The sequence below is a fragment of the Notothenia rossii genome (genome assembly GCF_949606895.1).
Source record: "Notothenia rossii genome assembly, chromosome: 10".
Taxonomy (NCBI): Eukaryota; Metazoa; Chordata; class Actinopteri; order Perciformes; family Nototheniidae; genus Notothenia; species Notothenia rossii.
This window is the reverse complement of record NC_136908.1, coordinates 22,887,741-23,151,360: the sequence shown is the minus strand read 5'-3', so window position 1 is coordinate 23,151,360 and position 263,620 is coordinate 22,887,741. Positions and strand designations below refer to the sequence as shown.

General features: G+C 41.1%; 10 protein-coding genes and 1 long non-coding RNA gene across 31 annotated transcripts; 8 read left to right on the top strand and 3 right to left on the bottom strand.

Moving 5' to 3' along the window:
• The first annotated feature begins 11,950 nt into the window (after positions 1 to 11,950).
• Positions 11,951 to 16,298, top strand: LOC307022217 (E3 SUMO-protein ligase ZBED1-like). The gene is made up of 4 exons (XM_079654900.1): positions 11,951 to 14,317; positions 14,462 to 14,969; positions 15,157 to 15,343; positions 15,491 to 16,298. The coding sequence occupies exons 1-4, from the start codon at positions 13,711 to 13,713 to the stop codon at positions 15,962 to 15,964; spliced, it is 1,776 nt and encodes a 591-aa protein (XP_079511026.1). The 5' UTR covers positions 11,951 to 13,710; the 3' UTR covers positions 15,965 to 16,298.
• Positions 16,299 to 22,365: 6,067 nt separating this feature from the next.
• Positions 22,366 to 24,750, bottom strand: LOC307023187 (uncharacterized protein). Its single transcript, XM_079656297.1, has 3 exons — positions 24,505 to 24,750; positions 24,105 to 24,189; positions 22,366 to 23,861 (listed from the first exon to the last, which is right to left on the bottom strand). Exons 1-3 carry the CDS (start codon positions 24,535 to 24,537, stop codon positions 22,840 to 22,842), a joined length of 1,140 nt encoding a protein of 379 aa, XP_079512423.1. The 5' UTR covers positions 24,538 to 24,750; the 3' UTR covers positions 22,366 to 22,839.
• A 17,096-nt stretch (positions 24,751 to 41,846) lies between these two features.
• On the top strand, positions 41,847 to 46,098 carry LOC307022844. The gene is made up of 3 exons (XR_013803490.1): positions 41,847 to 42,422; positions 43,134 to 43,181; positions 43,373 to 46,098. It is a non-coding gene; the product is annotated as an uncharacterized lncRNA (long non-coding RNA).
• Positions 46,099 to 52,160: 6,062 nt separating this feature from the next.
• LOC307022987 (germ cell-specific gene 1-like protein) lies at positions 52,161 to 69,898 on the top strand. Of its 7 annotated transcripts, none has more exons than XM_079655944.1 (7): positions 52,161 to 52,397; positions 58,680 to 59,737; positions 61,205 to 61,399; positions 63,699 to 63,758; positions 65,125 to 65,283; positions 67,773 to 67,884; positions 68,733 to 69,898. In XM_079655944.1, the coding sequence occupies exons 2-7, from the start codon at positions 59,542 to 59,544 to the stop codon at positions 69,409 to 69,411; spliced, it is 1,401 nt and encodes a 466-aa protein (XP_079512070.1). In that variant the 5' UTR covers positions 52,161 to 52,397; positions 58,680 to 59,541; the 3' UTR covers positions 69,412 to 69,898. The 7 variants fall into 7 exon arrangements, with proteins under 7 accessions (XP_079512070.1, XP_079512069.1, XP_079512074.1 ...); XM_079655943.1 differs by having other exon boundaries at positions 52,161 to 52,404; XM_079655948.1 differs by lacking the exon at positions 58,680 to 59,737 and having other exon boundaries at positions 52,161 to 52,379.
• Positions 69,899 to 71,635: 1,737 nt separating this feature from the next.
• Positions 71,636 to 75,488, bottom strand: LOC307022006 (visinin-like). Its single transcript, XM_079654576.1, has 4 exons — positions 75,433 to 75,488; positions 73,930 to 74,478; positions 72,931 to 73,042; positions 71,636 to 72,693 (listed from the first exon to the last, which is right to left on the bottom strand). The coding sequence occupies exons 2-4, from the start codon at positions 74,308 to 74,310 to the stop codon at positions 72,608 to 72,610; spliced, it is 579 nt and encodes a 192-aa protein (XP_079510702.1). The 5' UTR covers positions 74,311 to 74,478; positions 75,433 to 75,488; the 3' UTR covers positions 71,636 to 72,607.
• Positions 75,489 to 86,298: 10,810 nt separating this feature from the next.
• Positions 86,299 to 89,014, bottom strand: LOC307021544 (transmembrane protein 238-like). 2 transcript variants are annotated; one of them, XM_079653750.1, is made up of 4 exons: positions 88,979 to 89,014; positions 88,153 to 88,310; positions 87,358 to 87,515; positions 86,299 to 86,743 (listed from the first exon to the last, which is right to left on the bottom strand). In XM_079653750.1, the coding sequence occupies exons 1-4, from the start codon at positions 88,997 to 88,999 to the stop codon at positions 86,580 to 86,582; spliced, it is 501 nt and encodes a 166-aa protein (XP_079509876.1). In that variant the 5' UTR covers positions 89,000 to 89,014; the 3' UTR covers positions 86,299 to 86,579. The 2 variants fall into 2 exon arrangements, with proteins under 2 accessions (XP_079509876.1, XP_079509877.1); XM_079653751.1 differs by having other exon boundaries at positions 88,988 to 89,014.
• A 130-nt stretch (positions 89,015 to 89,144) lies between these two features.
• LOC307021543 (coiled-coil domain-containing protein 106-like) lies at positions 89,145 to 94,679 on the top strand. Its single transcript, XM_079653749.1, has 7 exons — positions 89,145 to 89,351; positions 90,151 to 90,288; positions 90,967 to 91,158; positions 91,597 to 91,743; positions 92,130 to 92,330; positions 93,380 to 93,540; positions 94,024 to 94,679. The coding sequence occupies exons 1-7, from the start codon at positions 89,312 to 89,314 to the stop codon at positions 94,177 to 94,179; spliced, it is 1,035 nt and encodes a 344-aa protein (XP_079509875.1). The 5' UTR covers positions 89,145 to 89,311; the 3' UTR covers positions 94,180 to 94,679.
• Positions 94,680 to 97,085: 2,406 nt separating this feature from the next.
• LOC307023159 (CCR4-NOT transcription complex subunit 3-like) lies at positions 97,086 to 133,878 on the top strand. 8 transcript variants are annotated; one of them, XM_079656240.1, is made up of 20 exons: positions 97,087 to 97,247; positions 99,412 to 99,474; positions 103,751 to 103,818; positions 104,229 to 104,264; positions 105,004 to 105,078; positions 105,957 to 106,046; positions 109,561 to 109,689; positions 110,269 to 110,364; positions 114,745 to 114,873; positions 115,082 to 115,172; positions 115,629 to 115,756; positions 117,406 to 117,462; positions 118,087 to 119,074; positions 119,443 to 119,548; positions 120,331 to 120,478; positions 126,421 to 126,517; positions 126,868 to 127,069; positions 129,077 to 129,209; positions 129,357 to 129,482; positions 130,291 to 133,878. In XM_079656240.1, exons 2-20 carry the CDS (start codon positions 99,450 to 99,452, stop codon positions 130,387 to 130,389), a joined length of 2,823 nt encoding a protein of 940 aa, XP_079512366.1. In that variant the 5' UTR covers positions 97,087 to 97,247; positions 99,412 to 99,449; the 3' UTR covers positions 130,390 to 133,878. The 8 variants fall into 8 exon arrangements, with proteins under 8 accessions (XP_079512368.1, XP_079512366.1, XP_079512367.1 ...); XM_079656238.1 differs by having other exon boundaries at positions 97,088 to 97,247; positions 126,844 to 127,069; XM_079656237.1 differs by having other exon boundaries at positions 97,088 to 97,247; positions 119,407 to 119,548.
• Positions 133,879 to 151,228: 17,350 nt separating this feature from the next.
• Positions 151,229 to 189,369, top strand: shisa7b (shisa family member 7). Of its 4 annotated transcripts, XM_079655562.1 has the most exons (10): positions 151,241 to 151,349; positions 151,487 to 151,575; positions 166,026 to 168,965; positions 171,812 to 172,054; positions 172,910 to 173,026; positions 173,826 to 173,968; positions 175,705 to 175,773; positions 179,718 to 179,948; positions 184,098 to 184,485; positions 185,612 to 189,369. In XM_079655562.1, exons 3-10 carry the CDS (start codon positions 168,556 to 168,558, stop codon positions 186,051 to 186,053), a joined length of 2,043 nt encoding a protein of 680 aa, XP_079511688.1. In that variant the 5' UTR covers positions 151,241 to 151,349; positions 151,487 to 151,575; positions 166,026 to 168,555; the 3' UTR covers positions 186,054 to 189,369. The 4 variants fall into 4 exon arrangements, with proteins under 4 accessions (XP_079511687.1, XP_079511689.1, XP_079511690.1 ...); XM_079655561.1 differs by having other exon boundaries at positions 151,229 to 151,575; XM_079655563.1 differs by lacking the exon at positions 175,705 to 175,773 and having other exon boundaries at positions 151,229 to 151,575.
• Positions 189,370 to 190,762: 1,393 nt separating this feature from the next.
• Positions 190,763 to 200,792, top strand: LOC307021597 (uncharacterized protein). Of its 3 annotated transcripts, none has more exons than XM_079653818.1 (3): positions 190,763 to 191,300; positions 191,782 to 191,880; positions 195,222 to 200,792. In XM_079653818.1, the coding sequence occupies exon 3, from the start codon at positions 195,619 to 195,621 to the stop codon at positions 199,648 to 199,650; it is 4,032 nt and encodes a 1,343-aa protein (XP_079509944.1). In that variant the 5' UTR covers positions 190,763 to 191,300; positions 191,782 to 191,880; positions 195,222 to 195,618; the 3' UTR covers positions 199,651 to 200,792. The 3 variants fall into 3 exon arrangements, with proteins under 3 accessions (XP_079509944.1, XP_079509945.1, XP_079509943.1); XM_079653819.1 differs by having other exon boundaries at positions 190,763 to 191,304; XM_079653817.1 differs by having other exon boundaries at positions 190,763 to 191,402.
• A 10,901-nt stretch (positions 200,793 to 211,693) lies between these two features.
• LOC307022218 (hepatic leukemia factor-like) lies at positions 211,694 to 254,965 on the top strand. 2 transcript variants are annotated; one of them, XM_079654901.1, is made up of 5 exons: positions 211,694 to 212,719; positions 222,539 to 222,828; positions 223,983 to 224,190; positions 247,379 to 247,635; positions 251,126 to 254,965. In XM_079654901.1, exons 1-5 carry the CDS (start codon positions 212,527 to 212,529, stop codon positions 251,339 to 251,341), a joined length of 1,164 nt encoding a protein of 387 aa, XP_079511027.1. In that variant the 5' UTR covers positions 211,694 to 212,526; the 3' UTR covers positions 251,342 to 254,965. The 2 variants fall into 2 exon arrangements, with proteins under 2 accessions (XP_079511027.1, XP_079511028.1); XM_079654902.1 differs by lacking the exon at positions 211,694 to 212,719 and adding an exon at positions 218,098 to 218,422.
• The last annotated feature ends 8,655 nt before the right edge of the window (positions 254,966 to 263,620 follow it).

The window sequence follows — 263,620 nt, the reverse complement described above, 5'->3', positions numbered from 1 at the left end:
ACAGGCTGGTCTGTGGGATTGGGGAGGATCGCATACAACGGCGATTGTTGTCAGAGCCGGATTTGACCTTCGACAGGGCACTGAAGCTGGCCCAGGCTATTGAGACAGCCAGCAAGGATGTGAGAGACTTACAGTCATTGGAGTCAGCACCCTCGCACATGAGAGCACCTGAGACAGTGCACAAGATGACGGCAAGGCAGAGCCCCAGTGAGCAGCAGCACCAGCATAAGGCTTGCTACAGGTGTGGCAGTGAGCAGCACATAGCTGGGGACTGTAGGTTTATTAAATAAACCTGTCACAAGTGTGGGAAGATAGGCCATATTCAGAAAGTGTGTAGGTCAAAAGGCTCAGTTAGTGCTTCAAAAGCAAAAGGGGGTGGAGTATATCAGAGATATAAGCATGTGAAAACTCAGGGAGCAAAGTATGTCAGCCAGGGGGAGGGCGAAAAAGATGACATAGACACAGATGAGGTCATGTTCACTTTGTACAAAGTGGAGGAAATAGACATACCGGCAGAGAAGCCATTTCTAGAAACACTGACTATTAACGAAACTGAAACACAGTTTGAAGTAGACTCAGGATGTGGGGTAACAGTGGTGAAACACTCAGTGTACAAAACCTTATGGGGGGGAGAGGTACCAGCCCTACAACCATGCAGAGTGAGACTCAGAACATACACAGGACATAGGGTAAATGTTTTGGGAGCAGCTATGGTAAAAGTGCAGCACAAAAAGTCAGTAAAAAACCTACCGGTGGTAGTTGTGCCAGGGACGGGATCTAGTCTAGTCTGGCAGGAACTGGATTAAGAAGCTAGGTTTGCAGTGGAGACCTGAAAGCCAGGTTCACCATGTCAGGGAAGAGACCTTGGAGGAGGTACTTGGGGAATATGAGGAGGTTTTCAAAGAGGAACTAGGGAACTTTAAAGGGCCCCCAGCTAAACTACATGTGGACAAGGAAGCAACCGCCAGGTTTTTTAAAGCTAGACCGGTCCCGTATGCAATGAGAGGAAGGGTTGAGGCCGAACTGGACCGTCTCCTAGCCCAGGAGATAATTGAACCGGTAAAATATGCAAAGTGGGCAGCGCCTGTGGTACCGGTGTTAAAACCAGATGACTCAGTAAGGTTGTGCGGTGATTACAAACTGACTGTAAATCGAGTATCAAAACTGGAGCAGTATCCAATTCCCAGAATTGAGGATTTGTTTGCCAACCTGTCAGGTGGACAGAAGTTCACAAAGCTAGATCTCAGTCATGCTTATCACCAAATCCCTTTGGATGAAGAAGCAAAAACATATGTGACCATAAATACACACAAGGGCTTGTTCACGTACAAAGTGTTACCTTTCGGAGTATCATCTCGCCCAGATATTTTTCAACGGACCATGGAGGGACTGCTACAGGGCATCCCTAGAGTGGCAATATTCTTGGATGACATCCTGCTGACAGGGAAAGACGACGAAGAGCATCTGCAGACTCTGGTCCTGGTGTTGAATCGGCTACAGCAGGCCGGTCTCAGGCTACCAGAGAAACCTGTCCTAGGGAGGCCAGAAAAGAGAGTTCTTATGCTGGAGAGTTCTGACATCACACTTGTGACTGCTGATGAAGTGAAAGTATGGACAGACAAGGATCCAGTGCTCTCACGGGTGCGGGAATTGGTAAACAGAGGCTGGTCATCAGAATTAAAAGAGATTGAGTTTGGCCCTTGTGCAGTGAGGAAACATGAACTCAGTATCCAAAATGGGTTTGTGTTGTGGGGCGCAAGAGTTATTGTGCCAAAACCAGGCCAAGAAAGTGTTTTGAGACAGCTTCATCAATGCCATCCGGGAGTGTCCAGGATGAAAGCACTGGCTAGGAGCTATGTATGGTGGCCAAAGCTCGACAAGGATGTAGAGGATACTGTCAAGTCCTGTATAACATGTCAAGAGCACCGAAATGTTACGGCACCAGCTCCGTTACACCCCTGGGATTGGCCTGATAAGCCCTGGAGTCGTATTCATGTGGATTATGCTGGCCCATTCATGGGGAAGATGTTTTTTGTGCTCATCGATTTACACTCAAAATGGATGGATGTGGTTCCAGTCAATTCTGCCACTTCAGCCACTACAATTGAGTGCCTGCGTACCAGTTTCAGTAACCATGGACTGCCTGAATTGTTGGTGTCTGATAATGGCACCTGTTTCATTAGCACAAAGTTTGAAGATTTTCTTAAAAGAAATGGTATACGTCATGTGACCTCGGCACCCGATCACGCCTCCAGTAACGGGTTAGCAGAGAGACGGGTACAGACATTTAAAAGGATTATGAAAAAAAGTCCAGAAGGCACACTGACAGCCAAGGTAGCCAGAGTGTTATTTAGTTATCGTGTAACTCCTCAGACTACAACAGGTCTGTCACCAGCAGAGCTGCTTCTCGGGAGGAAGCTACGTTGCTGTTTGGATTCAATTCATCCAGATCTGTGCATGAAGGTGAAAGAACAACAGGAAAGACAAATAAGAGATCATGACAAAAAGGCAAAGGGGCGCTGGTTCAAAACAGGAGACTCAGTGCTGACGAGAAACTTCAGTCTTGGACCCAAGTGGATTCCAGGAATCATAGAGTCAGTGACAGGGCCAGTGTCATATAAAGTGATGCTGGGTGATGGGAGAGTAGTCAGGAGACATGTGGACCAGATTCATGCTCATCACCAAAGACCAAAAAAAGACCATGAAAGACAACAGACTGACTCGACTCAGCTAAGTCAGGCAGCCGAAAAAGGAGAGACATGGTTACCCAGTTACCTTAAAGACTTCCAGCTGAGCTAAGAAGGGAATAGATAATACTGTTGTGAGTCACCTGTTAAGTTTAATTTAAAAAAAAAATGGTACAGTGTTAAAATGTTCCTGTTGGATGTATATAACCTGCTTGAGGGGAAGGGGATGTTGTAAGGTCATATTATATATATATATACTGTATATATATATATACTGCATGTTAGTTCACCAGTCCACTAGGTGGCACTGTCACATTGAAGTTGTTGCCGTTCAATAAGCATAGAAGAGGAACTGGGGGCTATGTTGTTATGCTAAGTATGTGTTGAACCGGAGTAGCAGTTCGGCACTACCAGTAATCATTAAACTCCACTATGATGACCAGAAGCCTCCTGTGAGTTACTACAGACAGACAAAAGAGTATCTGACAGACAAGAATAGTCAATTCTAGTGTCTAACACTTAATATGGAGAAAGAGATGTCCTGTATGGGTTGATTGTGCGTTGATTTGTTGGTAATGCCTCGGGGTTCCGGTGGGCATGTAAACAAATGCATAATGCTGCGCTATACTTTGTGGCCTCACTCGGTAGCATAGCGACGCTTATCGTTTAGGTTTCTTTTAATAAGCAGGTAGTCCTATCATTAGCTAGAACTAGCTAGATCTGATCGATATGGACATAAACGCGAGGGAAGTCTAATCTGACGGGAGATCAGCTGCTGCTGACGAGTCGACACGCAGTTTTGCATGATCACATGCAGCGGTGAGCGGAACAAAACACACACTTCAGGTTAGAATATCACACGTAGCTATTTTAATTACCTCTCAAACTACCGTAACTAGTTATAGATATGTTTAGTTTTACTGTCGGGTCACTCATTACTGATCCGCGAGCTGATACTGACGGGCTGTCAGGAGAGGGAGAGAGCACTCCGTTTATTATCCCCGTGTTATTGTAAATTACTGTTCACTTTTGAATAATGTAGTTAATCTACTATAATTATTTTTGTTTAATATCGAATCATATCAATTTGATTTAAAGCACAATAAATAACAAAGAAGACCTTTGACTTGCAATTTTCTCATTTAGTCCGGAAGATTTAAACTTTAACGGACATGTTGACCGGCGAAAAAATATTCTAACGGGAACTCTGGTATACGTGTAACCGGCTGTGTCTGACTCTGCGTTGTGTTGTGTAGAAAGACGACGACCCAGACGTGTAGCTTCATTCAGGATGTACATTTATTTTCACTCCTGACGAAACAGCGACAGAAAGAAAACATTTCTCCAGTCAGTACTCTCTTTAACGTGCCCCTCTCCCACAGAGATCAGTATCAAAAGGGGCATAACGTAAAAAGTAACACAACATACCTGACGAAACAGCGACAGAAAGAAAACATTTCTCCAGTCAGTACTCTCTTTAACGTGCCCCTATACAAATTAAACAACACAGAAATACATTGTGAACACCCGTGAGACACTACAACAAAAATAAGTAATAAAAAGTAACTTAAAGTGCATAAAGTCGACACTAAAACACGGAAATTGCTTCTGGCTGAAGAGCCGCCTACCTCTCCCACAGAGATCAGTATCAAAAGGGGAGAACGATGCATGAACCCCGCGAAAAAAAGGGGAACAGTGTCACATACATAAGGAACGTAGGGGTACACGCTAAAATTATAGTTCCACATACTGATGTGAGTCCTACTGCGTCAGGTATTAACACAAGATGAAACAAGAATAAACACAGATTTTGTGTAATTATATAGACATATTTACATAATATATTATATACAAATGAGACATAACTGTCCCTGTTACACTCACCCCGCTAGAATTATGCAAAATTCTGGGTCGCAAAACAATCCACATATAAACACACTGGCCATTACAACAAGCAACAAAACCATATGAAACAGCAATAAGAGCTTCCTACCTAAAGGATAAGAGAATGAGGGACTCGCTTGGGCCCAGCAAGAACCCACAGTACTCTACAGACAAGGTGAGGTGCAGTTTACACCCCACACCCTGGCCAAACGATGTGGATGAGCGAAAAATAAAATAAAAAAAGGCTCAATACAGCAGTATATCACCAGAGCACAAATAATGGCTAACACGCCACATTTCACACATTAATAACAGCACGCGGCCTTATCTCAACCCTCAAGAAGGGACTCAAGTTGTGCCATGGACTCAATGAAGCGGCGCACAGGTCTAATGACTCTGCCGAATCGTGAGGTAACCTGGCCATCTACATGTGATGCTTGACGCTTATTGGCAGGGGGCCGTTGTGGCAGAGGAGCTGGGAAAGCCATTGGGGTCTCTACAGCAGTTGCAGGGTCACTAGAAACGGGGGTGACCAACACAGAAGGAGGTGGTGGGTGGTCTGGATGAACAGAGTCATCAAAAGGGGACTGCTCAAGGACCCATGAGGCGGTGCGGCCATCCTCCCCGTCAACATCCGAGAGGGAACCAGCTAGGGATGGCCCAGCTGTTGCAGCTGCTGTGTCTAACTCGGACACCTCTGTCCCATGCCAATCAGATGCCGGAGCGGTATCGGTCATGCTAGGGGTAGGTGCGGGCACAGGAGCATCATCTTCACCATCCGAGGCCTCCTCCAGCGGAAGGAAGTTGACTTGCAGCAGCAGGTTTCGGTGAACAACACGCTCATGTCCCTCTGGATCCCTGATCCGGTAGATATGGAGGGCTGGTTTTGAGGCCACCACAGTGTGCACAACAGGCATCCACTTGTCAGAAAGCTTGCATTTTCCCTTGGCGCCTTTGTTCGCCAGCAGCACCTGGTCACCGACAGACAGAGGTTGGCCCCTGACCCGTTTGTTATACTGGTCACTCTGATGTCTCTGCTCCGCTGTGCAGTTTTTCTGGGCCAGTGCCATGGCACAGTGCAGGTCTTCCAAGAGGGATTTCACGTAGGCATTGTAGTCACACACAGTCACATCATGAAGTACATTCCTGAACAGAAGGTCCACTGGCAGCCTTGGGATTCTCCCGAACATCAAATAGAAGGGCGCGAACCCAGTGGTCTCATGGACAGTGCAATTGTACACGAAAGTCATTGTCTGTATTATCTGCGGCCACTTCTGTTTGGAGCGAAGTGGTAGAGACCTCAACATGTTGCCCAGGGTGCGGTTGAACCTCTCTGTGCCGCCGTTCCCCATAGGGTGGTAAGGTGTGGTGTGGGACTTGTCAACCCCTGACAACTGCAAGAGCTCAGCAATCAGCTCACTTTCAAAGTTTGCTCCCTGGTCAGAATGAAGGCGCTGAGGGAAGCCATAAACACAGAAAAAGTTGTCCCACAGCTTCTTGGCTACTCTCTTAGCTGTCTGATCCTGGCAGGGGAAAGCATGTGCCAACTTTGTATAGTGATCGGTGATCACAAGAACATCCACAGACTTGTTGTGACGGTCTTCAGCTGACCAGAAGTCGATGCACACAAGCTCCAGAGGGGCAGAGGTCTTAATGCTCTCCAGTGGGGCTCTTGCGGAAGGTTCAGGAGTCTTGCTGAGAACACATCTGTGGCAGTGCTTCACATGATTGCGGACATCCTTCTCCATGTCGTACCAGAAGAAACGCTGGCGGGCCAGAGACAGTGTGCGGGGCTGACCTTGATGGCCAGCATGGTCGTGAACACCAGATAATGCATCTGCCTTTAGCGACTCCGGCACCACGAACTGGGACCTCTTCTGTCTAGTCAAGGGATCTTTCGTGACCCTGTAGAGGACGCCATTCAGAAGAGTCAGTTTATCCCACTGCTTCAAGACTCTCAGAGTCGGCTGACTCTCATTGTAGCGTTCCCGTCTGGAAGGCCTGCGCTTCCTGTCAACATAGAGAGCGACCCTGGAAATTACTGGGTCCTGTTGCTGGTGTGACTGCAGCTCAGAAAGAGATAGGGAATGCAACGTGTCCTGGCCAGGTGGTTCAAAGGTGGTGAGGTGATCAACCAGGGAGGCTGCACGCTCCCTAGGAGCAGAGTCCCACTCGTCCAAGGAGGAAAGAAGAGAAGAGACCTCATCCTCAGACATTGAACCTTCAATGGCGTCAGAGTGAGATGGACCCTCCAGTGACTGTGGTTGGCAGGTGAGGCGGAAGGCATCTTGCACAGACCCATCACTGACGTCACAGACCTGGTCCAGTAGCTCCAAGTAGGGTTCACGCAGCAACCGTTCCCTCAAAGGTTTCACGAAAGGGTCTCTGCTGAGGGCATCCGCCACCACGTTCAACCTGCCGGGAATATGTTTGATTTCGAAGGAATACGGAGCCAACTTAGCAACCCACCGCTGCTCACAGGCGTCAAGTTTCGGCTTGGTCATGATATATGTGAGAGGATTGTTATCTGACCAGACGGTGAATCTGTGACCCTTGAGCCAGTGGCTAAACTTCTCACAAACCGCCCACTTTAGAGCCAAGAACTCCAGTCTGTGTGCAGGATAATTGAGCTGGCTGCGACTGAGAGTTTTGCTTGCAAAGGCGATGGGTCTTGCCTTCTCCTCACCAGCAGAAATTTGGGACAGTACAGCACCCAGACCATCAAGGGAAGCATCGGTGGAGAGGATGAAAGGCCTATCAAAGTCTGGGTGTGCCAGCACCACGCTGTTGAGGAGTGCGTGTCTCAGATCATCAAATGCCTTCTCACAGGCAGGGGTCCAATCCTGAGGAGTCAGTTCTCGAAAGGTGCCAGCTCTTCTCCGACCGAAAGAGCCCTTGGCTTTCCTCTTCTGCCCTGCAGTTAAGGCGTAGAGTGGCTTTGCGATGGAAGAACAGCCAGGAATGAAGTGTTGATAATACAGCACCATCCCGAGGAAAGACCTGACCTTCCGCTGAGATGGGGTGCAACCGTCGTCGTTCATGAGATCCTCCTTCCCGAAAGCTGAGATGACCCTCACCTTCTCTTGGTCGACTGAGACGCCACTGCTGTCTATCACGTGACCCAGAAACCCCACAGTCCTGCGAAGGAAGTAGCACTTCTTCTGAGACAGCTTCAGGTTGTTGGCTCTGAGCCGCGAGAAGACAGTCTCCAGCCGTTTCAGGGCTTCCTCCTCGGATGGAGCAAAGACAAGCAGGTCGTCCAAATAACAGAGGAGGCTGGAGAAGTTCAAATCACCAAACACACTCATCATCATCCGCATAAAGGACGCGGGACTGTTGCAAAGACCTTGGGGAAGTCTGTTGTACTCATACAGGCCTAAGGGTGTTGTGAATGCCGAGTACTTCCTGTCAGACTCATGGAGGGGGATGTTGTAGAACCCCGATGTGAGATCCATGGTGCTGAAAAAGGCGTTTCCACCAAGGGCAGCAAGACAGTCGGCCTGGTGAGGCAGCGGGTGGGCGTCCTTGACGGTCTTGGCATTAAGCCAGCGAAAGTCAGTGCAGATCCTTAACTCTCCTGACTTCTTCCAGACAAGGACCAGCGGCGATGCATACTCACTGACTGATTTACTGATGATGCCTTTCAACTCCATCTCAGACAGCACCTCTCTCAGTTTGTGATAGTGTGCTGGAGGGACACGGCGATAGGGTAGCCTGAAGGGGTGATCATCAGTGAGATGAATCCGGTGGACGAACTCTTTCGCTTCCCCACAGTCCAGCTTGTCTTTGGAGAAGACATCCTGGTAAGTGAGCAACAGTTCAGAGAGTCTCTTTTTCCATTCATCTGACACCGCACAGCCTTCGAGGTCGATGTCTGCCAATCCACAGTCTTTAAGCTGCTGAGCGTGGGTAGAGCTGGCATCTGAGTTGGGAGGAGGGTCAGCTGCCTGACTGGTCTGTGGCCTATTCACACCCTGAGAGAGGGGAAGGTCTTCCATCGCGACACAAGTAAACACATCGGCCACTTTAGCATTGCGGCGTAGTGTCACGGGACTCTTGGTTGGGTTAAGGACCTTCATAGGGACCCAACGATCTCCCCACATGGGTGCCACAACCCGTCCCACAATAATGTCTTTGGGGGCTGAACGGGAGGAGGTGGGCTCCACAATGACAGTGCTCCCAGGGGACACAGGAACACTGCCAGGTAGCTTTCCCCACACCAGATACTCCTTCTGTGGTGCTAGAGTGATAGCTTGCCGTAGCTTGACCGTGCCAACCTTGTCAGGCAGTTCAGGACCAGACCAACGAGTGATGCAGCTGAGCAACTGAAGAAACTGCTCACAGTCGGGGTCTGAGGTGTTGGACTGGATGAGCTCCCAGTACTTCTCATCAGACTTCATCCTCTGTAATATGGGCCTGATGACGTTGCTACCAATAATGAGTTCGTCTCTCTGCCCTGGGACAAGGAAAGTTGGCACAATGAATTTAGAACCGTAAACCTCAATCTCCAGGTCATAGATACATCTGGGTCGTGTCATAAGGCCACCACAGCCAACTAGGACCACCTTCTCTGGCACAGGCTGAGGACAAGGGAGGACACCAGCAGCTCTAAGATTGGACTCTGCCTCTTCGCTGAGTGTGCATGACATGCTCCCTGAATCAAGCATCCCCCTTAAAGTTGACTGACCCCCTACTAACACTGGGGTATAAAACAAGTCATTGGCTCCTTCAACTCTATGTGAACCCACAGCAATCACAGTTTTGTCATCAGGAAGATTACTACAGCAGTTCACATATGTTGATCTTAAGTCATTTTCCTCACTGAGGGTGTCACTAGTGCCGCCCATGCTATCCCTCTCACTGCACGGGCGGGCTAGTTTAAACCAGCATTGGAGGGAGAAGGTGGCATGGCTGAGGAAGGAGAGGCCTGTGGGCACTGATTTCTTATGTGACCAGGACTGAAGCAGTTAAGGCATAATCTGTAAAGCCTGCAGTGTGCATGGGTTGAATGGTCCCTGGAGCCACAAACCTTGCATGGAAAGGACTCAGATGCCTGCTGGTAACGGGGTCGACCATTCTGACGGTGGACTTGTTGGTGGTTGCCTGGCTGACCATTCTGACGGTGGGCTTGTTGGTGGTTACCTGGCTGATGGTAGTCTGGCCTTTGACTGGTTGTAAGGGAAGCGTTGCACATAGCCAGAACTCTGTCAAACATTGCAACTACCTGTTGAACACCAGCGTCGGTAGTAGGTGGGTTGACGGTGGTAGGGGCTGGGTCAGAGACAGCAGAGAGAGGCAGGGATAAGGGGGACACTTGGGGACTCACCCTAGCATGGTCTGGCTGAGGCTGACTGTAAGCAAGGGCAGTGGCCGGTAGAGAGTTGGGAGGGGGGTCTGGTTGGTGCGCTAATGAGGCCTGAGACATCCCCAGATTGACAGGGCGAAAAGAATCAGTCACAGGGCTCTGACTATAAACTGACAGACCCACCACATTATGAGACTGCGCTGCTGTTTTTCTCACATTTCTCATATGGGCGTCCAGACGCTCCTGAACCTCAGCCGTGGTCCACCGCTCAGGTGCCTTCAGTTGGAATGATATGGCGAGACTGGGGTCAGGACAGTGATTAATGAACATCAAGACCACTTCTGCACTGGGGTCATCTACACATTTACCTCGCCTCCGGAGGCACTCGTCCGCAGCATCTATTGACTTGTTAAGGCGTATCCAATAGTCCATAGCACTTTCACCAGCACGTGGAACAGTGCCGTAAAAATCTTTCATGGGCAAGTTAGAGTATGACAGCTCACTAAAGTTACCCTTTAATATGTCAAACACAGCTGTGGGCAGGTCGGTCGCACTCAAGTCAGGTCGGCTGCGGATTGACACTTTCACCACATCCCTGGCTTTACCTGTTAGTCTTGACATAATCAGATCAAACCTTTCTACGTGAGTGTCACATTTCACTCTATTCAGGTAACATCTCATCATGTCCTCCCATTCATGAATAGAAAATACATCAGCACGATCACCCCTGAAGTAAGGCGGAGCCTTGGTGTCTGACTGCACCACAACCTTCAATTGAGACAAATCAGCCTGGTGGGACGGGTGTGGATTGGTGGGAGACTGAGGCTGGGCAGCACTGGGCTGGTGCATGGTGCTTGATATGTTCTCACCTATCTGTTTAGCCAAACTTGTTATCATTTCCCCAAAAGCTTCAACAGATACTACTTGTGTAAGTTTACGGTCTGGCTGCATAATAGGTGTGGAGCTTGCAGCAGGTGTTAATGTCGGGTTGAAATCACTAGCGAACCCAAATCTTTCACTACCTTTAAGTCGCTGGCCCCTCCCCAACCCAAATGTGACATCATGCCCACTAACATCCATATTGTTAATGACAACAACAAAAAAATCCCACAAAGCAATCAAAACACAGTTTAAAGCCACCCACAAGAGATAAAACACTAAAATAAAATAAAATGATAAAACACAGATAGACAGATATACTCAGTGGTAAGTGTCCTCTCAGACTCAGTGCATCTCTCAATTTGAATATGTACACTGTCCCTTTAACGCACCTGCCGTCGCAGCAAGAGAGGGGGAAAAAAAAACACACACTCCAGTCTTTCCTTCTTCCCGCCGGTGGGCAGCAGCTTTACCCCGGGGACCAGACGGCGCTGGTCGCGGATACAACGGGTCGTCACGGCACCAAGTGTAACCGGCTGTGTCTGACTCTGCGTTGTGTTGTGTAGAAAGACGACGACCCAGACGTGTAGCTTCATTCAGGATGTACATTTATTTTCACTCCTGACGAAACAGCGACAGAAAGAAAACATTTCTCCAGTCAGTACTCTCTTTAACGTGCCCCTCTCCCACAGAGATCAGTATCAAAAGGGGCATAACGTAAAAAGTAACACAACATACCTGACGAAACAGCGACAGAAAGAAAACATTTCTCCAGTCAGTACTCTCTTTAACGTGCCCCTATACAAATTAAACAACACAGAAATACATTGTGAACACCCGTGAGACACTACAACAAAAATAAGTAATAAAAAGTAACTTAAAGTGCATAAAGTCGACACTAAAACACGGAAATTGCTTCTGGCTGAAGAGCCGCCTACCTCTCCCACAGAGATCAGTATCAAAAGGGGAGAACGATGCATGAACCCCGCGAAAAAAAGGGGAACAGTGTCACATACATAAGGAACGTAGGGGTACACGCTAAAATTATAGTTCCACATACTGATGTGAGTCCTACTGCGTCAGGTATTAACACAAGATGAAACAAGAATAAACACAGATTTTGTGTAATTATATAGACATATTTACATAATATATTATATACAAATGAGACATAACTGTCCCTGTTACATACGTATATGGTATATGTATACGTATGTATATGTAGACATATAGATAGGTAGGTGCATATCTTAGCCAAAACATTCTTTAAATGTGATGGACTTCTTAGCCAAACAATTCTTTAAATGTGATGGACGTCTAAGCCAAAACATTCTTTAAATGTGATGGACTTCTTAAACCAATCATTAATAAATGAGTTGGAATTCTTAAGCCTACCATTGTTAAATGTGTCAGGATTTTAGAACTAATTAGAGAACCTTCGCCACCACGAGGAAATTCCTTTTGAATTTCGTCGGAAGACTTTAATGGGTGAACTATGAATTAAGGTTTTAGATTAGAAAATAACCCCAGCATTATATGTTTACTATGATTATAATGTTGTAAAGAGAGACGGTAAAAACCCTGTATTAGTTTGGACCTATTTTTCTTCAAATAAACTGATCCCACCTTTTGGATTGGGACAACTTAAAATACATCTGTGCTCTCCTCTCCTGCTTAAAAGGTAAGATTGCACCCTGCCACACTCACACTTTATGGCCACACCTCATTTACTGATATCAAAATCCTTCGGGATCGCTTAAACAGATTTAAGAGAGTTGTCTGAATTGACAACAGACTCTCACTGCATAATCGTGCAGTTGTGACGCTCCTAGGCTCCTTCAGCTTCATAAAGGGACGCAAATAGCTTTCAAATGATTGCAATGTATTCCCATCTGCTGCGGGATTTGAAGCTCATGGAAGCACGGCATTCGTTTGTGTCGGCTGCACTTAAAGGCAATGTGAGCGTCCATTCCCATTGGATAACGGAGAATTGTACACCCGGAAGTAAGTATTCCCCTTACTGTCGATTGATTTTACAGTGATATCTGCACTACTCATCGACTAAAAAACACCAGATTATAATGGAGATAATTACACAACATTGATTGGTTTAAATTGTGTGCAATGCTTTTGTATTTTCCCCCTTCGATTCGGAGAAACAAATATTTTTTCGGAGTAAAGGATGGCAGAAGACACTACACTACCCAGAATCCCCAGCTATCGTTTAGGACTACACCATGTGCTCTGTTTGACAAACCCCGTGATTAGTTCTCAAGCTCTGTGATTGGTTAACCTCCAACTGCATTCCATATGATAAAAAACGTTTCGTAAAAGATAAAATCATACTTTATTCAGCAGTGCTTGCTTTACTTTTTGAAAGTCATCACATGAATGCATTGTAATAAATGGTTCGGCTGCATTAAATATATTACAGATCTGTCGTAGTTCTTTATTTTTATTTGTCTACAGAGATCGGGCTCAGAATAGACCGGAAACTATTCTTTTACCGTTCAGTTTGAATTTCACAATAAAGTTAGTAGTAATATTTTGTTTTGATATTATTGTTTTTTATTAACTACTAGACCGCTGGGTCATGTTAAGACCATCTTTTCTGTTTTGCTGTTGGTTTTTTCCATCGTTTTTGTGTTACAAATATCAAAACAATAACTAAATATTAGTGGTGGGCCGTTATCGGCGTTAACGTGCTGCGTTAACGTGAGACTCTTGTCGGCGATAAAAAAAAATATCGCCGTTAATCTATTCTCAAAGTTGGGTTGGGAGCTGGGTCTATACTACGCAAGCGATGATGACTTTCACCTTGATAATTTAGCGCGGATGTATACCTAGCCGAATTGCACTGTAGGGGGCGAGATCGAGTCTTTGACCTGTGTTTTGTTCTACTGTCTATGGATCTGACCCCGGTCAAATCAGCCACATTAAACGTGACATGCTAACATGGATACAGCAGGAATGAAGCCGCGGGGTTTGCTTCAGGGGAAATTTATTTTTAAGAAGCTTCCCGATGGAAACCTCGACAAAAATAAGGTTGTTTGCACCTTGTGCAATGCGGAATTAGTTTACTGTAGGAGTTCATCCAGTCTCAAGTACCACCTAAACGCAAAGCATCCCTTAGCTAATGCGGAAGATGCCGGGCCGAGCACTGATGTAGCGCGGGGGAAGACTCGTCGTCAAACAACTATGTTTGAGTGCAACCGAGGCAAGCCCGTCAGCACAGCTCTATCAGCCAAGCTAACTAGTCTCCTCGCTCAGTGGATTGCCACCAGCTGCAGGCCCATTAGCGTGGTTGAAGATGACGGGCTCAAGCTTGTTCTCCAGGCGGCCACAGGTGACCCATCTTACAAACTACCTGCGAGGCGAACTATCATGAGGAGAATAAATGACCAGCACGCAGAAGAGAAAGCTACGAAAGTTGAGAAGATGGTAGAGGCGAGGTCTGTAGCACTGACTGGGGACCATTGGACGTCCGTTAACAACGACAACTACCTCGGCGTTACAGTACACCTCATCGATGCTAGCTGGGAACTTCACTCCTTCGCTTTAGGTATGCTACGTTATGTCATTTTAAATTACATAATTTAATTTCGTAGCCTTTTAATTACCACCACGTTATGTTTGCTTCTTGATAATTGCTAGTTGTTTACTACTAGTAGTGAAATTATTCTAATTTACTTTGTCTGTCCGTTAGGTGTGATGAAAACAGAGGAGCGTCACTTTGCAGAAGCGTGTGCAAGGCAGTTCCTCGACGTCGCTAATCAGTGGGGGATAACTGACAAAATAAGCACTATTGGAACAGATAGCGCTCCTAATATGGTGGCAGCAGGGAGGATACTTCCATTCGAGCACTTGCCCTGTGTTGCGCATGTTGTACAGAGAGCTATTGTAATGTCATTTCGGGAAGGTGGTTTTGATGGTGCACTGGCCAAGTGCCGTAAAGTGGTCGGACATTTCAAACACAGTCCGGCCAACTCAGACGAGCTAAATGTCCAACAATCCTCCCTTGGACAAGTTAAGGAGTCACTCGTGCAAGATGTTCCAACACGTTGGAATTCCACTCTTGAGATGATAAAGCGCGTGAGGCGCAACAGAGACGCACTGCACACAACGCTGTCGCTGCAGAAGCACAACCTGGCCCTCCCAACAAATGCGGATTATGAGAAGTTGGCAAAGCTAGAGAAACTGCTGGAGCCATGCAGGTATGGTCTACAAAGATAGTGTGTTCATGAATTGGCATACAAGTTTTTAAATGTCACTTTGTATGTAAGAAACACCTGCCCTTAAATGTGTAATCTGAGTTAAATTAATCTGTCACTAATAATGTTTTAATGTGTGTGTGTGTGTCTGTCTGTCTGTCTGTCTGTCTGTCTGTCTGTCTGTCTGTAGGTACATCACTGAGCTCCTTGGTGGAGATAAGTATGTATCCTGCTCTGTGGTTCTACCTGCCCTGTGCCACCTCCAGCATGCGATGAACGTCTCAGATGATGATCCTGCCTATATTGTGCGATTCAAGGCTGCCTTCATCAAGGACCTCAACCAGCGGAGGGAGAAAATAAACCTGGAATGGCTTAAGGTATGTCAGAGTGACCAGAAGATAACTACATTGTATGACCATAATAGACTGTAAAGCCAGATGAATAAGTCATGAAGAAATATGGAGGTTGGATTTGGAAAGTGACATTTTCATCAATCAATAATTATTATTTTTTATTCATCAAAGGTGGCGACTGCTCTAGATCCACGATTTAAGGACCTCAAGTGCTTGCCCAGAGCAGAGAGGGAGCCAGTGTGGGCAAAGCTAAGTGCGTTGATGAAGGGAGAAGAACCTGCTCTGCAGCCACTCAGGGAGGAGAACCCTGAGCCACCCAAGAAGAAAACAGCCCTGCTACTGATGGGATCCGACTCAGAATCAGATGAGGAGACACCAGAAGATAGTACAGTGGAGAGGTACAAGGTAGAGCCCAGTGCCAGTCTAGATCAGTGTCCACTGAAGTGGTGGTCGGAGCACACTGCTGTCTATGGTAAGATGGCCCAAATTGCCCGTAAATACTTGGGGACTCCTGCCACAACTGTCCCATGCGAGATACTTTTTTCTTTAGCAGGCCATATTGTGCAGAAGAGGAGAGCTTGTTTGTCACCAGAAAATGTGAACAAACTGGTCTGCCTGAGTGACTGGTGGAAAAAGGAGAAATAGAGCTTTGACTGACACAAAGCTACTGACTGTAAACAGTTCATTACAACCTGTTATATAGGCCTACTGTTCAACTAAAAATAAACAGTTAATAAACACAAGTACATCTCATTGTCATTGATTTATTTTCATCACCAATTATCATAGAACAGCTTTCTCAAGCAGTTTGTGATGCATTTTGGAAACTGGAGATGAGCCCCTGGTCTAATGCACCACCTGGCTTGAGAAACCCGTTCTCAAAGACTTACTTTTAGTCATTATTTGGGTAGCACACATATTCTGAATGCCTTCGGCAGAATTCAAATGAGCCATTTTAATCTAGATTAATCTAGATTAATTCCAAGAATACAGTGAGATTAATCTAGATTAAAAAAATTAATCTATGCCCACCACTACTAAATATATATATTTTATTAACTACTAGACCGCTGGGTCATGTTAAGACCATCTTTTCTGTGTTGCTGTGGGTTTTTTCCATCGTTTTTGTGTTACAAATATCAAAACAATAACTAAATATATTCGTCCTAAACTAAACCAGAAACAGCATTATATTTTATTTTGTTAACACTGTAAACTTGACAGCTTTTTAACCCAAACCACCTCCTGGTTAAAGCACGTTATTATGCAGGTAGATTGTGTTGCTTAATGACTGTTTAAAATGCCTTTTTCTTAATGTCTTTTATTATTATTAACTACTTGTTACTTGTTGCTAGGGACGCTGCTATCGCTATTGTGTTTCGCAACATGTTCTCTATCTATGGCACGTCTCAACTGGGAGTTGTAGTTTTCAAAGACGTTTTCGTATTTCCCATAATAAGAAGTTGCCAGTATACTGTGTACATCCCTGGAGGTTTAGGGGATAGGAAACACTCAAATTTAAAACATATAAATAATAAATGGGTGAAAATTGCTTGTGCCCATAATAGGCAGCATTAATATATATACCCACATGCCAGCTAAGGTCAGAAGAGCTTTATTTAACAGCTGGTCTTATGTTTGTGACCCCTCCTGTTGTTAATTGATAACATTACATTAATTGATAAGCCTAAAACATGCACTTGTCAAGGTTCAGAGGGACATTTTGCAAACATGGCAGTAGCCATCGATCATCTTAAGATAAGATATACCTTATTGATCCCAAGTTGGAAACATTTGCGTTACATCAGCATGTGTAACAGTTGTAAATATGCAGTGGTGTTTATTTGTAAATTATTTAGTATAATCACACAAATTCTGTGTTTTATATTTAATAATTCTGTGTTCTTTATTTATTGATTGTTCAATACCTGACAAGGCCGGAGATCAAATATCTATATACATCCTATAAGAGTATAATACATATGTATAATATCAGTTAAAATAAGTGCTTCAACATAGTCAACATTGCTGGAGTTATGCACAAATATTGATAGATGTCTTGTAATGCACTATTGAGGAACCTGTGACCCAAGTTTTTCATTCATTGCATAACTACACCGTTTGTGTATGTCAATAAACCTTAGAAAATCTTGAAATCTTGAAAGGGATGTGCAAAATAGTCATTATATACAGTCTTTAATTAACCATTAGTAGAGAATAACAGGTAATGAATATACTTTATAGGGATCCTATTAATATTTAATAATAAAAATAATGAAATTCAATAACATGCTTTAACCACCAGGTGTCCCTTTATATCAGGAGTGCACTTTTATGGTGTAAATACAGCCTATCTACCAATTGGATCAAATATAAAAGTCAGCCGAATTAGTGTTGATCCTGCAAAGAGACGTATTGTGTGAAAAGAAATGTAAGATGTTGTTTAATTGCTGATATATTTATGATCCACGTCACGTTTTCAGTGTTGGCGGCAGTTCCTCATGTTTGTCTAGAAGTCTTCTCATCAGGGCTCTATAAATAGAGAACTACGGCAGATATGTAATATTTAATGCAGCCGAACTGTGTATTACAATGCCGTTATGTGATGACTTTCAAAGAGAAAAGCAAGCACACTCGGAATAAAGTTTTTTTTTTTTTTAAATGTTTTCGGTCTATTTGTTAATGATGATGTGATGTGAGATGTGAGACTGGAATTGCACAGGGGAAAATAACGTATCTTTAGATGCGGATTATTTTAAACTAATACGTTTGCGCTGTGGATCAACCAACCCCATATTGACGGGGAAGGGGGTAGCTGTTAAGTGTAAGTATTAATATGTCTGCATGTAACTGCACGATAACTGTTCCACAGTAAGAGGGCGCTATAGGCGTAAGGAGGCGCAGCTATTGTAGCTGATGTCAGATATCAGATATAAGGGATTGTTCCATCCCCTTCTATCTCTCTCTCTCTCTAGCTCTCATGGAGAGCAGGTCAAGTGGTGCAATGCACATATGAAAATAAACCACGCCAGTTAAGGCCAAGGGTGAAAGTGGTTTGAATTTCTTGCAGGTACTATTATGCTACCCCGACCTTCATTGGTTCATATTGTTCTCCTCCCGCCCCCAGCTTCATGCATCCCTGAACACAAACTTCACATTTTTAATGTCTTTATGGGGTAGAAATTAGAAACACTTGACAATATGTATAGTCAATTATTTATTTTCAATTGTGCATAAAACTTGTGTCAAAACTTAACAGACCATTAGCAAGGCATGTTGAGGGACGTAAACTACACACTTTTCCACATTTTCCACAGAGGGCTGAAGTAGCTCTCCTCTTCTGTGTACCGGCGAGCCATGCAGCTTGTTGAGTGGGCTGCTCTTCTTCCTTTGCCCAGCCAGGTCTTCACATAAGGCAGTGGATCCCACTGTCTGCATGGTGGTCCCACAGAGCTGATGAAAAGGAGATTTGCTGCATTTTTTGTTGTAAGTTTGCTCCTATACTCAGTTATGATGTTATTCATTGTGCTGAACCCCCGTTCACAGTCAGCATTGCTTGGAGACAGTGCCACTGCCATGAGCAACTTCTTCATTTTGTTGGGAATGTTTCTTCCTCCACTGGCCTTGTATTCTGTGAATCCAAGATGGGCCTATTGTTGGTTCACATGTAGGACATCACACAAAGCCCTCACCTCATTATCTCCAAATCGAGGATTGTCATGGTCCCAGTTGTCAGGGTTGAGGACTGCCATTTGATTGATAAGGCTGTTATAAGCCTCTTTTCGGTTGGCTGCAACACTGGCCTGTGCTCTGTTTGCTGTGGTTGTGAAGAGTCTTTTTTTCATATTGTCTGCCATTGTCTGCCTGTTATTGTATATGTAATATTTTTCACTCCCTTCTCTTTTTCAAGTGAGGGTGCATAACATTCAACTGGGACCCTTATGCACCCCCGTAGAATCGGGCCTGGAGGTGGCCAAACTACGGCCCGCGGGCCACATGCGGCCCGTTGATGTGTTTAATGTGGCCCGTCCAATATTGGTATAAATGAGCCAGGGTTCCCGCGCTGATCTTAAAAAGCCTTAAAGTCTAAAATACAACGATCTAATTTTTATTTATGTTATCCCCCACTGTCCACACGCCGCGCGCGCCGTGAAAAGTCCCTTCCTCCCTGGTCGTCGCAGCTGCGCGTGGACGTCGCCCCGCGCGCGGGAGAATGAGATTAAAACAACCCTCAGCCCGACATGAATCAAGACGGAACCAAACAATGCCCTCCGGCCCGGCTGTCACATTGATACATCATTGTGGCCCCTGAGCCAAAAAGTTTGGCCACCCCTGTTGTAGGACATTAACGATAAAACAGAATATTGTTGTTCTACTTTTAGACATCTCGAGATCGACTGGGGATCGACTGGTTGGGCACCCCATATAGAGATATACAGTTTGCTAGTTAGCTAACTTATTATATTCATCATGGCCAGTGCTTGAATTGGGCCGGTACTCACCGGTACGCAGTACCGGCACTTCTGATTTTTACCCATGTGGTACCGGCACTTCTTACTGAGTACCGGCAAGTTGCCGGTACTCAGTAAAATGCCGGTACTCAGCCGCCGGCAATATACGTATATATTGTGAACGCAGCGCAGCGCAAATTTGGGTCTGACTCTGCCTCACAGAGGGTGACTGGCTGTCTACATGACGTGGCCTGCCGACATTGCCACTTTCATACAGATCATACTAATGCCCTCGATTGGTCTGTCATTCAAGCTCGGGAGGGTGTGTGTTGGTGTATGTGTGGCGCGAGCGAGCGAGAAAGCGCGCGCACCGGTTACGTGTATTGTTGTTAGCATCTGGTGCTAGCTAGCTGCGCTAACGGATATAAGGAGCTGTTTCAACAACAAGGTGAAGGGACAGTCCTTTGCTGTCAGACTGAGAGGCTGATAACTACAGCTCTGGTGAGGTAAATTACTCTCTGAGTCTTTAGATAGTTAACTTAGTTTAAGTTATCTCAGTGGGTCTCAAACGGTTCGGTCACCATTTATGTAAACACATATTTCCATTTGAGGAGGTAGTGATTAGTAAAATATGCATCAATAATACAAACAAAATGTTAACTAGGTGAAAAAAGGTAAGATAAACTTGTTGAGAGCTAAAACTAGTCTTTGCTGTTGCCTCAAAGAGGAGCAGGGGGGAGAGGAGGGAGACAGGAGAGGCCGATTCAGGAGCCCAGACACACTCACAACTATAAATGAACCAAAAACAAATAAATAAACAAGTTTCAATGTTTTTTCATATTGGATATTGTATGTTATTGGTTATGGCCATGTACTTATGATTTTATGATTATTTAAATGTATACATTTTTGTTTCATATGGGTGTAGTCTCTTTATTTCCCCCTCAAAATGCACCAGATTGATGTATTTAAGTCCAACATTTAAAAAAAAATCTTTGTGCAGCAACGCTATTGACAAATAGATCCAGCAAAATGGCACAAAAAACTGGTAGTGGCCTCAGCCAGTAGGAGTCAAGCTTTACTTTCTTTTATATCCATAAAGAAAAAGTAAATCTGTTTACAGTTGTTTCATTATGGATGTTGAGAGGTATCCATATATCTCTTCATTTTGCTCTCAAAGTGCACCAGATTGATGCATCTAACTTCAATATTTTAAAATAAATGTTCCCGGGGGAGCATGCCCCCGGACCCCCCTAGACTAGAGGGTGTCAGGTCCACTCCCCACTTATAAAAATAGCACTTTACCACTGCACCCCCTCTAATCTCAGATGCACCCTGAGTCATTTTGTTTAAGTACAGTGAGCCTTTCTAAAATATACAGTAAAGAGACAAACCCACCAGCATTATAGGATATACTATGACTTTGTGCCAAATACTTGTTGCTGATTTAGAGTACTGGCACCTTTTTTATTCCAATTCAAGCACTGATCATGGCCAGGTTCATGTCCATTCTCTGGGCTAAATAAGCATCATCACCTGTGTCATCTGTGGGCGTTGTTTTTCAAATTTTAAGCACATTCTGAGTTTCTTCATCTCTCTCCTTTCTCTTAAACATCTGAAGAGTCGTCGTTTGCATTTTTGCTTTAATTACCACGTAGCCTAATTTTCTAGCTGTCATTCAGTCACTCCATTCTTTTCTCCTCCCGCTGTTCTGATCAAGTGGGAAAAAGCTAATATGTGACCCGCTCTATCGAAATCAGTCGGAAGTCGCAACGGCTCATTTCAAAATAAACGTGGATTTGCGTAAAAAAATAGTTTTTCTGGGTTCGGGTGTTTTGTTTGATTTTAAATAAACAAAGTCTTGGCTTTCAGAATATGAAACTTGTTTCGACAAATTCAGATGATAAATACAACTTAGAAGCTTGTAACGGCATAATTACAAGCGGAGAACGGAGTAACTTGAGGTCACAGCAGGCATAACAACAGCCGGTGTTTCTCGTTACTGTTTTCCCCGGGACACAAACACAATACGCACAAACGCAAAAATACACAAACACACACACGTATACACACACACACACACACACACACACACACACACACACACACACACACACACACACACACTCGCGAGCTTCCCCCAGACCAGTAATCCAAACCAAAATATCTGCCCTTCGTAGTATAAATTCCACGGGTGGAGCTGTCAATTCTTCCTGGTCCTCCGGACCGCCTGGAAATCTCTTACCGGTACTAAGGACCGGGTAGGACCGGCACACTTTCAACACTGGTTAAGGCTAAAGAGTACCTCGTCGTCATGACCAGTTTATTGCTATACATGTGACTCTGTCAACAGTAGCAATAAAGTTAACACCATTAAACAGTTACACAACATAACAGAAATAATATCGATAGCAGCGTCCCTAGCAACCACCTTGGTAACAATGAAAACGTTCTATGGACGTAATTTCCTGAAGTAATCTTCGTAATAACTAACAAACTAAAGATCATGTACATCCACTGCACACATAATCTGAAATAACAACTCATATTTCTCGCATCAAATGACATCAACACGCATTTTAATGGCCAAACTAACTTTAAAATAGGCATTTTCCACCTAAAGAAGTTGTGGTTCTCTCCTTGTTGCATTATTATTTGCACAGTGGCAGCTCTTTAACCTGCATTACAGTACCTTCATATTCACTGACCACACTCACTAGAGGAAGTAGGGCTGTGTGATATATTGCTATTGTAAAAAATATGTTTACTGAAAAGATTAAATGATACTAAGAAGACTGAATAATACATGGTTTCTTATTTACATTTACAATAACCCTCAATGGCCATACACGGGAGCGTCACCAGACCAATTGTCATCTCTAGAATATTGTTGAATGAATTAAGCCTGAATGTAGATGAAAGTTGTATATTGATTAGGGCTACACAATTTACAACACACAAAAAGATGTTTACTGAAAAGACTTGAACACAAAAAGATGTTTACTGAAAAGATTAAATGATACTGAATAATACATGGTTTCTTATTTACAAGACTACAGCTCCATGACTTTACTCCAATGGGACGACAGACACTGACAGATTAGACAAGGCACAGCAAATAACCCCAATCTTGTCAATTAATGCTAGGGCCTCACCTGGTTTTGTTAGCATGTGCTCTATGGGCACAGCCCTGCTTTGCAGAATCTGATATTTTCTTCTGACTAATCCTATGATTCTTTCGACATGAACACGCACATTAGCTATTTTTCTTGTCTCTTCCACCTCGTATGCTGACAGCTGACTTTTCCCCCTGGTGAATGCAGGCATCTTTAGTGAAGCACAGTAAAATCCCACACTATCGCCAATATCGAACCCACGGTCTGCTAGGACAATATCTCCAGGTAACAGGTTTTTTAGGAGCCCACTCTGTATTGTGATCTGTTTATCACTAACTCTTCCTCCCCAGGCACAAGATATGTAAGTGACATAGCCTTGGGGAGCAACACCAATCAGACATTTAACAGTATGTTGATGCTTGTAGTTGGACCATGTTTGTGCTCTAGCTAGTAAATTAGAGGGCCTCTCAATAAAAACTTCAAAACAGTCAACAATCACAGCAACTCTACATCCAAATGCCTGTCTAAATCCCATTAGTATTGTAGCTTGAAGAACATGTCGCTCTGGCCACTCAATTATAAATTCTGTACTCTCATGAAGTATGTCAATTAACTTATGCCAAATTCTAGAAGCAGTGGAGAGAGAGATGTTGAACCTGAAAGCCAAATCTTTCAGAGGGAGATTTAGTCTCAGCCTCAGCAAAACTAAAATGAACTGTTCAAATTTGGAGAGCACAGACATAGGGCCACAGGTGATGTAGGGCTTGCACAGTTGAAAAACCTGAAGTAAAGCTAAGAAGTTGGTGAGCCCGGTGTAAAACTTTGTCTTCTCTTCGTTGTTCTCAAAGGACTCCTGGTTGAACTTTGTATCCAGTGCCTTTGTCCGAAGATCTCCCAGCTCTGTTGTGTTCTGTCTCAGAACATCCTCCATCCTCTCGATGTCCTCCATCGTTAAATCAGTCTGGCATCCTGCATCTGCATACAATATAGCAGTAGCAAGCATAATTAGTTATTTAAAATAGTCAAATATGAATGTGAATTGTTGTGAAGTTATCTTTTTGACAACCTTTTTACACACATGCAAGTTCTCTGTTCCAATTATTGCAGATTCTCAAGTCAGTACTCTATTTTCAAAACCTAAACCTAATTCAAAGTTTGCATTGATTTTCTGACAAGCACATTTGTAATATTTAATAATAATGCTGGTGGTTAATTTACCTTGTTGGTCATTTAATATCCCACTGGTGTCCTCTGGTTGTGGGCTGTCAGACGGGGGTTGCGTCGGTTCTGGGCTCTCGGTTGTCTGCAGGAGATCCAACAAGGCCTCTGCACATTCTGATTGTCTTTGTTGGTCTTCCTTGAGCTCCATCCTCTGCTCTCGTCGAAGAGATGCCTCTGATCTGGGCTTACTTGTTGTGTGGTAACCGAGGCTAACAGTGGGAGCCCAGTCTACTGACTCAACGTCACCCAAAGCGCTAGGGCACCCTAAAAAGTCCCAACAAAGTCCATATTAGACTACAGGTAACTTAAACATGATCAGTATTACTAAGTAAATAAGCATTTTAACCACAACCCAATAATACATAAACAAAGCCACAAAAACCAAGTTAGCTAATACCTCTGATGAAGTGGTCGCTGCAGACACGTGCATTAGACGACTCTGCTCCTCCCGACCGCAGATGTAGGTTTGAAAGCCATTTTTTCCGGCGTTCTTCGGTTAGCTTCTTAAATTGCTCAGCTTTATGGACGACAACCTTCGGCACTCGGTAAAACCTCTTGTTTTTCTCTCGGCCGGATCGATTGGAACAACCGTAAACTACACAACACACCGGCCTTTTCACAATGGTAACAGCAGCTAGATCCTCTCTAGAAAATTACTTCCTGACCTCCAATGGAATTTCGCGCCAAAGGAACGCAGCGGTGTGACGTCAAGTGAAACCAAGCTATAAAACAACGTTCTGCCATGTTTTTTTTTTCAGCAGGGAGAAATGTGAAGATCACGTGACATAGACGCCAGCCATAGAGAACTGCAGTGACGCGTCGTAAAACCCGGATGTAAGTTAGCATTTTTAGGACTTCCGGTTCCTTCCTCAAAAAGCTATGCATTTTTTCCATAGGGTTTTGGAAAATAGCTCGAAATAAGGTCTGTGGTTGACACAAATTTAAGAGGTAATTGACATTTTGTTCTACGACATTAAATACATCAGCAGTGACCCCACTGGGGATTTTTGAAGAGTTTACGTGTCTGAAAAACGATGTTTGTTACCGAATGGTTGAATAGGACTACAGAAATTGTCGAGGCCGTTGTAAGTCATTACGCCGAACACGTAAACACTCCCGCTAAGTTTGTTTTCCCCTGTGTTCTGCTTGAAAGCAAGTACCTGCCTATCTTTAGTATCTGTATATCTATATCTGACCATTAGAATCTGTATTTTTGAAATTGTCGTTTTTAACACCGTAGTTTTACAAATTATAGAATAATTAATTACCAGTGTTTTCCAATTTTACTCGGCAGTTCGTTTCGTTGGCTAACGTTAGCTAAAGCTAGCGCTACTAGTTAGCTACTGTTAGAAATGTTAAATCAATGTTTTGATGGTATAATGTAGTTTAAACATACTGTCAAGTTAAATGCTCTTTTATACTGAAAAACCAGAAATTCTTGTGCACAAGCAGTTAAGCTTTTATTCTGAAAATCCTTCATCTACGGTTAGCATTTAGCATGTGGCTAATATACGATTTCCTAAAGAGGTGAATTGAGTTGCGAAATGACGTGGTGTGGTGAAAACCGAAACCTACTGATTTAACACTACAACTATAGATGTCGAGATACTACTGTTAGAAATTAAAATCAATGTTTTGATGGTATAATGTAGCTTAAACATACCGTCAGTTTAAACGCTCTTTTATACTGAAAAACCAGAAATTCTTGTGCACAAGCAGTTAAGCTTTTATTCTGAAAATCCTTCATCTACGGTTAGCATTTAGCATGTGGCTAATTTACGAATTCCTAAAGAGGTGAATTGAGAAGCGAAATGACGTGGTGTGGTTAAAACCGAAACCTACTGATTTAACACTACAACGATAGATGTCGAGATACTACCATGTTGAATATCAAATGAAAGTACAGTTTATTTGAATACATTATTGTTTACAGACGAGAGTAGCATGTGACAACATCCGGAATGACCGGAAACCAAACGAGCCGAGAAGTATTGTTTAGAGTATTGATTACAGCGTTTAGAATGTGTTAAGACCCCTTTGTGCTTTCCCGATTGGTTGCTGATACAAAGGAAATGACCATATTTGGATCCGATGAGATTGTGCAGGAGAGACACAGCTTTCCAACGATATCTCTGTTGACATGGTGCACACAGCGGTCGCGGTACTTTATGTTTCGTTAGAAAGCTAACTTTTGGTGAATTTAGGAGAAATCTACTGACGCAAATAGACAAACTATAGTCAAATAAACACTTAAATGTGTATTTTGTACGTTTTCCTTCCAAAAGCCTGAAAGAAAACATGTTATAGAATCAAAATAGCACAAAATCTCAAAATTGACCAGTGCTTGAAAAACGATGTTTTTGCCTGCCGTGTCTCGCCTTAAATGAAAAGTGATGAAAGAGAATATGAGGAGAAACGGCGTGTTAAGCATATATTGAATGTGAAAAGAACCTATCCTCTGTTTAAATGCAATAACGGACATTGGAGACGAGGTGAGCCGGCTGGCGGGGAGGAGCCAGCAGAACAGCGCCGGAGGAGAGATCCTTTCTCTTCTCTTCTTGCTCAGGAGAGCCAGATCACAGCTGTTTTCTGCCGGAACAATATTCTGTCTGTAACACTACCGCGCCTTTTTTAATTAAAGTATCCCATTTGAATCTTTTCAGAGACTCCATTTAGTCTCATTTTAAAGCTTCTCTCCTGGACGCGAGAATAAAGAACATATTTAACAATTGGCGAGCTAGCCAGGAGCTCGCAAAACCGGGAGAGACTACAGCAGGCTGCTTGCTGAACCCGCTGGCATCCGTTCAACACACAGAGAGCTCAAATCAACTAGGTAAGGAGAAACCTGTTATATCGAATTCTTCAATAGTTAATGTAGGACAATGTTAGTTCTGTGTGTTTGACGGCGGCCAGCGGATCCTGAAAATAGCTGTGCAATTTAAGTTAAAACAAGCCTAAATTGATAAACATTGGTATCCTACCACGTGGCGTTGCTTTGTTACAGGCAGGGTGAGTTCAATTTCTTTTTTTCTATTTAACCCTGCATGCTATTCGTTTGTCTGTTATTACATGTCGGCTAGAGGCCAATCACTATATGTGTCTTTTGTTGCGTTTTACGTTTTACGTGAATGGTTTTAGGCCATTAAGCAGTCGGGACTGCTTGAGGCAAAGACACAGCCAAAGTTTGAAGCTAAGGTTATTGGAGTGAGTGTTTTGTGTAACAACAGTGTGAGGCTGTTTTAAAAAAGTCCTTTTTCAAGGAAAAGGCCTGAGGAGTTTGAAGCTTTCAGTGGTTACTTTATTTCTGTTTTTCAAGACATTGCGTTGTGGATTATGGCAGGAAGTGCGACATTCGTGCGTTAGATAGACGATATTCTTCTGATTGTGTTTGGATAGCGTCCTATTTGTCCCATAAATAGCGTGTTTAAACAGAAGAGATGACCATACTGGCTCTTAAAGTCAAAACATTTACGTACATGGGTAGAGGGCTATGACGTAAGGGTATGAGGCCCATTTATCATTGTAAACTAAATAGAAATGTTATTTTAAACTACAGTGTTGTGTGTTGAATTTACTAGACAAAATATCACCTCACCAATTTCAACTCCAGGTGTTTTCTCAAATCCCTTTGTTCTTCAGGTCAAAGGTTGGAAAACCAGTTGCCATCTTGTCTTGACCTCATGTTCACGGTGAGCCACACGGCAGTCGCCATTTCATGAAATGCTAATTTAAGTACTCTGTTTGCTTTAACACACTGAGGCTAGGCATTCCATCTTCTAAAGAACATCATACTTCTTGTTAGAGTTAGAACTATTGGAAGTACTTCTGCTGGTAAATGTGTATTGGCGGTTTTGTGAATATTCTTCTTTGCAAATGTGTTTTGGCGGTTATGTGCCGTGTTGTTTAACCATAGTGTAATGTTCTTCCTATTTTAAAGATATTTTTGAGGAAACTAAGTTTCTCCTTGTTAAAAACGAGTCAGTTTTGAAACAGCTATTCCCTAGTGGATTAAGCTGGAATTTAAAATAGCGCACTCTGGTGGTAGTACAGAATTATTACCCAAATAGCGGAAACACCATAACATTGTGAATTTGAACCAAATTCATATTTCAAAGTCAAAACCATACACGGTACAACTTTATTTTAACATTTCATATTTTAATTTTGCATATTTTTTATATATTAATTAACTTTATTAATATTTTACCTTAAACTTAAAAAAAAAAAAATCTATAAAAATAATAAAACCTTGAGCAAAAAAAAAAAAAAAAAAAAAGTTAAAGTTCGGACGAACAGCAACGAAGGTGCTAGTCAGAAGATTAGTGCTTCATCTTTGATAAGTTCATAAATAATTAGAGAACATGTCACCAAAACAAACTAAGTTGAGACTAGACGCAGGGCCGGGCTCAACTGCAGATATCAAGGAAAGGGTAAAAATCTGATCCGATGCTTTAACAGTTTCAAGTAAAAGACAGAGGACATGGAACCAAATGGAGAAACTGTTAGAACAGTGGCAAACGAGAGGATTGATTCCAGCAGATGATCAACCTGGACCAACGGAAGCCCATAGAAAAGCTGTAGTTGAACATGAGAATGCTGAATATCTACAACAGGAAAACGCATGGATCAAAGCCGGACAACCCTCTTGGTATGGACCTGTAAACATTGCTATGAACAGAGCTGAAAAAAGAAAAGCTATGGTTGCAAGTCTGGTATTCCATCTGGAAGATGCCAGCCAAGGATTGACAAACAGCTTACATGTGGAAGAACTCGGCAGAATAATGGAAAAGGAACTCAACAGAGTAATGGAAGAGAGACGAAAGGCAGTTGAAGCCCATAATGACATTATTGAAGAGAGACGAAAGTCAGTTGAAGCCCATAATGACATTGTTGCAGAAAGACAAAGGGAGGAAGATAAAAACCAACAACTTCTGGCGGAAAGACGACAAGAAGATGTAAGATTCCAGGACATGATGGCAGATAGACAACGGAGAGAACAAGAAGAACGAAGAACCGGTGCATATACCTCCATGCCATTGATAGCGGCTGGAAGAGGAGGATTTCAATACAAATCATGGACTCACAGGGACATGGAAGCATTAGTGTCAAAGCTACCTCCACTCACGAAAGGAGGTCAGAAGTGGGTGAATGATCTGAAGAGATACACAGCCCAGGACCACCTGTGCTTGGGAGACATGAGGGCCCTGCTCGGACGGATTGAAAGACGACTTGAAGTGAGAGCAATAGATTCCGAGGCCAATTGCACAAATGACCCAGATGACACTCCATTCAACTACATCAGGTCGAATTATTGGGCTGCTATTCGTCACATCTACCCAACAACACGGAGTTTACATGCCCTCAACAGCCTGAGAAAAGAACTGGGGGAAGACATGTATGCCTTCCTGAAGAGATGTGAAGGAGTGTGGGAGGACTCCACTGGAGAACGACATGACGTTTCACCGTCTGTCGTAATGCTGTGGAAGAACGCGGTCATTAACGCCCTTCCCCAATCAGTGCAGGCAAGCCTGGGAGATGTGGTGGCATTAGACGCTATACCCATTGAAGAATGGAGACAACATCTCATTTACCATGATATGAAATACCAAGCAACCCAGAGATGTCAAAGACGTACAGAATTTCCAAACATGAACCAAATGCCGCAGACAGCCTGGTATCAACCACAACAATGAGGAAGCTTAGAGGACCAGACCATCAGGTGATGCATCTTCAGCAATAGAGTATTTGGAAATCCAGCTACATAGAGCCACATATGTCACCACAGGAGGGAGAGGTTGAATGTTATTTAAAAGATAGTGAGTAGAATATTGCATTTACACAGAGCATCCACAGATTAGAAGTAGCAGAGTAGAACATTTAGCAGACTATTTTTGTAATTATGAGAAGGAAAATACATTGCGAGTGATGTTGTTCCCCCACACAGAAAACTATTGTGTCCACACAACTAGTGAGGTCAAGAAGACGGGCTTCCACCCAAAATATGCAAGGGGCGGCGATACACCTGACGTGAAGCTGTCCAGACCTGAAAACAGAAACTCGATTCTGTGGTGGTGAAGTCTGGCTACAAAGGGAGGTGTCCGATAGGGTCGCTTGTCTCAAACCAGTGAAGAAGTCAACAAGAACCCAGCTGAAATAGAGAGTGACTGTTAGCGGGAGAACAGTGACGGAGCGACGGAGACTGGCCCAACATTTTCCAGCCAGTACATAGATAGACCCCGTCAGAAGACCGGGGCTGTGTTTAAAGGGGAACTTCATTTATTGTTAGCCAGAATTGCAGTTTTTAATCAAACAATTATGTGATTTATGGAGTCAGATTACATTTTTCTCATAAACACAATTTTATAATCGGTCTGAAGTATCTGTTTTAAGGCGTGAGCTGCAGATTAAATAACATAACACTGATTGAGAGCTTGGATGAAGAAGTTGTAGGGTTTTTACAACAGTTTCAAGAATCAGTCTTTATTTATTTATTCTTGAGTAACTTTACTGATTTATAGTGTTGTGCGTAAGGCATATCTCATTTGAGTGAGGGGCACCAGCCCTTCATGCAGGTCACTCTCTGAGAGAATAGTTCATATTTTCCCTCCAGTTTGGAGAAATATCTTTTTATCATATGTTAGTTCAGCAGTGTCAACCAATCCTCTAATCCTAGAATTATTGAGACGCATTAGCGACACCAGGGGTATTGTTTTTCGCAGCAACGATGATGCATAATACCATTACAAAAGCCATTATTGAAACAAGTAAACTATTAGAAGTGCTAATTGCTGATTTTTTTTTTAGTGAATATGCATTTATACCATCAGAAAACCATAAATCATACGATATTTTTGTACCCCTTGTGGGTACACGGAGAAGTTATATTTATTTAATGCAACGTTATGGGTTTTACATGTCCTGTTCAGAATAGGGTAATCATTGCAATATTAATTGAGCATTTTATGCTCAAAGGAGGGAGTGTCATGATTATACAGATATGTTGATTTCAGTGACGTAGTTAATAAATAATAACATGTAGTCAACAAGAGGTATGCCGAAGCTCGGGCCTTCTCCAAGGAGGGAGTGGTCCAGTTTTAGATATTAGACAAATAGAAGTGGATGAATATGTCAGAACTCTGAGTAATATTATGCAAGTTTTGTCTACACAGCAGGCTAGGAAAACTACAGAGATACCAGACGAGACATCAGAAGAGACTCCTGTTCGGCCAGGTGATTGGGTGAGGGTGAAAGTTCACAAAAGACAGTGGGCTGATCCCCGGTGGACGGAAGCGTGAAAAGTTGTAACGAACTTCAAACGCGCTCCGGTTTAAAGGTAAAGAAAAAGGAGCAAATTGACACCACCTCACACATTGTCACCCTTCACTGGCAACTTCCAGAACATTATTGGGAGTTAGGACTGATTTGGCAGAGCTGGAACAAAACAATAAATAGAAATAAGATAAAGATAGAAACAGCTCAAAAGACAAATTGTCTATAGATTTTTATAGATTGTACATTAATGTGAAAACCTATTTTTTGTTTTACATCTGTAAAAAGAGTCCAATTTGTTATGTTATTTTTGTACTCATTATTTAAATTCTGTAACGGACACAACCAGGGATAAAATAGAGATGATGACAAGAACAACGCCAAACCAATTGTGGGGTCCCCTAGGGATAAGAGTCAGAATAGCATTGTTGATTGTGCTCATTACACTTGGCACCTTTCTGGTTGGAAGGGGAGTACAATATTATGTAAGACATGGATCCATTAGTTCACTCATAGAATGCCCACATCACTAACAAGACTCCAGCTGGGTTTCAGAGACTTTCACTTATCCCCAGAGCCAAAAGATCAGCTGAGCAACAAGAGGAGGAGTTAGAAATACTCGGTCCCAAACAAGAGGCGGTTATAATCAAGATGATTCACCCCCCTATATGCAGTTCTTGTATCAAATGATGAGATGGGTTTAAGTGATTGGGATATGTAAGTGATGGGGATTTACAGATTAGGGGAATCTCTAAATACACTGGATCCATGTTTTAGTCCGTACCAGAAACACCCCCTGTTAAGCTATGAACAACCGATCGGTGACCTGAGCACAATTATTGAAAATGATTGTTAGACACAGGCTACTAACCCACAAGTACAGCTTTGTACGTACAAACTCTATGAACAAGATTCCCCAGCAGATAGTGGCGACATTGCAGATATGTCCAGTCACAAAAGTTACTACGGTTCTAAATAACAGTGAGATTTAAAGTGATGGAGAAAATATGGAGACGTTCTTTTATAGTGTGTGAAATATGTGGTGCTTGAAACATGTAGGTATTTAAATTTATAGAAGAAAATGGTTTCCTGAAAGAGTTAATTGGAATAAACATGTTACAGTGGGTGAAGGCAATGTTTAGGGATATGGTAAAATTATTAGTAGACATGAATTGTGTTTAGATGACTTATTTTTTTTTATTTTTTTTTATTTATTTTTTTTTAATAATCAAAGTGTTTTTATTGATTTTTGTATACAAACACACATCCAGTACAACACAAAATAACAAGACTCAAAATACACATCACATACTCACCTAAATACAGGTCTAAACTAAAGGAACAATAACAAGACAGGCATTCTTAGGTTAAAATGCATAAATAAACAACAATGTCCGACAGAAGAAAATAAAAAAAATAAATAAAAATAAAAATAAAAAAATAAAAAATAAAAAATAATAATAAAAATAAAAATAAAGGAGGGGTGAGGGGGTGGGGGGGGGGGGGTGCTGCCAGTTATGTTGAAGCAGATGAAAGCTCCCGTTCAAGATGGGCGATAAAAGGCTGCCAGACCTTATAAAACTTCTTAGTGTTGCCCTGCAATGTAAATCTAAGGTGCTCCAATTTAAGATGTGTCATTACCTCCTCTATCCATCGTTTATGAGATGGTGGTGTTGTCTTTATCCAGTTAAATAAAATCAACCTCCTGGCCAACAATAACGAGAATGCCATTGCTTTCTTCTGAGCAGTTGTTAGTCCTGCTTCCTCTGGTGCCACACCAAAGATGGCTGTCAGAGGGCCAGGCTCTATATTTTTATTATAAATAGATGAGAAGGCTGTAAAGATTTTGGTCCAAAAATCTTTCAGCCTGGGACAAGACCAGAACATGTGGCATAAATTAGCTGGCACCTGTTTACATCTAGGGCAAGTCGGATCAGTCCCCTGGTAGATTCTTGCCAGTTTGTCCCTTGAGAAATGAAGTCTGTGTAACACTTTAAACTGTATTAATCCATGTCTAACACATATGGAAGAAGAATGTATTAGATCCACTGCCCTACCCCAGTCCACCTCTGATATGTCCAACTCCAATTCCTCCTCCCATTTCCTTTTTATGAGATCAAGGGATGGGGAAGCCACCCTCTGGATATTGACATAAATCCTGGAAACCACCCCTTTAAAGGTCGGGTTCGTATCCAATAGCTCATCAATCCATCCACTCTGTGGGAGAACGAGGGATGAAGAGAATGTTTTTTTTAACAAATTCTCGAACCTGAAAAAATCTGAGGTAATTAGTCTTTGAGGAAATGCCATACTCCTTCTCCAGTTGAGCAGCCGACATAAATATCCCATCTTTAAAAAGATTTCTAACACATTCCACCCCAGCTCTATGCCATTCTCTAAACGCTGCTCCCCCAAGGGCCGGGGTAAACAAATGATTGCCATAAACGGGAGCAGATAGGAGGGCGTTTCTGTTTTTAAAATGTGTTCTGAACTGGATCCATATCTTAATAGAATCATGTACAACAGGGTTATTAGTGTAAAGGTGTTTGCTTAAAGGCAGAGGAGCACAGACCAGGGAGCGCAGGGACACTGGGCTAGATGCATATCTTTCCATATGTACCCACACTGGGGTTTCATCATCGTCTAGCTGCGAGACCCAAAACAACAACTTATGTATATTGGCGGCCCAATAATAGTGCATATAATTTGGTAGAGCCAGGCCTCCCTCTTCCCTCTGTCTCTCAAGGAACTCTCTTCTTATCCGGGGGACCGTTTTATTCCAGATGAAGGTGGATGTACATTTATTCAGTTCCTTAAAAAATGATTTAGGAATGAAAGCCGGAATCGTCTGAAACAAATAAAGGAACCGTGGCATTATATTCATTTTAACAGAATTGATCTTCCCTGCTAATGATAGGGGGAGAGTTGACCATCGTTCCATGTCTAATTTTGCCTTATCCAGTGTTATCTTAAAGTTATGATTAAATAGATCTTTGTATTTAGTTGTTACATTAATACCTAAGTAGGTAAACTTATCTTTATGTGTTGTGAAAGGATAGGCCTGAAATGACAGTCTCCTCGCCTGCTTATTAATTGGGAAAAGGACACTTTTCTCTAGATTAATTTTGTACCCTGAGACCTTCCCGAAGCCGTCAATAATATCCAGAACCACTGGGACGCTTATGATAGGGTTTGACAGGAAAAGGAGGAGGTCATCAGCGTATAGCGAAAGCTTATGGCTTTGCATCCCCCTGCGTATTCCCCCAAGTCCAACAGCACTCCTCAGCATTATTGCAAGGGGCTCAATTGCCATATCGAAGAGCAGGGGTGACAAAGGGCACCCCTGCCTTGTTCCCCGAAACAGGGGAAAGAATTCAGATATCACATTGTTCGTTCTTACCATAGCCTGGGGGCTTGCATATATTATCTGTATCCATGAAAGGAATTTAGGACCAAATCCAAACTTCTCGAGAGCCGTGAACAGGTAAAAATACTCTATTCTATCAAAGGCTTTGTGAGCATCTAGGGATAATACAATCTCAGGCTCAATGTTGTCATCCCCAGTGTATATCACGTTGAAAAGGCGACGGAGATTACTGGAGAGTTGTCTACCAGCCACGAACCCTGTCTGATCAGGATGTATTATCCCACTTGCCACGGGCTCAATCCTAGCTGCCAGTACTTTGGTCAATATCTTATAGTCACAACCAAGTAAACTCACTGGGCGGTACGATTCGCATTTAAGCGGATCTTTATTCTTCTTAAGGAGCACGGAGATCATAGCCTGTGACATTGTTTGAGGTAAAGTATTCTTTTCAAGGGCCTCTTCATATACTTTACAGAGTAGGGGTACAAGTTTAGGCGCAAATGTCTTATAAAATTCACTTGGGAACCCATCTGGGCCCGGCGCTTTACCCGTCTTCATATTCCGAATTGCCTTCTCTATCTCCCTCGTAGTCAGAGGTCCCTCTAATCTATCCCTTTCTGCCCTCTTTATGGATGGCATTTCTAGATTCTCAAAGAAGTTCTTCACTCGCTCGTTGTCATTTATTTCTGAGGTATACAGATCCTTATAAAAAGACTTAAATTGGTTGTTAATACCTTTCTGATCAATAATTTTGTTACCTTGATTATCACCTATCTCCACTATCATGCCAGCAGCCGCTGATTGCTTCAGCTGGTGGCTCAGGAGCTTACCCGCACGCTCACCATGCTCATAGAGATCCTGTCTGGACCTAAGATATAGATCCACCTCGCGTTGATTCGTTAAGACATCATATTCAGTTTGTAGCAAGATCCGCTTTCTATGTAGCTCCTCAGAGGGAGCTGTAGAGTTTACCAGGTCGACTTCTTTTATTTCCCTAGTTAATTCTGTAATACGTTTCATCTTTCTCTTCCTGTCACCAGCATTAAATGAAATTATTTGCCCTCGTATATACGCTTTTAAGGATTCCCACAAAATGCCACTACTTATGTCAGGGGTATCATTAAGCTCTAAGAAAAAGTCTATTTGCGAATTTATGAATTTTGTAAAATCGTCATCTGCCAATAGCCTGTTATTAAGACGCCACATTCTCTGAGGTGGCGTGTTTTCAGGAAAGTGAAGTCTCAATATGACTGGGCTGTGGTCGGATATTACAATACCAGAGTATTCTATATGCATTACCATAGAGGTCAGTTTATTATCTAATAAGAAGTAATCAATTCTAGTATATGTCCGATGTGGTGGAGAGTAAAAAGAGTACTGCCTGGAGGTTGGATTTACGAATCTCCATGGATCAAACATACCATATACCTCGCAAAAAGAATTAATGCATTGTGCTGAATTACTTAATACCTTGGATGTTGGGCTAGAGCGGTCCAGAGTTGAATCGAGGACACAGTTTAAGTCACCTCCTAGAATCAGATTATGGGTATCCAAATTAGGTAATAATGAAAATAGGTCCTTAAAAAATTGAACATTATCCCAATTGGGAGCATATAAATTTGCCAACACCACCGGGATGTTGAACAGTTTTCCAACCACAATAATATACCGGCCATGCTTATCTCTTATAGTGGTTGTTTCTATAAATTGTACATTCCTGTGTATAAGGATGGCCACTCCCCGGCTCTTACCATTGAAGTTTGAATGATAGACCTGAGTAAATCCCCCCCTACAGAGCTTAAGGTGGTCCTTATTCAACAAATGTGTCTCCTGTAAATAAACTATCCCTACGCCCTGGTCTCTCAAATGTGAAAATACCTTACTCCGTTTCGCTGGCTTATTGATCGCCCTCACGTTCCAGCTCATCAGTTTTGTGTCCATTCTGCTTGGATCCATGATTGGTGACATATCAGGAGACTGTAGCCCAATGTCACCATTGCACCCCTATGGTACCCATTATCCGGATAGCACCTTGAAGTCTTGGCAGCAAAAGCAAAAGAAAAAAGAGGGGGACTGGGAAGGAAGGGGGGGGAGGGGGGGATCACCCACACAGATACAATCAACATATAACACATAACATATATAATCATAAATACAATGCTCTTCAGCGAGCACTGCTGTGTCCAACCGGTCCACCATCTCCTGCACATCGAGCTAACCGTGTGCGGCTCCGTGTATTTCACATTATCAGAATCATAACATCACCCTTTTGACTCAATCCCCTAATGGGAAAAGAAAAACAAACGAGGGAGGGGGGGGCTCGAACAATGAGACCCTGAATAAGGCACAGTAATGAAATAAAAATAAACAGTAATACCATAGAAGGTATGCAACAGTGGCAGCGAGGATCAATAGTCCCTTAAACCTTGAATAGCGTACAACCGTAATATGAGGGAGGGCAACAGTAGCTCCCAAAAAGAATTAGGTTTATAAAAATATGCTTTGAATAACTACTGGAGTCCAGGTCTCCTAACTACACACAGTAACAACACAGCCCTGAATAACTACTGGAGGCCAGCTCCATAAGGTACAAACCATATATATGCTGGCGGCCAGGTCCCCGATCCCCCCACAGCAACAACGGAGCTCTGAATAACGACTGGAGGTTAGTCCTTAGCCGGAATCAAGGCAGTCCATTGTTTCACCCGGGGCTCAGTTCCTTTCTGATATAATCCACAGCGTTTTTCGGGTTCTCAAAGGTCTTTGTTTGTCCTCCTTCTGGCGTGATCACCAGGGTTGCCGGGTATCGCAACCCGTATCTGACCCCCGTGCAGGACCGCAGGAGGCCTCTCGCTTCTCTGAAGGCCGTCCTCTTGTTGTTTACCTCCTGGGTGAAGTCTGGGAAGATGTGAATGTTTCCGCTCCGACCCTCGGGTGTTCTCTCCATTTCCCTCGCCTTCCTCAGTATCTCCTCTTTCTCTGTGTAGTAATGGCACCTCACTACGAAGGCTCTCGGTGGTCCTACATTCCCGTCTCGCCTCGCTCCGAGGGCCCGGTGTGCTAGGTCCAGCGTCGGTGTTGCTGCTAGTCCCAACTTTTCCTCCAGTAAACCAGCCATAAACTCTGACGGCTTCTTGCCTGCCTCGGCTCCTTCTCTGACCCCCACGACCCGGATGTTATTGCGCCGTGAGCGTGCCTCGAGGTCTTCATTTCGTCCCTTCTGCTTCAGCAGCTCCTTCTCCATTTCTTTCAGTCTCGTCTCCATGTCTGTTAAAGCGTCAGATTGTTCATTTAACGTTGCATCCACCTCTTTTCCCCGTTCGTTCAGTTTTATCACCAATCAGCTTCACCTCTCCCCGCAGCAGCTCAAACCGGGCCTCGGCGCTCTCCTCCAAACTCTTAGTCCACTTTTGCATCTCGGCCATCATTTCTCTTCTTCCCTTTTCTATTTCTTCTTTATACCTTGTGATCTCGGTCTTTGTCTCTTCTCTGTATTTAGTTATTCCGTCGTTGGCTTTTTTAATCTCCGACATCATGTCCTTAGCCCACGGAGGTATTTCAGCGTTAGCACGTAGTGGGCTAGCTGCGTCACTGCTAGCTGAGGAGGCCCTGTTGGTGCTGCTGCCCGCCATGCGTTGTCTCTCTCGCCCCGCTCGGGCCGAACGAGAAGTCATCTTCGGTCCCAAACTGCACCAAAAATTCACCTCTCAGCTCCCAAAACCAAACGTTATGCGTCCAACCCTCCCAGTTGATAGAAATGTGTCGATGTTAAAAATTATTGACTACTTTTACACGGAGCTCCCGCACGCACGTCTTCACACGGCAAAGCACATCCGGAAGTCGTTTAGATGACATTTAACAACTAAGATGGATAGTAAGATTAGGAAAATAGAGTGGAAAAGGTTGGATTTATTTTACCTCAGTGTGTTAGAATTAACTATAGATAATGCGTCCCGAGATCTCTCTCTCTCTCTCTCTCTCTCTCCACATGTCAGAACGCTACGACCCCATCGTCCAAGCAGACAAAAGACCTCACCACGGAAGACTCCTCCTCCTCCATCGAACAGACAGAGAACCAGAGCTGAACCAACAACTCCAACGCTGCATCCAGAACTATCTCCACCTGAGGCATCCAGAACCAAAACCAGGTGACATAAAAAGGCACACTCTCATCGGTCCCCCACAGGACATGAAGTTCCAAGCTGAGCCACAAGATTTGGGCACAACAGCAGAGTGTGGGACATGAGAGCGGAATACGCCCTCCAAGCAACCAGTAGAGACTGTAAAGGAGGAGATGAAAAGCAAAGCAGATGGGACACTGAAAAGAGTTACAGCGGAAGGATCCAAGAGCAGATGGACTGAGGAGAAGGTGGACGGAGGAGAGGAAAGAACGGAGGAGTTGGCATGGTCCGGCAGAATGTGAGGGGGTCGTGGCTTGACAACCAGAGGGGGAGAGAAGGAAAACGGGAGTTTGTTTACACATAAACACACTTATTCACCAACGAGAAATACGTTAAGAAAAAGATTTATTAGCCATGAATTAATCAATTGGTGAATTTATAAAGAAAAAAGAGGAAACTATTAAATAACCCTAAAAACACACTGAGGGTAGAACATATTATTCAATCTTTTCATCATATGAACAAATTATTCTTTAAGAGTTTTTTATTCATGTGTGAATTTGGGGAAGATTTAATTTGTTACTGTATAGACCTACAGTTTAAAGGGATGGTTTTAGTAACCACTCTATAAAAGCAGACAAATCTTTATTTGTATGGAAAATGTTAAAGGTAGAGCTAGTACCAAGCCAAAGATAGTGTTCCAATCTAGAGTATTGATTTCTCCATTGTAGCATGGTTATTACCTCAAGAGGGAAGATTAAGGTGGAAATAACATTTGTTTTTCGTCCAAGATGTAGAGTTTTAAAATGACACTGGGCAAAGAGCGAAAGCAAAGTTTAATTTTGTTTTTAAACTAATGTAGTTGGGAGTAATACATGCGGGGCCTTGGATCACTCATTGTGATTGTGCATATTTGTTACAACAAACATCGTTTAGGGAGAAGGGGTCGCTCAACCCACCCTGCAGATGTTTTAAATCTTACTTGCAGCTTCAGAGGGAGCGCACGGCACCAGAGTATGAGTTTTAAAAGACAAGCGCCACCAGCTCCTAATGGTCATCCATTCACCAGATGACCTGACATTTATAGATGTTATTTAAAGGAGAAACATATCTGCCATTAATGTAAATTCCTGAATTAAACTACAAACCATTAATGAAATGACTTCTGTTTTTAAAATCCTTGTTAAAGGAGGGAGTAATTATCACATGCTCGGGCACCCAAGGTTCCACACACTGTAAAAGGGGTTAGCATAGCTATTTAAGTAGACCAGAATTGAAAATAAATTAGTATAATGAGTTATTGATATTCCACAAGTTTTCACACCATTTCAGGGACTTTATCACTGCATTAGAACAGACCACCCAAAGGTACTGAGTAGGAACTTTTAAGTGATGAAACTCTACAACTGTTGTAACTGACCAAAATCTTCTCCCAGAAATGACTGTCTAGAATGCCGTACCCCAGAGTAGAACGTACAACGGCCCCTTCTAGAGAACATATTACTTTCATACCTTAAATGGTATGAAAGGAGGGAGGGTACATTTCTCAGGAGGAGACAGTTACAAATGCTAGCAGAACAAGACGACCCACCCCGTATACAGATGTGGATGACAATGATGAGTTAGTTTAAATGATATGGATGTTCGGAGATGAGAATCCATTTCAATTTACTTTACACTATTCCAAGATAGTTTATTTTTATTTTTCAATTTACTTTGCCAATCCAAGATATTTTATTTTATTCTTTATTACTTTATACTATTCTAATATGGTGGATCTCATGTTGTAAAAATCATTGCTATTTTAAAATGGTTTGTTTCTTTTCACTTTGTAAAAAACAAGTGCCTTAACACTGAGCGTGGTATGAAAACGGTTTCTGTGAAAGGAGGGACGAAGAAATGTTCTGATACCAAGCCATTGCTGCTATTTTGAAGAATGATATTGAATGTAAACACTAGAAGTTATGCACAAGGGAAAACTTTTATGTTTGAACACAGACAAGAATTTATTTTGTATTTTTGTAAAGCCGGCTGTAAAACCATTCCATTTGATTGTATGTTTGTTAATATGAGATATGTAATATGCAAAGTTCAGATGAAGAACTCATTGATTTCAGTATTATACACACCTTTTAGGTGTGTAAGGAGGGACTGTTAGAAATTAAAATCAATGTTTTGATGGTATAATGTAGCTTAAACATACCGTCAGTTTAAACGCTCTTTTATACTGAAAAACCAGAAATTCTTGTGCACAAGCAGTTAAGCTTTTATTCTGAAAATCCTTCATCTACGGTTAGCATTTAGCATGTGGCTAATTTACGAATTCCTAAAGAGGTGAATTGAGAAGCGAAATGACGTGGTGTGGTTAAAACCGAAACCTACTGATTTAACACTACAACGATAGATGTCGAGATACTACCATGTTGAATATTAAATGAAAGTACAGTTTATTTGAATACATTATTGTTTACAGACGAGAGTAGCATGTGACAACATCCGGAATGACCGGAAACCAAACGAGCCGAGAAGTATTGTTTAGAGTATTGATTACAGCGTTTAGAATGTGTTAAATGAAAAGTGATGAAAGAGAATATGAGGAGAAACGGCGTGTTAAGCATATATTGAATGTGAAAAGAACCTATCCTCTGTTTAAATGCAATAACGGACATTGGAGACGAGGTGAGCCGGCTGGCGGGGAGGAGCCAGCAGAGGATATATAACAGCGCCGGAGGAGAGATCCTTTCTCTTCTCTTCTTGCTCAGGAGAGCCAGATCACAGCTGTTTTCTGCCGGAACAATATTCTGTCTGTAACACTACCGCGCCTTTTTTAATTAAAGTATCCCATTTGAATCTTTTCAGAGACTCCATTTAGTCTCATTTTAAAGCTTCTCTCCTGGACGCGAGAATAAAGAACATATTTAACACTACCATGCTGAATATTAAATGAAAGTACAGTTTATTTGAATACACTATTGTTTACAGACAAGAGTAGCATGTGACAACATCCGGAATGACCGGAAACCAAACCAGCCGTGAAGCATTTTCTGTATGTTAGAGTATTGATTACAGCGTTTAGAATGTGTTACATGAAAAGTGATGAAAGGGAATATGAGGAGAAAAGGCGGGTTAAGCATATATTGAAGGTGAAAAGTACAAATCCTCTGTTTAAATGCAACAACGGACATTAGAGGCGAGGCGAGCCGGCTGGCGGGGAGGAGCCAGCAGAGGATATATAAAGGCACCGAACGGGGGATTCGCGCTTCTCTTCTTGCTCAGGAGAGCCAGATCACAGCTGTTTTCTGCCGGAACAATATTCTGTCTGTAACACTACCGCGCCTTTTTTAATTAAAGTATCCCATTTGAATCTTTTCAGAGACTCCATTTAGTCTCATTTTAAAGCTTCTCTCCTGGACGCGAGAATAAAGAACATATTTAACACTACGCAATGGTTTGTTGCTTTGCTCCGGGTTGCAGCCACAGGTCTTCGCATGAAACGTGCTTGTTCTATCGTTTCCCGGCCAATGTTTTCCAAAGGAGAGTCTGGATTCGTGCCATGAGGTAAGCTGACGTTACATTTTTTTCCATGTCACGGTGAAATTTAAATAATGGGTAGTGACTGTATCGCCGTTATAGAGATGGCGCTGCTGAAAAGACCGCAACATAAGTAAAGATAATGAATACATCCTATTAAAACCTGTGTGGCTTATAAGATCAGTCTTATTAGTACAAGCAGCATAACGTTTCACCATGTAACTAAAGATTGTAGTCAGGGAAATCAGTTGGACATATTGAACTAATAACAAATCACCTCTGGCTGGCAGAGAACTCTCTGCTCCATAGCTTCTCTTGGACGTAAAATCACATGTACATTTTATTTATATTCAATTTAATATTTCATCCCTCACATAATTTTCTATATATAATAACTTATATTTTGTTTTTCTTGTTATGCTGCTGCAACACAAACATTTCCCAAATTGGGATCAATACATAAATATCTTATCTTAATTAATTAAGAAATATAACTATTATAATTAGTGTAGCAGCTGACACCTATTTTCAATATGGATTAATCTACCATTTATTTCTTTAGTTCAATTTTCATCTATAAAAATGTCAAAATAGTGAAAATGTTCACGAGACTTATCAAAGTGCAAGGTTATATCTTTAGATGTTTTGTTTTAGCCTATGTACTGTATGTCTTAATGCTCTTACAGTATATGTGACGGTGTGACTTCCATGAAACTATATTTTATATCTTCCCAACAGACAAGCTGACAGGAAACCTAACACTCTAACAACCACAACATTGCAAAGGCGAGTAAATGTAAATTAAAAACAATTCACAATTTTTTTATTTCTTCTTCCTTGCAGTGAGGTGAAGCTAACCTTGCACTTGGTGCCAGTAAGAATGTTCCTCACGCAGGCTGAATGTTTCTCCTTCCTTACTGACAAAGAAGCCCTTGATTTGCAATGCTTCACTAATTGTCATTTCCCTGGCTCTGTAGGGACACTTTACCTCCAGCACAGCGGAAGACCCACCAGACCATCCGGAGATGACCCCAACAATCCTGATAGGGAGAGCCACAAATCTGACTCATGGACCTGCATCTGAGTTGCAGTGGTGAATGCCCTGACGCCCTCACATTCATTCATAGTCCCCCACTGTACAGACAAAACACCATCAAGGGCCTGTTGTTGCCCTAGCACCTTGGCGATAAAGGAAGCGGTCACACGCTTTGACCTCAGGACAGCTCCAAAGTTGCTGGCAGTCAACCTTCCTTTCCTGAACAAATGCCAGTTTGGGTTGGTTCGCTGACCAGTGGTAGCCACCTGAATTGCCCTCTGTTGCTCTTCAGACAATGCCATGCTTGCCACAATTGCCTCAGGTCCCTGATGCCCAACAGATTTGATAATTTCAGGAACAGTAAGTGTTTCCAAGCTGTAGTGTTCCTCTTCTGGCTCGGGGGAGAGAAGCCAAAAAATTCCTGATAACCTGCCCCCGAGTCTGTCCTTCAGCCAGTCACGATCTTCGGAGGTGGGCTCTCTTGTCAGCGGGTTAAATTAGTTATTGGTTTCAACAGTCACATTAAAACAGTTACTAAATCAGCTTACTATCACCTAAAGAACATATCTAGGATTAAAAGACTAATGTCACAGCAGGATTTGGAAAAACATGTCCATGCTTTTATCTTCAGTAGACTGGACTACTGCAATGGTGTCTTCACAGGTCTCACTAAAAAATCTATTACAGTGATGCAAATTAGTCGCTTTTCAGCGCCTCCCGCTTTTTTAACGCTGATTTGGGTGACTTGTGTAATTCGTGGAGAACCGAAGAGTTTTCGTTTTGGGGGGGGGTCAGTCAATCCGTCTGTCCGTCCGTCTCAACTTCTCACTTCAAAAAAGAAGAAGAAATCTAGATCGCAAAATAATTAAACAAGCGAGTGCCTGTTTTTCCTGGCCAAGGACAGGTTCATTGAACACGAGCGTAACGTGTCTTCACCATAGGTCTTCGCGTGGTTATGTCTCGTCTGAAAGGACTAACGGAGAGCATCGGAACGCCGCTCCAGCTCTTCAAATATTGCAGTACCCATAAGGAGCCGTACACATGCCGCAGTGTTTGCGAGGCTGTGTCTTTAGTTGTAAGCATAGTGGCGATCTGTTGTTATTAGCATCTGGTTAGCTAGCTATGCTAACGAATTTAAAGAGCTTTTCTACAACCAGGTGGAAGAGAGCTCTCTCCTGAGAGGCTCAAATAACCTCAGCTCAGTGAGGTTAAGGCACACCTTGATATGATCATTATAGTTATTAATGAGACATTAGAGACTAAATTATTAACAGGTATGAAATACTATATGAGAAGTAACAAAAAAGTTGTTAAAAATAACAATAAAGAGTTTGAAAGGAGAGTGATTTGTTAAATATCCAAAAAGAAAAATCTGCTTATAGTTCTGTTACATATGGGTTTTGAGAGATGTATCCATAGATCTCCTCATGTTGCTCTCAAAGTGCACCAGATTGATGCTTTTAACCTCAATATTTAAAAAAAAAATCTTCCCGGGGGAGCATGCCGCCGGACCCCCCGGGAGGAGGTTAGGTCCCCCCCCCCACACTTAAATCATGTTCACACCACACTTAAATCATGTTCACATGGATAGGATACTGAATACATTTGCACACATCTTGTGTCCATATATTTCTGTTTCGGTGGTCATGACACAACGTGCACATGAATGCATGCATGCGTTAAACATGAGTCATGGTGAGATCTCTGGATTAAGAGGTTGATTGTTCTTTGCACAGCATGAAAGAAAGGCCAAATGAATCGGCTGTGATTTTAGTAGAAGCAGAGGTTGTGTTCAATCATTTGTACGGCCCTCGGAGGATGTTGTACAAATTTAAAGGAAAAAGGTTCCCCACCCCTGCTGTAAATAATAATAAAAACCCTTGATTTATAACTTATCATCTCTGTCTCCTATTGATCTGAGTATATTATAAAGAATAGCCAGTTAATTGAAGGATTATAGCACAGGCAGATGGTCAGATGCTATATTACGCTGTTTTTTTCTGTTTCGAATAGTTCTCTCTTTTTTCACCATACCTGCGTTTGCATCACTGCTATTAGAAAGCTGCAGCTGATTCAGAACACCGCTGCTCGAGTCCTTACCAACACTAAGAAATTGGATCACATTGCTCCAGTTCTGAAGTCTTTACACTGGCTTCCTGTGTGTCAAAGAATAGATTTCAAAATACTGCTGCTGTTTATAAAGCACTGAATGGTTTAGGACCAAAATGCATTTCTGACCTCCTGCTAAATTATGAACCATCCAGATCTCTCAGGTCTTCAGGGACTGGTCAGCTTTCTGTCCCCAGAGTCAGAACTAAACATGGTAAAGCAGCGTACAGTTATTATGTTCCAAATATCTGGAACAAACTCCCAGAAACCTGCAGGTCCGCTGCAACTCTTACTACTTTTAAATCCAGGCTGAAGACTTTTCTTTTTGTCGCTGCTTTTAATTGAACTATTAATATCTTAGACTGCACTGTAACTTTTATCCATGTATTTTTTCTTTTAATGTTTATTTTATTAGCTTTTCTTTTTAATGACTGATTTTAAATGCCATTTTCTTAATGTCTTTCATTTTTTGTAAAGCACTTTGAATTGCCTTGTGTTGAAAAGTGCTATATAAATAAACTTGCCTTGCCTAATAAAGATTTCATGTGACACATACAATTGATTTGTTGATGGGAATTAATGTGAATAAATTAACTCGGTCTTAAAAGGTTAACGGTACTCTTGCTATCACTACTCACCGACACTATAAACCTTGTCCCTCATGCTAGCCCTGACAACACCGGTAAGCACACCTTCATCTAGGCTGCACTCTAACGTGTCCTGACTTGTAGTGGTTCTCTCCTCTATCTACACTCTTCTTGTCATCTTTGTAAAACGATATCACACTGGTAATTGACACAGCCATGACTTCTAGTTAAATTCAGTGTGGCTAAAATGAAAAGCTTTGTTAAAATATGCAATCACGCGAAAGTCAAATTCAGCTTTATTGTCAAAAATTCTACATGTGTTATACATCCAGAAATATCGAAATATCGTTTCCCAGTGTGACATGTATACATAAAACAAAAAGGGCCTAGATAAACGTGTTATACATTAAACAAAACGGGCCTAGATAACCGGGGTATACAGTTTAAAATGTTAATATATTTAAAGTGTTCAAAGTGCAGTTTCAGTGCAAGTCAGTTGAAACGATCTTAAGTTGGCGTGACGTTGAAGTCGTGCGACCCTGCTGCTGTACTGGCTTGTAGTTCGTTTATAGCATAACGTTAGCATTTCGCTTTTGGCGACTAGATTTATGATTCAAAAATTATAAAAGTAGGGTCGACATGTGGAGATTATCCAGCTGAACAAAACGTGATCCTTCTCTTAAATGTGTGTCAACCACAGACCTTATTTCGAGCTATTTTCCAAAATCCTATGGAGAATTTGCATTGGTTTTTCGCGAAGGAACCGGAAGAAGTTTACTTCCGTGTTTTACGACGCGTCACTGCGGTTCTCTATAGAGAGCCGCAGTGACGCGTCCTTAATGAATGAATGGTGAAAAAAAACGGGGTTTGTCAAACAGAGCACAAGGTGTAGTCCTAAACGATCGCTGGGGATTCTGGGTAGTGTAGTGCAGTGTTGGGTGTAACGCGTTACAAAAGTAACGGAGTTACAGTAATATATTACTTTTTGCTGTAACGAAGTAATGTAACGCATTACTAATGAAATGTGGGTAATATATTACCCGTTACAATGCTCAGTAACGCAGTTACAACACATTTTAACACGAAATTAAATGGTGTTTTGTTTTTTAAGAATGTACTAACATAGCGAGACATTCCGACACCGGACAAATTGTGCGGGTAGATTAGTAAACCTGGTGTTTACCCTTCGGGCTTCGCGTCGAGATCTTCGGGGAAGTTGAACGTTATGCAACCATTCAAAAAAGAGGACGTAGCGAAAAATACAAACAACAAATTGGGTCAGGTGCGCGTGACCTGCTCCGCTGCACGTGCATCATTTCCAAAGTGCTTCCACAGCAGTGACACACATCTGATCTGTGGATAATCATTTATACGAACCTGGTTAAAGCAACCATCACTAAACGCCAGCAACACTGCATCTACTGCAGACTGTAGCAACAGGTCAGATGCGGACATCACGTTACCCTCCGTTGTGGACACTAGCTTACTCCCGCCTGACTCGCCAGCCCCGGAGCAGCAGTCTTCGTCGCCCGAAACTACGCCGCCCCTCTGCGGCCCGCAGGTACCAGGTATATCTAAACAACTACCCGCCTGTACAGTGGGGTAAGGCGGTCATTTTGCAGCTTGTGGTATAAAAATAGACAATGGCTAGAATATTCATGTGAAAATAGTACCATATTCTGACATGCCTGTATAAATGTTGGGTCAAAAATAATGCATACAATAGCACAGATGCCTTCACCACGAATGGCAACAAAAAGATCTCATATCCCAAGCTTATCAACGAGCTAATGTTGCAGCTGAAATGTTCTCCAGGTCACAAAGTCAACCTCACATGATGATGTGATACCAGTTTTCAAGCACAGTAAATATTATCTTCCCAGAGTATATGATGGGACCAAGGTGATGATGTAGTAGGCTACATGGTTTTAATAATACTTTTGCCTTTCAATGTTTGCCATTTCAAACCATGAGCATGGTTTAAATAATATTTGCCTTGATTTACAATATGTTAACCTTCATTATAGTCCTTGACAGCGGTCTGTACTGCTGTATTAACAACGTGTCACATGTTAAGAATTTCCAATCAGAATCGAGTATTCAACTAAGCCGTGTAATACAAGTTGTTAGTAGCCTTAAGGGCCTACACAGTTGTTATGCTATACCACATTGCCCTTCACTGGATGCATAATGAGCTGCACTAAACTACATTTTAGCATTTAAAATACCTAGCTATTCTTTTGCGGTTATTTTGGTGAAAGTAACTAAAAAGTAACTAAAGTAGTGTAACTCATTACATTTCAGAGACAGTAATATTGTAATGTAACTTATTACTTTCAAAAGAGAGTAATAAGTAATATGTAATATATTACATTTTGGAAGTAACTTGCCCAACACTGGTGTAGTGTCTTCTGCCATCCTTTACTCCGAAAAAATATTTGTTTCTCCGAATCGAAGGGGAAAAATACAAAAGCATTGCACACAATTTAAACCAATCAATGTTGTGTAATTAACAAGGATAATCTGGTGTTTTTTAGTCGATGAGTAGTGCAGATATCACTGTAAAATCAATCGACAGTAAGGGGAATACTTACTTCCGGGTGTACAATTCTCCGTTATCCAATGGGAAAAGGACGCTCACATTGCCTTTAAGGGCAGCCGACACAAACGAATGCCGTGCTTCCATGAGCATCAAATCCCGCAGCAGATGGGAATACATTGCAATCAGTTGAAAGCTATTTGCGTCCCTTTATGAAGCTGAAGGAGCCTAGGAGCGTCAGAACTGCACGCCACGGGACCCTGACCAAACGTCGCTCCTGGACGATTATGGAGTGTGTGCGTTGGAATTGAAACAGCAGTTATTTGAACGTGGTTCTTCGGGGAGTTAATAGAGGTGAGATCGTGCTGACTTTGGTGGATCTGAGCCAAGCAGTAAACTTACATAGACTCAATAACTTTGGTTAGGTCAATTAGTAGGTCAGAGTAATTACCCGGAATAAATTATCAGGACCTCTACCAACTCTTACATGTTACATCTTACATTATATGTCTATATGTATGCACCTAAAATGCACCTTGGCGCACTGCCACTCCAACATCCAATCCCAGAGTTTGAAGATTAATCACGGGGACTGTAGTCCTAAACGATAGTTTGGGATTATGGGTAGTGTAGTGTCTTCGGCCATCCTAAACTCCGAGTCTGTTTCCGGTTATTTTTATTTTGAAATTCAGTTCCTGACGGATGCCAAAAAAGCCTGAGATTATGGAATTAAACCAATGAATAAAAGCGAGGATAATTGTGTGTTATTGGTGAGTAAATAACAGTGTGTCATTTTGAAAAGAATAACAAATTAGAAGGAAAAAATTATTTAAAAAATACAGATTTCAGTATTCTGAGGCTCTGAGCCCCATTTATTTTCCTCACAGACGGCAACAAAAGTCCGAAATGATACGATTCAAAATAATAGCAATAATTGTGGCTTGATATTGAGTAAGAACCAGTGTTGGGCAAGTTACTTCCAAAATGTAATATATTACATATTACTTATTACTCTCTTTCGAAAGTAATAAGTTACATTACAATATTACTTTCTCTGAAATGTAATGAGTTACACTACTTTAGTTACTTTTTAGTTACTTTCACCAAAATAACCGCAAAAGAATAGCTAGGTATTTTAAATGCTAAAATGTATTTTAGTGCAGCTCATTATGCATCCAGTGAAGGGCAATGTGGTATAGCATAACAACTGTGTAGGCCCTTAAGGCTACTAACAACTTGTATTACAGGGCTTAGTTGAATACTCGATTCTGATTGTAAATTCTTAACATGTGACACGTTGTTAATACAGCAGTACAGACCGCTGTCAAGGACTATAATGAAGGTTAACATATTGTAAATCAAGGCAAATATTATTTAAACCATGCTCATGGTTTGAAATGGCAAACATTGAAAGGCAAAAGTATTATTAAAACCATGTAGCCTACTACATCATCAGCTTGGTCCCATCATATACGATGGGAAGAGAATATTTACTGTGCTTGAAAACTGGTATCACATCATTATGTGAGGTTGACTTTGTGACCTGGAGAACATTTCAGCTGCAACATCAGCTCGTTGATAATAAGCTTGGGATATGAGATATTTTTGTAGCCATTCGTGGTGAAGGCATCTGTGCTATTGTATGCATTATTTTTGACCCAACATTTCTACAGGCATGTCAGAATATGGTACTATTTTCACATGCATATTCTAGCCATTGTCTATTTTTATACCACAAGCTGCAAAATGACCGCCTTACCCGACTGTACAGGCGGGTAGTTGTTTAGATATACCTGGCACCTGCGGGCCGCAGAGGGGCGGCGTAGTTTCGGGCGACGAAGACTGCTGCTCCGGGGCCGGCAAGTCAGGCGGGAGTAAGCTAGTGTCCACAACGGAGGGTAGCGTGATGTCCGCATCTGACCTGTTGCTACTGTCTGCAGTAGATGCAGTGTTGCTGGCGTTTAGTGATGGTTGGTTTAACCATTTTCGTATAAATGATTATCCACAGATCAGATGTGTGTCACTGTTGTGGAAGCACTTTGGAAATGATGCACGCGCAGCGGAGCAGGTCACGCGCACCTGACACAATGTGTTGTTTGTATTTTTCGCTACGTTCTCTTTTTTGAATGGTTGCATAACGTTCAACTTCCCCGAAGATCTCGACGCGAAGCCTGAAGGGTAAACACCAGGTTTACTAATCTACCCGCACAATTTGTCCGGTGTCGGAATGTCTCGCTATGTTAGTACATTCTTAAAAAACAAAACACCATTTAATTTCGGGTTAAAATGTGTTGTAACTGCGTTACTGAGCATTGTAACGGGTAATATATTACCCACATTTCATTAGTAATGCGTTACATTACTTCGTTACAGCAAAAAGTAATATATTACTGTAACTCCGTTACTTTTGTAACGCGTTACACCCAACACTGGTAAGAACATGTTTTTATTAACCACACAGCTTCCGGTCTTCCACGACCCGACCGGAGAAAAAGACGTGCTGCAGGCACGAAACACATTACCAATCGAAATAAATTGCTTTTAAAATCGTTCTGTGTGACACGAAAAAAAGGGGATAATCGTGTTGGTGAACACGAATCAATAGATTAAATTTCGTGACCATAACATGAAATGCCATGAGACTGGGTTGATATACACCACACACAATGATGAACTTTTGAAGAAGTAGAGTGCTCACACACACAACATACATTCATTGACTGTTAAAAAAAAAAGCGGAGAGCTTATGAACATATGTTTGTCATACAATGATGGACTTTCTACTAAGCCAGGGGCTTAAATGTGTAAATTGAGTGTGTACACGTTTGCCAAGCTGAGCAGTGAGCGTGGTATGTGTTTAATAAATGTTTATAGACTTTGCTGATATGTAGGCCTAATATTGTGGATTATAATGTCGGGACGACATCTGTTTTGAAGGGGAGTGTGTAATAGCTATGACAATTCATGGTTGATGACCTTCCGGGTCTGTCCAACAGAGGGCGCTTGTAGCTTGCCACCGGTGCATAATACATTGGACTTGAAGCAAACTAAAAACGTCTCTGTTTCCTTGTCTGATATTTTCCCCAAATTAGGTGAGTTAATCCGATTCCGTGATAAATGATATGTAGACTGTCTGTGTAATATTAATGTGAAAAGCACACTGTTGGCGTGATAGTTGTTAGAGGGTATTTTTGGAGGGTTTTTCTGGGTTCTGTAATTGTTGTAGCTGTGTATGCTAGCTTTGCTAGCGCCATTAGCTATGCTAGCGCCGCTAGCTATGATGGTGCAGTTTAGCTCCAAGAAGGGGATCTTGTGTGTTAATTTGGATATGTATGTTTGGAGTGTGCATTTAAAAAGGGACATTTTGTGTGTTAAATTGGATATATGTTTGCAGTATGTGCATTTTTAGTGGTTGTTTTATGTCAAGAATCGATGTTTTGTATTATACAGAGTGCTATGTGTACCATGTTGTTGGTTGGCATAATACATTGGACTTGAAGCAAACTAAAAACGTCTCTGTTTCCTTGTCTGATATTTTCCCCAAATTAGGGGCATAATATCATCAGCGTAGCAGTGGTATGAAAAACCATGCAGGCTAATGACCGATCCGAGCGAGTTTGTGTACAGAGAGAAGAGGAGGGGACCAAGGACAGAGCGCTGAGTGACCCCTGAAGTTGACAAGGGTCGGACTCGGACCCTCTCCAAGTTACCCTGTAGGTGCAGTCTTTGAGGTATGAGGTGAGGAGGGAAAGTGCAGAGCCTGAGACTGCAAGGTTTTGGAGAGTGTGAAGGAGGATCTGATGGTTCACTGAGTCGAATGCAGCAGACAGGTCCAGAAGGATGATGACAGAGGAGAGGGAGGCTGCTTTAGCAGTGTGCAGTTCCCAGAGCCGGCCCGACCCATTAAGCGACATAAGCGGCCGCTTAGGGCCCCGCAGCCACTAGGGGCCCGGGCCCCCTAGCAAGAAAAAATAAAATAAATGAAAAAAATAATAATAATAATCTCAGTACACCGTCGCCGTGATAAGTATGTTTAATTAATTATGTTAATATGCCTAGATTGCCTACTCTCAAAGTCATGTATTATATTATTGAGTCAATACATCCACCATGCTTTACCTGAACCTCATCACGGCCCGTCTACACTACAGGCATGAAAAAATCTTGAAGCTGGGCGTGTCTGAAGCTTGGCGATTTTTTGCGAGCAACCAATCACATGAATCTCCCGCCCCCGACATACAAAGCAATAGCAATGTTAAAACGAAGTAAACTGGATATAAACTCTCCAAACAGGCGAAAAAACTATCAGTTTCACCCACTGTCTCTGCCACCTCCCTCCATGCCTGGTTCCTCCGGTTTGTATCCCGGTAAATAGTTTCGGTCGTAAAGAACCGGGTGATTTGCTACCGTAATATCTCGTTTGGAATATGAGGAAATGAACTGCGGTCTGGCTCTCCCAGCTTGTACGCGGTTTGATTGGCTGAGCTTGCACTGGCGGGATTTGCATAAACGGAATTTGATTGGCTGATGCCAAGCATCGAGCCTCAAAAGTTGAACATTGTTCAACTTTTGATGCCGATAGATGCTCGTGATGCTTGCAAAGCCATGCCATGCTCCCCACAATGCAGTTCGGCGAAGATTAAAAATCTTCTACGTCACCCCATTCAAGTGAATGGGCGAAGCGTTGAAAGCATTTTTTGATGCCTGTAGTGTAGACGACGGCAGAATTGTAATTTCCCGTGTTCAGTGAATGCAACAGGGGCAAGACACTAGACCAGTAGTCGCCAACCAGTCGATCGCGATCGACCGGTCGATCGTGAGTGTGGTGCGGGTAGATCGCGGACAGTTAAAAAAAAAAGTAACAAAAGAAAGAAAAATTAAATTAAAATAATAATGTTTGAAAAATACGTTTTTAGATGTAAACCTATCATCCACCACCCCGTTAGAAGGTGCCACTTGATTGACATATATTTGAGACACCTCAATAATATAATACATTAACCGTGCTTTACGTGAACCTCATCATGAGTCATAACACAAGAGAGGACGGCAGGACTGTAATTTCCCGTGTTCAGTGAATGCAACAGAGGCAAGTCACCAGACCAATCAGAGAGTTGCATGGAAATACACGTGTGCTTGTGTCATTCAAGCTCGGCTCTGTGTGTGTGTGGCAATAGCGCATTTAGGGAGAGAGGGGGAGAGAAGGGGAGAGAGGGACCGGTGCTAGCGGGGACCGTGATGTTAGCATCTGGTTAGCTAGCTGCACTAACGGACATAAGGAGCTGTCTCCACAACAAGCTGGAGGAGAGTCCTCCCCTGTCAGACTGAGGGGCTCAGGTGAGCTAAAGGACTCTCTGAGTGTTTAGAACGGTTTTGTCACAAATTATTCAAAATATTATTTCCACGGCACACCTTCATATGATCATTATATTTATACAAACAATAAGAGAATAAATGAAAAACAGGTATGAAATAGCCTACTATATGGCAGTAAAACAAGATTACAGTTTGAAAGGGGAGTGATTTGTAAAATATCCATAAAGAAAAAGAAAATCTGTTTACAGTTCTGTTTCATCTGGGTGTTGTGAGATGTATCCATAGATCTCTTCATGTTGCTCTCAAAGTGCACCAGATTGATGCTTTCAACTTCAATATTTTAAAAAAAATCTTCCCGGGGGAGCATCCCCCCGGACCCCCCTAGAGGAGGTGAGGACCTAGAGGAGGTGAGTACCCCCCTAGAGGAGGTGAGGTCTGCCCCCCACTCATAAAAAATAGCACTTTACCCCTGCCTATATGCCTTGAGCTGATTATGGAGCCTTCATTGTAACAGTAATTCAGATGCAATTAGCCTATATAAAAGGCCTCAAATTGGAAGCATTGTCTGGGCCGTCTTTTTCACTCAATTCTGCAATAGGTAAATCTCGCCTTTCACCTAGGCCGAGGTCGGTGATCTTGGGCTTAAAAAGGTTGGTGACCACTGCACTAGACCAACCAGAGAGTTGAATGGAAATAAACATCTGTCTTATTGGCTGACAGGTACCTATCCTGTGAGCTGTGAAAATGTTTAAACTGTCAGTCGGACTCAGAATTTTTGAAGATGGACATAAGAACATATTTTCTTAAAAAAGACGACAATTCTCAAGTGGTGGTCCACACAACAACCCCAGAGCCACCACTTGAGCCAGGTAAACAAGGTATGTAAATGTCAGTAAACATCAAAGATATGTGAACATGTAAGCAAAGCATAAATTACAGCTACGTTGAAGTTACTTTGAATCGCGGGGGTAAGCTAAACCGTTAGCAAGTAGCTATAGCTAGCCAGATATATTAAATAAACACTTCATACAATCTAAATGTAATGTTTTTTAGCGTTACCTGGTGATTTCTGTCAGTTAAAGTGTTTCATAGTTAGCTTAGCTAAGCATCAACCTAGCAATGAAATTATGTTATGTGACAGTTGTAGGAGCCATATGTTAAAATGTATATTTGAATATTATAAACCTTTGTTATTAGTGCTATCATATCATTTATTTGAACCAGCCGTGTGAAATTGACGGCATAGACGACCGCAGCTGTACATGATTACGAGACGTTATAGCCAACGGCAGCTGCTGGTGATTGGGGTGTGAGAAGGAGAAAGAAGCACCGAGCAACATCGTTTTTTGAACTGAGAGAATATGTGTTTGTATTTGATACCTTTGTTGTGTAAGTAAAAAACAAACTATCCTGAGACGTATTTTGTCCGAGTCAAGCTTATTTGCTATCTGTGAGCCGAATTTTGGATTACTGGAACTACAACAGTATTTTTGAGAAAAGGTCAGCTGAAATGGTGGCATGCCACTGCTTTACGTGTCGACAGCATGTTTGAACGTATTTGCAGCAGTAAATGTGGCTGTTTGGCCACTGACATTGCCATAACAACACCTGAATTTAAATGTGCAACCTCTTTTTGTGACAGATTTTTGCAAGAAATTATGATTCTTCTGAATGATATTCCTATTGACAGCTAGTTTCTATGTGAACATTATGAGATGGAGAGCCAGAGAGAATAAATGAAAAACAATTATGAAATACTATATGACAAAACAAGAATACAGTTTAAAAGGGGAGTGATTTGTAAAATATAAGAAAAATAAAATCTGTTTACAGTTCTGTTTCATATGGATGTTGAGAGATGTATCCATAGATCTCTTAATTTTGCTCTCAAAGTGCACCAGATTGATGCTTTTAACTTCATTATTTAAAAAAAAAATCTTCCCGGGGGAGCATGCCCCCGGACCCCCCTAGCGGAGATGAGAACCCCCCCCCCTAGAGGATGTTAGGTCCACGGTGTTTACATGCTTATTTATACAATATGTGTGCTCATGCTAACATCATAAGACAAAAGTTGGTTCAGTGTTGTGTGTAGTGAGAACGAGCTAGATTGAGGGGGGCCCCCAAGCCAAAGCTTGCTTAGGGCCCCCAAAAGTCTAGGGCCGCCCTGGCAGTCCCCAGAGATAGCAAGGAGAGCAGTATCTGTTGAGTGACCTGCCTTGAAACCAGACTGGTGCGGATCAAGAAGGTTGTTCTGATGGAGATAACATTAGAGTTGTTTAAAGACAGCGCGTTCAAGTGTTTTAGACAGGAACGGGAGGAGAGAGACAGGCCTGTAGTTGATAACATCGGACGGGTTGAGAGTGGGTTTCTTTGGGAGAGGGTTCACTCTTGCCTCCTTGAGACTGTTTGGAAAGTGACCAGAAGCACCACAAACAGGTAAAGGGAAAAAAACATTGAATTTATTGCAAGAGATCATTCAAAAAGTGTGTTAAAATACGTTGAGCGAATGTGGCCATGGTTGCTAATTTAAAAGGCCCATTACTTTAGGTAGCAACACATTCTCATACATAATTTACAAAATGAACATCATGTTGTTGTGAAGAGGACTTACTACTAACAATTAAGACCATGAACTCATAAGTAAAATGCTTATTTTGTAATCAACCAATATAGAAGTAATATTTTAATAGACTTCTATACAATCTGACTTCTTGCAACAAGTGAAGTCATAGAGTTGTGTAAGTTTAATGCAAGTCCAAATTGGCTTCACTTATCAGAACTTTGCCTAAATACAGCTTCAGACTCTTCAGACTGTTAGTTTTGATAAAATCATCTTGAAAAGTGAAAACCTAGAAAGTTTGAACAAAATGTTCCATGCTGCTCTTGCAGCGTACTTATTTTCCAATCAGGGATTCCCAACGCCTTTCAAGTCATGGGATTGCCTAAAGCCAGCAGCTGTACTCTTTTGTGTTAAGAAGGGTTGAAGTTAATAGAGCAGCACGGACCCTAACCACAACCCTTTCTATCGCAATCATCTCGATCCAAGCTTTACCATGGTGTCAGATTAATCACTATAGGACGAGAGGTCAGGCGGGTTATGTGTGAGAGGAGGAGAGATGAAGAAAACAAGAGAGAGGATGCTGTGGATGAATCGACAGAGTATAGGGAGCATTCGGGAGGGAAAGTAACAGATGGACTTGTGAGGATTAGAGAAATCTGGGTGGGTTTCTGGTGCAAACTGGACCAAGACGGAAGAGGGAGTGATGAGGGAGCGCAGAGGAAAGGTGAAGGATACCGAATCCCTGTTCGAGAAGACGGGAACTAAAGGAGTCTCAAACACAGTGAGTCCAGATACATTTTTGTGCTTTCTTTTGGTTGCACAAGTGTGAACTTAATCAAAAGTTGAGCTTGGACAGCAGCTGGATTTTTATAATCGCATGCATGTAGGGAGAGATTTCAGTTTAGCATGATGAAGTATTCACTGTGAATCGCTAGCTGTTTTAAAGTGGAGAATATATTTGTGCTTTTGATGTCTCTGTAACTCGTCCAAAACGTATTCTTAAAATCACTAAGAATGTTCTATTTGGTAGGATAGTAAAGTGGGCGTGCATTGGTGTATCTGCTGTTGATACCAGGTGTGAGGAAACATTAACTCTACACATGTTTGTAAGGTTCAAGCAGAGCAATAAAAGCCTTTACCGGAGATGATTTGTTGGAACAAATTGACGCATGGTTAACCTAACCATTTATGATTTCAATGGTACAGCATTGTATCAGATTAAGTCTATGTGAGGGGTAAAAAGAGAGGAGAATTACTTTCTTTATTCAACTTTTATTATCCCAGAGTTGAAATTGCATTTTTTCGTCTGCCATTAGTAAATCAAAACATTTATCTTAGGTTCATTCTCTTTGTCCTGCTTACTCATCATTACACACTCATACTGTGTTTAATTCTAGTTTGCCAAGATCTCAAAAATGTCAGGCAAGTTACTGGAGTTAAAGCTAATGAGTAAAATGGCGAAAACTGTACTTTAGCGGTTTGTTTAAACTAATCTGCAGGTATACCTCAAATTGCACTGCATGATAACAGGAAGCTGAACCATATTGGACATGTTGGCCAAACATTGTTCAGAAAACCTATTAAAGAGGGTCATTTTCAGCTTGTTGATTGAAAATTAAGTTGTATACACTGCCATGTACTTTTAACCTAATTTGACAACGTGCAGAATAAAGGCCTTTACACACCCACTCTGTTTAGTGCTATTTTGTCATGAATACTTTTGCACAGAAAGCGGATACTATGTGGCAAGAATGCGTAGTAGTTGTTTTTATAATAAGAACGATTCTTTTTTCGCATCAGCAGAGTGAAAGGATTTGATTATTTTGCATTTCCCAGTGTTTATTTGTATAAAGAAGAAGAAGGACAGAGATAAGTGCCATGTTTAATTCCTAGGCATTCTCCTATTGTTACTTAGCCTAAGCTGTTACCTAAATCAAAAAATAAGACTGTGATTAAATAATTATTTGAAAAAACAAACCAAAAAAATACAAATAAAGAAGTATTGAAGGTTTTTGGTGCATCAACATACAATAATAACAAGAGTGTATTGGCAGAAGACTTGAACAAAGACTTTCATCAAAGGCATGACTCAACTGTTTATCTCTTAATCCAGATGTTTGCCTCTGTCTCCTTTTAGGTTGCCGTCGAGGCAAAGACAGCTTGAGAGACAGTTTACATTAATACCATCTACCTAACCCTGCAAGATTACAACAGATTACCAGGGGAGTAGGCCTGAGAAACCGGACTAATCACTCCATTGTGAGCTCAATCCATCCTGAAGAGGTGGAGCAACAGGTTGGAGAAAGGGATGTTCCCTGAGAGCACAACATATAAGTCGCAATATCCTAATGACGAGATTTAGACGTTTATCTTCATCTGAGAGGAGTACAAGTCTTAAAAACTCTGGGTCAAGATGGCTGAGGACACCTGGGGTAGAGTCGCAGCTCAATGAGAAGAAATGTGTGGAGTCAAACGCGGCGCATGGCTCGTGCCGTAACATCAAGCAAGACAATAAGTCTCTTACTTGAATCTGATGAACTTTTTCCTACTTGTTTCTCCACCTGAATCTGAAGCAGGAGGAGGGCTGGAGTTCCCCGTGTCAACTCTGGCCTACACATCTGTCTCTTTCTTACACTTCGCTGGAAGTGATTAAATCCCAGCACTCCACTGTCCTCTGACCTCCGCTCATTGACTGTTCCTCAAGCCCCCTTCCCTTTCTCCATCTCTCCAGCCGACCTCTGGCTTTTGAACCACAATCATTCCTAATCCCTTCTCTCCGCTTTCACCCTAATTTTCCCTTCCTACCATCCTCCATGAATCAATCTCAATCGCCACAACATTCAGGATTCCCCTCGCTCCTCTCATCCTGATTGGTCCACAGAAGCTCTTAGGCTCTTCAAGCCATTTTTGAACGAAGATACATTTTGAAGTGAAGTCGAAGCACTCACTGGCCCTTAATTCTTTCTACATAAGGTCCTTTGTTAAATTGAGAAGCAACAATGCTGGAGAACATGTCCAGACGTAACCGCTCCCTGCTGTCCCTTTCCCTCACCTCATTGGCCCTCACCCTGTCCGTCTTGGCGTTCTGCACCTCCTATTGGTGCGAGGGAACGCACAAGGTGGTGAAGCCCCTCTGCCTGTCCCCTGTCAAGTTGAAAAACTGCGGGACGAACAACAGCCAGCCGTATACCACAGGTGAGGCCAGGAGTTAGTTTCAATTTCAATATGGCTGCCGCTGAAAACCAGATGCGGACAAACACAAGAATTGATTTGGTGATTTGCAAACTTGTATGTTATCCTTAAACTGTTCTTAATTTACTAAAGAAATTCTGTATGTTTAATATTTCAACAAATTGCTTCAGGTCAAAATCCATCCTCATTAGAGTTAATCTTAAAACGGGATCACACCGTAAAGTGGGTTGGCCAATGCCCCTTCCCCACTTACTAGCCTCTCACTTCGGGCCCTTTGGCCCGGACCACACCCATCTTCAACTTCCACCTATATATTGATATCAAATACAATTTGTTGTTACATGGTTGTAAAGCTCTTACAAGTGTCTAAATCTTTCAAGAGACACATACACAGACTCACAAGGTAAAAACAATTCCAGCTTCGCTATCGTGGCTAGCAAAAATGCTATATTTGTCATAGACTTAAACAGTCTGAAACATGTATAAATATGCAGATTGCTGATTCTTTAAAGAATTATCAAAACAAATCAAATAAAAACAGCTAATTGATTAAGAGTTGTAAGCTTTGAGTTTGCCTTTCTTTTTTTTCTGTAAATTACAAAGCTTGTTAATGCTCCCTCAACTCAAGTGCAACACACAGTAAATAAGCAATACTAATCCAAACACTTTCTTCATGTTAAGTTTAAACTCAAATTGAAAGTTGACTTTATTTTGTTTACACTTATGAATGTTGAAATGAAACCAAAACTCTCAAATAAAAAAGATGCACTTATATGCTGCCATCATCTTCTGTCCAATGCTGCTGCAATTAAAGCTGCATTAATGCAAAGATAATTGTACACATGTCGAATAGAGATATGTCTCTTTAACCTCCTTTATAAATGTGAAGGCAACATGTATGTCACTATTAAAAATGCCGATACTTCACTTCTAAGAACATCTGGCATGGAATGTTAATAATGTAGAATAACGATTTATAGTTCCATATATTGTAAACAATAATCTAATGCAGGATTTGGAGGCGTCCACAGTATTGTCCTTGCACCTCATATTCAAGTATTTTACCCTCGACTTGGCCGACAGAGATTCACATAATCCCGGCTTTGTTGCTAATCTCAGAACTTTGTATATGTGACTGCATGTTATCTGGCTTCACTGACCCGCTGTCTTATCTCTCCGCACTAAGCCTATTTGTTTTCATGTAGAATTCAATTTTCCCTCCATAGAAAATGACAGATTACCTAAAGAACAGTGTTACAGAGCAGGATTGTGTTACACTGTGTAACCCAGGAGACCCCCTGTTGGGGTTTATGCTACAGTTTCTTGGCACACTGGCTTTAAAATGAATCCCAAGCTGTTTTATTGATGAAGATACTATTTATAAACGCACCTCTACTCTCTTTATTTCTTCAATGTATCTCAATTTCCCTCTCTTATTACCACTATTTGTCCCATTTATTCACCATCCAGAGACCCCCACCCCCGACCCGAGGATACCCCCCACCAATGTGACGTTGTCTCCGCTGCAGAAGGAGGAGATGGCCAGGTTAAGGAAGAAGCAGTTGGCCAACGCTGTAGACTACATCTGGGAGACGGGCGAGGACAAGTACATGCTGCGATACTTCCACACCGGCTTCTGGCTCTCCTGTGAGAAGCACAATGAAGGTATGTATTCAAATGAATGTGAATACAGGACTAAATTCTCCATTACAACTAATTCTCCCCTCCCAAAAGTCCTTCTCTTCAATATCCTACGTATTTATTATCACCATAAATTATGTACTTAAAATATAAAAGATAAAAATACTTTTAGTACTAAACAGCTTCTGCGACTCACATATAAGGTATATTGTTATATAAATATACTATACTTGTGCATTTTATATATCACTTTTTCCAGTCTCTGCGACCCCTTAAAGCGCTTTTACACCAGATGTCAGAATTCACCCATCGGCAGTCGTACACATACTGTATATGCTCAGAAGAAACTAATATTTACATGCCGTCGGGATCTCAACCCATGCCTTTGGAAACAATATGGTGTTAAGTATTTTGACACATTGACATGTTCACTGCAGGGGCTGGGGATCAAATGACCATCAATGTTAGAGCAGAATTGTACTGTTGCTTGAGGTGGAGCTAGTTTTAACTACTTCATAAACGGGTAACTGGTGGCCTACAGTGGTTACAAACATCGGGCAAAATGGTCATAAGAGACATTTTGGAGGTCATGAGATGATTAATGGGGTAAGGAAGAAGAAAAAACAAAGTTCTACCTCACAAATGTATATTTACTGTTTTGGACTGTATCTACTTTTGTCCTTGAAAAGTGATTCATAAAGAAAAGGTCTGATATTGGTAATAAACTCATGGACAAATGAAATGTCAATCACAGGTCACAGCCCAAAAAGTTTGAAACCAGGGATGTTGTTTTTTCTAAAACACACGAATTATTCACAGGGGACCTGCTCTCATTTTCCCATGTCAAACCATGAGCCTAGCATTTTCTGCTGAGGACCTTTTTTGGTTTTACGCCCCATCACTGTGTCGCATGACATTATGTCCATATCATATTTTAATCCAAAATCAAACCGCAACGCTTCGTCACGTGACACAAGCTCCCTTTTCCAGTTGGGACACGAAGTAGGGATGAGATCATGTACACAATTAATCCTTGTCAACAGATCCAGTGTCAATGGAATTATTGTGACTAGAAAGTGTTTGAGTCAATGCAGATTATTGATTGTTAATCCTCTCTTGAGTACTCAATAATGAGGATACTTTGTAAAAGCCTACAGCCACAGAACTAATGTATGTACAATAACTGTCTGGTACTGATTCAGACTGCCCGGAACATCTGTTTGAAGAGAAACAAGCTTACATGTTTATTGTACACCAATTTAACGTTAATGCACCATCTGCTACAGAGAGAAGACCAGAAACCAATCGTCTAACTTAATCAAACCTGCTTAATTTACTACCACTATTCGGTTTACTGCTGTTCTTTCATGGTCAAAATATCTTTAAACTGTGGTGATGAAATGGAAGCCACACAGTATGCACCATTATTCAGTCTCTCCTCAAAAATAGCACACATTATGAGAGAAGTCATGCACAGGGACAAGCTTATGTATCCTGGAAAGAAAAAGTAATCACTGGCATGCATTGTTCTCACCAGAAGACACTGTCGTTGGTAGATTTCAGCGGTTTGACCTTTAATTCTCCCTCCCACAGGGATGTGAACTACTGGGCTTAAGGCAACTCTTATTAATACAGTGTTGTATGAAATATAGACGTACATTCTCAGCGGTTGTTGGAGAGTATTTACGTCACTGTGCACCAAAAACCTATATATTGGAGATGTACCATAAGGCTCTAATCCTTATGCTTCTTTATGAGTCTATAAGGACAAATGCATTTTGCTGTCATCCTCTAAATCAGTGTTTCTCAAATGGGGTATGTGTGTCAAAGGTGTTTAGATTAATACATTACGATTTTGGCCTTATAATATGTTTAATGAACATTTTAATATTGAATAACGGAAGAAAATCAAGAAAATGTATAGGTACTTCAAACATAGCAGTAGTACAGTTGAACACACGGAGAAATAAGTAAAATTTCTCCAACTGAATTGACGATGCAACTAATGGGGGTAAAAATACCCTACAACTCCATTAACGTCTCAGTGTTATTGCATGATAGCTATTAGAGGTGTCTTCAAAACACACATTGAGGGTGCAGCACAAAAATGTTTTACGCAGGTAATCGAGCACTTTCAGGGCACATTATTGAAAAAAGTTTGAGAAACACTGCCTTAAATGTTAATTGACCTTCAATTCAAGTATAATACATTTTACATGGTTACATTTTGAAGACAAACATTTACCTTTTCAAAACAACTAACTCAGATGTTTCTCACCGTCAAGATGTCGATTCATGAGCTCTGTTGTGGTTGTTCTTCCAGGTGAGGATCAGGAGGAAAAGTGTCGCAGCTTCATTGAGTTGACACCAGGAGAGACACAAGGTCAGTAACAGGAAACAGAGACAATATAACCTTTATTCCCATTTACATTTCACAGCCAAACATTCAATGTATTCAGAAGTATAACCCTGTGGAAAAAGCATCGCATTCAAAAAGTATTTAAGTATTATCAGTGAAATAGACTGATAGTATGACAAACCGTGAAACATTTTTTTTTCTATATAGTCCTTACTGTCTGTGTTGTACCATCACATGATGCTTTGAGAGAATTTCAAACGATTTTGCAGCAGCTCTTTCCCTCAAGAACGCAAACGAAACAGCACTATAATGGAAGACAAAAAAAATGTTAGATACACACACACACACAGAGAGAGAGAGAGAGAGAGAGAGAGAGAGAGAGAGAGAGCGAGAGAGAGAGACTGCTCTCCAAACACCAATCACAGTGAAACGCATTATAACACAATGTAAAGACAACTATTTACAACATTGGGAAGAAGAAACTAAAAGCCAAAGTAGATTAGAATGTTACCTGGCTCTAAACAGAGAGTATGAGCTGGCAGAGTATCTCTCTACTGTCAGAGATAGAAAGCAGAGACAGATCCTAACCAAGTACAGGCTCAGTGACCACAAACTGGCAATCGAAACAGGAAGACTCAAAAGATCCTGGCAACCAAAAGAGAACAGAATATGTGGTCACTGTACGACAGGTGAGACTGAGACAGAGATGCACTTCCTCCTGAAATGCCAAACATTCAACGAAGTAAGGAGCATTTACTGGAACAAGCTGAACTCTGTAATCCCAGGTTTCAAGGAGGTTGATGACCTCTCAAGACTGAGAGTACTCCTAGGAGAAGGAGACAAGGCACACCTTGCTGCCCAATATGTATACACATGCCACAACCTGAGGGACAGTGAATGAGACTCACACACACACACACACACACACACACACACACACACACACACACACACACACACGTTGACATGTAATTGTATCAATGTATATATATATCATCAATAATATGTAAACATTTGAAATGTATGTTAATGTTGTTAATTATTTTGTATTGTGATGCTTTGGCAACATTGTTTAATTTAACTTTCATGCCAATAAAGCCCCATTGAAGAGAGAGAGAGAGAGAGAGAGAGAGAGAGAGAGAGAGAGAGAGAGAGAGAGAGAGAGAGAGAGAGAGAGATAGAGAGAGAGAGAGAGAGAGAGAGAGAGAGAGAGAGAGAGAGAGAGAGAGAGAGAGAGAGAGAGAGAGAGAGAGAGAGAGAGAGCTCTCTGTAGACCTGTCTGTTTTGCGTGCGCACTTGTGCCATTGTTTGGGATGACCTAATTAAAATAGCAAATCCCCACTACACCACTGGTTATAAGGGTTGCATGTTTTTTTCTTTATGCTTCCAGGTGTTCTCTGGCTCTCAGTCATCAGTGAGTTCACGTATATCGGTCTTCTGGCCATGGGCTTCCTGCTCATGTGTGTGGAAGTGATTTGCCTCTGTGCAAAGAGGGAGATGAACGCCCTCAAGATCAACGCCTACGCCGCCATGTGCACTGTCCTCTCAGGTGAGGAGGTTCTTGTAAAACGTCTCTCTTGTTTGACCTTTCACAGCATCAAATATATAGTTAAAAGCATTTTCCAAACGTGTTAAGGTCAGTGGCGGCGCCAGAGATTGGACACATTTACCTTTTTCTAGACTAAACACAGGTATGATCCTAAGTTAAAAAAATATTAGGTTATCATGAGGTTGTTAACATCGCAATTTATCAGTGGATGTTTGCTGGAACTACTTGTAAATAGCGCGTTTCCTGACGGACACACACAGCGTTGAGACCGGTCAGGTCAACACGTTCTCACTCCCAACCCGTCACATGTTGACGACGGTCAGGGCCTCTCCCCGTCACTCTATTACGGACAGGGTACCCTTGAGAGTCAGTTTTTAACGGGCAGGGCGTCCCATTGACTTGCATAGAGCTCCCTGAACGTTGGTAATAGACGAGTTGGGATCGCGGCAAAATGCTCTCCGCAGATCCATTCTCACAGCGTTTATCAACCTTTTTCTTACTCAATATCAAGCCACACTTATTGTTTTTACTTCTTTATTTTAATTGAATGAAGTAGGACTTTTGTTGCCGTCAGTTATGGGGAGAGTAGGGGCTCAGAATACTGAAATCTGTATTGTTTCATAGTTTTTTCCTTCTAATTTTGTATTCTTTTCTAAACCACACACTGTTATTTACTCAACAATAACACATAATTATCCTTGTGTTTATTTATTTGTTTGATTAATAAACACAAGTTGGAGTCCATCGGGACCGAGGGTCGGAGCAGCTCATAGTAGTTGCTTTAGAGAACTTTACACCCCGAAGTAAGTATTCTCTCCGCTTCGCTTGACAAACCCGTGATAGTCCTCAAGGTCTTAACATCGATTGAATACATTAATGTAGCCTTTGTTTCTGTTAAAAGAGGTGTCGACCAGCTGGGGCAACAAGAAAATCGGCGAAATCGAGTGTGGCTATTAAAAAATAAATAATTATTATATTAATATTGACAATAACAACCGACCGTCGGGGAGAGTTCTCATGGCGCCTATTATCAACACTATGGGAGGTCTATGAAGGTCTATGGGACGCCCTGCCCGTTGAATACTGACTCTCAAGGGGTACCCTGTCCGTAATAGAGTGACGGGGAGGGGCCCTGACCGTCCGTCAACATGTGATGGGTTGGGAGTGAGAACGTGTTTGTCAGGTAGAGACCGGTCTCCAGTCAGCACCGATCTCAGTGAGACCGGTCTCCAGTCAGCACCAATCTCAATGTCGAGTAAACCTGCTGCAGAGCCACTATTCAAGTATACTCATTGAGTGGCGCCGAAGGACTGTTGAAATGCATGTTAAATGCCCAGCATTCGGCGCCACTCGATGACGTAGTATACTTGAAATAGTGGCTCTGCAGCAGATATACTCGACATTGAGAAACGGCCTCGCTGTTTGATGGCTTGATAGCCCACTCCCCTCCACATCGCTCCACACTCGTTGGTTTGGAACAGCACTCAATGTGGTGGACCCTCCGCACGAACGCGCAAACGGAGGGGTAGTGTGTGGGGGTAGGGTTTCGGGCGTGGTTTGGGATCGGGCCAACATGTCGAATCGGCGAAGGAAGGTGTCAGCACAGCCGAAAAGACACAACGGTGCAGTATACACTATGGTCCAATCCCAAACCACGCTCTACACCCTACCCCTACACACTACCCCTCCGTTTGTGCATTCGCGAGGAGGGTCGGCCACATTAAATGCTGTTCAAAACCAACGAGTGTGGAGCGGTGTGGAGTAGGAGTGGGCTATCAAGCCATCAAACAGCGAGTCAGCATCGGTGCTGACTTGAGACCGGTCTCTACCTGACCGGTCTCAACGCTGTGTGTGTCCGTCAGCAAACATCCACTGATAAATTGCGATGTTAAGAACCTCATGATATCCTCATATATTTTTTTTACTTAGGATCATACATGTGTTTAGTCTAGAAAAAGGTAAATGTCTGCATTTTATTATAAAGTTGTGTATATTTACAGACTGTTTCAAAAACTAAGGAGCTTATACAAATCAGGTGTAAAACTAAAATAGCCATTACAAAAAACAACACAATTAAAGATGTTTGGAGTTTTATTTGAGTTATTAATTTTTATTTTTTGTCTAAGAGATGCTGATGAATTGAGATGATTTGAAACCGTTGTTACATACAGTTACGGCATTTCCTGTTTCTGCCGGAGAGAGGGGAGTTTGTCCCAAAGCTTGCTGCTGTATTTACTCCCTCCATCAACGAGGGAGCCTCGTTGAGCTGCGAGTGTCACTCCACGGAGTTCACTCCGTCACGGAGAGGGAGTGTGTAGGGGTAGGGTGTAGGGCATGGTTTTGGATTGGGCCCACACGACACAACGCTCATCGACGGCCCAACATCTATCGACATCAAGCGATGCCGAAATCGGCTTGGTGTGTAAAGACCTTTACACGTATTCTCTCTTCCTTTTGTGTTTTAAACTTTGCCTTTTTTCCTCTAACAGGTCTGATGGGGATGGTAGCGCACATGATGTACACTACGGTGTTTCAGATGACTGTAAGCATTGGTCCTAAAGACTGGAGGCCACAGACCTGGGACTACGGGTGGTCTTTTGCGTAAGTTTGTTTCAATTTTATCCCCTCCCAAAAATCCCACTTCAAGCTTGGCCACAACCAGCATTTAAAATTGTTTATATTCTATGTAGATTCAAGATTAAATTTCAAAGGTTTGTTGTCATAACATAAACAAAACTATGGTGTAGTTATGTAATGTATGACATAGATCGAAGGTTCCTAAACAGTGCAAATTATAAGACATTAAAACATGTATATAAAAAACAACAATAGCCTACAAATAAAATAGTGCATGGTCAGGTTTTTAATAGTCTTATGTAGAGTCTTATGGTTGAGGGCGGTGCAACTGCCATATCAGGCCATGATGCAGCCGGTCAGGATGCTCTCTATGGTGCAGCTGGATTGTATTGCTGCCATAAAAAAAATGTAGCCACTAAAAGAGAGTTGGTAACTCCAAAATATAAGAAGCTATTATAACTCATTGTCCTTGTGTGCAAAATAAATACCACAAATACATGTATAATCTAGTAGAAGTCTAAGTTGATGCATGGGTCCAAAAAACAGGACTTTTTCTCAGGAGACTGCTGTTTGTGTTCCGTTTCAAACGATAAGTTGACATTAACTTTAGTTAACTTGTGTAATGTTCTTATCTTAATCATGAACACAACTGATATCACATAACAAACTATATATATCATTATATTTTCCTGAGCCAAACCACGTAGTTTTGTTTCAAATCAATGTGGCCCCATCATTGTATTTAATTTGTCTGTGCATACAAACTTATCCTATGCCACTTTTGTTGTAACCACGCCTTTAAACAACAACTTGCATTGGCCTGTCATGTTATATAATGTGTCATACTTTTTCCAAATGTCCTCGCTCACCAGCATGGCCTGGCTGTCCTTCAGCTGCTGCATGGGGGCCGCGGTTGCCACGCTCAACTCTTACACCAAGACCCTCATCGAAATGAAGCATCGCGCCCGTGTGAGGCTGGACGAGGCTCGTGCTGCTGCCTGCGCCCCCTCCTACGAGGATGTGGTTCGAGCCGGCGGTGGAGGCCTTTTCTCCGTCAGTCAGCTGATTCAGCTCGGCCAGCATGGGGCACTCATGGACCCTCTGTGGCCCAGAGGAATGGGACCGGCTGTCGGCCCTCTGGCGTGCGGCGCGGGGGAAGCGCTGTTTGTTGGTGGAGGAGGAATTGGGGTTGGAGGAATGGGAATGGGAATGGGAGGAATGGGAGCAACGGGAGCAACAGGAGGAGCTGGGGAAATGGGAGGAATGGGAGCAGTAGGACGAGGTGGGGGGATGGGAATGGTGGGTGTCGGAGGAAATGTAGTTGGAATGGGGATGGGAGCAGTAGGAGGAATAGGTGTAGGGATAGGAGGAATGGGAATGGGAATGGTAGGAGGAATGGGGGGAAGTGGAATGGCAGGGGAATGGCTGGAGGACCCTCATGGTGTGGTGGTGGTGGAGGGATGCTGTATTGAAGGATGTGAAGACTGTGAACGGGAGATGGACGAAATGGATTACTCTCAGCAGGAGGAAAGAGACGACTCGCTCTGCTAAGACTATAAGCGCAGAGGACATTATCTCGTCAGGATTGTCTCTACACATTGTTGTCTTCAACTACATTCCAAGACCTCAAGACTTGAACAATACCTTCCGAAATATTTAGTTTATTTTGTAAATAAGCAGTTTTAAAATGATTCTTGTATCATTTCTAAACTGTTTTTTGGCATAAATATAAAGGGGCAAAGAAATCTCAAATTCACCGACACGTCTCCAATGGGACCGTTGGTTTCTCATATTGTTACAGCTATTGTTACAGCTAACAAGTTAGCGGAGATTTGCCTTCTTACAGATCCGGCATTATCCAAGATTATCATGGTTTGCAGTCTTTTCAAACCTCTTCCATTATAAGGAAGGTTAGAAGTGAGGAGACTACCATGAAGTCAGTGCGAAGCAGGAGATGCTATTTACTTTTTGTCTTTTTAATTTATGTTTGCATGTAAAAAGGGATAAATAAATGCAAAAAACATTGTCTGAAAATGTCTTACGTATACATGGAATCTGTAATTATCACTTTAATGTTGAGATACTTAGTAACGAAATGCAATTGAAGTAGGACATAATATATCAACTTTAAAGAGTTATAATGAAACACTGGTGTGAATGAGTTGAAACAGTTACTAAAAGATGACATATAAAAGTAAATGTTAACATTTCTAAACTCAGCAGGCCATGACACTATCATGGTTAAATCATCAGTAAGAGCAATATGTAACTTTTTTTCTATTTATATAAACGAAAGATAAAGAAAAGTAAATAGATCAAAGATTAAAGCAACAGAGAGATTTAGGCTTTAAGACAGATGCTTTCCAATGTTGGACTGAAGATTATGTCAATAATCTCCGCATTCAGGGAAATAAGACTGAGCAGGGTTGGGGAGGAGAGGGATAGAGATTGCCATAATATAGGCGAGCAGGAGATAAACTGAGTTGTCAGGTCACTGCGCAGTATGTAGAAAGTCATTAAAAATGTAAATTAAGTTGAATTATACAACACTTGATCTAAATGAGCATTAGTCTCTGAGGTGATTTAGTTCAAGCAACTTCACCTAAGACGCATAAAGGGGTTAGTTCAACATTTTTATCAGGTGTTAAATATATTAAAAGGAACACATGTTTCAGGATATTTTCATAGTATTTTTTTGCAAAAACAATGTGGATACAGTTACTTATTCCAATGTTCCTTCCAGTAACATAACTGTGGCATTAAAGAAAAAAAGAAAAATTATCTGATATATGCAATGGGTGAGGTAGGTGAAAAGCAAGACCCATGTTAGAAAACAATAACGTAACAACCGTTTTTAAATTAAATTCATCTGCTGTCGGAGGTTGATTTGTGAAGTAAAAAATGGGTTTACTTCGATGAAATCTAGACAAACCTCATTCGCACTAAGGAAAGCAAAGATGGTAAAAGAAGTGGACAACAGCCAACCTGTCAACACCTAATTGGTGTTTATATCTTAATAACTATTGGATGAACTATACCATTACATTACATTTCATTTAGCTGACGCTTTTACCCAAAGCGACTTACTGTACAATTAGTTCATTCAACCATGAAGAAACAAAATCAAAAGCAAGAATCCTGCAGGTACATTTCCTATCTATAAGCCCAAGATTAAGTGCTACTGCATTAGCTTCACCTAAATCCAAATCCTTTGTAAGTGCTACGTACACAAGAGTTTTGTTTCTTATATGAGCAAAGATGCAGGCAAACTGGTGAGTTTTCCGTCTGTGATGGACAAATTCTAAATTTAAATAGCAAGCATGCCACACATTCTTTCGTAAACATCAGCATGCATCATTTTCATTGTTAGCATGTCATTAGGCTAATGTTAGCATTGAGCACAGAGAAGTTTAGCTGCTAACATAGCTGTAAACCCTCCTAAGCGCAGGCCAGGGGTCTTCAACTATAACATTTTACAGTAGGGTGGCCTAAATTGCTATGTATAATCATTCCTTTTTACCTATACACAATAATAAGCTGTAAGAATATTAGTACACAGTCACTTGTTTGCTGTATTTAGCTTAGGTTTGCTAGCTCATGTGATTGCACAAGGTGTCATGGTTTTCAGTAACTCTGAACATTGAGAGCAACACAAAAAACAAAAAAGAACTTGTGACAATTAACATTTTCATGTTTTTTATTTATTGGGTAAATCCAGAACCAACACTTAGTTTTACATGTTGTTTTACAACAAACCTATTTCCAGTGTCCACCAGTTTACTTAACTGTACGATCGTGCCACATGGACAGATTCAACACCATTTAAGACAACAATAAGAAGGGTACAGTTGCTGCACTTACATATTGGACAGGGTTTTAAAAAAAACATCCCAGGCTAAAAAGAGAGACAATAGAAACCAGCATCGGTGACCCAGATAAAAACAACATGGTTCATGGTAAATATACCTCAAAAAGCAGAAGAAGATAAATATTTCCCCCGTATGTTTCCAAGTGGGTTTTCTTCAATTGTTGTTGTCAATGTTGGGTCTCCTTCTTTCTTCCTTAGAGCTACAAACAACGTAATTATTGCTTTTTCACAATCTACTTTGTCATACATTGTTAGCAGCATGGCTATCGCAAGCAACCTGGCTAATGCTAGCTTGCTGTCCAAAGCAAGAAATAGTTATATATATTATCATTTGAAACGGAAACACCAATCTCAGTGCTATGATAAAGGCATAGTAAGCTAAATACTGAAATGTTATTGCCACTTTAACACAAGTAAGTGACATTTTGTATTACACATCAGTATAAGTTCTTAATTCCTGTAATGCTGCGTGCTTACTTTCTTGTAAATTTGACGAATAGGCTTATTTCAGAAAAATATGAATTTTCTTTATTTGTAGGAAAGTGTAAACTAGGCCATGTGTATTGATCATTATTGCCCTCTAGCTCATGGTAGAAAGACAGTAGCCTACTGACCTAGTCGTCTTTAACATTATTTAATTTTCTGTATGATAAAGAAAATGTTTGTAGAGCACACGAATGCAGTATAAGAAATGTTTTAAAACCTCGGAGGACATTCTGCATCGTTATTTAATATTGAACATTGGGTTTTTTTTATCGTCTCACATGCCGTGTGTCTACATTGTATGAAAGTGCTTTCAGGTGCAATTGTATCAGCTGAGCGAAGGGTTAAGTGGAAATGGACAGAAATGGAGAGGGTTACGATGCATATGTCAAAAGGTTACTTCAGAGGTGTATACTGAATCAAACGAAGAGCGTCTTCATTCTCCATCACTCCCTGGATAAACTCGCCTTCTGCTACTCGATCTGGAAGCAGAGAAGGGGGAAAAAGACGTTTAGTTCATGTTATTGAAATTAGAGACACTTCTTAAAGGTTTTAAGGGGGAGGAACTAATGTATAATCTTTATACATCTTTGAATCGAGCTGTTTAGGAAAAATAAATCATTTTGGCTGTTGAATGGGCAGTGCAAAATCTATCATAGAACAAAAGCACCAAGTCACATTTATTCATACATGTGTCCATTTACACTATTGTATCTCACCAGTGTCACCCTTGTCAAAGAACGTCCAGAGTTTGTCTGCCCTCTTTTCAGCTGTGTTTTCATCCGAAGGTAGAGAAGACAGCTCATCTTTCGGAATCAGCTTGAAAATAGCCTGTTTAGGGAAAATCAGAATACACATACTGGTCAATGAAAGAGAGGCATTCAGCATGTATGTATCTCACATTTGACCTTTCTATGTAACGAGATTGGTATTCGGACAAGATGGATGTCATCCCAAGCCACTTGCCCTTTTCCCAGCCCCCACAGATGGAAATAATAAAATATTCTACTAGTCTGACTTCTGCTGTCAAACGGAGTAAAACGATGAAACCCAAATCCTTTCAAATCCACCGTTTTGTCACATCTCTGAACTGATCATGCCTCTACTCACAAAAACAGCAACAAACTGCACTGGTGCCAAGGATAACCAACAAGCTCTTCGGCCCTTTGTTCGGTGGTTATATGACCTTTTACCTTTTGGTTAAGAATACATCTTTACAAACAGATTCTGCCTACGAATTAAGCATTACTTTTGGCTCTGGAAGTGTCTAGTTTCCATCTGTAGTGTACTATGAGTAGAATTTACCAATCATGTTTGATCAGACTTACATTTAAAAATTCTGTGGGTTAAATTCGAACCCAAGGCAATTTTTTTAGCTGAACATTTGCTTGAATCTGGCTATTTGTAAAATACTGAGATCATAGATGTCTTCTTTCAACTCCAACTCCATTCTCGCGTTTTTTTTGTTGCCAACCGGACTGTGAACAATGAACAGCACATATCCGCTGGCCACACAGGAACTACAGAAATACAGCCTCTTTCACCTGGAGCCATATCATCAAAAGCAAATGGGTTCCGAGATTGGCTACATCAGATTTTCAAACCTTCAAGAAAAGAGGGTATATTCACATATTTGGGATTGAGTGATAAACTGGCGTTTAAAATAATTAAACTGGTGATTGTCTTGTTTATATTACTTTCCTTTCTCCAAAACTCACCGCACAGATTTCTTTAACCTCTGACTTGGTGATGTATCCATTCTTGTCCACGTCAAACAGGGAGAAGGCCCACTCCAACTTCCTTGTGGTCTTCCCTGTTGATGTCATGTGGAGAGCGATGATGTACTCCTTGAAGTCCAGTGTGCCATCATCATTTGTGTCGAAGGAGCGGAAGACATGCTGTGCGTATGTTTGGGCGTCACTTTCTGGGAAGAACTTTCCGTAGATATTTTCAAACTCCTCTTTTGAGATGCGCCCTGTTGGACACTGCTTCTTGAAGTTCTCATACCACTGGCTGATTTCAGTCTCTGTGAACTTGGTGTTGAGTTTCAGGTCCTCCAGAATCTCCTTGGACACAATGCCGCTCTTGCTGTTACCCATTTTAGATGTGATTGTATGGCCCTTTAGCTTTCTAGGCCACTAAACACACGTATTTAACCTAAAAAAAGAGACCTCCGCTATTCAGGTGAACTAATAAACGGAAGGCTCCTCCTGAGATATGGCTGCAGTATCCTTCTTCTTTTTTTGTCCTGGTCACAGATGCGTTTTCTGTGAAAGAGCAGAAGCCGCTTGGTAAGCTTATTAAGCGAATCAACCAATTATAAGAGGTGTCACGGACAGGGTTCAACCCAGTTCAAGGCTGGAGTGCTTGGTTATTGACATTTAAATTACCCCTAGCTGCTTTTAAAATGAGCCGATTTCAGTATTGTGCAGAGTAAAATTCTAGACCATGTAGTTGTGTAACCTGACACATTTTGGGAAGCACAACGTCAAAGTAACTTCCTCAACTGATCTCTCCTCAAGACTCAACTGTATTTTTTGCTTTTTGTTTTTATCTTGGCTGCGAGTAAAAATATTGTTTTGCAGTGACTTTCAAATTTGTGTAGGCTTGCGCGGCTTTAATATTTAACCCCTTAATTACAATTTCCCTTGTCTAATTAGTTATGTAGGTCACAACAAATGTCTACCATATCCCACAGGACTCAGTATCTTCAAATGTTTCAAGTTAGCCTCCAGCTCAATGTAAAACAACCTATGATGATTGCATGTTGAACATAAATAAATATTGATACAATTCATAATTGAAGTAAAAAACAACAGCAAGTGGTTAAGATTACAAGGCTTTTTAGTATTTTCTTCAGGAATTCATAATCATCTAAGTAATAAAAAGGTCCTCATGGTACTTTACTTTGAATGGAGATCAAACCATAAAAGTTGCATTTAGACAGACATCCAATAAAACAGTAACAACACCAACAAAAGATGAATCCAAAAATTGCTTCTCTTCATCTATTCAAATTATTCCGTTCCCTGGTCCTGCATTTACATGCTTCATATAATAACTTTTGTATTTTCCTCGGAAAAAGATTCTCTTCAACCTAGTTTAAGATAAATACTACTAATAATAACAATTAGATGTCCTTCCAAAGTGTTCAGTTTCTTGAATATAAAGAATGATGATATGTCATGTTGTCAGTGTAGCTGACTCTGTTTGTGTCCTACCTGTATGAGCAGGGATGATCTGTCTGTGAGCATCAGAGGAAATCAGCCGTTGCTTGTGGAGATAAGTCAATTAAACTGGGTCACTCTGAGGCGGAGCAGCTTTACCACTGTGAATCCCTGAGCTTACAAAGCTTATTTTTTTCTTTTCAGGTAGTCAATTGGCCAAGTCAGATAATAACCACCAAGATAGATTCATGAAAATCTACAGATTTGTAACTGAGAGCAAAATGAAGGTTGTCAGAGCTTATCCCACTTTGGTCCCTTGAGGTTATTGGTTGCCAAATAGTCGGCTGCCTTGCACGAGGGACCCCCTTTGGCATGTCATGAGTTTGTTTGTTTGTTTTGTTTGCATTGTGCTCAATGCATGCTCAAACACATCCCACGTTTCTTTGCCCTCAAATCCATTGTTATCAACTTAAACATGTGAAAGACACGCTCAAGTGCAAGAACGATGCTGTAGACTATCAATCATCACCAGGAAGCACCTCCTAACACTTCCTCAAAATGGATGCAGTTTACTAAGCCTGACCTTCCTAATAGAACTAGGGAGGCGGGTCATGGTGAGGAAGGATAGCACAGCGATGAAGTTGTAAACCAACCGTCAGGGTGGTTTGAAGCCAATGTCATATGACAACAGCTGGTCCGGTAGGGCCAAGAGGGTGGTTCTGAGTGCTTTTAATCTCACAGGGCCCTAGAATGCAGGGTCAGATCTGCTGCCAGGCTAATATGTACAATTGTTGCTCTTGGTGCTGCATGTACGACAGAGATCCACAAGTTACTTGAAGAGCTACCCTTGGCCTTCTACCATACCTGGATTTTCAGCCTATCGTCCTGGCTAGGATATGTTTCCTCTAAACCTATGGTGCTGGAGACTTTCCCCCCCTTCGCCACACCTTTTTGCAGAGGATAGGAGGCGTTAAACTTGTGCCCTGTGAGCGCAGTTTTATGTGGATCACACTAAATCTTACCGTGTTGAAACAAGTTTTAATTTTTTGTTTGCATACGTTTCAGTTGCTGACAAAAACATGCTTGGAATTTATTGATCGGTTCTGTTGTTGAGGTGCGCTAGTGGAGCACGCTCGTGAAGTGTTAGTTCGCCGGAGCCTCGCAACGGGGTAACTGCGGAGCGCATAATTGTGCCGCATTTGCACATAAGTTGAGGCCCCCTCCGCATGATGAGGGCCAACGCAGTCTGCTTGATCTGCGTGTAGGGAGGGGCAGCCCTGCTCATCGAGCAATGGTGCCCGAAGTAGGGGTAGGAACGCCCTTAGGAAGTGCGCAAATATTCTTAGTGGCCAAATGGTGGTAATAAAACGTCCGCGACTTCAATGGGCCGAAAACAACTTTTTCACATTGACTATAAATCAGTATTTTAGGCACATCCACTCCACAGCCTAAACACTTAAATGCCCATTATTTAAACAATTAGTTATTGTCCCTCTCCATTCATTTCCCTGAGCCGAGAGCAGCTTTTGCTCTGAAGCGTCAGGCCATTCTTGTGCCAATGAGCAACTTTCATAGGAATAAGGGGTTCTCGCCTTCAACGCTATATCCAGTTCCCATACATCCATGGAAGGGGGAAAGTACATTGGCCATTTCCAGATGTGGCATCCAAGAGGGTGACTACAGGTATGTAAGGGTTTTCTCACAAATGGGTTATAAAAAAGACATAAATAATTAAAGATAGGACATTGTAAACGTGTGGCCTTTGAGGAACATACCTCTGAAAGGTACTTCACTGGTTGTATTCTTGGATGTATTTTGTCTTTAAGACTAGATAGAATGCAGATATTTTTGTTATTTCCTTTAGTTTAACCAAATCTTGGCAAACTTGAACTGTTTCAATTTTTATGGTGATTAACTGTTAATAACCCTTTTCCAAATAAAACAACCGAAGTCTAACTTTTATTCAGTTTTATATACACTAGCTTCTTCTGTGACTTTTAGTATCCCATGATGGTCAAAGAGTCTGTTACAGCTTTTCATAAGCAGAACTCCAGGAGAAACGCATGATTTCTTTGGAAGGTTATATTTAAAGATATTTCCTTTGTCAATATTTACTGTAATTTGTACACAGTTGCAATTCTTTTGAGATGTTCAATGAGAGAAAAGGAAAAGATTGAGTCTTGACATGTCATACTTAAATTATTTGGACTTGACGGCCCTGTATCTTGACTGAACCCTACACTTAAATGTTCCCTGATTACAAGCACGCTGCAGGTCTTATCTGCTTTAAAAATAACTTTGATAAAGTGAAGTAATTGAGTCCTTACCCAAACTGCCTTGGTCCCTACATTGGCAAAGATAGATAATAAGATAATGGGTTGAATCCAGTGAGTGGCTACGAGTGGCTCTGCTATTTTAAATGTGCTTAACTGAGTGTTGACTGCTGACGCTGACCTGCCATCTGTTCGGCTGTAAACCGGTCTCCAACTTCCATCACAGTACACCAGCTTCAAACTGTATGGTGGCCCCTCGAAGGGTGCAAACCTGACTAAAGCATGGGGGCAAGGCAGCAGTCCTTAAATGTCTGAACTATTTTGCCACTTTAACAGCTCACTTTAATATATCTCATGTTTGTAAAGTGGGTTACAGATAATTTATTACCCAGAGGTATAGCAGGAAGAAAACATCACTTACCATGCTTACATGTACCCTCTGACATAGATCAGTAAGGAAACACCACACAGCCATTTTTTGCTTTCTGACCCAAAGCTTTTTCAATCCCTTCATTAGGGTTCAGCTGTCCAAAACAATATCCATTAATTCAGAACAACCCCAAAACAAACAGACAAAAATGATCATATAAACAGTTTTGTAACATCATTGGTGTCTCTTCTTTTAAGGCAATGAGGATTTATATTCTCTTGCCGATATGTGGTCAAAGAATGTCCAATCTGGAGGACATCCAATGCCATTGACCACTAGAGGTTCCACATATACATATATGAATCCATTAAAATCCTGGCAGATGTGATAAAATATTAGGGTGCCAGTCATCACCTGCCTCTCTAATGTTCTTTCAGCAATACTTGTTATCTTACATTTTCACAATAGTCTTCAGAACATATTCATTTGAAAGATTTTGTTCACAACTTATGCCCTCAATATTGTCATATCGTCAGATCCATCATTGGATTGCCTTAACCCTCACTGGGTTGGAGGGGGCTGGACATTCTGGACAGGTCGCAACATAAGTGGTGGCCAGGCCACCACTCACATTCATTTTCACACTAGTGTGCACAAACCTGAGGCAGCCCAAGCTTTAAGCCAAGGAAACTCCTGTTAGATAATATGATGATGCATAGTACCGACAACAAAAACAAGCTGTATGTGAGTTCAGCCTGATTACGAGGACATAACTGCATTCAGAAATCTTCGCTACACACTGCCACATCAATTCTTTATCTCGGACAAAGAATAGAGCAGCAGTAAGCTGTCTTGGCAAATTGTTAATTCCTATCCTGTGATAAATAAAACCTCTCCTGTTGTGCTGTGGCCGAATTTCTGCACCCTGCCTCCCTCTTGGCACTGTCAGTTGATTTGGATTATGCCATCTGGCTGCCAAGGCTTTGGAGAGCTCTGCCACGTGTCACCTTCTAAGTGAAATAGCTTCTTCAGGTGCTATTTTATTCAGTTTCTTCCCCTCCGCTACCGGCCTCTTAGACAAGGCCCGGCCCCCCCACTGACACTTACCCCAGCCACAACGTAGTCTCTATATGCATTAGATTAATGCACTCAATGTTCATACTGCTTACTGCACATATTTCATATTTCATATCCAATCATTCATTCATAGAATTCTATTTCCATGTACATTTCTGCTTTATTTTATTGCTATTTAACTATATCTTACTACGGTGTCCTTAAAGTTTTTATATTGGATTTTTTGTTTTATATTGGATGTCTGCACCATGACATCAAATTCCTTGTATGTTTGAACCTACCTGGCAATAAACCTGATTCTGATTCTATTTTCTTAGCTTTTAAGAAGAGTAAAATAAATATATTAACCAAATGATTTAGCTGTTGGACTGAATCTGGTGTGAACAGTAACCAATGCAGGCTTATAGCTATCTTTAGTTAACAAGCTTAAGGTAGATATATTCTTGCATCATTTTAATAAACATTATTGCTAACTTAATGTCAGTTACACTTTATTCAAGATTAGATTAAGATAAGACTTTATCTATCCCAATGTAATGCTTAAGTTGAACAAAATCAGTGCATTAAATATAATAATAATAATAATAATAATAATAATAATAATAATAATAATAACAATAATAATAAAACTGTACACTAACAGTGTAGTAAAAGAGCACATTTATTAACAAACTACATTTCACAGATGAACATTTCCCTGGTTTTATCACTAAAATGTTATGTTAGATTTGTTCTGCTTATTAATATTCCATGACGGATATGTTTGACTAGCCTAGCCTTCCTAAATGGTACAAGATGCTTTAGTTCTTACCAGCAAACCAAAACAACTTTTTTAACATACAAATCAATTAAATATATTGGGGGAAATGAGAAAATAGCAACAGTTTTCCGGACAAGTAAAAGGTACATTCCACATTGTGATTGGCATATTGAACTCCAGGAAGTCCTAATGCAATTGACTAAAGATATTATTGTAAAAGTGGTAAAGCTAATTTAGGCCACAGTAGCTGCTGTTTAGCAACACTTTCTTGGTGTTGTGTGTAACATTATGTTGTTTTTATTTGGCCTATTATTATTATTTTAACCCTTGTGTTGTTGTTCGAAAGCTGTTACCGTTCATAGTGTTCGCGGGTAAATTTTGACCCATGATTTATCTCAGTCCAAAACAATATTGTTTTAATTACATCATAACTAAGTTATTATGCATTCATAACTTTACAATCCTGTTGTAATTTTATTTTACGAACCCACAACATATTTCAACACATATTTAAGTAAAGAAAATGAAAAATTCACTCATTATATTCCATATAGTGAAGACAGTGGATAATTATGTTATCTGACTATAGACTAATATTAGAATACAATTTCCCCCCCAAAAGTTTGTCTAAAGTCAAAGATGAATCTTGATTGGGCCAAATTTGACCCCGAGTGACTTACAACAATTCTGCTGGGTCTTCCCAGACCCGAACACCAAATTATACACTTTTTTAGAGGTTCAAGGTTCTTTATTTGTCATACGAACATAGCGACAGAGTAGTTATGTCGATGAAAATCTTAGGTCAAAGGCTTCTCCAACAGTGCAACACAATAATACAGAAAAATATAGTGCAAGTAAATATTAAAAAGTAAATACTTTAGAGACCTTCCGATTTGGCTAAAATTGTCCAAATCAGCTTTTTAGTGTTTATATAGTTGTTGTGGAGGATATCATGAAGCCTTGTTCCGATAAAAAAAACTAGAGCGTAGTCATTATATAATTTTAACTTGAAACGCGTCATGGGAGACCCGAACAAAACATAATGAAATCCGCCGCCATTCATCTCATTTTGACTATTTTCTTCAATTTTACAGTAAAAAAAACATTTAATAAATATAATTTAAAACAATCATTTTTACTTTTTTGTAAAAGATGCTCAACAGCTTCTTCGCTTCACCCATTGAGGTAAGCCTAGCATTAGGTTTATTTGTGTCCCTCAAGATAAGATGTTTTTGGATGTTTTATAAAAATGTAGGTTCAAATAATCCCTTTTTTGCTGATTATTTTGAGCTAAAGTGTAAGGGATTTGGGAAACACCCTGGGCTAATCCTCACTGAGTTTGCACTTCATCTTCTGTATGGCTCATAACTCTTTCTTCTTTTAGATCAGGGATTCACTTCATGCTCCAAATACAAGTCTGGATTTATTGGATTAGCAGTTCTCGTCCCGTAGCTCCTGAGACAAACATTCCCATGTTGAATTCTCACCTCTGACCTTGTTTAGATTTAGTTTAAGCAAAGAAAATCCTTTAATTGAGAGGAGAGAGGGATTACAATGGACGTGGAGAGAGAGAGTAAAGGTGGCGGTGTAAGGAGGATTTGGCAGCAATGCACAGCAAACAGATAATCAATAAAGGGAATGGAAAATCAGTGGTAACCAGAATGGAGCTGAACAGTATTATCAAAGCTCTTTGGCCTGACCTTGAGGAATTTATTCCCAGAATAGGGGTGTTTAATCTAGAACCCTAATGTGCATCCTGGTTTCCAACGGGGTTATCCAAAATGTGAAGAAGTGACAATTTCACTCCCAAATGCCATTTCAAAGTTAAAGTATTTTGTTATTTACCCATTAAACATGGATTAATGGATATTTTTGGCAACTTGGGTGCAACCCAAAACTAGTTGTAAACACAATATTAAAATATTATAACCTTTGAAAACGATTATTACTTATGGGCAGACATTTCCTATTCATGAGTTTCGGAGAAAGTCATGTCATGTTTCTGGAAACCTGATAAAGGTAATTACAATATTGACGTTCTTTTATTTCTGTTTGTTTGAATTAAACTAAGTATGTTTAGTACTGCTCTTAAATATACATTTGAAGTACTTGTACTGCATTTCCATTTTAAGTTATAAGGCATGTTTTGTGGTATTCTAAGTTATACTTCCAAAAAACACTGCAATGAAAATATTTGTTGCTAGTTTATTTACATATTCAGAATGTTAATACAAAATATAAGTCAACTCCGTATATTAACATTAACTCCATATTAACCAGCTGCAACATAATAGTGATGAATTATATGCATATATATATTTTAGGAAATGGGCCGTCTTGCTGCATGAGAACTCGAGAGGAACATCAGAAGTATTTATATCTAAATACTTTCACAACTGGTTGGCTTGTGAGTGAACATTTTAAGTATTCTGTTGAGCTCAATCTTCCAATTTAAACCTTCTAAAAATCACCATACACGTAACTAGAAGTTATACATGACATTTTGAATTTGACACTTGACATCTCTGAGGTAAATGTCCTGACCTCACCTGTCAATATTGAAAGCAAGGCCTGTGAGGACATTCTCACCGTGGTTAAAATCCCATTACCTTATAAAGACTGTCTGAAGGGGTAATATGAGGTCATTCAGGGCGACGTGTGGGAGGGGGTCATAGAGAAACGATAACAAGGTCTTTATGTCCATCTTGTAAATAACGTCAAAGACCGATCTGAGAGCAGTCTTGGGTTTACAACAAACAGTTCACTTCAGTCCAGATTTAATCTCGTTGTACCATATGGTGGGGGATTTAACAAATGAGGGCAACTCAGGTAAACTCTGGTGAGCTTTCACACCAACGAAAAACAAGTCCAACTGAATCTAAGGTTGGAGATTGATTTGAAGGAATAAACAGAGTTCAACTGGGGTGAAACACACTGAAATTGGTGTAAACTAATATCAAATTTCATTTATTTGTCATAATTCGTCTCTGTCTTAAAGCTCAGACGATTGTTAGATATATTTATGTGCAGATGCCAATTTACTGACAAATGTAGATATTATAAAAGTCCAAGGACTTAAAATCTGACACTATTCTGTTCAATATTTTTAGTCGTCTCTGCCAGGGGTTAACATTACACTATAATCTCTGTTCATAAATGTGAAGTTTGTATTTTATTTTAATTTTATCTTGATTGTCAAAGTTAGTTTTCATATATAATACATTTAAAACCTCTTAAGCCCCACGGACCCGGTTACGGGGCCGAAATCGCGTCATTTGCAGGAAACAACGTCTAAGGAACCTTAATATTTAATAAACTATGAATATTTGAACTCAAAATGCTAACACTGACCCTCTGAATTAGCCCCGAGCGAAAAATGCTAACCTATTACTGCACCGAAAATCACTCCTAGCACCCTTATTACTTTTCCTAGCTGAACATCCAACACATCATTTAAGATTGCAAGGAGACACCAAATATATTGCTACCCACTTTAACACTCAAAGATTACAAATTCGTGGAGAAAATAACAAAAACCTACATCAAAACATGTGGGGCTAGGTAGCCAAAAACGCTAACATGGTTTACCTTGGTCTTTGTCTGGTCAAAACTGGTCTTCAATGGCATTAAAACGATAAAAACGATGGTGTAGTTAATCCATAGGTTAATCCAATCTGTCCCAATCTGTTATCCCAATGTGTCCCCTTTGAAATGTTCTGATAATCCATAAACAATAAAACTGCTTTTCTGTTTCCAGATATCAGAGCAGGGATATTCCTACGCTCTGCAAAAGATTGCATGCGCAGAGACGCCAGCTTTTTTTTTTAACATGAGAGTCTATGGGATGATTTCCCTTCGATCATTTTGGCTCTAACGGTCAGGAAGAGATGTCACATGTCAAAATCAAGCAAGGGGGGCCAGAGATATGGAAAATCCACCCAAATGACCCCAGAAGAGGGTTTTTTTGCTAAATCTGTCTAAAAGGGTCAAATATCACTTGTTTTGCATCAATCTTGATACAGGGTACTTATTATCTGTTGTACTTTGGATTCCTAAAGCTTTTAGTCTACTAAGCCATCATCCAAGGTTAGTTTTCACTATAAGTACAAAATGTTTTTGGGACAGACACATCATTTACAGTTTTTTACCATGTTCAATCTGAATTTTCTTTAAAATAAAAAACATCTATATTGATTCTGACTTTTCTACATCCAACTCACAAGTTTATCATTACTTTGAGAAAAAAGATTATTAATTTAACCCTTTTAGAAGGGAAGATATGGTCATTTGTTCTGGGAATGTCATTTTCGAGCCTGAAACCTGAAAAACAGGCTTGGGGCCTGACAGTTAAGGTCCAAACAACAGTAAAAAAAAAACATGTCAGTTTTTCATGCACTGGTCAATTTTAGGAGATTATTGATGCCTTTTTTCAGAAAAGTGAAAAAAAATGTTTTAGCTGTTTATTTTGCCATCTTTGTCAATCTGCGTCAGTAGATTTTTGATTATGTTACCAACAGAAAGCATTACTGATAGCTCATTTGCATATTAAACATAATATTTCAGAAAACTTGTTATAAAAATCGTATTTATTTGCGTCTTAATGTTAATGATGAACTTAGGATGTTCCACGGTGATCTACATTTTTTATAGCTGTTTATAATATTTTCTGATTTCTGGATTCGAAGTCCCCTCTGCAAAAACATTTGGCTCATCACTAATCTGAAACGAAATTAAATTAAAAAGAATGAACCTGGCTGCATCCAATTTTCAGATTTCTGTGTTGAAAATGTAGGTAAATTAAGACCTAATATTTGATAAGATCAAGTCATCATCATTTTCCTATTTCAACATGATGTAAGTAGACATTATTTTATGTGTGGCTCCCCTTAAAATATTTACGAATGGTTAGTTAGCTGTTTAATTACCTAGCTTATTGGCCATATATGGCTAATAGTTGCTATATAGGTTTTTCTGTCTACATTTTGATTATTATCCACAACTAATCAAAATCTTGAATTCATCAAATCTATAGATGTTGCATCCCCTTTGAATAAACTAGTGGTATTGATTTGTGGAATTCCCTTTTTGGTCCCGTGTTTGTTTAACAGGATAAAATGCTGTGATTCAGACCAGGACACACCAGGGTCTTCAGGTGAATCAGATTATCTGAGACCTGCCCAGGGACACTTCTTTCCGGCCGGAAATCAAATCTGCTGCCAGGTCACTCCTGTCCTGACTCTTTTAATGGATGTAATCGGGTGTAAGCAGAGTTAATTCAACATATATTCATTTGACTAATCCATTGTAAAGAAGAAGCTGAGATAGAACATACACACATAGAGTCACATTTTCTTACATAATTATATCTGCCCTTATCTCAGTGGGGTAACAAGGTTGTGATTGGCCCCGGTGCAAATATTGTTTTGGTTTGCTGTACATTATAAATGCAAGCTATTACATTTTTATAATGCTGCTGAACTTGCTGCTGCTAGCTACAGTACAATACAGGTTGATTAAACGGTTCGCTCGTCACGCAAGGTAACACATGACCTGAAAGGGAGCAAGGTCATTGGACAGACAAATGACTAATTCATTTAGGTTGCATGGTTACTTTGAAGACTGTGTGAACCGGTCAATGCCATTAAAAATATATATTAAAAAAAAAAAATGTGCATGGGCCCCGGTGCGTTGCACTGGCTGCACCGTCGAGTTACGCCACTGCCTTATCTCTTATTGCACAAAATGGTTTGCAGATGTTGTTGTAATTCCTGTTGGTCACCAGTAGACGTCAGTGGAGGTTATAGGTCTACTAATTAGTCTGACTTAAAGTCTATTAATATTGATTGATCCCAGAGAGGGGACAAATAGGGTATGTTGATAAAACTGAGTAATATGCTATTTTTCTTCTCATATTATGTTTGGAAAATACTGCACTTTATATGCACATCTTAATTTAATTTTTTTAAATGTGTTCTAAATGTTGCTCTAATGCATGTTGTTACATCGCCATCTTTGCAAAACAGATCTAAAGAAAAGCTACCAATATTCCTGAATGAAATATATAACATTATATGCATAATATGTTTATGCATACATTTAAAAATGTTTAAAATATAACATTAGTTATACACATACTGCATGTATCTATTCAATAATATATCAATGCTATATAAAAATGTTAAGATTATGTATACCGTGAATGTAGTGATATTTAATCTAAAATACAGTGTGTTGCGCTTATGTCTTTCTGTTAACTTTGAAGAAGTGCAATGACAAGTACAGAGCTATATCTACAAATATCAATATACTCCATGTTCAAATCGTCATTTATTTTTGGTATTTAACTTATTAACTCATAAAAATGCATGAATGTGTATTAGTATTACAAAGAGAATCTCATTTATATTGTTGAAAATGTAATTTTAAAAAACAGCCATGTATAATGTATCAAAAAGTGTTTATTTAAACTAAATAGGATAAACTGCTTTACAGATATTCAAATACTATAAAAAAACAAAGAGATATTAAATCATAATACATACACCATCAATAACAGTAATAGCACAGCCGGTGCACATCTATGACTGAAATGTTTCTGACATGCTTGTAACACTAGGACATTGAGAGTTTGATTCAGTGGCTTCTATCTCATATTAACACTGACAAAAAGAGGCAGCAGCAGACTTTCAATCTGAAAATAATCCAGACTTCCTGTTTGGTCTCAGCGGTGGTGTCGGTACACACGGATCTTGCGGCTGAGGTTGCGAGCGAGCCGGTCCACGGCGCTGCCGATATGTCCCACCTCCTTCTTAGAGGTGAGGCCCTCGATGTTCCCGCTGTACCACAACACCCACCCAGCCAGAGACATTACCACGAACAGAGCGCCTGCAGTCAGATCAGTCAAGAGTTTAGAACACAGACAGTTAAGAAACCAGAAAAGGAAATAATTCAAATAAAAAATATCACTTTTACAAAGATGTATTGCATGTGTTGCTTTACTTACTGGGCCAAAACAAGAATTGGTGGTTCGTATAATATGGATATTTAATCAAATCTGATATTTGCACCCTTTCCTACTTGACGAACAACAATTTCGTTCGGGGTAAAATAAATTATATGGATTCTTTGAGTAAGTGAAAGATAAATGTAAAAATAGGTATTAAAATGCACTTCTGCATGTTGACATCTTGAGAACAATAAACATATACAAATATTGCAGTGCACAATTGCATTCTTGTTTTAGTTCATTGATGAGTTGCATGTTTTTGTATTGTGTTTTCTATACTGAAAATCCCTTTTTAACATTTAACAATTGAAACCCTAGAACAAATAAAAACAATGTGTGAACTGAAAATCATTCAGAGCTTACTGTACCTCCCATTGCAAAGGATGAATGTTTTTTACTTTAAATTCCATTCTCTTCTCTATTTTAATGCTTTTGTAATTCCTCCCTTATTGTATCCCGTTGCCAGTGTTGCATTTTAGGGATAATTGCATACCAGTATAGACCAGTAAGTCTCCAAAGTCATGTCCATTGATCTCCAGGGTAGCGAAGACCCCCACCAGCAGAGCGGCTCCTCCCAGTAAATCCATCAACACAGCAAAGGCCAGAGCCAGCTTACAGTGGGAGAGGCCGTCACACAGGCCCATAGTGGAACTGTGGATGAGGGAAGAGGTAGAGAAAGGACTTTTATTATCTAAAGCAGGTACACAAAACACATTCAAACTATATCTTTACCTCAACCAACAATGATAGTAAAATCATGCTTTTACATAAATGCATGATAAAATGACTAACTAACTAACTAAATACAATATATAGTATAATAGTCTAACAGTCACATAATAACATGTTTATACTTTTAATACTTACATTCTATTACATAAGTAACATGTTCAATGCAGGACTTGCAGCAGAGTATGTTTACAGTGTGGTAATAGTTATTTTACATTAGTGAACCATATCAGTAGCTTACTTCTTCCACTGTTCTAATATTCAGTCAATATTAACCACCATGTTGATAGCCCACCACTAACTAAACGCTGATGTGACTCGTGAGGCTGTCCATTTTTGGAGGGCTTTCAGTGGAAATAGGATTTCATGTCTGTACGCTTTCTTAACACCACAACAACATGTATTGACTCTATCGTGGAGATTTCCCTACAAATATGGACAAACTAAAGATATTGGTGTTCATGTGTTACAGCCCTCCTCAGATGAGTCTTTAAAATTCTGCAATACAAATAAAAAAAACATAACGTTTCCCACCGTCAATACTTCTACATTGACTCACATGTTATAGGTGTATCTCCAGCTGCATACAATCTTGCTTTGTTTGTTCTTATGCGAAGTTTCTCTCGTGCAGTTTTTCTTTGTTTCCGCGTTTACTGCATTTACCTGGACCCCGCCCCCCAGGTGACACGTGTCCGGTCTGCCCGTTCCCACCTTCGTCTTTAAAGGAGAAGAATAACCACAGGTTATGTTAATGTTTCAATTACACTTGTACAAAGATTATATTCTGCAATACCCTTTCGTAAATGTTTAAATGTAATATTAATTACGTGTTATGTCTTTGTGTGAGAACATGTCACGGTTTATATGGAGACATTATATGCAAACATTTCTAACTAAAAAAGGCTAACTACTCTTTATCGTAGTCCATTTTATTTGTATTATTTAAAATAACTCAATGAATACAAATAGGCTACTAGCTTTATCAACCCAATTGTTAATAATCATTTGGAAAATCCCATATAGCCTACAATGACACACACAAATAATTTGTACTAGGCCTACATAAATAATACAATTCTCTAGAAAAGCTGAAAAAAATAAAAGCAACAAACACCCAAATAATATAAAAAACATGTTGAATATATACTTGTTAATTTGATGTGCACGTTTTAGTATGTTTTTGTTCCTCCTATTTTTTTTGTATAACTTTAATATAAGTTAGGCTACTTAACTATCAGGCCTTTGGTCTTTTCTTTGCCAAGTAGGCTACATATCCTGGCACCCTTTTTTTCTTCTTTTTTCTATTCACTATTTTGTGTTGTTTGTGTTTTACCTATCAATAAAGTTAGGGTTTAAAAACTTTGATCCTCATCTATCCAACCAACCTGCAATACCGTTAGGAGCATTTCTGACTGAGTGGAGTCAGAGTGGTCATGATGTGCAGGTGTTCAGTAGTTCCGACACAACTTTAAAGCTTTTTTTAATGAGGAAAAACCAGCGTTGTGCGCATGTGCACACATGAGCGTGCTACACCTGTTGGAGCCACTTATAATCAGGTAATTGCTGCTGAAGATGCGGTCTCGCGAATGTTGAGCAGCAGCTGTGTGTCGTTTTCAGGCTGTATTACAGAAGTATAACTGCACATAGCTTTACTGAAGACTAAGTAATAATACCAAGTTTATCACTTATTTCTCACCAGAGCAGCTCGCCTTTCAGTCATGAATCCTCCAACAGACAGAGACGATACGCACCCAACAGGTAACGTTTTAAATGGCGTATCCCCGCCTTGTGCTACGAGCAAAAATGCTACAAGGCGTTGAAGTTACTTTAACACTTAAAATAATAAGCTAAACTCCTCGACTGTCTTTATTTATGCTTTTTGACAATATGGGATGTTGGGTGCATTTATGTGCTAAAAAAATCACTTTCTGTGTCTAAACTGCCGTTATAATTTACTAACGGCTAATTTAGCCTCTAATTTAGCTTTACAGTTTACCCTATGTTCTATGCTATGACTATTTTACTGATGTGCTGCTGTGTTGATTTATTTCAGAGTATAGGTTTCACAGTATTTCGATTTTCAAAGTACTCAAAGTTATAGTTGCAACTTTGTAATGCTTTTTGTGCACTCTTTCCTACTTTGTTCAACCACTGGTGCACATCATTTTACCTTGATATATCAAGTTCTATCTTAATATATAGCCAGCGTATTTTACATTTCACATTTTATGATAACCTTAATACATTATATTTGTGTTACCACCATCTATAACACTATTGATACTGATGTATTGTCTGAGCCATGTACCCATTAAGCTAAAATGCTAATTACCATTCTTTGATCGCAGCACTCAAATGTGTGCATGTTCTACTTTACATCAAGAAAAAATCTATAAGTTTGAAGAAGGGGGACAGTGGTGGGATATGGTCTTTATTTAATTCCCTAAAACTCTGTGGGATGCACTGTTTTCAAATCAACCTGTAAAGAAGAACCAGCGGATCAATCTATCATGATAATAATCTAATAATATTCTGTTGTTTTGTGTGTGTTTCTCAGAGCACTTCACACCCCAACCCACACCCTCAGGAGGGGGAGGGTTGTACCTGGACAGCTATGAAGTCTCTTTTCCTCTGGAGGAGAGTATCGAGAGACCCCCTGCTTATCACCTGAACCAGGGTCAGCCGATGATGGACGGTACGCCACGTCTACTACACATGACCACTGCTTTTCTATTTGTTCCTAGTTTTATAATGAAGCAGCTAACACACAGTGACAGTTCATAGTACAAGTTATTCTACATGTTCCTGTTTTCACACTGCATTCAATAGATGTTTTAAATCTGGTAATTGTTTTAGTACTAATATAGAAAACGAGGGGTAGTTTTTTCAAAGAGACAGTCAACCCTCTTTTAACAAGCATGTTAAAACCCACAGAGATAATTTAAGTTGAGATACAAATGTTTGAAAACATACTTTCCTACCTATACATTCACCAATTACATTGCTTCACCTCTTTTTTTCTTTCAATGTTTTTTTACTTTTATTTTCAGTTTTTCAAATATATTCATGTGTTTCCTCCTCTTTTTTGCTTCTTTACCTTATTTGGTAAAGCAGCTTAGCATAAAATATTCACTACTCTACATATAAGTCAGGAATTAAACAAATTGTAGAAATCAACCTCAAAATGTAAAGTTATTATCGGCTGGTCTTTATTTATGTGCTCAGGATCAATCTTTTGGACAATAAGTGACATTGTTGTACACTACTGCTGTATACATTTATGACCGCAGTTACATTTTCTTGCAACTGGCTCTTTTTTTCACAATAACTTTTGTTTAATAGAGTCTATGGTTTAATGGCTGTTCTCCTGCAGGGCCTGTGGTGCACGAGCCCCCTCACTCCCAGTACAGCCCTTTCATCCTGATCTCTAACCTGCGAGCTCACCTGTACGTCACTCTGGAGAAGAACACTTGGCTGCAGAAGCGCATCGAGGATATGGAGGAGGAACGCAACTTCCTGCGCTGTCAGCTGGACCGATTCATCATCAACATGCGGGGTCCGGAGGGTGAGGAGTCGGCTAACGATTGTTGTATTTAGTTTGTTGTTTTGTTAAAAGGAAGAGTTTTTAAAAATTCATCCACATCAACAAGTGATCAGGTTATGATGAACATAATTATTTATTTCTCTAAATATAATGCAAGGTGTGTTTTTAAAATAACAGATGAGTTAGGATGAATTTCAATTCACCTATGTGTGCAAATATGAATGAAAAATGCAAAATACTAAGATGGGTAAATTATACACGTGAAAACAAATATATATATATAAAAAAATTATGTTATTATTAACACAGATGTTTTAATGCAAAACATTTATCTGCCTAGTTATAAATACTTACAGCTTTAGAACACGAGTGAAATTGGACGGACCTTCTGAGAGCGCAGACTCTTGGACGGTCCCGTCTCCCGAGTTAAGGAGTAACTCTACTCCCCTACAATGACAGATTGGTGTGTAGACCCCCAGCGTGGGGTGAAGGTCCAGCCGGCCAGCCCCCCCTCCCCTCCCTCCCCCATGACCACCCGGTCTGGGATGACCCTGAAGCGTCTGCAGGGAGCGGCCCCTCGGCCCCGCCGCGCCTCTGCCTTCCCCGGTGAGACATTACTGCACCCTATCAAGTTGGTAATATAGGAACTTGCTTTTTTTACACATCTCTGTCAATCTCAAATATAAAATAGAGACTGTCAAAAGATGATGATCAACTAATGGATTAGAAGAAAATCACTCATCCAAGCTATTTTGAAGTCAACTATTCATTATAATAATTACATTACAAACATTTTTCATGCAGAAACAGCAGAAATGACTTTCTTCAGCCACTCGAATATAGCATATAGAGATTTCTCTCTGTACCATCAAATCAAATTCAGTTGGTTTTGGACTGATACAAATATTTTATGAACAAGCTATTAAATGGACCTTGTAAATTGATAGTGTTTCTGCCCTTTACACAAAATTACTTTATTTTCTTTGCTGCAGTGAAGCAGGAATTTCATCTGGATGAGGATCAATTCTACACGGAGGATGAGTTTGTTGAGGAAGAGGAGGAAGAAGAGGAGGAAGAAGATTCGTCGGTGGAGAAGGGCTCAAAGAAGAAGGGCCGAGGGCGAGCCAACGGAGAGCCGAGGATGAAGATGAGGAGGATCTTCAGGATCACCCACGGGAGGGAGAGACAGAGAGGTTAGTGCTATACTATTTGTTAGAAAAATATCACTCGTCACCGGCTTGAGTTTCAAAACAGGACACGTGTATTTATTATCCTTGCAAGAATGGAAGTAGTCATCACACACAGAGTATTTGGTACAACTAGTTCCCAGGACAGTGTCCTTCACTTGCTTGTATACAAGAGAGGGTGTTACAGTCACAAGATGCAGAATACCGGTTCAAAGCAGTATTCTATGCTTAGTTCAGATTAGCTAAGGCAAGCAATAAACATGACGGTCATATGTCTATCTCCATAGAGGCTGAATCATCATGTTAATCGTTGTTACATATCATATGCCTAAAACACTGTGTCCTGATGCTCTTCTAGGTAATCATACATCCGGTTACGTACACAGCTACGTAGGGCCTTTGCTATCAGGTGCTACTCTGAAATACGAAGAGCACATTCAGTATTTTCCCAACACTATCCTGTTACAGCGGAACACCAGTGATTATGTGTTACAATGGCGTTGGCAACCAGAAAGTTACACCAGTAATGACAACTGGATGAGAATGCTGCGTGGGGTCTGGGTACCGTGTTGGCGGGAGGTTGCCACTAGCACCCCCCCCCACCCCCAGCGCGTCACAGTTTCGTTGCTGAGAGAGTGTGTGTGTGTGTGAGGAGCTCCATTTGGACCAATGGGTCCATTTGGGTATGGGCACGTAACTGTACTCAGGAAGAAAACAATGGAAAAAGAGAAATCTCCAACGAGGCGTTCTGGGGCAGCACAGACAGGTCTTTTCTGTGTTAGAGTTTTACTCGCTACAGGGTGTACTTTGAGGGTTTGTGACTCTGCAGACCGTTTACATGCATAAAAACCTTCATAACACACAAGGGGACGGGTAACCAGAAAAGCATGACATGGGACCCTTAATACCCAAATGCACTGTCCTGATGTGTGTCAAACTCCAATCTAAGGAACACTTGGTGTTTAAAGGGTATATCTAAATTAATCATCAAAACTGTAAATCGTTTTCAGTTTTACTTTTGCATTTTCTAACCCTTCCCATTCTTCCTCCTCCAGTTAAAGACCCAGAAGGGGTTATGATTCGCTATAACAAGATCCTTACCACCTACCAGCGGGTGAGGAGCATGTCCAGAGCCTTCCAGGTCCACGGAGTGGACAGGAACACCATGGCCTCCACCTCCCCCATTGCAGAGCTGCTGCTGGTGGCTCCAGAGAAGGTCTGATGCCTTTCAATGTTCCTGTTCATGATACTATGTGTATGCACTCACTAGAAACAAAGTCCATCACCTTGTATTATGCTAACAACCTACAATAACAACATAATGTCAACTGTGTAATCCATAGTGTACATTTTATTACATTTCTGTCTGCTTTTGAGGCATTTTAGGAATGTATTAGATAAAAGGGCTGTCATTAACTGAGGTTTTCATCAGTTATTTAATTTCTGATAGTTGCTAAAGAAAATTACCCCAATTTATACTCTCAAAAAATACTTTGTTAGTTTGTTAGACTGTCTGTGATCAAATTAGAAATGGTAAAAATGCAATACAAATATTTGTCAGCATCTTGTGACCATATTGTCTCAAAGCAACCCAGAATGACCGCAGCAGAATAAGAATAAGAGTTAAACCTGTAGCCAGATTGAAGCGAACTGATTAAAATGTGCGCAAAATAAAGCCAGACTTGTGATGTTCCTGCAGGTGGCGGAGGTCGGGGAGTTTGAGGCTTCGAAGGAGAAGCTTTTGGATTACGCACGGCGGTGCTACAAAACCATGGACGAGCAGACGCATGTGAAGGTCCAGGCCATGAAGAAGACCCACAAGCTGCTGCCCATCTCCTACAGGTTCAGAAACTGAGGGACAGGAGGGGGGACGCTGCAGGAGGCAGGGGGGTTCTATACTAAACTTTACATTTAGATTTGTCATTGCCTTAAAAAGATACAAGACATGTGAGAATGTCAAGATAGATGCCAAGGTACAATATTATTTTAGTTAAAAAAACCTGCTTGATTGATCGTTTGCCTTAATCCAGGAAGGAAGTGAAAGTGGACATTTACAGGAAGACAAAGTATAGTGTGAATTATCCTGTCCTTTTCATTTCCAAGCATTATTTGAAATACTGCAAACTGTTTATATATCAGTCATCAGAGTAAAATATTATTTACAGAACCAAATGGATTGTTTATTTAAATGATGGCATTCATCTTTTTGTTTGTATCAAAAGAAATAAACATGTATTTGCTTTTATTTATTGATTTATTTCTTTGTAAAAATAACAGTACATTTAAAATGTATAATTCTAAAAATAAAAATTTGTTTTGTTCATAATTCTCGTGCCTAAGTTGTATATTTTATGATTTTGCCAGAAGGATCTGCTGATGTAGTATTTGTATTTAGAAAGTTTGAAATGTAGTGGAAGTAAATTCATTTAAATATATAATGGTTCTGGTTTATTTCTGTACACTCGGAACACAATTCATGAAGAGTTTAAATTAAAGTATCAGCATTTTTAGAGCAACATTCAAAGGAGAGTATAATAAATGATACCACCATTACTTAACTCTCATTATTTAACACCAACAATGTATTTATATTTAACATTATAGGCTCTTGTCAATAACATCTTAACATATTGAATATGTATTACTGATCTGAGAAATTAAATGAGACTGGTAGGTTTGGCTTCTTGTTTATAAAAGTAATACTGTAATATGAGTTTTACTATGTAGGCCTACTCTATAGTAACTGGCAGACTGCAGCACCTTCCAGTGGAAGAAGGGAGTAATGCACAGGGAAAATAAACTTCAACAGACTATTTCTGTTCATTAATGATTGCAGTCAGAATTACTATTTGTGGTTGCATTTTTTTATAAGCTTCTAAACATTTGTTTTTTTGTTGTTTACAGTATTTACAGCTTAAACTAGTTTGCATGTCCATCCATATTTCAAATACTACAGTATATTTTTCCTGCAGTTACTTTGCCACTATACGAGCATCAAACCAGGACCTGGTGTGTTCATTTTTATTTTAGACTGTTCACACATGAATGAAGGTGCAATTATTTTGTAATTGCTTGGACGTGTTAAATCCTTTCAGTTCTCCAGAGGTGCACAAGAGCCTAAGTACATACTTTACGAAGAGAGAGAGAGAGAGTGAATTAGAGAGCTGAAAATAATTGTGGGTTGAGATCTAGCTATAACAAAGCAGCTTGTATCCGTCTGCCTGAAAGTCATCATCAATATGAGGCAGCAAATATTTAAATTGAACGCATGTAGCCTTGGTTCAGATGAACAGCTAGGACGTGGTGCAGAACACACTGTACCTTTACCTGCATGAAGTAGCCATGTTGCCCATGTTGTTGGAGTTGAATTTCCTCTTCAACCACCCGGCACTGGCTCAGTCAGTAGGGGCTTGGACTGTGAGCTGTGGGGTCGCCGGTTCAAGTCCCCGACCAGACCTAAAATATGGAATGTGGACTGCTACTTGGAGAGGTCCCAGTTCACCTCCTGCCCTGCTGTGGTGCCCTTGAGCAAGGCACCGGACACCCCCATTGTTCCCCGGGCGCTGTACCATAGCTGCCCACTGCTCCTGGTACTAGGATGGGTTAAATGCAGAGACCAAATGTCACTGTGTGCTGTATGGTCTGCATGTGTGACCATTAAAGTGGGTTTCATCCCTCCCAATTCTATTCTATTCACATCTGAAGTCTTGCTGCTGAAAATATCTTCTCATGTGATTTTCTGAAGACTGGACACTTGATCTTCAACAGTTCCTCATTGTTTAACACTGTATCAGAGTTTTGCAGACAACCATGGCTCGTGGTCAATGTTGTTCCAAAAAATGTCAATCAAAGTTTAAAAATAAATAAATAGAGGGAAATCCCAATCTCTGCAAATAAGTAAACACTTGAAGACATTTAGAATCAAAGGATCAGACAAAAAACATTATAGTAATTATGAATATTAGATGATACCAATTTCAAAAAAAGTATAGGTCAATAAAATACAAAACATAATGTGTTTTTATTGGCTTCTTTTTCATAAGGCTACATATTGCAGTGCCACTTTCAAAATGCAATTATTTGTAGAAATGAGCAAAACTTGGTTTTGAGTCAGTCCATTTTCCAATAAATAAAATTGTCTTTTTAAAAGACTATAAATAATATTAAAAATAATAATATATTATTTTCTTTTTATCACATCACCTTAAACCCCTAAGGCAATGTATTTATCCTTGAAATTGAATAGTTTGACCCGTTTTCCTTCTTAATAAAGTTGATCATGGTATACATTCAATGATCGAAGAAATAACAATAATCTAGTTATAACAATAACAGTTAACAAACGCTTTATAAAATCTCCAAATAGATACAAATATAGTCTAATACAGATTCATTGTAATCAATCATATCCATTATTTGTCTTTTCTATTTTTTTTATTATTTGTTTCCTTGCATAAATCGAGATTGTTGATGAACAAAACGATGTAATCCATATTTCACCATGTGTTATTCAGCTGCTCAGAAAAGGCGGAGATGACCTCAATTTCCCAGCGTACTATGCGGCCGACAGAGGGAAATGGATGGGGGCGTAAACCAAAGTTACCCTTTAACCTTTCCAAACAGTCCAATCAGAGCGAGAGTTATCCAGGAAGTAGTACACTATCTTTTGACTGACAATGAGCGTTGACGAATAAGAGTACGTAAACGGCTTCAGCGGACCAATCACAGATGAGGTAGGCGGTGCTCCTATCCAACAGGGCATCGGAGGAGGAGGTGTTCCTGGTAGCCATCTTGGATGTGCGGAGTGATTGTTTAGCGAGAAGATTTTTTTTTTATTTAGAAAAATAGCCTTTGTACTGAAACGTGGTAGATTTAACGGAGTTGGAAAACCGAGGAAAGAAATCCTAACTCGGGAAAATCCAGGTAAATTCGTCTCAGACTCAAAGATGATGCATTTATTTGCCTCCCCCCTCCTTTCTCTCTTTGCCTCTCTCCCCTCTCCAAATTGTGTCTTCCACATCAGAAAGCTGCAGCCGGTTGGAAGCTGCAGCTCTTCATACTGACAACACATCACCAACTTGTGTGTTTGCGGTTATAAAAACAGAAAAAGCACAACTTCCTCTGCTGAGCCGCGGTGTGTAAACTTTAGTTTGTTTCCAAGTGTGTGTGCTTGGATGTTGGAGCCAACACAGGCTGCTGGTGTCACTAATGATGCCCGCATTGTTTATAAACCGCCCGGGCTAACAAATGTTTGTCCCTCGGTCCGAGAACATGGCTCGGTTGTTCGGCTAGCTAGCACCGACACCAATTTTGTTTTAAGATTTGTCTAAAAAATGCCCATACCCTAAAACTGCCCTCAGATGATTTCAAACTAAATTGGCAAGTATGAGCGTGTGTTAGCAGGATGTAGGGCCTGTGTCCAGATGTGTGCACCTGTTTGGAAAAGTAATGCTAAAGCTAATTTATACTTTATTGGTGTCTGTTGGAGTCACAATAATACAACTATAATTATGTTACTGAACTAGCACATGCAATTTAGCCCTGTGTAAAACAACTTCACATTTTATAGTCCATTTCAAATGTAAATTATATTTTTACTTGCCCTTTGTGTCTTCAGGTTTGTTTTTTATCATTGATACATTTACCGAGTATTTTCTAGATTAATCGATCACTCGTTTGGTCTAAACATGCCCATCTAAATCCAAGGTGAAGTACTAGTTTTGTTAGTCCAGTAAAATTAGGTTTAACATTATATAAACCCGAGAAAAGAACAACATCTCTATGTTAAAATGGTAAGGAAAACAGCAATTTCTGTTATATTTGCAGTAAAAACAATATTATGGTTTAAATAAGCATTTTAATTCTGACCTGGCTTTGAAATCAAAAATGTAAAGTAAGAAATTCATAGTGAGATACATTCCCTTATTATATATTGCAGTATTATTGATATACATCATTTTGATGTCATTATCACATAGGGGTGAATTATATGATTTTTGTTCCTATGTATATATAGACATTTTGGGCACCTTTTTTCAGCTTTTGAGGAGTGACATGATTTAAAATAGCATAAACAAAACTTCAAGGTCAGACTTGAACCGGGGACATGCTCAGGATACCTTAAAATGATCAAAATAAGTGTGTAAGCTTACATATGATATCTATTCTACTCATGGCGATACATACAAGACCATGCAAGGACTACTGAGAACAGAGAAAATATAATGAATTGTTGCAAGGTTTTTTTAGTCTTAAAACATACTACCTTTCTGTCTGGTTAATGCAACCACATTGAAAAATGATATTAAACTACAGCATAACCCCTTCAAGAACCCTTAAGAGTACCCAGGCCACATGTCTGCCTGCATGTAGGAGTAGCTACTTATTATTCTGTTGCACAATGAACTGAAACTATTAAGACTTAAATGGTTGAATTAAAGCTAAATGAAGACAGTGATTCCATGTGAAGAGAGACTTTAAGCTTCACTTGTGCCTTTATCAAGTACAGTCTGAAAACCTGCTGACTCCCAACTATATAATGAAGAAAGTATTTCTATGTAATGTACTCTGTCATACATTTCCTACATTCAATTGTATTTATTGGTCCGGCCCATGTCCATCCCTTCAAATCTGCTGTGAAAATGTATTTGTTCATAACAACTTTGCAGCCAATTGATGCATTCAATGCAACAAGTTCCAACTGTTTTCTGGTGTTGTCTAAAAACATTTAAGTAAAAAGCAGAACGTCACAATGTATCCAAACGACTATGAAAGTGTCCCAGGTAGGATGGTTCATTCAGTTACAGGTAATTCCTCTTGGGTTGTTTTGGAGTATAAAGGTCAATGTTGGTGTCAGAGCGGCGCCTCCATCATCAGGGATTCAGTGCGTTGCCCAAAGACACTTCAGTGCAGCTAACTCTAAAAGATATCCCTTTGTGTCTCCCACTTCTCATCTCTACCTAATCTCTGTCTGTCATTGTAAAGGTTTCCTTGGTGCATATCATTTCATATTCTTGATGTTAATGATCAAAGGTTTAATGAAAACAATAAATACATACATTAACCATTTTTCCTCTGTTTTCTGCAGTAAAAGAAGGCATGAAGACATCATCCTAGTCATCAGTCATGGCCGATAAAAGGAAACTACAAGGTAAGGGTTCCATCCCATCAAACGACTCAACTGATGACAACTAGGAATTGTTGTGTTCTGATTACGTCTCAGGCTGGTTTACCACAAAGGAAACCGTTTACCGTCACAGTGATGGAAAAAGAATTGAACTACAAAATAATAACAGCGTCTGTGATCGGAGAGTCCCCTTATGGCATCTTATGTAAGGGGTAATGTACAGCCTGGATGATTTGAAAAAAACGCTGATAGGGGGACCGGTATCCCAACCACTTATTACACGGCTACCTGCTAAACAAATCAACCACTTGACCCACTATATATACATTTGAAATGATTTTATTGTTTAAAAAACCCTGCAAACGCAACACTGTTGGTTGTACTTCGTAGCAACGGTAAGAACTGAGCAACAGGAGCATCTAAACCGCAGCAGTACTGATCCAGGTTTTCTGCCCACTAACTGTCCAAGACTGTTCACATTTATCTTCCATTACCATTACCAGTCGCTTAACAATGTAATGCTGTGTTCACACCGGACGCGATGCGAATATTCGCTTCGCATTCCAATCGCTCAAGTTTCACCGCGGCTTGCAGTTTGTTTTATCGCGTCATTCAAAACAAACATACCGTTGACAGCCACAACGATGATCTCTTCCATCTTTACAACTGATCAACAGCAGCAAGAAAGAGGGACGTCAGAGGGAATCCCAACGCTGATCAGCTTCCGCGAGAAGGCGTCACGTGAATTTGACGCTCGAGTTGAAAAAATTGAACTCTCGCCTTTGACGCGGCACCTTTCAATCGCGTGATTCACGCCGCGTCCACCGCTTCATGCTCGCCGTCGGAGCGAATTCGTGTCTGTCCGCGTCTCTGCATTGACTTTACATGTAATCGCGTCGCCCCCAAACATCGCATCGCGTCCAGTGTGAACGCAGCATAAGAGCCCTTACCTTGTTCCATTTAGTGCTCACTTCCTGTCTTTTTTCTTCTGCAGATTTCTCTCCCCTCCAGCTCTGTGTATTTAACCTCTCTACTTCTCTTGGGGACAGTTCAGCATCACAAAGTGACATTTGTGTACTCTCTACAATCCTAAACAGACTTATTTCTGCCGGTTCATATGCCTGCACATGGTCCCGTGATCAAAGCGTCCTTAGCAACGGTCTGCTATCGAAAAGAGCAGACCACTGAATGTCCAAATGACCCAATCAGAATCAAGTACTCAACTAAGTCTTGTAATAGAAGAAGGTTACAAAAACAAAAGAGTGTAATCCGCTCATTTGATCCCACCTACTGCGGCTTCGTATTGCATGTTGTGTGATGTGACCTCAGAAGGAAAAGTCTACTTTTATTTTCACACTGCTAGGTTGCATGGCTTATAAACAAAAGTCAAAAGCGCCAACACTTACTTGTTTACTGAGTCGTGTTATCCTGCCAGGTCGTTGGCTCCAGAGAGTCAGAAATACATCTGCTGAAGCTTAAACATGATGGCTTTAGAAGAGCTCCTTGCTACCCTTTATCCTTTTCAAATAAGAGCGAATGAAGAAAAAATGGAATAAGGGCTTCGTAATTCATTAGCAATTGGGATATGATTTGCAGTTTAAGACGGAATGGTCATTTTTGGACAATCATTCACTTACACATGTCATTGAAAACATATTCAAAAAACATAGTGTGATCTTTAAAATAAAAAAAATACTCTCGTTTTTTTATTAGGATCTGTACCAAACAACCTAAAAAAAGGAATGCATGGATTTCCAGTTAAACATTTTAGGGTTATTTTCGGCAGATGAATTGGGTTGTATTCACTTACCCATTAAATGCACCTCGTTATCCTGGAAGGGGACTCAAACGTGTTAGCGTAGCAGTGGAGCTGACTCACGTGCAACAGTTCACAGGACTCGGATGATAACGCACCCTTAGCTTGACTTTCTCACAACAAGCTACATAACCTGACCCACAGCTTTGTGTAAAGACCTTCAGGCTCTGCTGTCAGACACTTTTTCTTAACTTTGATATTATTTTTAACAGACGTTTGTCGCTCCAGGCTGAAAAGCTACTTTTTTGACAGGCCTTATCCCTCCACTGCCAGCATCAGTCATCCCTTCACGTGAGATCCTGTGATGCTCCAACTGTCATGATAAAAACACAACATGTACCTCTATTAAATCATGGAGAAAGATGATCAAGCACCAACTAGGCTCTCTCAAAATGTAATGTATTATTACAGAGGAGGTAGACCTTTATCTAAAAATAACTCACCCTCAGCAGAGTCTTAACATCAAGGCTGTTTAAGGGCAAACTAGAGTTTGTTTGCTCAACTAAGTCTGTTCTTCACTTGTCCAGCAGCTGCATTCAAGTCATGCCAATTGATCAAATAACAATCAGAACAACACAAATACAATAGCAGCAGTATTGACAGGCTACATCTATGGTGTTATGAGTTGGTACGTTTGTCAGTGTCTTGAAAAAGGAACTTATTATCAAACTTGGTTTTAACAACAATTATACATTACATTGCATTTAGCTGACGCTTTTATCCAAAGCGACTTACAATAAGTGCGTTCGACCAAGAAGATACAAACTTGAAGAAAACAGAATCATATAAGTACATCAGGTTTCATAGAGCTAAAACATTTCAAGTGCTACTCAACTGGCTTTAGATAAGCCAGTCCTTTATTAGTATATAAGTGCTTTGTTAGTAATTCTATCGCTCGAAGTGGAGTCTAAAGAGATGAGTTTTCAGTCTGCGCCGGAAGATGTGTAAGCTTTCTGCTGTCCTGATTTCAATGGGGAGCTCATTCCACCATTTTGGAGCCAGGATAGCAAACCCACGTGTTTTTTGCTGATGGGAACACACGTCGGTTTGCTATCCTTATTATTATACACAGATTTATGGTGACAGAAATTCCTAATTTTAATCGGTCCGATTTCCATCACAAAACGTGATCACCATCACATAATGCACCCTCTTACTGTGAAGCCAGAAAACAATATTTCTGTTAGTCAAAACCTGTAGAATGACTCACCATCAGTTGTTAGCAGAGGGAGGTCGTATTAGCATTAATTAAGTGCTCAAGATGTACAGAAAATGTATTGGGTGAAGGTATTGTGATGTACGTAATCAAGGTTTGTTCAAATGTATTCTTGTATGAATCTCATGTTTTAAGGAGATATTTTCGCAACAATATATAATCGATACTAGAGACGTAACAATGACCTGTTTGACTGCCTAAGAGCAAACAGTATGCACATGGTTATTAAGGCGTGGATGTTGAAGTAAATGTAAATAATTGTTCTGTTTTTGGGTTATAGCATGGTTTGGATTCTGGTACCGAGCTTCTCTCTACATTTGAGTTTTCTGGACATCCTACTTCATTGGGGGCAAATTCAACATTTCGGGACTAACTTGGCATTTAAATAATTGAAACTAAAATGACAAACATCTCGATGTAATGCAAACCGCATCCTCCATGATGATGCTACAGTTGAATCCCCCCCTCTCTGAAACAAACTCCACATTAAAACCGTCATGAAGGATTTATGGCAGGTCTGCTGTATTAGACTGCCTTAGTTTGAGCCTGCTAATAAAGCGGGTTCTGCCGAGTGTGCACAGGAGATGTGTTTGTGTGTTCCCTCTCGCTTACAAGCATGATGTTCCTTTTAAGATATGCATGTTTCATGAGGATGTCAAACACAATTTGTAAATGCTCTGCTAATGTGGAGAGTTTGTTGTTTGTGTATGGGTTATATAAAACAGGGGTTGCCTGGTTCGGAAACATTTCCCTAGATTACTTTACCATAAAAATGTAATTACTTACTAAATGTAATTTAGTTTGTATACCTCCTTGCCAATAAGGGGTTGTTTTGGGTTGTCCATCCCAACTAGATGTAACATTCTCTTGAACTTGATTTCCCAGAAAGGTTATATTGAGATTTCTTCTAATTTGGCACAACGTCCATTTGGATTCAAGGATAAACCAAATGGGTTTTCATGGGCATAGGTAAGAGGTCAAGGTCGCTGTGACCTTAGGTCTGGCCAATTATTCTGACCGTGATTTCTCAGAAGCGACTAGCACAAATTTCTTCTAATTTGGCGAACATCCTTGGACTCTAGGATTAGATTTGAGTGTACAAACGTCACTGTATGTTTTTGCCATAACATAAAAATGCATGGGCTAATTATGATCATTTGTACATCATCAAATCTGCTTCTTCTTGAGACTAGCCGTGTGTTTGAAGTTTCTATATTCACTCTCTATTCCCTTCTGTTATTCTGCTCTTCTCTTCTCTTCTCCTGCAGGTGAAATAGATCGATGTCTGAAAAAAGTAGCGGAAGGAGTCGAACAGTTTGAAGACATTTGGCAAAAGGTAAGGAAGCATCATTCTTCAGACTTAAAAATTGATTCATATATTTTCTATTGATTGTTAAGATTGTAAGAGAAAATATTTTTTTGAATTTTTGAATAATGAAAATTGAGCAGAATTATTTCCCATTGCTCGTCAAAAATGTCTGAAAAATATCTGGAACCGGAAGTCTTTAAAATATAAGATAATCGTGGGAAATGTTTTAAAGACTTGGTTAACCAGCATGATTCCACATTGGAGAAGCTGGAGCCAGAGAATATTGGCATAATGATTGATTAACAAAACTGTTATTGATTAAATGTGTGCCAATCAACAACATTTTTGAACCCTTATTGTCTGTATGTTTGTTAAGCTCAGGGAATACAACCCTTGTCATTTCATCTGTGGATTGTACATTTATTTCATTTATTAAGGGCAAGATTTGGAGAAGTGAAGGACATCTATCCAAAGTAAATGTTTTTTTTGAAAATAAAAAAATGTCAGTGTTTTTGAAATTGTTTGTTTTTGCTGCATTAATTGACTCTATTTCCTCATCTACTTCTGAGTTTAATTTCTCTCACCATTGTTGTTGGCCAAGACCAAGGCTGCTACAGTCATAGTAGTTAAAATAATCCTACCACCACCACACCAGGGTGCACATTTCTCCTGATACTGACTATAATCTGAGCTGTTATTAAAGCAGCAGCACAGAGGCACACACTGTAAATCTGCTCTGCTAATGAACAGGCACAATGTGTTGGTGTTTTATATCCCAGTTGCCCTTTTTCCTTCATTATATCCTGTATTTATTGTGCAGCTGTGTTTGTATTTTGCAGTTTTTCGCTAATCACTACAAAGCTAATTGAGTCATAGCGGCTTGTCTTACCCCCAATGTTGTATTTGTATGACTTGTATTGATTTAATAGCTTATTTTATTATACAATTGGTGTGATGTTTATCTTTTTTCTTTAATTAATAGTCACTGTTGCAACCAAGTTAATTTCCCTGCACAGATCAATAGAGTTATGATGACATTAATTGATAGCACAAAGCTAAAGTAAACAACAGAATTGAAAAGTACTTGATTGGCAGACTGATTAGAGTTGTGTCATTATTAATATTTACAGAATATATGAATAAACAAGGACAATAATTGTTTTGTTTATGCACGAGTACTTGTCTGACCCTCCGGTTTGTTTTCCTCCTCAGCTTCACAATGCAGCAAACGCAAATCAGAAGGAGAAATATGAAGCAGACCTCAAGAAAGAGATTAAAAAGCTACAGGTAAAGGCAGAGAGAAAAACACTTCTTCTCCCACAAAATGACCCGTTTCATTTCCTTTTCTTCTGCATGGCTCCACGGTGAATGAAGAATGAAAAAAAGAGAAAGGTCTTTGTGAATTTAAGTAAATTGAGCTACGTTTAACAAAAGCAAAACAATATCGAAACATTTCCTAGCAACTCATGCAGAATATTCCACGTCTCACGTGTATTTTGGACTCATCCAGGTGAGAAGCCCGCCTTTTACCACTGGATTACTGAGACTTCTTTTGAGTTGTCATTTTGATGCGGTATCCATTTATTGAAATCATCAAGACCTTTCTCTATTTATGATTCTTCATTCACCCTTTAAGAAAACATGCCATACAGAAATTGAGATAAAACAACGTGACCATTTTGTGGGTTAAGAATACCATTAAACCAATTACCAAAATAGATGATTTAATTTCCTTTTTATCCAATACTCACTTTATATTTTCCACCATTTTCATTGGATATTCAGATAAAGATAACACCAGGTGTTTGAGGTTTATTTCAGCCAGAATGAGCAGGTTGAGGTCTGGTGTGTGTCCAGCGTTCACCATGGAATTGGAAAAAAAAACTAATTTGTTTGCTGATATCGATTTTTGACCTGCCCCCACATAGAGGTGTGTGTGCGTGCTGCTAGAGTCAAGGATTAAATATCATCATGGTCAGCCAGAGGGTTACCATGAGGACCAAACTCCAAGCCAAGCATGTTTGCAGCGTGTAGACACCAAGTTCACCGTCCGTGACTGCTGGGGACGAGTCTCTGCATGTATTCACTCGTGTACCTGTCTCTCTCTCCGTCTCCCCCCCTGCTGTGTTCCTCTCCCTCTTCTCCTTCTTCTTCTGCTCCCCTAGCGTCTTCGAGACCAGATCAAGACGTGGGTGGCTTCCAACGAGATCAAAGACAAAAGACAGCTAGTAGAGAACCGCAAACTCATAGAAACGGTGAGTAGGACACAATATGTTCATTATCACACTCCCTGCAGGAGACATGGAGACTCTGAACTAAAAGAAAACTGTGTTTGACATTCTCCAGGTCATATAAACGATTAGGAATGACTGATATCCTATCTAGGACAATTACAAGAACTCTTTCATTGATCAGCCTTTTGTTTACCAATTTACCAAAATATATTAGCCAATATAATATGGTGTGTTATACAGGTCCCTGAAATGTTTATTTTATTGTAAAATTCATCAACCAAAAATGTTATTTTTGAAGTTTTAAAGCTCAGTCTGGACCTTGGAAACAGCAAAGTTATTCCAGTTTCACTGCGATGTTTTACCTGTGCAGTATGTTGACCTGATCTCCATATCTGTTTACTTTGGTATATCAATGCAGAATGTTGGTACATTTTGGAATCAGAAAGGTTTGGTTTCCATTTGAGGTCCTTTTAGTTTGAGTGGGCTCTGTCTGAATGCTTTTTTCCACCTGGAAAAGAAGCCAGACACATTTGCCAAAATGCAATCTATGAACTCATTGGCTATCATCTAATGACAATTTGCCTTTTTTTGTAGTTACATGTATCTGCATTCATATTAAGATACAGGGTTTTTTCTAAACCAAGGTAACGGGCGCTTCACCTTCTTACTTTCGGCATGAGCCCTCATACCAAAGTGCAGATTTTTGCCGTGACATTTTAAAATTATGCCAGAAAACAATATTTCTGTTTGCAAAAAACATTAAAATTACCGTCAGACGACATAGACAGCTTTGTTTTTATGGAGCTCAGACGTCGCGTTGTAGTTTATGTCCGCGGCGCCACCTTGTATACGGACGCCATGTTCTCGCCATAATTGACATATCTTATATACTTATAAGATATATACTTATATATATATATATATATATATATAAATATAAGTTCAGCGTCCTCCTTATTTTTCTAGAAAACCGTCTAGAATGAGAATTCAACATACAGGTATAACTGGACTTTAAAGAATGAGCAGCGCATGGGAGAGGAAGTCTTAGCTTTGGTCTTTTTAGCAAACAATAATATCATGCTATATTATATTTCTCAATGACACTTTTTGTTTTCAGTTTTTTGTGAAGAATAGAGTGGTGCAGTTACGAGTCCTAAAACCCGGAAGTGAGTTAGCATTTTACCACTACGTGTTGTTCTCTCGTCTCAGAGTCAATGGGATTTCTCCATAGGATTTTGGAAAATAGCTGGAAATAAGGTCTGTGGTTGACACACATTTAAGAGACGGATCACGTTTTGTTCTACGACATTAAATCCATCAGCAGTGACCCCACTGGTGATTTGTGAAGAGTTGACGTGTCTGAAAAACGATGTTTGTTAACAAGTGGCTGAATAGGACTACAGAAGTCGTCGAGGACGTTGTACGTCATTACACCGAACACGTAAACACTCCCGCTAAGTTTGTTTAACCCGCTCTGTTCTGCTTGAAAGCAAGTACCTGCCTCCTGCAAACTGTTAAAACAAACGCTTCAACTTGTACAATTTTGAATCTGTATTTTTGAATATGGATCTTAAGTGATGTTGAAGTCGTGCGACCCTGCTGTACTCGGCTGTAGTTCGTTTATAGCAGAACGTTAGCATTTTGCTTCTGGCGATTAGATTTATGATTCGAAAATGATAAGTAGGGTAGACATGGGAACATCATCAGGCTGAACAAAACGTGCATTTATCAAACAGGTTCGTTTTCCACAGACCTTATTTCCAGCTATTTTCCAAAATCCTATGGAGAAATCCCAGTGCTGTTTTGTCGAGGGAACTCATGCGCAGTTTACTTCCGGGTAAATACGTCATCCAACCACCACTCTATTGTCTTCAGAAAGAAAGAGTCAGTAGTTGTTTTCTCCATTGAGAAACTGCATTCAACTTCTGTTAAATCTGTCAAGTCATTTTCACAGCTAAAATATCAAATGCATCCATTGGAATGTTTTAAATCACTTCTACAATACATTTCCCAATAGGCTTCCATTAACCCTATATCCTATAGTAGTCCTATAAAGTAGTTCCTATTATAGTCATATTTTTTATGTTCACATACATCTATTAGATAAAAGCTTCCCCTACAACTCGCACTAAAGCAAATTCATGAATTCTACATATTGTGGGTCTTAAAATGAGAAAAAGCCAAAGGGATTGGACGGTAAATCTGCAGTATATCATGTATAATACAATGAATCAATAAATCATCCCTGGCTTTGCTCCAGTGCTTTTCTTTACTTTTCTTTTGAGTTTTTATCATCAAGGACTGAAGATGTTGCCAAAATAATTTCTCAGAAAGCCTTTAAAGGAAGACCTACACACAGGAGAGGCTCATCACAGCGTTCTTCACAGAGAGCTGGGTAACATGGCAGCAGGTCCGATACTGAACACCTGTTCTTTAGCGTAGCTCCCCCCCACGAGCCCTGATGAGGGTTATTGAGTGGCCTGAATGTGAGCCACCTGCCCTCACAATGAGAGACGCAGCCCCTCGCCAGCTCCCTCTGAACTCCATGAGTTGGTTTTCATCCCAAAGCCGCTCTTCAGGACTTCCTGTGGTTTAGTCGGTCGATCTGAAATGACACGCCCTGCAGGAAGCAGCCGGGGTTTGCTCCAAACATTTTGTCATGACACGGAAAAAGGAACATCAGACTTTACTACACATAGATACAGATGTACAGAATAACTATTACATTTAGAGTTGTCCTAAGGGTCTTCTTAATGAAAAACTAGGGGGGGTTTACTTCCTTATTTCCCCAAGTTTTAGTGTTTACATTTTTTGCAATTGGTCCAATTTCAGTGAGAGCGCTGCAATGTAATACTATCGGGCAATTCCCCATCGTTAATATCGGTCCACTAAAAGTTCTTGTTTTTCCCACTGACGCAAAAGTGTTTGACAACATTATGAAAGGGACCCTACAGAGACACTTCTCCAACTCTCACTCATGTTCTGTTGTCTTCCGGTAACATTTCAGAATAAGACTTCTTCTCCTCGAGCAAAAACGGGTTAGGCACCATAACAAACATAAAGCACAACTTTGTGTTTGTCTTTAGGGTGCTTTCGTTAAGTTGTCAGACAAGAACAACCTGAGCCTTTCAGCATCGAAAAACTCAGCCACAATAACTCAGGAAGTCAGGGTCCAGGTTTAAGGATGCAGAAGTTACACTTTAAGTCCTCAGTCCATCAGTTTTTATTGATTTTAATCACTGGCTTTACTAGCTATTCGATTTGCTCCTATTGTGCCACTTCCATTAATTATTGCTGATTTCTCCAAATGAAAAGCTCTATCTTAGCTAAGATTATTAAAACGACAGATACTTTTATAAAAATCTGATATTTCCTATATTTTTGTCTGTAAAGCTCAATATAAAGTAGATTTCTCTTCATATTCCTTATTCTTGTATCAAAAGATCTGCTGTGACCTTTTCTGCTCCTAGATTTTAATGACTGTTTTCAATCATGATTTGTTTGTCTTTTTGTCTCCATTTGTGTCTGCCTGCAGCAAATGGAGCGGTTCAAAATAGTGGAGAGAGAAACCAAGACGAAGGCGTACTCTAAAGAAGGGCTGGGTCTGGCCCAGAAGGTGGACCCCGCCCAGAAGGAGAAGGAGGAGGTCGGCACGTGGCTAACGGTGAGGATAGAATAGAATCTTTTATTGTCATTATACAGGTACAATGAGATAGTAGAACTGGACCTCAATGTACCCACTTTAATGCAACTAAAGGACACTGTATCTTTAAAAGAAGAGAGGCGACTTCACTCGTAACTAGTGCTGGGTTTTTTAACAAAACCTGGAACTGAAAGTAAAATACAAGTGGAAAATAGACAAAACACTGTCTTAACTTTCACGAAGACTGAAAACCGTATTAACCAGCAGCCTCTTGCATGAATACATGGCAGCTGGTAATGGTTCCTACATAGACTTAACTCGTTTGAAAACCATGGTGAGGTATTAGGACATACCGTAATGTGAAGGGAGAGTTACTCATTTATAGCGTAAATATGTTTTTCTAAAGTCCAAACATTGAATTGATAAACCCATAAAACAAATAGACAGAAAGGAAAGAATCGTTCGTTAAATTGATACTTATGTATATAATTATGATTTGTGTATCTTAAGCTGCTAATGAATGGTTGAACAATTTGAATGATAAACCAATTAAGCGCCTTTTCCAACTATTCGTTATCTCTTCCTCCTGTTCTCCTCCAGAATACGATAGACACGCTGAACATGCAGGTGGACCAGTTCGAGAGCGAGGTGGAGTCCCTCTCAGTCCAGACCAGGAAAAAGAAAGGAGACAAAGAGGTGGGTCCTTCCTCCCCCTCTGATCTCTTTATCATCTGTCTTCTTTTTCTGTGTATAGCTGACCCAGGTACAGTCAGTCAGACCTCTCTCCTCTGTTATCCCTCTGTGCTGGGGAGGTCACACAATGTGTCCTTTCACTTTCACTCTCCGGGGGCCTCATTTATAGCAAAACTTATCTGGCTTTATAATGGACGACAGGACATTTGAAGAGCGGCACTCGTACCTCCTACCTGCAGTGACACAAAGATTGTTACGTCACTGAAATGATTCTTTATGGCATCAAATGACATTCACTGTAATTGGCAAAGGACTTTTTGTTATATAAATGAGACCCAGAGGGGTTCATGCCTCTGTTACTGGTATAGTTAGCTATATCTTCAAATACTGAAATGGGTTTCTGGTTTTACACACAGGCTCTAAAATGAGACCAATAAGGGCAAAAGAAAAGGAAAAAGTTACATTTGTCTTTTCATGAATGCTTTTCTCAGTCTTTTTCTTTGATCCGGCGTTGAGGATGAAGCATGCAGAAGGAAATATACAGGGCCTCCACATCTACACCTTTTCAACCTCCATCTTATTTGAGTGTCCGCATTACTTGAAAGGGTAGTTCACATAGTTTTAAGTGGTGTTGTGTGAGGTCACTATCCTTAGTCTTAGATTTGGAGAAGCTAAAATGAGTTGCAGCACATTGCGTTCAGCAGTGTTCTTCTGTCAGGGCTCGACATTAGGACTGTCCGATGGCCCGGGGCCATCTAGTATTTAGCTCGGGCCATGAAGCCTTACCTGCTGGTTGCCCGATCGGGCAATCTATTCTACCAGTATCATGCAGGTCGCGGATCCAGTAATGAGTGACCCGACAGTAAAATTAAACATATCTATAACTAGTTTAGGTAGTTTGAGAGGTAATTATAATAGCTACGTGTGATATTCCAACCTGAAGTGTGTGTTTTGTTCCGCTCACCGCTGCATGTGATCATGCAGAGCTGCGTGTCGACTCGTCAGCAGCAGCTGATCTCTCTCTCCCGTCAGATTAGACTTCACTCGCGTTTATGTCCATATCGATCAGATCCAGCTAGTTTTAGCTAATGATAGGACTACCTGCTTATTAAAAAGACACCGTGACCTAAACAATAAGTGTCGCTATGCAACTGGGCGAGGCCACAAAGTATAGCGCAGCATTATGCATTTGTTTACATAACCACCGGAACCCCGAGTCATTACCAACAGATCAACGCACAATCAACCCATACAGCACATCTCTTTCTCCACATTAAGTGTTACACATTAGAATTGACTATTCTTGTCTGTCACATACTCTTCTTGTCTGTCACATAAGTGGCGCAACTGAAGCGGTATTGCGCTAAAGGGAAATTATTTTGACCGGACATTTTGACCAAAGAGATTTAGATTTGCTTGCTAACGGGAACTCTGACGTCGCCATTGTGTGTGCTTCGCGGATGCACTCGGTCAGCTTCTGGATGAGGAGGCATTCCTTCGACCAACTTACAGTAGATAACATTACAAACATTTTTAACAGGGGCCATAATAGCGTAAATAATGTTTGTTTTGGCAGTTATAACTGAATTTAATGTTTTCTACTTTTTTACACCTGGGAAGGCATTTGCCTTCAACAGATGGAAAGTGTCTTGACCAACAACTTAAGTATTTATTATAGCTATGCAGGGCATACAAGCGAGCAAACACAAACAAGTGAAATGAAGAATACAATTGAAATTGTAATATTGTGGTGGTTTATCTTATAATTCAGTCTATAGAATGCACCAGACAGCATCTAAGACCTGCACAAATCTAAATGTTCTAGGGGGAGGCCCCCCCAAACCCTTCGTGTGTCATTTCGTCCGCGCGCATTTTTCAGGGCAATCTCTATTGGACTCAGGGCCATCTGTAAATTAGCTTAGATGGCCCACAGGGCATGCACTGTCTGTGCACAGGGGCAGAAGCTGGCCATCTTTTAAGCCACCTAAAAGGATATATTAACTGATGTGTCTTTACCATTTCATATATCTGATCTCTCTTCAAAGCAACCAGACTCCACTGAGACCAAACCGTTCTTTTGGCTTGCAGGAGCAACATTCGATCAGTTTGTTTGTCTTCTTGTGTGACCTTGGTGTATTAATGGATTAGTTCTGTTTGGCAAAAGTCACACCATAACAACCTCTATCCAATGATTCAATCACAATTCTTTCAATGGAGTCTGGTTGCTTTGAAGAGAGCCTGACAACTAGGGAATCATTAAGATTTGAACGGTACTACTACTTTTAGCTTTGATTAAGGCAGTCGAAATCTCCGCATGTCTCCGTCTGAATATGAAGCAATTTCACCAGATCTTTGAAAACACCTGTTGGTCCCTTTCAGAAAGGGGAGTTAGAGCTGTGTTATTTTAAATAAAAGTACAAATATAGATAAACGTTTGGCGGCAACTTGGTGGTGCTGACCTCTACCTACTGTAGAGTACTGTGTTATACAACCCCACTGCAGAACATCCCTTTAATGTTGGACCCACTGTGACATTGGGACTTTAGACGTAGCCTTTCAGAGCCCGCATGTATGCACTCAGCACAGAGACGTCCCCATGTCCCTGACATGTGCTCGGGCAGCATTCATATATATTATGTTGAATGACATGAATCTGTTCCACTCGGCTGCCTCCACTAATGCAGTCCAGCTGCAGCCCAACAGCGCAAAGTGCTGGAGCCGATGTGTTACTATAATCACATCAGTTCAGCCAGTGACCATAAGAGCTCCACGTGTTCCTGTTCTTTAGGTTTCATCCCACAGAAACACCCAGATAGTGTTTTAGATTTGTCAAAAAAACTTGCATAAAAAGCTTAAGTAGAGAAAAAGGCTAAACTTAATACAGAAAACTTGTCAAAAAGCTTTCGGACATGTGTGAATGAACTATTGAAATCAGAAGTGGTTCTGTGATTATTTGTCAATTTCATGATGCATGAAGTGAACATGTAACCTAGGGGTAACAACTAATCGACTTAATCGATTAAAATCGATTACCAAATTAGTTGCCAACTAATTCAGTCGTCGATTCGTTGGTGACGTCATCACGTGTGTTTTACGCGCTGTTAAGCTCCAACGTTATTGGTCTTTTTATCGGTACTGGAGACATTTAAAAAAGATAAGTTATGTATTATTGCTACAAAAACATTATATCGCAGTCTTAGTGTCGCCAACTCGTTTCTAACATGCAAAAAGAAAAACAAATGCGTCTATCGTGTATTTTCGATCGGACGAGATCTCTCTCTCCCCATCTGTGTGCGAGGGGGCGGGGCAGTTTACACACACGCAGCTGCTACATGCAGCAACACACTGCGGAGATGGGGAGAGAAGCGCTCCGAGGTGTGGCTCAACTTTAGCCGTCTCGATGTGGACAATGCTCGTTGCCTAAAGTGCAATAACAGTTTATCATGTAAGGGCGGTAACACGAGCAATTTGTCTAAACATTTAGCAAAAGTGCTCCACATCCAGACGGAAGAATGCACCGGGTTCCACTGTCTTTCTAGCAGCTCTGTAGCCCCGTCCACGAGTAACGTTTCCACGTCAGGTGTTATGTATGCTAGCAGCAACACACAGAGTTAACTCAGTTATAAAAACATAGGTTAATGATTATAGGTAACTGAGTTATTTATTTTGTTAAAGTTTCAGCTATTCTGTTTACAGTTCTGTCATCACATTATTTAATAAGATTTGTTAAAACACTGTTGTTTCTTTTGATGGGAAATATTATTGATTTAATTTAAATAAAAAGCAATGTTAATTTTGTTCAAAATGTGTTTAGTTAATTTAATAATATATATATATATTTGAATCAAGTGTTCATCTTTATTGTCTTCATTGTTAGTTTCCACATGCCTAAAACAACCTCAAACTAAATCTAAAAGTTGATGGCTAAATAAGAGCGTTTGAGAAATTGTGCAAGGCATACAGTAATAGTCCGAATAGTCGATTAATCGTTTCATTAATCGATAGATTAATCGATTATCAAATTAGTCGTTTGTTGCAGCCCTAATGTAACCGCTGAACCTTTCACATGTTTCCTCACTTCTGTGTGTTCACCTTTCAATTGTAAACATGTTTCTTTAAATGTCTTTTCCAAGGAATAATTCCGGTGGATATCCCTGGCATGAGCATTTTTATTTCAAATATCAAACTGATATAATTCATTATCTGGATATAAAGCCATTGGAATCAAGAAATAATACTATTCAACAATGAGACCCATCGTGGTGACTTTCTTATGCTGTTGGCAGCTCTTTAATCCACTTTTGTGAGAATAAAATACAAAAATACTGCAGACGTTTTGGTATCATATTAATACCTCTCTCTCCCCCCCCCACTCCTGTGCAGAATCAGGACCGGATTGAGGAGCTGAAGAAGTTCATCGAAAAGCATCGTCACCACATCCGGATGCTGGAGACCATACTGAGGATGCTGGACAACGACTCAGTGCAGGTGGACTCCGTCAGGAAGATCAAGGTGCGCTCATGTCTTCATAAAACAAGTATCCCAAATATTTGTTGTTTTTGAAATTGTAGGTGCAGCTTATTTCCTCTTTGCCTTCCTTTTCCTTGTTAAAACTGCACACAATTTTCTTTTCAGAGCATTGTCATCATTCATAATATTTCTATTGACAGCCTGACTGAGCCATGTAATCCATCTTTGTATCTGTCCTGTCTTTATAAAGGATGATGTGGAGTATTACCTGGACTCGTCGCAGGACCCAGACTTTGAGGAGAACGAGTTTCTCTACGACGACCTGGACCTGGACGAGCTCAGTAAGTCCAGAAAGAGCTGGAGTTTATTATACAGCAGTGTCTTTGTGTGCGGCAAGCAGGAGAGAAACTCGTTCTTTGACCGCAGTGGAAATCGTTTATGGAAGGGTAGTCTCTGAAAAATATAGATTCAACAGAAAATGATGTTGCATAAAACATGCTGTGCAAGCTGTTTTTCAATACATATTATCTTCTGATCTTCTGCGCTGGAGTTATTGGGAATGTTTGGCTCACACAAGTCAGAAACACCCACTTGAATCTTATTTTACCAGTATAATGAAAAAGAATAATGTTAGTGAAGCCTCCTCTTAGACATATTGACAATGGAACAGGCTGTATTGCCCCTTCTCTTTGTTTTTAAATGTTCCTCTTCATTATCCTTAACCTTAATGGGAAAACACTAACCTCACTAACCGTTATGATACTGTGCACTTATCATGCTGTCTGTGTCTCCTGCAGCTCAGACGCTGCTCGCCACCTCCCCACCCGGACAGCTGGAGGACGAGATCTTCCCGCACTCCAGCAGCACCCCCACCTCCACCACCTCCTCTTCACCCATCCCCCCCTCGCCTGCCACTTGCACTACGGTAAAAATAATCCTCTTGCTGTCAGCACGTCAATTATCTTTTTTCACACCTTTGAAATCCATAAAATTGTGTTCAAAGGAGTTTGCATTAATTAGAATAAAAGGGTTCGTTCCTAGGGGTGCAGGAAATCCTTAGAAACACTGAATTAAATAGTGTTATAATGGTTTGAACATTTTAATATAAAGTGCTATTAACTGCTTGAAATGAAAATTATGTAGCCAATTTACAAACAGAGGACATATTATGCATCCAAATAAAGAGGAAACCCACTTTGTTGTGTTTTCCTTTTTAAATATGTCACCCTCCTAAATAATGCTGTCATGAATCAGAATTGTATTTATTGAAAGCACACTAACATCTTATTTACTGTGACTCAGAAGTGCAATCATCAGTATACTGTATGTACTACTTGATGAACCTTAGCGGTAAAGTGCTGGAAAAGCTTGAAATTCATCTTGAAATTTATCTTTAAATGTTTGAAAATAGTGCTTTGACTTCGTTCTTACTTTGGAATTCAAACTTTTTCTCAAATATTGGAATTTGCTCCTTTTATTCCTCAATAAATATGAGTCGCTTAAACCTGGAGTCACTCCAGGCAATAACATTATTTGTTTATGCACTCGTCAATTTTTGACGAGTTTTTTTGTTTTGTCTTTCAGAATATTGCAACAAAAAAAATCAAAATACACAATTCATTTTTTTAATTGACTAACTTGGTATATTTGCGTTTGGAAATGTCTCTTTAATTCACAAAAGGTAATCAACTGTTGAATAGTCATATCTAGTAAAGGGGCCCTATCTTCCTCATCTTGAGGTCCATATTTATATTTTCACCCTCTGTCTGAAACCAAAGCTGCCCTGATTGGTTAGCTGGCCGTCTCTGTTGTGATTGGTCAACCACTTAGAGATGTCCCACCCCTTATCTTATCCAGTACATTGTGTTCGAGTGCTAGCCAATAGAAGTGCTAACTTTAGGATTTTAGTCTTTGAAGACCATTTACATGCACACAAACCTATATAGCACACTACAGGAAAGGGTCCTGTAAGGGAAACCCAAAGGGCATAACAGGGCCCCTTTAATTACACCGTTACCCTCTTTACCTTTACTGTCCTGTATTGAATGGGATTTAATAATACATATCTAAGGCTAAGTTCGCGAATACATTTAATGATCGAACATTGGTAATATCTGAACTTTCAACCTATCATTGCTTTCCCTTCCAGTGAAGTCAGGTCCATATGTAAAATAGAAATGTAAGATAATTGCCTTTTATATGTGCGCTGCCATCTGCTCTTATTGTTCGGCTCTGCTGTCATTATATCATCTGTTCTTCCTCTGCGCCCACACAGAGCACTGAGAGTACTTATTATAGGGCTGATGTGTCTGAATAAAGGCGTGATAATATTAAATGCTGCTGACATGAAATTGGCGTGAAATAGATGTAAAGATTTGGTTGTAAGCGGTAAAGCATTCAGCAGGAAATGTGAAGTTCAGTGGGTGTTTAACTTTGAATAATCTGCGGAAAGTATCTGGAAATGTTGGATTTGGATAACCGGCAACCTTTTGGTTAGTGTATTGTGTTTCGTTTTTTCTCATTCGTACATCGACTGACCATTATCCAATTTTGTTCTTCATTTGTGTTTCTCAGGAGAACTCTGAAGATGACAAGAAGAGGGGACGGTCAACAGACAGTGAAGTCGGTCAGGTGAGTCTAAAGACGGTTCATCTCTAAGTGACCATGTCAGCATCTTATCTTTAAATACAGAAAAAGTGTCATGAAGTCATGAACTTCATCAATCCGAGGTTTAATGTCATTTCTTAGTTTTATTTGAATGTAAAGTGAATATTTTAAGGGTTTTTGACTTTTGTTAGTACAGATTTTAAGAACTCACCTTGGACACACATCATTTGGGATGGACATTTTAACTTTTTCTAACTTTTTATTAAAACAAAACTAAAGTAATTTCTCTGTAAAATAGTAGTATGCTTGAACTTTTTATGAATTATTAAAATTATTCTTATTATAAGCTATAAAGGTAATTACTCCAATATGCATGCTGCAACTGTAAGAAAAGACTATTCTCTTGTCATATGATCTTTTCTTTCACTGTTATTATTTTATATATATTTTTTGTCTTTGCATGTCCAGGTCACATGTTGGTTTAAGGTTGTCTTCATTTTAATTACATTTTGGATCACTTTATTGTAAGCCAGTATACAAGGCCAATCACTAACATAGACTTAGGTGAACAAACTGTATCTTTTGATTTCCTGTAGAAAAACGTGACAACATGACAAACCTGTAAATGTCTTCTTTTCTCTTCTCCAGTCACCTGTGAAGAACGGAAACCCCTCCTCTTCATTATCCTCTTCCTCCTCCTCCTCCTCTTCTTCCTCTTCTTCTTCCTGCTCCTCTTCTTCATTCGTGTCTGGACTGACCTCGTCCTCTCTCGTCTCCATGGCGCCCATCACGGGGGGAGGACCGGGGGCCAACAGTCACCTGGGCAGCTTGGGGGGCCTCCTCTCCAACACGTCGGCCGGCAGCTACAGCAACGCCACCCAGCAGCCGCCGCACCCGTCGGCACAGCAACAGCAGGCCAAAAGCTTAGTGAGCTCCGCCCCTTCAGCTCCCATCTCCATCCCCATCAGCTCCACCAACAGCCACATGGCCTCCTCCGCCTCTTCTCCCCCCAACGCCATCACGCAGGGGCTCTTCACTTCCAGCTCCCAGGCCCAGTCTCTGTCGGGGCCCACGTCCACCTCCAACAGCCTGGGCCTCAGCCTGGGCCTCTCGCTGGGGAAAGGCGGCATGTCCATCCCCACCAGCTCCATGTCCGGGAGCCTGGGCCTGTCAGGGATGCAGGCGTCCCTGAGCAACATGGCGAGCCTCCTGTCGGGCTCCACCCCGGCCCCCTACGCTCAGGCTGCCTCCTCAGGGGCCATCGGCTCCGGCCTGCCCGGCTCTCTAGGTGGCATCGGCATCAGCCCCTCCACCTCCAACAGCGCAGTGGGCTCCATCGGCAGCGGCAGCATCACGGTCGGTGGGCCAACCTCCTCCTCGGGGGGGCTGCTGGGCCCGGCGCCGGGGCTGAGTGGCATCAGCTCCGGTATTCTGGGTCTGGGCTCTGGGCAGTCGGGGATGCAGGGGTCCTCCCTCATGTCGCTCAGCCCGGTCGGAGGGTTAGCGCCCGGTAGTGGAGTGGGGGTCATCGGGAGCAACGGAGGCAGCTCGGGATCAGCAGGGAGTGGAGTGGTGGGGGGGAACATGTCGCTCTCCGGCAGGCCGCCCAGCCAGCAGAAGCAGAACGGTAGCACCAGTGAGTATTTGAGAATATATCCACACTTACAACAATCTGTTCACACAAGCATTTCAGCTACGCCTAGATGATTGTTATCGAACACCTTGTTTACAGTATGCAATATATTATATTTTAACCTCTGTGTCATAGTACCTTTTGCCAGATTCCTTATCAATACACAGCCTTACTAAACATGCTTATTATAAACTGAAGCTAGTCAAGACTGAAATGATTTCCTGATTATTGTATTTGCTAGGCATAATCGGGTAAAATTGTGTTAAGTGTACATTTCATGACTGTAAGATGTATGCTCATGTGCCCTTTCTAGCTTGTTGTTAACATTTATTTAGGCGGTGTACCCTTTGTGTCTTTTTTTGGCGATACAGGTTACAGCGCTGTGTTAGCAGACAGCACAACAGACTCCGCCCTCACCAGTGCCAGCCAATCTCTCAGCAGCCAATCCTCGTGTCTGACCTCCACAGCCAATCAGACGTGAGTATGATGGAGCAGGTTACCAGACAATTAGGGTTATGGATTATTTTCAACAAAATCTGGTGTTTCATTGACACAATCACTCTTGTACACTAAATTCAAAATGTGAAATTAAAACGATGATGTCAGCATATTTTCCAGGATTTTAAAATCATGACGATAATCAAAGTTAATATGAACAGCTGGAAATTCATTGGGTAAACCTTAATTTGTCAAACTTCAAATGATAGGAATCATTTTGATGTGATGATTAAGGCTTTGACAGTCACAAATTCATATTTTTTCTTAAAATGCCTGAACCCTGTCTAATAAATGTAGCTGACACCTAGGTCAGCGCGATATCAGAAAAACAAATATCCCAATATTTTTTACTATATACTTTGATGTCGAGATTGTAGGGGGGACTATTTGTGCTTTTTCTAATTACTTACACATTATTTAATAATCGGCGATGTGGATATAGTGATGAATTGGGTAAAGGGAAATAGCAGAAATGTCTAGTTAGTTCTTAGAAACACATCTGTTTACTCAAATGCAGCCTTTTAAACCAGGAACAGACACAATATTCAATATGTATTGTATATTCAAAAAGACAATCTCTAGTTTCACATCGAAATATCGATATATTACCCACTTTATTGCCAAGCTCTACTGACATCCTCAATCTATAAGCATTAACAACTAAACAAGTACATTTTCTTACCTCGCTTACCTTTTTTATTTAGGTATTTTAATGTTGTCCCCCCTTCTCACCTCTTCTCTCGTCCTCCCCCTCTCCCCAGTAAGGACACTGGTTCCAGTCTGCTGGGCTCCATCTGTTTGTCGTCCAGCTCCCCGTCGCAGGCCTTCTACAGCGAGGCCAAGACGGTGAGCGGCGGCAGCCTGCTGAACGGACCCATGTCCTACTCACAGTCCTCCGACAGCATCAAGGTGAGAGTCTGACCAAACCGCACACGCACGCGCACGCACGCACACACTCACACTGGCCCCATTTAAACCGTGTGTTATTATGCGCTTCTCATCTACATAATCCAAATACAGATTTCATTATAACAGCAGGTGTAAAGGGCGTCACACACATATACAAACACTCCATTTTACCATTCTACAGCTACAGGATTATGTAGACACGATGAGTTGTTTTCGTTACGAAGATTTAATATTCCAAATCTCCACAGACTGTTAATTTGCATGCTACTGTTTCTGCCTCCATTATGATTTAATTAATTCTGACAAAAGTGAAATCCAAGCGGGGATTGTTATTGTTATCATGGCCTCATTATGAGAGCTGATTTAGTTTCAGTTGGGGAAAAATACACGTCTTACGACAAACTCTGACAAAACTTAAGAGAATTCTAAAAACATTAAGGTGATGAAAGCAGCAGAGACACGTTGTGTTTGTCACCTTCAGTTGACCTACAGGTATAGGAGTGTACTAAAAATCGTTCACCAGAAATGACTCACATTTTTTAGATGAATAACTGACTGAATAGGTTTAAAGTATACATATTGTGTTATCAAATGTATTTAGAAAGGATTAACATAGATCGTTTCTGCAATTCCGTTTTCACACAGCAAGCTATATGTTCATTGTGGGACCTTTTTATATTTATAAATGTTAAGTCTTTTAATGTTACCAAACTATAATCCACAGATATCTAAAGCATAATTAAATATGCATACTTTTGAGTACTTGTATATGTTAAAAATATCGTTTTTGATATCTATTTTTTGTATTATTAATAATAATAATAATACATGGGACTTTTATAGCGCTTTTCATGAAACTCAAAGACGCTTTCACAGAGAATTTAAGAAAACACAACAAAAAAAGACAAAGAAATACAAAAAGAGATAAACAAAACAGAAAAAATACGGGGGGAGTGGGGGTGGTCAGTGGTTGAATGCAGTGTTGAACAGGTGGGTTTTGAATGCTGTGAGGGAGGAAGAATCTGATGGATTGGGGTAGTGAGTTCCAGAGGGTGGGTGCAGCAACGGAGAAGGCTCTGTCGCCCCAAGACTTGAGGTTGGTCCGGGTGGGGAGGGACAGGAGGTTGGCAGTGGCAGAGCGGAGGGAGCGAGTGGGAGTGTGTCTGTGGAGGAGGTCAGTCAGGTAGGATGGGGCCAGGTTATGGAGGGCTTTGTACGTCATCAGGAGGATCTTGTACTGAATTCTCTGGGGGATGGGGAGCCAGTGGAGCTTGATGAGGGCGGGTGTAATGTGTTCACGGATTCGGGTGTGGGTGAGTAGACGGGCGGCGGAGTTCTGGATATATTGAAGTTTGTTGAGGATTTTTGCAGGTGAACCATAGAGGAGGCTATTGCAATAGTCCAGACGGGAGGTGATGAAGGCGTGGATGAGGGTTTCGGCAGCAGTGGGAGAGAGGGATGGACGTAGACGGGCGATGTTTTTGAGGTGGAAGAAGGCTGTCTTTGTGATCTGTTTGATGTATCGGTTGAATGATAGGGTTTGGTCAAATATGATGCCTAGGTTCCGGATGTGAGGGGAGGTTTGAACTGGGAAGCCGTCTATGTTGAGGGTGAAGTTATGGATAGGTGTGGTGAGCTTCTTTTGTCCAATGATTATTATTTCAGATTTATCGCAGTTGAGTTTCAGGAAGTTAAGTTGGAGCCAGGATTTGATTTCAGTGATGCAGTTTGTCAGGATGGAGTGGGTAGCAGTGGAGATGGACTTGGTGGAGATGAGAAGCTGGATGTCGTCGGCAAAGCAGTGGAATTGAAGTCCATGACGGCGGATTATGTGACCAAGGGGAAGCAGGTAGAGAATGAAGAGGAGGGGGCCGAGAACTGAGCCTTGAGGGACACCTTGGGGGAGAGGAGCGGTGGGGGATTTGCAGTTATTGATGTAGATGAACTGGTTTCTGTCAGAGAGGTATGAAGTGAACCAAGAGAGGGCAGTGCCGGTGATGTTGAAGGTGGTTTCAAGACGGGTGAGGAGGATGGAGTGATTGATGGTGTCGAAGGCAGCGCTGAGGTCAAGGAGGATGAGGAGGTTGAGGTTACCAGCATCGGAGGAGAGGAGAAGGTCATTTGTAATTTTGAGGAGTGCGGTTTCGGTACTGTGGTTTGAGCGGAATCCGGATTGAAAAGTTTCATAGAGGTTATTAGCAGAGAGATGATGCTTGAGTTGTGACGCTACAGCGCGTTCCAGAACTTTTGACAGAAAGGGTAGGTTCGAGATTGGTCTGAAGTTATTAGGGTTGTCAGGGTTTAGTCCGGGTTTTTTCAGAATAGGGGTGATAGCAGCTATTTTGAGGGACGGTGCCAGAAGACAGGGAGGAGTTGATTGCTGTAGTGATGAGTGAAGAGAGAGTAGGAAGGCAGGCCTTAACAAAGCTGGAGGGGATGGGGTCCAGGGTGCAGGTGGCAGTTTTCATTCCTGTGAGGAGATCAGAGAGTTCAATAGGGGAGACAGGGGAGAACTGGGACAGGGGTTGGCAGGATAAGGGGGGGCAGGTGGCTTGAGGGAGAGCTGGTGTGGTAGTGGTTAAGCTGCTGTAAATGTTGTCTATTTTGCTTTGAAAAAATTTGAGAAAAGAGCTGCATTTGTCTACTGTGAATGACTGAGTGGTGGTGTCCAGGGGGCTGAGGAGTTTGTTTATTGTGGAGAAGAGTGTTTTGGGGTTTCCGGAGCCAGAGTGGATTAACTGAGAGTAGTAGGTGGTGCGGGCATGGGAGAGGGCATCTTTATATTGCTGTAGGTGGTCTTTGTAGGTTTGAGAATGAATTGTGAGACCTGTTTTATTGCGGAGTCTTTCAAGTTGCCGGGCACGGGTTTTCATCAGACGGAGTTCAGGGGTGAACCAGGGAGCAGAGTGGGTGAAGGAAACTGTTTTGGTTTTTATGGGTGCAAGTTGGTCAAGGCAGGAGGACAGAATGTTGTTGTAGTAGTCAGTGAGATCAGAGGGGCTATGGAGGTCCACAAAGGGAGTGGTGGATATTTTTTCAGAGAGGGAGGATGAGAGCAAGGTAGCTGAGACAGAGCTTAATTTACGGAAGTTGATTTTGCGTTTTTGCTTTGGTGGTGGGGTGGAAATGTTGATGGTCATGGTGATGGCTAAGTGGTCGGAGAGGAAGAGGTCTGAGCCAGACAGATGGTGAAGGTTTAGTCCAGTCGAGCAAACAAGGTCCAGAATGTGGCCACGGTTATGGGTGGGAAAGTTGACATGTTGAATGAGGTTGAAGCAGTTAAGCATGTCCGTGAAGTCTGTAGTTATTGTAGAGTCAGTGGAGTCCATGTGGATGTTGAAATCACCAAGTAGGAGGACTGAGGTGGAGAGAGAACAGAGCTGGGTCAGAAATTCAGAGAAATCAGAGAGGAATGATGGGTTTGGTTTGGGAGGGCGGTAGACAACTGCCAGGAGTGACTGTGTGTGACCAGAGAGTTTAAAAGCCAGGTGTTCAAATGAAGGAGCAGATAAGATGGGGATGAGGCTGGTTTTAATGTCCTGTCGGTGTATTACGGCAATTCCACCACCTCGGCCCTCCGAGCGTGGCTTATTTATGTATGAGTATCCATTGGGTGTAGTGAGGTTGAGTGAGAGATAATCCAGAGGTTGTTGCCAGGTTTCTGTCAGACAGAGAAAGTCCAGTTTATTGTCCAGAATTAATTAGTTGAGAATGTGACTTTTATTGTTGAGGGACCGGGTATTAAACAGAGTGAGCTTCATATTGCTTTGTGTGGTGAGGATTGACTCAGGTGTCATTGCCAGGGCTTGCAGACAGGGGGCGCGCTCGTCTGTATTGTTGTGATGACGTAGTCGAAAGGTGGGTGTGCGCTCAGCTGACCAGAATACGGGGATGGAGTGACCTGTGTGAAAGTAAACAAACTTGCGACCGGAGCCTCTATGGATGTATCTGGTTCGTTTTAGAAGTTTGTGGTTTTTGATGACAGAGATGCATAACGGTGTGGAATGGTTGTTGAGTTGTAGAAGTTTCGCAGCGGAGTACCTCAATGCCATGCCAGGCAGGAGAGACGGAGCGTTGAGTGGACAGGTGAGCCGGGCAGCCGCTAGCATTAGCAGCTAGCGGGTATCCTGCAGCTTGATGACTGCAGAGGTGCAGGCAGCTAGCTCCAAGTAGTCCACGGAAGAGGGGTCCAGGCCAGCCAAAGGCAGGACACGTTTTGAGAAGTCCGGGAATGGGGTGGAGGCAGCGTTGGAGGAGCTAGGCAGGTGAAGCCGGGAGGATCAGAAGGAGAGCAGGTGGAGCGGCGAAACGGAGCCGGTGTTTTCAGGTAGGAAAACACGGACACATCTCATTGATTCAGGCAGTGTAAGATTGACATAGATCTTAACTGGACTTGTCGGCTAAAAAGCTGCTAAGAAATGTTGAGGAAAGAGTAGAAAAGAGTAAAAAAAAAATCCAGACAGAGAAGCGGCGAGCAAACGACGCCAGCGTCCTCTTATTGTTTTTTTCTTCTGTAAAAAATGAATGCCAAAACAGGTAATTGTATTTACTTTAAATCAAATCTAAAGAGTCTCAATCCACTTCATTTGATTAAGATTTAACAATGGCTCCCCGTGTTCTGAGAAAGAAGATCACAATAAAGTTACGCAGATCTGGATAGTCTAAAATATATTTCCTAGAAAAGTCCTACATATAACTTTTCTTTTACACAATGGAAATGTTGCTAATAAATGCTTTAGTGCAACTGATATGATATGTTAATATCAACCTCTGATAATGACCATTTGTAACCATTAGGGATGGGTAACGTTAGGATTTTATCGATACTGCTTATCGGTATCGGTATTTTTCGATACTCTTATCGATACTTTTCAATAATTTGGTGCTCAAAATTATAGACATGAATACAAGATGTGAAGATTAAACAGTAATTGTATTGTAATTTTCTTGCAGAAATAACTGTATAACTTATACATTAGCTTCTCAGAAGCAATGAAAGGCCAAATTATTATAGGTGTAGGAGCTCACATTAACACACTGTCAGTGTTAATAAACTAAAAAAAGACACGCTGATGTGCCTGCAAGACTCCACTCAGGTAAACAAAACATATTACCCGTGCGCAGCAGCTAACCTGCCTGCGAGCCTTCGCTCAGGTCACATTTACACACGGCGCGGCTGAAGCCCGCTAGCACTAGCAGTATCGTGAGCACCGTTTGCAAATAATTCATGAAGTTGCTTGTGTTACCCCCTTTACACGCAACTAATTGAGTACATAGATTGCACCTTGCACTATCGCCACTACATTTTTTTAAAGTGCACCCAGACCTTCGATCGCTTCGCTCTGTCCGCCATGCCTACGGGAGTCTCACAACAATAATAAGAGCGCTGTTGAGAGACATGACGAGTGGCATTTACAGTGGCCAATCAGAGAGGTCTCAAACCGGATACATCACACGGGATGAGGGGTCCCAACCAACCAGAATGGTTTAAAGTTAAACTAAGGAAGTAGACGTAACACATACCGATAGCAGCACCGTTTGTCCAGCGGCTTAACGGTATACCGATACCGTCCAATCAGGTACCGTTATTGACTTAGTACCGGTTCTCGGTACCCATCCCTAGACCATGGTTGCTGAATTTTACCTTAATGTTATTGTTAGGCTATACAAAATGTGCAATCTTTTTTGTTGAAAATACAAACAAACGCAGTAAAAGTACTTTTCATGGACACACAATCCAGAAATATATTTGCTGTATGTTTGGTCACATGTTGTAGTTTATGTTACCACAAAGGCATCATTGAAGTGAGGGGACAGGAATAAACGAACTACAAAAATATAAAGGGAAGCCGAAATGATACGTACAGGCAGGTACCAAAACTGTGCACACACTGTCCGGCAGCATCTGTTTTCCCATGAGCCTCCTTGTCTGTCCCCATCAGCCCCAGGAGACTCTGAGCAGCCTGAAGTCCATGGCCGAGCGAGCAGCACTCAGCTCAGGGATGGAGGGAGACGTGCCCTCCCTGCACCTCACCCCAGGTAACTCTCACACACACACACACACACACACACACACACACCACACACACACACACACACACACACACACACACTCTCTCTCTCACCTTAATGAAAGGAGAGGGTGGCAGGAATAGAAAGGCTGTAGTTTAATGGAACAAAATGTCATCTCACCTCCCACTCTCAGCTACTATGAACAAAAACTGCTGTAGATATTATCATCCTGACTCAACTTCTCTCTCTTTGTCTCTCTGACTTTCTACTCCTCCCCCCCTGCACTCCCTCTCTCACTCCCTTACATCCTCACCTCCTCTCCTACTACTGCTTCCTTGCTCTCTGACTCCTAGTCTCTCTCTCCTGTCTGTCTTCAGACATTTTCCCCAGCAGCACTACGGCCCAGTCGGGCCCCTCGTCAGCGCCTCAGCTCTCGCTGTCGGAGGTCAGCATCCCCCCGTCACTGGGGGTGTGCCCGCTGGGGCCCGTCCCCCTCTCCAAAGACCAGCTCTACCAACAGGCCATGGAAGAGGCGGCGTGGACGCACATGCCCCACCCGTCCGACTCAGAGCGGATCAGGTGTGCTCATACTTCCCTGCTGCACAAAAAATGATATAAGAGATAGCTAACGTTCATGACAGAGTGCAGTGTTGGCAAAGTTAGAAAGACTAGTCTTTATAATCAGTCAGAATTGTGTTGGTCAGCCATGATGAGAGAAGTACTGTGATTCTTTACTCAAATGAAAAAACTCACCCACAAAATCCTAAAATGAAGAAAATGAAATCTGATTTAAAGTAAAAGGGACAAAAAAACACATCCATTAAATGTAAGGGATACATTCATAAGTGACATGGTATTTTGAGGGCCATGCAAAAAATGTTTAGGCACTTGGTTTGAAATAGTATACAGTACTATATAGTATATATGTATTATGGAAATCAGTTTTTATTCATAGTTAAAAGACAAATTTGTTAGAATTTATTCAAAAATTCAAATAATTCCAAAAAGATGATGAAAGCGAGTTATAAAACACAAACACCATCGTAAACACGGCCTCTAATCTAACAGTTATTCTTTTTCTTTTTTTTTATTGACTTGTTGCTAATAACAACACACATTTAATTTCCCTGAACTTGATCATCTTTACCAAATAAGTACAAGCCTCAATCATTGATCTGATTCGACAGGAATCTTTGAAACAACGTTTGCACTTAATTATAAAAATGTCCATTGTTTTTTTTTTTTTATCTTTTGTGATTCTGCTGCTTTTCTTTGCCATCCAATCAAAGAGCCACTCGGTCTAATCAGTTGCTGCACACAGTTATTTAACAAGGGATCATTTAGACATCAACAAACAAATGTCTGAAATGTATATTTAGTCATTCAGGTCTCCCAGTAATGCAGCATACCTGAACACAATTAGAGAGCAGATCATTCAGGCGCCGTGTTACAGAGCAGTCAGCCCACACAGGTACAATTGACATTTAAATGAAAACACTCAAACCCTCTTGTCCCACAGTACCTGTTGTTTCACAGCCAGAGGAGGAGAGTGACACACACACTCTGAGATAAAGACACAAGGAGAATCTTTGTATCTTAATAACTCAAATTCATTTCCAGTATACGCACTCTCGAACTATTTTTTTTTATGGCAGTGCGACATGCGTCAGTCATGTTGTGCGTGTTACTGGGATAGGATCATTAGTCCTGGTTCCATCTGACCTGGCTAACATTGTAGCAGGCCAATGGAATCGGAAAGAACAAACTGGGTGTGTCGCTGGTTTAAAAATACACAGTTTAGATGGAAAAACGTATTTTGGCAGAATGAGATCCACTAAATGTTCCTACTTTTCCCCCATTAGGAAACCTTTCGTCCGTCTGACCAATCGATCTGTTAATTAGTCCTAAACTGCTCCCTGAAATCATTGGCCTGATCGATATGTAATGCGTTGGTAGTTTTGAAACAGAACAACAGTCGGTAGTGCCTTAGATAATAGACTAAACGTTGCTTTTAATCTAAGTGGATCTATCTATTTATACAGAAACTTTTAAATTACATTTTGATTTGAACACTGAAATATCTCCACCTCTGATTATCCTTTCTGAAATCCTTGATTTTCAAGCTTTCTACGTCACACGTTCCATAAGAGTTATTATATATGTATTGATACTGGCCATAGCCAATAAAGAATGTTAAAGTAGGAACTCTATAAAAGTCTGTCACAGGTGATAAGGAGTGTGTGAACAAATGTATATAAATCCTTTAGTCAGCATTGGTTGGTTCTTAGGACTACGAATTTGTAATAAGATAAAAATCTGGAGTTGTTGATTTAGAAAGAAGTGAGACCTCTGGCCCGCTGCACATCTCTGCTGCTGCACACTTCAGACTCGAGCTACATTAGCCACTAGCATTACAGCCACATTTACCACCACACCTTTGGACGTTGAGCTGCATTATGGGAAATGTAGGCACCAGGTTTTGACATGAAGAACAATATGTTTTTCACTTCTAATATGATTCCTCATGTTTTGTCTTTGCATCAGTATGATCCCACTAACCCCCCTCCCCTCTCTGTGATGTCACAGGCAGTACCTGATGAGGAACCCGTGCCCCACCCTGCCTTTCCACCACCAGGTACCCCCGCCCCACTCCGACACTGTAGAGTTCTACCAGAGGCTTTCCACGGAAACCCTCTTCTTCATCTTTTACTACCTGGAGGTAAGTACTGTCAGAGACATGATGTCAACACAAAGAGGAGATACATGTAGATCATGATTCAGCCATCAAAGACACTTCAGAGATCTCAGATACAACCGTTAAACTGCTCTTACTAATGCTTCTTTTATCTCCTCGTCCTCTGCGCAGGGCACTAAGGCCCAGTATCTGGCAGCCAAGGCCCTGAAGAAGCAGTCATGGAGGTTCCACACAAAGTACATGATGTGGTTCCAGAGGCACGAAGAACCCAAGACCATCACGGATGAGTTTGAGCAGGTCAGCTTCTCTTCTTTGACCTCCAGGGGCTTATTTTACCTTTCAAAGCATATTTGACACTTCACACAGAGTCAAACCTTAGTATGTTCGAAATCTGAACGTGTTGCCATGGAGGAGTTAACAATGAAGGCAGACTTGATATGTACTGCTAAGGATACCAACAATTCAGGGACGTTTTGAGAATCGGTTGATACATTTATATTCATGACTGCTGGGTATGAAAAACAGGGAGTTAAAAAATACAAATTTATATTGCCCAGCATTGAGTTGGAGACGGTCATCAGAGCGTGAACAACACTTGATTTATAATGAAAGGTCCCAAACCATTTAAACACATGGTTTGTAATCTGCAGCACAGTCGTCATGAAGCCTGCTGAAACACAGAGAAAGGACTGCTTTTGGCACAAGCTTTAAGACAGGAACTTGTTTCACACACTTTTCACATGTTTGGTACTGTATACAGTTTGCAGTGCTTCTTCCTTTCTTAAGGATTTTGATAATGAAAATGAACTGTACTACAGCCGTGACGCAAATCAGGGATAAACACTGACCCCTTCCCGGGTTTCTACCCCCATCATTCCTGATCCCTTGCTCAGACCAAGCCCATTTTCAAACTGGATCTTCCTTTTGATATCAGCTACACATCTGTAATGTTCAGTGACTGCATATCACCTGGTTGCGATCCCATTTCGGTGACAAAATCCATCCACAGAATAGAATCGCCAGCTAAATCCTTTAAACTGCTTTTTGTAGTAGTTCCTGTTCAGGTAGGTTTCTTTTTCATTAAATGCCTTTAATTCTTCCTCAGGGAACGTACATTTACTTTGATTATGAGAAATGGGGCCAGCGCAAGAAGGAAGGCTTCACGTTTGAGTACCGGTACCTCGAGGACCGAGACCTCCAGTGACCCGCATCGAGGAACACACACACACACACACACACCCACACACACACACACACAGGCGAAGAGACGGACAGCTGAGGAAGTGTGAGAGGGACAGACGGATGGAGAAGGCTGCTCCACCTGCTGACATTCCTCGATTTGCCCTCGACTCGTTGGGGACATGGACCCTGCCTCATCATCCTCCCCCCCAGCAGGGACACCTCCTCCCACCCTGTCACCCCTCCTCCTCCTCCTCCCCTCTATCATCAGGTCTTTTATTCCCATCTTTTCCTGAACCATATCTCTCTTTAAACAACAAGGCTTTGTTTTAGCACAAAGAATTTATAATCCAACTATCGTGTGCTCTCCCCCCTCCATTTTGTTTCTCTCTTTGTGTTGGCTTTCAAACGTAATCTTCTATTAGCCCCTTTAAGAACCAAAGATGATTGGTTCATCATTAAATGCTGGCTCTAAAACAGGGATCAGCAGCAGGGCGGGATTCAAGGGAAATGTGTTATTAGAGTTATTGTAAATTCAGCTAGATTAAGGAGAAAATGGTCATAGGTGATGTGAACTGACTTGAGATCAGCCATGACAGGAGCTTAACGACACGTAATATATCACGTAAGAACCGGAAATATATTTGGTCTCTGCCATGTTCTCCACTATAGCTAATAAACTGGCAACGAAGTGTTTGTTATTCAGGCAAGCGCGCTTCACATACCTAATAATGTTTTGCGTTATATCATTTTTCCAGTGGTGCGAGAGACCTTTTTGGATGACTTTTGAAAGTCTGTATTTAATTATTATTAGAAAAGCACCAACCCAGAGGCTCTCTGCTGCCTACCGTCATGAAGGAGTCATTAAAACCTTTTTTTCCCCTTCAAATAGGTCACTGGTGACTTAGTGCTAATAAATAGCTTTTCGATTTAGGGTTTTGAATATACCAACGCTATCTAAACGTTACTAGGAAATGTGATTAATGCTATGCAATCAGTTTGTGCACAGAAAGGCATCACTTCCCGAAACATTCATATTTAAAATGAAAAGCGTGTCCTCCGTTATTATTTGTTTGCAGTGATACAAACACTTTCCTCCCCCCAAAGAGAAGCCCGTGACAGCGGCTGCATTTCAAGATTTGTGTCGTTAAGTTTTTGTCAATTGTTGTCTCTTGGAAGTTTAACCTATAATCAAATGCTCGGGTACAATTCTGTCAAAACGCAAGATCAACCTTGCGTTTTTGGTAGAAAATGGTAATTCAGTAGCATTCTCCTGCCCCCTTTATGTTCATCTCTATCACCTCGACTCTGCTGAGCGTCTCCCACTGTGCGGTGGCTCTATCGCAGACGTAACACCAACACATCGTCTGTTCACCAGCGTAGAAAATAAACCAGCACCGCCTGCCAAATGTGGGTAAACGTTGGTGGGAGGTGGCGCCACAGGCCTCTCGCAGGAGAAGTGGCTGCTGCTTCATTTTGGGATTCTTCCAGCTGCGGTGGTGTTAAAACCTCGCGCCCTGCTCCCTCCCATCGGGCAGAGGGGTGAGGTGTGACACTAAGAGGTGATGGTAGTAACTCGGGCAGTTACAACACTTAAGAATATGTCAGAAATGTATTTAAAATTCAGCATTTTTCCCACACACGTTCACAAATGTCAGCAGTTCACCTTGTTTCTTTAAAGTAAAGGCTCAATTCACCCAACTCACAACGAAGAAAAGGAATTTAGCAAATGTTTCCTCTACTGGTGTCTGGTCATGCTTATGGAGTTTTGTTTTTTATTTTCCAGTGCTTTGAGGCAATTTAAAGACTTCTGCCTCTCTTCAATATGGAGCGCCAGCCATTAGCTTAGCTTAGCATAAAGACTTGAAATGGGCAAACAGCTAGCCTGGCTATATCCAACGGGTACAAATGTAGCTTGACCCATTAACACCTTATATACTGCTTGTTTAGTTTGTTTTAAAACCAGTTTGGGGTTTTAAAGTGATTCTGGGCTATTTCCTGATTTGTTAAACTAACTTCCTGTTTTCCCAATGTTCCCATACATCACTCCCTGTAGAGCCACACATTTTGTTGTGTTTCCCTTTTTTTAATTTTTTTTATTATTAATTTGACCTATTATTTCCAGTCTTTGTTGCCATCTCAAGCTAACCAGCTGCTGGCTGTAGATTAATCTAACTAGCAAAAAAGGACATTTCCCAAAACGTTGGGTGTATTTCTTTGTTTTTCAATGAATTGGTAAATAATGACATCTCCAGAATCAAACTCCTTAAATAACACTTGTTGTATTTCAAACCTGGAAAAGCATCTGCATGACTAGCTACCAGTAGAGGTTGAAGTGATGATGATGGTGTGTTTCTGTTGAACACGGAAGGCTCCAACAGGGATCACAGTGAGAGTCGTGGGTGTCGATGCTACGAGCAGCTGGACCGACAGTTTGTTAGTCTCCCCCCTTCCTTCCTCCCTCCCTCCCCCACAAACTGAGCAACACCAGCACTGCTGCCCACACCTCCTCTGTCCTCCAGCTCCGTGTTTACACACTGAACCGTTTCCACTGGGCACATAACACACACACTGCCCTGTCCTGTCCTCACCACCAACAATTCATTATTTCTCTTTCCTCAATCCTAAACCTTTTTTTGGTTCAGTTGACTTTTGATTCTCACAATTCCTATTTTCCGAACTCCTCTCTCTTACAGCCGCCTCCCCTCCTCCCCCCCCCCCCCCCCCCCCTCTTCCTCTTCCTCTCATGCCAGGTAGATATTTCCTTTATTTCTCAGGAAGTATTTGATAGATCATTACGAGGAAATGTAATCCTGCCAGCAGCTCCCGTTGATACAGCACAACAACAACAACTACATAATCTTCCCCAAAATTTAAATTTTTTGAAAATCTCCCTCTCTTTTGACCTGCCAGTAATATTTCACTCAAAGGCTTTTTAAGAAAAAAAACAAAAAAAAAATGCAAATATTACTCTCCAATGTTTGGAGCAGCGCCTGGGAGAGAGGCCATGTTTATATTTTGTCGGATTATTCGTAGTATATTATTTTTTCAGACATGGGGAAAGCTTTTTAAAAGCCAGAGGAAAACGAGGACCCCTGATCCTTTTTTTTTTTGGAGATCGGAAATTTCTCAAGAGCAGTGTGGGGGTTTTATAGCCAGACAGACAACTCAACACTTATTCACTTGACTGACTGCTTTTAAACTCTCTTTTTTTTTTTACTTCTTTATTGTTTTTGACAAGCGGAATGGATGAGAGGTCAATCCGAGAGGCGAAATGTGAATCTCTCTCTTGCCCCTTGACAAAAGTGTTGTATAGACTCTCATTCTTCAAACCTCTCCTTTGTTTTTGTTTTTTTGTTTTTTTTTGTTGTCGTCGTTGTTGTTGTTATTGCCGTCGTCAGACAGCATGGAATAATGACACTTGCAAAGTGGCGCTGAAAAAGTAAATAATGACATAACCATGAATAAAGGATTGTAAAATATTAATAAAAGAAGTACTTTTCAGAAAACTGAACTCGGCTGGTGCTTTGTGGTGACATTTATTCACATGTGACATCAAATCCCATTGGTCGCAAGGAAGGGGAGGTATTTAGTGTGCAATCTGATCCTATTACTTTTATTTACAGCAGAGGATGATATCCAGTTATTTTTTCTTCAAAACATCAATAACCATATCCAATTGAATTGTTCAAGTAAATAAATGGAGTTATTTAAATCTGTAATAGTAGTGCATCCTGTTTGACAGAATGATGATCTTCTCATGACGCTCCTCTAGTGGCCGGGGGAGGGCAGTCAGGCTGACCGCTGAGCGAGCAGAACACTGCACTTCCTGTTGTCATGCCTTAAAGCAACACAATGGGTTTTAATGGAAGAGACCAGCTGAGGTAGAAATGTATCAAAGGCCTTTCCAAATATACTTTAAGTCTCTAGATTGACTAGTCGTTGTACATTTTTGACTTATTTTCTTCTTCAAAAGATAATTGAAGGCATACTGTAGGGTTTAAGCAAATGTACAACCTCTTTATTTGACATAGCAATATTCATTTGTATGTGTTTGAAGTTGTAAATGTATTACAGTCATGGTTCGGAAGGTGACTTTAAAAACATATTCCTGCACAACTAGTTACATGTAAAAAAAAAAATATAGACAAGAATAGTATAGTTTACAAATGCTCTTTTGGTTTAAGACATGAATTGAACGCAAACACTACTTTTGTTTAATAAATCAGGTCTACAACTACTGCATTTAAAATATAAAATAGCCTAAATTAAATCTGTAAAAGGACATTCCGTCAGTATGTCAAAATATAATGTATAGATTTTTATTTTTAAATATATTTTAACATTATAATCCTGCAAGAATTCCCCATTTAAAATCAAATGAGCAGAAATCTGATGTATTTTGTAATGTAATTGTAAGGGCATACAGTACCTTCTTTTGTATAATGTCAAATGGATCATGTGAGTTTGTTGTATTAAAATGGTTGCTGCTGCTCAGCAGTTCAAATGTCTGTCAGCTGGAGCTCGAATGTCTGCATTGACATGAGAGCGCAGAGAACAGGCTGCATGTTGTTCACTTGAACACAAGTCAGAGTTTAGCACTGTCAATGAAGGGGACGGGACATTCAGTGGGAGAAGTATTGCAAGACTAAACAGTACTAGTGGTGTTTAATAGATTTGCTTAAGTTCAGAGATTAATTGTATTTTTTTACTCCACTACATGTATTTAATACCTTTAGTTACTTTAAAGATTTGGATGAATGATGTGAAATATAATGAAGTGTTAAATCAGACATTAGTTCCACATGAGTAAATTCACAAGCTACCCTGCAGTATACAAAGTCATTCAAACTAGCTGCACCTTTACCAGCTTTGAGAACACTTTCATGATCAATCATTATAAAACATATCCTATATATTGTTCTGAAATGGACCAATCTGCATAATGACTACCTTTGGTAATTTAAATATATTTTGATGCTAATATTTTTGTACATTTTGATTGCAGGACTTTTATTTGTAACAGAGTATTCCTAGACTCTGGTACTTCTACTTTTACTACAAGTACAATATCTGAGTACTTCTCCCACCTCTGCATAGTACAAGTACTAATATCACACTGTAAAAACACTTAATCAGACATGATTAATTACGCAGAAAAGTCCTGCATTAGATATCCTTAAGTAAAAGAACTGGAGTATTATCAGTATACTTTAAGTGAAAAGTAAATGCAGGAAAAAAAAAAAAAAGTGTTATGATTCTGTTTTATTTGTGTATAATTTCCACCCACTAAAATGACAAGGCAGAAACTATAAAGTAATGTAAATAAAACAATGTAATAACAACTAATAAAGTGTAAGTAGATTTATATTGTACTAAGTTACTTTCCAGCACTGTCCAAATGTACTATTATGTTTTACACAGAAATCAAAATGGTCCTTAATCCTTCTTACATTTGTGTTGGTTTTTTCAGGGCATCAGTTTTTCCCCCTTATACCAATAATTATGGACTTCAGATATTGTGTCAATATTCGAGCTTGTGACCTCCTTTAGAGGAAACACATAAATCACATGTGCTCGCACCTGTCTCTTCATGCAGCTTCTCTCTATGTCCGTGGCGCTGTATGGAACAATAAAGCTTTAATGAAGCTCCAGCGGCTCTCAGGGAAACACATTAGCAGGCGCTGCATAAGGAGATGTTTTGTTATTCCTTGTTGCTCTCGGGCAGGACCTGTCAGCAGGGGCGGGAAGTACATTTACATTGGATTGTGTTAATATTGCATGATTTAGAGAATACAGTCAAATGGAATGCTCTTTACTTCAAATCTGATTGAAGAATGTAGGTAGTTCTTCCAAAGATAAAGAATTGACATTAAAACATATAATTTCATGAAATATTAACCTAGCCAACACTAAAAATATAAACCTGTTTTAATAAGCTCCCCTTGCTGCAATATTAAAATTACAGTACAGTACATTAATGTGTTTAGCATTAGTAATTTAACACTCACTAAGCGACCATTTTGCACTCTACTAATCGTTTATGCACGTGTTTCTTAATAATTTACCCATACATTTACTTAAAGGTGGGGTATGTAATTTATTTCTCAAACACTTTTTGTTATATTCCATGGAATGCTCTTAACATCCCGATAGCAATGAATATATGAAATGCTTTGACAATAAACACATACAAAAAATTCATCTGTGGAAGCCGTAGAGCTGTAAAAAGCACGACCAATCATTTTAGCCGGCCCGGCTTAAAATGAATTAAATTAAAACTATTTTGGTAGCTTCAAAGATATTTAATGACATATTTTACACACTTTTTGATATTAAGTTCTCAGCCGACTACTGTATGTCTTATATGTGTATTTCTCCCTCTTGTCTCAATAAAGACATGCTTAACAAACAATACAAATAAAGTTGTACCATGAAAATAAACAAACTTCCTTCAGGTATCATCTTAAAGAAAGTATAATAGAAAAGTGCTTTTTAAGCATAAGGATATTTCTCTTCCTCACATTCACACCTAGTGTTTTTTCCCTCATTGCATCTTTCTCTGTCGTCAACACGGAGCGGCTCCTTCACAGCTGCCACAGCGTTTCCTGTGTTGCTAAAGGGCACTTCGGTGATAGCTGCTTCCCCCCCCCCCCCCCCCCCTCCACCTCTGGGCCTCACCGCCCCACTTATTTACACTGTGGCTGCTTTCATGTGCCTGAGCGCCGCTTGTTTACTCCTCACGCAGCTTCACCTCGTGTTGACCGGCACATATGGAGATGTTGCCTCCATATGCTCCTGTTTTCCTGCAGAGCCTAACGCTCTCTTCCTCTCTCTTGGATGAGTGGCTGCACGTATGTATCATCTTAACATGACTTACCCTAGGTCACCGCCTGCAGATGTTGACATGTCCTACTTTTTCTTGGAGGGCAGATTAAGGGGTGTTGGCACAGTTTTGCGCTTGTTTGTGTAACTTTATATGTGATCGCCAAGCAGGAGGAGTGTGGGAGAAACTGTGGGGGTGTGTGTAAGATACAAACAGTACAGTATGCACTGCTGTTGCAATTCAAATGTTCTTTATTTAGGTTTCCGAGGTGTTTAGCTTTGAAGGCTGAAATATCCAGATGTTTGTCCCCAGTATGGGTTCAAATGTTCTAAAACACTGGATCCTACATTTCCCATGACACCAGTAATAAATTGTAATTTCATCGTCCATACCTTGAAATTGCCCATTTCTTTGATATTTCATACCTCCAGTTGGTGAGGCAATTCCTCAGTTATACTAACGAAAAGTAATGCATTAAGATTTAATACATCAATTCACCAACGTAATCATGAGCCAGGAATGGTGGCACAGTATAAAGCAGTGCGGACAGGTCCAAAATCAGGACTTTCACTAATGTGACAGCTGTTGGCGATCCTTGTTAATTTTAAAGTCAAAGTTAACTTATTTCTTAGCTGTTTTTTGTACTTAAGTAAGCCATTTCTGTAGTTCTTTTAACCCAAACTATCACATTTTCCTAAACATAACCGAGCAATGTTGTGGCCTTAACGTAATAGTATGCATGTGCAAGAGTTACACAAACATTTGCACAGGCGCACTGATGGCAGTTGTTCTTGAAATGTCCAACAAACAAAAACAAATTGGTTCTGAGATAGCATACGAACAGGCTCAGCTGTATGAGCAAACGTTGATTGGAAATAACCCTGGTTGCATGACTATTGCATCAGGAAGATTGTTTTTTAGATTAGAAAAACTCACTTAGGTTAAGTAGAACTTCTCATTAAGACTACAATTACCTCCGGGGCCATGTCCACCAAAGGTTTATTTAACCTGCTTTATTGCCGGTGTATTTAAAAGAAAGTTATTAGATTACAAACACAGGTTTTTCAAGAAGGTTTTATATCATGTGTATGAGATAGTATCAATATGATACACATGCTGTTATAGGTTGAAAGACCATAATAGTCATGTTCTTATCATGCAGAATGGCCCATTTCAGAGTGATTATATACTGCAGTATACCTAGTGATGCATTCATGTGTCAATGTAATGATGCAGCTGCCAGCTGGTAAAAGTGGGGCTGATTGTAATGACTTTGTATACTACCAATATTGCTTGTATTCGTAATCTAAAACTGCAAATTCAACAAGCTAACTAAAACGATCATCATATTGATCGTACAATATATAAAGTAGTAGTAGTAGAGTACCTAAAAATGAACTTTGGTGCAGTTCTTGAATGAATTAAATAGTATAACCAGTGTATCAAACCAATCCGTGTATCTAACGTCCAATTGTTTTTCTTTATTAAACACGTAAACTGAAGAGCATCTGAGAGGCCTTTTTGATTTTTGCTTTTTACCTTACTAAATGGTCTAATGGTCATTGGAGCGAGGGGCGGGGCGAAACTCACGGAAGTGATTTCAAAACAAAAGCACTCGTTTGCTAAAATCACACTTGAATCACTACAGTATCCTGCTGAAGGAACGGTGATTATTATAAACAAGGGGAATTTAGCGATCACAACGAAAACGGCCAAGACACATATTGAGCCCAGAAAATGAATGTTATTAAGGGCTGTAAATATAATAAGCCTATGTCTAAAATGGACAACATTGTTAAGAGATTTAAACTATACAGCGGTTCTGCACTGCGGTCAACTCAGCCGCCTCTCGCGTTTGTTTTTTCAGATCAGCTGCTCTTCATTATTCCTGCTATATTTGACGAGTGATACAAGGGTCATTCTACAGAAAAGGTGGAATCTGGGTGATACAAATCTGCTGAAATATATTCCTTCTAAAAACATCTAAAAACTGTTAAATAGCAATAACTAACTCTTAACTTGATGAATCCACAACAAGTAGAGCTTAAAGTATTTTTATTTTTTTTATTATTTGTATACTTTATACAATGCTTATTTGTATAGGAATGTCACTGGTGTTACGTGTTACCAGGAAGAAGAGTAACACCAGTGACGGTAACACCAGTGACATTCCTATACAAATAAAACACTACCATTTTAACAAAATGGCTGCAATGTGTCAGACCAAATATGGCTTCAGTCAATATCAAAATCGTTTAACTCTTCAATACAATACATTATCCCATTCAAATGTGCATCCCTAGGGCTATGCAATGAGTAACATACAGACTTGAAAGACGCACGTACAATTTGAAGATAAAATGACACCTTTAACAAACAAAGTAAGAAGTATCAAATGATCTCTTGTTATAGGAGGCACTTCAGAGACAGTACATTATTTCAAAAATAAAAGCGTTTTGTGTAGCAGTAACACCAATGACGTAATTTTGGGTGACTGACATTTATTTGATATTATTAATAATAATTTGCGTTTTCTTTTTACCATTTCAGTGTTATATTTAATGCTTGTAATGTTATGTAAATATAAATTAGATTTATTTATTGAAAAAAAAACATTTTAAATTAAAACTATAGGTTCCACTTCCATGTATGATCAAAGTAACAAGGCAGTTCCTTGAACTTGGCATTTTAAATAAATTGCAATTGATGTATAAAACAATTTTTAACATTTTTTTTATTTAGTACCATTGCAAAGACAATCTCTATTTATTCAACATATATAATGAATGTGAGTATTAGGTCAACGTCATGTATTTTGGTGTCTGCAAAAGTAAGTGACAGCACTTCCACCTTTTCTGTAGAATGACCCACAAATATTTGTTACCACAAGTTCTTAAGGAAACTGACACTGTTGGACTCGGTTCTAATTTGACTTCTACCAGAAATAAAATGAAGTACTTACTGTGTACTTTTCCAATAATCCTCTGTCAATTTCCCCTCCTAAGAACAAGAATGCATGTTTCTCTGCTATTTTGAATAAGTGTTAAAAAACCTTTCTTCATGAGACTGATATTGTTGGACAGAGTATTTTAAGAGGATGGTAGACTTGATATCAGCACTCCTGGAAAGTCTTTAGAATCTGGCTTGGGTAGCTGGTCTATCCTTCAGCACACTGACACACTCTTGTTGGCCTCTTATGAAGCTGCTGTCTTTTAAAATATGATTATTTCTATGCTCCTAGTTCATTCCTTGCAGATTCTTCCATCAGTCCCAGTCATTGCATGTCAGTCAATAGAGCTTCGAAAAATGTGTCCAATTCAACAAAAAATGTTTGGTGAGTGAAGGCCATATCTAAATTATTGATGGTTTGATTGTGTAACTACAAGGTGAGAGAAAATAAATCCACATCCTCCTATGAAACCTATTTTATTTCCTTTTCCATGTTAAATTTAAACTTACTTGCATTAGAACATTTGCATGTTGAACTACCTGCTGGCTATCTTCCCCAGCCTCAAGGAAATACAATAAAATAAATGGATTCATAATTTTAAAAAATTGATAAAAATGTATAAATTAATGATGTTGTGTGCAAACATTTCAAATTTAAATATAAAATGAAAAAAAAGTTTACTTTTGAAATGATTTCTCACAAACACCTTTCTAAATGATAGTAAATTATTAAAAAAGGTTTAGTCAATATACGTTTTTTGCCTAAAATAGTTGAAATTGAACGTAAACTATATCAAACACCACATGCATGGCAATTAACCCATTCTTGCCCGCTATTTAAATTGACTTTGGTTAGTTAATACAAATATTGATATTATATATATATAGCATGTACAGTTGATGCAGTCTTTGTGAACACTTTTAAAAAAAAATACTGCAAATGAAGAATATTTTTAATTTTCTGCACAGATAGCGCCCCAACTTACAGCAGTTGAAAAGATTTGTGGAAGGATAAATTCTTCATGGGTTTCAATGGCTCTCTAGTAAAGGGTGTTTTATGGTTGCTTGTATTATCCTCAGATAGTGGTTTGTTTAAATAACTAGTGACATTTGAATAAATATTGCAAAAAAGGGCTCCAAAAAAGGCATATAACCTGGCCGGCTTAGCCAGTGTGTATTTCTTCAAGCACCACAAGATTCATAGTTTATAAAGTACAATTCTGGGCCATTGATTGTGTCATTTCTCCAAACACATACAAAAATGCCTGTTTTTGAAGCCTTAAAATGGTGCAGGAAAAGGACTTTACATTGTATTATACTTAAAGACAGGACTATTTAAGAGAAGAGGAAAAAGGAAAGAAAATTGTTATAATGGGTCTTGTAACATTAATGACAGACATAATATAAGGTCCTTGGCACTCACACTCTAGAGGGGTCATTTTGTGATCATGGGGCATCACCCTTGTATACAGCATCAGGACAATATCATATGGAGTCAGACACTGGAATTGTGCTGGAGGCATTGACTGGGACTGATGGAAGGATGAGGCTGATGAGACTGAAGAATCTGCGAGGAACGAACTAGCGGCTGAGAAATAATCATATATTAAAAGACGGCAGCATCATAAGAGGGCCACCAGAGTGACAGAGTGTGTCAGTGTGCAGTCTACCATCCTCTTAAAATACTCTGTCCAACAATATCAGTCTCATGAAGAAAGGTTTTTTTAACGCTTATTCAAAAATAGCAGAGAAACATGCATTCTTGTTCTCATGAGGGGACATTGACAGAGGATTACTGGAAAATTACACAGTAAGTACTTCATAGTAGCCTACTTGTGGGGGTAGTTTCACTAGTACTGACTCCAACAGGATCAATCTCATGAAGAACTAATGGCAACAAAAAAGAATTCCCTCATCAAAATTAGCAGAAGTGGCTTGATTTTGTTCAAAGCAGGGGACTTTGACAGAGTATTTCTCAATAAATAGGTACAGGGTTTTTGGTGGTCATATTGGTTCTGTTTGTGTTTGTGTGTGTGTGTGTGTGTGTGTGTGTGTGTGTGTGTGTGTGTGTGTGTGTGTGTGTGTGTGTGTGTGTGTGTGTGTGTGTGTGTGTGTGTGTGTGTGTGTGTGTGTGTGTGTGTGTGTGTGTGTGTGTGTGTGTGTGTGTGTGTGTGTGTGTGTGTGTGTGTGTGTGTGTGCACGCGTCCATGTGCTTGTGTATGAGTGACGCACTCTCTGCTGGCCAGAGGACACTTTGACTCATCCCTGTCTGTTGACTGTACTGAGGACTGGCAGGTCCACCACTGAGAGCAGGGCTGTCGTCTGCAGCGCCAAACGCACCCCCTCCCCCCCCCTACCTCCATCCTGCCCCGGAGGAAGTGATGTAAAGGCTGAACATAATGAGAAGAAAAAAGGAGAAAAACCAAAACCTTATGTTTTACTCATTTCCAGAACATGCAATGTTTGTCAGGAACACTCGCAATACCAACACTTGGGAACCCTGAAAATCCTTCTCAAATATAAAAACACAAGTCTAAAGAAATCCCTTAAAACTCATAATTTCCAGGAACATTTATTTTGTGCGTACCTTTCTGCGTGCTTGGGCGCCATCTTTTCTTTGACCTACATTCTACCGCCTTGACGCTCATCCGTTCATACATGTTACTATAGAGATGAGCGTTGGAGGTGGTGGTGCTGAAGCAGACATTGGAAAATGGCCTGAGAAAGTTTCCCAGCCCGGTGATCACACTCGGAGCTGCCGGAGGCTCTGCACAGCTGCTCACTGCCGAAACCCACAGCTCCACAAATCCTCTCAGCAGAGTCTAATATTGCAGGCTTACTTTTGTGGAGATGGAGATGTGACAGAAATACAAGATTGGGTCAGGAGTTAGTCTCCACCTCAGACCGTGGAGGCTTGTGCTGAGTTGCTCCAATCCTTGGCTTCTGATTGGTGACATGAAAACAGCCTGCAGGGGAAACTAAACTATGACTCAATCACAGAACATCACATCAGAGCCGGGACACAGAGAGCAACAAGCTGTCAATCAACAGTCTCCTGACACTCCAATAACACAGCTCCATTATTGTCTCGATTGATTTCACAACCAACAACATTCATATAGACGAAAACATCGGTAGAATTGCATTTGACGTCACCAGTTGGTCCATGTACTGTATATACCAAGAGTGTCCAACATCTGAGATACATTGAGCTTGTATCCGCAATTTAAGATTGTGTGCTCTGACAACAAAAGCACATAAGTAATGAATATAGCAGAACATCAAATTGACTCATCTGAAGACCTTGGCTGACAAAGTTGTTTTGTTTTGAGTTTTGTGGTTTAGAAATAATGGCTGATAAAGTAATTATTGTCTATAATGGATAGTAAGCATTTAGTAGTTTTGCAATTATCTGTTTTTCTTTGGTGTTCATTTAGTCTTTTTCCATCAGGGATTGGCTAATATGGCTCGAACAATCACCAATAATTAGGTTTCACAGCTAATATTTGGGGTAAATATCATATATCTTTCAAATGTACCAACTACATGCAAATAAAAAAAATGTTTTCCAATTTTCTCTAGATTTATTCTCAACGTACAGTGACATCGATTTTCTCGTCAAACTCTCAGTGAGAAACTACTGTCAAACTTTTCTTTCTAGCTTTAAAGCCTATATCACTTGTTGTGTTCAGACAGGACCCCCCCCCCCCCCCCCCCCCCATCATGATTGATGTCTTAAATAACAGTCTAATATGGGCCTCATTTAGTCTATATTAGATCCCTGTATCTTTAGACTTATCATTGTCACCAACAACGACCATATTGAGTGCAGAACCTCTCCGGGGAGTTTCACTGATTTCCTGTCCAGAGGTGGGAGTTGGGGTGATGGTTGCAGTGGAGAGGGGGAGGGAGTGAGAAAGGCCACAGAAAACAAATCCAGTGTCCACTAACGACGCATTGTCAGCTGCATGAGACCTCCGAGATTTACCTTCCTCGCCTAATCAGAAAGTGGAGTCCCTCCTCATCCTCCTCTGACGGGCGCACTGAATCCCCAAGGGGATCATTAAAGGTTCATTTCTTCTACAAGTATCTCACATCACGCTGCCCCCTCTGAATCATATCTGCTCGGCCATATCTTCCTCCTCCACATGCTCTAATTCTGCTCTGGAAAAGAAAATCTCTCTCTGTGAGCTTCTTTTTTTTTCAGCTTTCTGTTGATGCATTTTCATCCACAGAAACATATTTTTCAAGCACAGTTTTTCACTGATGACAATATAGACTGGAGCTCAACATGACACCTGTACCTGGGACTGGTACATTTGGTATTTTGTGCTGATAACCTGCTTTGAAACAAAGACTTGATACAAGTTATATTTCCCACAATGGTCATACCAACCAAACCATGAGATATTCATGTTAAGTTCATGAATCAACCAGAATCTGCTGTTTTTTATGATTGGACTGCAATTATCATACAGGGTTCATTAAACTCTAAACACAGGCATTTTATAATCTAAGTAAACTTTATTTAATCAGGTAATCAGATTTAAATCAATATCTAATTAGCATAGGGATTTTAGTGCAGAAGGATATACAAAAAAGCACAAATAATTATAACAGAATAGAGAAAACGTGTATTTTGAATGCAGGCTATACAGCAATATAAAACGTTCCACAATTCATATAACTGCATTCAACAAGGGCACCAAAAAGTATTATTATGTTAACGTTTTTTAATGTACATTGCCAAAAAATCTTGTAACTTATCCCTCTCCAATAAGGTAATTCATTTAATAGTAATTGATCATGTTTTTTTAGCTGCATTTGTGATTTAATGTCTCCCTTTCTTTTAAATAAAAAAAACAACTAATAATTCAAAAGACATTGTAAATACTGTATATGGCTGGATTTTGAATGCGGTAATGTTGCAGGTTTAGTTTTTCCTGGTTTCCCAGGCTGTATGTAAAGTGGTGTAATGTCTTTACCTAACAAGTCATTTTTTCCACTTTACTGATGATTATTTAGCAACAATCTCATTTTGTAAATATATTATGAAAGCACCAATTGTCAACCCTATTTTGTTGCAAGATCTGAGGTATTTGGTCATGAATATCTATGAGCAAACATATTTACTTCCAATATGCCTGCACTACATCAAGCAATTATAACAATAGGTCTTCACAGTTTGAAAAACAGTCTTCTAAGGATCAGTGATTATTACGCTTTACTCCTTTAGGTAAACAAAATGCATTTATGAATAAACTCTTTAGAGCAGGGGTGTCAAACTCAAATACACTGTGGGCCAAAATAAAAAAATGGGTACTAGTCGAGGGCCGGACTGGTTCAATGTTTATTGCAGAACTTATTGAAATGAACTTACAGTATTACACATATTAAAACTGGAACTAACAAAGCTTAAAATGATTGCCTATAAAAATAACATTAAACATTAGATAATCAGTTGCATTCATTTCTTATGGCTCTATCTGTAGCTTTTCCGGAGTCATTTCTTATGGCTCTATCTGTAGCTTTTCCGGAGTCATTTCTTATGATTACATTTTTCCACAGGCCAACAACAGCTTCAGAAAAACTATTTCCCTCAAAGAAAAAACCAAACATGCCCTGTTGTCGTGAGAGAAAAGGTGCAGAAGGAAACATCCATTTAAACTCAGTTTGCTGCTCTGTGATGTTCAAGCCAGATACTTGGCATCTCATCTTTGATGCAAGTTCATCAATGTTTGGGGTCAGGCTCTGAGCTGAGGAAATCCTCAGGATGGAGTGAAGGTGTGCGTGCAATATACCGGCGGGCTAGATCTAATAGTAATTAAAAATTATCCTGCGGGACGAAATTAAATCCACCACGGGCACAGATTTGGCCCCCCGGGCCTTGAGTTTGACACATGTGCTTTTGAGTAATTTTCCTCAACCAGCTGCGTTGTTTTCTTCCTTAAAGATTTATAGATGTTTTAAAATGTAAGCTTTCCCGGTCACTCTGTGGTTTGGGAACCGCCTTGTTACGATAAAATCACCGGGTGAAAATAAAGTCCCTTTAAAGAATGTGACCAGTGAAAGCCTAGTCATTAATTAATCATAAAAAGCCGTAAATCATTAATACTGACAAATTAAACCAAATCTGTTGAAATGGTTTATAAAAATGGTTTGAAATCAAACCTCCTTATGTGCAGCTCATCAGGTCTGAACACACACACACACACACACACACACACACACACACACACACACACACACACACACACACACACACACACACACACACACACACACACACACATACATACACACACACACACACACACACACACACACACACACACACACACACACACACACACAGAAACCCCCCACCATGTTTAATTCAGTGTGTTGCACAGAATTGATTCCCTGCCGTGAATTGATTGCAAGTTTAGTGAAGATATTGATCTATTGATACTTGAAGCTCTTGTTATGAAAATGCACTGTGGGCAATGCAAGCTATAATACACCGGCAGGGACTTGTCACTTCTACAGTGAAATTCACATCAATGCTCTCCTATAATCTGTTATGTATTTTTGCTGCTGAGATATTACTATGAGATTTATATCAAAGGATTAGCAGAGTTTGTTAGGGAGGGAACAGCTGGCGAACGGTTAGGTAGAAGTGCGCCAAACTCCTCTGGCTATTTCTGCAGAAACCAACATGTAGATTCTCCATCTGCGGTTCCTACACAGTGTTTGTGCTGAACTCAGGTCAGTGGAACTCTTTGCACTGAAACCCACAGACTTGGAATTAAATATTCATCTACATGAAAATGGACGATAAATGAAGATTTTAGCTGGAGGAGATCAAGAAAAAAAACTATCCGGTAAGCTACGGTGGCGTTTTGACCTGTTAACACTGGGGTCAATCAGCTTTTCAGGCTGAACATTTATCTTTCTACATGGTTAAACTGTAAGTTGTTCAGTATTAGATATTTCAGAAGGTTCATAGTTTGCTATATGATTTTCATTTCAAAAAGCGCAAGTATTCAGTTTGAATTACCTTAAAAACAAAAGCCAAAGGACACAAAATGTACCCACCATGATGACATTTTTTGGGCAGGACAACAGGCACTCAGGGCAAAGCAACAACTGCTGAAGACAATAAGGTCACGTCTCTGGTATTTTGGGAGATGTGGAGGTTTTTGCAACTTGCCATGTTTAACTTCCAATTTTAGGAATTATATATTGTGTTTAAATAGTTAAACCAGGATAATAATGAGTAACTAGGAGTAAAATTGGGTGTTTGATTCAATTAATAACATAAAGATAATAAAAAGGGACCTATAATCAACTTACTGTATAGGACTACTTCATTCCTCCCTGCATTAATAATGAAAAAAGCTTTCTGAGAAAATGTAATTTTTATCATGAGAAACTAAGTACCGTGCTACTTATGCATGACCACAGTATATTTAAAACCATGCTACGCCCCAGTTTGGACTTATTCAACCATAAGAGAAACTCTGGGAAACATCATGCCTTTACATAAAGAATTAATTTGCACTAACATGAATAAGTAAAAAGCTCAAAGTGAATCAATTGCAAGGTCGCCAGATAGGAACCATTGTCATGTTTTAAGAGGTTAGTTTCACAACTCTCAAATACAACACACAAGCTCCAAATGTTAAAAACACTGACTGAAATAAATCTATCCTTCTGGATTTAACAATAAATGTTAGACACAACTGAACACACTTAAAGATGAAGCTCCAAACCTTTGGCAGCCGCGTGGCATTGCAATCTGCATTGAAGAGGCTGAAACACTGACATGCACTGACATGGATCTCTGCTTTATTTACTGCCTGCTGACCTGTGAGGTACTTCTGTGATTTTCCACGGATGTGTGTGTGGATATTATAAAAGCGAGAGGCATGCTGATGCTTAAACATCAACCAAAAATGCATTTTCATCTCATGCCAATGTTGCTTTTGAAGGGTTAAGACGGAAGCTTTTGCATCAGTACCTATTCATTGCTGAGGAATATAACCCAGGGCTTGAGGCAGAGCGCCGTAGAGATTTGCATGTTATATTTTCTCTCTTGGTGTTAAGTCAGCAGTGAGTGATGGAGGCAAAAGGCTGGAGCCACAGAGGCCAAGCCAAGAACAGGGAACAAGCCTCTGCTAATTTCCTGGCAAAAAAAATTAAAATCATAATTAACACGTTAGATGCACAGGCTGTGGTTGTCAAGGTAACTGATGACACCGCATTATCACTTGGCGCTACTGCATCCTCCACCCTCCCTCTTTCCTCCCATTCATCAAGCAGCCATTGAACAGCTCTGAGCAGGGAGGAAGGGGGAGGGCAACCTCACCTAAACTAATATTAAACTCCTATTTATTCACATAAGAGAGTTCACACACCTTTATTAGTCTGGTATTAAACTTGGAATGGCAATTACCATAATATATGATTACATGTTACAATGGGGAGTGGTGGGCCTGGGAAATCACAAGTTGCTGCATATTTTATGGCTTTATAGGCCTACATTACTCTCTTATACGCAGGGGCGGATCTACCGGGGCGGCATGGGGTGGCAACTGCCACCCTAAAAAATAGCCTTGCCACCCCAGCTGCCACCCCAGTTGGCAGCTTTGTTTTGAAATAAGAGTTGTGGCTCATCTGACATTTATGAGAGAAAATCCCTAATGTCCGAGTACAAGTGAATGCAGCACAAGACGCGCGTCTTGTAACCCCTCCCCCGGCCCTGGCGCGAGCGTGGAAATGTGATTGGCGGCAATTTCATTTGAACGGGATAAGCATTCCATATATATATATATATATACAGTCTATGATTCGGACCCAAGTACACGGAAGGAATGAGGAATTTTTGCGGTCTACAATGACTGTCAAGTCTGGCTGTACTCAGCATTAAATCAAAACGCACTAAAGCTTTAGATCTTAATAAGTTTGTGAGGCGTTTTGCTGAACAACATGGTAATCGCCGCATTCAGCTGTTATAGGCATGCTAACTTGATGCTCTGCTCACGGATGACTCGATGAGCATACACAACTGTTAAGATGATGACCTTACGTGTGTAAATATATTGTTTTCTTTGAGGGGGTCTGCCCCCCAAAAACTGTTTTAAGTTCTGAGAAAGTCAAATAAGACGGTGTGTAAAACTACACTGCCCAGCCAAAAGAAAGTAACCACTTAGATTTAACTAGGCCGGTAGGTAAGGACTTTCCACTGGATGATAACTGCAGCGATGTGTATATGTTTTTGCTGAATACATGTTTTTTAACCCTAACTGATGCAGTTATATATTCACTTCTTTAATGTTTGTTCTTTCTGATGTAAAGTCAAGGTTGTAATTGTTTGCAATGAAGTTGTGGGGTGCTGAACTGTTCTTTTGATTCTTTAGAATTTTGATATATGAGGGTGAGCAAGCATCTTGAGGAACATTCATCATTAACTCCTCCAAAAAATATAGTTTATTTAATAATAACACTGAATATGTGAATCATAACACTGATTGACAGCTGATAGGAATGATATGATTGTTAATATTATCATATTAATTCAGACAAACATTGATGAGACAGTTAATTAATGTACTTACTGCAGCAGTCTGCATAGATTTGGTACCCCTGCTGGTCTAAGAGTGAAACAAACTCATTCAGTTATTGTTCATTTAAAATTCATTCAATTATGTCTGGCACCTTATCTCTATTTAAAGGTCACCTATCATGCAAAATGCACTTTTGTACGTCTTTTATACATGAATATGTGTCCCAGGTGTTCCAGGGAACTCACCAAGTGTCAGAAAACAAAACCCTCTCTATTTTCCTCCATACCCAAATCTCTTAAAAAGGGGCTGCAACGGATCTGATACAGACTGATTCAGATTTAAACACTTCTATGACGTCACAGAAGTGGCGCTACGGCTATTGGGCCAACTCCACCAATCAGGAGGAGACAGCCACGGACACTGCCGTTCGAAAGCGCTGGAGACGCTGTAGTACATATGCCAGGCCTGTAGATGGTGCTGTTCTCACAGAATCAGCCCATGAAAAGACAGTGTTAAATTGAGCGAAATGAGGAATAGCTAAAATGCATGATCTGTTTGGTATTTTGAAAAATAAAAAGTATAAATGTGCCTTATATAGCCAATATAGGTATGGTCCTACACTATATTATTCAAATATAGCATGATAGGTCCACTTTAAGGCTTTACTGATGTGCCACAATAATGTCACCTAATGTTATTGAGTTAAAATATAAATATTGTGGCTTTCCAAGTTAACATATGACTGCGATTAAATCAGCATATACTTCTGCCAGGGGATGCCACCCCTCAAAATCTCCTGCCCCCTCTTGCCACCCCATGAATATTTTTCTAGATCCGCCCCTGCTTATACGCTAATTACAACAACAAAAAACACATACAGTATTTTCTTTTCCAGAAAGAGTATCCCTTTTATACCCAGTTTTTCACAGGGACTATTTAATTATTTAAATTTGCATATAGCTGTAGCCATAACGTTATATATCTTCCGATAAATGAAAGAGTACTCAGTTTTGTCTTTCTGCTGCTTTCAGGTCTCCTGCTAAAAAACGTACTTATTCAATTATTAAAACACTGATTGAAAATATTTCCCAAATTCTTATATCCAACAAATTGAACATCAAACTGAACAAAAAAAGTTATACAAGATGATCTGTAGCCCTATAGCTATAGCTAAACCACCGGGTTTGCATAGCAAGACAGTTTGGTGTTTTTTAACAAGACTCCAAATATATTCTAAAAACGTATGTTCAATTGTTCAATCACATAACTATATGTACAATATCAGCAATACAGTTACTTAGCATACAAGACGAACATGTTTCGTTCTGTGCATTAATATTTAGCTGCACTCACGGTCAGCGTATTAATATTTATACAGACTGTCAGAAGTAACAGGTGTATCGGAAATTAGCAACGGTTTCGAGCGCGACTCAGCCAATCAGAACGGACGACTTAAACTCTCCTGGTCCAGGATTGGTTGATCATTTCCAGTACTTGAGGAATGCGAACGTGGGCAAGTGCCATATTGTCCAATCAATGACTTGGCCACGGAGCACAGCGGACCTGTGTGAGCAGTTTGTGTCGGAGAGGCGGAGGGAGCAACATCAACGTGGAGCCTTTGAGCATCACAGACATTCACCGCAACGATAGAACTGAAATAACGTGACTATTCTCGAAAGATATTTTTTAGAAAAACGTCCTCTCACCGGTTTAATACGCTATCTTTGTGTTATTTTTTTTGTACTGGAGGGGGACGGCGAGCGAGGCTTCACTGCGGCTAATCAATTTTCTTCTTCCAGACCTGGGAATTACAATGAAAAATGTAGGTGACACATTTCCTTTCACAAACCAGGACTCACAATAGCGAAGACGGCGAAGAAGAAAGCAGGTAATACAACCTTTCTGTGCTCTGCTTGTTGAAGAGACGTAGAAATTGAAGTGATATCATGTTTTTAACCGTGCGTAACTTCAAACACAGTCATTTGTTTCGGGGGGAAAAGGTGGTCTGTGAGTGTCGTATTTACAGCCACAGTAGACCCCATGCTTTTTTATTGTCATACCTGACTGATAATGGTAACTTAAAAGGCATCAATGATGCCACATTTTCACTGCTAGGGCGCATGTGTGGCACTGCAATGTTTGCGCTTTATTGTTGAGCCTCCATTGATTTATTGAGGTGGGAAAAACTGTTGTCTCCTCTGGATTTTAGTTCACTTCATACGAGACACCGTTTTTTTTTCAAAAGGGGGAATATGGTGACGGGTGCCGCATCTATAGGATCAGCATCCTCTCTGTGGAGCCCCTACTTAAAAGAAAAGACAGGTTTTGCTGCCTTCATTTCTTCGGTGTTGTGGTGCTGCAGTTTGTTAGACAAGAAACAGGTTTAATTATCATGAGGCTGTCTCATCTGCAGCCATACATAGCCTACGTACAATACAGTTACACCTCGGCATAATGCAACAAAACCCTCCCTTTTTTGTCTCTCTGTGATCCCATGAATGCAGCACCAACCATACATACATACAAACACATAGCAGCTTAAAACAATGGGTGGTTGTAATTTTGCATTCATGTGTTTGTGTGTTGCTACATTAGAGTCATGAAGTAAAAGATGGATCACACACTTTCATAAACAGACGCACACAGATGAGTGCCATGACTGGCTGCAATGTGAGCATAATTGCCTCATGAATGCTAATGCAGAGAAACACTGCAAACTAACTGCTCCCCTCTGCACTGCATCCTCATGGGCTTACAGGTGCGCAGGCTAGCCTTATCTAACTTACTGTGTGTGTGTGTTTGGGCATGCATGCGTGCAGGTAGGCGTCTGTGTAGGTGCGTGTTTGTGGATGATATCGCCTTGCATACAGTTGCAGGGACATGTGTGGTTGAGGATGTGTTTTAACCTGGGTTTTTAGAGCTGCACACACCTACACCTGCCTCATCAGATTACTAAAGTGAGGGTACTTTAGAGAAAGTGCTTCCCATCCTCCATAATTCAAACACTTACATGTAGTATCAGCCCGTTTGGCAACATAAAACATTCTGGTGAAATATTTCACTTACAGCAAAGAAATAGTATTACTATTAAAACTATTAATTAATACTATTAATAATAGAAATGTAATGTTAAAATCGAGCCGGGAAACACTTTAAAATCTGTAAAACTAACGAAAAAATAGCCCTCTCACATTCAAAAAAGGCCTGGGTAATGTCTGGATTTGACTTGTTTTGTCCCACAAGGAGAAAACAAAACTCAAAAATATTGAGATGAACCAGAAACAGATGACATTTTTATATAATTGATTGATGTGGTATTTAGTTTGTGATAAATGTAGACGTTACTAAGTCCGAAACATTTGAAAAAACTTTAAAAAGCTCTTCAAATTGCCTTTTTTTAAATTGTTCTATCAACAGCCAGAAACCTTTAAATCTAACTTGCAGTGATATGAAACAGAAAAAGGCAGCAAATCCGCACAAAACAGACTGAAACCAATTAACACTTTTCACTTTGTCCTGATGGATGACTTAATCGGTTTTTGGGGTTGTTAAGGATTGATAACCTCAGATTTATTGAACTCATCATCAAACATTAATGCAGGATTTCTACGTGCATTTCTCTAAATCTAAAAAGCAGCTCTTTCACCACCAACATTTAACATGAACACGCGGGTGAGAAATCCTCTCCAAAAGGGGAAGAGGGGCCACTCGGTCCTCCCACAGTAGCTTCTATACGCCAGACTGCAGTGCAGCCACAGGATGTGCTGCGTTTGAGTGAGGGGCATCGCTGCGATTATAGATGTGTGTAACTCTACAGCTGTACGATCACACTTTCAAGCTGTTTGTGTTTCTGTGAACGCCTACCTTTGAGTGAAATGAACAGGTTCACGCCCACTCTCTGGGGGCTGTAGTAAAGCATTGTGGGGAAAAACAGGGAATCACTGACTGAAGTGGAAGAAGGTACAAGTTGAGGACAAAGGCGTTGCACATCACAGGTGGATTGTATCAGATGGGGGTTGTTCCCCATCAAGGGATCCTACACTGGTGTTTATTTTGGGTGAAATGTACCTCCTTTAGGTGTCTTTAAAGGCGGTGTAGTCGAATATCTAAAGTAAAGCTCCATTGTTGCATGATTGGTGACTCCACTTATGGTTGCCGGGCCCCATTCCCGATGTGGTGGAGGAGGTGTATCGTCTGCAGCTCGGCCATCCATCATGGTTGTTTTATGAGTCAGCGGTGATTAATCTGATCGGTGGTGGTCAGGCTTTCAGTGCACCCTAGAGAACGAGCTTCAAACGGGCTGTGTACGTAGACAAACGGCCACAACGGCCGCCCGGATGTTGTGGGGTTTTACCGGCAGCTTGAGAGACTCAGGTGCTCACGTCATCACCGGGGACGTGGGTACAAACTGACAATATTCGAACAAAAAACAAACAACCTTGAGGAACTGAAACATTTGTGTTTATATTGTACAGTGACTCCTCTTCCTGGAACTCCCCCACTGCATTGTTGATGTGAGGGGAATGTAATGTGTCTTTTTACAGGGGCGGACAAAGCCAGATCCAACAGCTGTGAGTCTTTAAGAGGATGCTCTCTTAAAAGTACATTATTTAAAGAGTGACATGATAGGCATTCAATAACTATATCTTTAACCCATTTGTCATCTAGTGGACATATTTTATTGGTGGTTTTTCCATGGTGCCATGGCTGACCTGTTTGTTACCATGTCAGCTGGGAATATGGACAATTATACTGGAGCAAATTCAGAGCCTGCATGGCTGGACAGCAAGCTATTTAGAGTCAACCACATGTCTTATGCATAGACAAAGTAGAACATAGATTTTCACTGCCTGGAATTGAAGTAACTCTATTAATTACAAATGACGCTCCTGCTGAATGGAAATTAGCCGTTTATATAGAAATATATCCCACAGCTTTAGAATATGTGGATGTATATTGTTTAGGAAGACAAAATGTCTCCATTATAATAAATAAGGGCGTCTATGATTACTGATACTTTGGTACCAAGTCGTTGTCAAAATTCTGAAATGTGTCTATACCGTCATTCCTGAGCCATGGCGCCTCATGGGGAGGAAAATTTGTCAAACTGAGATGTTCTCCTGGCTTCGCACCCTGTTTTTCCCTGATCATTCTACTGTGTGAAAATCAAATCAGTTGTGAAATCAGAAGCAGAAATAGTTCAAATGAGATGTTAGTCATGCCTGCCTAAATAAAAGTAACACCTACTGTTATTGGAGCATAGTTCAATCAAGGTAAATCTCTTTTCAGTAGGAATGAGAATTGGGAAAAGATCAATTATAACATTATTATTATGGTTCAAATGCTTTCCTGTTAAATGTAGTTTTATGAAACAACAAAAAACCCAGAAAATAAATAGTCTTTCACAGCAAGTATTGTTGTGAAATATTTATTTATTTTATTAACAAGATATCAATTTGGCATGTAGAATCATGAAATGTATTGGTATCAGCTAGTACATTTCTACTAAAGGGGTGGACAGTCAACCTCATTTATCAGATTACTTACTTAAACATATCAAACGATTAATTTTCCGTCTTTATAATCACTAGCCAAGTATTATTAAACTGGCCAGAGGTATAGATGTTGAGTCGTACCAATACAATCAGCTTAAGATATCTATCAAGCTACTTATTGTGCTCATAAAGTCCAACACTAAAAGCACACACTTAAACCCAAAGGACCACATGAGCTTCATTCTGTCGTATCCTTCTGAGAAGTATTCTACACCATATGAAGCCTCCATGAAGCTTTGCATGTATTAGTTATTTATATAAGTCATACTTCTTCATTTTTATACGTAGTCTTTAAAAAACGTATTGACATGTTTTTGGGTTAGGGGAAATGAGAAGATATATAGTGAGAATATAGCCTAGCTTTAGTACACATTGGTCCATCAGCAGGCCATTAAAGTCATGTTATAATATTATATTTCAATGCGATAATGTACTTTTATTTGTTTAATATCATTTACTGTCAGGTTATTTGATCTATAAGCACTTTACAGCAACATTGTGATAAAAACATAATCCAGGGGACAGGGGGTGGGGGTTATCCATGATGGACAACAGCCTGTTCAGTGTCCTCCTCTCCACCACAGCTTCAAAGGGGTCCAGCTTGATTCCGATGACAGACCCAGCTTTCCTGATCAGTTTATTGATCCTGCTGGTGTCACCGGCTCTTATGCCCCCCCCCCCCCCCCCCCCAGCAGACCGCAGCAAAGAAGAGTGCACTGGCCACAACAGACTAGAAGATCTCCAGCATCTTGCTGCACACGTGGAAGGATCTCTGCTTCCTCAGAAAATAGTCTGCTCATCCCCTTCTTGTGCACAGCGTCAGTGTTGATCCTCCAGTTCAGCCCATTGTCTAAGTGCACTCCCAGGTACATGTAGTCCTCCACAACAGCCACATCCTCTCCCAGAATGTATTTGTTTATTTATTTGTTGCTATATCGTGCCTCCAATTTTTTTCTCTATAGTTGTGATATTGGAAGAAATGTAGGACTTTAACAAATAAATAAGACTAATAAAATGTGTCTAATAAATAGCCTCAATCAACTTAAAAGCCACAACAACATGTATAACCAGGAATTCAGCCAACCAATGATAGTAAAACACAGACCATTACTCCAACATCTGGAGTAAGTCTTATATATTTATTAATAAGCAAACAAATGAGAAGACAGATAGGACTTTGTATGCCCTTATTAATTTATTAATGCAATATTGGGACATTTACTTTTTTAAGTTGCATAACCGATTACATTTGTTGGTTTATCGTAGATTTCTACCTTGTTAAAATGATTTAGGGTAGTGTATGACTTGTTAAACGTTTTTCTATTTTTCTTCAACACAGTGTCACAATGATGCTAGATTTAATTAGAACTTACATTTAAAAGCATTTAGTGGCAAACACAAGCAGTGTTAAATCCAATATCAATAGTAGCCTGCAGTAATACTTGTAGTAATAGCTCATTTAATCCAATGCTAACACACTCACACACGGTGTTACTCCTAAATGATATCCATGTCTGTCTGGTATAATCCAACAACTTCTCTGTCATTTCCTTTTCCTGGGAAGACTCTTGGCAGAAGGGGCTGTTTTCACAAACATTGTTTGTTGACTTGTTTCGACTATTCTGCTTGCCAGTGTCACTGTCACAGCAGAACGGCCACCAAGTGCCTCTGATCAAACCCAAAGTATTTACCCAGCGTTAGTCATCGCTCTAAGGCCTGGAGTTGTGAACGAGTGGCGCGTCGAGGGCTGAAAAAGCTGGACCAACACCTCTCGTTTGGCTGTGAGCGAGGTGCAGCTCTGTTAGCCCCCCCCCCCCCCCCCCCCCCTCTCCAGGCCAGATTAACCACCTTCCACATCCCACTGCTGCACATACATAACAGCAGAATAATTAGGTTTTATTTAGGCCTTCTCCAGCTGTCACCATAAGAAAAATTACACCGTTGTTTCCGTGGGAAGCCGAATAATTATCGCTTAGATCAGATTGACTAATTATACAGTTAATAATCTTTGAAAGAAATATTCAGAGTTTCTTCGCTGGCGGACCAACAGCAAATACATCTGTGTGATGTCTCACAATTGTTGTCGTCACAGTGGCTGTAACTATCGCTTCACAGTTATGATGAGAGCATACGGTGTAATAAACTGAGTGCATGAATCAATCAATAACAACATTTACATATCGCTTGCATAGATTCAATTCTTCATTATTGATATTTACACACCTTTATTCCTCATCGGTGCATAACATCATTTTACTTTTATTTTTAACATGTTTGCAAATTATTTCTGCCCGTTTGGGTCATATACTGATTTAGATTGTATTGCAGTTTAACATTGTCACTGTAACAAGAGTATTTCAGGTTTCAGGTGTGGAAGTATTCCCATTTCTTGGAGAAACTCACGCTTTCCTAGTCTTTGTGAGGTTGTGTATTGTTGCCAGTACTCCTATGTACCTTTTTTTAATATCTGCTTTTAGTAAAATCACAACCAACCATGTCCTATTTATTCGTATTTTTGTTGCGTTGGAGGAAGAGTCAGAATGAAGAAATGGCAATAAATGATGAACTGACTAAATACTTAAACACATCATATTGATTTGACTTTCCAGATGTAATATTTATCCTGTAAAAGTAGTTTGGCTTTGAGAAACCCCTGATGAAGTCATTTTAGAAAGTGTTTTCTGTTTTCCAGCAGAGTTTAACAGAAGATTATGTAGTTGTGTTATTGAAATGGCACTTACAGTAAGACCCATTAAGGTATTGAAAGACAGGTTATCCCAGCCTCTACTGTTTTGGTTTGGACAAGTCCTGTAAAAAATTCTCTCTTAGTGTTTGTTTCCTTCTCCTAAGCTCCTCGGGTCACATTAAATACTGTCAGTTAGTCCCTCGATGTTAGATAATGTTTTTTTAATAGTGTCTGTCTTCTAGAACTGGGACAGATTGGGAGATGTAAAAATAAGCCAGTTGGACAAGAGAGAAGGGAATTCATTAAACTTACCAAACTTTCCCACGTTGCTATGCTCGTTGCTACGTTACAGGTTTAATAATGCAAATAGAAGAATCTGAAGTTTTGTTCATGGGTACCATGATGTAACAACTGTTTCTTTTTGTCGAGGGCGTTCTAGTCATGAGTTTAAGTACACTCGAAGGAATCACATCACACTGTGGAGATGCCTTTGGAAGAATGAGTCATAATCTTCAGGGCTTTTAGTCGGGTGTTCCCAAACTCAAGGACTCCCCAAATCGATCCAAAGCTTTAAAATGATCCAATATAAATGTAGATGATTGTGACCGTCATTCCACAGGTCTTTTGCAAGGCGGTTTTTCCCTTGAATATCTTCAACGTGAACATCACAATGAACCAGCTGATGTATTTGATATACTGTATTCCTTACAAATCCACAACAGCATTTGTAGTACAGTAAACAAAACATTGTACTTCTTTATTGCCAATTTTCTGTTGATCAAGAAATCAATGAATTAGACATTAGTAATAGAATATCTTATTAAACTCAAGTGCATGTTACGTACTTTAGTAAAAGATCTGTTTGGGTTTAACTTATTGAAAGGATTTGTAGACTCGACATGTTCATCTTTCTGTAAGTAATGTACACTACATAATATCCCGTGTACAGTATACTTACATTTTTACAACAAATAATATTAATCATCCTTATACATCTCACTTTCTACTTTCATGGCACTCAGGGTCACATCAGAACCAGCAGCAAAAAGAGAAAAATAAATAAGATCAATGATGAGTTAAAATCGGTGTAAATTAAGATGCATTTAGAGATGCAGTGAAAGTCAATGATGGATTCATTAGTAATAAGGGAAAGACAAACAGGTGCTGCAGCACAGGCAGTATAAGTCGAAGAAAGAGCTTTTTGAACATTAAAGCATGGAGACATGTCACAGTAGGGACATAGAATACTGAACCTGAGAATGAGCAGAATGTCCTCTTTTAAAACAACGTCTTATGAGCTTCTTGCTTTGGTCACAACAGTTGCTCTGTAATGAAGTTCATATCGCTTACTCGTAGTCTATATTGAGAACCTTTACTTGCATCATTAATCAGGAAAGGATAGTGGTTGATTTAGCATTGTTTCATTATTGTGGGTTTCGTTCAGTCTTAAATCTTATTTTAAAATATAAAAATCACCCTAAACCCACTGAATGACAGACTTTAGTGTGACCTTTTTGTATTTGATCATATGTAATATGTTAAGTTCAACTCTGTCATGATGCTTCAAGCCACCAAACACCGGATTACTCAACTGGCTGAAAGAAATCGTTACGACATTATGTATTGTGGTTCTGATGAGAGGTAATGGAAGCTCGGGCCTCCCATAATACTCCTCACTCCACACTATCATCTGAAAACTAGGCTGCATTAATGGATTATGTATTTTCAAACCATTTTTATATCTGGACCACCATGCATCAGTGTGTCAGCCGGGGGTAAACAGGGCAGTGCGTTGACCTTTTATGGTCAGGGTTCACAGCAGCTTGCCGCAGACCATATTAGAATACAGAGCCATACTGTTGCTGCATGCCCTTATGCACTGGCACATTTCCCAGCATGCTTCAGAGACGGAGGGAGGGAATACAGATGAGAAGGGTTGAGAATGGGGGCTAAGAAAAGAGAGGAGATTCATATTAAAACACAACACAGACGATGTTCAAATGTTCGCCAGCTACTTGGATTGACTGACAATGACAAAACAAAAAACAACGGAAACAAACGTCTTATATTTAATGCTTTATCTCTTGTCAATGCAGTGCCGATAGAGAGCCTTAAGCCCACGCACTGCCACAGAGGGAGGGAGGGGGGAGCAATAGTGTGCATGTGTAATTGGGGGGGGGGGGGGGAATGCTGCATTCTGTTGGGGGGCTTCATCCTGCAAGGGAGAGCCAGACAGGCTTGTAGCAGTATCAATACACAACATGAAATGACACGTATGCATAATCAGGCTTTAGATAATCAATCTTAGACACGCTTTTAGGGCTGCAGCTAACGATTGTTGTTCAGTATGGATAACCTTGTCACTATAATTTTTGGTTGATGCATGTTTCCTGTAGAAAATATATCTACTGGTTGAACAACAGTCCAAATACATGACATTTAGATTTATTGAAAAGGGAAAAGTAGCATTTGAGACCCTGGAAGCACCAGATGTTTGCTAATTAGATGATTTTCTCAAATTGTTCTAATTATATCCTCTTATTTAAAACAACTTTAGAAGCTTATTTTTTGTCCTAATAATGATCAAATAGCGACATAAGTTTGCGAAATGATACAGTGATATGATAATATCTTTGCAGGACTTTCAAAGATAGTTTAATATTATAAATATTATCTCCTAGCCACAACATATACTGTAAACATGAAAAAAGATTGACTTGGAATCCTCTGATGGTGACCCTGAAGTGGCCTTACGGAGATTCAAGGTGTGTTTCTTTCCTTTCTTTGTCGGTAGGTGTGCATGACATCATATTTCCATTATCTCTACGGCACCCTGAAGCGGCACAAAGATCTAAAGGCTCGTTCTCCTACAGAAAGCGTTCAAACATATCCAGTCGCTCTGTAACCCGGGGTTATCTGCTTCATGTGCGCTTCCTGGACTATAGGTCATCAGGTTCCTCATGAATGATGCTCAATATGGCAGCGAGTGGACAGACTGGCATCACGTCTCAGGATGTTTGAATCACTCTGAAGCATTACTCATATCATGCATTTAGGTTTTCTAACACGCGGCGCTTTAAATAACCCAAGTAGAATATTCTTTGGGATCACTGCAGTTCCTATGAACTAAGATTCAGTGTGTGCTGATAATGGACAGCCGTGTCACATACATTTGTGAAAAAATAAACAAACGACCCACTCTCTACACGCAAACTAGTTGAAAATGTATATTAGGAAACATGTCTCAGTGGAACAATTACTCAGATAATGGCAGTCGGAAGTAAGTAAAGTCATCAAATAGCAGGTGGAGTAAAAAGTTAAATATTTTATGTAGCATAAAAGGAAAATACTCAAGTGTCAAGGCTATAGGGAAGCACAAGTATTACATTTTCTTTCCAAACCGCGAAGGCAATATTTGTGTTGCAGAGAAGTCCTGGACTACAAATGGTGTTGTACTGACTTAAAAACAAATGATTAGTTTGTTACAGTTCTTTAAAATCCACACCCTGATCTTATGAATTTATTTTTCCAATGATATTTTGAATAACCTTTCTAAAATGGTGATTTCCAATAGCACAATTGAAATGTCAGTCGAAGTAATCGCAATGAGTTCATCAGTACGTATGGTGATGTTCAGCTGCATTGTACTCCTTGTGTATCCGGCACGTCGTATACTGTAGTGTGCCGTAGTATTGTGCAGAAAGTGTCAGCAGGCAGGCAGCAGCAGGCACATGGGCAGCAAGTCAAATCCATACATGTGTGAAGCAGTCGCAGCGAGACACACAGGCCGGGCTCAGCAGGACACGGCACAGCAGAGCACACAGGCATGTCAACCAGAAACAATGCACACGTATAGAGTAGGCCTGCACAATGAGTCCTGGTTCCTTCCAAATCACAGCATGGAGGAGTGCATTATTCAAATGGCAGGAAGCACAATGGTTGTTAAAGGCTAAATATGTGTTCAAATGGAAGAAGTATTGTAGCGTTGCATAGATAAGCTCTGCCTACAAACCCTTAGACTTAATCAAATACAGCGTCTGGTTCAGATCCTCTTTAAAATCATGCCATGGTGGTTATCTTTCTCAATCATGATCAGTTTATTTTCACAAAGTGTGCAACCCTAATATAGGAGACAGGCAAGACTTTAATGATGAAGTTATAATAAAGGTCTTAATTATTTCTTAGTGTGTGGGCTTTCAATTATATATTATTATTGTTATTATATATTTGTTATCTTTACATCATATTGCAATTTTGGAAAACAGGAAACGTAAGAAACGTTCTGAGGCGTAAATATAGGCTGTTTGTTCATGTCTTTTTATATTGGGTTTGACCCACATGCCCAGCCAGGAATATCCTCTAATGACAGTCATAATAAAAGAAAAACACCATTACTTTGGCTTCCTGTAGCACAGTGTTGTCATAGTGTTACCTCATTGTGTGCTCCAGAATAAAAGAAACGGGCAATAAAACTGTCCAACACTCACCCTCACTTCCTGTTTAGGAAGAGGAATGCACTAATCATTTAATATAGTAATCTCAAGTTTACTATGTATCTATTTCTCTCTATCAATCTAATTATCTGGAGTTTTTATTAGCTCTGTGTATTTGTGTAAGGGGGGCTGCTCGATTATGGCAAAAATGATAACCTTGATTATTTCCGTCAATAATTGATATCACGATTATTAAAAACATCCATTTATTGAAAAGAAAAATGTGAAAAGTATGTTTTTAACAGTTGATTACCCTGAACTTTAAATATAATTCAACTGAAGAACCAATACAAATAAAAATGTACATTAAAAATGAATAAATAATCGTTTTGTTTAGATTATGTTGTTTTCATAATCGTTGCAATCCAAAATCGTAATTGCGATTAAATTACGATTTAATTGAGCAGCCCTCGTTTGTATTTGCTGTTCAATTTGTGTTGAATCATTAGAGAGCAGCACTACATTTATTAATGTAAGTGTGTTTTCTAATCACCCAGCCCATGTCTTAAACCTTTTCTTTCTTTCTTTCTTTCTTTATTTCGAACAGATTAAAAAATAACAAATAAAAAAAATAACAAAATGTGAAAAACAGAATACCGCATTGTTAAAATACAGTATCCATCCACATTCATGGTAATATCTGTATTCAACAAAAAAACAAAAAAAGTCTTCATATTAATAATAATAAATCATATGTGTCCGAAAGGGAGTAGGAGGAAGCAAATGTTTATTAATTCCCACCCCTTACTTTATCAATGATTGTCCTTTAAAATCACTATGCAAGTTATTCCTACATACATTTACATTTATACATACATATACAATAATTTCTCATCTTCAATCACTTTTCTTCATTCTCATAGTTTTTAAAAAAATTGTTATACTCATACTTCTCAGAGTTGTTCTGACCTTGAGTTGTTTAAAAAGTAGATTTCCTCTCAAATGATACCCACCCTTTCTGTCTACGAACAATGTTTTTAATTTCCTGGGTAGTAGATTATGTCTTGCTCTGTACATGATTTTTGCCTTTTTAAATTTAACCAGATCAATGAACTTCAATATGTGTGACTTCAAGAATAATGCGTTAGTGTGTTCCAGATATCCAACATTATTGATTACTCTTATAGCCCTTTTATGTAATGTGCATAACGGCTGCAGGTTGGTTTTGTACGCGTTTCCCCAAATCTCCGCACAGTAAATCAGATATGGCAATATTAGTATGTTATATAGAGAATACAATGAGTTAGTCCAGAATGTATCTGGCTTTCCCCAATATTGCGATAGTTTTAGCCAGTTTTGCTTTTACATGAGTGATATGAGGTTTCCAGCTGATGTTGTGGTCTAAAACCACACCAAGGAACTTCATTTCATATACTCTTTCTATGTTTGCTATCTAGTATTAATTGCACCTGTGGATTTGTTTTATGTTTTCCAAATAACATAATCTTTGTTTTGCTTATATTTAATGATAATTTGTTTGTGTCAAACCAATGTGAGTACCGGGTTTATTATGTTTATTTCATATATTGGATGAATCCAATCTTTGCGTTTGAAAGCCGGTGGAAGTTCAGCTGTTTGTCAGTGGGGGGGTCGAGACACGTCGATGTGAAGCCAGGCTGTCAGGGGCAGCAGAGGGGACGGGGCTATTTAGGTTGCTGTGATTCAGGAAATAGTCCTGTCTACTCCTGGACCCCGGAATCAGAACATCCTGTTCTCATATATGTGTCTCGTGCACTCACACTCATCATGTTCCTGCTTCTGAAGGGAAAGCTCTCTCAGTAATTCACCACTTTTAGCTTTTCTCTACCTTTGTCATTTTTCAGGATGTGCCTCTGATGTCTTGTTGCGTGTTTTGTCTTTGATGCTTCTGTCAGTGACGGCGCTGTTGCTCCAGGGACTGATCTCTCTTTCTGTTTGCTTTGAGGGATCCAGCTTAGATTATTGCAGGTCACTGTTGGACCAATATTTCAGATGTTCATGATAATCATGTGAAAGGGATGGGACTTAACAGGATTGTATTTAAATACAAAACCCTCATAGGTATACTTTAGTGCCTTTTCTTTAAAAGTTTAAAGTTTATTTTGATTATGGAATGATTATCCCATACCTAATCATGTCTGAGAAACCTAACATTACCTTAAATATTACCCCTCAAAAAAATTTTGTTTGTACTAGATGTATTGTTGAAACAGTTTTATAATTGAATGTGCTGATTTAGTTGATTGATAATGTCAACCTTTATCCGTCCCAGGCTACCTAAATGCAAATAAGTATTACATGTGTGCGACCATACCCCACACAAATGAACATGCTTCCTCTGCTTCCTTGTCTGCTTCATGTTTGATACTGTGGTATGACAGAAGGATGCTAACCTTTTCATACACAGCACCTAGGAAACATTAATTCCAGGGTTGAAGGATTTTTTCCTGACAGTGTCATGCCCGTCCACTCCCATCACTGACGCTGCAGGCCTCTCTCACTCACACACGCACGCATGCATCTGCGTCTCTTTCCTCGGTCCTTCTGTCAGATGAGTCCATATGGCAGCTGTCATGTCGCCTGCTCTCTTTTCATCAAAGTCAGATGATGTTTTATATATTTGTGTGTGTGTGTGTGTGTGTGTGTGTGTGTGTGTGTGTGTGTGTGTGTGTGTGTGTGTGTGTGTGTGTGTGTGTGTGTGTGTGTGTGTGTGTGTGTGTGTGTGTGTGTGTGTGTGTGTGTGTGTGTGTGTGTGTGTGTGTGTGTGTGTGTGTGTGTGTGTGTGTGTGTGTGTGTGTGTGTGTGTGTGTGTGTGTGTGTGTGTGTGTGTGTGTGTGTGTGTGTGTGTGTGTGTGTGTGTGTGTGTGTGTGTGTGTGTGTGTGTGTGTGTGTGTGTGTGTGTGTGTGTGTGTGTGTGTGTGGGGCACAGGAAGTGAGCCAGCTAAATGCCTGGGCAACATTCAACTGTTTTCCTTCTTCACCTGTCTGGTTTCTGTAGAGAAGAACACGTTGAATCAGTGTTGTGCAGGATTTCTGGGTAATATGCTCTGCGGCAAACCCACATTCATGATATTTAAAACATTTGCTAAGCACATATTAACACGACTTTGTGATGTTTGAAGCGTCAGCGTAATCGCCAGTTTAAAGTAGGGGTAAAAAGCTAGCCTCATGGTCAAGGGAGGCGTCTGGTGCAGTGGGTTGTGCGTTGGTGTTGGGATCAGGGTTCAAACCCCACTGCAGTCAGCATGTCGTTGTGTCCCTGGGCAAGAAACTTCACCCCAAATTGCTCCTGTGGGGATTGTCCACAGTATTGAGTATGTGAGTCGCTTTGGATAAAAGCGTCTAACAAGTGACATGTAATGTAATGGTCGCATGGCTGCACATCACCTAAGCTAAAGGCGCTCTTGTGTTGGCGTGATGACATTGTGTTGTCTCTTATTGTCACTAGTTAGGAACCCCTGTTTTTAAGACACATGGAAGGACTTGTTTCTGCACAACTCTATAAAACAACAGACATTATACTAATGAGTATACAGTATAGACCCACAGAAGATTCTTCTTAATGCACCTTTTTCATCTTCTGGACATAAATGCATCTTATTTATGTTGTGTTCTTCTCTTGCAGTGTGGACGCTGCTGATGTGAACCTGTGAGAGAAAGAAAGACTTTGAATCTCTACAGGAGCCCCCCGGCACCACATGGAGGTTTTCCAGAGGATTGTCTCGGCTGCTTTCAAAGCCTAGACTCCTCACAGACTATACTCGCTCCTTTTCCACTATTTTTACTTTCTCCTAAACGCACCCCTTCCCTTCTTGTCTGCTGTTTTTGTTCTAAGCAAGACCAAAACCACGTGCCAAACCGACTGTGTCAAGAGAAGAAGCAACACAAATCCAGAAACCCACCGTCACAAAAGCATCATACGAAGAGATTATTCAGTCATTTAGCTTTGATTTAGAGTACAGCCCTTCCCATTAGAATCCCATTAAACCCAAACACATCCATCACAGCACATCGAAGAGATATTTTAACAGACTTTATACATCATTTGTCTTCGGTCTGTGTTTGCATAGCTGCTGCTCTTAATGCTGAACCTGAGAGACGGCGATCAGTGCATTATTAGTTCAAAGTGCTTTATAAACGGACCCTCCTGCTTGTGTGTTGCAGAAGGAAAGCAGCGATAGCTCTGCTCCGAAGGCGCCTGAACACTTTTAAAGCTTGGGCAGGACGGCGTTTGACTGACGGGCGAAACAAGCCTGATAAATATAGGCTCCACTAGCACCGCTGCTATCTCAAAGGCTCGGAGATACCTCTCGTCTCAGTCCGCGCTGTGAAACACTGTCGACACTTTGCCTATCTCCTTCTTCCAGTCGCTTACACGAGAGAGGCCTCTCGCTCTTTGTTGTCTTCTGTTTCTTCCACACTGAAAAACCCCCTTTATCTTATCCCAGAACTCTTCTTCCTCTTATTCTACTAAAAAAAACAAAAAAAAACATGCAACTTAAAACCTTTCACTGTATTCACATTGATCGTGGAAGTTTATAAGAACATAACCTGAAGCCATACCGAACACCAGCCATACAAATACTTTACTCATTTACAAAAACACCTCACGATGTTTGAGATTCCTTCAACTAAGTGATCTTCGAACACATCGGTGCACATTCAGGGAGTCAATGAAGAAAATGCTCGTGAGAAAACCGTTTTGTTTCCTACCCCGTGTCTTAAATAGATCGCTTTAAATCTGTGAGCGAGCGTGGCAGCGACCGCGTCCAGTGCCGTCGCCGAGTTCCCGCCGTCGCCCCGTGTTCCACTGTGCTGACGGATGAATCCGGACATTTTCATGTCTGTTCTGTGGGCAGAACCTCGCTGCCCTGCTAGAACCGGGCCCAAGCCCTCCTTCGTTCTCTTCTGTTGGGCCAAGCTAAATTCAGAGCAAAGACACTCACACAAGGGTATCGAACGCACATAGATCCTCTTTTTATTTCTGTCTTTTTGTCACCACTTTCTCGCTAGATCACTCTTTCGTGAATGCCTTCACATGCTCATTTATTGAACACACCTCTAGCAACTGCTGGACGTTTTTTCTTAAAGATTTAACACTACTTAATGTTCATTTATCAGCTTTATTAGTCTGTCCACAACTTATAAATTCACAATTCTACTAGTGTTTAACCCAACATTTCAAGCATATTGACCTTTATCGATTCTCTTCATCTAAACGTAATGAAAGGAAGAATTTGTTTATTGACAAATTGTAAGCATAGTATATAAAAATACAAATTGAAAGTCACGGCTTGTGCCAAATTCAGACTAACTTCTGCTGAGATCTCTTTAGCTGGTGCTGTTGTTTACTGACACCAGACAAACAGCTCCATATTTGATTAGATTTTTTAAAACCAACCTTTTCCCATATATGATTTCACATAACGCAGGACAACAGAAGTGCCAAACTCAAACAGGAAAACATCCAACGTCTGTTAAAGCTCATCAAAGATAAAGTTTACATACAGCGCTAAATGTTTACAGACTACACTTTCCATACCTGAATCGTTACTTAAACCGTGCCATAAACGACTACAAGAAAACTCTCCAGTAGGAAATACATCAGACTCTTTTTTGAAAGAGGTCTAGTATTAAAAGACTTAACTTATTTTTTTTACAGTAAAAATAATTACTGCCTATTTTAAAGATTAGAATTTTGGCCTAGAGACTGTAAAAACTGACAGACCAAACTTTAATATCCGACACCTGCTGCCATAAAAACAAACCACATTATTCTATATTTATAATCAGTTGAAGTGTTCGTTTCAATTGATTATTACAGAACAGAACGTTCATATAGGGCCTAAAAACTCTGAAAGACCTCAATGTTTACAAAAGCTGCTTAAGGAAAGGATTTGTATTCAGAAAGAAATGTTTACATTAAGCTGAAAGAGTGAAATGCCAAACACCTTCATCGTACATTGCTTGAACTGAGTGAATCTCGAAGAGGAACCTTTGCTCCTGTGCAGTGTGGACTGAACAAGAAGGAAATACTTCATCAGACTTTTCATACTCAAGCTTTTTATAAAGGAAGAGGACCCTGAAAACACACCAGGAGCTGTTTGTCATTTCTTTTTTTAACAGCAGTTCAAGAACTTTGTTTTGATAAAACAATGACCGCTACTACTCCAAAAGGGATGTTTTGCCTGTCCCTTCTGCTTTGCTCTTGCCTCAGTGTCTCCATGGTAACCGTCACCAAGGAGCGCCGCGCGGTTGACAGCGATGTCAGGACTCTGACCGGCGGCAGTACCTCTGCTGCGGCTGGGAAAAGGAGCCCCACCCTGTTCCTCCTGACGGGCTACAAGCCGCCGCTCCCCCCTCTTCCTGCCGGGCCCAAAGTGGCGCCCAAAGCGGCCGAGGTAGAGGACGGAGATGACCCGCCAGTCGTGGCCGAGCTCCCTCCTAAGCCCCTCCCTCAGACCATGTTGCCGAGGAACATGACGGCCAACGCCCTGAGGCCTCCGCTCGGCGCCGCCCAGGTGGCTCCGCCTCCCAGACAGCTGGTGGATGTGGACGAGTGCAGGTACGACTACTTCCTGTTGTTGGAATTTGTGTTTATATTTCAAAAATGATCTCAGTCTGTTTATGTTAAGTATTGAAAAGCTGAAAAACATCAAAGACATTTATAAATACATTTATAGGAAGTCAATTAATCAGATTTTTTCAAAATACCATTAGCAAAGAAAGACAGAAAAACGTTTGTGGTTTTTTGTTTTATTTTATTTCCTCAGATGGACTTTAGTGAAGTAAATTGTATGTATATAGTTTAATATTACAAATATGCCTCAATAGGCTTTACGATCTGTAAATAATATGACACCCTTTATTATTAGACTATGGATTCAGATAATCCAAAATAAACCTTTTACATTATAGAAATGGAGGAAACATTAGGACGAGCCTCTGATGAGAGATCCCTCTCCAAACACACCTGGGATAGATGCTGTGTGTGCAGATAACCAGTCAAATAACAATTCAAATAATCAGGATGTGTAATAAATACTAGAGTATCCTCTGGTAGCAACACTTTTGACATACAATACAAAACCTATTCTAATTCATCTGCTCCCTTAAGAAAAACTATTAAAGAAAATAGACTTAGGTTTGCTGTACACTAGCTGAGATGTTCCTTCCATAGGCCAACATTTTAACTACATCTGTGTAATGTGTTGATGATCACACCAGAACAAGAAGGAGAGGCACATCATGATTCTCTCCTCCTGAAGCAGCTCTGATCTCCATCTCACTGGAGATTATATTTTTGCACTGAGAGGCGTCTGGCTGTTGCTAGGCAACATGTAATCAGCTCTAAATCAGTTGTATGCAGGCGAGCCTCTCTCTCTCTCTCTCTCTCTCTCTCTCTCTCTCTCTCTCTCTCTCTCTCTCTCTCTCTCTCTCGCAGCAGCTCATTCAGCACCACCCGTAGTAACAGTAAACAGATTTGAATATGACATAAGCTCCTCACTTGTGTTCGTCTCAATGCGATGTTTCCTTAATGCCGTCTGTAAGATGACATCATCTGTGTTCCGGTGTTGATTGTTCAGTTGGAAATGCCTGACCTTTCTTCCTGCACATAAATTGCCATGGTGATGTGAGCAGGAAACAGAATTACAGAAATGAATATTAAATTCATCGCATATTCAAGATTTTAAAATTAATTAAAAAACAGACAAATTCTTTAAAAAATGTTATAAAAATTATAATTAAATACTATAAATGAAAAATTGTGAATTTAATTAGGTTAAAGATTTTAATGCAAATTTAAGTCACAACTTGTGCCAAATTCAGACCGACTTCCCCTCTGCTTGTTCACTCAGAAAAGCTGAGACCCTAGAAGCTGCCAGGGCTGTTGTTTACCGACATAAGACATACAAAGTTGATACTATTGCACCGGACTGAGGGTTATATTATATCGGATATTGCTGTCCGTTTAAAGAAGCTAAAGTAGGCTCTTCTTTCCCTAGCCAAACTGGGAAGCCCCTTTGGTCGCTAATGCACAGGTTTGGTGGCTAGTAGTTATTAGTGAAGTCAGCCGTAGGAGCACTGCTCAACACCTGTCCAATTACTTTGAAATGGTAGGACTTGACAAAGAGCTGCGGTTAGAACTTTTGCGTTAAAACATAACGTGGTGAAGAGTTAATAGGTCTAAGGGGTAACTAGGCTGTTGGAAAAGCTTAAAGCTCGATACATAACCCTCTTGGTTGAGGTATCCGCATGCACTAGCTGAATCCAGGAGAGTAACCTAAAACCAAGTGACGGTATAGTCGGACTTGCCCTCCGGTGTGATTAATAGCCTAGGAACTTGCATGTGTATAAAAGAGTGAACTTAAACCCTTAAAAAATGGCGGATGAGGTTAGAATGCAGTTTAATGACTCAGAGCCAGCAACAGATTGAGTAATTTGCCGGAATAAATTATCAGCCCTCCCGACTCCAACAGTACCCTTAATTTCAGTAGTTTTTAAGTTTAATATTAAACACAGAGGATATTTAATAATAATGTTTAAATTTCTCCCATGTGTCCGGGACATTGAAACTAGGGATGCTCCGATCGATCGGCCGCCGATCGTTATCAGCCGATATTCACTCTCGGCTGATCGATCGGAGAGCCGATCACATGACTTAAAATACATGACACTTTTATCTGTACGCGGCAAAACAAGCTCGCCAAAATGGCTTCACCAGTCTGGCAGTATTTAAAGTGTCCGAAAAAGACAATAAAATAGATGTGTGTGTGAAGCAGAAATCCTGCAGCTCCGCCCGCTGTGACGGACCGGTGAGCGGAGCAAAACACACACTAAGACTTAGGTTAGACCTAACACACTTGGCTATTTTATCTACCTTTGGAACAAGCTAAACTAGTTATAAATATGTTTATTCTTCACTGTCGGGTCAGTCAGTCATTACTGGATCAGTGAGCGACATGAGACGATACTGACGGGCTGTCAGGAGAGAGAGAGGGGGAGGGGGGGAGAGAGGAAAAGAGAGCGCTTCCGCTCATTTCTCCCATGTAATTATCCAAAGATAATGTACTTCATTTGAATGTAATAATTATGTTGGTTGTTGTTTATGGAAGCGCATCATGTATTGAAAAATGTATCTGAACTTTTCGATCCGTTACGATTTATAAACTTAGGCAATATAAAAATGAGCCCCATTAACTGAGTTTTAAACATCACTTTAAAGGGAAGATCCCCATAGCCCCCACCCGGATCGGCGATTGGTATCGGCCGATACTGATTCCGGCGATCGGCCCCAAAATTCCCGATCGGACCATCTCTAATTGAAACCTTCACAGACACGTCAACCGGTATCCAAAATGCTGATGGAGACGAGAAACGTCTTTGTTAATCTCGATTTTTGTTCCACAGGGGTTACTACGACGTGATGGGACACTTTGACAAGAACTTCAACTGCTCCAAGGGCAGCTACATCTACTGCTGCGGGACCTGCCACTACCGCTTCTGCTGCGAGCACCAGAGGAGCCGGCTGGACCAGGGGGCCTGCAACAACTACGAGGCCCCGCCGTGGGCCGAGCCGCAGGTGACCGCCACCGTGAACTCCGACACCAAGCGAGACCCGGACTTTGAGACGCTACAGCAGCAGAACAGCAGGTCACAGTCTAATACAATACTCAAATAATTACCTTTTAAAGGTCCCATGTCATGCTTTTCCGGTTATTACCCGTCCTCTTGTGTGTTATGAAGGTTTTTATGCATGTAAATGGTCTGCAAAGTCACAAACCCTCAAAGTGCACCCTGTAGCGAGTAAAACTCTAACACAGAAAATACCTGTTTATGCTGCCCCAGAACGCCTCGTTGGAGATTTCTCTTTTTCAATTTTTTCCTTCCGGGTCCTATTGACGTAACAAAGTCCAAATGGACCAATCCGTGGAGCTCCACACACTCACTCACTCACTCACTCACTCACTCACTCACTCACTCACTCACTCACTCACTCACTCACTCACTCACTCACTCACTCACTCACTCAGCCTTGTCTTTTCTCAGCCGCGGTGCTGCGCGGAGCTCCGTACACACACACTCGGAGCTCAGGCTGTGATTGTGTGTGTGCTCAGGCTGAGCTCCGCGGTGTCTCGCTGTCTCGCAGACCCCACGCAGCAACCAGGAAACAAAACCAGTAATACAACTCACACTGTCCGCTCCTCGAGACTCAAAGGGCGGAGCAGCGAGCCCCGGAACGTCCTGCCAACACGGCACCCAGACAGGAGCTCCAACAAACCGTTTAGGACAGAGAGTGAATACACATACTATACAGAGATGCTGTATGAGAAAACCAATGTGATTTTGGAACATTGAAGAACGTAAATCTATTCTAGTAGACCTCAACAATGGAATTATGATCAGTAGAAATGGCCAAGACATGGGACCTTTAATAGAGGATGACGTTTTGATTTCCCTTTCTCTTATTCTTAGTCTGCCTAATTTGTGATTTTCCTCTGACTGCAGTACGGCGTATGTGATTGGAGGTGTGATCTCCTTCACGCTGGTGGTGGCCGTGGGCGTCCGGATTGCCTTCAGCAAGGTGGCACGGCGACCCCGCAACAGAGACATCAACATGCCCAGGTGAGAGCACAGGACAGGTGTGCTGGGTAAAAAGAGAACAGGAGTTTTAGCAAAGAGTGTGGTTTACCCTGAGTTTGTTCATTTGAATAGGCAGTAAAGTTTCATTAGAGTGGTGCAGTGATTAAGTATTTGTGTAAGCCTACCTGCAAGTTGGCTTCGAAAGGGCTCCCTTGACAAAAAGCTATGGGATTATTCCATTGGATTTTGGAATATGTTTGATGATAGTGGCACGTTTTGTTCAGCAAGATAGTCTCCACAGATTAATAACACTTTTATAATAGTTGAATCGTAAATGCAATCGACTGAAGTAAGTAACTAACATAATGCTAAAAACAAACTGCCTGACTGTCACATGACTTCACGTCACTACCGCTAAACTAAAAGCAGCTTATGATGACGACGTTTAGAAGTCTCATTTAGTCACTTGTTAGCAACCACCATTTTTAAAACACGTATAGGTTTACCAGATGGGTATTTACTTAGGTATTTTATAGACCAAACATTCAAATCTCTTAAGCTTGTATTAACCCCACTAACCAAAAACACAATTATAATATCCTTGACAACGTAGCCCAGAATGCTACATTTGCAATGCTTATTTGCGGGTTTAGGACTCATTCCTGTACCACTCTGTAACTCAGATCTAAGAAAGATAAAAGTATTTAGAAAAAGGATAGAATGTTAAACAATACTTTGCATATTTCTATACTGATTACAAACTGTATTTCAGTGTCACTTTATCATGTTTCGTCCTACTCTTTGCCCTCCTTTCTTCGTCTGATCATTCTTCCTGTGGCAGATCTCTGGTGGACATCTTGCGTCACCAGTCGAGCCCGGTGCAGCAGGGAGAGAGGAACAACTCCACGGGGTTGACCACCAACTTAGACGGACGGACGTCTAAAAACCTCTACACCCCCATCCTGCAGGGCAAAGACAACCGCAGTAAGTCCCTTCATTTGAAACAAGGACGGCTAAAAGTAAAATAAATCTGATTAATTACACACATTAGTCATCATTTTCAGATGAAATTAACAGTGCCAGGTCCCAAGGGACATAGATGGTAATTGCTTTTATTCAAGCCTCAATTCATTTGTTGTGACTGAGGAGATGCCAGACGCAGCTATTAAGAGAAATGAAAGGATGAAGTTTAGACTTTGTCTCAACAATAATCCAAATTAGTACATCCTCTTGCAGAAATTATTACTTGTAATACTTTATATTGTAGATATTACCCCCCTTTTTTTTAACCTACAATGTTCCTGATGAACATTGTTACGAATTACACCGTCAAAGAGGCACTATAATGCTTTTTGGGGTTAACACTTTCCTGTAGTGTATTGTATAGGTTTTTGTGCATGTCAATGGTCTGCAAAGGTTACATCCCTGTGTTCCCTCCAGAGGGAGTTTCTTTCCCTGCCTAACCAATCAGAGCAGACTGGGCTCTGGTTTCAGACAGAGGGTGAAAAGAGGTGCTGCAGCACAGGCAGTATGAGAAAATAAAGAGCTTTTTGAACATTAAAGCATGTAAACATGTCACACTAGAGGCACAATATACTAATATGAGCATAATAGGTCCCCTTTAAATTCAAAGAAACTCTCCTCATTTGTGTTTGGGGATAAAAAAAAAAAATGGATGTTTAGCTGATCTAGTTTAAAAGATGACCCTGAGGGCCTTACATATATTCACTGTTGTTTAACAGTGACATTTTTTGTGTCAAACGTTTTTTGTATTTAAATGCTTAACATTTTCTGATGTGTGGGCTTTCCTGACTTTCTCACAGTATTTATATTTTCTCAGCTTAATCAAGTGATATTTACTGTTAAACAGTGTGGGCACTTCTTACTGAGGTAATGATGGCTCTGTCAGTGGAAATTATTTTTCATTCTGTGATCCACAGCTTTGTGTCGTTTCTGATGAGACAAAGACGAGTGATGAAAATCAGTGTTGGTGAACGTGTTTGCTTTCTTGTATTGTAAAAAGTCGCACAATGACAGTCCAAACACATTTCTCTCTTTACTGCTGCCTCTGTCTCTCGCCTCTCTCAACACAAGCTCTCTCAGTCTCTCCAGGATCTGCTGAGTTGTATTTTGGGGATTTTTTAAAGGTTTTAATAATGAGAAATGAATATCAAGGAAAATGTGGTGTAAATAAAGATATGATATTATTTTTCTTTGTACAAATTCTCTTATTACTTATCAAAGATGCTGGGTCTTTGATAAGTAATAAGAGAATTTGTACAAAGAAAAATAATAAACATAGTTTATACAAAGTGCATATTTTATTAAAAAATGTTTTATGGATTTACTTTAACATTAGCATATTAAAAACCTGCATTTTCACACACAATACTTGATTGTAGGTTTGTTTTTTGCAAACGAAAATATAGTCAGATCAACCCATTGAGTATTTTTAGAATATAACCTTGCCTTTTGTCTCCTGCCTCTCTGGAGTTGCTAAAGATATGAATAGACATTCTGATCCACAGGTTGATTGAGTTTATTGCGGATTTGTGTCAATAAAGTACGACCATAAAAAGATCAATCCCTGGAGGGACTGTGTCGCTCTCTTTCTGTCCCTCTCTGTCCTCTCTCTCTACTGACACATGTGCTTACTCGACACACGGCTCTGTGTCTCAGGAGTGGTTGTCCATCAGTTTGTTGGCTCTCTCTCTTTGCAGCTGGGAACTTGCACCACCATTTTAACCAGCAGGGGTCTGCCTCCAGCCCCAAACACACGGCCACCATCGGTAAGCCTCGTGGTCAGAAGCACGGGCGGCGACGAGCTGACCCCCCCCCCCCCCCCCCCCTTCCACGGCTTCACTGCCACACTGTCTGTCTGTCTTGTTGCTATGACGGCCTGTTGTCCCGCTCTCTTAAAAAAACAGCTGTGCCACTCTCAACACCGCTTTTCAAACATATACGTGTGGTTGTGTTGAACGTGACAGATCTTTCACCAGAGTGTGAGCTCAAAGTTGTCTGGCCTGCTCTCTGCTTAATGCAAACCTGCCCCCCCCCTCCACCACGTCCCACTTACCACCAAGAGTCTGCTTCCAAATAGAGAGGCGGAGTCCCCCCCCCTTCTGATGTATCCCTGATTTCAGAAAGATAGTAAACAGCACGAAACATAGTTTTGTGATCCTGCTTGGTTTGTGCAATGAGTCACACATAGTTTGTCCATTTATGTGTTTTTCAATTCAAGAAAGGTTGCACTTTCTTGTTGAAGTATAAGACTGAACATTCTTGATAAGGACTACACACTCAAAAGTTGTACGTCGTAGCCCTGAAGTTAGCAACGACTCTGGCTCAGGCTATTTGCCTTTTATTCAACTTTTACATCTTAATTGTTTCCTTTGAACTGTTTAACTGATAACATAAATCAGTAAATACTACTATACCATGGTGTTTTATCTATGGACTCTTGGTGTTGTGTATCAGCTGGTATGCAAAAGAATGAGCAAGACCTGTTGCTGATGTGATTACACCCTGTTACAAAACACACTAAGAAAGTAATGACATCACCAACGCAACTTTTGAGTGAATGTTCTTTTTTAGTTACTCGTCATACACTTTAGTTACCAACAAACTGCTAATTTCTTTACTAGCTAAATATATTTTATTTGGACAAACATATTTGTAATTTATTTAAGCAGGGTCAAAAACTCCAGAAGGGGAGTGACTTCGCTTCTTCTTCTTCTACTTCTTTTGCTACTTCTTGTTCTTCTTTTTCCTTTTCTTCCTTTCCTCCTTCTTCAACTCCTTCTCCTGTGTAGCAGTGATGCGACCATGCTTTAAGCCGACACTGCATTTCTCCAGAGGTCATGGCTTAAGCAAGGCCACTGTACTTTACCTGAGTCTGTTTTCCCAGGCTTTGCACCAAGAAAACAAAAAAGCAATGCTAGCACGAGTGATTCATGTCCCGAAAGACGGATGTTGTGGTTGTACCCAGAAAATAAACACAAGTCGTTGTTTGTGAAGGCTAATCTGATGCATTTTTCATGGCTGCCCCTGAACACCGGTTAAGGTTGCAGTGGAAATATGATTTTGCACTGAATTCTTAAAGTTGTTTCTGTGCCAATTATTCCAAACCATTACACCTACATGCGTCCCTCAGGGGATGAATTACACGAGTAGGCAACAGTAAAGAATAAAACCAGATAAGATAAGTGAAAGCTAAGTTTAAACTGTGCTTTTAGTGTGTTTTACATCCTTCTGTTGCTAATGGTTTCTATCTCTTATAATAATACATATAAACAAACTCTAAAGTATTTCTTACATAAATGATTCAGCTATTGATTATCTTTCTTAAACTGGCTATTCATTCAAACCAAACATATAATAAATCAGCATCCATACACAATGAAATATAAGTGTATGCATAATATTATATTGGCTTTAAACCTACTGAACAAGAATTACAAAGTAATATACTGGAACAATATATTTACCACTTTTTCCCTGATGCTCTGAATAAGCCCTGATGTGTTGGCAATGCCGAGATAGTTTTAAAAGTTGCTAAATGTAGCGAGAAAGTCACCAAGGCTCTATCACATTTCGCCAGTGGTGTAATGTTATCAAGCACATTTACACAGTGCTCTACTTCAGTACAAAATTGAAGTTATCGAATTTTACTTGAGTATTTTGACATTATGCTACTTTATGATACTACTTTATGATTTATTACCCTACTACATTTATTTGACATATTTACTAACTACTAGTCTATTTGCCGATTTAGTTTTTTAATACAAAATAAATTTCAACACACAGTATAATGTATTATTATAGGGTAAGCAACTCAGTAGTGTATAAAGTTATTCAAATAATTTAAAATAGCTGGTGCTTGAAATGTTGCATAGCAAGTACTTTCACTTTTGATACTTAAAGTATTAAATGCTAATACTTTTTTACTTGTAACTGAGTATTTTTACACTGTAGTATATATATACTTTTACTGAAGTAAATAATCTCCTCCATCTCTGCATTTCGCCCATACCGAATATTGCCCCCGCTACAATTAGAGATATTAGGAGGCTATATTACGATTTTGACAAAGACTTCCTTATAACTCACTCCTACAATGTATACAATTAATTAAAAAGGTTGTTTAAACTCTATTTTTGGTTTTCTAAATGAAACGTCATTCTTTGTTGTGTCCATAAACAGGGCCGTTCTAGTTCACTCATTCTCCAATTCATTCTTGATATTTTCAGTTTTAAATGTTAGATCATAGACCTTCAATCCATTACTGGTTCTTGCTTCTTTTTTTTTAGTGTCTCTTCCTGTGTTAGATAATGTTAACAGCCTCCTGGGAGGACACAAGAGCTTCTTCTCTGTGAGTCAGATACTGTGCAGCACATTGAGAGGAGTTCATCTTTCCATGACACCATTATCAAACCTCGCTGCCAGCCAAACGTAGGTGTTCCAAAAAAAACAACCCAAAACAATTACCTGGCACTCTTGGAAACAACCAGGCTAATTCCGTACCATGACACACAAAAAGCACATTTAGCTCAACACTTTATGCTTTTCTTTTCTTCACAATTTCTAAAGCGTATGATCTCACAGCTAGCATTGCTTTTCCTCCCCACCGTGTGTGTAACATTCACGGTACAGAAGTCAATGTGGTGTGTGTTCCCTGGGTGACGCTTAACACGGACATTATTGGCCATTACTGTCAATGGTCAATGAGCAGTATATATCCTCCAGTAATCTTAACAAGATCGCAGCTCATAACCATTACCACCCTGAATGGACTGGACATTGATTGTATCTCAAAGACAGGAAACAACAGCAAATGGGCAATTTTACAGAGTTACGCAACCTTTTATTGCTGCTTTATATTATCACACTTTTCAACTTTTTTTTCTGAGTTGCGTAATCTTTTATTGGTGCTTTATATTATCACATTTTTCAACTTTTTTCTTTATATCAGCTGCTGTCACCCAGCCGTTAATAAGCTCCTCCTGTTCTCTTTGTGTACATCTCTTCAGTGGTTGAAGATGATCCAACAATGGGCAGCATGTGTTTGTGGGTTTCAAATGTGCCCTTCAGCTCATTGTTCCCTTTGTAATGTACAGAACCTACACATGTGAGGTCACTGCGCGTGCACCTACATGTTGGCTCATTCAAGTGCTGTCTGTTTGGGAAAATATGAATGTACTCGTATGAGGTAACTGATATACGTGTTGCAAAACAGACGCCCCCCTGCCCCCCCCTCCCTCCCGCATTTTGCCAATCTTACATAAGACAAATCATTTTTATGTGTATCGATCCATGTGCTGCTTTTGCACTTTGCATAAATGTGAATGTGTGTATGTAGATTCTCCCCTGATGCTCTCACTGTAGTTGATGTATTTACATGTTGCTGATATGTTTGTGTTGGAGCCTCAGATGAACAGTACAGTTATTATTTATAGATGGTCGCCATGGAGCTCCGAGAGACTTCCTGTGTTTACTGATCATTAACCAGCTCGTATATATTTTTTCTCTTTCTTCTGCTTTTGTCCATTTCTACTCTTATTTTAATTCCCTTCTTTCTATTTCGTTGTATTTTCTCTTCCTCTTTCCTTTTTGTCCCTTTTTATCCTAACCTCCTCTATTTTCCCTTTTTCTGCTCCTTTTTCTCCAATCTCTTGCTTCCTTTTCCTTTTTACTTCCCCTCTCCTCCTCATTGTCCTTCCCCTCCGTCAAGAGCGTGGGGCCCGTATGAACAACACCTCCCAGCTCTCCTCCGGACCCTCCCTGCTGTCAGGTAGTGGTAAAGGTCCCGACAGGAGCGGCAGCAGCATGGGAGGGAGCATGAGGCACAACAGCAGCCACCCGTCCTTCTCCCACTCCTTCCACAACCTTGCCCAGCTGCCGCCGTCCTACGAGGCCGCCATGAAACCCGAGATCAGCCGCTACAGCTCGCTGAAGAGGCTGGGTGAGCCTAGGGGTGGGGGTGGCTGGCTGGCTAAGGGCTGTGATTGAAACATAGAAATAACATAGAAATAACATAGAAATAAACATGCTTTCTCTGGTAGAGATCCAGAGCAGGAGTTAGAGTTAGTCATATATTTCATTTTGCCAAGGAAAAGGAATCCATTATTGATAACATAGAGATGGATGTTCTCTAGAGTGTTTCTTTTAAGGTGTACACAAGATATCTGGTGTTGTACTTCCACACGAACACATTCTAAACATCAGAAGATGAGATATGACTTGTAATCCCATGTAAGGGTCAGGCTCCACAATCACTATCGTACACTTCCCATAATGCAACCTGATATCACCTTCATTAGGCCCTGCATGCTTGGTAAACACATCTGCTACTTAACAATGAGCAGGTTATTCTCAAGCTATTCTGACCAGCTATTCCTCTTTCTGTAGTCGGGTTAGTTAGACTTTCACATAACGTAAGTTTACGAAAGGACATTTGTCACCTTTCTCAGGGGCAAAAAACCCAAACAATCCCTGCAATATTCCTCTCGGTGTAATCCAAATGTATATGCTGTTTCTGCTAAGTAGTCATTCCAGGAAAGCAAACTGTAACGGAAAGACAGGAATTAATAGAAGGGTTGGAGCAGACTGAGAGAATTAGGAGAGGAGAGTGGATGGAGAGAGAGGAGGAAGGGAGGGGCAGAGGAAAGAGGGATTGGGAAAATGGAAACAAAGGAGTCAATTGTAAAGAGGAGAAATGAACGGGAAGGCTGGTTGACCAGATAGGCAGTGAATGAGCTGATTGGCCAAATAAGGACACAGCAGGAAGAAATGAAAAAAAAGAGATTTGTGAAGATAGAGATGCAGAGAGGTCGCTGAGAAGAATGGAGAGACAAGCAGAAGAGAAAGAAGGAAGGAGTGAGATGTGGAGATCCGAGATAGGGGGAGGGGCGTTGGCTGCCGGTCTGCAGGGGCATGGCGAATTCGAAGGGGAGAAAGCGACGTTTGAGAGGCAGCGTCTGTCTTTACCTCTCTCGCCCTGCGATGGCTGTAGACTGCAGGGGGAGGGGAGTCGCCTCTGCAGGCTGAGTGATGGATGGTACTACAGGGGGGGGTGGCGTGTGTCTGTGTGTGTCTGCACGCGATGTAGCTATGCGAGGTAGTGGAAGCAATAATGAGGTGAAAGTCCAGATGAGTCTTTTCTTATTATTTCCATTCAATCAAAAAGAGAAACCACTGGAAGCTGTGCAGCGAAGGCTTCTGCTCATTACACATCAGACCTTGAGAGGTCACTCCGCTTCCTTCATCGCCTCTTAGTGAAACTGTCTCTGTCGCATTAATCGCAGCTGTCCCGCAGCTTTTTATTGTTCAGATCATCTCTGACTACGTCATGATTTTCTGTTTTGCAGAACATGGAAACAGATGCTCTTTCTTTCATTTATCTCCTTGTTTTTGCCGTCTCTTTCTTTATTCATTTTCAGTTTTTCTGCCATCTCTCCTCCTTTTTAAGGGGAAGAAGCAAGATTGTATTCTTCCTTTTCCTTGATAGTTAGAAATCAGTCTTATATATTTAAGATGGTTGTGGGGGGTCAGTACATCAACAGGGATTGTATTATTGTCCTAGTGCGCTTACTATTAAGATGCGTTCATGATGCACTGTTTTCTCTTTGCTCACTGCAAGGTTGGACACAGAGCCTTGCAGTGGAAAGAGCGAGTTAAGTTTTGTTTCTATGGTTCTCTGCTAGCTTGCGCAGCGTCATGTAGCTGTCATCTGATTGGTTGCACATCAAAAGGTCGGAGGCAACGTTGTGTCAATTGCAAGGTAGCCCCGCCCTTAAAAAAACACCCTGCTTTTATAGTATTTTTTACTCTAAATGGGATTTAGAAAATAAACATAATGCTGTATTGGAAAAGACTTGAAACTAGGGATATTAAATCAGCTCAGTATACGGTTCATTTTTAGACTTCTATACAAACTGATTTCTCATTGCAGCCTGCACTTCTCAAAGTCAATCTTCTGTGTGTAAGATACCGAGAGGGAGATCGAAATGCTATTTCTCCCAATCCAGAAGAATAGAAGTTAAAATATCTAAACATACCTACATACCCAAACATAGACACATACACATTCCCACATTAAAAGCCAACAATAAAAAACAAATATATAAAGGCACAACAGTCATTATGTACAAAATAACAGTCACTTGTAAATGGATGAAGATGACTATATTAAAGTAAGAATATGTACACTAGTGCAAATGATTGTCCAGCAGCGCAGTTAAAGTGCATTTCTATCACTTTACAGACCTTGAGGTTTCAACTCGGTACCAACATTCTTTTAACACCGTAAACATGATAATAATTCAATATGTGCACCGTTATATAGCCATTTAACAATTATGGCGTCTCAACTGTGACTGTAGGGTTTTCATTAGGGCAGTTCAGAACAGACAAAACACTTTGCCTGTCAGACTGCTAGTTGGATAAAACAAGCGAACATAGGAAGACGTCATTTTATTTCAGAGTAGCCACCAAACACTGATTGCTTCAATGGAAAACTGTACACCAGATGTTTCTGAATCCCTGTTGCTCTGAATCAATCAGTGACAGTGAAAGCAAAGCAGAACTGTTTACATGTGCTTGTTCAGAAAAACATCCTGTACGTCAGCATCGGTGGAACTCCTCTTCAAACTGAAATGTTGTCATTGTGATACAAAAGGCACCGGCTCTTGCCAGGCATGCTATGAAACCTGCTCCTTTCTGCTGTAGTTCCCCACACAGAGCTGCAGAAAGCACACTGATAAAGGCTTCTTTGTCTGCCATTGGCAGCCAGGGAGAAGCCTTGAGATAATATTGCCTTATAGGAGGAGAGTACACACAGAGAGGAAGAGGACATCAAACAAACAGTAAGAGAAGAGATGGCTCGTAGAAGGGTACACTTCCAGAGCCATGGAAGAGAGGAGGAACGCAGTTGAAAATGAAGGAAACCAAAGAAGTGTAAAGGACAAAGGAGAAAGAAAAGGAGGGAGAGAGAAAGACGAGGAGAGGAAGAGGGAGAGAGGTGGCTGGTGAAAGGTCAGGTTTAGATTGGCTCTTGGGGAGCTGCTTCCATGGAAATGCTTTGAAGATTAAAGCGATCTCAGGCTAAAGAGCAGAAAGCACAGACACTGTATTTCACTATTAATGAAGCTCACCAGCGTGTCTTTCTTCTCTCTTTACTTTGTGTCCTTTTCTTTGTTATCACGTCACTTATGTCACTCTTCCCCATCATACTTTTCTTACCTTTTATACCATCTGTCTTTTCTTGGGCTCCTTTACCTTTGTTCTTTTATGCCTCATGTAATATACAGTGTATCTCTCCTTTTGCATTATCCATCCTTATCATTTCTGTCTTCGCTTCCTGTGCTCCTCTGACTCAGTCACCTCAATTTCATATTTTTTTCATACCTCTTTCACCTCATCGTTTTCTCTTTGGTATTCTTCTCTCCTCTCTGTTTGTGTATTATACCTCCCTCGCTCTCCACACAATTGATTTTCCATTTGCTCTCTTTAAAATTCATCATCATTGACATCTCATTGTCTTTCGCATAACTTACTTACTTTTTACCCTTCTTTCACCTTTCTTCATCCGTCTTTATTTTCTACCTCTGTTCTTTGTCCATTGATCCTACATTATATCTGAGGATATTCATCAGCAGATAAAGCTTTGTCATGGATTTCTAGATGCATAGGGTTACATTTGATCAAGCTCAGGAAAAACATTTAAATGTCAACATCAAAAATTCCATGAACACAACATGACTATAAATCAAATATTGACATTTTATTCTTTCGTCATTGGCATTAAATGAGTTGGATTATTCACAAACGATAAATATGCCCTAGTTCCAGCTTAAATATGATGACATTTTAAGATGCATTTTAAGAATATCTGGAACGCAGATGAAAGAAAATCCTGTACTTACTATTTTGGTCATAGACCTTTGTCATGCATCATATTTTTAAAGCCATACGTCTGAAATCGTTTGCAGAGATTCAACATTTAATTGGATAAAACATTTAAAAATAAAAAAAATATTTAAATTGAATCTTTTATCAATAATCCTCTTTGGTAGCAGTCCTATTTACATTTCTTTATTTTTTGCTGATCCAGAGAAAGAACTTGACGAGTACTCGAGCTACTACAACTCCAAGCGTCGCTCCAACAACGGCCCACCCTCCTTCTACTCCTCGCAGCACCACCTGCCCTTCGGAGGCGAGTATACGCTGGGTTCTTCTCGGGGCACGCTGCCTCTCCACGGCTCCCGGCCCCGCCTCCACATCCCGGCCTCCACCCCAAACCCGTACCCGCTGCCCGCCCAGACGCACTACACCAGCTCCTCCTTCGACAGGCCGCCGCGCCGCGTCCGCTCCCAGGACCAGCTGCTCGCTTTAGGGGAGGGGAACACGCTGTCCCGCCTCTCCAAGAACCAGCAGCACCAGTACTACAAAGCAATGATGATGAGCAGCAGCAGGGGCTCCAACTCACAGACGCTCCGCAGGTAAGATAAGGGAGAGGGCCGATCAAACGAGAGAAACGGACAAAATAAAAGAAGATGGAAAGAGATCTTAATGATGTCAGATAAGGGAGGATCACAGTGCATAATACATTTGAAAAATGTCATTAGGATTTCAAGAGTCTCACATGGTAAGGGTACACTACAATTTCACCTCATATCAGTTTTTTTATCAAATAAGTTGGTTCAGTTCATGATTGACCTTGAACACATTTAAAAACATTCTCGACTCAAGGTTCTCATACTTGCATTACCCGTAGCTTTTCAACCAGATGGATGAATCACTGATACCCTGCTATTGCAGAGAGGTTTTATTATTAAAACAGAATATAGTATATTAAGAAATATAAACCCAAGTTTGTCTTTTGCCTGCTCCTGAGAACAAAAAACACCAACATCAACAGGAAATCCCTTCTTCAATTAAAGTGTTAATTATGTTCGGTGTTTTAAACAACTGATCAGAAATCAGATACTGTAGAAGCTTTCAATTTGTACAACTTCAAAGCTGGAGCGTGAAAGCTTTGTCTCCCTCTTCTGGTGGGGATAGCAATCATACAAAGACTGTTTCATTCGCTTCTCGCCGCCTCTCCCCCCAGCTTTCCCCGAATCCTCGCCGATCGCATTCTTTTCTGACTTTAAATCCATCCTCTGAGTTTCTTTATTATCTGGAGCATCCATTCCAGAATCTTATTTTGGGTGCTTCTTAGGATTTTCCCTGCTGTATTCCTACTATGGCTGCTGCCCCTTTGCTATATTCTCTCCCCATCTTCATTCCCCCTTTAGCTCTGGCTGTTTTTAATGTGAAATGCAACACCGTGAGACGCCACAACTCTTTAGTACTGATATAAAGAGAGCCTTCACTGGCGGCAACAGGCTTTAGCATCATTGTGTGAACTTCAGAATCTAGCGTTTACATCTACCGTTTGTCCGGGATTATTATTTTAGGAAAAATGCATTTTTAAGAAATAAAAAGACTTTCTACCATAATAATGATCAGTTGAAGATAAATAAATGATAATGTTGAATTTTCCTCGGGTATTGAAGGCCTAATGAAGCTGTTATTTCAGGCATTTTGTGAGCACAATTTAAATGAAGGAGCTTTTTGTTCCAGGTCCCACGAGAGGCTTCTGGTGTCACCTGACCGTCTGGAGGACCGGCTGATGATGGTTGGGGGGGGAGGTGAGAGGAGCGGCATGGTGCCCACCATGGGCCGGCTCAGCCACAAGGCCCAGTCGCAGCAGAACATCTGCGTCACGCCGTCCATGGAGCGCCACCACATGATCAAGATGAACTCCCACCCCACGCCGGGCCACGACCACGATCGCGAGCGGGACCGGGAACGTGACCGTGACCGTAGCTCCGCCCCCATGTCGGGGATGGGCATGCACGGCGGCTGGGACCCCCACGGCGGGGGCGGAGGTGGCCACCCCAACTCCCGGCGGATGGCCTTCGCCAACAAGAGGCAGAACACCATCGAGCAGCTGCACTACATCCCCGGAGGCGGAGGAGTGCAGGGACTGCGGACTGGGAGTAAGAACGAGGTGACAGTGTGAGAGAAAGAGGGAGGAGCAGATTGAGGAAGATGAGAGTAGAGAGAAGATGAAGAGGCTTTTAGTGGAGAGATGAGCAGGAGGTAAGAGGTTTGATCTCAGCTGGCTGCCTCACGGGGCTGAACGAATAGCCCCCCCCCCCTTTCCCTTCATAAAACAAAAAGTGGTGGATGACATCACTAATCTCACACTGAGTATAGCCAATTGATTATCTCACCCTCGTCACCTTGTGTGTTGAAAAAGAGAATATTCAGCCATTCTTTTGAAAAGGGAAGACAGAAATGTCGACTAAAAAGGGCAAAAAATATCACCTGAATGCAGCGCAAAGGCTGCCGGGTATTCGCTGTGACTTTTATTGAAGGATACCAGCCGAGTTAAATTTGTTGAATTGTCCTTGAGTTTTATTGCACTGTCCTCTGAGTCCTCGAGCTCCGACAGATTCATCTGTCTTTGAATCCACCGCGGATGATGGAGAGCGCTGAGCCGGAGACAGACTTGTCCTTTGTATTTATGAAAAGTATTTAAAAACCAAACAAGTTGCTTTTGTATGAAATGAACCTGATGATATTAATAGTACTAACGTTACTGAGCCATGTAAGACTTTGTGTATACTTGGTTTTGTCAATCCTTTAGCAGGCCAGTTTATAACCTTTCGGCTGGTTATGTGAACTTTCTTCCCTTGTTGTGATTAGACTATCATTAAAGGAAAACATTCTCTGCAACAAAAATGTAACCAAGAACAGTTAGACTGCCTTTATGGCTCTATTTAACCTACATAAAATCCAATAATTTGGATAAAAAATAAATAAAGACCTACACTGATTCAAGGCCCGGTCACAGCAGCATTTAAACAGCAAAATATATTGGCAAAATTAAATGATTTTGGCGAAATTGCTCAAATTAACATAATGAAATGTTTGACCTTATTGTCCTGTTTGTGGCCGAGCTAACAAGCTGGCCATTAGCAAAAACCTGGCGATATCAGAAACCTTTTTTTACCCTCTTCAATCAAATAATTGACTGAATTTACCCAGCTCAGAAAAAAAGGAAGCTAGCTCTAGTTCTCCCTGCTTGCTAGCGTGTTCGTTAGCTTGTTAGCCCGTTATCTACTGTAGTTCACCAACTAGGCCTGCGAGTGTTCACTATGTCACCACGTTTTTTTAACTAAGACATGCAGATTAACATTGCCACTGCACCACTTTATAGAATGGCCGGGCCTTCAAAGTAAAATCCACTCTGCAGTATGGTTTTAGCTTAACTTTGTACAGTGAATTCTAGTGGGTGTATATCATCAAATAAACATTGTTCTGTGACCCTTTGCGTAACGATTAGTTTAAATGAAAAAAAACGGTTTTGGAATAAGACCGCTCTCAAAGATTGACTATCCTCATGCAGACTGTGGCGGACCCTCACTGTTTAAAAACGTCTCATTGTGAGTTTCAAGGGTTTCTTTGTGCCACTGACCGGCTTCGATCGCCACATGTAACCTGCAAGTTGAGCTGCTCTCCTCGTATGAAAGGAAGGAGGGGGGGGGGCAGATGGGTTTCGGAGCTGGACAATGGACACTTCACACCAAGGGCTATACCGAATTATCTTTGTCTGTGCTCTTTACAGTGTCTGCTTCTCATTTCCATTTTGTCCGTGTCGGCAGGCATGCTTGTGCACATTATTTTTTGTTCCTGTGTAGAAAGAAAATATATAAACATGCAAGGTATTTCTGTAAAACAAATGAACTTGATGTAAAAAAACACGACCATTATTACATTTTTCTGTCGCGGGAGGACATGTTGGCCATGATGTCATATTTTGTACTTTTATTTTTTCTGGCTGTGAGACGGACCTTCTTGCCTTCCAGGCTGGATCTTCCCTTTACGGGTTTTAAGGGACTCATGAGGCCTTGTCTAAGGTTTTCAGCTTCCCCCTCGATAAAGACAGACATGATTGATTACTGAGCGACGCTTCTTGCCAGCCATTTTTAAGTATTTTCCTACGACACACGTCACGTGCTCATGTTGATGGTTTATGATCATACATGTAAGGATTCCCCCTTGATCAGACGACGAATGCTCTTATGATTTCTTTCATTTATTTATTAGAATTTTTTTTTTTTTTCTGTGAATTTCAATGTGTAATCCTGGATTTTCAATATTCAAACTTTCTTAGTGGAATTAAGAAGAAAAAAAACATTTGTATTATCCAGAACAAAAAGAGCTGATGCAATCATAAAGAGAAAAGACGAACCGCATGACGATGTCAAAAGCCAGTGTTGATGATGTCATAGTGCTGACTTATGATGTCACGGTGTGTATGTGTGTAAATGTACATGCGTCTGTTTTAATTTGTGTGCCCGTGCGTGTAACTCTCTGTGTATTCTTCTTAGGAATGCAGAACCTCATTTTTTACCAAAAGTTCGGGTCGTGTCTTCAGCTCACGAGGACGATTTAAAGACCCGAGTTTACGTGTTCATATCAACTTGTGATGACATTTGAAAAAAGGCCTGTCGTCATTTAGCTAAAAGGGACATTGATCAATCACAGCTTTTTTCTTGTCGAGCTACGTTCACCAAAGCGAGGACTTTTAAAACGTTTGTAAACTATCGAAGGCCTATATTGTGTCAAGTTTTTGGTATTTGATTAGAAGTGAAACGGCCGTCACTCGGCTGATGAGTTTGTGTCGCTGCTAAATATGTATCTGCAAAAAGTGATTTGGTTTCCATGAACAAGCTGCTCATTTGTGCTAATTTTAACAGAACTTTCGGGGTACAAGAGCTGGAAATACAGTATTAGGAGCGAGTTAGAGTTGTTGATAAAGTGGGTCTTGGGGGAGAATGTATTCCGTTTGGCTGACAGGACTGGAAAGGCCCTGTGGTTTTTACAACGTAAACATCTCATTAACTTTAAAAGAGAGACGCAAAAAAGGGGGCGAAATGTAAATGACACGTGACATTCAGTTGTATTTTTAATGTCTCATCCTTCCTCATACCTTCTGATTCAGATGTTGTTATCTATGTTTAGTTAATTGCTCCCCTGATGATTAAACCGTGTGCCTGTATGTGTGTGTATGCGCAGTTTGTGTGTGTGAGTGTGTGTTCACCACTGGGAGGGGGAGGCATGGGCATATTTATATTCTCAAAGCTACTCTGCATACCTCAAATTGTATGATACATTTATTTATTACATACCCTTATATGTCTATTTCCAAGAATATCCAAACAAAGGTCTCACAGATGTGCAACCCTTTTGTTAACGGTGATAAATTCTTGAGTTTGTAGGAACCATACTGTTTAATTGATAATAACAATAAAAAAATATCCCACTAAACCTTGTTTTCTGTTCTATTTGCCTCTTTGGCTTTCAGGCACACATTTGGAGGTTTTAAAGGTAATACAAAGGAAGTATTTTAAGGCTATTTTTCTTTTCAACATGTTTTGCAAAGCTGCTGTTATCTATTATTTGTTTGTATATTTATTGTTATAGAAAATCTTACCTCACTGTATAAGTCTAATTTCTTTTATTTTTCTGTTTTAATTTAATTATAGTGTTGGTACAGAAACCAAAATGATTGGGAAATGTAGACTTTAATTCATAGTTTATTTTAATTTTATTGAACAAAGTAGCTGAAGATTTTAAATCATGTCTGGACAAAAAGTAACATAAAGAAAGCATTGATGTTCAAAATATCAAACGAAACAATACAATCAAGCGGTGGTTTTATGGGAATCTGAGTGAAAACAAGTAAGCTTGCGTGTGTGTGATACCAACTATTGTGTTTCTGAAATCAGCTCAGCCTCCCTGTGTTTAGACCAAAGGGAGCAATTTGAGGCTGCACAGGGGAAAACACATCTCCACCGACCACTCCCCCAATTTGGCACAAATTATTAATCTCATTAGGGTTGTTAACTTAAGGAAAGGAGGAAATTACAGAAGACAAACATTATTAAGGTGGGCTCAGATTCACTGCTGCAGACTCACAACATCAAAAATACTTTATAATTAGTTTAGATATTTATGATATGAATTTCAATATGTATTGTACGATTGTATTGATTGTTAATGTACTTGGGATAGGTTGAGATCAACAAAGTCCTCCTTACATTCACACAAAAAAAAATCCAATTAATCATTCAATACTTGTATGGCTTTTAACCTTCCCATTGAGCCTTAATTAGACCTGGTTTAAGCAGTGTTTTATGGATCAAATAAAACACTGATAAAACATTTTATATTATTCTCCCTACATGGATTATAAATAAAATCAAAAGGTGTATTACTCTGTACACCTGCATTTGCAAAAAAACATGCAGGTACACACATTCAGAAGTGCAGCCAAAACGGAAATGTATTTTGTTTTCACTATTTTACCACACATTAAACAACCCAGGCACATATCCTTACACACCCACACGGCAGCGCAGAAATACTGTACTATAATGATACATGTAATTGAATGCAAATCAGGCACGATAGGCCCAGCAGCACATGCATCTCACACACACACACACACACACACACACACACACACACACACACACACACACACACACACACACACACACACACACACACACACACGCTAGTGTTATGCAGCACGCGCCGTAATGATATCTTTAATTGACTCATTAACGTTTCACACACATTTAGTGTGAAAACACACACTTCAGATAGGAGCCTAATGACATAGTATCAGAATTCATTGAGATATATTTGTGTTGGACTAAATACATGCTTTCACACGCACGTACACGCGCACACACACACGGACATAGCGTACACACGCTTTATTTATTCATGAGCATCATGCTGGATTGGACCCATATTTTGCTAACTGAAGGGCAGAGGTGGATGTGAGCGGGCAGCAGCAGAGTGGTCTCGGCCGGACAGAGCAACCTGTGCCTGGCTCTACCCGGAACCATTATGCAGACAGGAAACTACCATTTTAAAGCTAGCAGCATCGGAGGAGCCGTCGTCCATAGGGGGGGACACCTAAATCTGACACGGGGCGGAAAACAGCCAACCGAGGAGAAAAGACGGAAAAACACGACGCAAACAAAACAAAGGCGCCGTTTGGGAGAGGACGAGCAGTAAACCGGGGGAGCTGTAGGACTGAGGCGGCGAACAATGGACATATCGGGCCAGGCCAGCGGAAATAGTTTTTGTTAGCGAATGAAAAGCAGCCCTCCCGGGCCGATGGAGAGCCAGGCCTTTCACAGTGTTTTTCCATGGATGAAGAAAAAGGCCCCGCTGACGGGCAGTAGGTACACCGCTCTTACGGCGCACTCCCCGCTTGATGTTTTCACAATTTCACTCCCATGTTTCTGAGGTGTTTTTGCACCTAGCCATCGTATGCTACAAGGTAAGAAAACAAAAACAAAAGCTGTTTCCAGCAGCGGGATGTTGGCTAATTTGCTAGCTGCCAAGCTAAGCGCACAGCTAGTCTGCTAGTGGTGCTAGCGCAAAGCTATTGAAACGCGATACCTCCTTTATGTCAGTTTAGTTATATTTATCTGTAGTTCAACGCTTTGACTCACACAGTGTAGCTCAATAAAAAACACCTATGTGCTAATGTTATAAATGTGTTATACATTATATCATGGTCTTCAGTGCAGCGTTTTGGTAGTTGGTTACCGTTAGCTAATGGAGTGATTGATGGATGCTAGTAGTTTCTGGCGGATGAGTGATAACAGTCATGTCTTTCCATCTAACCTGCTCTTTCATCGGTGCATGTGTTTCAGGCTGTCGACCTCAAGACACCACTTGTCGGCGGAGAAAGCAATCGTGTCTCCCCTAAAAGCCGCGGTCCAGCAGGGAGCCCCAGACCTGTGGATCAGCCGGTAAGATAGACACAACATGAAATCACACAACTCCACATTTTCAAACTAAATGTTAGTTTTAGTTTGTCCGGTGTGCTTTCCCCGCTAGTAACTCATAGTGCCTATTACAAAATATGGGCTTAAAGGAGCATCAGCGCATGTATACTCGCATATATCTGAGCAGTAATAGCATGCTTATTTCAAACACTGATGCAGAATCAGCAGCGCAGACTACCTGATCAAAACGTTTGTTTGGGTTTAGACAAGGCTTAAAACAGGATGTTCACTTATGTATTCTACTGTGTATATCTCAATTTGCCCCTTTTATTATAAAGATAATATTGTCCCAGTAATACACTACTTTTGCTATTGCATTTTTTGCCTACATTTTTATCTTATATTGATATCATGGAACAAACTCAATGAGGTAATAATTAATAAATTACTTCCCTCTTAATGTTTTATGTTGGAAAAATAAAAATCAATATGTATGTACAGGTGTACAACATCCCTCACATCAGATTTAAAACTAACTTAAACATAATCTTGGCACTTTATTTATACTCGGTACTTCTACTTCTATTTTTTTAAATAATGTTTCTGTTAGAGTCCTTCAGGTAGAACGTTTTTTTTGCTCCCGTGATTTAACAGGACACAGGGAGGCAGAGTGTTCACTCTTAAGGGGATTTGAGCCCAGGGTCACATTCAGCCATGTCGAACCTTATGTATATAAAATGTAGAAAGCATTATGTGCTGAACACCCTGTTGCAAATCTTGCAGTTTCTTATGTTTTTCTGAGATAATTTAACACAAATGTTCACACATGTGTATGCCCTTTTAGAGTGCATTTAGTCTGTTTTGAACAGAGTGCTTATACGGATTTTTCACATTGGATATATTTGTTTCCACCTCTGACCCACCAACCAAAGTGCAGCAAACAGACTTAAAATAGCAGTTTCAATGGATGGCATACCGTTAGGATGAAATGCACCAATCAACAACTACATGTTTCCAAAGGGTTTTCACATTGAACACATCCAAAGTCAACCTGTTGAATGAAATACCTCGTACATCGTGGGTGGGTGCTGGCTGAGAGTTTGTGAAGTGTTTTTAAAAGCAAACAATCAGTAGCATGTGATGCACAGATTATTACCTTTCTGTCTACTTGAAAGAGCACCTGGCGCAACATGTGTGAACTAGTTCCCCGATAGAGATCTAGATTGAAACTCTGTGGTGGGGATCACGTGTTTGACTGCCCATTGCCTTATGTTTCTTACTTAGATTAAAATAAATGTATCATAAATCAAAATAAACTGACGTTTCTTATCTTTGTGTTATAGCTCAATATATTGTCATAGTAACATGTATACGTTTTCCTTGGTTACTGCACAATGCCACAACATTATGGGATTTTAAAGGGGCCCTATAACGCAAACATTTTTTAGGTTTCATAGTTGTATTGTGTTCCTCTATGTGACTTGTCTTCATGCTTTAATGTTCAAAAAGGTCTTAATCTTTCTCATTCTGCCTGTGCTGCAGCACCTCTTTTCCCCCTCTGTCCGAAACCAGAGCCCATTTCCCAATTAGTTGAAGTTGGACAAGTGTTTGTTTTGTAAAGAACATTTCTTAGCTCAAGCCCTACTGTCTGGTCCAGATGCTTTCCTTTTTCCTTGAGAATCTGATTCATACAATTATCTCATGATCGGAAGGAAAATAAACTTCTTAGAACTGGATATATAACAGGAGCATCGTTCTTATTAATATCGCGGTTGTTTGGCCTTGTGTTCATCATCTTTCAAACAAATATCAACATTGAAGCATTGGCGTTTAGCTTTTTGGAAAACATTTCACACATAGAGCCACACATTGCTTTAAGTAACAGCAGGTTTCCATATTCTTCAGAAAGAAATCTGCTTTATTTCTGGTTTTCAGATTTACATTTTTATATATTGCTGCTGTATATGAATTTCCTGTCACTCTGCCAAGCTTCAGACTGTACGCAGATGTGACGGTACAATAAGGATGTTTGGCTTCTCTGGTTTCTGTCTCAGGGGAGAGTCATTCATGTCGAGCCAGAAGGAGGTCAGAATCAAGTGCAAAGTTAACCTCAGTCTTTAAAAAAAGGATGTCATCCAGACAACACAGATGAAATACTTTCTGTTCTAGGCTAATGTTTTGGTCGGAAGACAAAGCAGCAAGTTGTGGATTTCAGCGGAACAAAGAAGCATCTTTTTCTAATTGTAAAGCAGATGTCATAGCTGGCAGCCATGTTATCCAGCAGGAGTTGGACAGGAGTCATGTGGCATTTTGAGCCACACTCTCATTTCATTTCCCTCTAGGCTCTATCTACTGCTCTCAAAAGTGTGTATACCGTGCAAAGATTTACAAATAAATCAGTCAAATCCTACACTTCAGCACTTTAAAGGGATATAACGAATATGTCATAATACATTTTTCAGATCATTTCTTATTTTGTTTTTCTGCTTTGTCTCTAAAATGCAATTTTTAAACAATCATTTGATTAAAACTCCTTTCACATTAAAACAAAGACAGAAAAACACATTGTGCAAGGGGATATCCTTAGTTCTTTAACTATTTTAAGATAAAAATACAGTCTTGTTGAAACAGGTTATATAGGTTAACAACAGCAGGTGTTCATTCATTGGTTTAAAGCTGGCTGATATTAGAAAGCCAGCCAATTAGAATTTGACCAGATTGTACAAAAAATACATATTGCAGTGTGCTTTCTAAGATTAGTACAGAAAGATAATTGCACTGTTGTAGCCTCTCATTCTGAAAAAATAAGCAGTAACCTAACTGTCCCCTGAGTCTGAGCGGGATATTGTCGATATTATTTGATTTTTTAGACAAATATTTTTCATTAGACTTTATCTTTAGTGGGAAATTAAGATTTAGAAGAAATAAATGCATTACACTAAGCACCTTTTGAAGAAAAAACACGTTTTCAATCATGAATAATACATCCTCAATAATTCCTCAGCAGGCTCAATAAATGAACTGTTAAAATGTAATTTAAGGTAAAATAAAGATTACTGAGGCTAATAAATAAATAGATGTTAATCTTTATATATTTATTCATATATTTAACATGGAAAGTACACATTAATCAACATTTCTGTAATGTGCCAGAGTTAGCCAATCTGTAGTGATCACCCTAAAGACACATTTTAGTTGTTTGTTTTGGTTCCCTTTGAGACATTCAGCACCCAGGTTGTTTAGGCTCTGAGTGAAAGAAAAACCATAGTGTTGTTGAACTCTGTGCCAAAAGTGTTTTGTTTATCTCTGTATCAAGTCACTAAATCTCTGACATTATTGTTTCTTGTCCCCCTCTCATTCTTTAGGTTGCCACAAGAACTCCATGAGGGGACAGTAGGCAACAACCAATGGTTCTCCCTCCGCTGATATAGCACACTCCTTTCCATGGAACTGCTGACCTGATTTTCTAAATACTATGGAACACTTTGAAGAAACACTACAGACTCTTGTTTTTAGTATGATTTAGTTTAATGCCTATTTATGACCCTTTTTTATAAAATCTCCCAGAAGCACTTGCAGGCTTCCCTCTTGAATGAAAAACTAATAGTGATGCAAAAAAATCAAGCATCTGCTTTTGTTGGATTATAGCAGTTTGTTGGAAGTTTGGGGTCAGGACTACTTCTGAATATCCCAACTTGTCCCAGCTGTTTCTAGCATTAAAGGCTTAGTGCAAGCAGCACTTTGCACCTCACGGATTGGAAGATGTTCCAATTCAGCAAGTACCCCATGGACATTTTAGAGATGCTGAGCGGACACCAGGCCCACCAGTTTAAAGGCCTGGGATTAGAGCGGCAGCTAAGCCACCAGCAGCAGGTCCAGCTGCAGCACCAGCAGCAGCTCCAGCAGCAGCACCAGCCCTCTGTTGACGGCTCAGGAAGCCTGCTCTCCGGCCTGGGCCTAGGACCCCTCCAGAGTTCTCGGAGTAATGCCTTCGCCGACTCTTCCTCGTTATTTGCCAAAATGAGTGCCCCCCCCTCATCAATCTCTCATCAGAGCCAGTCGTCTTCCTCTCACAGCTCCAGAAAGTCCAGTAAAATGAGCAGTGGGAGCGCGAGCTCGGGATACCCCCAGTTCCTGCGGCCATTCCACCCGGCCGAGGCTGCTCTGGCTCAGGAGCAGCTCCACTCTGGGATGGGACGCTTTGACTTTGGTAGCGGCAGCAGCGGTGGGATTGTCACTCCCGCACCCCCGCCTCCACCGCTGCATCCAGGCCTCTCTGTCCCCCAGCCCTCTGCTGGTCCCCCCACTTCCTCGCCCTCTTCCTCCACCTCCTCAGCCAACCACCCCTCCGGCAGCACTGCGGTCCCCTTAGTGGGCCAGTCCGACCCCCGCAGCCTCCACCAGCAGTTCAGCTGCATGCTGGCTGCCAACCAGTACTTCCTTTCCGGCGTCCCCACCAACAGCAGCCTGGAGCAGTTCCTCGTGCAGCAAGGCACTCACAACCACTTGGGTTTGGGTCTCAGCCAAGGGCCCATCGACTCCAACTCTGGCCTGGCTCCTCCCCCTTCCCTCCACTCTGCACACAGCCACGGCCACTCAGCTCCACAGCTCCAGCAGCAGCAACAGCAGCTGAGCTCTCACGCCTTATCTCATCCACACAGCCACACTCACCACCCTCACCCTCTCCACCCAGCGCCCCAGCCTGCCCCTCTGGGTGGCTTTGATTTCCAAGGCATTCCAGTCCTCTCCTCTAACCAGATAGCATCGCTAATGCAGCAAGAGGCTGGCCTTTCCCTCCCCCTGCCCCTGCACCTGTCCCTCTCTAAAGACGATGCAAAGACAGGAGACAGCTCGTCTTCATCTGCTTCAAGCGGAGGAAGCAGGAGAAAGAAAGCAATGGCGGGCTACCTCCCCCAGAGGAAATCCGAGACTAGCCTCCAGACCACTCACAGCAGCAGTGTCAGTAACTGCCACAGCAGCTCGAGTGGGCACAGTCAGAGCTCCTCAGCGGTCCTCGTGGGAGGAGCATCTGGGGGTGTTGGGATAAGTGGCATCGGAAGTGAGCCACAGCATTCCTCTCACCACTCATCATCCTCACGGCAACAGCAGTCATCCTCCAGCGTCTCCTCCTCATCGTCGGTCCCTCCTTCTAATTCCACCTCTGTGCTTGTAGCCAACGGTAACCAACAGTTGTCCAAATCCCAGGACAGTCACAGTTCATCCGGCCAGCCGGAGCCAGAACCCCTCTACCACTGTGGTGAATGTGGTAAAACCTTCACCCACCTCTCCAGCCTGCGAAGGCATCTCCGCAGCCACGGCTTGACACCAGAAAGCCAAAGCAGGAAGTCTGACTGTAACTCCCCAGGCCCAGAAAGGGTATTCTGCTGTGGTCAGTGTGGGAAGAAATTCAAAAAGAGGGGTCACCTCATCCAACATAGCGTCACCCACTCAGAAAACCGGCCTTTTGCCTGCAACATCTGCCAAAAGTCCTTCAACCGGCGAGAGTCTCTTACGAGACACGAGAAGATTCACGACGATAAGCCTTTCCGCTGCCCGGCCTGCGGGCGCTGCTTCCGGGAGAGCACCTCTCTTCTCAACCACGCTGCTTCAGGGGCCTGTGGCAAACCTCCTCGGAGTTCAAAAAACCGCGCCAGCAGCGAAGGGAGCGTATCATCCAACCCGAGCAGCAGCAGTAAAATGGGAAGCAGTGGAAACAGGGTGGGACTCCCAAACGATGGGGCAGCAATGGCCAATATCAAGTATGCAACAGATTTTTCCAGAAACCGCTACCAGAATCACTCGCCCTACAGCGGGGTGGACGATTACAGGCGATCACAACCAGCGTCCCTGTACTCCCCAGAGAGTCTAGCCAGTGAAATGAACAACCAAACTCTGCGTAAGGCCCCATTAGCCCCAACTCTGCACCCCCACCCACAGCCACAGCAGCAGCACCACCACCACCAACAGCCGCCGCAGCAGCAACAGCCACAGCCACACCTCCCCCTCTCCTCCCTATTGGATGATTCAGAGGATGAAGTCACCAGCAGTGCGATGTCAGCCATCGCTGCTGCAGCTGCTGCTTCCTGTGATTTAAACGCTGAAGGTCGGGACGGAGAGAGGAGGGATATCATTGGAGGCCTCCTGGGAGGGTTGGGGTTTGGTAACCTCAGCGGACCGTCTTCTACATCCAGCCTCAACGGTGCCACATTGCCTTTGACCCACCCTAGCCAGCCCCACACAAAGCCCCGGAGGCCAAGGAAGCCCCGAGAGAAGAGAGACCCAAACAACATCGTCAGGAGGAGAAGAAGCCCCGCCCCTCCAGGAGATGGGTCAGAGCGGCCATACAGCTGTCAGGTCTGTTGCAAACGCTTCAGGAGGGCGGAGACACTGCGGCGCCACACCCGCGTCCACACGGGCGAGAAACCTCATGCCTGCGACGTGTGCGGCAAAATGTTCCGCGAGCCTTTCCACCTCACCAAGCATCTGACCGTGCACTCGGGTCAAAAGAACTACAAATGCAATCTGTGCGGGAAGATGTTTGCCTATGCACAGAGCCTGGTGAGACACGGGAAGCTGCACAGGAAAGGCGAGATCGACAGCCAGGGGAGGCGGGTCAAAGGTGCTGCCGCTGCTGCTGCTGCTGCTGCTGCCGCCGCCGCCGCCATCAGTCAGGTCGGCCCCTCAGGAAACTCTGACTACTTCTCATCCTGCTCCCAAGGAGAAAAGTCTCCCACATCTGGCACCCCCTCTCAGAGGCTTTACACCTGTACAGTGTGCTGGAAATCATTCCGCCACTACTTCCACCTGACGGCACATCAACAGACGGTCCACGGGGGAGGGGTCGGGCTGGAGAAGTCCTTTCGATGTGAAGTGTGCGGTAAAGCCTTCGCCTACTCCAACAGCTTAGTGCGCCACAAGCTGTCTCAGCACGGCATCGACCGCAACGGCCAACGGGTCAACCAGTCCCAAACCTCGGGATACTCACCGGTCTTCTACGACTCAGGGTCAGGTTCTAACTACGCCGGGTCTTCACACATGCAACAAGGGGCTCCTGGGCAGCAGCAACAACAACAACAACAACAACACCCTTTTCAGTACCGCTCGAAAAACATCCAAAAGCGGCTTGGTCAAAAAAAAAAAAAAACTAAAAAGCAAGTTCTGATCCACAGCATCATGAGAGACGGAAAGCTGGTGGGTGTTCCTCTGAGTAAAGACACCCGCAAGAAGCTGATGCTTCTAAGGAAAAAGAGGGGCAGACTGCAGGAGGCGCTCAAGAAGAAAAAGATCCTGGCGCAGCTGAGGGTAAAGGGCTGTGTGGTGAAGGCAAAGTCGTGGAGCGGAGGCGCCGTCACAGTCACCGGCCTCTCCTCCATGGAAATCCCCATTAAGCGCTTCCCCTGCCCGATCTGCCCCAGCGCCACCTACGCCCTCCCGGGTGCTCTGCTGGTCCACCGCGCCATCAGGCATCCTCCGAGGAACTCAGGCCGCAGCGCCCGCCTGCGCTGCCAGGTTTGTGGCAGGCGCAGCAGCTCACTACACAAAGCCTTGAAACACCGGGGCAAGCATCTGAAGCAAGCCGCGTTCCAATGCTCCAAATGTCGACACCGCTTCTGGAACTCGCTGCTCCTAGCCCGCCACGACTTCTGCTGCCGGGGGCCGCCCATCAGCAGGGGCTGGGAACTGATGAAGATGAAGTCCCCGCTGCCAGAAAGCGACCAATCGCCGGCCCCGCTAGCGCTGCCGGCTCTGGTCCAGCCCGAGAGATCAACAGTACTGACTGAGTACAGCCAGTAGACAACAAAAAAAAAAGACTGTTTTCTAGACTAGATTGTTTTGATGTTTTATTTTTTTTAGATAATCCAAGAAGCAAGCAAGAGCTAGCACGTTTTTTTAACAGAACAAGTGGGGAGGGTTTAGTGTAACTACCGTAATACCCCCACAATGCACCCTGATAAATCTGTATACAATCCTGACTCACTGCAGCATAGGGGGTTGGAAATGAGGACTTCAAAAGGCCCTAAATCACCCTCATCACCCTTCTGCAGGGTGGAGGAACTCTACACACTTTTTAGTAGCACCTGTTTTAAAAAACGCATTAATCCAGTTTCATCATCATGTTTTATTTTATTCCTCCTATTAGCAGTGTTTGCGCATAATATGGATTGGATGCGGATTGTAGAAGTGAGGTACCTTTTTAGTACCTGTTTATTTTTTCAAGTTGTTTTCACATTATTCACAGTTAATCCGTATAGTCTGTGTCTCTTGCTCTGTATGTTTATTTGTTTCCCCCCCCAGTGGAGAATCTCCCACTTTTTATACTGAGATCTGCCCTGCCCTTTTAAGCTAAATTAATCTATTAAGAAAGATAAGTAAAGGGTCTAATCTGTCACAAAAAGGCAGTTTGATGTGCTAAAGTGACTGAAAAAGGAAAAGTATTGGTGACCTTGTTTTTAATGTACACTACTTTTGTCATGTTTGTAAAGAGGCGTGGAAAGAAAACCAACTTTTAATGTGTTCAGGATTCGAAAAAGGACAACAGAAATAACCGGAGTGTACTGAACAATTCGTATTATATTTTATTATATATTGATTATTTGCTGTTTTTTACTCCAAGTATCCTTTCTTTTATCATTGTTGGTATTGTATGGGTGGGAGGGAACGAGGTGGGGTCTTTGTAAAACAGCAGGATGAGTATATGTATCGATGTGATAATTCCCCCCCCCCTGTACCCTTTACCCGCTCCCTCATTGCCACAGTGAAGCCCAATTTTTGTAACACAACGTGTACACATAGTTCATTACTTAGGTCCTGTCCAACATGTTCTTTCTTTTCTGTAAAACTAAAACATGTAATATTACTAAATTACTATCCTTTTTCTTTGCCTAAAAGTGAGTTGTTGAAAACCCTCAAATCAAATAAAAAAAAAAAATCTGAAATGGTACTCTGTTTAATTTAATTTTTAAAGCTAAAGGCACCCGTCCACCTGAGATATAATACTAACTATATTCAAACCTGTGGTTCGGTTTTAGAAATATTATGTTTCTGTTTCCTAGAACATTTCAATTAAATAACTGAAAGGAAAGAGCTCAACTTAAAATATTAATTTATTGGCCTTCCTATAATCTAATGTTGCATGTTCAGTTAAAAATAATGAAGTACTCTATAGGTTACATCAGTAATGAATAAATTAGAAGGCTATCAACACTGAACAAATGGGATCATAAATAGTAGGGTCAGCTTTCTCTCTCGTGGCTAACCACAGCAGTAACTTCAGAAGGGGTCGCTTTCACCACAAGAAGCTGTGGTTTCCTTAGTTCAAGTCTCGTGCTCTTCTGTCAGGATAGTTTCAGACAATATTGCCTGGAATGAGTTCATTGTCATAACGGAAGCAATGCCACACATATATTTGATAATTCAAGTTCACATTACCTCTTTTTACTGAAGGTCCCTTTACCTAACTGAATTTCATTTATGTAACTTTAAATTCTATTAGAGATTCAGATGAAACAAAAAGATGGTAGTTCTAACCAGAAAGTGACATTGATAGCCCTGCCTCTAAAATCACTAACTCAAAAGTATGACCATGACCGTATAAAAGCATTTGATGTATATTTTGCAGTCAGAATTTCAATGAATGTAAAATATTTGAAAAAAGAAAAACCCATTTATGCTTTTAAAAATAAATCTGTTTTAAAGAGTTGGAAATGAATTCAGTTTTGATGGTCTTTTATGTCCATCCTCTCCAGCTTTTATATCAAATACATTTTTGTAATTTGATTAAAAGATCTTCAGTGTGGGCATGTGAAATGATCAAATAGAACATAAAATAGTGTGATCTAATTTTTTTTTTTTTTATGAAAAGTGTGGATTTAAGGAATACTCGTCTCCTTCCATCCACCTCTTTCCGATGGGGATCCAGCACCATCGGCTCTCCTGCAGCTAAACCCTGATCTGTAAACATTCAGAATGACACAGAACATCAGCAGCTCAACTACACTTCCATCCTCTCAGAGCTTGTTTTCATAATAATGAATCCACTGTGTGTATTTTTACCCATGCTCTCCTCCTACAGGGACACTGAAGTGGTTTCTCTCTGACACATGTAGCCTGTCGTCCCACGCTCACAACACAGCAGACCTTCACAGAGCTGCAGCTCCACACACATCAGAGCAGGAGGGCAGGTGTAGTGCACATGGAGCGGGGGGGTCAGGTGAGCTGTATATGCCTTCGTGAGTATCCAGCTGCCCCCCCCCCCCCCCCCCCCCCCCCCCCCCCACGGATTTAACTGGGGGGGTCTCATGTGCACCAGCACGTGTCTCACCAACCTGTGTGAAGTAGGGTTCCCGGGCAGTAAAAGGTTCCCTGTCGCTTTATACTGTAATACGGTATATGGTTTTTCACCTTAATACACTGTTGGGAAGTTTAATATATGAAATTGCATCATATTTTATTAGCTCATCATATTTATCTGTGAAAAACAATCAAAAGATGCATTTTCAGCTGATCCAAGGCTGTTTAGTTTAAGAAGTGGGAGAATATTCCGAACACACCAGGAACTCAGTAAATCCCAGAAATGAACTATTAGAGACAAAAAATGACCATAAACAAACATGAAACTTCTAAAATAGTTGCAAAATGACTACAAAGAGTAGGAATGTCTGTAAAGAGACAAACAGTTAATATAAAAAGATGCACAATTAAATGCATTGCAGTATTGATGGAGTAGATGCAGAACAATCACAGAGATGCTCAAAACAACTTAAAATGGATTCAAAACAACCACAAAAAGCTAAAATAACAAGTAAAGATACAAAATGTAGATGCAAACCTACAACAAAGATTTGTAAAATTAAGACTAAAAAAAGTCAAAAAGTAAATAAAAATTACTTCAAAACATATCAAATATCAAAAAATATCAATGTAGGTAAAATATTGTAGGTTTTATCAATGCATTGTTCTTATTAATGCATTATTTGTTTACTGTATTGTTGCAGCTTGTGAAGGAATTTTACAATATACTGCAAAGTAGCCTGTGAATTTCCCCAAGGGATCAATATATAATCAAAGATATAAATATAATTATAAATTATTTTTGTAATATTGCTCTATACCGGAATCTTCAAAGTAACCAAAAATCTAAAAAAATATGTTAAAAGTGCATTATTGTCCCTTCATTATAGTTGAGTAGCATTAATACTCAATTACCTCAACGTTGTACTACTGTAAAGTAATTGAGTACATTTACTCAGTTAACACCTGGATGTCAAACAGGCTACTGGTCTGCAAAAGATGAAAATAAAATAAGTGCAAATACTGAATAATAAGTAGGCTACATTAAATGTGTACTTAAAGGTGGGGTAGGTAAGTTTGAGAAACCGGCTCGAGATACACTTTTTGTTATATTCCATGGAATGCTCTTAACATCCCGATAGCAATGAATATCTTAAGTGCTTTGACAAAAAATCCATTAAAAAATGTCATCTGTGGAAGCCGTAGTACTGTAAAAAGCACGACCAATCATTTTAGCCGGCCCGGCTAAAATAACTGGATGGCCTACCTGCCTGTCAGCCTTCCATCTGTGCACAAACTTATCTCGTGCCCTCATTGGTCATGTGCGCATTCGTGTGTGTTGGAGGAGGGGCTCTGTAAGGAAGTGGTAGATTTTTTCCGGCTGTGTATTTTCAAATTCTAGCGCACTCGAGCTGGTTTCTCCAAAATTACCTACCCCACCTTTAAAGGTGACCTCTCATGCAAAATGCACTTTTGTACGCCTTTTATACATGAATATGTGTCCCCGGTGTTCCAGGGAACTCACCAAGTGTCAATACAACCCTCTCTATTTTCCTCCATACCCAAATCTCTTAAAAAGGGGCTGCAACGGATCTGATACAGACTGATCCAGATTTGAACACTTCTATGACGTCACAAAAGTGGCGCTACGGCTATTCGGCCAACTCCACCAATCAGGAGGAGACAGCCACGGACATTGCCGTTCAAAATGCTGGAGACGCTGTAGTACATATGCCAGGCCTGTAGATGGTGCTGTTCTCACAGAATCAGCCCATGACAAGACAGTGTTAAATTGAGCGAAATGAGGAATGGCTAAAATGCATGATCTGCTTGGTATTTTGAAAAATAAAAAGTATAAATATGCCTTTATATAGGTATGGTCCTACACTATATTATTCAAATATAGCATGATAGGTCCACTTTAAGTAAGTAAGTAAGTAAAAGTTTATTTCTAAAGCACCCCTCCCAGCACGAATGCACAGAGTGCTGTACAAAATATAGCAGTCAAAACAATTAGGCCAATATGGCACTAAGGCATAATAATAACAAAGCATAACATGACAGGAAAATAGAATAAAAACTTAAAAACAATATACAAACATGAAACCAAGTGCAAGAGGACCAGTGATCGACAGTGACAGGACAGTGACGTGATGAACGGCCTAAGACTGCTCAAACGCCTGCTTAAATAAGTGCGTCTTTAGGTGTCCCTTGAACAGGTTGAGGGAGGGAGCCGATCTCAGGACCGGGGTAAGTGCGTTCCAGAGTCTAGGGGCGGCCGCCCCAAACGCCCGGTCCCCCCTGGTCTTTAGTCGGGTCCTGGGCACTGCCAGAAGCCCCTGGTCAGAGGACCTCAGCGAACGAGTGTTTTGGTGTGGTGGAATGAGCTCGCTGATGTAGGCTGGGGCTTGGCCGTTTAGAGCTTTGTATGAGATAATCAGGATCTTGTACTGGATCCTGAAATGAACTGGTAGCCAGTGCAGGGAGGCTAGAATGGGGGTGATATGGCAGGATTTTTTAGACCTGGTGATTAAGCGGGCGGCAGCGTTTTGAACCAGCTGCAGACGGTGAACAGAGGCTTTGCTGAGACAGGTGAAAAGTGAATTACAGTAGTCTAACCGGGATGATATGAATGCGTGGACAGCCATTTCAAGCTCTGCATGAGACGCAATGGACCTGAGTTTAGCGATGTTGCGGATGTGGAAAAAACAGTTGCGGATCAGTGAGGAAACATGTTTGTCCATGTTCATAGCCTGGTCGAAGAACACCCCAAGATTTCTGATGTGGGGGTGAACGTTGGTGGTGAGGGGCCCCATTAGGTTTTTTACCTTGGCTGCTAGGGAGTCTGAGGCAATTAGAAGTACCTCTGTCTTCGCCGCATTTAGCTGGAGGAAATTTCTCCCCATCCAGCCCTCAATGGCAGCTAGACAGTCCAGTAGGATGTTAATTTTCTGCATGTTTTGCGGAGGGAAGGACACATACAGCTGGATATCATCAGCGTAGCAGTGGTAGGACACACCCTTAAAGCTGCTGATGATAGAGCCAAGGGGGAGCAAATATAAGGCCCAGAGGAGCGGGGCCAAGATGGAACCCTGTGGTACCCCACAGGGTAGGGGAGCAGGGTCAGAAGTGAACGGACCAACGGCCACAAGTAAAAGTACTGAGTTACATTTCATCACTGGTTTAACCCTCCTGTTGTGTTCGGGTCAAATCTGACCGATTCAGGCAAGGCAAGTTTATTTATATAGCACCTTTCAACACAAGGCAATTCAAAGTGCTTTACAAAAATGAAAGACATTAAGAGCGTTAAGAAACATATTATAAAATGACATTTAAAAGCAAAGATAAAAAGCAAAGATAATAAAAGTTACAGTGCAGTTTAAGATATGAATATATCAATTAAAAGCAGTGGCAAAAAGAAAAGTCTTCAGCCTGGATTTAAAAGTAGTAAAAGTTGCAGCGGACCTGCAGGTTTCTGGGAGTTTGTTCCAGATATTTAGAGCATAATAACTGAACGCTGCTTTACCATGTTTAGTTCTGACTCTGGGGACAGAAAGCTGACCAGACCCAGAAGACCTGAGAGTTCTGGATGGTTCATAATATAGCAGTAGGTCAGAAATGTATTTTGGGCCTGGTGATTTACTACTTTAATCAATCATAACTTTTTTGTTTTACATTCGATAAGGCTTTATGATATCCTTCACAGTAAACATTTGAACTTATACAATTGCTGATCACCACTTTCATTGAATTTTGGATGATTTAGTCAACTTAGTAACACCCATGGTGTTCCCGGTCTCACACACACACACACACACACACACACACACACACACACACACACACACACACACACACACACACACACACACATACTCTAGATCAGTGGTTCTCAAACTTTTTTCAATAATTTACAAACTTTGAAAAAATAATTCAGCCAAGTACCCCCTGATCAGCGCAAAAACAATTTGTTAAAAGAAATTCCCATATAAAGAGGCGCTGCACCATCAGTGTCTGATTTATTAAAACAACAACATTGTAACTGAGAAACACTTAAATACATTTCAAATGTTTACAATCCATCACTAAATTCATGGCAAACCAATTTGCAATCATGCAATAACGCTAAGACGATATTAGTTGCATTGAACTGATCTTTTTAATAAGTTGTACTTACAATGTTGTGAGAAACATGGGCTTGTGCTTCACTGAGGATCTTTGTCATTCTGACAGGGAGGCAAACTGCAGTTATTACACTTCGTGTCTTGAAATATGTGTAACTGCTAATATAAAACCCACACTTCTCAAACTTCCATACGTTTCCTTAAATTGGTATATTTATGTATTTTGGGGCGTGGGGAATGAAGAGAAAAAATATATGAGCATTTTATGAGCATGGGATTTTGACCCCTCATATAAACATAGCGCATAATGCTGCGCTATACTTTGCGGACACACGCCGTTGCCAAGCAACGCTTTAGGTCTCCTTTGATAAGCAGGCAGTCATATAATTATCTAGAACTATCTAGGTCTGATAGATTTGGACATAAACGCGAGTGAAGTCTAACCGGAGGCGAGAGAGAGATCAGAGATCAGATCAGCTGCTGCTGAAGGAGAACAGGCAGCTCTTCCGGATCAAAGCCCCCCTGTGACGGACCATTGAGCGGAGCAAAATTAAATACACTGACCCCCAGTTTCCACTGGGTCCGTCTGCGCCGCGCCGCGTCACGGCTGCGCCGCGGTTTTGGTCTAGCGCCATAACCCACCGGACGCGTCCCAGAAGCGTTTCAGAAGCGTAGCGTCGTGCGTGCAGGCTCGCAGTTTTGTTATTGATTCGGGTTTAATTCGGATATTAATGAACTTTAAAACATTAATATGTAGTTGTTACCTTCCACTCCACAAACTGCAGCGACTTAAAAACCAGGCCTTGTCCTTTCTGATGTTGTCCTTGTAGTAAGCATTGGTTACATCATATAAAATAGTGTGTTTTTCCATTTCCATGATGAAAACCTCGTCGTCCATTGTGCGTATCGAAGTGGAGGTGTTGTGATGAAGGAGGGGGGTCTGCTAAATCTGTATATGTGGGTGATGGGCCTGGCCCGGATGCTCACCTTTCCACTCCTGCGAGGGGGGCTGCCTGCCCGACCTTACGTTACGTCTGCGCCGCGGCAAAAATAGGATTCATCCTAATTTTAGAGAAGCGCTGCGCCTAGCCGCTTCTGGGACGCGTCTGAGCCGTAACACGGCGCGTGTGGTGGAATAGCACCCATTGACTAGAGTGGCCACGGTCCTTACGACCGCCGCGTTGCAGCCGCGGCACAGACGGACCCGGTGGAAACTGGGGGTAAGAGTTAGACCTAACACACTTTGCTAGTTTGTCTACTCTGGAACAAGCTAAACTAGTTATACATATATTTATTCTTTACTGTCGGGTCACTTATTAAAGGTTCAGCGAGCTGCACGAGACTGACGGGCTGTCAGGAGAGGGAGAGGAAAAGAGAGCACCCCGTTTATTTCCCCCATTTTATTATCCAGAATTACTGTAAACCTTTGAATAAAGTAGTTAATCTACTATTAGTAGTTTGCATTACTTATGTTGTTTTTTGCATTAACATAAAGTAAATCTCACGTACCCCCTGCAGTACTCCAACGTCCCCCTAGGGGTCCACGTACCCCCCATGAGAACCACTGCTCTAGATCAGCGCTCTAGATGTGTTTTCCCCCCCTTATGTGCCCATCCAGGGCCGTCCCTCCCTACAGGCCGATCATGCAGACTGCATGGGGCCTCACCTTTCGGAGGGGGCCTCACCTTTCGGAGGGGGACTCACCTTTCGGAGGGGGCCTCACCTTGTGGAGGGGGCCTCACCTTGCGGAGGGGGCCTCACCTTGCGGAGGGTTCCTCAACTGAGCCGAAAATGCGGCGCACCTATGCACTTATGCTGCGCAATTAGTGTGGCGCGGCACGGTTTCGCCGCTGCGGGGCTCCGCTAACCCCCCCCCCCGGTCGACGCTCGCGAAACAGAGGGCCTCATCATATAACTTTGCGTAGTGCCTCATGTTGGCCAGGGACGGCCCTGTGCCCATCCCCCCATGTGAATCACACCTGGCACACACACACAACAATTTGATACATTTCCCGCTCTTATGTGCCCATCCCCCCACATAGATCACACCTGCCTGGCACACGCAATACATGTTCGGTGTATTCTTTGTCTATTTAGCCCACTGCAGTTGTTCATAGCAGTAGTCAGTAGTCTGATACAATATTTACAGTTTGAAAGGTTGTTATCTGAAATGTGGTGATGATTAATGTTTTTTGTGTTAATGTAATAGCGGTTAAAACAGGATCAGTCAAATTCGACTTCGAACACCAAAAGAAGGGGGGAGGGGGGGGGGACGAACACAACAGGAGGGTTAATATAGGACTGTAGCTGTGGTTTGTATGTAATGCTTAAGTTTGGTGCATTATTGACAAATGACCACCAGATGGCGCCATTGAAACAATTTAAAGAGGGCTGCTGCAGGTCTGGGGGAAAAACACTGGGGAAATAATCTGAATTGGAAATAGCTCATGAAACTCTGATCACACATTAGTTGAGTCAAACTGTCGTTCATCACTTTCACTGATGCAGGCCAGCGTATACACACTCCTGTTGTGTGTGAGTGTGTGTGAGCAGAGATAATTTTGGCCTCTTACTACTAGCACATTCCTGTCATGTATATTTGACGGCCCTCTGTCACCAGAGAGGACTTGCAGGCTTTCCAGGTCCTTCCAGGAACTGTTGTTCCCACAGGGCAGCTGCTGCAAAGGATTCATGAATCAGTCAAATTAGTATTAACAGGAAACGCAAGATGTGGCATGTTTATGTGTGATGTATGCCTTTTATTTATTTTATAGGCTGTTATTATTATTATTATGATGTTGTTGAATAGCTGCTCCATTTGTCGCACAAGAATAACAAGACCAAACATGACATTAAGTAACAAACGTGTACACTACCAAAGAACACAATTAAAGATATATAGTAACTGTGATTTAAAACATACAAATTGCTGTTAATTTCCTATGGTTACCGAAATAATAATTAATTTCTTTGTTTTATTTTAAGCTATTTATTCAAAACAAATGTTTTTTGGATGTAGTTCATGCACAGACATCATTAAATAATCCTACAAAGATTGTACCTTTTTATATATTTTTGTATTTAAATTAGAAATGCATGCTGTGAAAAGGAAGCCTTGTAATAAAATAATAATATTATTAATATTGTTACTGGACAATTCAGCTGCTGTTTTTTTATAGTTTAGAATTTTAAACATGCAACACAAAAACATACAATATAAAACATAAAACACTATGAGTATTTCCAATGATATTAGTTATATATATTTTTTTGTTTTTTAGCACCCCAGCTTTATTAAAGTACATCTTCCTTAGATTTTTTTAAATACTTATTTTTTTTAATATTCTGACCTTTTTATTCTTATATTTGTCATTTTGTGTTTTTGAATGAAATATAAAGAAATAATTGTGATTTTCTTTCAGCTCTAATCCACACAGTCAGCCCCCTCCCTGGTCCCCTCCTCCCCCCCCCCCCCCCCCGCTCCAGACGGCCTGTCACGCGGCAGTAGCATGGGGAAACCTGTGGGCGGAGACTGTGACCTAATTCTGACCAATAGGAGCGAGGCAGAGGCCGCGAGTGACCTACATTCAGCCAATAGCGCGCGGCAGGGTCGCCGGTACTGGTAGGCAACAGTCGGCGCGTGCCGAGGCCATGTGCTTCTTTGAGCGCGAGAGGCACATTGGGACATTTAACAGGGAGAAAAACAGACGAACCGTGTGGCTCTGCCGACCATTTCTGCGGGATTAAATACACTTTAACCTCTCATACATGTGACTATTTCAATACTCCATAGTATATAGTTGTTTTATGAGTGAAACCATTCCCAATATACATTAATTAACATTTATAAATACAATGTTCAGTTTATATTCCTGACAAATTACGCCATTAGTGTTATCTCTACCTGTACATGTAGCAGAGAAGTGTTTGTTATATGTGTGAGACTCTTTCCGCCCACATCTGGACACCTGGTGTGTGTGCGTGATTGCTTTGTATGAGCTGCTTATTCTGACCCTGCAAACCCTGTCACGTTGTGGGTAAAAATAATCAGATTTTCCAACATTTCTAAGATAACACAGAGGGTGAAGGTACAAAGAGCAAACAACACCCTGAAGTCTCAGCCCTGTGCTGTGCGGCTCTTCAGTGTTACTCTCAGCCAGTGGTCATCTTGTTTTTTGGCCTCCCTGTTTAAATGACAGCGTGAGAGAAGAAGAGAGGGGCGGGTGCGTTCATGGTCCATCCACAGAGGAGCTCAGCTCAGGTGGGTGTGTCTTACTGTGCAACAGTCCCAGCTGCTGTCAGCCATTGGCTGAATTGGCGGGGAGGTGTGCTTTCTTTATGCATATATATGTTGCGTTCATGTACACCTGTAGGCAAACTTGAACTCGATGATTACCACTATTAAAGGAAATTCCCAAACATCCAAAGTGAAAAAATAATTAGGTAAACAAAAAGTTATCATTTGTTGAACTGAACTATTCTATTTAGTCTTAGAACACTCTAATACTGTTAAAGCCTGTATAGCAGTGCTTGATGTGTGATGTATGCCTTTTATTTAGTTTATAGGCTGCTATTATTATTTTGGTGTTGTTCAATAGCTTTTCCATTTGTCGTACAAATGAAGAAGCTATTTAAATTGGACATGCATGCAGTGTATAGGAGGCCTTTCAATAAAATAACAATATTATTAATATTGTTACTGGTCAATTCAGCTGCTGCTTTATATAGTTAGAAGTTTAAACATGCAACACAAAAACAATAATGAAACAGAACTATCCTAATAGTTTTCATGACGTCTCTTTGATCTTTATGATATTTTAAAGGTAATATTAAATGTCGTCATTTTTTAATAAAGCAAACTGATCATTTTGTGTATAAAATGTCAGAAGCCAGTACAAACTGGCTTCACTTTTTTAAAACTATTTTTCTTTTTGTATTTACTTGCACTATATGTTTCTGTTTTTCTGTATTATTGTGTTGCACTGTTGGAGAAGCCTGTGACCTAAGATTTTCATCGACATAACTACTTTGTAGCTATGTTCGTATGACAAATAAAGAACCTTGAACCTTGAAACAAATTGCTGTTATATATTCCTACAATCCAATAGGACATTTTCAGTTGTCATTTTTTAGTTTGACCAACTGCTCTATTATTAAAAACTGTTGGAGGATAATTAAACCAAGTTGAATATCATTTAAAGTTATTCAACAGTTAGATTTAAATTTGCCATCAAGTAAAATTACAGTTGGAACCGTATATGTTTACATGTAAAACAACTCAAATTTACCAGTTTTCCCATGCATCCTGAACGCAGAATGTTTTACTGACAGGGGAGGCGTGGCTTATTTATGCAAATGACCCACGCCCCCAATCGCTTTTCCCCCGTGAGCGGTGACATCACACGAGCGGCCCGTGTTGGTTCCAGCTGACTGAGAGAGGGAGTCAGAAAGAAGGACGAAAATAGAGAGAGGTGTGTGTGTGTTTGTGTGTGTGTATGTGTGTGTGAGAAAGAGAGAGAGAGCGAGAGAAAGGGAGGGAGAGCGGGAGAGAGGGAGGAAAATAAGAGCCATCAGTCTCATCTATCTGCCTCTCATACTACTGGATATTATTTATTTTTTTCGGGGGGGATCTCTTTATTTCCTTCATCTTATATTTTGTCGCTCATATTTAATCACAAGTTATTTTTTTCTATCTTGGAGACTCTTCGCCTCGACTGTTTCTAATCCTCTCTCACTACATGGAACTGTACGGCCATCCGCGTTTGAATCTGCTTTTATTTTAATTTTGCTTTTCCCCCTCTGGATTCAAAATCAAGCTACCGACCAACGGACCGGACCCGAGCGAGAGTTTCCTTTAACACTAACTCAAAGAGGACTTTACTCGCCGCGAGCTCCAGGATCCCATCTGTCTTCCTGTGTGCGCGTTCATTATTGCAGAGTTGTTTCAAAGAGGTGAAGGCTCAGCCAGAACCGAGAGGATGAATTAGACTCGGCGAACATGGTGCCATTTTGGAGATAAGTCCCCCCTCTTTTAATTTTGTACACCTTTTTTCTTCATGGGACCGGCTGATAATCGGAATTCCAGGTGGAGATCTTAAACGCGTCACCTGCCCGCGCACCTCTGTGACGACGCGCCTGTCAATTAGCGTCACTAATTGGATTATTTTGATCTTGAATTTAGAGTCTGCAGGTTGCTCTTCTCTACCTCCTCCTCCTCCTCCCCTCCCTCACCTCCTCCTCCTCCCCCCTTGAAGTTATGTCAAGGCCTCTCACTCAGCTCTTACCGCCGGATCTCCCTGCCGGGGCCACCAGCCCCCAGTTTGGGGCCAGCAACTCGGCCGGAAGTGGCACCCAGGGAGGACACCTGACTTCCATGACCAACCTGAAGACCCTGCTCCAGCTGCCAATCAAGGCCGACCAGAGGGCCAAGGACTGCTGCGAGATGAAAGGTGAGTGTGTGTGTATGTGTGTGTGTGTGTGTGTGTGTGTGTGTGTGTGTGTGTGTGTGTGTGTGTGTGTGTGTGTGTGTGTGTGTGTGTGTGTGTGTGTGTGTGTGTGTGTGGTACGTACGTGTGAGAAAGAGAGAGGCATCCTATAGGGGAGAAACTTCTTAAAGGGACAGTAAGGAAATACCTCCAAAAAGCAACTGCAGAACAATCATATTAATGCATGTTTAATGTACATTAGGTGCATTAAAATGGACTAAAATGAATATGCATGCACTATAAGTGCAATGCATATTTGTCTGATACATGTTGTAATATATTATTGTTAAATAATCCATATTATGGGCAGTAAGGATACCATGAACCTTAAATGCAGAGAATATCATGCTAAGGAGGTATAGAGCTCACACTTGATTCATCAATGAGTCGACAACAAGCCAGAAATGATTTGGTACAAGCTTCTCAAGGGATGATTTTGAGGCTTTCATTAGTCCAATCTGATATGAAGGGATGTGGGTGCTGAGTGTTTGGTAAAGACAAGCAATTCAAATATGTCAGGTATACTCCTATGGGAAGTTATAATCGGCATTTCGTACATTTCTTACATTTTAATCAAGAAAATAATATTCAAAATGATCATTTGTTTGCTGTTCTAATTATGAAAACATTTGAATAAATACTCAGAGAGCCTTTACTCAATATAATCTTTGAAGGAACACGCAAGAATATTAGACTGATTTATTTTTCATTGCTGTGTGTGTGTGTGTGTGTGTGTGTGTGTGTGTGTGTGTGTGTGTGTGTCTGCATGTGATTGAGTGGGTAGGTGTGTTTGTAAAAGACAGAGCTCCTGCTTATCCAACACACACACTCACACACGCACACGCACACGCACACACACACACACTGTTTCCATATATCCTTCCTCCTTCTGGCCTGCTAGATTCTGATATTAAACGCGTCCCTTTTGCATTTTGGTGCTGGAATGAAAAGCCCATGTGGAGGAGGATGAGGAGGGTTCAAAAAAAGAAACACAATCTGGATTTAATGCCATCAAAAAAATAAATCAGCCAAAGCAGCAGCAGCAGCTTTCTGGTTCTCCGCTCTGTTTAAATAAAGGTTAGTGAGCGGGATTGAATTGTTTCCCATGCACCAGCTGCCATGACAAATATTAACCAGACTGCCTCTCCTTCCTCTCTCTTAGTGTGGCGATGTCATAACTCCCAGTCAGCTGCTGTCTCACACACACACACACACACACACACACACACACACACACACACACACACACACACACACACACACACACACACACACACACACACACACACACACACACACACACACACACACACACACACACACTCATATAGTGGGTTTGTTGTGCTTGTTAGGACATTTAAAATCACTCCCTTGAGGATTTTTCTTCTTCTTAGTCCAAACTTTATCATTAAGCCACTGTGATGATGTGTTAAAATGTCCTCACAAGCACAATGGACTGTCAAAGAGTCCACAAGTATGTATAAAAGTTAACACACCGAATAAAGAAAGGGAGAAAAACAAAGACTCCTGCTTATTGGCGACCCCTGGTGGCATCTGGGTGTAACTGCAGCTGCTTTCTGTTCGTTTGCATGATGATGAGGAGGAGGAGGAGATGATGGTGAGCGCGGCTGACAGGCTCTCCATGGAGTCAGAAAGCAGCTCAGAGGCCCCCACTTCAGCGTCATTGTCAGCTCTCATAGAATGCATACTGTCCTAATGTTAGGTGATGCATTCAGGGATGTGTTCAAAAAAGAAAAGACGATGCCGCTGTGTGGGTTTTGGTTTCCTCGATGCAGAGTGATTTTCGCCCTCCTGACTAGCTTTGTGTGACGCCTTCACAAACTCCCACTCCTCTTCCTCTTCATCCTCGGTCCCTCTGCTGATTTACATTTTTTCTCAGGCTTCTCCTCTGCATCTTTTGCAGGACACTCTCTGTCTGTTTTCAGTCTCTCCTTGTGCTCCATGGGTTTCCTCTTGCTTTTATATTGTTATATGTGCTTTCTTCTCCTCTCCTTTCTATGGAGCCTGCAAGTGGGTTTTTAATTTGTAAGCAGCATTAAGTCATTTTGTGCTTTGATGCACATACAGTACATACATTAGTTATTTCTTGTATTTTTAAATCTTTGTACCTAGATTACTGTCTCTTAGCCAGCACAGTAAGAGCATCTCCATGTTGTTGTGGCTACACAGTCAGGCTATCAGCTGTGTTTTGGTATTGAGGTACCAGACAATGTGGGTATTTATACAGTTGTGATTTCACATAGTTTGGCTGACTCTCTGTTCATATTCCACTCTGTAGCCTCAGTCATGAAGTGCACAATCAGCCCTGAAAATTCAAAATGAGCATCCTATATGATGAGATGGATTTGCTTTGGAATGTTGGTGCTAATTTACCTAGTGGTGGCTAATGGTGTCTTTAGTAGGAATTGTCAACAAAATAACGTTTTGTAAATATTTCTTTCATTATTTGGTATATTACCTCCTTTTCACTGCAAGGTAGGGCGCAAAATCGTGCGGCTTTGTTTCTATGTTTACCTTCTCTGCTTGCTTTTATTCTGACCTTGTCACACAGCTGCTATCTCATTGGTTAAGCTTTTTCAAAAGCCACTGGCAATCAAGGTTAAAGTTAAAATAATTTACACTTTTAGCGGAGCAATGGTTGGCAATTTTTGTCATATACTATAATATGTGTTACTTATTTAGCCATCTTTTCACCCACCTGCCTGTCCTCATCATCTTCTCTTTTCATGTCTTGTTTATGTTTTCGGGCCATCCATCCCGATGTCTCTGTGTTGCCCCAAAAAGAGGCAAAGGGAACAGCGTACCTATTCAGTGTTCGCATATTTTTTCCTGTATAAACGGGAGACTGGCTGAATCCTCTTATCAGCACCCAAACAGAGGAACATCTGCCCTTAGTCAATTGTAATGTGTAATGTCGTAGTTCATCCATTAGTTTTAAAACTGGGTTGACTGAAAACAAATTGGATTGCTATTAGCAATATTTTGTTATTTAAAAACCCTAGGCCCATGACCCGCTAGTGACGAATCTCTTTAACAAATGAGTGGTCTGCTATGTTATGGAGGTGTTGCTGAAAAACGTACAAGCTGCCAGTTACAAGTAGAACACCTAGCATGCTGCCCAGTTGAAAACCAAACAAGCTAGAGTCGAGTCCAGACATAGCATGCCAAGGAAACTTGACATTTGACGTCAATTGCTGCTTAAAAAAAAACCAAAACATCAGATCTGTGCAGAACCATAAAATATCTGTAATGTTTCTGGGATTATTGCACAAATGTAACCATGTTTATATTGTTCTGAACTATGAGATTTGACTTCCTCTTCTGACTTCATTTCTCCAATGGTTTACCTGACGGAAGAACCAGCTGTTTATCTTGATGAACCATCTCCTAACATTTGCTTAACAGAAGTGGGCACAGACGGGCATACATTTTTTATTTTGGCGTTTTTTTCCTGAAATTAGGTAAAAACTGTTGCAACATTGACATTGAAATCTGGCCTGTTTAAGGTGCCCAAACCAACCGGTAGTGACTGACACATCCAAACTGTTATTGTTAGTAAATAAAGCTGCTCATTAAAGAAATATGCAGATTTAAGATTTGTTAGCTTTGTAGGTTGCCTTAAAACAACTACTTCAACTTGTACATCTTTAAATAACTCACATATTTCCTCAATTTTATATTATTACCTTATGGCGCTTTTCCACTGCAGGACCTAGCATGGCTTAGTATGGTATGGTTAGGCCTTAACTGCATTTCCATTACAGTTTACCAACTGGGGTAGTAACTATAGTAATGCAGTGTAGGCGGGGCAATCGGCTGTTCGGTTGGCGGAGCGACGCTGCGTAAAACTGCCGCGACGTCGAGTAGCATGAAGTAGTGATGGGAATTCCGGCTCTTCTTGGTGAGCCGGATCATTTGGCTCGGCTCACCAAGAAGAGCCGGCTCTTTCGGCTCCCAAACGGCTCTTCAGTTTACCACATATTATACCTTTTATAATTAAATCAAATGTAGCCCTGTTTTGACCAATGATTTATATGTGTAAATATCACTTAAATTATTCAATACATCCTTTGTACTGAAGTATTCAAAAGTAAAAATTACATGTTTAATATAAATAATTTTCTGTGGCCAAATGTTTTCATTGCATTTACAGACCCTTGTAACTCTCTGATACCACCCCATGAATGCACTGACTTGCTTGTAGAACCACGCTACACAAAGCAGATAGCAACACCTATAAAAACTTAAGCATAGACATTTAAAAAAAGGGTCTTCTGTATCGACATTTTACAATTATATTTAAAGAAAAGGCCCTAACAAAACAGCAGGGCTCTATTTCAATAACTATTAGCTGTAGAAAAAAAGACAGCAACAGCTGACATCAAATCTTTGCTTAAAGATAATCATAAATAAATAACATAGTGAAAATAAATATATTGCAATGCTCAAAACAGCAGCATCCAACCGTCTCTAATTCTTGGATATTACATGTCACTGCATGCATGCACGGAGCAGCTGTAGCATGGAGATCATCATATCATTCTGTCTTGTATTACTTAAAGAGCAACTTGCAGGTTAGAGACACCAGTGAATAAATGTGTAGGAAAATGATGAATACACTAGATTTTCCAAAACATATACAGAAATATACACTACAGTGACATCTGGCGTCGTTTTAGTAAGACATTTTCACTTCCGCATAAAAAAGCCTCCGCACGTGACCTCCCGCATGTGACGTAACATGGGGGAAACAAGGGGGAGGGCGGCCGGTCTAACGTATGAATAAACATGGATCACAATGCTAGTTTTGACACAGAAGAGGTTGAAATATATATTCGAATGCATATGATTATAATTATGAGCCTGCTATGCATCCAAGAGACCAGGAGCAGCCAAGGATTAGAAAAAATAACGGCCATCGGAGAGAAATGGAGCTTTGGTGTGTGGAGAACCAGTGGAGAACAGAGCAGCTGTCTTGGTGAGTGACCGGCGTTAGCATGTTAGCTAACGTCAATCACATCACAACATTGTAAAGTTAGCAATCATATATCAGGCTATAACTAAAGTAGTATTGATAATATAGTAACGTTACTGGCAGGACTGTTGATACTGATCCATAACAGAAACTAATGCGCAAGTATCAGCCGTAGCTCGCGTTACCTAATGCAACTCCACACTACGGTGCTATGTACCGGGGGAGAGACGCGAGATACGGCTGATACTTGACGATCTGGCGGAGAAAGGTTGTGGAGCCTCCGTTGATATGTTGTTGTAAATGGCTTGATGGAAAGCAGGTATGTAGTCGGGGAGGGTGCACAGCTGATTGCAGCAGGTGAGTGGAGGTTGAGCCGGGAGCCAGGAGTGACAGCCACCACGCCCACACAAACAACACAGACAGGGGGAAACAAACAAACACAAAGGAGACGGCTGGAGCAGTACAGCCACCACAGCGTTACCTAATGCAACTCCACACTACATCTTACGGTGCCGTGTACCGGAGGGGAGAGAGAGCAGCAAAGGGGGAGAGAGAGAGCAGCGAAGGGGGGGAGAGAGATGCAATACGGTTTCTTGATAAAGCTGTGGAGACGGAGTATGTGCTGCAGGGAGGTGGATGCACAACGTACCCAGGAACGAACGCTAGCTCCGGTACTTTTCCCGTGAGGGAAACTGTGGACTCGATGCCCTGACAGGTTTGAGTTTGTGCAACCTGCAAAAACACAAGCTCACCATGATTACAAATGGTGAAATGCAATGTAAAATTACCGAAAAAATACCAGCTCACTAAATCGCAACCGCTCAAACCAACTACAAACTACTACCGCGGATTGGGCAGAGAATGAGTCCGAGAAAGTTAACTCCCCCATGTGACGTAATATGACGCGTGACGTTAAAAAAAAGCAGTTTTTAGTAGCAGAGCTCAAAACGGCTCCTTTTCCTCTGAATTCCTGCCCTTATGTTTTGTAAAACATATCAAATCCTGCATTAACATTTTTAATTTTAATTTTCAGGCAAGGTTAAGCATAAATGTAGTAAAAAAAAAAAAACCTGCAAGTTGCTCTTTAACAGAAGAAAAAAAAACGGCTCGTTCGCGGGCGCGAGCCAGCTCCCGTCGTTCACTTAAAAGAGCCAGCTCTTGGAGCCTGCTCGTTCGCTACAGAAACATCACTAGCGTGAAGCTGCAGCGTCGGAGGCAGGTCGGAGGCTGCACTCTCACGACCGCACTCTCATGACCGCACTCCCACGACCCTAGTTGTTTTTGCAACATCGCCACCTAGCGAGCAGGAGACATGAATATGAACGACAACGCAGACAGTGTGAGTAATGTGATCTTCCCTCCCTTCAATCTAACCCTTCCCTTGCCCCCATCCTAACCCTAACCACTCCCTACCTTTTTACTAGAGTTGTCAGTCGATTAAAATATTTAATCGCGATTAATCGCAAATTAATCGCACATTTTTTATCTGTTCTAAATGTACCTTAGAGGAATATTTGTAAGTTTTTAATACTCTTATCAACATATGAGTTGTCAAATATGCTTTATGCAAATGTTTATTATCATTTGAACAATGACAAATATTCTCATGAATATTAAACACAACAACCTCTGAACATTACAAATATCCGCCTCAATTCAAGGTGTGTGTGTGTGAGTGAGTGAGTGAGTGTGTGTGAGTATGTGTGAGTGTGTGAGAGATGGATCGTTGGAGCTATGTGCAACTCAAGGCATATATATGCTCGAATGGGAGCTGCCTGGACGCTGCAATCATGTTGTGCGCACTATCCGTACTGAGTGTGCTGACTTTTCCCACAATGTCCCACTGTCTGGCTACCTGGATAAAGTCTAGTGCTCGGCGCAGTTGTCGGCGAAATGTCGCTCCTCTGTTTTCATTTAAACAGCTCCTTATATCCGTTTGCGCAGCTAGCTAGCACCAGATGCTAACAACAACAATACACGTAAGGTATCTCTCTCGCTCGCTCACGCCACACATGTATACACACACCCTCCCCGTCCTCCCGATGGCCAGTCGGTGCCTGCAGGAGCGGGCGGCAGGAGCGGGGCTGTCAGCATCAGCTTGTAGATGGTATTTTAAACTCGATGCGCTCTGAAACTACGGGGCGGCCGAGGAAAAAAAATACACATGCGTTAATCGCATTAAAATAATTAGTGGCGTTCATTTTTTTTTGCGTTAACGCGTTATTAATGCGTTAACTTGACAGCCCTACTTTTTACCTAATCCTAATCTTCCTTCCTCCCTCCTAAACCTACAATTAAATACAGGGTTTTAATTTAAAGCAGTTTTATTCTGAAAAACCCGGAAGTTCACACTAACTATTAATGTAACACTTTTATTCTGAAAATACTTAATTTCCGGCTTGCATTAGCATGTGGCTAACGTTTTGAAAACTGCGTATTGAAGGCAAAATTACATGTGATGTTGTACACTTAACACACTGGGATTAACACTCATTTATTGACGCTGAAATAACGTTTCATCAGAATTATATATATATTAATAATATAAGATATAATATGTTACTTTATATATACAGTCTATGGTAAGTACGGCGATGTTGCAAAACAACTAGGGTCGTGAGAGTGCGGTCGTGAAAGTGCAGTCTCTGGCGCTTCAGCTTCATACTATTGGCGACGTCATCTTCAATGTGAACCACAAAACCAAAACATCAGCCGTTAGCTGTTAGCACTCAGAGCTCATAGCTCCTCATATCTGTTCAGAAACTGGACAAAAGTTAAACAAGTAAAAACCACAGACTGTCTGTGTCATGGTGAATACAGTCACTGCTTTATTTATGTCTGTAGGCCATTGTTGTGAGTGTGGACGGAGCATATACAACATTAGCTTAGCCTGATCGATCCAATCTCCATTCAGAAAATCCCACGCATTTTAAAAGGTTTTTCGCCTGCCGTCTTGTCTGCAGACCGGTATCAGTATGTAGTTACTTCGGCATCATTTTGAAACGTGTATTACAATTAAAACACGGTCAAATATGTTCATTTTGTTGTAGTTGTAGCCCCCCTTGCCAGCGATTCTCTCTGACCATTCAGCAGTCAAGAGTGTTTACGTCACTAGTTTAGCATATTCAGCCCGGTTGTTGGCCCGGTAAGAAGCTCGAGGGCCAGAAAAAAGGTGAAAAAGTAGCCCTGAGCCGGAACTACCCCTAGTGGAAAAGCAAAAGAAAGCGGGCCTGGTTTGGTCCGCCCAGCTTAAACCGTGCTACGTGCTGCAGTGGAAAAGCGTCATAGAGTCCTTTGAGTTTTGTATTAAACAGACAGTAATTGAAAAGAAAGTGGCAGGCAGATGATGATGATGATGATAGCGGAGAGATTATGAGGGACATGCCCTTAACTCTTTTCCTCCGTCCCTCCATCTTTCCGCTGTTATCTCCCCTGACTTTATGTTCTTTAATCCCTTTTAAATGAACATTTCCGGCCGTCCCGATGTTCTCCCGATGTCTCCTTCTCTCTCTTGTTCATTATTTCCCTTTTCCCTTTCGCCGCAGCCTAGTTAAATATGCTCTTTTATTACTATTTTATTGGGTTGTATTATTCATTGTTCCATTTATTCAATATGCACTTTGGGAGGCTTGATTCTGTAGAATAATATTATCAAAGGATCAGGGTACAAAACAATCACCCCAGTTCTCTCCTTGTGATGAAGTTTGGTTCTTTTTTAGTTTACTTGCAGGATTTTTTCGTTTATTTTCTGTGCTGATGCTTTATTGATGGCCTTATCTATCTTTCCATCAGACCCTACCGCTTAGATAGAGGTCATAGTGCAGGGTCAGTTTAGTCAACTTTATTTATAGATGCCTTTTAATGATCGCAACTAAGTGCTTCCCAGAGAACAAAGGACACAAACATCAGCCGGTGTTCATCAAACGACAGAATCAGCCTCGGGAGCTGTTTGTTTGTCGGAAAATAAGATGAGTTTCACACAATTGTAACGCAGCTTCTTGTAGATAAATGCAAGATCACCTCAGGAACAAAGGGATGCAATCACAAGCGGTTAAAACAACTTAAAAGGGAACCAAATGTCAATTTTCTGAATATTTCAGAGGCTTTCTGAGGACAATGAGGCATTCAAGGTAAACCATATAACGTTTGCTGAACTGAGGTTAACTTTCCCATTTTGGAGCGTTATATAGAAAACAAAAGGCATGTGTGTTTGGATGTTCAAGTGTGTTAACCTTAGGGGATAAAACCTGTGATCATCTGGCGTCCAGACTCTGTCTTTGAGCACTTGTAAAGAGTGTGTGAAAGGATGTTTTAAATGAATAATTTTGCATCAGATTTGAGACATTTGTTTGATAGTTATGGATTGACGGCGGAAGTCATTTGGGGACACATGGATTTGCTTTTGGTCACCACAGTATGTAAGGATAAAATGCCTTGAAATGCTATGACGCTATTTCCATAGGGACACACAGTGTTTTGGAATGGAGGACTGAATTTGTTTAAGTGCTTTTTTTTAGACAATAAATCCCTGTCACATTAAGCTGAAGACAGATTGATTCCAGAAAACAAAGTAGAGTCTCTGCTCTACAGCACAAAATACTAAACATGTTCACCCCCTGAAACACATATTTTCTAGCTGCATATTTTCAGTTCTTATCATTTCTTATTATTTATTTCACCTTTCATAACAAGCACAGAAAAGTGGATTGAGATACATGACCATTTTAGGGTGGTTCTTCTTTTATTACACAGATAAAATAATCTGACATACTTTTCCTTCTCTCCAGATAAAGATAAACCTGCGGAATCTGATGAGGAATCAAATCCGGGTGTCATCACCGGAGGGCCAGGTGCTCCCAGTGCGGCCCCGGGGCCCCCTGGAGCCCCTGGGTCCGGCCCGCTGCGTCCCAACTCCCAGTCAGCGTTCCTGGGCCCGCTGCTGTGGGAGAGGACCCTGCCCTGTGACGGAGGCTTGTTCCAGCTGCAGTACATGGACCTGGAGGAGTTCCTCACCGAGAACGGGATGGGCATGCACAACAACGGGCCCAGCTCCACCCGGGCCCAGATCCCCTCCCAGGTAGGGCTGATGGAGAAACTGAAGCTTTAAAAACTTGGCCTCAACCTCACCAAGCTGCAAGGAGATTTATTTTTCATTTGACAAGGTGTAGCTGTTAGTTATAGTACTTGCCAGGCCAAACATATTGACCTGACTTTATTTATTTCTATTAACAATGTTGTGGTTTTAGCTAGCCACCGTAAAGAGTGACTCTCACCGCAAAGTGACCGAAGCAGAACACCACTTCATAAAACAGTAAAGCTTGTTTTCAAATTAAATATTTGTATTATATTACCATTTTTGTTAATGTCGCAAACAGGTTTTTGAAACAGAACCACTTGATTAGCTTTAGCTAACAAAAGTCTTTTGGAAGGTTCAGGAAAATATCATGGTTTAGGTGAAGTCAAGTTTGTTTGTTATGTATTCACTAGCTTACATACGTATGATAATGTTTTATTTTTAGGTTTCAAACAGGAAAACATTTCGGTAAGGACGCCATTTTGTCACGCTAGCTAGCAAGCTTGTGTGCTAGGAGGTTAGCTTGCTAATGTGTAATGTCGTGTTTACATGGTTACATCCAAATAAAACTGAATATTCACACCAAATGTAATTAGCTAACAGCTAAAAACATGTGACAAAAGGTTAAGGTTTAGGCTTGTTTTTTATCTTCAGGTGTAAAAGGCAGGCAATAGGGGAAAACTACCTTGAACATAATGTTAATACAGCGTTAGCCCGCTATCTCGGTCACTATAACATTTTGCTAGTTAGATTGCTAGCTTACTATGTGTGCCATCCTTCTTCTCCAAGTGGAATAGCTTTAAGAATTGTGAGGAAACAAATTGATATCAAACTGTCCCCATGAATGTACCCATAGTTTTTCTGTTTAAGAAAGAAGATCCATTTAATTGAATTTTTTTTAAAAAACCCTTAGAACCAATAACAACTTGCCCATCATTTTAAATCAAAGTACCATTTTCTACATTTGGTATGAGGTCCCTAAAAAATGTCCGCCATAGGTTTAAAGAAAAGTTTAAATATGAAATACTCAAATTATATTTGGTGAATTGGAAACATTTTAAGGAACCTAATGAGAGAGAATTTGATCAATCAGTCTGTGTTTACATCTCAAAATCCTGGACAAAAGTCATGTTTATTTAAATGTTCTCTCCTTCCAGAGCTCCCAGTCAGCGGTGCCCAACCAGAGCTCTCAGTGCCCTCCCAGCTCTCCCCCTCCCTGCTCCTCCTCTTCTTCCTCAATGTCCTCTTCATCCTCCTCTTCCTCGTTGCTGGGACTGGAGAACGTCCAGCCTCAACCGCCACCGCCACCACCGCTGCCACCTCAGCAGGAACAAGGCATGTTGGGAGGACCTGAGTGTCCAGATGGTGAGTGAACGGGTGAATTTAAGCGTTGCTATCCGGCGGTTTCATTAAATTTTGGCCCTTGAAGATTGAATTTGAACACATTTTTTTAAATAATACCTTAGAACGATATGATATGAGGACCTTTTTTATATATTTTATATCTTTCAATTTAAAAATACTTTCCCGTCAGAAATGAGAACGCTTTTATTATCCTCTTTTCCTCCTGAGAAGTCCACACAGAGATTAAAATTGAAGTCCTCACGTGAGAAGGCAACATTTGTGCACCAGCTAATGCAGTCAGACATTTCCGAAGCCGCACATGCAAAGGCTTTGATGTGATCTGGCACTAATGAGAACACAGATGATACATTAAATTAACTAACCCACTCCTTCAACAATAACCAGAGTATAATTTTGTCTAATTATATCTCTGTGTGATAAATGGCTGACACATTGTTCTGCAGCCCTCCTCGGCTCCCTGCGACAGCCTCTTTTCAACCATTATATATTCTTAATTTATTGTTTCCTCTCTCGGCTGGTTTTGATGTGAACTAGAACTGCATGATCATCAGAAGAGCTATTTTCTCTGTCTGTCTTTTCATTTTTTATTTCTCAACTCTGACAACTTTCAATTCTGGCTAATTGAAACCACAAAGACATTCTTCATAATGCTGACGGCACTGTTGTGAAATCCTGCGAGCCATAGAAGGAATCATCGCAGCTAGTTTTATGATGATTTATCAATGGCAGATCAACCGCATGTCTTTGTAAATGTTCAGAATTGTTTCGACATTTATTGGAAGGATGAGAAGATTAGCAAGGGAATGTAAGGACTGGCTTCAGATCGTTTGATCGGATATTAGAGAAGCAGAGCTGTGAGGATGCTTTAATGCATATGAGGCAGGTGAATTAAATGTATACATACAAAAAAAAAGCAAGAATCACTATCCATCTTGCGGGGAAAGGCAGTATAATAGATCATGTTTACATGATCTATTATTTTATATAACTTTTTCAAGTTTTCAAGGCAGTGTGTCCTTTATAGTAAGCTTTACAGAACACAACTCCTTTCCTTTGCTGTTGCTTTGTAACCTGGGAATAAGGATATCATTCTGCACTCACTTTTTTAGCCATTTGTGGGCAGCACAACAAGCCACATAGACATATTATTACCTTATAAAGTAGCAGAGGTGGGACCAAGTCATTGTTTTGCAAGTCCGAGTCAAGTCTCAAGTCTTTGCGCTCAAGTCCAAGTCAAGTCTCAAGTCAGGATGGGCAAGTTCAAGTCAAGTCCAAGTCCAAGTCCTAAACGTTGACAAAACAAGTATTAAACAAGTCCTTATTTGCTTTTCACCAAATGTAATGACATCGATCAACAGAATAATACTTAATAATCAAACTGCTCTTTATTGGTCACATTAATAATTTATTAATAAATGTTCTCTATGCTGGTAAAGTAACGTGTTTTTTTCTATTTTAAGAGGGATCAGTAAGGCTACCGTGACGGTTTGATTCAGAAGGAGTTTAATGTATAAGATCCCTGATGTTGAGGCAGAATGTTTATTTCCACTGTGTACAACACGTTATAAGGGACCCACAATCTATCTTTATGCAAATTAGTGACTTGAGTCTGACTCGAGTCCAAGTCATGTGACTCGAGTCCACACCTCTGTAAAGTAGTGAATATGTAAGCAAACTGTTGATTTATTCATCATTAGTATTGGATTTTGGATGTTTCTGCAGAACCGGGAAAATACATTTTCACGGCATAGTATGGCAAGGCTCTATTCAACTAGTGTCTCTCTTTTAGCAAAGGTTGTGGCGTATACTACCTGGCCCTTTTTTTGTGTTTCCCCCTCGATACATTTTTCCAAGGGAGCTGAGCTGATACCAAAAAAATGTGAATTACCAAACTCCGGTCATTTAGTAGCTCAGTAGCTCCAGCTCCAGCCCCAGTAGCTCATATGGCATAGTGGACACTCCATGTACAGTGCTTGGGAACATCCAAGATTTTATCCAATGAAGAAATCTATGTATTAAAAAAACGTTGGTCTGCAAAACTATGTTGCACTATTGACAAAGTGAAGACGTTATTCTGTGTTGTTGCTGCTAAAACATTGCAAACAGTGGGTTTCTAGAGCTAAAAAGCTGCTGCTTAAAATCATTGATGTATAAAGGGAACTGGATACAGTTGGAGGCCGGACCCCTCCCACCCCCCCCTCATTCCTATGAAAGTTGCAAAGTGGCGCATTATGCCAAAATGGCCTGAGTCTTGAGAGCCAAAGTGCCCGTATCTGGGTCCAAAGAGTATGCGCACTTGTTTTTTGCTTAATCTAATTGGTAACAACACGGCCAATCTTTGCTCATCCAAGACAATTAGAGATCTAAAATAACTCTGGATTCATTTATAAACCATTTTACACCTTTTAGACCCAAATGATTAATATATGGGCAGTGGTTGGTGGGCGCCTTCCCAATGTAGCCTAAGTCAATGGGGGAAAAAAGGTTTCGGCCCGCTGACGTCACGGACGAACACGGAGGTTGTACTACCATCATTTGGCCATCACAAAAATGTGCTTGTCGGAGAGGAAACCAAAACAGATAGAAGGCAGACGCTAAACACAGCTGCAAATTTGGGTTTTCTTATTATCTCTGCGTGTTTATCACTACCAACAACACATTTTTCTATTGTCCATCTAAAGGAAAACTAAAATAGTACTGATTACATCATAACCAGCTATCTTTATGTGCACATGCGCAACTACAAATATGAAATGTACACAAGGTAAATTAAAGACAACATTGAAGTAGACGATGCAGAAGTCAGTTGTGTGTCTCTGCTCAAGCGTTTATTTTTGCCATTTATACGAAGGCTGAATTTATGAAGGTATATCTACATGTAGGAACGTCAGGGACTGCCCTCCTGCTTTGTTGTTTAGAAAATGTTGCCAGCCCCGTTCACAGCTGTGAAATAATCTTTTGATAATCGGCTCTTTACTTCATATTTTTGTCTGTGTGTGTGGTACTTAATGCTAAAACGGTATGTAGTACAAAGAGTTTGTAAACACATACAGTCAGAGAAGAAGACTGGGAGAGATAAACTGCGAGATACGATTCGGAGAAATCTGATTGCATCATTGTCTTTTCATTGTGAGTCATAAACAACAGGATTTGTTTCACTATGAGAGCAAGCTGCCGTGTTTCTTAAGAAGAATTTAATTAGCAAAAAAACTATAGCAGAAAATTGAAAATGAGACACAGACAGAAGAGAAAGCAGCAGAGCCTCGGCAGAGTTGATATAGAGGAGCGAATAGCACTGGATACTGCTGCAAGGCTGTGTGTGTGTGTGTGTGTGTGTGTGTGTGTGTGTGTGTGTGTGTGTGTGTGTGTGTGTGTGTGTGTGTGTGTGTGTGTGTGTGTGTGTGTGTGTGCCTGTTGGTGTGCAGTACGCTGAAGTTCAGATGCACATATGAATATTAAAGTGTCCTCTTTGTTTCCGCATTTGCATGCGACTGTTTAGGCTTTAATGTGACATGCTCTTATGTGGGTGTGTGTGTGTTTTTTATGTGTGCCTAGTGTGTGTGTGTGTGTTTTTTGTGTGTGCCTAGTGTGTGTGTGTGTGTGTTTTTTTTGTGTTTGCAAGTGTGTGGGTGCTCTTGATTCTGAATTATAAACACGTGACTGAGCTGAGCATGATGCATCCAGCCAGAAATCCCTCAGGTCGCTGTGGAGCTGAAGTGTTACTACAGAGCTGCAGAGAAGTAGATGGAAAATAGACTGGTAATAATAATCGGATCCACATGCCCGTTTGGTTTTATTTAAAATCATTATGCGTCAAAGGGAGACAGCTCAGAGGGATGGGGGGGGGGGGACACAAATGTGGATACAGCTGTGGTTTTATAAGGTTTATTGTCACCTGTTTGTTGCTTAAAAGGCAATAAATGCTCAATATTCACATCTGTGGGGATTTAAACTGATGGACAAACAAAGAGACAGTTAATGCTGCTTGGATCAACAGCTGTGGTGAAGCTTCACACACAAATTCCCCCCAAAAATGTTGCTTTCCCTTTTTTTTTTCCAGTTTTTCCGTACCTCAAAAAACCCCAGACTTGCCTTCTGATTTAGCTATTTATTGACTCAAATCTCGTGATTTTCAGATTTTAAATTTAAAAAAAACTTACATAATTAATAATAATAAATAATTAATAATTACAGGTTGTTTAAATATAAATGTTCAACGGGACTTTATATCCAGAACTTGCTTCGAAAAATACGGATTACTACAGTTTACGGTGAATTTGTTGTTCAGATAATGCTACATGTAATAGAAAATACATTTAGAGAAATAGAAAAAAGCTTACAAGCCTTCAAATATGTGATGTAAACCCTGCAAATATAACATTAAGAATGATTAATGTGAATCCCTTTTTCTTCTTAAAAAATACATTAACGAAACGCAAGCAGCTATACATAAAGGTATTTAAAGTTATGGTTTTATCTTTAAACATGAAACATGATCCTGCATGGTCTTTTCCTCACATTGGTGAATTCATTTTGTTACATGGTTTAGAAGATATTTCCAGAGCAGCAGAACTGCATCAAAATCAGAATCGACATCTTTCCATTCTCCAAATGAAGTAATCATTTCAATATTTGAATAGAAAAGTTGAAATATGTGGGGTTTGAGCCTGATTTAATCATCTGACACTCGCTAATGATGCTCTTGAATGCCCACTGAGCTACAAAATAATTTGTCGTTTTTTTTTTAACTTGCAAGAGCAGTCTCTTTCCCCCATAAGAACACGTCTTTAGAGAGGATCGTAAACATGAATCACCTTGATTTGTAGTTCAAATCAGCTGTTTCCTCCTGCAGCCTTGACATTTCAAGGTCAGTTCACTCAGTCCGAAATCTGTTCTGATCAAACACAGATTTTTAAAGCTCAGATTTCCATAAGCACATAGGCCTACATGCTTCAGGATACAAAAACTCATTGAACTGCAATGTGTTTTGGAAGAAGGCATCTGTGGCACACATGTATAAAAGCTTTACAAATGTGCATCTTAATCCATTGTTAAAGAACAAAAAATGATTATTGCAGGTAAAATAAAGCTAGGGCACCTGGAGAGAGAAATACCAAGCTGAAGATCCACCCAGAACTAATCAGCTGCTCCTTCGCCTGAGGCTGATCCGTCCACCAAACTGTCACCATCATGAGAAAATGTGCAGTTTTTAAAGTTGCTGACAGGCTGACATGTGAAGAGAATGATGGAGTGGTGGAAGTGGTTGATCTTTAGCGGGGAGTGCAATTAAAAAGCAAGATTTCAGATCTTCTTTAAAGTTGTATCTTCAGTGAGAACAGAATGATTTTCAGCTGTCAGATTTTAGTTTGGCCACCATTTGTAAAATACTTTAAACCAATACAGATCTAATTGGACTTCAATACCGGGAAATGAAGCAGATTTAGGCAATTGCCCAGATAAGCAACCATGCTAAATAATAGAAATCACTGGATTTTATCATGGATTTACTTTTCTTTATAAGTATTTAAGTTTAGTAAATAAGTTAATACATTAGTATTCCCCCAGCATTGTCATAACTATCAAGTAACTGCTAGTTTGCGTGTTAACACACAAGTGACTTTTCAAGGTAAATGCCTATCTGGCTGTGATGTGAATAATAGCAATAAAACTGCAGCACAAAAATAAGGGTTACGTCCATTTTACGACAAAATACATTTTTGTCGTGGAGTGAGCGAACCAATAAAAATACTCTTCACACTTGAATCTAGCTCGGGACAAAAAAAGCTGCCTGCCGCAATGTACTTCCAAATAATAAGGGATGTCATCTACTGCATAGATATAGAAACGCAGATACAGCTGAATGTGAGGTCCGGTCCGACTCCGCCAGTACATGAATACAAGACTTTTCTACAAATCACTGCAGCACACTCAATTCTGAACCAATATCTTATAATTTGGTTTAAACATGAGAAATTGGACATGATACTGTGTAGACCATGGATGTGGATAAATATAAAGATAAAGATAACTAGATACAGCGTTGGTGGCGGGACCCCATTTACTCTTATGAAAGTTGCTCAGTGGAGCATGAAGCCAAAACTGCCCATTGTGAGCAGAAGTACCAGTAGGCTATCTTGGCCCGTAGAGTGGCGAAGTCCCTCCCCTTCCGGGGGAGCTCTATGGCACCTTATTTCGGAAAAATTATGTATAGAGTGGCGAAGTCACGCCCATCTACTTCCGGTCCATGGGACCTTATTTCGGAAATATTATGTATTGAAGTCAATGGAGAGAGAAAACTTCTCTTTCGATCCCGTTTGAATTGTGCCATGAATTACACATATGATGTTTGTCAATCTTAAAAAATCCTTTCCATGTCAAAAAAGTCACAGTTTGTCGTAAAACTGTTGAAATATAAGACTATGAAAAATACGCAACTAGAAAGACTACAAATCCCAGAGTCGCCTAAGTGATGTCACAATTGTTTTCCTCCACTAAGAGATAGCTAAAATCAGCGCCATATAGATATAATCTATCTATATGGCGCTAGCTAAGATAAGATAACTTTAACAAGATGCCTGTGTGCTTAGTACCACGTTGTTATCATACCAGCAATGGGTCTTGCTCGTTCTTTCGCTTCCCGTCTGATGAAAGGACCAGGAGTGGCTGGATCAAGTTATTAGCCTTAATATGAAGTGACATTAAGTAACCCAAAATGTTAAACAGTTAGAGTAGTAGTCATATTTCGTGAACCCTTTGAAAAGTACTGTCACCGGTGTGATCATTCTATAATACACAATTTAAGCCCGGAGGAGAAATGCTAACGCTAGCATCGCCGATCGCCAATCTTTTCGACTTCATGCTATCTGCACAAATGGTTGACATTAAACATTAAAAAGACCTGGCAGTTCAGAGAGAATCAAAGGAAGGCAGGCAGGCAGCTTTGCATGACATTCTTCTGGACGTGTTTCATTGTGGTGATAGTGAGGGTAGTCAATCGTTTTGTTGACAAGACAGTAGTGACGGCCATCTTGGTGACATGTGTTGTTCTGCGAGACCAGAGATGTAGTTCATTGAGTCAATGGAGAGAGAAAGATTATCTTTCGATCCCGTTTGAATTGTGCCACAAATTACACATATGATGCTTGTCAATTTAAAAGATAATTTTGCTAGTCAATTTGTTTTAAATGTGTCGTAAAACTGTGAAGTAACACATTTGTTTGTGTGAAACGCACAATGAACTACATCTCTGCTCTCGCAGACTCTCACAACAACACACGTCACCAAGATGGCCGTCACTACTGTCTTGTAAAAAAAGCGATTAACTACCCTCGCAATCACCACAATGAAACACGTCCAGAAGAATGTCTGCCTGCCTTCCTTTGATTCTCTCTGAACTGCCTGATCTTTTTAATGTATAATGTCAACCATTTGTGCAGATAGCATGAAATAGAACCGATCGCCGATGCTAATGTAGCGTTAGCGTTAGCATTTCTCCCCCGGGCTTAAATTGTGTATTATAGAATGATCACACCGGTGTGACAGTACTCTTCAAAGGGTTCACGAAATATGACTACTACTCTTACTTTTTAAAATGTTGGGTTACTTAATGTTACTTCATGTTAAAGAGCAACTTGCAGGTTTTTTGTTTTACTACATTTATGCTTAACCTTGACTGAAAATTACAATTAAAAATGTTAATGCAGGATTTTATATGTTTTACAAGACATAAGGGCAGGAATTCAGAGGAAAAGGAGCCGTTTTGAGCTCTGCTACTAAAAACTGCTTTTTTTTTACGTCACATGGGGGAGCAACTTTCTCGGACTCGTTCTCTGCCCAATCCGCGGTAGTAGTTTGTAGTTGGTTTGAGCGGTTGTGATTTAGTGAGCTGGTATTTTTTCGGTAATTTTACATTGCATTTCACCATTTGTAATCATGGTGAGCTTGTGTTTGTGCAGGTTGCACAAACTCGAGCCTGTCAGGACATCGAGTCCACAGTTTCCCTCACGGGAAAAGGACCGGAGCTAGCGTGCGTTGTGCATCCACCTCCCTGCAGCACATACTCTCCACAGCTTTATCAGGAAACCGTATTACATCTCTCTCCCCCCCTTCACTGCTCTCTCTCTCTCTCTCCCCTCCGGTACACGGCACCGTAAGACGTAGTGTAGAGTTGCATTAGGTAACGCTGTGGTGGCTGTACTGTTCCAGCCGTCTCCTTTGTGTTTGTTTGTTTCCCCCTGTCTGTGTTGTTTGTGTGGGTGTGGTGGCTGTCACTCCTGGCTCCCGGCTCAACTTCCACTCACCTGCTGAAATCAGGTGTGCACCCTCCCCGACTACACACCTGCTTTCCATCAAGCCATTTACAACGGCATATCAACGGAAGCTCCACAACCTTTCTCCGCCAGATCGTCAAGTATCAGCCGTATCTCGCGTCTCCCCTCCGGTACACAGCACCGTAGTGTGGAGTTGCATTAGGTAACGCGAGATAGACTTGCGCATTAGTTTCTGTTATGGATCAGTATCAACAGTCCTGCCAGTAACGTTACTATATTATCAATACTACTTTAGTTATAGCCTGATATATGATTGCTAACTTTACAATGTTGTGATGTGACTGATGTTAGCTAACATTAACTGTAGCTAACGCCGGTCACTCACCAAGACAGCTGCTCTGTTCTCCACTGGTTCTCCTCACACCAAAGCTCCATTTCTCTCCAATGGCCGTTATTTTTTCTAATCCTTGGCTGCTCCTGGTCTCTTGGACGCATAGCAGGCTCATAATTATAGTCATATACATTCGAATATATATTTTCAACCTCTTCTGTGTCAAAACTAGCATTGTGATCGATGTTTATTCATACGTTAGACCGGCCGCTCTCCCCCATGTTACGTCACATGCGGGAGGTCACGTGCGGAGGCTTTTTTATGCGGAAGTGAAAATGTCTTACTAAAACGGCACCAGATGTCACTGTAGTGTATATTTCTGTATATTTTTTGGAAAATCTAGTGTATTCATCATTTTCCTACACATTTATTCACTGGTGTCTCTAACCTGCAAGTTGCTCTTTAAGGCTAATATAATGACAAGGCTAAGACTGTAATGCTACTAGCTAGGTAGCTAACTTGATCCAGACACCCCTGGTCCTTTCATCAGACGGGAAGCGAAAGAACGAGCAAGACCCATTGCTGATATGATAACAACCTGGTACTAAGCACACAAGCATCTTGTTAAAGTTATCTTATCTTAGCTGTCTCTTATTTGGTGGAGGAAAACAATTGTGACACCAGTTATGACATCACTTACTCTGGGATTTCTAGTCTTTCTTGTTGCGTATAATTCATAGTCCTATATTTCAACAGTTTTACGACAAACTGTGACTTTTCTGACATGGAAATGATTTGTTAAGATTGACAAACATCATATGTGTAATTCATGGCACAATTCAAACGGGATCGAAAGATACGTTTTCTCTCTTCATTGACTTCAATAAATAATTTTTCCGAAAATAAGGTCCCATGGACTGGAAGTAGATGGGCGTGACTTCGCCACTCTATACAGCATGAAGCCCCATCTCAAAGCCGCAAAGTCCCACCGATATCCGGTGAGTCAAATGAATGGAAAGGGAAAATAACACTGGATCCGGCTTTAGCTCATTTTACACATCTTGGGCCCTGATGGTTTAAATAGGGCCTATATCCGCTGATTTACAAACGTCCTATTCCCAATGTAAATCGATGGGAAAGAGTCTTTTTGCGCCCAATGCCATCACAGACTGACCCACCAGTAGTATCACTTTTTGGCCACTAACGGCCCGTCCACACACAGTCATGAAAAAAAGCTTCGCCCATTCACTTGAATGGGGTGACGTAGAAGATTTGTAATCTTCGCCGAACTGCATTGTGGGGAGCGGAGCATGGCTTTGCAAGCATCGTGAGCATCAAAAGTTGAGCATTGTTCAACTTTTGATACTCCCAATGCTTTCGAAGCTGGCATCAGCAAATCAAATCCCGTTTATGCAAATCCCGCCAGTACAACCGCAAGCCAATCAAACCGCGTGCAAGCTGGGAGAGCCAGACCGCAGTTCATTTCATCATATTCCAAACAAGAAATTACGGTAGCAAATCACCCGGTTCTTTACGACCAGAACTATTTACCGGGATACAAACCGGAGGAACCAGGCATGGAGGGAGGTGGCAGAGACAGTGGGTAAAACTGGTAGGTTTTCACCTGTTTGGGGAGTTTATATGCAGTTTACTTCGTTTTAACATTATTATTGCTTTGTATGTCGGGGGCGGGAGATTCATGTGATTGGTTGTTGGTCTCGTTGCTCGCAAAAAATCGCCAAGCTTCAGACACGCCCTGCATCAAGATTTTTCAAGATTCTTTTCTTGCCTGTGTGTGGACGGGCCGTAAGACATTTGCGTCAACGTCCGGCGCACATCCTTGGGGCTTGGGGTAAACGCTAAGCGGCGGTATACATCTGCTTGTTTTGAGTTTTAAGCTTGAAATAAGTGTTGCATTAGCGCTCCCTACTGCACTGTCTCTTGCCACATTTATTCCCGCTTTGCTGTGACGTGTAAATAGGTGAAAGAATGAAATGTTCGGAAAAGTAGTGCATGTGTAAATAGGGAAAACCCACAAGAGGGGCCCGCAACGTTATCCCAGTAATTTCCTGGGAACTATGTGTGAAAGAGGCTTAAAGATAAACATGCCCGCATTTAGCTCCAGCACAGCGCCACAGAGCCACCGTATGTAGACCCTTAATACAACGGTGTTTACGGCTCATAACAGGGTGGTTTACATTCGTCAAAACAAATATAACTATATTTGATATTGGGAATTTTTCACTGCTGAGGGAAAACATATGAAAACTATACGTGGCAAAGGTCAGCAGTGGGATTACTGCAGTCACTTTCTCATGCAGACACTCTGAGCAAAGATTAGACCATCCTTGGCCTTAGGAACCACCAACCCTATATGATTTGCAGTGCTTTAAACCAAATAGTCCAGACTGGATGAATCCCAGATAAACCCTTTAGGAATTATTCAATCAGATCAATATACATTAAGAGTTTAATTAAAATATGCATTTAGGTGGAGCACTGTATTGGAATTCATGGGATCTGCTGTGTCTTTAATAGAGGCCGAGGCAGCCGGTGATTTAACATTCAGGGCTGTGATTAATCCTGGCGAGGCAAGGGTTAAACAAGACACTGACTCTGCACTCTGTAACACTGCACACACAGAGGGAGAGGCGAGTGCAGCGCTGGAGGGGGGAGAGCGAGTCAAGAGTGTTCGCTTTACATGTTTTGAAATCTCTCCCTCCTTCTCTCTGCCTCACACGATCGGGCCATGTGCGGCCGCCACGTCACGTGCTGCTGCAGAAAGCAACCGAGCGAGAGAGGAAGAGAGAGGGGAAGGGAGGGGCTGGGGGAGGAGAGAGAGAGAGAGAGAGAGAGAGAGAGAGAGAGGGAGAGAGTGAGAGCAGAGCAGGGGGAAAGTATGGGGGGAGATAAAGCGAGAGGGAGAGGAAACAGTGGAGATTACAGAAAGAATAAACACTGAGGACGAAGGGGAAAAAAAATCTTTAGGACGGCAGAGTAAACACAGAGCTAGGGAGAGAATTTTAATTGAATAGCAGTGAGTTGAGAAAATACATAATACTGTCTAATAATTGTACAAATTCATATATTTGCCATTGCAGCATGTCCAAAAATAAACTCATTTTCTGCTACAGAATACATAACAAGAAACTAGCTCTAATAGATTAGCATTACCCTGTAATTTGATCATTGGTCTCCACCTTTCATAGTGCTTTTGACCTTTATAAAAAGGAGTCGTATAACATTTTGTTTTTGATTCACTACCTTAGTGCTTCAAAGCAGAGTTCTGCGGCGTGCGTCGACTTGTAGTCATGCACCACCGTCCTTTTCTCTGTAACAACGTGCATTGTTTATGAAGTATTTTGATCGTCCCTGAATTGCTAGATCACGGCTACTGTATTATGCATTGAGTGCGTGCTACGGGGCGTCAATGCGAAGCTAATGCATGTTTCACTTTAAGGTCACGCTCTGACAATAGCAATGTATGAGAAAAAATAAAAATACAGCCAGAAAAACAAACAAGCACAAGTTGTGTCGGCAGAAAAGTTTACAAAGCACTAGAATGATAGAGTTGTAAAAGCTTATCTCAGCATTTTATAAATGGCTGTGCAGGGGCTTGCCTACTGATAAGCTGTCAAACGTATTGATCTGTAACTGGCCTAACTGGGTTATATGTCATCTCACTGGAACTTGAAACAACACACCTTTGCCACTCCTAAATAGTGCCATACATTTCCTAACACCTGGTTGGTTTTGGTTATGTTAAGATGGCTAAAACTACTTGGGTATTTTTGGGGTTATGTGATGTTAAAAAGCAAGCAACATCCCTCGTAAGATTCAGATGCTTTGACCTCCACCCTAAGAGGTTTTGCAGTGTTGTTGCGTCACTTAAGACTTTGCTTCTTACAGATGTATTATGCACACCGGAGGTCAAGAAAACATGATGGTGTTTGAACACACCATACTAATGATGTTGTTTTTCCGGTCAGGAAAGGGTGAATCGGCATTTGAATTGATTGTGAACGTGAGTGAAATAGCTAAGCTGTGATGCAGTGAAAGGTAAACCTGCATGTTCAGTGAGTGAATCAGGGAGCAGTGATTTAGCAACACGTGCAGATGTAACTCGCAGTGTGTTGACAGAAGGAACAAGGCTCCCGGGGTGTGTCACCTAGACTGAATTGTTTGCGTGTTTGTGTGTGTTCACCGGTGTTCTCGCACACTCATGCGAGCGCATGGGCTTGCTTGTGTGTTTGTTTGTGTGCGCAGAGGCGAGTTGGAGCCTGCTGCCGAGCCTGGGTGTGTTCACGGACGTGCTCGCTGTCTGATACTGGAGCTCTGAGCTGAGACGTAAAACAGATGTTAAAGATGTAGACTTAGATAAAAGTATATTAATAACACAAAAATGACTAGAATGAAACAGCTTAGGGGAGTGTTTTTCAACACATCTTTTTTTTACTCTCCGCAATCCAAACACTAATAAAAAGTAATATATGTGATTTTTTTGGGTAAATATTACCAGTATGCAAATACAATTCAAACACAATAAAAAAAGTAAGTTACTTTTGTCGTAACTAAAGCTACTTTCAACCCCATTTTACTTTTTAAGTACAATTTCTGAGGAGCTTAATGTCATTGTACTTGCTAGTTCTACTCAACTACATTTAAAAGGGGAATATCAAACTTATATCGTTTTTACTTAACAACATTTATTTGATAAATGTAGTAACTTTGCAGGTTCAGATTATAAACACAACATATATTCATCCACAATGAATTGTATTGTTTTTACAATACACTAGGCAGCAGTATATGAAGTATTGTAAATTAGATCTGCCTTTACCAGCTACAAAATTAGTAATGCTTACATATTAATATATCATTTATTTATTTTGCCATAATACAATATATATTATTCTGAGATGCGAGGTTCTTCATAATGAGTAGCTTCTCTTTTGGTACTGCTTCGGATGCTTTTGTGCTTTTACTTGAGAAAGAATGCAATACTTTTACTTGCAATGGAGTGTTTTTACACTGTGGCATTGCTAAGTGTAGGCTACTTAATAAAACAAATCTAAATACTGGGTTCACTGCTGGTGGAAGCAGAACTAAACGTATTACTACCATAAAGTAGCAGTATGTGATCTGTTGGCAGTAATGGTTGTAGTTTTAGTGCTTGTACTTTGAGCAGCAGTGGCAGTGGCACCAGTGTTGAGCCTGCTGGCAGTAAAGTACTTTCTGTAAAGAGAATAAGGAGTCTGAGTTAATTTCCTCTCCAGTTCCACTCTGAATGGACGACATGGAGTTGAACTATGAGCTCTGCCAGCAGCTGTTTGTACCAAACACAAAAAAACATTAGCTGGAAATTGAATACACACGTGGAATGTGATATAGGAAGTCTGTTACATAAGGAGGGCTCCCCTCCCTGTAATGTAAACACGCCGCCATCCCCGGCTGCAGCCATGTTGGACTTCTTCCCCTCGGACTTCAACATATCAGATCCTTCCTTTACAACAGCAGCAGCAGCTATTGGACCAACTGCAAGCGTTAACTATATGTATAAACAACGGCAACACACTGCTACTGTCAGTAAGTACTAAGAGCAGCAGTAGGAGTATTAACAGTAGTTGTAGTGCTTTTATTACTGTAAAGGCTACTGCTAACATTGGATCTTCCACCACTGCTACTGTTACTGCTGCTGAAAGTACTGCTATTCCTTAGAGTTCCAGTAGGTATGCACGATAAATGTTTCAGTGGCGAAAAATTATCAGCCGATAATCAACATTTTTGTAAGGGATAATATGCAGCTAGGCAGTCATCGGTCATGGATCCTGACTGAAGCATGACTGTTGTCCACAGCTGACGTTAAATCGACCGGACTCCTTTTGCGGATTGATATGCCTGCCCTGCACGGAGTCCCTTTATTCTCCTTAGCAACAGTCATGGTCTCCTTAGCAGCGGTGTGTTAATGCAAATTAACAACATCTGAACTGTCCATATTGACCAATCACAATAGAGTATTCAACCAAGCCCTGTAAAAATACTATTAATATATATATTCTAATATAACCAATAACTATTTCGGACAATTATACAAAGCCAAATGTTTTTTTTTATACTTAGCATCCCCACAGCCCTGTATTTGCACCTCTAAAGTTGTTTTGCAACCTGCAATTCAAAACAGAGAAGAAGACCAAACATGGCAGAGAGACGAAAACCACAGCTGATGTATTTTCCTATAAATTAACAACTGATGAGTCATAACTGTAATTGGGTGGAACAAAGCAATAAAGTAGCAGTCAAAAATGAGATGACTGGACAAACCTCAGTTTCAACGCTAAAAGAGGTGAATGCATTGAAGTGTTTAACGCAGTGAAGATGGAAAATAAAACAGACTTCAAAACCACTTCAATAACAGCAATTACAATACAAGTTAATTGTTACCTTCATCCTTTTATAATTAGCATCATTACTATTGTAACAGTACTTTCACTGTTTCCCTTTATTGCATAAGAACCTGCTGAAACAGGAAAACGACTTAATCAGATTAACAACCTAATTATCTGTCCTGCTTTATGATGATGGTGATGATGATGATGATAATGATGATGATGGTGATGACGTCCCTAAATAAAAATGTATTCGAGGAGGTTTTTGTGCTTTAGCTGCGTGTTCAGTTCCACCTGTTTTGCCCACTTCCACTTCAGTTTCTTAGGCTCCTACATTTCCCAAAATGCCTTTTGATGACCCCTGTGAGAGCTGCAGTGAGTTCAGTGTTCAGCTGTTGGTTTCATGTGTAGCTGGATCAAGTGAAAGTATAGTTAGATCAAGCGAGCGATTAGTCAGGAGGAAGAGTTGCTCACCTGACTCTCAAACCTTAGCCTCTCTATTTTCTGCCTCTGTGGGCGTCCTCTGCCCACGACAGCTGACTTCTCCCTGCATGCTTTGTTAACAATGGAGTAAAATGGCTGCTCAGGAGGGAAGCTGTTAGATTTTTGTCGTTTTTCTCCTATCTAACTTTCTTGGATCTCGAACAAGGACATTAAAAGTCCTCACATATTACAATATATCGCCCAAATTCATCTTCGGATCATTCCATCCGAGGATCAACATGGAGATGTGATGGACATTTTCAATGATACAGCGGTGTCTTTTTTAAATGAAGGATTTTAACCAGGGTTCCTTGACTTGACAAGAATATGAATAAGATATGCGTGCTCTTATCCTAAACCGTATAGTCTTTACATTTCACAGACTGAGACCTTCAAAGTCCTTGAGAAGTCTTGTAAGTTAAGGCAGGAATGTTAGTGTTGCAGTGTGGGTAGTGAAACTGGCTTTCTGTGTGATGTGTTTGGCACATAAATTGATTATTTAAAAAAATAAAGAATTGAGTATTAGTTGCTTTTGATCCACAAATATTTCTATGTACAAAGCTTTCAGGGAACCTCACAGACTGATGGACAGAGGCGGCGATATTCAGAGACTGACAGGCAGAAAGCGAAAAACACTTAATCTCAGCTAAATTAATGAAAGCAGATAGAGAGAATCGGAGAGTCTGAGGCTGCCTCGTCCAAATGGCTCTTGCTCACAGACAGGAAATGAAGCCAGGCGAAGCTGCACTTGGCGGCTGTTTACCCAGGAGCAGCACGAGCCGTGTTCTTGGATCAATTTCAACTTTTTGCCCAAAATGGTTGTTATTAGGACAGGGCTTTGACTTATCCAGGATCAGCTCCGTCCAGCTGCCAGAGAGTCAGATCAAGGCAGCAGGAGTTCATCTGATAGAGTCTCTGCTGCACGGACAAACAGATGGACCACAGCATGCATAGCTGGATAAAGAGAAGGGTATATGGTACATTGTATTATGAGTCGTAAGCTGTTTACACAGTTTGGGATATTTTATCAGAAATTCAGCTGCAAATTGGCCAATCATCCGTCCAAAAACCCAAAGATTTACAATTATCAACGATAGATGCGTTATCTTGGCCGCTCGGGGGCAGTGGAAACAATCTGTTGACCTTATGTTATCATATCATCACAATATAAAGCTGATGTATCGACAGCGTTTATAACCGCTTGAAACAAGACAATACAGTTGCATCCTTTAAACCAAAACAACGAGCTGAAAGATGCTCAAATTAAATAAATAAGGGGCAATACCTTTGCTTGAGAGAAGTAATGGTTTTTGAATACATTAATAAACACTTACAATTATATCTGCTTACAACTACATTATGAGTGTATTCCATTTTTATATCATGTCTCTAAATGCTAACACTCTTCACAGTTTTTTGTCTGCTTTGTGTGTTGTTATTAGTTGCTTTTCTGTCTCCTCCTTCTATTCTACACCTATATCAGTAACTGAAACAACAACAAAAAACATCAGAATAACACGTGATTATGTACAGCACTTTTACAACAAGAGCTCTGTATACTCAGTGTTTGGTTAGGAAAGGGTTATCATAGTTTATCCGTTGTTTATGTCAGTAAGTTTCCAGTTTGGAGGAGTTTGTTTGCAGGTTACAAAGTTCAGTTTAGTTTATTTAGAAGCCCACAGGTTAATTTGAACGCTGGTGGCAGCAGATAATGACACCAAAGGCCCTGGAAATGTGAGCCCCTTTCAAGAGAAGAGGACTCAGGTTTTGATATTATTGCCAAAATGTCAAACCCTGCAGGGTAGAACGTTGCCACAACTTGTGCTAGTCAACAAGCTTCTGTATTTGGGAGACTATATACATTTTTTTACAAGCCTTTCGATGATTGAGATGGGTACTTTTAGCCAAAAATAACCAAAAATACAAAAAAGACATAAAGGATAATAATTGTTTGGCAGGATGATGCATTCATGTACGTAATGTTTTAAACGAACAATCATTCAGTTATAGCTTGGTATATACAAATAGAAAATGTGGATATATTCTCACAAAATGTTTTTTTTCATAAGCAGATCAAAATTGCTGAGGAGCATTTTCCCGCTTTTTCCGAACGCAATCATAACGGTACGTCCACACAGCCGCATTAAAAAAATCTTGGAGGTGGGCGTATCTGAAGCTTGGGGATTTTTTGCGAGCAACGCGACCAACAACCAATCACATGAATCTCCCGCCCCCGACATACAAAGCAATAGCAATGTTAAAACGAAGTAAACTGGATATAAACTCCCCAAACAGGCGAAAACCTACCAGTTTCACCCACTGTCTCTGCCACCTCCCTCCATGCCTGGTTCCTCCGGTTTGTATCCCGGTAAGTAAATAGGGACTGGTCATAAAGAACCGGGTGATTTGCTACCGCAATAACTAATTTCTCCTCCATTTTTAGGAATATAAATAAATGAACTGCAGTATGTCACTCCCCGCTTGCACGCGGTTTGATTGGCTAGCGCTTGTACTGTCAGATTTGCATAAACGGGATTTGATTGGCTGACGCTTCCATCTCAGCTTCAAAAGTTGAACATTGCTCAACTTTTGAATCCTGAAAATCCTGGAAATCTTCGCTTTGCTTCCCACAATGCAGTTCGGCGAAAAGTGAGATCACGTGACGTCACCCCATTCACAGTGAATGGGCAGAAGCGTTGGAAGATTTTTTAACGCTGCTGTGTGGACGGGCCGTTATATTTTATCTCAGAGTTTGACTTGAGTTTGAACTCAAACACCACCATAATGTTTATATACCAAGCATTTTACACTCCTGTCTTGGCACTCCCTGCTCAGTGTGTAGTCAAGTGTTTTCAGCTGGATTTCGGGCATGGGGGAACACAATCGTCTACTTCCCCTCAAACGGTCCCATCCCTGCCTGCCGTGAAGCATTAGCCTGATTTCTCAGAGCCTGTAGGAAGATTTGGTCACAGTATTGTGGGTGACATGGATAATAAAATGATTGACAGCTCAAAACAGCAGTCAAGTTGCAAAGCATTGTCAGTTGGGCTGCTCTGACTGACATTTTGAGGTTTGCAAAACGGTTGTACATGTTCTCAGATGGCTTTTTGTGTTTCTGTTGGCTTGAAAATAACAGCTTTTAGAACATTTTGATGCTACCTTGACATGTTAAGGGCAAAATTATGCCTTTGTCAATCCCACTGTATGCCCCTAACACCTGTTATTGCACTATAGTGGAAATGTAAGGCTTAATGTTGATTTTGGTGAAACTGGATAATATTTTCGGCATAAAATTATTTCAGTTTGCCCTTTAGTGTCCTCCACCTGATCTACTTCGGCTCTCTCTGCAATTTACAATTCACTGATGCACATACAGCTTTACTTGCTAAATAACACTTACCATCAACCGCTAACGGCTAACTGCTAAATGCTAACTGCTGGAATAACAAACTAACTCCAGGAATAACAAACTGTTAGCTAGTTCGCTTTTAACTCGGTAAACATGTTGGTGTTTACACCACTATCACATGTCCTTTGGACTGCTGGCTGGAAAAGGTTTTTCCTTTGTACAATGCTTGTGGTTTTGGCCATAGCAAATCAGGCCTGCCAACCCTACCGATTTGGGCGGTAGTCTACCGCTTTTGACATGTTTCTACCGCCTACCGACTTAGCTGGCTTTCCCTACCGATTTTCAATCTTCCCAAACTATAACAAATAAAAATGACACTCCATAGACACTAGAATCGACTTTTGGTGGACACCGTTTGCAGTGTGTCTGTGATCGCATCATACAAACAGTAGTCTTCTGTGTTTCTGAAAGAGAAACAACATGCAGACCGGGGGTGACGCTGCGGGAAAGGCAGCGTTATCCCCGACGAGGCATTTGAGTCCTGCAGGATTTCCCTGTTAATATCAGTGTCTCGAAAACACATGCTGGCGACTGAAAGACATCCAGTGTTTGGTCTTTTCCGGAAGCATCCTACAGTGTCTCAACTGAAAGAGGACCACAAACACACACAAAATATAATGCAATTTTGAGATTTGGGGATATTTATCTCCCATTCTTTCACTTTTTCTGACATTTTCAACACCAAACATGTCGTTAATGTGTTTAGTGAACTACAGCAATCTGAAAGCCTGTACATTATTTATATAACACTTTATCAGTATAAAAATGCAGGAAATGACTTTTTTAATGCAGTATTTTCTGATTTATGGCGCAACACAAAGATATTTCGCTCTGTGCAAACCTTTGACTCTAATATGTCAACAACATGAAACAAGAATATGAACCTGGCTTTATCCAATGTTCACACAAGAGTTCTACATCCTGACACATCCTTCATCTACTGTCTCAACTGAAAGAGGGTTAGGGTTAGGGTTAGGGTTAGGGTTACACAGAAACACATTAAAAATATAATAAAATGTGGAGACTTTGGGATATTTATCTCCCATTCTTTTACTTTTCGGGAATTTTACAGACCAGACATGTCGTTGATGTCACTGTTTACCAAACTACCACTTTTTCTGAAAAATGCATAAAATGATGCAATATATGTTCAATACATGGTTTATACATGTAATTACTGGGGTTCCATTTCTTCTGATTACCTAATTTGGGCGTGCACATTTGCCACGCGCAAACCTACCTCTTTTGGATTTGGAAAGGTTGACATGTATGGCTAATTAGTTCTGTAATTGCATTTAAGCTAATGAGCCCCTTTTGCTCTCCAACGGACTGTTTACCTTCAACAGCCTTCGTTTCCTAAAATGTGACTTGACAATACTACTTTTACTCCATAAGCCTCCACTAAAAGATCATTTTGTTGTTGTCTGAAGATTAAGTACATTATGTTGCTTTAATAATTGGATCATTTGGGATATAACCATGCTCTCTGCTGGGTAAAATACTTAAAAAGTCAAGTAATGTAGCTACTGCCAACACATCGCTTTTCTATGTGTTCGAGTATCTGAAATCTTTCCACTACTGTTTCCGTCGATATTGGTCACCAGCTCTGCAGTTATTTATAATCTGTGGCTGGGAGCCTGGAGCTTAAACAAAATAAAAATAAAGGGCATTTTACAAATGCTGCCAAAATAAAGTTCTGAATGGTGCTAGATGATTGCTCAACTGACGCTTGTTTTCTGAAGAATGGATGTTTGGAAAAATCATGTTTTTCTCCATGTATCAGCAATGGAAAACATATTCTTAAGCAGCTGGTGAAGAGATATGGCTGAAAAATAGACTCACTCTTCTTGGTTCTATAGAGATACTTTCAGAAAAGAAAACAATGCTGGAGCAGAATGGCTGCAGGGTAAATGAACTAATGAGGAGTTTTAACACTCTGACGCACTATTTACTAGAATCCTCGAATAACTTGAACTGAAACCACAACATCCAACAATTCCCGGTATTGTTAACCATGTTTCAGTCCGTGACATCTACACACATGTGAAATGTCACGCCACTAAAGCCTGCTGGAATCGAATTGGGGACAAAAAAATCGACTGCCACACGAGCAAACCAACCAACATAATCTGTTGTCCATAAACGGAGGATTATTGAATCTCAAACAAGCAAAAGAGATCTGATTTATGATCAGATTCTCTTCTATTTGCCTATTGTGGTTCAGCTATGATCATTCTGCGATTGTGCTTGGTGATAGGAGCAGATTTTTCCCACACGAAGCACCACAAGGGGTTAAACTAAATCTGCTCTTGCTTGTTGTAAATCCAGCATGATGTGAACCCGCTGCCCTGCTCAGAGTCTCTGGCTCCACACCGCCACCTGGTGGCGAATCACCGTCACTGCGACTACTGTGGACAACATTGAAGATGCTGTTATTTTGAGGACATTTCACTCAGAATAATGAAAAGTTACATCGTCCACTTGTATTTAAATGTGCACAAAACCATTCTGAAATTAGAGTAGGGTGAGCAAACATACTGGCATTCCATCCTCCTCCTCCATTTTGAATTAAATGTGAACATATTGTCCACTGTCTATAGGGTAATCCTCTTTATGGTCAACTCATCTCTGTGGGCCTCATTCTTGGCTCTCTGCTATCTGGATGAAGCATGAGGGAGAGAGACAGAGCGTTCAGCACATGTCCCTCTGCTGCCAGTCGCCTCAAACCCTCATAAGACAGGCTTTGACCTGTGACTGATTTTGGACCAAAACTGAAATAGTTGCGTGTTTGGTAACTTTTTTGTATTCGCCATTGTAGAAAATATCTAAATCTGATCCTTTTCATGGAATTAAAAGACAGGAAAACCACTGCTTGTATTGATAGTTATGTAAATAATAATAAAGACATCACTGCTGTTTGTAAAGCACTTCTGCACATAGCAGACTAATGTGTTACAATGTGCCTTACTTAAAAGTAAGATGGTGCCAATAAAATGTCATCTAAGCAGAAATAGAATGTCACCATATAGCATTTCAAACATAAAACAGCTAAAAGACTATTGTGCAGTACAACATAATTAGAGTCTACTAAAAAAAGCATTAAAAAAGCTAATATAAAGGATAGAATTCAGATCTAAAATCTGTAATATTGTCGAAAAACATGTATATTGGCTTGGTGTTTAGGCAGGCTGGTGCTTTCCACATTGAATGAAAAGTAAATATAGTGAATTTAGATGGGTGAGGTCTGCAGGTATATGATTTGTTTCATAGTGCATTGCCATAACTTGAAATTAATTAAATAAGGTATTTTATGTTTTTTGTGAGTTGCTTTTGGAACTATAAGAAGAAAATACATATTTGAACAAAGCAGCAAACGTAAATAGAAATTAGAAATTTGATTGCAAGTTTTATACTTTACAGGCTGCTACTTTACAGCAGTAGTCCTTGTACTCAGCAATCCATAACAATATTTGATCCTAGTTTGCTCCACATTCTGAATCATCTTAATCTCCAGAGTGTAGGTTAATTTGATCAAACCTCACGGTCTTGTTATCATCTTTGCGTGTTAGCCTTTAGCTCAGCCACCGCTCTCTGGCATGTGACCGTCCTCAGAGAGCAGATGGGCTCTAATCTGCAGATAAAAGTAGATGATAATGACTGCACTTCTAAATGAGTAATGAAGCAAGTCTTACATATTCTGTTTTGTGCATCCGAATGGACTGTAGAGCAGATTCAACTTGACTGGAATTCACCCTCGCTCTCTTCTCTCTCTTTTATTCTATTTTATTTGCCATTTGAAATCAAAGATTGTTCAGGTCTAGGGTTTTTAGCCTTTTGAAGAGCAGACAAAGGAGGTAACTTTCAATTCAAACCAAACTTTAATGCTCTTCAGCTACACTTCCTTTGTCTGTAGTTGAGCTTGACCTCTGACCTTCCACTGACCTTCTACATTTTGGCAATCAACAGCAGCTTTGCAGTTATGTCTTACATCTTAGCATCCACATCTGGCTCTGTGGAAAAGATCTCTGTGCCTATAAAAAGAACTCAAGGCTTTGGAAAATGTTTGACTTTGGCAGCTCCTGGTGGACAAATGTAAAAAAGACACTGTGGCCAAAATAGGAACATTTCAAAATGAAAGTTATTGTGACGCAATAAAAAAAGTATTTTTTAATTTAATTTTATACAGAACAGATTTATTTTGGAAAAAGTGTTGTAAAGGTGTATGTCACACCACCTGAATGCTGTGGGTGGAGCTTCACGGTAACTGTTTACCAATCTAACTCCTCCTCCGTCTCCTTCTCCCCACCAGGTGGTCGGGCGGCGCCTCAGGACGCGTCCCCCACATCCACTACCTGTCCACCGGGACCCTCCGGACCCCCGGCGGCCACCAATGGCAGCAACGACGTCATGGTGAATTTTGACCCCGACCCAGCAGACTTGGCGTTGTCCAGTGTGCCGGGACAGGAGGCGTTTGACCCTCGGCGGCACCGCTTCTCTGACGAGGAGCTAAAGCCTCAGCCGATGATCAAGAAGGCCCGAAAGATGCTTGTCCCCAATGAACAGAAGGTACTTCATTTCCCACAATTCTTTGCTTTCCAACAGATCCCTTTCTCACTAGTTTCAATGTGTTTTTCCCCAGAATTCAAGCATACAAACAACTCTGTTATGGTTTTGCTGGGTCATGAAAGACACATATTTGTGATGGCCAATGACCAGATTTAAGGCTTTTTAGTTCTCAATGATTTGAATCATTTAGGAAAATAGGTTATATGTTTCAAACCAAGTTTATTCAATTGACAAAATACCACATTTTTAAGTTTCACAACTTTTGTCTCAAAGCTGCAAAAGCATTCTTATCATAAAATCATTTTTGTCGTTAAAATCGTATTTTCCAAACCCAAGGTCAAAAAATAATATTTTAACCAGTTAGCAAATATATCTTCTTATATTGGGTGTTTTCTAAAATCATAAATAAGTAAAATAAAGTTAAATTTTTTAAGATTCTTCTTGCTCAAGGTTAAAATGTTTCTTTTTTTTAATAGGACTCACTTCTAGACAGAAATGTATTTATATTTATTCTTAAAATAATGCAGTAAAAACAACATAAGTCACTGATACACTAACATATGTTCATTCAAAATCTTCACTGAAACATTTTAATATAATCAAATTTAAAGAATGGAATTTAAAATGAAACCCCAAAACTTTCCCCAATGAAAAGAGGTCCGGTTTTCTACAGTATCCTGTTTAGATAAAAACTCTGAACTTCATCACAATGAAGACCACAGCTCTTATATTGATGTAGAAAACGCTGCTGGAGCAAGATGCCTTCTAATATTGATGGCTCCTGACGAGACTCACAAAATATTTTGTCTTGCGTTCATTGCACAATAAGCGGAGCTCTGATCGATGGCTCCTGCTCTCATAGCTCAGTGCAGAGCAGCTGCAGCTCCGGAGGCTTTTCTAATTTATGAACAGATGAAGGCGTTCACCTCGTGTTCAGTCGCAGAAGGATTAATAAATCATCTGTATGCAGGTTGTCCGTGAAAAATTATGTCTGACCAGCCTTAAAGATGAAGCTGGGATTCCTCTGCAGCTCCTCATAAATTATATTTTAGATTCAGCTCTTTGTTTAATACAAACCCTCAGCCGGAGGAACAATGGCTACGACCGAAAGATGAAAGATATTTCATCTTCATAACATTGAGGAGTTTTTTTTAATGAACTCATTAAAAAACGTATCTCATATTTCCGAAGCTGATAATCCCAGAACCTCTAACAAATTTTAGCAAACTTGTAATGATTTTGCAGAGTTTAATTGTGGGATGATATCAACTCTGTCAGTTCCTTTCAGAGGAAACACTTACAGTTTGGGCCTGCACTGTTCCACTAGTATACATCGTTCAGATAGACATCTCAACTTTCAATTTGGACTCCTATTTTACTCTAGTCCACATGTGTCAAACTCAAGGCCCGGGGGCCAAATCCGGCCCGTGGTAGATTTAATTTCGGCCTGCAGGATCATTTGTAATTACTATTAGATCTGGCCTGCCAGTATATTGCACGCACACCTTCACTCCATCCTGAGGGTTTCCTCAGCTCAGAGCCTGACCCCAAACATTGATGAACTTGCATCAAAGATGAGATGCCAAGTATCTGGCTTGAACATCACAGAGCAGCAAACTGAGTTTAAATGGAGGTTTCCCTCTGCACTTTTTCTCTCACGACAACAGGGCATGTTTGTTTTGTTCTTTGAGGGAAATAGTTTTGTTGAAGCTGTTGGTGGCCTGTGGAAAAATGTAATCATAAGAAATGACTCCGGAAAAGCTTCAGATAGAGCCATAAGAAATGAATGCAACTGATTATCTAATGTTTAATGTTGTTTTTATAGGCAATAATTTAAGCTTTGTTAGTTCCAGGTTTAATGTGTTTAATAAGTTCATTTCAATAAGTTTTGCAATAAACATTGAACCAGTCCGGCCCTCGACTAGTACCGATTTTTTTATTTTGGCCCACTGTGTATTTGAGTTTGACACCCCTGTAGTCCAACAATCACAACACAACAATCACTGTGATTTCCAATCTTCCTCTCATGAGACACTCACCGGTCAAAAGATGCTTTCATGCCCCATAAAGCAACGCTGCAGACTTTATTTGTTCACTTTAGCCCTGACTTAGGAATGCACAGCTGCATTTTTTTTTTACTACTTTTCCTCTTATCTTTATTTTTTTCAGTCTCACATACTTATTTGTCGGTATTGCAGACCTTCTGATTGCTTCCTGTGTTATAATGGGTCTATTTGTTAGCTTTTAAGTGTCTGTTTTTCATGTGATAGCAAATACATACTTTAACTTATCAAATATAAGGAGCAGTTCCAATATAGGAAAGAAACAGATAAGGCCCATTCATTTTGTAGATAAGTATACCCTGGAGTGTATTATTGCTCTCATACCATGGCCACCTAAAGCGATACTAAACCAAATTCACAGTAGGTTCAGTAAATTCTAGTGTTTATGCAAAACAAAAAACGCCCAAATCCTTAACAGCAGTATTATGCGCTTATCCATTATCTTTCCTGATATTTATTATGTTATATAACATAATATGGTATGTCAAAATAGTGCTGATGCACAGTTTCTGTTTGTGGCCAATACAGTTAGCTGTTTAAGAATGGACACCCCAAGTGAATAGGGTAAAACATCTAACTAACACACTATGACAACATAATCAATATAACGTAGTTTTTTTGATTGCAAGATGGGAAATTTGCAAATGAGTGCTTCCTAAGCTAAAGGTGGTTATAAAGGACGTTTGAAACCTCCTTTCCTTTCTTTTAGAGAATTCAAACAGCACTTATCATGGCTGCCACTGATGTACTTCTGGGTCATTTCACTCCGTTAGGAAGGTTCCTAAGCTGAATTCTCACAGGAGGTATCGCTGGAATAGCTACACTTCCAGCGATTCCGCGGATATCTGAATCATATTCTACTCCTTATAATCAAAAATATATGATTAATTGCGTAAATGATGCGCACCTGGACGCGCCAGCGCGTCCACCGACTATCAATTAGTGTTCTACTTGGTTAAGAGAACTACACACCTACCAACAACCAACCTTTTTTCGTAAGATCTACAAAGCCACTATTTCTGCCAGTGCATCCAAATAAAATCTTACATTAGCACTGAACCTAATTACAACATGCTATGCACTTTATCTTTCAGCTGCTTACTGCATCTATAAATATGGAAGAAATAGCTAAAATGGCAACATTTCAATTTATTTTGTGTGACTAACTATTTTCCAAGGCCACAGTGATCTTTTCCGAAGTGGCTCTCTCCACATTTGTGATATTTTCATTTTTGTTGTGCCCTGCTGTAGCAACTGTTGTAGACAAACTGTTGTCTCCCTTCCTCTGCCTTCTTCCTTTCATGTCGTCCTTTCATCTCTTATATCTGACCCTCATAACTCATCCTGCGTTTTCTTCTTCTTTTTTCTCTCCTCCCTCCACCTTCCTCCCCACACACCACAACATACCACACCGCCGCCGATGACAGGACGACAGGTACTGGTGCCGGCGTGTCAAGAACAATGAGGCGGCCAAACGCTCGAGGGACGCCCGGCGGCTGAAGGAGAACCAGATCTCGGTGCGTGCCGCCTTCCTAGAGCGGGAAAACGGTGCACTTCGTCAGGAGGTGGCCGACATGAGGAAAGAGCTGGGCCGCTGCAGGAACATCATCAACAAGTACGAGAATCGACACGGAGACTTGTGAGGCAGCGGCGGAGGAAGAGAAAGAAGACGTCGAAGGAGATAGGGGCGGGAGGGGAGGATGAAATGAGAAAAGGGTACAAGGCAAACCCAACAATAGCAGCACTTTAGTTGAAGTGGCGAGGGGGGCGGCCGACGTAGATCTGCAGTAAGCGCTGTGCGACACCGGGCGCAAACACGAAAAGTGTGTGCACGCTGTGCTTCAGGATGTCACGAACGGGAAAGCACAGCGACGCCATCTTTTCCAGTTTGGCTTCTTTTTTTTAACGTGATGCTTCGCTGAATTCCACTCTACGTACTGTATCACCGCGTGTCACCTCGGCAGCTTACGTCATCCTCGGTGCTGTGCTTACGCCCGGTGTCGCGCGGCATTTTTGCAGGTAGTGCGTCCCGGCTGCTACTCCGGCCAGTTCAAACAGGGTGTTGAATTCACATTATGCCAGTGAAATCTCACGTTATAAGCTCAACGCACGGATACAAGCCAGGAGAGGTCAGATGTGTAATTTTTTTCTATAAATAGGACAAAAGAACATGTATATTTTTGAAGTGGGCAGGAAGGCAAGACTAGTCCAGCAAAGAGGAGGAGGTGCAGGGATTTCGTCCATAACCGCAAAGAGATTTTGACATAGGATTATTGTATATTTTTCTATTAGCAAAGATAGTCAGGAGGAGGATTTTGGAGATAATCTTTTGTATATTTTATATATGGGCGGGGAGGGGCTTAGCTGGACAGTCACGGGGCCACACAAAACACTTTTCCTCCCAGCTGTTTATCGCAAACAACAGATAATCTATTTTTGATTTCACTGAGCTGGTTAGGCGTGGGAGTAACAGAGAATGTATCATGGTTGAATCAGGTATTTCACTTGCTGCGAGAAGAGGCGGGGTATCTTAGTAACGATTGTTCTCGGCGGGGGCAGTTTGGGCGATGGCAGGGGGAAGACGGTGAAACAAAAATTGTACAGTTTTAAGAGATTTTTGTTTGTTTGTTTCCTTTGTGGACTCGTTAAAACACTTGATTTGTTATCTTCTATTTGATTCCGTGTCTGATTTTTTTAAATGATCGCAGGGGCTTTTATTTTTGAAGGATAAGGAGAGAAAGAGAGAGGAAAACAGGAAGTAATTAGCCATCAGAACAGCTGGATGTGAGCAGATGTTTGAAACTAAATAAAGGTGGAGAATTTCGCTGGCAGGTTTGCATTTAGTTTGGTGTCTTGCTCACACACATACACACACTCAGAGTGACAGATATCAATAACACAACAGTCTTTCTCTCTCTGTTTACTCTTTGATTTGTCCAGGATGTGCAAAAATGAAATACTAACTGGTTTAGGGTGGATTTGCCCGGATTGAACAGTGACTGAGACATTCAGCATGCAGACACACAACAAACACCCGGACACACACAGTCCTTACCCAGGTTTGAACCCTTGTTGTTGTTGTTGTTGTTGTTTTTTTGTTGATGTTGTAATGGACTGCTATGGTGCTGATCTGATCTGATCCTGCACCTGACACACACACACACACACACACACACACACACACACACACACACACACACACACACACACACACACACACACACACACACACACACACACACATCCTAATTACACACATGCAAACACTTCCACTGTTTCAAACACAGTACTGAACTGCCTATACCCTTTCTTTGTCTTTTATTCCTTCATTTTAGTTAAACATTTTTCTTGCTTTTCTTGCATATTGTATTGATAAATCGTATATAGATTTACACACAAACACTTGTCTATACCTCTCCTTCAGACTTTACCCAATGAGAAAAAAGACATGCACCCTACTGCTACTGTACCATACAACTGTACTATTGAATATTAAACTATTCTCTCACTAGATATAAATATATATATATGTATATGATATATGCTTGAATTATGTGATTATAGTTGTAATATACATAATTGAATATATTACAGAAAATCCCAATGGAATCATTTTGTCCGTTTTTCTCAGGTGTTTTTGTCTGAGGTATTAAATACACATATTAAAAAAACAAAACACAAAACAAGTCTTTGATCAGAGAGTTTGTGGTTTGATTGGTTTTGTTTTGGGGAGGAAAAACAAAAATGATGTTGGATTTTAGTTTTTGGAAAGTATTTCCAAGCTGTTGGGTTTTATTGTTTTTATTCTGTTGTACCCCAATTTATTATTAACGCGCTGCTGGATAGAAAACTTTCCCCGAAGACCAACTGGCCGTTCATCAAGCCCCACCCCCTTAAGTTGTTGTTGCTATCTGTTCAATTCTAAGGCTTCGCAAACACTTTTCACCATTACAACATTAGCTTTAGTCAGCTAGCTAACATCTCTACAATCACTCCTTTTTTTTTTTTTTTTTACTTTTATTGTCATTACACAGTACAGGTACTATGTAACAAAATGGTTTCTCTGCATTTGACCCATCCTAATGTTAGGAGCAGTCTCATTGAAGGAAGCCCAGCCACTATTGTGATGTTGGAAGTTATTGATTTATTTTTTAGAGATAACAAAGCTAGTTTTCTTTTCATTTCGGGTTAAGTTGTAGCTACCTTAAGCCAGTGCAAAATCAGTCTTGAGTAGCAAGTTTTTAGTATTTCTGACTGAGTTGTACAACATTTGCAAAATTGTCTTAAATGTGCATTTAAGAGTATCTCTTTTACTTTAGCACAATGCAATACTTATTTAACATGCTTAGAACTCCAAAACCAAATTACAATCGCTCAGCTAGCTATGATTGGACAGTCACTCTTTGGGGGAGAGGTTTAGTGAATGGTCAATTTAAAGCATGTGTGTCTTTGCTTAGAGTTGGCGACTAATTACTTGAAAAATAAATGTCCTGTTATCTGATCTACAGCCATAGTTGCAAGTATTATGATTTCTTGATTGTTTTATTCAGAGGAAGCTGTGATTTGCTTCTCACCTAAATCCCTTTTTGATTTCCAAGAACAACTTTTACTTGATTTCCCATGAGCCTGTTTGCTGTTGACACCTTCAACAGAGACTTAACTGAATCCCTGTATTATGGGAGCTGTAGTTCTATCCTTGATATATATTTTCTTTTCTTTGGTATTGTCTTTCTGGGAATATGTTTCAACCTGATCCACAGAAACAAACATTTGAATATAATCTCTTGAAGAAAAGTCTCAGAGCTTCTTACACTTCCATCCGTTGATGGAAGAAGAAAGCCATGTGGTTTTTCTTTTTGATATCCGGGATTTTTGGATTTCCTCAGACATTTTGGAAACTTTTTGACAGTGCTATTTTTCTATGTAACTGTGTTGTTGAGCGTGTTGCAACTTTTGTCGGTGGTCGTTTGAGGCCTACTTTTCACGTGGTGGCAATGACAGTTGGCTGATGTACGATGAAACACAGCATTGCGGGTAATAGTAACATCAATAATAATAACGATAATAATAATGTACACAGCCTTGTTATTTCTCCTTAAATTTTGTGGATTACCAGCTATCTTCTCCATGTTGTGACTGACTGTTATGAACTACAAGTCCCATGAGTGCAACACTACCCTGACTCCTCACCCATATTGTGTGCTGTCCACAGGGATGATGGCTTTTCCCCCTCTAAACACCAATAAAGGCTTATCCTTACTCACTGACAGAGTTTTCTGGTGTCTTGCTGTGTGTTTTGAAAATGTTAAAATGTTTTCTCGCAACCACCACACGATAGAAGCTAATGGGGGAAGTGCCATTACCTGCTGCTCTTTTAATGGCCTCTAGGGGGTGGCTCTAGTCAGTCAGCTAGTCAAGAAATCCAATAGAAAACCAAAAACAACAATTAGTTATTTTTTTGACAAGTCCCTTCATGGTAGACACACACACACACACACACACACACACACACACACGCACAATTAATTGTATTTAGATTTGAGATCTGAATGTGGATCCGCCACTGAAAATAGTCCCAAACAACTTATTTGTTTCCTACTGTTTGAGTTATGTTTGCTTAAAAATAGAATGACATGCTATTTTTGTTATTTAACAACCCCCTTTTTTTTTTTTTTAAAGAATAAGAGTTTGAATATCAGAACAATGGGATTTGAAGACACTAGAAGAATATTAAATGATGTCACCCATACCCTTTCAAAACAGCAGCTAATAGTCATGACATGTGGTTCTGCTTGGCATTCCAAGTACATTAAATCATTTATTATCTTCGTTTCAGGTCAGGTCAGTGAGTATTCTAATTGGTATTTTTTAGTCAAACTATACACCTTAAATGGGTATCTTGATTGGCATCTCAGCCTATCACAGTCAGCCATTGTGTAGGATGGTTGATTAAAAATCATTCAGAATCTGGAAAACAGTAAAGGGTACATCTGCCTTGCAATATCAAAAATATTTGAACAATGGAGAAATTACAGTTTAATTTTGAGCACCATTTAAAATAATACACATCTTTTATTTACAATGTTGTAATTGTATTCCCTTCTGTCTGTATTTCAGAGATTTTGAATGATATAATAAATCTTTTACAGTGCAACAGCAGGCCATTGGGAGGCACTCGGACCCTTCTGACAGCTTCAGATATCATCCACAAAGAGTGTGTGTGTGTGTTTTTTGTGTATCTCATTATGTCCATGTGCAGTTACATGTGTCTGCATGAGTGCATGTCCTAATGTGCGTTTCCATGACTACTGCTATGAATTGAAGGTCCCCTGGAATGATTAGACAGTGAAGCCCCTCAACCTCGGTTATGTAACAAACACCATGCCGGTCTGTGAGTGTGGGGGAGTGGATCGCCTCACCACCTGTATGTGGTGGGTTGTTTCAGCTGTTGGGCGATGTCTTCGTCACCGGCTCTCCCTCGTCACGCCGCAGACCATCTGCCCAAGCTGGTGCTGAGGGTCAGAGCAAAAGCGTGCTCCATCGGCCCGCTCTGTGCCACACTGTGCCGAGCTGCTCCAGGTGGTGCCAGGCCCTGAACCCTGCTGCTGACGTTACTTACAGTGATAAGAGGGAGTCCCACAGAACAAGGCTTTAACATGCAGATACATCTTTCAGCTGTTGATTTTTCCCAATATATCCAAACTGCTTATTTGGCGAGTACCGTTTTCAAGCGGTCGGTCTTGTTGTTGGTGCCACTTCTGTATCGCTTTTCTATTCCTAAAAGCTACCAACACCACAGGACACATTGCATTTGTTCCCCAACAACCTGCCCAACTGTGATGTTAGAACCCATTTTCTGTCTGTTATTTTTCATATGAACAGACAGATCAAACTATTTACTTGTTTATATATATTGTTAGCAACATGGCTAATGCTAGCTGCCTGGGTAAACCAAGATACATCCACATCACAATTTGAACTATATACCCCAATATAAGTGCTGTGATTATAGCAGAACAAAACAACCTATGAATTGGCAGCCTTTGTTACATACTGATCGAGCTTAATAGAAAGACTTTTTTGTATCACTCATTGTCTTCACATATCTTGCATTCTCCGTGAAAGAGGAGGCCCTTTTGAGTTTCCAAAGTGATAGTTACTCCGGTTGTTCTGCAACCTGGGAATAGTTATTATAAACTATTGTGTTGAGAGCTAAATGCTCTCTAGGTAGGCAGATCATGGATGTATAATAAGAACTGAATATAGCGTGGGAGGCGGGGCCTCATTCATGGCCCAACTTTTGAGAGAGCAAAATGTCACAGATTACCCGGCATGCCTGAGAAGTACCCGTATGTACAACCAATCACATGAATCTCCCGCCCCAGACACACAAGCACGCGGTTTGATTGGCTAGAGCTTGCACTGGCATATGATTCGATTGGCTGACGCCTCCGTCGAGGCGGCAAAAGTAGAACATTGCTCTACTTTTGCAGCGAGCACCGCGAGAGAAGCTACGCTTTGCTCCCACAATGCAGTTCGGCGAATCGTGACGTCACCCCATTCAAAGTGAATGGGCAGAAGAGTTGAAGCGGCAACGTACGCCGCCGTGTGTAAGACGATATGGGTCCGTTCTTATTGTGCGTCCATGGGTAAAGATAAACGCATGTAGTGCTGAACACGTAACATGAACGTGCCGGGCGGCGCAGTCCCGTGGGTTAGATGCACGTTCATAATGCAGAGGGAAATAACTCTCAGAATAACGTTATTAGCACATTTTTACAACTTGAGGAACGAATGTTTTTAATAAGGGCTATACAAGTGTTCATACTGGGTAGTTTATTTAGTTTAAAAAAAATTATCCAACGATTTACAGACCATTCTTTCCCCATGTAAGTCAATGGAAAAAAGTGTTTCCGGGCCTGGCAACCAAACGGAAGTGTAGTACCGCCGTTTGGCCACCAAAAATATTTTCATCTGAGTCCGGCGAGGCAGATGGAGAGTATAACTAGGGCTCTTGTTATGAAAGGTATGAATTAAAGCTGTAATATGTTGTGGTTGACAATGCGGGAGCAATAAAGAGTTTGCCGTTGTGGTTTAACTACGGAGCCTCCATGTTTTTATTTGATTACCTTCATTAGTATAGACGCAACCAGCGCGCCATCGTCTTCCTTTGTGCCCCTAATTGAACCTTTATTTTCACAGAAGATGGGGAACCGCAGGCAGACATAATTGCTAATAAGGAGCCAATATAAATGCTGATAGTGTCATTATTCATGAGCCATTACATTTTGTAATTACCATGCACTTCATAGTGATAAGTTAAAGCAAATAACCACTTTGTATATATAGATTGACACTTAAAAGTAAAAAAAAAATGTCTTAGTTCATTTATATCACTGCTCCTGTAAGCTATCCAATCAATAGCCATATATAAAGCGTGATGTCATTACTGTGCTAGCCTTTCAATTGTTTACCCATAATGCAGCTGTGTATCACATTACATGTCACTTGTTAGACGCTTTTATTCAAAGCGACTTACATACTCAATACTGTGGACAATCCCCACAGGAGCACCTTGGGGTGAAGTGTCTTGCCCAGGGAAACAACGACATGCTGACTGCAGTGGGGTTTGAACCTGTGACCCCCTGATACCAACACCAAGGATCTATCCACTGCGCCACACGTCTCCTGTATTGTTGAAGATCATGATGTGTGTGTGTGTGTGTGTGTGTGTGTGTGTGTCTGTGTGTGTGTGTGTGTGTGTGTGTGTTTGTGTGTGTTACACAAAGACACAATAGAGACACAATGGAAAGTAGTAATCTATCACTCACACACACACACACACACACACACACACACACACACATACACACACACACACACACACACACACACACACACACACACACACACACACACACACACACACACACACACACACACACACACTCTCAATCTTTCTCTGTGATGTGTGACTTTCTTCTAATTGTCCTATAATTAGTTCAAATTAGGAACCACTCGTCCCAATTACATTAATTTAAATCCGGACACAAACAACTTGTAGCTAGAAATTGTGACAATAAAATCTAAATACAATTCACTAATAAACTCATTTCAGTCAGTTAATCAATTCAGACGATTGTGGTTTAGACACAGCAAACATTTCAGTTTCACTCTTCTGTCATCCCTTTGGTCTGATTGGTTGCTTTGACAACCACACTGGCAGCATGTATGTGAGTGTTGTTTTTTTGTGTGTCTTTAGTGACCTTCCTCCAATTGTAGGAAATGCATTCCCTCCAATTGCATTTTCCACACCATGAGAGGGAAGTTCTATTTCGTATATGGCTTCGCCCTCTAAGGCTATCGCTATTGGGTAATCCCCCTGCGCCCCCGCGCAGCACTGAAACACTTGTAGTCCACGCCCACCCGCAAGGTGGGCCCCACCCTCGGGCCTCCTTCCGGTATAAATCGGAAGGAGGCCAGCAATCTGCTCCTTCTTTTTTTCAGCAAACCAGCACAGTTACTGAAGCACAGCAATTGAGAATCATCATGAGCAACAACTGCGTCCCTGATTGTCCCTCATGTGGCTCTGGGTTCATAATGAGTTATGGCCTGCAGAGATAAAAGCAGTATGCGAATCCTGCCGGGGGTCAGAGCACGCATACGAGGCTCTAAACCAGCAGGTAGCATGCACTGCGCTCGTCTCCCCTCGGGCGACAGGAAGCGGAGAGCGGACACTCTTGCTGCTGTGGCCGAGGAGGACGATTGGCCCATCCAGGCTTACGAGCCCGCGGACGGGGCCTCGTGTCCCTGGGGCAGAGTGCCGGGCAGGAGTCCGAAGCAACTCCCTGCCCCGCCTCCCTCCACGGTTCACCGTTCGGTTCTCCCCTCCCTCCTCTCCCCCGGACGGGGGAGACAGAGTCGGAGCAGGGTGCCAGCTTGGCGGCCGAACATGCTTTCCCCCTCTCCGTCACCACAGCGCGGCGGCGTCTGTTACGGAGACGGCCAGAAAAGTGCTACTGGACGCTCCAATCAGCCCGGACGGGCTGTTCGGACCCCAGTTCCACGCCATGGTGGAGTCCATGAAGACGGCCGCGGAACAGGTGGACGGCATTCGCCAGCATGCTGGCTCCAGTCGGCTGAGCTGCCACAGTGGCACCAACGCCCGCAGCAGCCGCGGCGTCCACGCCGGCCACAGGAGGCCGCAAGCGGAGAGACGCCCACAGCAACCGCTCCGGCGGCTGCAGGGGCTCCGTCCCACGTCTCCGCTCCCCCGCCACCCCAGAGACAGGGTCTCCAGGCGGCGAGTCAAAGGGGAGTGAGGCTCCCCCGCTCCTGGTCTGCTCCGCGAGAGCCTCCGAGGAAGCGGAGCCGGTAATTAAGCCCGCTGCCACTAATCTGTTGATTAAGTAGACAGCAGGGCTCCCTGCAGAAGCCTGCTGGTTTTAACCTATCGGTTAATAAACCTGCAGAGCTCGCGGCATTCCCCTGTCCAAGATACGCCTCCTACACACGGTCATAATAACCCATGAGCGCCGGTATAACGCCTCATGTGGACAGCACTGCACACACCTCCACTCATCCCCTGAGCGTGTACAAGCCTCATGATGACAGCCGGAGTGAAACGCAGCGTGTGGAGGTTTCCTCGCAGCCCTTTCGCCTCACGGGCAGCAGCGGCAAGGGCAATGGCGTGACTCATCGCCATGACGACCATTACAGCACATCAAAGACAAGCCAGAACGGGGGAATGAACAGTATTCCAGGCTGAGTGCCCCCAGCGGAAGCGCTCGCAGCGCCACGGCGCCAGGGCTCGCTGCAGAAGCCTGTTGGTTTTAGCCTATCGGTTAATTAACTGCAGAGCTCGCTAATTAAGCCGGCTGCCACTAATCTGTTGATTACCAGCAGGGCTCGCTGCAGAAGCCTGCCCGTTTTAACCTCGGTTAATAACCTGCAGAGCTCGCGGCATTCATCTGTCCGAGATACGCCTCCTACACACGGTCGTAATAAACCCATGAGCGCCGTTATAACGCCTCATGTGGGCAGCACTGCACACACCTCCATTCATCCCCTGAGCGTGTACGCGCCTCATGATGAGAGTCGTAGTGAGACGCGGCGTGTGGAGGCCCCGCGCAGCCCGTTGGGTCCAAGCCCTCCTGGGGTTGCCTCACGCCCTGTGTAAACCAGCTGCCTATAACCTGTCGGTTAATAGCCAGCATGGCTCGTTGCTAAAGCCTGGTTTTAACCTGTCGGTTAATAAATTTCAGAGCGCGCTAATTAAGCCGGCTGCCACCAATTTGTTGATTAGTAGACAGCAGGGCTCGCTGCAGAAGCCTGGTTTTAACCTGTTGGTTAATAAACTACAGAGCTCGCGGCATTCCTCTGTCTGAGATACGCCTCGTACACACGGCCTTAATAAACGCATGAGCGCCGTTATAACGCCTCATGTGGGCAGCACTGCACACACCTCCATCCATCCCCTGAGCGTGTACGCGCCTCATGATGAGAGTTGGAGTGAAACGCAGCGTGTGGAGGCTTCCTCGCAGCCCTTTCGCCTCACAGTGGCGGCGAGGGCAATGGCATCACAGAGAAGCCAGAACGGGGGAATGAGCAGTATTCTAGGCTGAGTGCCCCCGGCGGCAGCGCCCGCAGCACCACGGCGCCAGGGCTCGCTGCAAGAAGCCTGCTGGTTTTAACCTATCGGTTAACAACCTGCAGATCTCGCTAATTAAGCCGGCTGCCACAAATCTGTTGATTAAGTAGACAGCAGGGCTCGCTGCAGAAGCCTGCCGGTTTTAACCTCGGTTAATAACCTGCAGAGCTCGCGGCATTCCTCTGTCCGAGATACGCCTCCTACACACGGTCATAATAAACCCATGAGCTCTGTTATAAGGCCTCGGGTGGACAGCACTGCACACACCTCCATTCATCCCCTGAGCGTGTACACGCCTCATGATGAGAGCCGGAGTGTAACGCAGCGTGTGGAGACTCCCTGGCATGGCTCGTTGCCATGACGACCACAGAACATCTCGAGCATGTGCGCCAGGTCTTAGAGTGTTTCTCAGAGTGGCAGCGCGTGTGTCTGATGGACAGATGGATGAGCAGGCTGATCCGCAGAGGATACGTCCTGCAGTTCGCCTCTCCCCCCCCCCCCCCACAGTTCAATGGGATACAGGAAACACCCTGTCCTCCCAGAAGCTATGTCTTGCGCTCCAATCCGAGCTGCTGGAACTCCTGTTGAAAGAGGATATTTCCAGGGTTCCTCAAAGGGAGGAAGATCAGGGGTTTTCACTCCCGTTATTTTTCTAATCCCAAAAAAGACTGGGGGAATGAGACATCCTCGATCTGTCAGTATTCCACATGCTGACGATCAAACAGTGCTGGAATGTTTTCACCAGGACGACTGGTTCACTTCCACCTGAAGGATGCATACTTCCACGTAACCATCATCCCGAAACACAGGAAATTCCTGCGTTTTCCATTCAGGCAATATCAGACCAGACAATCGTCTGCCGTTCGGATATTTCCTGGCTCCTCGCATTTGTGTAGAGAAGGCTGGAGCCACTACACAGAGGAGGGATGAGAGTGTGTTTTTTCTCTGGACGACCTGCTATTTGCTGGCTCGCCCCAGGGAGGAAGTCGCTTTACAGACGGTACATCTCGTATCGCATCTGTCAAAGCCTGGGTTTCATAATAAATTGGAAGAAGAGCTGTCCTCTTCCCTCTCAGACAATCGTTTATCTGGGAGTGGAGTTAAACTCAGCCAGCATGAGAGCGCGACTCTCGCGGCAGCGAGGGGAGGAACTGACAGCTCTCCTCCGGCGTGTCACAACCCATACAGCCCTCTCCGTGACGCAGCTGCTCGGCGTTGGCGTCAGCTGATCACGTGATGATCCCCCTGAGTCTCTTCCAACAGGGGGACACTCCAGAGGTGGTTCATTCGCTGCAGAAGCCTGCTGTTTTAACCTATTGGTTTATAAACTGCAGAACTCGCGGCATTCCTCTGTCCCATATATGCCTCCTACACACGGTCATAATAATCACGAGCACCGTTATAACGCCTCGTGTGGACAGCATGCACACACCTCTCATCCCCTGGGCGTGTACGCGCCTCATGAGGAGAGACAGCGTGTGGAAACTCCCTCGCAGCCCTTTTGCCTCACGGGCAGCGGCGGCGATGGCGTGGCTCGTCACCATGAAGACCATTACGGCACTTCACAGAGAAGCCTCTCCCCCCAGCAGTTCCATGGGATACAATAAACACTCCTGTCATCCCAGGAACAGTGTCTTGCGCGGTTTTTACCCCCGCTATTTTCCTAAATCTCCTCTGTCCTGTGCGCGCGCTGTCTTGCTAGGTGGCGTGCACGGCTGCCTTGCGCCATTCTCAGCGCCTGTTTGTGCACTATAGAGAGCGCTCGATCGGGTAACCTTTGTCTGCACAGCGGCTGTCACACTGGTTGTGTGAGGCTGTGTCACAGGCATGTCTCCTCTGGGGTGGTGCCCCCGGAGAACATCAATGCGCACTCCACCAGAGGAATTTCCTCCTCCACGGCTTTGCACGGAGGAATGTGGAGTGGAAGATGTTTGCACTGCTGCATCTTGGTCTTCCCCCTGTTCGTTTATTCAATTTTATTTGAGGGATGTCCATTCCTCTCTGACACACCCTGTACTGGGTGTCTTGTCGGAGTGAGTGACGTCAGGGAGCCAGCTGTGCGCCTCTCTCCTGCCTCTCGGCACGCGGAGAGCGGCCCATTTCCCCTCTTATAGGAGGGATGTTCCTTTTTCCTCTGACACACTTTGTACGGAGTGCCTGGTCAGAGTGAGTGACGTCAGGGATCCAGCTGGGCGCTCTCCTACCTGTCTGACACGCAGAGAGCTGCTGTTCCCCCTCTACGATCGCTGCGCAAGGTGGGACCTTCGTCTCT

Coding starts and splice junctions, on each gene's coding strand:
- LOC307023159 (XM_079656235.1), top strand. CDS start 99,450: ATGGCCGATAAAAGGAAACTACAAG. Junction 115,173..115,628: donor CCTGGACCTGGACGAGCTCA/GTAAGTCCAGAA, acceptor TGTCTCCTGCAG/CTCAGACGCTGCTCGCCACC. Junction 120,479..126,420: donor AGTCCTCCGACAGCATCAAG/GTGAGAGTCTGA, acceptor TGTCCCCATCAG/CCCCAGGAGACTCTGAGCAG.
- LOC307023187 (XM_079656297.1), bottom strand. CDS start 24,537: ATGCACGTGTCTGCAGCGACCACTTCATCAGAG. Junction 24,190..24,504: donor CAGCGACCACTTCATCAGAG/GTATTAGCTAAC, acceptor GATCTCCTGCAG/ACAACCGAGAGCCCAGAACC. Junction 23,862..24,104: donor GATATTAAATGACCAACAAG/GTAAATTAACCA, acceptor TATTGTATGCAG/ATGCAGGATGCCAGACTGAT.
- LOC307021543 (XM_079653749.1), top strand. CDS start 89,312: ATGAATCCTCCAACAGACAGAGACGATACGCACCCAACAG. Junction 92,331..93,379: donor CGGGAGGGAGAGACAGAGAG/GTTAGTGCTATA, acceptor TTCCTCCTCCAG/TTAAAGACCCAGAAGGGGTT. Junction 93,541..94,023: donor TGCTGGTGGCTCCAGAGAAG/GTCTGATGCCTT, acceptor ATGTTCCTGCAG/GTGGCGGAGGTCGGGGAGTT.
- LOC307021544 (XM_079653750.1), bottom strand. CDS start 88,999: ATGCTCCTAACGGTATTGCAG. Junction 88,311..88,978: donor TGCTCCTAACGGTATTGCAG/GTTGGTTGGATA, acceptor TCTCCTTTAAAG/ACGAAGGTGGGAACGGGCAG. Junction 86,744..87,357: donor AGACTTACTGGTCTATACTG/GTATGCAATTAT, acceptor ATCTGACTGCAG/GCGCTCTGTTCGTGGTAATG.
- shisa7b (XM_079655561.1), top strand. CDS start 168,556: ATGACCGCTACTACTCCAAAAGGGATGTTTTGCCTGTCCCTTCTGCTT. Junction 168,966..171,811: donor GTGGATGTGGACGAGTGCAG/GTACGACTACTT, acceptor TTTGTTCCACAG/GGGTTACTACGACGTGATGG. Junction 179,949..184,097: donor CAGCTCGCTGAAGAGGCTGG/GTGAGCCTAGGG, acceptor TTGCTGATCCAG/AGAAAGAACTTGACGAGTAC.
- LOC307021597 (XM_079653818.1), top strand. CDS start 195,619: ATGTTCCAATTCAGCAAGTACCCCATGGACATTTTAGAGATGCTGAGC.
- LOC307022006 (XM_079654576.1), bottom strand. CDS start 74,310: ATGGGTAACAGCAAGAGCGGCATTGTGTCCAAGGAGATTCTGGAGGAC. Junction 73,043..73,929: donor AGGTTAAAGAAATCTGTGCG/GTGAGTTTTGGA, acceptor TTCCCTAAACAG/GCTATTTTCAAGCTGATTCC. Junction 72,694..72,930: donor CTTTGACAAGGGTGACACTG/GTGAGATACAAT, acceptor CTCTGCTTCCAG/ATCGAGTAGCAGAAGGCGAG.
- LOC307022217 (XM_079654900.1), top strand. CDS start 13,711: ATGGATACAGCAGGAATGAAGCCGCGGGGTTTGCTTCAGGGGAAATTT. Junction 14,318..14,461: donor ACTTCACTCCTTCGCTTTAG/GTATGCTACGTT, acceptor TCTGTCCGTTAG/GTGTGATGAAAACAGAGGAG. Junction 15,344..15,490: donor TAAACCTGGAATGGCTTAAG/GTATGTCAGAGT, acceptor TATTCATCAAAG/GTGGCGACTGCTCTAGATCC.
- LOC307022218 (XM_079654901.1), top strand. CDS start 212,527: ATGTCAAGGCCTCTCACTCAGCTCTTACCGCCGGATCTCCCTGCCGGG. Junction 212,720..222,538: donor GGACTGCTGCGAGATGAAAG/GTGAGTGTGTGT, acceptor CCTTCTCTCCAG/ATAAAGATAAACCTGCGGAA. Junction 247,636..251,125: donor TTGTCCCCAATGAACAGAAG/GTACTTCATTTC, acceptor CGCCGATGACAG/GACGACAGGTACTGGTGCCG.
- LOC307022987 (XM_079655944.1), top strand. CDS start 59,542: ATGCTGGAGAACATGTCCAGACGTAACCGCTCCCTGCTGTCCCTTTCC. Junction 59,738..61,204: donor CAGCCAGCCGTATACCACAG/GTGAGGCCAGGA, acceptor TTCACCATCCAG/AGACCCCCACCCCCGACCCG. Junction 61,400..63,698: donor CTGTGAGAAGCACAATGAAG/GTATGTATTCAA, acceptor TTGTTCTTCCAG/GTGAGGATCAGGAGGAAAAG.